The sequence below is a fragment of the Eretmochelys imbricata genome, chromosome 1, assembly GCF_965152235.1.
Source record: "Eretmochelys imbricata isolate rEreImb1 chromosome 1, rEreImb1.hap1, whole genome shotgun sequence".
Taxonomy (NCBI): domain Eukaryota; kingdom Metazoa; phylum Chordata; order Testudines; family Cheloniidae; genus Eretmochelys; species Eretmochelys imbricata.
The window spans coordinates 270,566,263-270,854,620 of NC_135572.1; the positions used below are offsets into that span (position 1 = coordinate 270,566,263).

Genomic DNA, 288,358 nt, shown 5'->3' on the forward strand with positions numbered 1-288,358 from the left:
AGTAACACGTACTCGGGAATCATTGTACAACAAAGCATTACAGTGTATGTTTGCTGGCGTTCAAACAACATCCGTTCTTTATCACTCTGTGTTATCCTCAGGAGAGTGAGATATCATTCATGGTCACCTGGTTGAAATAGCGTGCTTTTCTTCAGGGGACACTCAGAGGAGCCCGTTCCTGCTGGGCTGTTTGCCTGTGGCTGAACAGAAATGTTCCCCGCTGTTAGCCACGGGGAGGGGGGAGGGTTGAGGGGGTAGCCACGCGGTGGGGGGAGGCAAAATGCGACCTTGTAATGAAAGTACATGTGTTATGTGTGTAATGTTAACAGCAAGGTTTACCCTGAAAGAGTGTAGCCACTGTTTTATAAAATGTGTCTTTTTAAATACCGCTGTCCCTTTTTTTTCTCCACCAGCTGCATGTGTTTCAATGATCACAGGATCTTCTCCTTCCCAGAGGCTAGTGAAGCTTAGAAAGAAAAAGAAAACGCACTTGTGATGATGAGTTCTCTGAGCTCATGCTGTCCTCCCACACTGACAGAGCACAGATGAATGTGTGGAGGCAAATAATGTCAGAGTGCAGAAAAGCACAAAATGACCGGGAGGAGAGGTGGCGGGCTGAAGAGAGCAAGTGGCGGGCTGAAGACAGGGCTGAAGCTCAAATGTGGTGGCACCGTGATGAGAGGAGGCAGGATTCAATGCTGAGGCTGCTGGAGGATCAAACCAGTATGCTCCAGTGTATGGTTGAGCTGCAGCAAAGGCAGCTGGAGCACAGACTGCCACTACAGCCCCTATGTAACAAACCGCCCTCCTCCCCAGGTTCCGTAGCCTCCACACCCAGACGCCCAAGAACGCGGTGGGGGGGCCTCCGGCCAACCACCCACTCCGCCACAGAGGATTGCCCAAAAAACAGAAGGCTGGCATTCAATAAATTTTCAAGTTGTAAACTTTTAAAGTGCTGTGTGGCATTTTCCTTCCCTCCTCCACCACCCCTCCTGGGCTACCTTGGTAGTCATCCCCCTATTTGTGTGATGAATGAATAAAGAATGCATGAATGTGAAGCAGCAATGACTATATTGCCTCTGCAAGCGATGATCAAAGGGAGGAGGGGAGAGTGGTTAGCTTACAGGGAAGTAGAGTGAACCAAGGGGCGGGGGGTTTCATCAAGGAGAAACAAAGAGAACTTCCACACCTTAGCCTGGCCAGTCATGAAACTGGTTTTCAAAGCTTCTCTGATGTGTACCGCGCCCTCCTGTGCTCTTCTAACCGCCCTGATGTCTGGCTGCGCATAACCAGCGGCCAGGCGATTTGCCTCAACCTCCCACCCCGCCATAAACGTCTCCCCCTTACTCTCACAGATATTGTGGAGCACACAGCAAGCAGTCATAACAGTGGCAATATTGGTTTCGCTGAGGTCTAAGCGAGTCAGTAAACTGCGCCAGCGCGCCTTTAAACGTCCAAATGCACATTCTACCACCATTCTGCACTTGCTCAGCCTGTAGTTGAACAGCTCCTGACTACTGTCCAGGCTGCCTGTGTACGGCTTCATGAGCCATGGCATTAAGGGGTAGGCTGGGTCCCCAAGGATACATATAGGCATTTCAACATCCCCAACAATTATTTTCTGGTCTGGGAATAAAGTCCCTTCCTGCAGCTTTTGAAACAGACCAGAGTTCCTGAAGATGCGAGCGTCATGTACCTTTCCCGGCCATCCCACGTTGATGTTGGTGAAACGTCCCTTATGATCCACCAGAGCTTGCAGCACTATTGAAAAGTACCCCTTGCGGTTTATGTACTCGGCGGTTTGGTGCTCTGGTGCCAAGATAGGTATATGGGTTCCATCTATGGCCCCACCACAGTTAGGGAATCCCATTGCAGCAAAGCCATCCACTATGACCTGCACATTTCCCAGGGTCACTACCCTTGATATCAGCAGATCTTTGATTGCGTGGGCTACTTGCATCACAGCAGCCCCCACAGTAGATTTGCCCACTCCAAATTGGTTCCCAACTGACCGGTAGCTGTCTGGCGTTCCAAGCTTCCACAGGGCTATCGCCACTTGCTTCTCAACTGTGAGGGCTGCTCTCATCTTGGTATTCATGCGCTTCAGCGCAGGGGAAAGCAAGTCACAAAGTTCCATGAAAGTGCCCTTATACATGCGAAAGTTTCGCAGCCACTTGGAATCATCCCAGACCTGCAACACTATGCGGTCCCACCAGTCTGTGCTTGTTTCCTGAGCCCAGAATCGGCGTTCCACAGCATGAACCTGCCCCATTAGCACCATGATGCATGCATTGGCAGGGCCCATGCTTTGAGAGAAATCTGTGTCCATGTCCTGATCACTCACGTGACCGCGCTGACGTTGCCTCCTCGCCCGGTATCGCTCTGCCAGGTTCTGGTGCTGCATATACTGCTGGATAATGCGTGTGGTGTTTAATGTGCTCCTAATTGCCAAAGTGAGCTGAGCGGCCTCCATGCTTGCCTTGGTATGGCGTCCGCACAGAAAAAAGGCGCGGAACGATTGTCTGCCGGAGGGAGGGGCGACTGACGACACGGCTTACAGGGTTGGCTTCAGGGAGCTAAAATCAACAAAGGGGGTGGCTTTACATCAAGGAGTATTTCAGGCAGGACTTCACAGAGGGTTCCAATAAGAAATGGTGCACCTAAGTTATTGTTCTTATTGGAACAAGGAGGTTAGTCTGGCCTCTGATTGATACATGGCTAGATTTACCTCGCTGTACCTTCCCTGTGAGTGACTGCAGTGTGACCTAGAGGAATGAGTCCCCTAGATGGGGGAGAGGGGGAAGCAAATGAGTACAAAACAAATCTGGTTTTTTTCTTGTTTTGATACACTCCATCTATCTTTTACATATTTGGCTGGCAGCAGACGGTGCAGAAGGACTGCATGCCATCCACATCTCAGGGCTGCTTGGCAGAAGATGGTTACAATACGACTGCTAGCCATCCTCATCTCTTGCCTGCCTGGCAGAAGATGGTACAATACGACTGCTAGCAATCCGTATCGCCTGCCTGCTCACCATAAGATGGTTCAATAGGACTGACTGCAGGACTAAAGAGAATGACTTGATCAAATCACTCCAAATTTAGTCCCTGCGCCCATGTCTGCCCAGGCGCTCCTGGCCGATGTGGCCAGGAGCACCTCGGCCATGACGATGACGGCTACCAGTCCTATTGCACCGTCTGCTGCCACAAGGCAATGGGTTGCTGCTACTGTGTAGCAATGCAGTACCACGTCTGCCAGCACCCAGGAGACATAGGGTGACGGTTACCTGAGCGGGCTCCATGCTTGCCGTGGTATGGCGTCTGCACAGGTAACTCAGGAAAAAAGGCACGAAACGATTGTCTGCCCTTGCTTTCACAGAGGGAGGGAGGGAACGGGGGCTTGACGATATGTACCCAGAACCACCCGCGACAATGTTTTAGCCCCATCAGGCATTGGGATCTCAACCCAGAATTCCAATGGGCAGCGGAGACTGTGGGAAGTGTGGGATAGCTACTCACAGTGCAACGCTCCGGAAGTCGACTCTAGCCTCGGTACTGTGGAAGCACTCCGCCGAGTTAATGCACTTAGAGCATTTTCTGTGGGGACACACACACTCGAATATATAAAACCGAATTCTAAAAAACCGAATTCTATAAATTCAACCTAATTTCGTAGTGTAAACATACCCCTAGTCTCCACTGGATGTATCTCTTGTTGTTTTTCTGTTCACCAATGTTTAAAGAGGCGGCTTCTTTCAGTTACCTTGTTTCTTAACCATTAGGAAAGCAGCAGTAATTCAGACTTCTGTCTACTTTAACATGTTTGAGCTGTGAATCTGCCATTTAAGTCTCAGCAGCTCCTTTGTTTGTATGTACCAGGTCACTTTTGCTCTTTGATACATCTTTTCATTTACTTCTAGATGCATTCTTTCATTGCAAAATAAAACCAATCCTGTTGAAAGATTTTTTAAAAATCTGCACATGTGCCAACCAGAGCAGTTTGAGGCCTCTCGTACAACTGGTGCATTTGGCGGTAAACTAACTTGATTTCACATTACTTTCGACTCTTCTCCCAATTATTTAAAACTTAATTAAAATAATTGGGGGCGGGGGGGAAGCATCTGTTTAAAAGAATCCTGATAAGAAAACTGCAAAAAAATTCTTTAGATTGCACCTCTTGAACCAAAGAGAAATATTCAGTCCTTGCCCCAAAGAGTTTGAGCTAAGTTCCTGCAATGTGATACAGATTATTTTTATATACGTATGAAGTTGAGCATGATTGACTTCCCAGTTCGTAACACCAATTTCCAATATCTTTTAGAGTGTCCTTATACTCTTCCCGGTACATAAGTCAATGCCATATGTAAAGTAATAGCAACAGAGCATGGGAAGGCTTAGCAGATTTTATATAGCAAAAGGTAAAGCATTTGCATTAACTTGTTTGAAATAACAGAGTTTTAAAATATCACAATAATCCTGCATCAGGGAAAAGAGCCGCTTGAAATAATCAATTACTATTAAGTTCTCCAGTGGTTGCTTACAGACGTACATACTTTTCAACTGGTGCCATTTGATCACAATAGTCTTTGCCTCATCAAACATATAGAACTTATATAAATGTTGATCACCTCTAAGACAACTTAACTGAAGTAGGAACAGTACTGCTCCCTGCTGCTATCCACACACTGAATTTCTTACGGGGAGAGATTCACCAAATGGGAGCCTGCTGGCGCACATCCATCTTGGAGGCAGCTGGGCTGGAGGCTGATGTGACTAACTCCAGCTGCAGTCCAGGCTGTAGCTCTCAGCACTCAGGTCACTGCTTCTGTCACCAGAAGCAGCGATGTGTGAAACTGCTCCACTTTTAAGAAGTTTGTTTTCTGTGAATAAACATTCACACTGCTGGCAAATGCAGAGCCTGAGGAACCACTTTTAGGCTATTGTGGTTCTCTTACCACAGCCTTTAAAGACCCCTGCCCTGTAGAGTCAGCAGGCTCCTGTGCAGCTTGGCCTCGTGCTGCTGCCAGCATCTGTGCTCTCTTCAGCAAGCTCTTTTACCTGCTCCACTTCTTGGCTGCAGTACATCTTAGAGCACAGGCTAGCCCAGTGGTTTTCACACTGTGGGTCAAGACCCCAAAGTGGGTTGTGACCCTGTTTTAATGGGGTTGCTAAGGCTGGCATTAGACTTGCTGAAGCCCTTGGGGTTTGACCCCCCCCCCCGCCCAGGGTGGCAGGGCTCAGGTTCCCTCATGCTTCAGTCCCCCCTCCTGCGGTCGTGTAGTGATTTTGTTTGACAGAAGAGGGGCTTGGTGCAATGAAGTTTGAGAACTCTGCTCTAGCTAATACCAGCCTTCCCAGGTAAAGTGGTCATCTCCCTGCCATTCCAGAATGGCAGATTCACCACACCCAATGAAAGGTGAGAGTTTAAGGGACAAAGTTTTCAGACTGCAAGTCCTTTGAAAAAAACAGCTTTGTAGGCCCAGGGAGTAAAGACTGCACTGAACTACGCCCAGAGCATCTAGGTCTTTGCCAGCCTCTCAGGTGCTGGATTTTCAGGGCAGGTCAGTAAAATCTCAGCATGGGAAATGGATTTAGTTAGACCATATACATCTCCCCTGGCAGGGCTCCATTCTCCTCTCTTAAACTAGGATTCACTTAGTTACTGATTGGTATCTTAGGGCAGAGGTCCTCAAACTGTGGACCGGGAGCTCCATCCAGGTGGTCCATGGACAATTCCCTCCAAGGTGCATGCCTGGGTGGCTGCACACGAGAGAATGAAGGGCCACCCACTGAATTAGTGGAGCCGCACAGGTGTGGCTTCACTAACTCGGTGCCTGGACTCTGGAGATTATGCACACTTAAGGTGAGGTGGTGGTCTCGGGAGGAACAGGGGGTAGGTGGGAGGGGGCAGTGGTGTGAGAAGAGAGGGTGGGGGGAATTTGGGATGTACAGGGCTGTGGTAGCCAGAGAAAGAGGCAACTTTCCCCAGCTTCTGGGCTGCAGCTGCCAGTGAGAGATCCCCCTCCCTCTCAGCCCCAGTTTGGGGGCTGTTGCAGCAGGGGAGAGAGGGCACATCCATCTCATTAGAAAGGTAAGACTACTGATATTAAAATACGAGTTGTGTGCGCTTTTATTTGTAGAACAAAAGCAATTTTTTTTTAAATATAGCACTTTTATTCAAAGCGCTTTACAATACTTAGCTAGCAGTACAAACAACATTTGGAAAGATCATTAAGCTGACTGCCAAGACCCTCAGCAATTTTGAAGTGGTCCGTGAAAAAAAAAAGAAAAGAAAAAGAAAGCTTGAGAACGACTGCCTTAGAGCATCTCTATAGTACAGCCTGGCCGACACATAAAACTTAGCTTGACATAGCTAGAGGTGAAAAATCCACCCCCCTGAGCTCTGTAGCTTTGCTGACCTAACCCTTACTGTAAATGCAGCTAGATTTGCAGAATAAAGGGCCCTAGCTACGGTTGCTAAGGGTAGCAGTGTTCCTACAGCCATGGTTTGTGTCACTGTGGGAACGCCACTTCCCCAAGCAATATTCAGTAGGTTGACAGAAGCATTCTTTTGTTGACCTAGCTACGTCTATGCCCAGAGGTAGGTTGGCACAGCAACAGTGCTCAGATGTGTGGATTTTTCACCCCCCCTGATTACCATAGCTATGTTGATTTATGCTTTAGGTGTAGATTGGACTTTAGAAATGTGCATTACAGCTGGTGGGGTAGTGGCAGTTGTAACTGAAGTTTTGGCCATGTTCCCACTGTTTCAATTCCTCAAACGTCTCCAGGCTTTGGCGTGGCCAGAAGGGGACTCTTTTATATAGTTGAAAGGGGGACTAAAAGGTCTTTCCAAGAAAAGGGAGTAAAAAAAAATGCCTTTCTCCTTTTCTTTAGGTGCCGCTGTAATACAAATTATTATTTAAATAAGTGACTGCTAGCGAGAAAACACATTTTCTTATTTGGGGAATACCAATTGAAACTGCGTTCTCCAGAGCTGCTCCCTTTTCCCCTGCAAATTAAGAAATAAAGGTTGAGCCCCATCCCTGTTCAGTGTGCTGGGACCAGACCACACTTTGAGTGCTTAACTGGGCCCTAATAAAAAGAAAAGAAGGACTTGTGGCACCTTAGAGACTAACAAATTTATTTATTACTAACTGGGCCCTAACAACATTCCCCCCCGGGGCTCTTATGAAATTATACCACCCCTCCAGGCCAGGGTACTGTGTGATAAAGGGTATTCTGCAACTAAAGCCCGAGTCACACTTGCCTGCAACTCATCCTTCCATTTACACCAGTGCAAAATGCATGTAAAATGCTGCTCATTCAGCAGGGTTCTTTTGCATTCACTTTGCAGGAGGGAAATGACAACACAAGGTGCAAGGCAACAGTGAATGAACTGATCCCTTCGTTTATGCTTGGAGAAGAAAGCTGAGGAGCTTAGGCTTCAAGCGTAACATGCTGTCCCCAACTGCTACATACTCCCCTTCAGTATATGGTAAAACCTGTGCTCTGTGCCATCTGGAACAAGCAGATTCTCATCTTTAATGACCATTTTTAAAGAAGCCCTTTGTGGTTTCAAATACACTTTTATTCAGCCTTTAGTTAATGACTGTCTATACTTAGCTTGCAAATTTTGCTGGTCCTTTGGTTGGTGGCTTGAGCCAGCTTTCACTGCAATTGCTGTAGAGATAATAGCAGTACTTAGCAGTTAGGTTTGTGCATCTTCAAAACGCTCTATCCAACATTAATCCTTGCACTGCAGGTGGGAGCCAGGTCCATAATTCCTATTTTAAACTAGAGCTGGGGGAACTGAAAGAAAAGGTAAATGGCTTGCCCAAGGTCCCACAGCTGTTCAGTAGCAGACTGGGAAGGCTCATTTCCCTCTCCATGCTGGTGCCTTGTAGTAACTACTTTTTATAATAAGCTTGTGAGTCTAATTCACATGTGTTGGGAAGGTGGTGGTGGTGATGGTGTGTGTGTGTGTGGGGGGGTATTAAATGTCAGTGTCCTGGCTCCTGTTCTCCACTCGGGTTCTCTTTGCTTTTGTGAAGTGCTGTAGGTGCCTGGAACTGCAAAAGATGGTAGAGCAAACCTTTTGAGAAGGCAGGGAAAGTAAAAACGACCCTGTTAGTGGTCCCAGAATAATTTCAGAGCCCAACCTCCACTACCCAACAATTCGAAGGAAGTGGTAATAGGGTTTAAAAATCTGAATTCTTGGAGCTCACCCCAGATCTCCCCTTCTCCCCCAGCCAGCAGCATCTTCAGTGGGGAAAGAGGCATACCTTGCCATTTGAGAATAGACAGAACTCTCCTGGGATGAGCAGAACCAACCACAGATGACTCACAGTGTTAAAAACCCAGTAGTTTATTTCAAAGTATAAATTTCAGGCTTTGTGGACAAAACCCCATGACAGTTAACACTTGTACACACACTAATCTACAGTACATACAAAAAATGGGGAGAGCTTGCAATTGCCCAGTTTAAATTGGGCATTAGATAGGTCCTACATTATCTTTATTTACATGTTCAGCTGCAAAAGAAAAATCATGTCGTGAGTCTCCTACAAAGGATATTGTCCGTATGTGTTTTTTAATGGCTGATAAATTACTAAAGCCAAACTAGACCCCCAAATGCCGACACAGTTACCTTATTTACAGATATAACCCATTAAATCCAGACAGCTCTTTAAATATTTTTTAAAGAAAGAATGCTCAGGCTGCACAATAAAATGAGAAACAACATCAGTTTTAATAGATTGATTAGATCTGAAGATGAAAAATTAAAAAAAAAAATTCATTTGCATTCTCCATCTATTCCTATGTTTCACGCTCCCCACCAGAAGCTGGTTGAATGGGATCTTGGTCGCAGGACTGGTTAGACTTGCAGGCTAGCTTGAACCCCTCTGAACTGTCAATACCTTTGTACTTGGTGCCCACCCCTACCAAAAAAGAAAAGTCAAATTAAAAAAATATATATTTAATATATCAAGCCTTTATTTTAAAAATCTGGATAGATTTTTTTTGTTGTCGACTAAATGAAAATACTACAAAGTTTGTAAGAAGGCAGAATCACAGCTTAGTTGTATACAGTGTTTGCAGTACTCTAATACTGGGACACTGCTCTTCAGGGAACCAGAACAAAACTAGGTAGTTTTGGTCTGTCCTTTCATGTAATATGATTTCTGGTTCATTAGACACTTTAGGCAAACAGCATAAGAGAACTGACCAGGTTTGTTACAGTACGATACTGTGCTCGGAGCCTAGCAATTCTAGAACTATTGGGCCCAATCTTGCTCCCCATGAAGGTTTTGCTACGGTTTTCAAAGGATGCAGGATCAGGCCCTTTGTGTGTAAGGTGAAGACAGCACTGGTATTGCCACCTTCCCACCCCATGCTAAAAATTCAAGTCAGGATGGGCAACTGTCTCAATGCTAGTGCTAGATAATCTCTAGACATGGATGGGGGTGTAAATAGTTTGGTGTAGCAGGTTTTAATATCAATTGCTACTCAGAGCACTTAAATATTTAACACATGCTTGACTCCAGGCATTAAGAGAATTGTACAGCTATTGTACCTGCAATTTCTGCAGGCTGCTGGTGCAGGAACAATGATGCACAGACACATATTGTGCCTGCAGGTTACAAATCAACACCTTTTAGGGCTTAGTTGCCTGAATTTGATAAAGCTTTCTCAACATAATCTGAGAAATGAAGTGGGGGACAGGAAGATCAGTGGGGCTGTGGCAGAGGGAAATTCAATGGACATTAACAGCATTTTGCCAACAGCACTCCACTTGTGTACAGAAAGGAAACCAAACTAATTCCTCTCCCAACCAGAAACTGAATTAAATTACACTACTCATAACCTGGAAATCAGATCCCAAGAACTACATAAAAGAAAAGAACATGTCAGAAATGAAGGTGGGAAAAATAGACCTAAAGATACAGTACTGTATTTCTTAAAACTTGGAGAACACGCTCCATCTTTGTATTGTTATATACACAGTGGCAAGAGCAAAAACTGTAAGCAAGGAGCACCCACACACTATAGTACTGAGAACATGGGGTGGGGGAAGAAAACTCTGACAAAGTGCAAAACAGAGATTAAAAACAGCCTTGCCCGTTAATGTCACTTAGATACTTTAGTACATTTAAAAACAAGTGTTGAGGCTTCCAACAATCCTAACTGGGACAAACACTTCCACAGAGAGCTCCATCCTAAAAATGCACTTCATTTACAGTCCTGTACTAAGCAGTCCAACAAATATTTTTTGTAATACTCTGAAAGAAGGTATTTTGCAGTATAACCAGTTATTCCAGAATGTCTGTTACAAGCAGAAGTTTGAAGTTTTTAAAACAGTTTTATTGCTTCTATGGGCTAACAAGTCTAAAACAAAAAAGAAACAGAAGTAGCCACAACAGGGTAATCTAGGGGGCCACAGTGTGACTTCCAGCTGAGGAGCTCAGCACGGCTCCTATTGGTTAACATAACAGAGATAATGCCCATTGCAGAGAACAATTCTATTCTGAAAGTGACACTGTAAAACGGCATAATGAGGACTCCTATTTACGGTCTCTGATTTCCAGATCAGCTAACTTGGAAGCCTCCAAACATAGTCAGGTATCAAAGTCAAACTATGTTCCTGCTGATTCACACATTGTCACCATCAACTAAAGATTCAGCAGTTGCAATTTATCTCTTTGGGCAAAGCAGAATCATTCTCCCATAGTTGTGTTGACTCCACAGAATAAGCGGAAACTTTTTAGTCGCCCATATGGCTAAAACACATCAAAGACCACCACAGACTGGGAGCAGATCTGCTGAGCAGGTCACTTATTCCAGTCACTTTTCAGAGTAGAACCACATCTTACTATTTTGTAAATAAAGCCAGTTCACCCAGTTCTGCTGCTTCCCTTCAGGGCCACGAAATCAGCTTGAGATTTAAAGAATTATTCTTGACTGCATTTCCGTCTTCCTTTGTTTAAACACACAGTCCAGCTAAAGACAGGTTGCACAAAATCTCCAACGACCACAATGGTAGGACATTCCTGATAACCACCATTTCCATCAGATGAAAGGAATGGAAAGTCAGCCAAGGGGACCTCTCTCCAGCAAGACAGGGCCAATAACGGTCAAGAACTGAATGAGGGAAAAACACATATTACAGACATGCTCACATGTGAATGGTGTGGACTGGAGTCACAATGGAGAGGATGTTAAACAAGCAACATCCATCCTAGGGTGTGGGTCCCCTCCTGCCCCCTTTTAAACTACAATCTCTCTTTGCACTGAAATGTCCTCCATCTTCCTTTGGTACTGCTCCAGACAGCTTATTAAAAGTAGTCCAAGGAGAACTAAATATGTCCTAAGATGGTCACTGTAAAAAGACAGTTAGCCGCATTAAGATCCAACTTTATATAAACAGCCTAAAACATACAATTAAGCAGGTCTTATCCTTGAAGGTGGCAGACAGGACAGTGGTTAAAATCAAGGAAATGTCAAATCATTATTGATTATTCGCACCGGGGAAATGAAGGTGGCTTTTATTCAGTGGAGAGTTAAATACCGTGGAAAAAATCAACAGGTGTGAACCGTCTCTTGGGATACTTGAATTCCTAAACCTTCATTCACTGAGATCAGTGATATTCCTGACTACAGCTGCTAACACGAAAGATAAAACAGAAGTTCCACAGGAGAGAATGCGTCTTGTTCATCTGAAAGGAATGAAAATCCCAGCAACAGGAAGGAGTGATGGGCATGCAAGAGCATAAATGTTACATACAAGAGGACGGGAGCCCCTGTAGGGGGCTTTACAATACAGTGTTATTTTACTGACACAAGTTCTTTATAGGAACAAAATAAAGAAGCCAGACTCCTACAACACATTTTCATCAACATGTTCTGGCATTTAGACTTTTTCATTTCCAACCTCATAGTTTAAAATCCAGTAGTTTCAAGAGACGAGAGCAAAAAAGCTTCTACTGTGGCTGGGGCAAGGCAGTGAAATGGGTAAAGGATGGCTCCTTTCCCTGCCCAGGAAGTTGTTTGACTCTGCTGGGCAGGAAAGAAGACAAACCAGCTCTATTCTTCCGAAAGATGGCAAGGTAGAATCTTACCTGCCACATGTGTGTGTAGATCTGTGGTTCTGTTCAAATCAGGCCATAACAAATGCCTGGTGGAAAAGCAGCTTTCCTTTTGGCTCAATTCATAAGCATCATGAAAGGTCCTATTGAAGTTTGCAATTGCGCTACAACTTTTGGGCCAATGGGTGAAATAAGTTTTCCAAAACTGTGTTCTGGATTTGGTTGTTTATCCAGTGGAGACAGACTAGGGGCTGGGAGAAGAGATGGGAATGGGGAACCAACATTATCTTGATACCTTTTTGTATTAATACAGCATCCAAAGCATGTGGGATGAAATGGAAGACTTTCAGTGCCACACAGATTTCCTTTGGCCAATCTAGCATGCCGCCTTCCCAGGAGAATAGGGAAGGGTGCTGATGCAGAATACTGTCTGTATAACCTACTAACCATCTTCATGGGATTAAACCAGCCACTCAAGAACCGTCTGTTGCATTGAATGATATCACAGGTGCAAATGAACCCAGAGATGCCAATGCTACACTTTCTGGGGTCTGTCAGAAGAGAACAATTGTAGGGGGGCCAGGAAGAGGAGCAGCAGCAACAGGAGGCTAGAAAGGGGAAGAAAAAAAATAGCACACCTAACCAACACAATAGAGATCTGGCTACATTTATTTCTGAAATTACTCTTTAAGGCACAAAATAAATTTAAAAAAACAGGGCTGGAAGTATGAGAAGGGGGCAGAGAATTATCTGAGCTATAAAGAGAAAATGTGAATGAAGTCTCTACAAACCAGTTTCAGACCTGATTTGATAATACTCCCAGATTCTAACCGGGAGGTGTGGAGTGGAGAGTAGTGGGGGTTTTCTTGCACCACCTCCAGATTTATATACACACCCCTCCTGCATTGGACAGACTCAAGATTTCTTTCCCTCTGGAGAGTGGATGTGTTTGTAAGATGAAACCAAACTACTCAGTCTTCCAGTTCAAAAGAAATCAGACCCAGAATCCTTTCCCCTCACAACCTTCTTACTGAGTTGTAGGGAGCAAGTGAGTCTGTTTCTGTCCTCGTGTTAGCGCCATTTTAACTGTTCAGCACGTCACAGACGTGTTGTTTGCGCTTCGGGCAAACTGTGCAATGTATGATCTTGTTCCCAGTCTGAAGCAGAATCCCAGCTGTCCAGAATCCCCTTGGATAAAGGGTAGGTATCTCTGAAAGGAGCAGCCATGGGGGAAGAGGAACATTTAGATTTCAAATTCCCAAGGCTTGAGCTGTCCAGAAAAATAAGGTCTCTTGCTGCAGGCTGAGAATTAAATTTTGCTTTGGGTTCTCAATAGATGTAGTGTATCACACAGGGCTGTCCAACATAATCCTAAAGAGAGTGAACTGAACAGTGAATTTTGTGTATGGGATTAAAATCCCAAACTGGAGTCACTCTTGATAGTGGGAAAGTTTTAATGGCTCCAAAGGTCTCTGGTTTAACTGCTCTGGGAAGAGATCACATCTGTGGACTGGGGGTCACAGAAAGGTCCAAAGCGTCCATAAATATCCTTAGCCCGAACTGCAAAGTAATATTTGCTGCCAGATACAAACTGTGTGAGAGTGCATGCCATAGGCAACGGGAGGGCCTTTACCTCCCCAATCTTCTTCCACTGGGAAGGCATGGTGGCACTCGGGTCCTCATGGTAGGCATACAGATGGTAACTGTCCACACTGGCACAGCTCCGGTCCACTTCCATGACGCTCCATGACAGCACAATACCATTCTGGCTCTGCACTCGTGCCAGCTTCAGCTGTGGCTTCTGAGGCAGGGAGGTGCTGGCAGCTTCAGGGGGCAGGCGTGGTGGTTGTGGGGCCTCTGGCAGTGGTGCTGGGTGCACAGGACGTGGCGGCTCCTAAGGGACATACAAGGGATAAGAGAAAAGGTCACAGTCTGTAATGAGGGCAGAAGGATGCACACATCACTGTTTCCAACATGGATGAATTCTGAAGGCCTGACCCAACACACTAACTGAAGACAATCGAAAGGTACCTATTGACTTCATCAGGCACCAGATCAGCTAATAATTATCAAACAGAAGAGCTTGAAGGCCTCGTGTTTCAAGGCAGGTAAGGCCTGGGAGGATCTGAACACAAGGCCCTCTCTTACCAATGGAGCTGTATTTGAAATTCAGACCAGTGACTTTCTCCCCGGGGTAAGATGGGGGAGTTTAATGGTCTCACTCAAGGCAACTCGAGTTCCCAACAGCTCCTATTCCCAGAACTCCATGGACAGAGGTGACGCTGATATCTAACAAGACAGTAATCAAGACATTTTTGATTCCAACTCTACTAAAAAATAGAATGATAAAAAATAAACCCAGTGACCCAGGCTCTCTGCTGGTGCAAACTGACACAGTTCCATTGATTTTAATGGAGCTGCCCCCAACTTATCCCAAGCAGTCAATCCGACCCAGTGTCAGCTATAATGGAAAAGACAAATCACTCAGAAGGGGTTAAATTCAGCATTACAAAAAATGGAAAACCAAAACCTGCTGTTGACCGTTATTTTCAGCACAACCCTGAGTAAGGAGCGGATCACGTTGTGTCCCTTTACAACCACCACCAACAGCATAACCCTAAGATAAGAACAATCCTCACTTAGCATCCTGCACCGAGACACAAACACCACTAATAATTGTGCTGAGAAACTGCAGGAGCCAGAGCCCTCTCATCCCCCCATGATAATCTCTGGCACAAGAAATGACTCGCAGGTAGAACAGTGCAGAGGAATGTTTATTATTTTGAGAAACTGTCCACGATTTCCGTTGTAGCTATCCCTGTTTGCAGCTGAGATCACAGGCCATAGTCCTTAATCCCTTGAAGACTTGAGCTCTTTGACCGAGCACGTTCTCTCAGCACACCCTGATCCCAGGAGGGCCCTGGCACACATCTAGTATTAAAGTGCAGCAATTCTCAAACTGCTGTGTAGGCCACTGGGGCTTTGTGGTGCACGTGCTGATGGTGAGCTGGCAGGTCACGGGGGTCGAACTCTCTTCGTTTCATGCTGCTAAATCACAGGAAATCCTAGGATTTCTTTTCCATGTAAGCTCTAGTGGTGGCAGCTTTGTGAATGAGATGGGAGGAGCCCACAAGGCCTCGGCTAACATGTGGTCCACACTATGAAATACTTTGAAAACCATCTATGTTGAGACAAACCTGTGAACAGAGACACAAATGTGGTGGCACTTTGAAGCAATGGATAACTGTACTTACAGCATGCACTTGTGGTGGCCGGTGATGCACTGTGAGTTGAGGGCCTCCAGATCCAAGGGTTAGCCCGTTGTTCACAACATACGCAGTTGTCTGAGGCATTCGCATGGTCAAACCTACAAAGACACCAGGGGGAGAGAAGAGATACAATCAGGACCCTGAGTAGTCAATACCTTGGGCCAGCCAATCAGAATGCCAGAGGACTGACCCTTTATGAAAGCTAAGTAAGTATTTTTTATGAAACTCCTCCTCAGACAGCTGGAAAAAGGCTAGATGGGATGGGCCCTAAAAGGGGAAGGAGACACAAACAGAGCTGCTTCTCTCCCGCAACCATCAGGGAGCGAGAGTAAGGCAGATGCGCATGTTGGGAGGGGGCAGAAGAGCAATGCTTGAATGTCCATCCCAGGAGGCAAGAATCCTTAGTAGCACCACAAGAAGTGATGCAAAAGACCACAGAGATCATGAGAGAAAAAGCAGACTAATTTGGGGCCAAGGAGGGGAAAAAAAAGCAGAAACCCACTGCAGCAAAGTAATGTTTACCCAATGTACCAGTGCCAAAAAGCTGCACTGTGGATGGCAAAGAGAACTGGGTTTCATCCCATTTGAGAAGTGTTTATCCACAGAAGGCCATGAATGGTTTTTATGAACACTTATCCACATGAACTGGCATTAAACGAGGCACTATAGAGAACCCTGACTAGGGATGGACTAGATGACCTTACAGGTAGTGCCTTGGACTTTTGATAGTTACTTACCTTACAGTAACTGTGGTTCAAGGTGTGTTGCCCCTGTATATTCCACTCTTGATGCGTATGCACCCCATACACTCAAGTGCAGATTCTTTTGGCCAGAACTATCTACTGGGGGCTGCCTTGTGCCTCCAGCCAAAGACACAATGGGTGGTGTGTCCTCATTCACCTCTCAGTTCCTCACCAATACAGAATCCAGGTACTCCATAACAGCAGCGAAGGAGGGCAGGTCAGGGAATACATATATGTAGACAACACACCTTGAAGAACCACGGTTACTGTGAGGTCAGTGACATTTTTTTCTATCTATCTATAGTCCACTGTTGGTGACTCACCAGTAGTGACCTAGATCACAGGAGGGGGGTGCCAGGAATCTACCTGAACAATTGTTAAACCGCCGTACCAAAACGAGCATCAGACCTTGACGTGTCTACAATAGACCAATGCTGGGTAAATGTATGCACTGAACCCCAAATAACTGCCCTATATCTCTAGTACTGGAACATTTCTTAAAGAATCTTCAGCAGCTACTTGAACTTCTCTCGCTGAGGGAGCTCTCACTCTCAGTGGTGGATCTAAGTTTGCTATTTCATAGCCCAACGCAATATATATGGAAATACAATCAGACATGTTGATACAATTTGACCTTTCACCCTATCCACATAAACTACAAATAATCTCAGGGAATACCGTAAATGGCTTAGTTCTATTCAGAAAGAAAGAAGGCACCCTGGGGTGTAAAGTTTAGTTTCCCTTGATTGGAATGTGACTTTGGAAAGAAAATAAGTAGGCATATTACTTGGTTGAGATAGAAATCAGAGACTACCTTCAGCAACAACTTGGGGTGAGGTCTCAAGGTTACTCTATGCTTCAGAGAAACAGTGAATAGAGGTCCTGCCATTAGAGCTTGTATTTCTCCTATGCTTCTGCCAGATGTTATTTCTACTAAAAAGGCTGTTTTAATGTAAACCTGGAGCAGGGAACACGTAGCTCAGTTATGGATCCATTAAACCCATCAGTACAATGTTGAGATAACATGGAGGGGGAGATTCTCTGACTGGAGATATACTCTCATAACACCGGAGATGCTGGCAAACCAGGTGCTAACTCATGCCAAGATCCCCATGCCTCAACTGAATATTGACAAATACATAGCTGGAATCAGTCTGGCTCACTTTTGTGTTAGTATTCTTAAAATAGGTATTAGAATTCTAAGAATGTGTGTAGTATTTAGATTTATTGAATGCTTGTGAGTTGATGCATGCACTAATCTCATTTCTGTATCCCATATTGTATGGTAATATTTAAGCATTTGTATGGTAAGCCTTTGTAACTGTGTAAAACACCAGACAGGAGAGAGACGTTAACTAATGTGAAATGCTCATCTCCAACGGAAGATGTTACGTCCTGCCCAACAAGGAAGACCCATCGACACCAATGGACTAGAGTGGAACATTAAAGAGGACAAAAGGCTTTGTTGTCTACTCTCACCCTACCAAGAAGATAAGTCTAACAAGTGAACTCCTCCCATCAGCTGAGTTTGCAGCTTAGAGCAGACAGTGGGAAGGGAACAAAAACCCCTAACAAGGAGGAACTGTATCTCGTTGGTGACTGGATTCTGGGGGCAAGGTTTATAGGCATAAGCACGGGATCCCCAGCTGCTTAGCCCTAAAGGACATGCACAGCTTGCTTATTTTAGAAGCTTCTATTATCTTTTGACGCTTAAGATTGTAACTCATTTGTGTATGTATGTTTATCTGGTTTAATCTTGTAAATTACTCTTATTTCCTTTTACTAATAATAAATCTGTATATAGTTTATTATAGGATTCGCTACATGTGTCTTTGGTGTGAGATTTAAGGTGCAACTGACCTGGGGTAAGTGACTGGTCCTTTGTGTCTGGAAGTAACATGAATATTGTTGTGATTTGTGGTGTAAGAGACCATCTACCACAAAGGTAGGCTTGCTTAGGTGACCATATAAATTGGAGTACCCAAGGGGACTGTCTATGACTCCATGATTAGGCTGTTACAGTGTACCTGAGGAGTTTATATCTGATAATTGGTTGGTGAAATCTAAGTACAGAATGCATAGCCAATTTGGGATTTGTGAACTGGTTCCTAACAGTCTGCCCTGAGGTTGGTACTCATGCTCTTGAGTCACTGCAGGACAGCTTGACAAGGCCTTTCAAGGACCTAACTACTGTAGAGTGTGAAAATGTGAAATACGCCTGAACTGAAGAGTAAAAAGCTGAAATGACTTTCAGGGAGCTCACAGATAGCCCAGAGTTTTTGATTGATTGCAGGCAATCAAGTATATCTGTAGCTGAGTTTGAAATTGAGGTAACTGGTGGTGCTGCTCCTAAATAGAGAGCATTCCACTTGGTAGAGTAAGCAAGCCTAGTGGAGTCCTTTCTAGTGGGGATGAGAATGTTCTGTACTTCATCTGAGCAAGTCCTCTCTAGTGCTGTTAACCAGGCAGCTTCCATGTTGTGAGGTATAGGGAATGTAAATCTGGATGGAGAATCTGTCAGTCTCTGAGATATATAGCTCAGACATAGGTGAGGCTTTTCGCAGGAGTGGGTGGGTCAGATTCTGTGGCCTGCGTTGTGCAGGGGGTCAGACTAGATGATCATAATGGTCCCTTCTGACCTTAGTATCTATGAATCTATGAATCACATCTGGCTGAAAAGGCAATCATATGCTGGAGGATTCTTCTAGTCTGAGAACCAGAACAGCCCCAGCCATGATCACCGTGGCTGAATTCTGCCTGAGCTACCCGAGTACTCTCGGGATCAGTGGAATTGGAGAATAAGTGTACATTTGGCCGGGGACTAGAAAATGTATTGGACAGAGATACCCAACTGTGCTATCCTCTGGAAAAGAGCTTTTGACATTTCTTGTTTTCTTTGGTGGCAACAAGTTCTATGGTCGGATGATCCCACCTGAGAAATAAGTCTTGGACAGTAGTATTCTTTACTGACCACCCAAGGTCATTTGTAAGCTGTCTGCTGAAGTGATTCACCATCACATTCTGCAAAGCTGGTAAGTGTACTACTGTCGGAGTAGTTGTGTGATGGACACAGTAGTTCCATGGGTGTACAGCTTCCTGGCAGAGGTGTAGATCTTGCTCCTCTTTGTTTGTCTATATATGCCTGTGGTGTTTCCCATCATGATCTAACTCAGAACTGGGAGGGAAACCGTGCACAACCAACAAATGGCCCTCGGCTCCAAAACATTTACGTGAAGCTAGGCTTGAGAAATCCACATGCCCTGTCTAAGTGGGCACTCCATTCCGGTGTGAAGGCGTCTGTCAGTGTCTTTGATGGGGATGATGGAGAGACAGGTTCTCCCTTGCACATTTTTAGAGGGTCTTTCCACCTGTTTAATGATGACAGAATTTCTGGGAGCATGTGGATTTTCATATCAAAGTGAGCATGCCTCACTGATATACAGACTTCACCTTTGCTATATGAAACAGCTCAAGTCTACATATATACATACATGCAGGAATCTATGTGCTCTAGAAGCCTGAGACAAGTTCTTACAAATGACTTCAGATGAACTTGAAGTTGATTTGTCAGATTGACTATGGCTTGGAATCTTTCTGTAAGTGAACTCATCATCTAAGTACAGACAACCCTGGATTCCTTGTCTCCTGAGATAAGCTGCCACTACAGACGGCATTTTGTGAATACCTTTGGCACTATCAATAGACTTAAATGCTAACCCTCTGTACTGGTAGCATAAATTGCCCACCTGAAACCCAAGGTATTTTCTGTGGACAGGATTAATAACTATCTGAAAATAAGTGTCCTGGAGGTTGAGAGCTGAATACTAGTCATGTGGATCTAAGGTTGGAATTAGCAAGGCCAGAGTTAGCACCTTGAAGGAGAGGTTACTCACCTTGTGCAGTAACTGGAGTTCTTTGAGATGTGTGACCCTATAGTGTTGGATCATATTAAAGAAGTTCTGTATTAAAATCACAAATGAGTTTGATTCCCCATAGTTTAAATTCCAGGGTATTACTAATTAAGAGGTCTCTTGGTTTTTGGTACTGTTTCTCTCCCTCTATGTGTGAAACTTGCAAGCTGCTAATTGCGTTAGTACATTCTAAGACAGAGTCTGTTCTCAAAGCAATTCACACAGAGAGAGACTCAAAGCAATACTCTGTAACAACAGAAACAGCACCCAGAGACTCCCCGCCTTTTTGTTGTATTAACAATTATGATTAAAATAGAGATAGAGGATGTTTGTGGATGGATGCTTGGTGTGGATAATAACTGAATGATCAGGGAGGTGCCAGCCTAAGAATCCAGTGTCCATCGGCTGAAGAAGGCGTCATGTGGAAATAACCAGAGGACCCCAGGAGGGCAGACTGGAATCCACCCAACAGCCTCAAGAATGGGAGAACCAAAGAAGAAGATAACATCTAGCAGCACGGAGCCGTCAGGAATGTGCTATCTGCTGATTGATTCAGCAACAGCATGATGAAGCAATTCCCATAGACTGGCATAGGAAGAAATTCCTATAAAAATGGACTCTAGAAAGTGAGAACTTTGGGGACTGATTCTGCAACCCAACTTCCAGGAGCATCAGATGAGCATCTGACAAGGCCCTGCTCCCTCCTCATGTCCAGGCCACCTGGCCAGTGGCTTGGCATGAGCAACTCTAAGGCTGGTAACTATGATAACAACCGTGCAGAACCTGTGTGTGTGTGTGTGTTTGTATGAATGAATGTGTGAATAAATATGAGACTGAATGGAATGTTATAGCTATAACTAACTGCTTACTATGATTCTTTCTGTATTCACAATAAATGTCGTATTTTGCCTTTTCCTCTTTAATAAGATCCTGCTGGTTTTTATTTTATTGGTATAACAATGGGTGCTCCACTTCAGAAGCTTGTGCACCCCATGTGCTTTGATCAGAGAGTTTTGGAGCTGTGCCTGTTTGGCGAGGGCATGCACCCTGCAAATCCTTTTGCCCCACACCAAGGCTACACAGGGCCATGCAAGCAAATCACCCTCGATTCTTTCTCCGCTGCAAAGTCCCACAGAAGAAACTCTGAAACAGAGGGGAGGAGGTTGGGCAGAGGATCACCCTTCACACATCTTGAAGAACTCCAATTACTGCACAAGGTGAGTAACCTCTCCATCCTGAATAGTGTCCCTCTGGGTCCTCCACTTCAGGTGACTATTGAGCAGTACCCTCAGCTGGAGCGGGGAGCTTTAGAGCTGTGTGCAAGACTGAAGACAGGAGTGCATACCTAATGGAAACATTTAACCTAGAAGCCTAGACCACTGCATAATGTTTGGAAAAGGTATGTATGGAAGTCCCAGTTGCAACCTTGCAAATCTCCGTAACAGGAACACGTCTAAGTCACGCCACAGAAAGGGAGACATCTCATGGAATAGGGGCTAACATCAAAGAAGAAGGTTGTGTATTGGCAGATTTATAGCAAGACATAATAGAGCCAGAAATCCACCTGGAGAGCTTCTGGGTGGAAATTGTGGACCCTTTGGAATTGCAGACCTATCAGCAATTGATAAAAACAGTCTGGACAACTGGTTTGATTATGTCCTGATATAAGGCTAATGCCCTGCTAATGTCCAAGGTTTGTAAGCAGTATCCTCCCTGGACTGATGTTGTTTAGGGAAAAAACTGGGAGATGGATAACTTGATATGTAACTCAGATGACACCTTCGGTACGAATTTAGAATATGGACATAATAAAACCTTGTCCTTAAAACAAATTGTAAATGGGGGTGTTCAACATCCCCCATTTCTTCAACCCTTTCGGCAATAGCCACCAAAAAGGCAGTCTTCATGGATAGGTTAATTAGGGAACAGGTAACCATCAGCTCAAAGGAAGGTCTCAAAAGACATACGAGTACTGAGTTCAGATCCCAAAGAGGAGCAGGCTCTTTAACCTTAGCAAAAAGGTTTCTCAGCCCCGATAAACCTCACTATTGAGGGATGAGCAAACACTGAAAAACCCTCAACTGGAGAATGAAAGGTTGCTATTGTCACCAAGTGGACTCTGTTAGAACTCACACATAATCCTGTCTTTTTCAGTTTCAGAAGGTAGTCCAGCATAGCCAAGAGGGAAGAATGAATGGATGGAAGACACCACTGGTTATACCAGTGGTTGAATCTCTTCCCCTTTGGAAGGTAATACCTTGTGTGGATTCCTTCCTACTGTTCAGAAACTTCTGTTGTTCCTCCACAGTACAGGAAGTCTCTATTCCTGCAAACCATCAAGGAGCCAAGCCTTGAGGTGAAGAATTCCCAGACTGGGACACGGAGTCCAATCAGCATCTTGAGAGAAGAGATGAGGAATGGATGGAAGGCTCATTGCCTGACAAATGGCCAGGTGAACCAGGTAAGGATACCAGGCCTGCTGTGGCTGTGTTAGAACTATTAGTATGACCTTGGCTTTGTTTTGTTTGATCTTGTTCACTATTTAGTATTAGAGATGTCAGGGAAATGCATACAGAAGTCCCTTTTTCCAGGGAATGAGGAAAGTGAAGGCTCAACCCCCCCTCACACAAAACTGTCTTCTCTTCTTGTTGGTGATGGTATTGAAAAGATTCACTTCTGGAAACTCCCAGGTCAGAAATATGTGATTGAGAGTCCAACTCCCACTCAATCTTGGGAGAAGCATCTGCTGAATACGTTGGGCATGGTGTTTTATATGCTTGGATGTTTCACTGCTGAAATGATAATGTGATTGGCTTTACATCAGTGCCATAGCTTTATTGCTTCATCACAAAGAGAAGGGGATCTCGTTCCCCTTATTCGATTAACGTAAACCACGCAAGCTATATTGTGTGATAGATTTGTTTCTGATTAATGGGAGAAAGTGAAGACAGGGACTCCTGAGTGCCCTCAGCTGTGGAAAGTTAATGTACAAACAAGCTTCTAAGGTACATGCCCCAGAATGGTATCTGGCACTAAGATGTGCTCCCCAGGCCAACAAAATGCATTTGTTGTTATGGTGACAGTTGCAGATAGTTGGATAAAGCGGATACCTGCACAGACACTGTGAGGGTCTTCCACCAATAGAGGGTGTCTACTTGATAAAGGTCTGATATTGGTCTGTCTAGACTGTGTTTATTTGCCGAGTAAACATTCTGAACCACCCCTGGAAACAGCAAAGGTGTAACCTTGTATAATGTATTACAAAGGAACAAGCTGCCATATGTCCCAAAAGTTGGAGACAATTTCTTGCTGAAATCTGCAGGCTTATTTGAATCCTTGTGATAAGGTTTGACAGAATTGAGAAACTGTCTGTAGGAAGGCAGGCTCTGGCTGTTACCATGTCTAAGAATGCCCCTATGAATTCTAGTCTATGTACAAAGAAAAAAGAAAAGGAGTACTTGTGGCACCTTAGAGACTAACCAATTTATTTGAGCATGAGCTTTCGTGAGCTACAGCTCACTTCATCAGATGCATACCGTGGAAACTGCAGCAGACTTTATATATACACAGAGAATATGAAACAATACCTCCTCCCACCCCACTGTCCTGCTGGTAATAGCTTATCTAAAGTAATCATCAGGTTAGGCCATTTCCAGCACAAATCCAGGTTTTCTCACCCTCCACCCCCCCCACACAAATTCACTCTCCTGCTGGTGATAGCCCATCCAAAGTGACAAGTCTTTACACAATGTGCATGATAATGAAGTTAGGCCATTTCCTGCACAAATCCAGGTTCTCTCACTCCCTCACCCCCCTCCAAAAACCCACCCCCATACACACACAGACTCACTCTCCTGCTGGTAATAGCTCATCCAAACTGACCACTCTCCAAGTTTAAATCCAAGTTAAACCAGAACATCGGGGGGGGGCGGGGGGTAGGAAAAAACAAGAGGAAATAGGCTACCTCCTCAGGCCCTACGCTACCAGCACTCCCAGCTACCTTCGAGACACCACTGACTTCCTGAGGAAACTTCAATCCATCGGTGATCTTCCTGATAACACCATCCTGGCCACTATGGATGTAGAAGCCCTCTACACCAACATTCCACACAAAGATGGACTACAAGCCATCAGGAACACTATCCCCGATAATGTCACGGCTAACCTGGTGGCTGAACTTTGTGACTTTGTCCTTACCCATAACTATTTCACATTTGGGGACAATGTATACCTTCAGATCAGCGGCACTGCTATGGGTACCCGCATGGCCCCACAGTATGCCAACATTTTTATGGCTGATTTAGAACAACGCTTCCTCAGCTCTCGTCCCCTAAAGCCCCTACTCTACTTGCGCTATATTGATGACATCTTCATCATCTGGACCCATGGAAAAGAAGCCCTTGAGGAATTCCACCATGATTTCAACAATTTCCATCCCACCACCAACCTCAGCCTGGTCCAGTCCACACAAGAGATCCACTTCCTGGACACTACAGTGCTAATAAACAATGGTCACATAAACACCACCCTATACCGGAAACCTACTGACCGCTATTCCTACCTGCATGCCTCCAGCTTTCACCCTGACCACACCACACGATCCATCGTCTACAGCCAAGCTCTGCGATACAACCGCATTTGCTCCAACCCCTCAGAGACAAACACCTACAAGATCTCTGTCAAGCTTTCTTACAACTACAATACCCACCTGCGGAAGTAAAGAAACAGATTGATAGAGCCAGAAGAGTTCCCAGAAGTTACCTACTACAGGACAGGCCTAACAAAGAAAATAACAGAACGCCACTAGCCGTCACCTTCAGCCCCCAACTAAAACCCCTCCAACGCATTATTAAGGATCTACAACCTATCCTAAAGGATGACCCAACACTCTCACAAATCTTGGGAGACAGGCCAGTCCTTGCCTACAGACAGCCCCGCAACCTGAAGCAAATACTCACCAACAACCACATACCACACAACAGAACCACTAACCCAGGAACTTATCCTTGCAACAAAGCCCGTTGCCAATTGTGCCCACATATCTATTCAGGGGACACCATCACAGGGCCTAATAACATCAGCCACACTATCAGAGGCTCGTTCACCTGCACATCCACCAATGTGATTTATGCCATCATGTGCCAGCAATGTCCCTCTGCCATGTACATTGGTCAAACTGGACAGTCTCTACGTAAAAGAATAAATGGACACAAATCAGATGTCAAGAATTATAACATTCATAAACCAGTCGGAGAACACTTCAATCTCTCTGGTCACGCAATCACAGACATGAAGGTCGCTATCTTAAAACAAAAAAACTTCAAATCCAGACTCCAGCAAGAAACTGCTGAATTGGAATTCATTTGCAAATTGGATACTATTAATTTAGGCTTAAATAGAGAGTGGCTAAGTCATTATGCAAGGTAGCCTATTTCCTCTTGTTTTTTCCTATCCCCCCCCCCCCCCCCCCCCCCCCAGATGTTCTGGTTTAACTTGGATTTAAACTTGGAGAGTGGTCAGTGTGGATGAGCTATTACCAGCAGGAGAGTGAGTCTGTGTGTGTATGGGGGTGGGTTTTTGGAGGGGGGTGAGGGAGTGAGAGAACCTGGATTTGTGCAGGAAATGGCATAACTTGATTATCATGCACATTGTGCAAAGAGTTGTCACTTTGGATGGGCTATCACCAGCAGGAGAGTGAATTTGTGTGGGGGGGGTAGAGGGTGAGAAAACCTGGATTTGTGCTGGAAATGGCCTAACCTGATGATTACTTTAGATAAGCTATTACCAGCAGGACAGTGGGGTGGGAGGAGGTATTGTTTCATATTCTCTGTGTATATATAAAGTCTGCTGCAGTTTCCACGGTATGCATCTGATGAAGTGAGCTGTAGCTCACGAAAGCTCATGCTCAAATAAATTGGTTAGTCTCTAAGGTGCCACAAATACTCCTTTTCTTTTTGCGAATACAGACTAACACGGCTGTTACTCTGAAACCAGTCTATGTACAGGGATCAATGTCTGGATACCTAGCCCGAGGAACAGTGACAAGGCTGTCTGTATGGTGGAAAGAACCTTGCTGTAAGACTGGCCCTTGATCAGCCAACTGTAGAGGTATGGAAAAACTATTATTGCCTTCTGATGAAGACAGGCAGCAACCACTGCCAGAACCATCAAAAATAATCTCAGGGCTGAGGAAAGTCTGAATGGGAGCATCTGGGCCTTCACAACATCCTCTGGCAAGGAGTTCCACAGGTTGACTGTACGTTGTGTGAAAAAATACTTCCTTTTGTTTGTTTTAAACCTGCTACCTATTAATTTCATTTGGTGGCCCCCTGTTCTTGTGTTATGACAAGTAAATAACACTTCCTTATTTACTTTCTCCACACCAGTCATGATTTTATAGACCTCTATCATATCCCCCCTTAGTTGTCTCTTTCCAAGCTTAAAAGTCACTGTCTTATTAATCTCTCCTCATACGGAAGTTGTTCCAGACCCCTAATCATTTTTGGTTACCCTTTTCTGAACCTTTTCCAATTCCAATATATCTTTTTTGAGATGGGGCGACCATATCTGCACGCAGTATTCAAGATGTGGGCATACAATGAATTTATATTGAGGCAATATGATATTTTCTGTTTTATTATCTCTCTCTTTTTTAATGATTCCCAACATTCTGTTCGCTTTTTTGACGGCCGCTACACACTGAGTGGATGTTTTCAGAGAACTATCCACAAGGACTCCAAGATCTCTTTCTTGAGTAGTAACAGCTAATTTAGACCCCATCATTTTATATGCATAGTTGGGATTATGTTTTCCAGTGTGCATTATTTTGTATTTATCAACACTGAATTTCAGCTGCCATTTTGTTGCCCTGTCACCCAGTTTTGTGAGATCCTTTGTAGCTCTTCGCAGTCTGCTTAGGACTTCACTATCTTGAGCAGTTTTGGATCATCTACAAATTTTGCCACCTCACTGTTTACCCCTTTTTCCAGATCATTTATGAATATGTTAAATAGGTCTGGTCCAAGTACAGATCCCTGGGGGACACCACTATTTACCTCTCTCCATTCTGAAAACTGACCATTTATTCCTACCCTCTGTTTCCTATCTTTTAATCAGTTACCAATCCAGATGACCTTCCCTCTTATCCCATGACAATTTACTTTACACTTAAAAGCCTTTGGTGAGGGACTTTGTCAAAAGCTTTCTGAAAATTTAAGTACACTATATCCACTGGATCCTCCTTGTCCACATGCTTGTTGACCCCCTCAAAGAATTCTAGTAGATTCCAAATTATATTTTTACACTTCATTTGCCAGAGTTTATGCTCTTTTCTATTTTCCTCACTAGGATTTAACTTCCAGTTTTTAAAGGATGCTTTTTTGTCTCTCACTGCTTCTTTTATTTTGTTGTTTAGCCACAGTGGCACGTTTTTGGTTCCCTTACTATGTTTTTTAATTTAAGTTAAGCCACTATTACGTTGTCTTCTAAAAGTTTCCATGCAGCTTGCAGGGATTTCACTTTTGGTGCTGTACCTTTTAATTTCTATTTAAGTTCCTCCTTTTTGTGTGGTTTCCCCTTCTGAAATTAAATGCTATAGTGTGGCACTGCTGTGGTGTTTTCCCCCCCATACGGATGTTAAATTTAATTATATTATGGTCACTATTACCAAGAGGTCTAGCTATATTAATCTCTTAGACCAGATTCTGTGCTCCACTTAGGACTAAATCAAGAATTGCCTATGCTCTGGTGGGTTCTAGGACTAGCTGCTCCAAGAAGCAGTCATTTAAGGTGCCAAGAAACTTTATCTCGGTATCCCGTCCTGAGGTGACATGTACGCAGTCAATATGGGGATAGTTGAAATCTCCCATTATTATTGAGTTTTTATTTTTATAGCCTCTCTAATTTCCCTGAGCATTTTACAGTCACTACCACCATCCTGGTCAGGTGGTCGTTAATATATCCCTACTACTATATTCTTATTATTAAAGCATGGAATCACTATCCACAGAGATTCTATGGTACAGTTTAGTTCATTTAAGATTTTTACTTCATTTGATTCTATGCTCTTTCACATATAATGCCACTTCCCCACCAGCACGACCTGCTCTGTCATTACAATATATTTTGTACCCTGGTATTACTGTGTTCCATTGATTATCCTCATTTCATCAAGTTTCTGTGATGCCTATTATATCAATATCCTCATTTAATATGAGGTACTCTAGTTCACTCATCTTATTATTTAGACTTCTAGCATTTGTACATAAGCACTTTAAAAATTTGTCACTTTTTAGATGTCTACCATTACATGATGTAATTGAATGGGATTCTTTTTCATTTGACTGTTTCTCATCAGATCCTATTTGTATTTTATCATCTTCCATCCTCTCATCCTTACTAGGACATAGAGAATCTCCAATAATAGATCCTCCCCTAAGGGATGTCTCTGTCCGAACCATGTGCTCTTCGCACCTGTGTGTTTCCCAGCCCTTAGTTTAAAAACTGCCCTACAACCTTTTTAATTGTAAGTGCCAGCAATCTGGTTCCATTTTTGGTTTTGGTGGAGCCCATCCTTCCTGTATAGGCTCCTCCTTTCCCCAGTTCCTAATAAAGCTGCACCCCTCCTCCCTACACCTTTGTCTCATCCACATATTGAGACCCTGCAGTTCTGCTTGTCTAACTGGCCCTGTGCGTGGAACTGGAAGCATTTCAGAGAATGCTACCATGGAGGTCCTGGACTTCAATCTCTTACCTAGCAGCCTAAATTTGGCCTCCAGGACTTCTCTCCTATTCTTCCTTATGTCACCAGTACCTACATGTACCATGACCACCAGCTTCTCCTCAGCACTACACATAAGTCTATCTATCTGCTGTCAGCCACATCTAGGAAAGCTTGTAACAAAGTTCTAGCCAATATCTGACCTTCGGTTATGATATCCTGAAACGGCTCCCACTGTTCTGCTAGAAGATGTTCAATAAAAAGTAAATTTTGAATAACTGGAGTGATTGTACTTTGCCACTAATACATGGTAATTTGTTGTCCTAAATTGCAGGGTTGAGGATAAATAGGTTTATGGCCAAAAAGGTCAAAGAGCTTTTGGTCCTTGTCATACAGGGTTGATTTAAAGTGGGGTTGTATGTCACTTTCATTTGTAACTTTGACCAAAGAGTTGGTTGTGGGGTGTGAAAACAAAAATTTGGAGTCTTTCACTGGGACACAGTACGTTTTATCATTTCTCTTGCACGTGGGTGGGTTGCTGGAGTGCGTGAGATAGTTTTGATAGGATCTAAGAGGGCTTAATTCATGGGTAAAGTCACTCTCACAGACGGTCACATTTGCAGAATGTCCCAAGAGTTTATTTTGGATTCCCAGACCTCCTCTAGTGGGATCTACAATGAGTCTACAATCTGTTTCACCAGGTCCTAGAATTTTTTGAAAGGATAATCCAGGGCCTCATTCGGGGAAGATGAAAAGATGTTGTTTTGTGGAGTAGTTTCTATATTTGCTCTGGCCTATTGTTCTTCAAATGTTTCCTCTTGCAATTGAGGAAGAGCAGAAGGATTAGGAGATTGCATGTCCTAATGACAGAGGGTAGGGTCTCATAGAAACTGTTGACAATGAATAGCCAAAAGGTCCCATTATGGCCACTGTGGGGGACCATAAGGCACTGGGCTGGCACTAATTGGTGTTCATACCACAGAGAAGGAGCAGGAACATGTCCCTCATGTAAATAGTCTCTCTCCCTGTAATTATCAGGGCGGGAGGCCCAGTAGTGGTAGGTAGAGGAATCCTGGATAGATTATGCTATATGAGATATGGGATAGAGATATGGGAGTCTGATGAGCGATCTATCTCCATGTCCAAAGGGGGTGTGGGGGAGCTCCGAAATTGGCAGAAAATCCAGCGGTACTGGAAAGAGCTGTAAATCCAGTGACTGATATCCTTGGTACCAATCAGCTCGGTACCCATTAAGAAAGAAGACTCTGGCTCATCAGAGACATGCAGATCCCTGGATTACCTAAAGTCCCGTGGTATCGTCTCCATTATCTTACCTGGAAGAGGGATCTACTTCACTTAATGCCTCGTACAAGAAGTCAGTACCAATGATACTGAGCACCTCGAAGAGTGTGAAGCATAAGGCCACTTAGCCTTCTGGGGTACTGAAGTGGTCATGCAGCTAGGCACCGAAGGTTGCATAGGAAAGTCAGTCGGTATTGCCCTGCTAGTAGCAGACAGCTTCTCCTTGTTGCACTGGTCAGACTAAAATGGTACCAAAGATTGTTCAGGCAATGAAGCATGTTTGCAACTGTGGCTCTTGGAAGAACTCAGGGCCTCAGAGCTGCAATTGATACTGAAGGAGCCTGAAGCCTCAAGAGTATCCAACTTCGTGTCGGAGGGTTTAGAAACAGTTAGTCTAAACGGAGACCAAGATCTTTTTGGGGCAGGCTCTCCGTGAGGAGAGCTGGAACTTTTTTTCTTAGAGGCCTCCCCAGTAACTTCTGATGATTTCTCCTTCGAAGGTCTGGGTGAATGTGATGCCGGGGTAGATAGGGCAGAGGGCCCCTTGACCTGGATCAGGGGCAAGAGAAAGAGCACACCATCATGAGTCGTTTGAGTCTGATCTCTCAATTTTTTCTAGCATCGTTCTTGAGGGCTTCATAGAAATTACACTAACGGATGTGCTTGTCCCCCAGACAGTGAATACAATGGGAATGTCCATCACTGACAGGGATAATGTCCTGGCAAGTGAAACAATGCTTGAATCCTGGCTTACCTTTGTAATGGAGGAAAGGGACCTCCTCCTCAGAGAGTAGGAAGGGCAAAAATGAGTGAATAAAATAAAAACCCTCCAAATGAAAAATAAAACTAGACACTGATAAGGGCTAAACTATACTAGAAAGCAAGCTTAATGAACAGCTAAGCTGGCTTGGCTAGTTGCTCTGTTTCAAGCCAAGGTGGTTGAGACGGAACTGAAGGCAGTTCACCTGGTTGGCCCTATATAGCCTTAGCACGGGGCATGAGGTGGTATAGGGCAGAATGCATGCACAAGCCTAACGGACATTGCTACTGAAAAATCTCTAACCAAAGGCACATAGGGTGCATGCACACCAGAAGCGAAGCGCCCACAGGGATGATACTCAAAGAACCTGAGCTTGTGCATGAAGGTGTTCAATTGTCTCAGGACCAAAATAGGGCACCAGCCCCCTTCCTTTTTGGAAATCAAAGTAATGGGAGTAAAACCTCTCTCCCTCCCCTATATTATTGAGGTACTTCTTCTACTGCTTCCAGATTTAGAAGTGATTGCACCTCTGATGTAGCATGCTCTTGGAAGAGGGGTCCCTTAAAAGGGGTGAGGAAGGTGTGCGCGCGTTGGGGAGACTGGAATTGGATAGAATAGCCCACCTCTGATTTACAGGACCTTAGTGATGGTGTTGCAGACCCCACAAAAATGAAATAAACTTCTCGTATGGAGGGGATATAAAAAAAATGCAACAGAAGTTGTACTCTATTTCTGACAAAGAGTCAAACATTCTGCCTTGATGATGTTGAAGCTGGTAAGAAGACAGTAAATGATTTCCTCCTCTGAAACTTCTGGCACCTCTTGGGTGGTTCAGGTTGTCTCTACGGGGTATAAAACGATTGTCTTTGCTGTGGTTCACACTTAAAGTGTTTTCGCATTTGTACAGAAATGAAGGTTACTTACCTGTAATGGGAAGTTCTTGGAGACATATGGTCTCTACCTGTTTTCCACGTGGAGGTATGCATGCATGCTCTGGACCAGAGTCTGGAGATTTTTAATAAGCAGTGCCCACTGACCCACACATGTGCAGTTGGAATCCTTATGCTCCAGACCGAGGGCATAAGGGCATGCAGACCAATGCCTGCCTCTCCAATGATTTCTTTTACCACAAATCCAATCAGATCTGAAGCAGAGGGGAAAGGCAGTTGAATACAGATCGGGACCACACATCTTGAAAGACTTCCAGTTACCAGGTAAGTAACCTCCATTTCTTGAGTGCTGGTCTCTGTGTGTATTCCACATGTGAATGACTGATAAGTAATATGCAGACCGGAGGGGGGCAATGCAAGGATGCAGTCAGCAAAGATGCTCAAAGAACTTCAGTCCCCACAGCTGGATCTGCAGTGGAGGCTGAACTAGGGTGCAATGTTTTATGAATGTGTGACTCTAACTCTATGGAGTCATTCTACAAATGTCCACTATCGGTACCTCCTGTAAAAATGCTGTGGAAGTATCTTGTACTCTTATGGAGTGTGCCCTAACCCCTTGCGGGGCACATACACACACTTAGTAGTAGTGCATGATAATGCAACCAGAAATATACTTAGAGGTTCTCTTGTTTGTCCTCGTGACCTTTCTGCTATAGTGACAAACAGTCTTAGTGATTTTCTAATTAGTTTGGTCCTTTGCAGGCAGAATGCCAGGGCACATCTGACATCTGGAAAATTAAATCTTTTCTCATCAACAGAAGCATGGAGTTTGGGGAAGAAAAGAGGTAAGCAGATAGGTTAGTTGACTTGAAATTCAGAAATTACTTTACAGAGGAATTTAGGATGAAGGGAGACGTTCTCTTTGTGAAAAATGGTATATATGGTGGATCAACCAAGAGTGCTCCCACCTTGCTCACCCTTCTGGTATAATAGCAACTAAAAATGCAATCTTCAGGGAAAAGGTGGGACATAGTGCATGTGGCCAAAGGTTCAAATGGTGGTCTGGTAAGTATTGAAAGGATGAGACTGAGGTCCTATTGAGGTGTAGGCTTGATCATTGGCAGAAAGGTCCTGACAAGGAATCTAACTGTTGCTGGGCAAGTGAAAACTGAACACCTGTTCAGTGAAGGAAGGCAGGCACCGATCGCTGCAAGATGAACCTGCTGTGAGCTAATAGAAAGACCCGAGTTCTTCAATGACAGGACATAATCTAAAATGACTGGGCTATCTGCAGATTCTGAGAAAGAGTGATTGTGCTGTGCTCAGGCAGAGAAGCATCTCCATTTAACTAGATAACAGTTCCTGGGTGAATCTTTCCTACTCTGAGTAAGAGTGGCTTGGACAGCTCCCAAGCATGATTGTTCTAGTTCTGATGCCCATCCAAAAACCAGGCATGGTGGTGAAGTAGGTCTGGACTGGAGTATCTGATTTTGCAGTCTTCCTGAGTTACAAAATCTGGGAAGGGACAGATCCTGATAGGAGAATGGGTTGACAGTCTCAGAAGTTCCAGTAACCAAAAGGGTCTGGGCCTGTGCTAGCAGAGGGATGGGAGGAAAGACATCTGAGTTGGTCTGTATAACAGGAGAGCGTTGCTCTGGGAGTCGTGACCTCTAGCTGTCCTGGAGTAGTACAGGAGAAGTTTGCTATTTGCAGTGTGAAGAGATCCCATTGGGGTGTCCCCCACTGAATAAATATCTTGCTCAGGACAGAGTTGTGTATTTCCATTCTGGTCTGCAGAGAAGTTCCTGCTGAGTTTGTCTGCTAGAGAACTCTGAACACCTAATAGTATGTGGCTAGAATAGTGATGTGATTTCTGATGCACCAATTCCAGGCAGAGGGGAAGGGATCTTGCTCCACTCTGCTTGTTTTACATAAAATACTTTGATGATGTTGGCTGACACTATTTGGATATGGTATGAATGTATGAGTGGGAGAAAGGCTTCACAGGCCAGGCAGACAGCTCTCATTTTGAGCAGACTGATGTGCAGCCTGGCCTGTAGTTTTTGGTTTGCAAGTAACCTGTATTATCAGATTGCTCGATTGAAATCTTTCTGTGAGGAGAAAAGCTCTTGCTGAAGTGGAGACCACTATCACTCCAATAAAGTTTATCGTCCATATTGGGGGGGGGGGGGTCCAAAATGGACTTTTCTTTGTTCATGCAGACACGGCTGCTAGAAGATGAAGCAGGAACAAAGTTGCTGACTTAACCCGGTGGTTGGAACTACTTGTTAGGAGCCAGTCATCCAACTATCGGAAGCCTGAGTAGCCAGGACATCTTGTCTGGACTGCCACCACACAGAAAACCTTCATGAATACTCTGGGACCTGTTACTAGTCCAAAGTGAAGGACTCTGAACTGGTAGTGTTCCCGACCTACCAGGAAATGAAGAAATTTTTTTGTTGGGAGGATGAGTATCTACATGAAAACAGGGCATCCTCCTTCATACTGAGAGCCGTGTATCACATTCCCTCCTTTTGGGAGGGGATTATTGATGCTAGTGTAACCATCCTGAATTTTGGCTTTCAAATAAAGATGTTCAGTTGTTGAAGGTCCTCATTGGGTCTCCACCAGTCACTTTTTGGAACTAAGACATATGGGAATAGAACCCTCTCTCTTGATATTAAGATGGTACTTGCTCTATTGCCCTTCATTAGAGAAGAGACACTGCCTCTTGCCAGAGAATCTCCTCGTGAGAGCAGTCCATGGAGAGGGGCTGGGAAGGAGGTTTGTGGGGGTAAGGGAGAGAAATTTGACAGAGTAAGCATGGTGGATGGTTTCTAGAACCTACTTGCCTGTTGTGATATAGTCCCAATTGTAGGCAAAAAGTATGAGAAGGCCCCCAAAGATTAGGGGTGGAGAGACAGAAGTGGCTGGCATCAGTAAAGGTAAGCACTTTTTGACTGAGGCATCAAAAGTAGCCCTTAGCATATGGGTGAGAATGGGTGAAGGTCGTGGCAGTAGAGGGGGATGAAAATCAAGGTCTCTGAACTCTTGTGCAGAGGTTCAGCTGGGCACTGGTGATGGAATATTTGTGGAGGGACCAGGCTTGACCTATATACTTGCCTGTGGTGTTCCCTTTTTGGGGCCAGGGCGTAAATTCCCCTGGAGTGAAGGGTACATCTACAGTTTTTCAACGAGTGTAGAGGCTCATCAGTTTTCTCACTGAAAAAGTTTGACTTGTCGATCTGTAAATCCTCTATGGAGTTCAACACCTCTCCAGGGAATCCTGAAGAGTAAACCCAAGACTCCTAGACTTCATAACCATACCAGTGAGTAGCCCTCTATAGACTTCTAGGGACCTCAGCATCACTCATGTCCTTCAGTGTAAAATTTCATGAGTCTTTACATTAAAAAGTCCACATCCCTCAAACAGAAGATTCTCAATTGTAACTCGTACCTCGGGGATTCCTGACGATTGGAGCCAAGAGAGTCTCCTCATGGCAACTGAGGTAGCCATGGATCTACATGCTATGTCAGCAGTATCAAGGGCGACTCAGAGCGATATAAGTGCCACAAGCTGACCTTCAGCAATCAGAGGCACAAACTTATTTCTGCTATCTTGAGGAAGCCTATTGCTGAATTTAATGATGGAGTCCCAATTTAAATAACTGTACTTCACCAAGAAGCTCTAGTAACTGGTGATTTGCATTTGAACACCAGATGTTTAATAATTTTTCTGTTCAAATAAATCTAGTTCCTGGGACTTCTTGCTTCCAGATGTTGCTTTCTGCTGTCTTTGGCTACACCTTTTGTTAGGTGGTGCAACAACCAATGACCCAGGTGTGAGTGTAAAATTGCTAAAAGCCTTGGGAAAGCATTTGGTAGGAATGATCTGCTTTTTTTGATGTTGGTACCAAAGAAGTGGGCACCTACCAAAGCAACTTAGGTGGTGCTAAAAGCCCCTCATTGATGGGCACTGCAAGTCATCCAGGTTCAGAGGTGTGAAGGATTTCCAGGAGCTTGTGTGATTTTTCCACGAGCAGTTCCACTGGATACTTCAGTCTGAGCCATCCTACAAGTCCTGGAACATCTTGTGATCATCTGGGGTTGTGGTATGGGTACAACAGCCTCATTGGCAGATGACAATGTGATGGGTGCCAGGATGGGGTGGTCCTGCATCTGTAACTCCTCATCAGAGCCATGACCAGTCTGCTTGGTTGGCAGGAGTGTGCATTGAGTTGCCTTTAATAACCCCTTGTAAGGTTGTGGGTGAGGGGATCTAGCCCTGTACTGGGATGCTGACACTAGTATTCTAACCTGATGAAGTCCCCATAGTGTCCATTAAGACCAAGGATAGGCATATTGAGCGGATGGTCATGGGAGTGGATTCCAGAGGTAACATCCCTCTTTGAGGTCTTATGTCTGGAGTAATAAAAATCAGCCATTGACCCATTTGTGGCGTGTACTAGCCAGAATATCCAGAGAACAAACTGGTGTCTCCTCCCTACTATCAGCAGAACCTGGGGATGACAATAAGAGTCCTCCAGGATATGAGAAGCTGTTCCAGCTGGAGTGCTGGGAATACCCTCACACTGTGCTCTGTTCAGTACCTGTGTAAGAACAGCAGTTGGTGCTGGAAGAAGTTCCTTCACTACCACTCACCAAGAGAAGTCCAGTACCAAACAGACCATGAGGTCCTTTGACAACGTGTAGAATTGTGATATAGTTAGTTGGTACTATTGTAGTCAGGTGAGTGGATGGCATCAGCAGCAGGACAGTCAGTATCAGAGATATCAATACCAGGAACCTTGGGGTTGAGAGGTTGGTTCCAGGTGACTTCTGTGATACCAAGAAAGGGGGTCAAGAGGCACAGGGACCAGTGCCAGAATGAGTGCCAGAGTGGCCATTCTGGTGCCTTGAGCTATCATTTTTGAGGTGATTTGTGGCCTCTTGAGGAAGGATCTGATGAAAGAGACCTACATCTCTTCCCTTTGTGGGATTGGTGCTCTTTTTCCCCATTCCCTTTGGTTCCCCAGTTAACAAGGGATGAAGCTTTTGAAGTGGTTATCTCACATTTGTGAGCAAAAGAGCTGGGAGGAGCACTTTTTGAAACTAAGTACTCAGGAATTTGAAGAGGGATATATCAGCCTCTCCAACAGGAGCATCTTCAGATGAATTCTCAAGTTCTTGGGGTTCTCTTAGAAAAAGATTTACAAGTGGCACATCTGTCCGTTACATGCCCCTCCCCCAGACACAATAAGCATCTGGTGTGCCCATCATTAGTGGGCATATAAAAGGAAATCTTGGAGATTTGTGTTCAGTCATAATGACTGGTTTAGGTATGGGGACAGATTCTCCGGGTATGTCTACACAACAACTAGACAACTGCTGCTGGTCCCCGACTTGGGCTTGTGGGACTTGGGCTGCAGGGCTGTTTCACTGCTGTGTAGATGTTTGGGCTCGGGCTGGAGTCTGGGCTCTAGAACCTTGTGAAGTGGGAGTGTGCCAGAGCCCGGAAGTCTACACAGCAATGAAACACCTCCGCAGCCCAAGCCCTGTGAGCCCAAATTGGTGGGCAAGGGCTTGCTGCAGATGTCTAGTTGCTATGTAGACAGACCCCCAGTCAAAAACAAATAGGTTTTCTTTATGTCACATATTAAGAGAAACATTATACAAAAAACTCTAAACTAACATTGAGTAAGTACCTATCTATTTACAATTATTTACAAAAGAATGGGTAGACTGCACAGTGAGCAGAGTGTCTTGGATGCTGCAAGTTCTGACTCAGAGCCATGGGCAGTGAGAAGGAAGTGAGGGTGGCTGGGGTCTTCATGCCTTGGCTTGAAGCATGAAGACACTCAGGTGCAAACATGGCCCCCAATGGACACTAATGGCCAAAAGAATTCAAACTTGAGAGTACTGGGTACATGTGCACCAACTGTGGAATATCTATAGAGAAACATTTGAAGAACACTATTTCCTGAAGATGCTGACTTTCTGTGGAGAGCTCCCAAGCACTCACCAGACCTGCTTAGCTGCTTAGCCAGTGCAATCTGATATGCTGACTGCCTGAGGCAATACAGCCACAAGTCATTTATTACAGACACATTGTTTAGGCTTTTTTGCAAGAGAGATATAGTCTTTTCTGGTATTCTATCTGCCAAAAAGCCTAATTTTAAAACTAGGGCAGTGGATCAATTAACTTAGCACAAAGGCATGGTGTGCAGTCACATACTATTCAAGTACACAGCATTCTGAGGCAGTATATAGCAGGGGCTATGGAACCAGTCGCCTTGCAGAGGTATGAGTCTATTCTCATTCTCAGGACAACTAGTGAATATGGTCATTTATCCTTGTCAGTGTAGAAACCATCCATAACAGAGGAAGGGAGGGAGATGATAAAAGAGGAACTAAAAATAGCAATTAAAAATCTGCACTTAATTGTTGCATGAGTTTAGGCACTTTATGCTTGACATGCGCCATTCATGACAAGAAAATAATTTTCTGCTGGGGGAAATATGAATCAAATTCTCACAGTACTGAGTTGCGCTTGCTGACATCTACAACCAGCATGCATCATAGCTCATGCTGAGACTGCTGGGAAATCTCAGCTCCCTGGAGATATACAGGGGTAAATAAAACCAAAGATAAATCTCACTGGAACAGGGTCCAAAAACATAGCATGGGACACTACACATTGTTATGGAATTATACTGAAACTGAGCATTCTGATGGTAAGCCATGTCTGATTTACTACAGTGGAGGCGCACCTTACTCGGGGGTTAGGTTCTAAAGTCAGTGCGTAAGATGAAAATCGCATATAGTCAAAATTACCCTTGAAAATCCCTTAAATCACCCATAAAGTACAGTATACTGCACATGGTTTTGTGTATATTGTGCAACCCTGTACAGTAATATGTATAAATGTATAATGTATACAGTAATGTACAATATATAATAAAAAGTACATATGCAAAATATAATTTTACAGTATTTTTAATTACATAAAAGAGAGAGAAACGGAAGAATGAAAGAATAAAAAAGGAAAACAGTAAACCTAACCACTCACCATTCATCCTGGATATTCTTGCTAATCTACGATGACGATAATGGTGATACGACAACTATGACAAAGGTGATGCGACGACGATGAATGATGACGATGATTAGTACAGCGCCCGTCTGATGAACGATGAGACAATGAAGATGGGCACTGAACACACTCCGATGATTAGTCTTCCTCTTCCCCTGACAACACTGCTGGGTGGTCGTCAGGGCTTGTCGTCGATCCAGGAGACGGAGATGATGGAGAGCTTGGGTGACAGAGAGCATGTCGTAGACCAAGTGGTTGGCTCTGGTTCAGCTCGAGAAGTTGATTGCATAGGCTCATCTGCTGCTGGTTGTTTTTTCTTGAAAAAACATGATGATCGGCAACTGTCGCTGTTGTCTCTTGAGCTGCTCATACATGACTTGATATGGTCTCAAATCGTCCATAATACTATGTGTGCTTTTGAGGCTTCGTTCCATAGAGGGATCGTATTCAGAAATTAAATCATTCAAGTGTTTCGCTGCTTGGAACACTTTAAACAAATTTATGAAGATTCCAACTTGCTGGCTCTTCCTGTTCGTCATCATCTTCTGTAGACGATCTTATCAGTTCCTCTAACTCTTCATTTGTCAATGTTTCTCTATGGCCCTCAATTAATTCTTCAATTTCTTCCTCAAGGATGTTGACGAAGCCATCACCACCTACTTGCCTGGCCACCTGAACAATGCGTTTCATTTCTTTGTCAGTGGTCGGGAAACCCTTAAAATCATTCACACATTCTTTCCATAGGTTTCACCAACATGCATTGACTGTTTCAGGTTTGATTGCATCCATTCCCTGTTTAATATAAGTGATGCAACCGGCAATGTTGAAGGACTTCCAGCATTCCATCACATTAAGACTGGGATCAGCATCCATAGCGCTATGTATCCATGAGAACATAAGCCTCGTGTACGTGGCCTTGAAGCAGCGAATCACGCCTTGGTCGAGAGGTTGGAGGAGGTATTGGGGGGGAGAAAGACTACTTCAACGTCGTTAGGCGCAAACCAGGGTGTGTGTCTCAAGGTGGCCAGGAGCCTTGTCTACGATCAGCAACACTTTAAAGTCAAAGTGTTTCTCTTCGAGGTACCTCTTGACCTCCGGAATGAAACACTTGTGGAACCAATCCAGAAACGCTGCCGCTGCTGTCACCCAAGCCTTTTTATTTGATTGCTAGAACACAGGCAGGAGATTTTTGTTCTTGCCTTTTAGGGCACGGGAATTTGCAGCCCTGTAGAGCAAGCCTGGCTTTATTAAATGCCCAGCCGCATTGCCACAAAACAACACAGTCACATGGTCTTTAGCTGCTTTGAAGCCAGGAGCTTGTCTTTCTGATTTCGAAGTGTAAGTGTAGTTGGGCATTTTTTTCCAGAAGGGCCCAGTCTCGTCAGCATTAAAAACTTGTTCCAGAAGATGGTCCTTTTCTTCTATGATTTTCTTTTTTCGGGGTAGGCTTTTGCTGCCTCTTCATTGGCAGATACAGCTTCACCAGTAGTCTGCACGTTTTTGAGGTTGAAGCGGTTCCTAAAACCGTTAAGCCAACCTGGGCTGACTTTGAATTTCTTTTCATCAGAAGGCTGTCCCTCTTCGGTGGGAGGTTTGAACAGTGCGTAGAGGCCAATAGCCTTTTCTCGCAATATGTTGCCATCAATAGGCACACGTTTACAGTTCATGTCTTCCAGCTATAAGTTTAATGCCTTTTCAGTCTTCACTAAAGTCTTATCACGCACCTGGCTCGTCACCTTAGCATTTATTGGAGCACTTGATGCCCCGGCTTGACGAATTTCTCTCTCTCGAATCTTGATGGCACGGATGCTAGATTCGTTGCGCCATATTTACGCGCCACGATGGAGATCGACATACTGTCGGTCAATAGGGCCAACACAGCCAGTTTTTCCTCCAGCGTTGGAACAGATCGCAAGCCAATTACTTCATCTGGTTCTCAACTGAAGAAACAGCGTTTAGGGGCCATGTTGTACAAAAAATACATATCTTTAAACGCGAGAATCACACTCAATGCGGCGAGATACTCACACTATGAGAGGCACGTGGGAACCGAGACAGACTGAGGGAACAGCAGAGCCACATCTCCCATCGCACGCTCACTCTGGGGCATACGCTCTTTGAGTGGAATGGTGGGCGGAATCGCCGCACTATTTAAATTGTTATTTTTCTTTTTTTTTCTGCCGAGTGCATATAGTTGAATTCGCGTAAGTTAAATGCGCATACGATGCAACTCCACTGTATATGGGTTTAAGAATTTTACTGCATAAGAATAAAATACACTCTCCCCACTTCCCTGGTACCGCACTTTTACAAGACTGGGGCATGTCAGATGTTCAGTTACCTTATAAACTTATTCATAGTTTGGACAAATCACCCAGAAGTGCATGACTACTAGTGTCATTGTCTGAGGAGATGTCTATCCAGCCTTTCCTCATCACATGCCTGAGTGAGGAATGTTTTCAAAGACCCATGATCTTATTGACTTGTGATTTTCTCATGTCTTCTTCATAAGCTGAGAATTCACCCCACAACTCTGCATAATATCGTGAGAGGCATCTGGGCATCAAATGAGTATCCTGATATTATCAATCTCCACAGTACTAAGGATATACATGAAAAAGGACCTCTTACCTGCACTCTGTGGGCTGACCTGCCTTAAACCAGGGCTCTGCATGATGGCACCTCTCACTGGATTCTGAGCTGGTGGTGCAGGAAGGGTAGTATAGACCACTTGGTGGTTAGCAGGAGCTCTAGGTATGGGGAGCCTAGCAGCACCCTGAGTCACTGGACGATGTGTTACATTCACTGTTGTCTGAGCTGGAAAAATAAAAAGGATCATAAATTGAAGTCAAAAGGATTAAAACTGAAATCCCCATTCCAGAATGCAGGCATCTTCGACAACTGATCCATGTGAGCCATGGAAAATAAAAGCAGTCTTTATGAAACGTTACATTAAGTGCATCTACTTTTAAGGGGTTAAGGAGGATATTGAGGAATGTGGTCTGAGCAAAACTGAAGTGTGTGTGTTATATTTTGACATTTCTATATTATATAAAATATATAAAAATTTTAGATAATCAGAGAAGACAAATATATAATATCCAAGAGATACAGTTCATGGTTAAATAATAAATTCTTACTTAACATGGTTCAAATGCCCAAAAAACCCACACATTTTACTATTACTAAGTCTCCTCTGCCAAAACTAAATAGTATCCTAACTGTAAGGAATAATATAGAAAAGCCTGGGTGGTAAGTGTGCTTCGGCATTATTAGTGAAGAGTGAGCAACAGTGCAGATCTCATTAGAGAGCTCTCATGATTGGATAACATCAGGTCTAATTGGTCTTCAGTCACTCACCTATCAGGGTGGGGGGAAGAGAGACCTATGTTTCCCTTATACCTTTTTAATTTTTGAAGTCATGCTGCTAACAGAAGAAAGTTCAACCTGGGATGGAGGGACCTCCACAGCAGCTTAGCTACCAGAGCTGCCCAAGAACTAGCGAGGTACTAGGGGTGAGTGGCTGTGCTATTGCAATCCCTTCAGGAATTCAAACCCCACAGCTGGTGCAGATTCCCAGTGCCTGAACAACCCCCCTCCCTTGGGCAGCTGGCACCTCAGTGGCCCCTCCAGCTCTCCTTGGATAGCCAACAACATTGCTAATAATTTCTACAAGTGTCCTATCTAGTAGACCATGTTTCTTTATTGGATTGTGAGGACCAATCTTGTCCCAGCTGAGGGACAGACTAGATCATCCAGTAGGACTTCTCTGTCTAGTCTATGATTCCCAGAAGGACGCAGCTTATAGGACAATAGCTTATTCTGCCATCTAGCCCCTTCCACAAGGACTCATCCACCTTTCTCTGCTTAAAACATTTCAATTTCTACAGCTTTGGAAGAACCCAAAGAGGTTAGGAAGGGAAGAAGGAGGATCCTGGGAACTACAGGCCAGTCAGCCTCACCTCAGTCCCTGGAAAAATCATGGAGCAGGTCCTCAAGCAATCAATTCTGAAGCGCTTAGAGGAGAGGAAAGTGATCAGGAACAGACAGCATGGATTCACCAAGGGCAAGTCATGCCTGACTAATCTAATTGCCTTCTATGACAAGATAACTGGTTCTGTGGATGAAGGGAAAGCAGTGGACATGTTGTTCCTTGACTTTAGTAAAGTTTTTGACACTGTCTGCCACAGTATTCTTGCCAGCAATTTAAAGAAGTATGGGCTGGATGAATGGACTATAAGGTGGATAGAAAGCTGGCTAGATTGTCGGGCTCAACGGGTAGTGATCAATGGCTCCATGCCTAGTTGGCAGCCGGTATCAAGTGGAGTGCCCCAAGGGTCGGTCCTGGGGACGGTTTTATTCAATATCTTCATAAATGATCTGGAGGATGGTGTGGATTGCACCCTCAGCAAGTTTGCAGATGACACTAAACTGGGAGGAGAGGTAAATACGCTGGAGGGTAGGGATAGGATACAGAGGGACCTAGACAAATTGGAGGATTGGGCCAAAAGAAATCTGATGAGGTTCAACAAGGACAAGTGCAGAGTCCTGCACTTAGGACGGAAGAATCCAATGCACCGCTACAGACTAGGGACCGAATGGCTCGGCAGCAGTTCTGCAGAAAAGGACCTAGGGGTTACAGTGGACGAGAAGCTGGATAGGAGTCAACAGTGTGCCCTTGTTGCCAAGAAGGCCAATGGCATTTTGGGATGTATAAGTAGGGGCATTGCCAGCAGATCGAGGGACGTGATCGTTCCCCTCTATTAGAGGCTGGTGAAGCCTCATCTGGAGTACGGTGTCCAGTTTTGGGCCCCACACTACAAGGAGAATGTGGAAAAATTGGAAAGAGTCCAGCGGAGGGCAACAAAAATGATTAGGGGATTGGAACGCATGAATTATGAGGAGAGGCTGAGGGAACTAGGGATGTTTAGTCTACGGAAGAGAAGAATGAGGGGGGATTTGATAGCTGCTTTCAACTACCTGAAAGGGGGTTCCAAAGAGGATGGCTCTAGACTGTTCTCAATGGTAGCAGATGACAGAACGAGGAGTAATGGTCTCAAGTTGCAGTGGGGGAGGTTTAGATTGGATATTAGGAAAAACTTTTTCACTATGAGGGTGGTGAAACACTGGAATGCGTTACCTAGGGAGGTGGTGGAATCTCTTTCCTTAGAAGTTTTTAAGGTCAGGCTTGACAAAGCCCTGGCTGGGATGATTTAATTGGGGATCGGCCCTGCTTTGAGCAGGGGGTTGGACTAGATGACCTGCTGAGGTCCCTTCCAACCCTGATATTCTATGATTCTATGGCTGGCACTAAAAAGATAAAAAACCTGCTGAAAAACAGGGTCAGTATATTCATCTCAAAAAGTTAACACAAAGAGACCAAACAGCACAGGGTTTCAGAAGCCACTCACCACATTCACAGAACTATATAAAATGAAGTTACCTGTAGGTAGTACGTGTATGGTGGTCTGGGAAGGCCCACTTGTTGGCACACCTGTCTGCTGCAGAGGAGTCGCCTGTAAAGGCTGCAGTGGGCGAGCCAAGGGCTGGGAGGATAGACCCATTCCAGACACGCTCGACTGATTCTGCTTCTTGGCATCTGCTTCAAAAACAGAACGAAATTGTAGACAATAGAAAATAGGGATTGAAAAGGCCTGTTGGGTCATCCAGTCCCTTCCCCTGCCACTCCCAAACCAATGTTGTCCCATAGCATGCTTGCTAGTGTTGTGGTTCTTCCACCTTTTCATTCTACAAACCAACATATAAAAGATGCTCTAAAGGACCCATCTTCCATCAGCCCAATCTCTCTGTTTTTTTACATTTCATTCTGCCAGTCTCAGGAAAGACTGAGCAGACCACTGTGATTCAGGGACCAAAGTTCATGAAACACTGCGCTAAAGCCGTATCTCTTCTAGTTTTAAATGGCTCAAACAACAAGCCTTCAACTACTTCCTTTAAAGACTATTCCATGAACTAACAATGATTATTAGGCCTTATTTTTTATGTTTAGTATAGGCACTGTTTTCCTTAAATTCATCCCTTTATCCATAGGAATAATGCTGCGCACCTCCTTAAGTAATTCTTGTTCTTCTTTGATGTTTGCAACTAATATTTGCAGACACGTATGTTCTCTCCCCAACTTACTCAGCACTTAGGGTATATCTACAGTACAGTCGCACAGCTATGGCTGTAGGTCAGTGGCACTGACCTACAGTACTCGGGGCACAACATTTTTCACAGTCGTGAATGACGTAGGTAGGTCAATCTAATTTTTAAGTGTAGACCAGGCCTTAGTTTTGTTTTCTGTTTGTAAGTCAACTCCTCCAGCCCACAATTAATTGCTGTTGCTCTTCTCTGAATTCCATCCAGTTTGCTTATCAGAATGATTTTTCTTGCACTGAGAAGCTGCTTACTTTGCTCTACTGCATTGACAGGTGGATCTGCATATGCAGCCTTAGCAATGGCTTGTGAGAACTTGAAATTATTTTCAACTTAGGCTGAGAAATACTCTTAAGTGCTTTATGAAAAGCAAGATTAATCACATTTCTACTGCATTCCTTTGTCCACAAGCAGGTTAACAAGGAAGTGGCAAGACATCTCTACCTAGATGCTTCAGATGCTGTAAAGGGAAAAAACACCAGGAAAACAAAAAAGCAGAATCAGTAGAGATAAAAAGCCACACGAACAAGCACACTGAGGAAAGTCTCGATGGGGCTCACTCAAAAGACCTGGGATGACACAAGTGGACTCCTAGCAGCCAATAATTCAGTTCAAACAGCACACAGAGAATCCGTTTGAAGATATTAAGTAGCAGAAAACAAAAATCAGTACTAGGCTCTTGATAAAGTGCCAGTATGCAGTGGTGATATGAAAGCAGAATATACTTTTGAAAACCACAGTGGGCTTCACTAACTCTATTAAAAGGCACTAAGAAGAGTTTGTTCCACACTTCAGGCCTGATGAAGACAGCACAAAACCTCCCTTCTGGTGAAAATGTTTCCACTGTTCACTCAGTGCAACTTTTAGGTCTTTATCAAATGGCTTCAATCATACTTGACAGCTAATCTGACAGTAGGAAAACCCAAAAAACCCTTTGTCCAACTGTGTAGATGTTCAAGGTCTTTTGTCACAAGATTGTCTGTCTGTAGTTCACTCACTGTGACTAATCTTCAACCTTTAAAACTCTCAATATCAAATTTAAACCTTTAACAGTGCTAGGTTATGATTTACAAATCCAATTGACTTGTGGATTATGTATCCTGGCAAGATTACACCAGTGTCAAGCTGTCTGGAGTGGCTCATGAAGGTGGGTGCCAACCTCAGGGCAGACTGTTACAAACCAGGGAACAAACCCCAAATTAGTTGTGTGTTCTATAATTAAATTTCACCAACCAAGTATCAAGTGTGAGCTCCTCAAGCACTATATAACAGCCTTAAAGTGGAGTCATAGACCGTCCCCTTGGGACTCCTGTCTATCTTGCCGCCCAGGAGGGTCTGCCTTTCTGATAGATGGTCCTTTACACCAAAAATCACAACCATATTCAGGCTCCCAAATGACCAGTCACTTATCCCAGGTCAATTGCACCTCAGATCACACACCAAAGACAACACTTGTAGCCAATCCTGTAACAAACTAACAAAAGATTAATTAAGAAAAGGAACAGTTATTTAGTCTCTAAGGTGCCACAGGTACTCCTTTTCTTTTTAAGGTTAAAGCAGGTAAACACACAAACGCAAATGAGTTACAGTCTTAGGGTCCAAAAAGTAATAGAAACTGCTGCAATGTGCAAGCTCTTTCATTTAAGGCTAACTCTAGCTAAACTAAGAAGCTTGGAGATCCCTTGCTTATACTTAGAAATATTGTCCTCTCTAAATTCCAAGCACCATAGTGATGACAATTTCTTGACAGGGATTTTTATTCCCTTCCCCCAGAGTTCAAGCTGCGATGGGACAAGAATTTGTGCACATCTCCTTTCTCATGAGTGTGGGAAAATCAATCAAGTCTTTTGTCCACTGATGTTCCACAATGGGTTCTCTGGTGTCTACAGGTCTTCTTTTGTTGGGCAAGAGAGGACACCTCTTGTGGTAAACTAGTATTTCACTTGGTAATGCTTCTCTCCTGACTTTTGGGATGTCCACTTTCATAACAAACACTTTTACAGTTACAAAGAAAACACTTAAATATTACCTTATAATATGGGATACAGACATAATATGTGAAATTAATGCATGCAGAAACTGACAAGAATTTCATAAAGTTCAAATACTAAACACATCTCTCTAAATCTAATACTTATTTTAACAATACTAATACACAGGTGAGAGACTGGTTTCCAGCTATGCATTTGTCAGTGTTGAGTTAGGCCTATGGGCTTTGGCATGAGCTGGCACCTGGTCTATCAGCATCACACCCTTTTAAAAAAAAATCACATTCTGGTCTTGACACTATAACACCATTAACAAACGGTTTTAAGTCTTCCGAGGCATTGTTGTTTTCCTACAATCAGACTAGCTGCTGTATTTAATTGAAGCCACTTGATAAAGACATAAAAAGTTACATAGCATGAATACAGAAGAATTTTCAAAATAGGAGAGGTTTCATCCTGTCTTTATTAACTAGGAGAGAACTTGTGAATAATTCCTACCTTTATTATTTTGTGCCGGCAAATAAACTTTCTCCTAATTCAAAAAGCCATTTGCCTCTCTCCAGAGAGTACCAATTGTAATGCGTATACCTGTTCACTATGAAAATGATACAAACCTACCAACAGCTTTTATTTTCAGGGCAGTGAACAGCCATTCAGAGGTAATGAATTTGAATGACGTGAATGCATTCAAATTAGTAACCTAGAGATGAAAGGCTTCAGATCCCTTTACTAAGAATCAAAATCATTTTAAGATAGTCTTACCTAGCAAGAACAATTCCTGGAGACCTAGTGCGCCACCGGAATCGTAGGATTTTAAAAATTTATTTATTTAAAAAAAACCCAAAAAACTCTTACAGATTTTTTAAGTCTCACTTCATTATAATTCGAAAAAAGACTTCCTGGGGTTACTGGATAGATTCATCTGGACAAATTTACACTGATTTGTAAAAGTTGTAGCTGCAATATCAATCTACAAAAAAATCCCTTTCAATATTCAGGCAGAGCTGGGTGCAGTAGAATTAAATTACCGTGTTTATGGACAAAAATAGTTACTGTGCACTGGAGTTAAAATATTAAAATTAAAATATTAAAATTCAATTTAAAATATTAAAAACTGGTGGATTTTGTGGCTGCAGTGCATTGAGTTAAATAGTTTACAACCATTTTTAAAGAAAAGGCTCAAATTCAAAAACAACTGTTACAGTACTTTTCTGATTCCAGCATGTGTGTCAAATTCACTGAAGTAGAAAAACGTTTAGCCTTGGCATGACATAACATAACTGAAGCAGAGCATGCTGTATCCTAAACAGCCTCATGTATCACTGACAAAAATCAAGAGCTCAATCAAATTCCAGAATGTTCATTGTTGGAAATTATATATGAAGTTGAAAAAACAGCAGTTGATTTTCAGATACCAGTCTTAGCTAAATTAAATGCTGGTGTAGCTTGTTTTCCACATATGAACTGATGCAATTACACATGGAAGAGATTAACAGAGAAGAAATATGAAAATGCAGAGAGGCTAGTCTCACAAGGCCATTTTTCTGAAAACAGTCACTTTTTTAAATTATTGGAGTTCCCCTTAATCCCTTACTGCTGCCAGTTTCACTGCATTCTTTATTTGCAGATGATGTCCCAACAGAGAACAAAAATGACTGGGAATTCAATTTCCATTTAAAATACGTGAATGACTTACAGTCTACATACAGGATATTTTGTATGGGAACATGCTGTATTTTAATTGCAGTTCTTGGAGCACGTAAAGGCTCCGTGAGGAAGATGAAGGACAAAGGGGAAGACTAGTAGAGAAATATGTTTGAAATCCACCTCACCATGCTAAATTTTAGTTCCAACACAGAAGCTGGAGTGACTGACTAGCAGGCCTGTGCACTGAGAGTGAATGCTATACAACATTTTAACCTTTGTTTTTCAGAGGGAGGTTCCTGTTGGAAAAGCGTGAGCTATCAGAAGGAACCTTTGCCTTCCCTAAGAGTGTAAGTGTTCAGTCAGGAATTGTATAAAATGTTCTCTCAGGGGATTTGGTAGAAAGGAAGGGGAGACAGAATAACACCACCACAGAACAAAACACAAACCTGCACAATTGGAGAAAACTCACCAGAGCACCAAGAACCTATGTAAAATAATCTAATAATAATTCTGTAGACAAATCATAAATGGCTAAAATCAGAGCTAGAGGATTCTCCGGACAGCTACAGTGCATCCGATGAAGTGAGCTGTAGCTCACGAAAGCTTATGCTCAAATAAATTGGTTAGTCTCTAAGGTGCCACAAGTACTCCTTTTCTTTTTGCGAATACAGACTAACACAGCTGCTACTCTGAAAATAGACACTAAAGCTTTTGAAAGTATAAGTAATTCACAAACAGAGCATAGTTTATAATTGGACTTGAAGACGCCACGTTTTTTCTTTGAGGATCACTGAAATTCCTCTAGCAGCCCCAATTAAGTGGGCCCTGACAAAATGATGAGATTATATTGTGAAGCTGAGTTGTCAGACTGAAAGGAGCTGTGAACAAAGTCCATCTTTTACTGGCAGAAAAGATCTGTTGGCACAGGCCACAGTAACGTGGATCCACTTTAGGACAATATCACATAAATCTCTATTTGTTCCCTCTGGTTCCTTTTACAATTTATTAATTTCACTGGGTAGCACCTTTGAATACCAACATTGTAAAATAAATTTAACTTGTCAACTGAAGACCAACATTAAGATTAGATGACAGTGGTAAAAAGACCTGAGTGCCTATGTTACATGTTTTACTGCTCCTAACATTGGTGATGAATTATAGATATGACGTTTTCTAGTGTAGACACTGACAAAGAGCTGAGGTTGCATGACCTTCTTAGTTATGTCTCCTGTACTATCCTACCAGTTGAGTAGGGGAGGGAGGGGGAGTTCTTGGTTTTTTTGTAACATTACACTGCTATTTTACTGAAGTAAAGGCTACTATATTGTTGCAAGACCTTCTACAAATGGGGAAGAAAATTAATACTCAGATCAGGTGAAGGCATCATGAGTATCTCTCAAAAAGAAAAGGAGTACTTGTGGCACCTTAGAGACTAACATTTATTTAAGCATAAGCTTTTGTGAGCTACAGCTCACTTCATCGGATGCATTCAGTATTTCTGTGGAACTTCTTTGGTACAGCACTAATACCACAGACTATCTTGAGACTTTTCAGGGACTAGATTTAAGGGAACAATGCAATACACTGGAATTATAAGGCTAAAATTAGTTAAAAGGATAATTGTAACTTGCTTAAGTATCTGGTTTACAGTAGGTAGGAAGGTAATGCAAAAACTTTAAATTCACTTATCAATTAGAAATTCCCATTGTTCCTTTGGAAACCTGTGAAAATATAATTGTTTCTTTGGATCACCCTTCTCAAATTGGTAGGATGAAATACTAATGCTAGCCCAGTTTTCCTCACAGCTAAATGGATCTCTTCTGACTTACCTTGGGAAGAGCCATCATCTTCATCATCCAGGGTGAGATCAATGACACCTCCTGAATCACTGCCTGTGACCTTCCCACTCTGAAAGACAAAACTCCTGCATTTTGCAAAGGCAACTCCATGGAACACAGCAGATAAAGAGGTCTTGACTGAAAACTGAGTAAAAAGGGGCTCAGAGCTGAAGCATGGTGACTGGAGAGGCACTGGTAATATTAGGGGAAGGAGGAAATTTGAGAGGACATTCACAGTGGTTGAGAAGGAGCTGAAAACAGAATGAATGGTATGCAACACCAATACTTTATAATTTTGTAAGATGTAGTAAGAGATATTGTAGAGTACTTGTATTTTATAAATAAATTATTATTAATTATTATAAGCCACCTTCCATTCAAGAATCTCAATGTTATAAGCCAAAATACACAGCAGGCTGTGCTTTCCTCAGTCATTCTATGAAACATCAGTGTTGCTACAAGGAAACAAAAGCAGCAGCAGAGTGGCCACTAGAGAAATGCATTAGCCACCTTGAAATGAACAGTCCAGACTATATGCCAATTATGAAACTGACTTCATACTGAAAAAGTAAACGCAAAAACCACTTGGGCACCTATATATTTACTGGGCATATCAACACTGACAATTAAAAATTTCCAGTTGTGTCCAGCCTTCTGAAGCCATTTCATTAATGTAATTATAGCCATAGGTTATGTTGAAATAACACACAGATTAAGCCATTTGGAAGCACTCTTTTGAAGCTGATGAACAAAGGCAGCGTTTACATCTTCATGAGGACCCAATGTTGTAACAAACTAAAACATTACGAGCCAGAGAGATTTTCCTTAGAAGTAAACTGAGTTTCTGCTAAGAAGCATTCAACAAAATCTGGTTCCATGTTATTCTTTCAGCTATTCAGACTTGCTAGGCAGTCTACCCTCCACCCATGCACTTTCTTGAGATAAGAAAGGGATGAGGGGGAAGGGAAGAATGTATATTCCAGGGTCTCTGCACACATTCTCTGGAGAAAGTATCCATGATGTGAACTCCTGGTTTCTTAATCCTGATGAAAAATTTGGGAACTTTCTTGTTGGTGTGGGTGGTGAACAGATGCATTGCTAGAGTCCACCACTGGCTGCAGATTCAGAAACTTTAGTGACTCCCAAACTCCCTGGGATAAAAAAATGGGCTAAGAGTAAATGTAACAATTGATCCCAGGGAAGAATAAATGTGAAGAAATGGTATGGAATAGGGTCTCATCCATGGGGCCAGTTCAAATGCCAATATCAGTCCTACAAAATGAAAGATGTGTGGTGCTGTCAAATGACTGTGGATCTGAAGAGCCATGACCTTAGAAGTTACCTCCATGAATTCTCAGTTGGGCAAACCATCCCTTCCACTGAGACACTGAGGGGGAAAGGGATGGTGTCAGAGCAGTTTTTCTGTGTATTATTAATCACAAGTGATGAGTCACCAAATATTGGGACATTTGAATCTAGAGTGGCTGATATTGATGATCTCTTCAGTAAGTCATCCAAACAGGGAAATCACTTGGGTTTTGCTGTCCCTGATGGCTGCTGTTGCCAGTGCTAAGGATCTTTATGAATATCTTACATGAGGCAAGACCAAAGTTGAGGGAGGTTTTACTGAAAAAGGCTCTGTTTGAGGGCAAAATGAGATAACTCTGATGGGATTCTAGATTTAGTATGATTCTTTTCAATTTGATACAAGAAATTCTCTTGCTCTGTTATAACTATGCTAGACAGAATAGTTTCCATCTTGAATTTTCTGTACTGGATGAATTGATTAGGCAAGTTGAGATCTTAGACAATGTAATTTCCCTCTGACTGCATGGTTAGTATTAAGCAGACAGAAGATTTCCTTTTTCATGCTGAGGAAATGGGTAGGTGGCTTTGTCTACAAGACAATGTATGATTTCTGTGATAGCATTTCTTTTCTGGGAAGAAGAAAAAAAGAAGAGACTCAGTGAGGAGGAGGAGGAAGAAAAATCTAATGCTTAGCCATTTTTTAGTTTTCAGACTCAGTCTGAAGTGATTTCCTTCCACTCCTTCTGCCACAAGGAAATACAGATTCCGCAGAGGAACCTCCAGAGGGAGGAGAGAAACTTAACTTAGAAGTGGTCTTTGAGGCCTGCCTGACTTGTGTCAGTCAGTTAACAGGGCTGCAAGTTCTATTTAGGTTGGAAGTTGACTTTAGGAAATCTAGAAGGTCAAAATCTGGGAAAAAAAAATCTAACTGGGGACTCACAAAAAGGACAAGCAAGTCCTAAATGAATTAGCCAGTGAAGTCTCAGGGTTTTTTTTGCTTGTAAGAAGGGAACAATGCCTTAGGATCAGCCATGTCTTCCAAGGTCTTGTATAGGCAATCTCCCCAAAAGGAAAGGCCTATACGGCAGAGTGCAAGATTGCTTGTCCTTAACCAGAACTAGTGACGAACTCAGTGGTGCCTGCCATTGCCAGGGCTTTAACTGAGTCTTTCAAGAATTACATACAAATTAATTGGCAAGCAGAATGAGATCTAGCTTAACTTCCTACAAATGTGGCACTGAGCTCTTGAATCTAGAGAAGAGAACACAGTAACAGGAAGCCCTGGGAATCAGACATTTAAGTATCAATTCATAGTGTTTTCGGAAGGTAGATTGAAATGTTCTGTCCCCACGGTCCAAGGGAGAAATATTAATCTCTAATGAAAAGAGGGTATTTTTCACAGATTGAGTGGCTCCCTAGCCAATCCTTGGAAAGAGTGGTCACTTGTTCTCGGTGTTGGAGAGGGTGAGGGAGACTGTAGAGCTTGCCATAGACCTATGGGCTAGAAGACATAAGAACTCTGATTACATCAGACCTCTGCCTATCACGATCAAGTTACATAAATTCATAGATTCCAAGGCTGGAAAGGTCCACTGTGATCATCTAGTCTGACCTTCTGTATAACACAGGCCACCAAATTTCCTCAAAATAATTCCTAGAGCATATCTAAGGAATCTAAGTTCTTCGGGAAGGGAAGATCTTATATGAGTTTCCTGAGAGAAATATTTCTTACTACCTGTTCCCTACTATTTGAAAATCCAGTTCCACCCATTTCAACTGAAGACTATGCTTTGAAAAGGGACTGAGAGGAATAGCCTCTGCTACTCCTCCTGTAAGTAGCGTGGGAAAGGAAATAGCTCACTGTGATATGTGGCAAGTCACAGCCACAGTGTAGGATTTTTGCCTGTTGGCCTGGCTGAATGCTCCACCAGAAGCCAAAAGCAGCTGCCTGAAATGGAAGCTGACATTAACAGAATAAAGAACAGTAGATGGTGTGTAGAGGTAATGGAGCTGGGTAAGGAGAAAAGCACTCTTGGAAACTCGAGATTAGTCCTCATTTTGCCTAGCAAATCTGAACAATAGAAGGAAATCTATGGTCCAGTCTTCGAAGTGAACAGGAGCAAAAACAAAATGCTTAATTTTTTTAAAAGGTATATGATTCTAGAGATCATTCTGTACCTAAGAACATGCAATAGATCTGCTTGTTTCTATTCCCTCTCAGAACCAGGCTCTCACTTTTCAGCTGCAACATAAAGGTTGCCCTAACTCAGTGGAGGTTTGGTTGTCTGTAATAGTGGGGGATGAGATTGATAGCTGCCTTAAGGGTGGACAGCAAAGCTTTTTAAATTTTCCTAGCTGCTATGTTAATGTATATATGTTTAATGTATATACTTTTAAAAAAAAAAACAACTTGCTTCAGTCTTTTGTTTCTTCTAGAAGTTTGCCCTTTGTAGCCTGTGTAACTCTGTGTTTTATGAAACAATGACATCACAAACCCTATGGGCATGTTAACCACGGACTAATCTGAGCTCTTCCTAATGCAAGAGTCTTTTCTCCTCCCACATGCTAGAAGGCTGCAATTAAACAGTGTGACAAAGTTCCTGCTCTACCTTGGTGGGTCTTGAGCTTATTGGCGGATTTGCTCGCCTTGGAGCTTCACAGCAGTCCTCAGCTTGGCCGTTTTTCTGAATTCACAGTCCAGGTCGACGACTCCTGTGTCTGACCAGGAGTTGGGAGGATTTGGGGGGAACCCGGGCCCGCCCCTCTACTCCGGGTTCCAGCCCAGGGCCCTGTGGAATGCAGCTGTCTAGAGTGCCTCCTGGAATAGCTGTACGACAGCTACAACTCCCTGGGCTACTTCCCCATGGCCTCCTCCCAACACTTTTTTTATCCTCACCATAGGACCTTTCTCCTGGTGTCTGATAATGCTTGAACACCTCATTCCTCCAACAGTCCGCGTTCTCACTCTCAGCTCCTAGTGCCTCTTGCTCCCAGCTCCTCACACGCACACCACAAACTGAAGTGATCTCCTTTTTAAAACCCAGGTGCTCTGATTAGCCTGCCTTAATTGATTCTAGCAGCTTCTTGATTGGCTGCAGGTGTTCTAATCAGGTTGTCTTAACTGTCTCCAGAAGGTTCCTGATTGTTTTGGAACCTTCCCTGTTACCTTACCCAGGGAAAAGGGACCTACTTAGCCTGGGGCTAATATATCTGCCTCCTATTACTCTCCTGTAGCCATCTAGCCCGACCCTGTCACAACAGTTTTAACCTAAACAATTAACTTTCACCAAGACACTGTAGAAATGTTTAAGTGATGAATGCAACAGAGAGGGGACTCTTACTTACATGTGCTTGGCACACAAAGAGCAGTGCTGTCAGAAAATAAAGCTTAAGTCTCTCTTGGGTTTTTATGATGAGGGGTTTATAGCCACTATTTCTGAATTTTAAAAATCATTAAAATAAGGACTTTGAGACAGATAAATAAAACAGATATGGGTGGCTATGGATCATTGAGTCTCTCAGGCAAAAAAGTGAACAAACTTTAGAAAACCTTGGAGGTCATGTTTAAACAGCAACTGGTCACAAGACTCTGCTAGATCCTATCTCCTGAATCCTTCTGTAAAAGCAGCACTGATGTTTATAAACCTTTATACCAAAAAAGCAGAAATTTTACTACTAAAAATTCCATTTGCTACAATATTCCTTAATATTCTCTTTATATTTTTTATGGTTAAACTGGTAATTCCACATCATGAGAATTTTGTATGTTTAACTTCTAGTGGTCATATTTTATATTTATTTATGCAACAGTGCCTCTTCTGTAGAGGGTGAAATAAAATTAACTTCATTTTTGTTTATTATTGTGGTTGTTTTCATACCAACACCATTAAAGCTTATGCCAGAGTTTCTTTTTAAAAGGAATCCTTTCCCAGTAATTTATAAGCTTAACTGTAAAAAAGTACTCTGTTCTGAAACTTTATGTCAAAGGCTACATCTTGAATATTAATACAATTACAGGATTGTAATAAGAAATTAATTTATGGTTTCTGTATGGTTTATAAACTACCTTTTTGTGCTCCTATTAATGTGTTCATGTTTGTTTTTCAAATTGGTCTGGTAAATTTCACTTTCCAAGTAAGCCATTTCATGGCAAAGTGAAGCTTTCCAGACTAGCAAATTTCACTTTGAAGTCTGCTGTGCAGCCAGCCCAACAAGATTAACAACACAGGCACAAGAGGAGTGTCAGTAAACAACAGAGAGAGGACAGAAGAGACAAGGAAGAGTGAAGGGTGAGGGAAGAATAAACAGGCAACAGATGGGTAAGAGGGGGAAAGTAAAGGAGGAAGAAAAACCAACAAGAGAGAAAAAAAAGGCAATAGACCAGAACGGGGTGCAGCCATCTCCACCAATCCTGGAAGCAAAATGCAAGTGCTTGACAACGCCACTTCACGTCTCATTTAGTGTTGTTTATTCTACCTGAAATACATGGCCAATAGGCACTGCTTTCATCTCTGATCCAAGTCTCTCCTAAAAAACTCATTTCTTAAGCAGTAAAAAGTTAATCAAGACTCCAGTACCTTCTTATATCGGTAAGCTGGTAGGCACAACCACAACACTGTAAAAATAATCTCTACCACGGCTCTTCTTCTCAATTTGCTTGCCATGAGTAGCAAGTAGATCAAAATAGTGAGGGAGAAGAGTGTACTGGCAATAAACAGCTCTTCCACACTACTAGCAAGTTCAGGGATGTGAAAGAGGAAAGACATGTGCAGGACTGGAGGAGGGGAAGCAAAGCAGGTGACAAAGTATAAATCTCCTTCAAACCAGTGATTGAGACTGTGCAATTCTATTTTTTGTGGGGTTTAATTCAAATCCTAATTTAAAAAATAGTTTGAACGTATATTACTTACTGCAGTGTTTAGAAAACCACATAATGAAAATCATGTCTAAAATGTATTTTAATTTGGGGGGGGAGGGGTAAGGAGATGTTTATATTTAAACTTGGCATTCCTGAGTCTTCTACTGGTTGCAGCCATCTTACTGAAAAGTGATCTGACACGCTGGCTTGACTAAGTCTGTATGAAATCCATCTGGAAATATGTTTGTCTTTCATCATGAGAATCTATACAGATAATTGTAATGAAATAATCCTAACTTCAAATGTCAACTAACAGGATCAACTCAAGAGGTCTAGATTCCAAATTTTATACACCTTCAGATATAATGTGATAACATATCATCTGCTTCCCCCAATTCTACCTAGCAATTCTTTCTAAAAAGAAAGAACTGCAGCACTGCATAATCTGACAAGCAGTCACACTAACCAGTGAGACACGCCTTAGAAGGTGTATGTCAGGAGTAAAGCAGGGATAAAGCACTTTTCTGTGCCTGAAGGCAGATGATGTAGGAATAAGGAGATATAAATGGAGCCTTCCTATAACCGGCACAACACAAATTCTCACAGACGACAAAGAAATATACCACACACTCTAAGAATGAACAACTATTGGTGAAAGTAAAATGGCTGAAACCAAAGTATCTGCTTTGACCAACTAGTTAAAGTCTACAGTACTAGTAAATAGGGTCACCATAACATGTAACTGCAAGAAGATGCCTTCATTTGGGAGGATGTCACCATGTAGATTTGCAATAAAATCTAGGTGCATACTATTAATAGTACAAAAATGGGTAAAAGTTCTTTGAAAGCACGTAACTATGTCCAAGTAGCTGTCCCACAGTATAATGAAAAGAAGCCTTAGGTTCTTTATAGTAATGACATGGTGCTTTACTGATTCTGAAGTCATTCCCCCTCTCAGTACTTGGAGTTTGGAGATATTGGGCTGAGATATCACATTACATTCCACAGCTAAAACTTTGCACAGACTTGAAACATTTTGTTTTTCATGCTGCCTGTAAAGCGCACTGCAGAGAAAGGTACAACATGTGAGCTTGGCACCAGAAAGCCTTTCAGACAACCTCTGCCATATACAAGGCTGATACCAGTTTACAATTTAACGAGCAGGAATTTCATTTCTATGAGAAATCTTAAAATACAGGGAATGAGATAGGAGAAATTTAAGACCAAAAAAGGTTAAGAAGGCTAATGGTCTGATCAAGACAGCTACAATTCTGAGAATCCTCTTAAGGAGAGGTAGTGGCTGCCATATCAGGCAATATACACCAATCATTAGTACACTAATGAATGGAACTCTGGGAAAGGAACCTTTTGGGTACTGCAGCAAAATACAGAAATATATGTGTAGACCTTTCTTTATCACTGTAAAACCTTGATTTTTACTGCATGGAAAACATTTTGGAGCAAGTTAACAGGTGTTTTCCACTATTTTATTTATAAATCAGACACTATATATAATTGTAAAAGCTGTTTTGGTATCATATAACGCCATGGTTCAGCTGATCACGTAGAAATAACAACGCATGGTTATTTATGTAATGCCACCTGCTTTATATAAAGAAACATTTAATTAAAAAGAAAAGAAAAGAAAACTTTAAAAAAATTGAAAATGCAAAACTGAAAATTCATTCCAGCCTAGTAAAGATACAGATTCTGAAGGGTATCTGTGGCAGGTCCACAGAATACAGACCATTTTTTATTAATATTAGAACAGTTTCTACAGTAACAAAACAGAAAAAAAAAATTTGGAGTGCTCTAAAACAGACAAAACTGTGCAGCATCACATTACAATCATACAAGACGCACCAAGGCGTTATATAATAGCAAAATCACACTTAAAATTTTGACGGGGGAGTTAAAACTGGGAGTACTCTGCTTATCTAGGGTGTTTTGGGGCCTGGCACAGTCTCTTTTTTCATCTGGATATGAAACTACAAATTTTGACCACACACTAAGAATTGGTTGTAAAGTAACAAGTTCAGCATTTTTCAACATATTTTAGCCCCACAGATTACTTCAGAATCAGATGTATATGGCCACTTAATAGTTATGACCTCCAAAGCAATTATGCTCTTTCCTTCCTACAAAGTGTATTAAATATTCCAGCCTTGCAAAACTGTCATGAAAATTTACCAACCCAGGCACTATATCTATTTGCCCTCTCTTACCAAGATGATGAAAATGACAATAACGAAAAAGCTAAGTTTACTCGCCTTTTACTCCAAACAAGCAGAGTTTCACATGGCTGAAATATTCATTTTAACATTGTGTGGGTGCGGTAGTACTGCCAACAGACATTTTCTGTAGTATCTTTGGGATGGGACCATAGTGTTCCCCTTACCCCCATTCAGAACTGCTCATTACTTTCTTCAAACGAACAAAGCAAGTCTGAACAAAAAAAGGGATCAGCAGAGTAACCAGTTTTAATATACCCCTATTTATCATATACCCTTTCATTTCTTTATTTCTTCAAATAATGTAAATTGGCTCTATTTCCATAGGGATTTTTAATTAAGCCTCATCTATTCTCCCATAAACATAAAAATTATTAGTGGATAAAATTAGGATCCTTAGCACAGCCAATTCTAGTTCTAACAGCAATTTCTTAAGGAATAAGCAACTGAGATAGCACTTCATACATTTCTTACTCTGTTGCTGTGGCTTTGCATTTTTAAGTCATGTAACTAAAAGGGTATATAACAAACACATGCGTGTGCACACACACACAAACATCTCTACTCTTCATTGTTTTTGTAAGGCGATACATTTACTTCACTTCCTCAAAACCCACTGCCCACCTAAAAATGGTAAGCATCACAGACAGGCGAGCATGAACTAGGGAAGATCCCAATACTACAATTGGTGAGAAAAAATACATTTTTTTTAAAAAATCAAGGTTTAAAGCAGTAGATACAATGAGCTGTATTAAGCTACCTGTGGCTAACATAATGGCACAAAGCAGTTGATCTAGATATTTTAACACTTGGCTGAAGTTTCTAGTCCCAACCCAGCTCTGTAAACACTAGTAAATTTTGCTTGTTGTAGAAGATAGCTGTTAGTGACTGGGAGAGTTTTCCTAGCATAGTCAGGGTCTCAGGGAAAAGATGTATCATTTTAAAAGTTGGGAGGTTTTGGAGGAGCACTGCTTCATCCAGAAGCACTGCATGTTGTTGAATTGGGCAGCGCTCAAATAGTGATAGGATGTTAATCCACATTAGTACAGTTTCTGTACTGCCCTAAAATCTAAGGCTATGTCTATACTATGGACCTTACAGCAGTACAGCTGTACCGCTAAAGCTGTGCAGCTGTAAGGTCTCCTGGGTAGCTGCTCTTTGCCAGCAAGAGAGAGGGATGTTGGCAGGAGAGCCTCTCTTGACAACAAAAAGTGCTGTCCACACCAGCACTTTTGCTGGTGAAATTTATATCAGTCAGCAGAGTGTTTTTTTCACATCCCTCATTGCCAAAATTTTACTAACAAAAGTGGTAGTGTAGACAAAGCCCAAGTCTTGGACTTAGAATTAGTCTCAAGTAAAGATTCCACCTTACAGATTAGAAATAACTGAACCTTAGCAGCACAAATATACCTTCAATGTCAAAGACATAAAAAACAGTGTCTTGTTTTACATACATAATATATACGTTTATTTTCAGTGAAAAAAATATGAAACACAAGGAAACATTTTAATCAGTGATGTTTCAAAAATATGAAATGTATATTACTAGCTGCTTATAAATCTTTAAAGCTGACATGTCCACTCTGATCACACTGTTTCCCAACAGACTCTGCATTCATTAAGTTTATCACATATTGCAGGGGAGGGGAGAAGAAAATTGTAAGTGTATTTTATTTATCAACACCTTACCAAGTGAATTTAGAATTGTCAACAAAGTGCCCTCAAAGAAGCTCTATTAATAACCAAACAAGTCAGGGAGTTTTGGAAACAATGGGAAATGGGTCACTAACCATGTTAGCTGAAAAGATAAAATGCACAGATAAGGCATAAACTCAAAAGGATTTTATTTGTTCTGTGAAAGGATAAAGTGCACCCCTGATTAGGGGAAGGGAGGAGAAGCCACTGTTTAACTGATACAAGGATTTAACAACAGTTTGTACCCATCACTGAACAGGTAAAGATTTCAACCCAGCCATTTTTAATACCTCCAACATATGTCTTTCATCAATATATTAAAAGACAGTATATGCTCTCTTTATGTCACAGTCCTGTGTTTATACATAGTATATATTCCATATAATGTATAAATCAGGTATCTAAATTAGGATAATAAAAATACTTCAAAAATTATAACAAAGATTTTAAATATAATTGAAATCACATCTGTTTCCATAGAACCATTTATATATTAAGGTTTATATTAAGTGCCTGCCATGTTTTCAAAATTATACTTCCAGATCCTGAGGCACTGGGAGGATCATGATGAAAGGGGCAGTGACTGGATAGTAAGAACAAGAGAAAGTTTAAGATAAGTTAAAAGGAGACTATAAAATGTAAGTGCAATAAGCTTTCCTCTCCTCTCCCTATGTTTTCTTTTGGGGAGGTAGGGTGGGAGGATAGAAAAAGGAGAACCAGGTTAGCTGCAAACTGAAGGTCCATTGATCAACTGCTGCTTAATGGTAGATCTGTCTATGTTGAACTAATTACCAGTGTGCAACCCTTCAGGGTAAAACAGACATGACAGATTAAAAAGAGAGTAACACTAAGATGATTTCAACCCTGTCTCTCTGACATTTTGGACAATTAAGGTTCCTGGGGTGATGGTGTGTGTAACAGAGAAAGTCCATGCAATGAGGAAAATTGATTTTCTAGATCTCACATACTGTAGCTTAGGTCAGAATTAATTCCTTTCATAGCAGTGAAAAGCATAAAAAAAAATCTCAGCATGTTCTGAGGAGCTGGGCTGACTTTATAAGCACAACTGGAATTTACGGCTCTCCCTTCAGGCTGGCAGCAGAAATTTCCCAACACTATTTGCAGAAAGGACAAAACATGGGACTTCTTTCTGACAAAGGCCTCCATGATTCCTGGCACCAAGGTTTTAGCATGAAAAGGGGATTTAAAACTGAAGTTTCTGGGTGTATCAGAAAGAGGACATAGTCATTTGCCACACTGCTTTGGGAGCCCCTGATGACAATCAACTCTGCCTTGAGAAATGGAAGCTAGTTCCTAAAAATGGCAGACACCCTTCCAAAAACTAAGCTCCATATGGCAAGTAAGGGCTACACATTTCGCAACTAGTATGACACTTTTCAGCTTCTCAGGAGTAAGTCCAATTACAGAAACTACAGGAGTAGTAGCAAATTCTTTTAAAATGCATTTGTCATATTTAGATAGTTTTCAATTAATTTTAATTGCTAATAAGAGTGCCAGACTGACAGGTCTGGAGACTGAAATTCTGTTTTTATAACAGGTAAATTACAGGTAGGGGCAGTACAAGTTGCACATAAACGCTGCCCTCAAATGTATCTTGCCCATGACTAAGGAAGAGAGAGACCATATAGAATCACAGGACTGGAAGGGACCTTGAGAGGTCATCTAGTTCAGTCCCCTGCACTCATAGCAGGACTAAGTATTATCTCCAGGGGTTCTCAAAACAAATTTTTGGGTGGCCTCAGAGGGCGGCCACCAACTCTTGCTGGTGGCTGCTATGACAATTTTTCTTAAAATACTGAATTAACTTTAGGAAAAACAAATAAATATGCACATATACATGTCCAAATCATTGTAATTTATTTATGTAGGGTTTTTTGCAGACTCAGTAATAAAAATAATGTACAGGTGTCCCTATTCTTTACTGGGCCTAAAGAGATTAGAAAAACAAATAAGGTGCTTTGCATGTTTTGCTTTTTTTGTTTGATTTTTTTTTTTAAAAGACTTGCTAGCTAGTAAGTCTGCTATTGTGAAAAGCGATATTTGTATATTTGTTAATATCACTTTGCACAGCAGACTTACTCATCCTTGGCAAGCTGGAGGACAAATTAAAACCTGGATGGGGAGGTGAGTAAGGAGGCAGGAGGGCCAGGGCAATGGGGGACTGGATGGGAGCATGGAGGAGGCAGCAGGCGTCAGGGTGATGGGGGTGAGTCCGGGGCTGGAGTCTAGGGTACTACTGCACGGGTGGGGCCTGGAGGCATCAGGGGCCAGTGGTGACATGAAGGAGTGAGCCCGGGGCCAGAGCCTGAAGCCGTGTGGCTGGGGGACAGATCCTGGTGCCCACCACCCCAGGCTGAAGCCAAAGCCCAAGCCCCACCGCCCCCAGGAAGGTGGGGAACTAATATTGATTGCCTGCTCCTACAGTGTCTGTGGCTCCAGAAGGAGGCAGGGGGTGACCCCGGGGTAGGAGCCGCTGCTCTGCCCCCCCAATCACCACCCAGGCAGCTGTGGCCGCAAGAAAAAATCCTGGTGGCCCATGAGGCCACATTTGAGAAATGCTGATCTAGACCATTCCGGACAGGTGTTTGTCTAACCTGCTCTTAAGAATCTCCAGCTATGGAGATTCCACAGCCTTCTGAGGCAATTTATCCCAGTGTTTAACCACCCTGACAGTTAGGACGTTTTTCCTAATGTCCAACCTAAACCTCCCTTGCTGCAATTTAAGCTCATTGCTTCTTGTCCTAGCCTCAGAGGTTAAGAAAAACAATTTTTCTCCCTCCTCCTTGTAAAAACCTTTTATGTACTTAAACTTATCTCCCCTCTGTTTTCTCTTTTGTGGACTAAACAGAGGGGGAATAGGTAAGTTCAGTTTTCATGTCCTTTTTCTTCATCACTCTGCTGACACTGCTAATAAGGAGGCCAATTAGCATACATGTTGATATATGTGTCTGCATCACAGAAGCTATCATAAAGAACTGGACTGAAACCAAATAGCTCTCATATAATAAATAATTTTGCTTATTCCTGACCATGGTCATATCTGAATTTTCAACAGAAATAAAATGCTCTATATATCCTATTACATATCATGAGCCATCATCCTGCTCCCCTACCTCAGCTTTATTGAACTTAAAACAGAACTTTGGTGGTACCCATTTAATTTCTAATGGCACAGAGGGCTGTTTCAGCTAAGAAAGGTTTGAAATAAATTAAAATTTATACCAATTTTTAGCAATAACCCACTTTCAAAGAAGGCACATACTCCTGTTCCAACCAGAAACAGCTTTTTTCCACTTCTGAAATTTTTCCCCACACAGGAAAAGAAAAATCGAGTCATACTGCAAATCAACAGTTTCAAACTAGCAGGAGTCAAATTAATGCTGACAATATGGCACACGTAGTTAATGACAAAAAATCCCAAACTGAGTTTCAGAAATTGGCCAATTAAAAGCTACTAAAAAATCTTCCCCACAGAAGTGGTTGCAATAGAAGTCCAATTAAAATTTATATTATATATAATCACCAACTAGCCTTGTCCCAAAGACTGAAACCATTAGCCTTGCAGTATGCCTTTACAGTAAGTCACACAAAACGCAGTAAGACCAGAACAGGGCATGTGGGTAAGTATGACCACAATAAGCAGCAAAGGGAACAAAGAGGAAGATTTTTTTTTTTTTCTATCGACAGCACTGTTTCTGTTGGATATTGTTCAAGTTGAAAGTAAACAGTTGTTCTCTTTAACTATAGATAAGTCACAGCACAGAACTACCTAAGATTATAAGGATGAGAAAGTTTCTTTTCTTTTTCTATATAAAGGGTAGTCTGGAAAGTGCTATGCATATATTTTCATTATGTGTAAACCTGGACAAAGCGCTTTTTAGAAGAAGCGATTCAACTTGCTAGTCCAGCAGAACCATGATTTTTTTTTTTTAAATGAATCCCTAATTTAGGACCTTAATTTACTCAAATTCTTTAGCATTCCTATGCCTTGGACTAGGATATTGCATGGCTCCCCTATATTATGAGAATTTAGGTTGTCTCTCCATTTTCTAGATATTAGAAACAGTTGTTCTCCTTCACACCCCAGCTTGATTTGCTTCATCCTACAGTAAAATGATAATACGGGGTCTACTGTGTTTCTACAGGAGTCACTAATGCAGTGGTTCTCAACCTGTGGCCCAATCAGTATCATGAAAAATATTTTCTCTTAGTTTTCATTTATCATAATCTTAAGTATTACATGTTACAATAGGTAAAAAAAAAAAAATTCAAATACGATCTTTACTTTGCCAGTGTCCTTTTAAGAAAATTCATGGAAAAGGGCAACGAGAGGTACTAAAATCATTGGGCTAAATTCTCTAGGATGGCTCATTTAAAATTAACTCCTCCTACTCCTTTCAATTCCTACTGTTCTTCACTGCTGAAGCAGCATTTAGAACTTATTTCTAACACATTCACTGACAGGTGCTAAATTTGTAGCCTGTAAGAAATCCCTTTTTTGTGAAATGTTATGATAGGATCAACTTGCCGCAATCAGGCAGTGACTAATATACTAAGTCCATAGGGCGAACTAAGTAATTTCTAAGATGGGTTGGGAGAGAACAAGACTTCCTGACACACTTCCTCTTGGTGAAGGAATCTGATGGAAGATTACACTGCACTGATACATGTATATTAACAATTTTATCTTAATTTGCATATGCCGACCAAATGGTACATTCAGTTCTGGAAAGGGGAAAAAATAGACTCAAATGTTCATGACTCCTGCCAAGTGCCAAGGCCAGGAATAATGTGAAATGTGATGGAAATCCAGTACAGGAGAGATATACAAATATTTAAGACACGCGCACCCATGCAAACAAACAGCATGTCAGCTGTACCTATTTGCTTTTCATGGGGCCATTCTATTTCCTTTGCAGTTGCTATAATAATATTTTTCCCATGTACCAGTAGCAGGCTATGCATTTTGATATCAGTTATCATGAAGTGACTTTGGGGACCAGAATGTTTAAGAACTTTTCCCTTACCTAGCACTATGAAAGGGGAAGGAGGAGACTTGCAAAAGTGCAAAATAAGAAATAAGCTCCAAACTCTCCAGACCAGTACAAGTATATGACAGTCAATTTAGAAGTATGCTAAAACCAGCACAATCCCAGTTCTTGTCCTAATAAGGATGAAGTCAATTTGGACAGAAAGAGAGAAGGTGATCAAATAATTGCTTGGGTGATAGTGCATGTATAAATACCTGTAGTGTATTTGTGCCTACTCCTCTGAATTATCAGTATTCTCCTCTTTGTAAAAGGCTACATCATAGCCAGCAGGCACATGATGGTATAACAATAAACACACACTCTCCGTAAGTGTAAGATATAAAGCAACACTTACTGAAGATGGCATTATTTAAAGGCTCTGCTTGACCAACTATAGTCCCAGCTGCTGTAAAAGGTCATGCAGACTCCAAGCCTCGCTCTTTCAAAATTTCTGTTCACAGCTCACTTCAGGGGGCACAGGCAGGATACTTCTTGCTGAACTAAGCAGTAAGAAATTTCCTTAATGCCCCAAGTGCAAAAAAAATTCAATCAACAGGAGAACATTTCCTTTTTCTACCTTAGCAATGAATCTCAATTGATTCCTTTTATAGATGTGTCAAGTCATTGGTTCTTGTTTTATCACACGGCTTATAAACACAGGTTCACTATAGCATCCTTGAAGAGCACTGGTAGTCACACTGGTTATGTCCTTGGGAAGAAGCACCTTGGAAGAGCTGTGTTTCAACATCATGTGACTTTTAGAACTCAGAGCCATGTGTCCCCCAGGGATTAAAGTCACATTATTGCTAGGTGTCACATGGTTGCTGGCAGGTACAATAGATTTCTTAGGAAGTAATGACATTTTGTTTTGTTCTAAAATGACACGTTTTATGGAAGAAGTGGAAGCATCAGATACTGGTTCTTTTACCACTTCATTTGGAATAGTGTTATAGAGATAATTGGGAGTGTTACTCTCCATTATATCCGACCAGGCCCTGTAGCGAATTTCTGCAGCTCCCCAGTAATGTCTAATAGCAGACTCAGAGCGATGGCCTGTCACTGCCATGATCTCTCTGGGCCCCAATCCTGCTTCACATAGTAATTGGATGGTAGTAGTTCTGAGAGAGTGATTGGTATATCGTTGGGACAGCCTGGCTGCCACACTTATCCTGGGCATCATTGTACCCAAGTAGTTCACTCCCATAGGTTCCCGTTTGTACCAGACAGGCTGCTCTCGCATCTGCTCTGTCGTTAGTTTTAACGGATGCAAGTAAAACGCAGGGGGTTCAGGTGGCAACTTAGACAAATAAAGCTCCAAGGAAAAAACAGGACAGTTTGGGTCTCCTGGCATATCGTACATTTTACCCATTTTATGGGGGTCTTCTGCATTTCTCCCTTTGCCAGGATATCTAAACATAGCATAACGTCGCCCATTCTTGTCCTTCTCAACAACAAAGGCATCTGGAGCCAAGTCTCTTAAGATTTCCCTCCCTCGTTTGGAAAAATGCAATTGCAAATCAAACCACACCTTGTTGACCAGTGCCAGAGGACTATGTAACCCCAGCACCCCAGACAGCTTAATCTTACGTAAGTCTTCAGCTGCTATGGGAGGGTGGTGGTGAGTTTCATCCTTCCCCTGCATGCGCAGCATCTTCAACACACTCACAAACACCATGTTAGCACTGGAAAACTCTTTGTCCTTCATTAGGCAAATCTGACGATTATAGGGTAGCATTTTGAGATGCCGGTTCAAGCCAGCACGCATGGACTTATAACTTGCCACACTGTAGGTATTTCCATCATGGTTCCTTATTGTGTAATAAAACTCTCTTAAAATATCATTGAGTTCAGTTACTGGCACCAATTCAAAGCTAGGATCCTTGCCATTTTTAGCCAGCCACTGCTTTAGTAGATTAGCAGCCCAGCCAGTCTGCTTGTGGGTGTTTTTGATGCTCTTAGCATCCTCTTCCTCCTCCTCCAAGCCAAACAGGACATCCTCAGGGAAGTTAAAATTCGTCTGTGTTGCTTCTACTGGCTCTTTACTGTCTGATGAAGTCTCTTCCTGTTTCAACTGGTTTTCGAAACAATTGATCAAAGTTGTACCATCAAATATGCCACAGGTATACGGCACACTGCGAACTACTTTTTGTTCTGAGAGCTGTGAAGTGCGGAGTAATACATAATATTTTGGATTTTACATAACAAAAAGCAGGTGGCATTAACTGGATTTTTTTAAAATGACATGGCATGTCTTAAGATCATACCTCTCTAGCCAAATTTTTTAAAATTTTTAGATCATTAGTAACCATGGCATTACACATGCTTTAATTCATTTCACTGAAAGCAGCCCTTGAAACATATAATGTAACAAAAAGCTGAAAACCGGAAAGCGTAGCGCCTTTTCCTTTTGTGCTACACACCCACCATTTAGATGGACCACTATCACCACCAACAGGGGTTGTTCCTGCAAAATCTTTGCCGGCTTTCAGATTTTGCCAAACATCAAATATTCTTAAATATATATCTTAAGATGACATTAACAACTGAGATTTGAATCCATAAACCTGTCAATTTTTTCTGTATTCCAGAGATTAAATATATATATATAGCTATCTAGTATGAATCACATTTTTGTAGCTATAATCCACAGGTATCTAAGAAAAATTAAGTACCAAGCTACCATTTTTAGAAACTCAATGTCAATACATCATTTACAGATGGCAGTGATTGGTCATTCTAAAATATTTGTCAGCTATGCCAAATCACTACTGCTATTATGTTTGGGGGGAAAACACCAGCCCAGAAGGTTTTTCTCCTGACCTACAGATTGAACACTATCTTGAAATACCATTAAACAGGGGCAAGCCACACAATAAAAGTTATTGTCCTCATTTTCCTCTCACAGTTTATATACTAGTTAAAGTCCACTGACTTCAGTAGAATTACTTCTCATTAATACCATTCTTTGTGGGAGGGGATTTAATTTTAAAATACAATATTTAATTTTTAAATGATTTAATTTTACCATTTCACTTCAATGCAAGTTCAAAAGAGGTCCCAAGACATGAGGAGTTGGGAGAACTGCAGATTCTTCTTTATCGTCTAGTGGGCATTTCTACAAGAGGGACTTTGTGGTGTGGTACACAGAACTGAAATATTCGATACCCAGGTCATATATTCCCATCTGACAGTCCTTTGGCATAATGAGGCAAGGAGAAGTTTGCAGTAATTTCACAGGTTTGCGGCTTTCAAATAAAGTTCAGAAGCTGTAGACAAACCTGAGTTGTGTTCTTTTGTATCAAACATGTTTTTAGTGTTCTTTGAAAGAAAGGAATTAACTCGTCTATTTACATAAAGTTGTTGGTCCTAATTATACTGGGAATCTTTGCAAATATTACCAGGAGTTCATGTTTCCAGTAACACTATGGGTCAGAAGAAAAAACAAACAAACAAATGAACAAAACAAAACAAAACCAAGAATTGAATGCTACAAAGGAAAACCAGAAAGGAAAGAAACAAGGAATTTAAGTTGTTTGGTTGCAGGATGGGAGAGACAGGTGAAGAACTATGCTCCTGTGGATTATAACTTCAGAATGTTACAAGCATAAACCACAACCTACCTGTGCTGTGCTCTCAGTTGGTCTCTTATTTGTTGAAGCATCAGTTGGTGGTCTGTTTGTCTGGCTCTCTGGGGGGGGTCAAGAAATTGTTCATTTGCAATATCTAATCAGTGTCACACATACAATGATAAAAAAATACACTTGGTGGAAATGTTAATGATTCAAAATTAAAAGCTTTATACCCAGCAACTCTGAATTACTGACTTAAACTATTCCACAGTAATTATGCTCTACCCTGTAACAGCATTTTTCAGATGTAGCTCTCAAAGTGCTTTACAAAATGTAGATGGGATGGCAGATATAAAATCATAGGTACTTTCCAGTCCATTAATAATGCTACACATTTTCTTTCTCAGAGGTCTCAGTGTTCTAAATGTATATTTGGAATACCTCATTAGCAATCTCCACGACAAAAATCCCCCAAATCCTTCTTTATTCTCTATTTACACAGACAGACAAAGTAAAAAATAAAGATATGTATTCACATTTTTTAGTGCAAACTGACTCTGAACACAGATACAATGACTATGCACAGAAACGTTTAGTTTGAAAGGACTGCTCTCTGAACAGACACTGCATCTTTACTAGGGAGATCCTGGAGGCTTCATTTTATACATGTTAAAGGGGTTGGGGAATATATTCCTGACACACAATGCAAACTCCCAGTGGTCCTTGCTCGTTAGAGTGGGAAAACTCCTACTCCGAAGTGCTAAGCAAAGCAAGACTACAGTTAGTTATGGGTTCTGATCTAAAAGTTGAATACGGTATAAACAAGTGTCAGCTTGATGAGTAAAGCAGTTTGAATGTGTAATTTCAGACAAAAAGGTGAAATAAAACCAGTTCTGGTGCCAAGCTCTGCTTGCATTTACCTTACCATGCAATGGTATAATTTTTTTATAGTTGATTTTAGCTATTAAATAGATGGCTATATCAAGTACCTATATGGGGAGCAAATATTTGATAATGAGCTTTTCAGTCAAGCAGACAAAGGTATAACAAGATCCAATCAATGGCTGGAAGCTGAAACTAGACAAATTCAGACTGGAAATATGGCATACATTTTTAACAGGGAGGGCAGTTAAGTACTGGAACAAATCACCAAGGGTTGTGGTAGATTCTTCATCCCTGGCAATTTTTAAATTAAGATTGGATGCTTTGCTAAATGACATGTTCTAGTTCAAACGGGAATTATTCTGGGGAAGTTGTATGGCCTGTGTTATACAGGAGGGTTCATACATGATCACAGTAGTCCCCTTCTGGCCTTAGAATCTATGAATATGCAGTACTGCTTCTCTGTCACTGGGATACCCATTCAGCCTGAAACACTGAGGACTAGTCCCAAAAATACTCAAGACTGCTCCACCTGACATATGGCAACTGAATCTAGAAATGCAGAGAAGCAGCAGCAGCATTACCAAATGGCTGAAGATGGTAGGAAAGCACTTCAATTGCTTACCGTAGTATCATTTTTAAACATTCATTGCGCTTGAAGGCTCTGCTTTAACAAAATTGATACATTTTGCTTTGACACTAGTTTAGCATTCATTTGTTCACTTTGCTTATTTGGTTTTTTATGTTTATTCTGCTGTATTGTGAAATGTGTGCAACAATATTGTAATGCCACCGGTATAGTATTTACTTTCCTTGTAATGTGCCTTTACTCTGTAAAGCAGTATTTCTTAAACTGGGGATCCCAACCCAAAAGGGAATCGCAAGGCTATTGTATGGGGTCACAAGATCCCAAAAAAATACTGCCAAGGGGTGGGGGAGCACGAGCGGGAGGAGAGTACAGCAGCCGCTACTCTCCAGCCACCCAGCTCTAAAGGCAGCGCTGCCGCCAGCAGCAGTGCAGAAGTAAGGATGGCAATACCATAAGTATGCTCCTACGAGCGTGTACTGTAATTGCTATCACTTTTGGGGGATAGCAATCACAGCCTGAAATATTTTCAAATGGAAAGCCCAGAAAAAAAAGTTTGAGAATCCCTGCGGTAATGCAGTCATTTTGGAAGGCTGCATTAAAAATAAATACATAACTAATAGCAGACTGGGAGTTTCTGGCATCAAGTGGTTTAAACCAAATTCTAAACAAAGAAAACTTTAGCAGGCAAAAGTGCTTGTGTCATTTATTGTTAGAAGAAATTCAGAAATGTCCAACAGAAACCTAAAAATCAGACACTTTTTTGGTCTAAGCAGTTTTGACAGGTTTTAGTCTAGAGGAGTTGTCTCAGTAAACCATTCTTAGCAAATAAAATTCCTATATGAATAAACTCCACTTCTAGCCTGTTAAAAAGCTTCATGTTCCCCTTGCACATCTATTCTCTCTTCCACTCCCAAAATTAATTTTCAAGCATAGCTTACCAACTCGAGGTGCTGTGACGGTGCTTGGTTCGGTGGGAGCTGGACTGCTGAATGCAGAGAGTGGGATCTTCATCTGTATGGGACCCCGATTGCTGGTAGGATTATACAGTCCTGAAGTAGCCACTGTGGTCAAAGTAGTCCTTGTGGCTGGGGCAACAGGATGTGCTGTAGAAACAGCCTGTACTGCCAGTGTTGTCCCTATTGACCCAGCACTGGCCGGAGAGTTCCTCTGAATACCAGGGCTGGACACAGAAGGGCTGTTATTTGGTTTAGCTGGGTTAGTAGACGCCAGAGACACTGGAGTTTTGGCAAGGCTACCAACAGTAGAAGGGCTTTGTACTGATATAAATTCAACATTGCCTGACTGCTGGTTGGTGACCAAAGTCCCTGTGTGGCCTTGCAGGAGCTGAGGCTGGGAGGATACTGCAACTGGAACATGCAAAATTACTGGCAAAGACTGTAGTGAGACAGACATGGGCTGAGTGTTGCTACTGGGCATCTGTGTGGTGCCAACTACTGTAGCTGTGTTGGCTGTAGGGAGAACTGACGTTGTCAAGGAGCTGGAAGTCACAGGAGTCTGCGGTTTGGGATGTCCACTGACCACTGTCTGAGGAGCAGCAAGACTTGGAGTAGACACTACAGAAAGGACAAAAATATTTCTAAGTTTATGTACCAAATGAGCAATTTCACATCAATACAACAGCATAAAAATGGGAACACACAATATTAGATTAATAATTTCACCAGGGGAGCCAGACAGTATGTAACTTAAAAAAATATTATTTATATTTTATATTACAATCATGCCCAAAGCTCCAATCAGTATATGATCCCCATTGTGTTAGGTGCTGTACAAATATATAGGAAGATATAACCTCTACCCTGAAGAAATAAATAGATGGCATTTTTTAGTGTCAAAATTATACACATACATGATTGATGCAGGGAAGTGTTATAATCTTGAACTCATATTTTCAAGAAAGTGTTAGTAGGCAAGTTTTATCCATCACTTAAAACACTGCAAAGATAAAATGCAGTAAGAATTGTAAAAATTCAGTTTATTGAAACAATACTACAACCTGTTATTGAGAAATTACAAAGGCACAATTATAAGAGACCAAGGCCCCAGTTCTATAACTTGCTATGCACAGGCAGACCCCTGCAGATATATACAGTCCCCCTGAGGTCAAAGGGGATGACATCTGACTACGTGCAACAAAACTGCTGGATCAGGGCCAAAGTTAGGCAACTGCCTATATAGTAAGTATGTAGTAGTTAATCTGGCCAACGCTTGTTAGTAGAAAATGATTCTGTAGAAAAGACTTGATGTTCACAATTTTCAGGAATGCAGTCTTTGTTTCAACAAAATTGTAAAGTGCGTTTTTGAAGACCAGGCGAAGCTTCTTACCTGCATTCATGGGGGGTTGAAAAGGTGTTGATGTACTCTCTCCTATGTTTCTCTTGGACTCCAGCATCTGTCTCACTGTGCTGGCATTTCTATGGAATAAAGGTTTATGTTAGCATCTCCCAGTGAGTGCTTCTGAGGTGTACCAACAAGCAGTACAGGAGTCTAGAGAAAGCAGTAGTTTAAAAAAAATTATCTAAACTATTTGTACTTATGTCATTTTCAATATCCACCTACTACTAAATACTTTTTTCCTGTAAATTAATCCATGATGTCATCTCTACCACAGTACTGCCAACTTCATTCAGTACTTTTAATGCACTTGTACACAATCTACCTTTCCCGATAAAAATACCTGTAACATTTTTTTAAAAGGTAATTTTAACTCCTTTTTTAAAAATGTATTACTACTAGCTACTCAATGTTTGGCACTACCTTAACGAAGTTCACATTTCCTGTAGTAAATATATGATTTTCGTAACATGAAAAGAACAGGCATGCGTTCACAGCTGAACAGCAAAGAAAGAAATGAAAGGGCATTATAAATGGGTAAAATGCAAGAATATTAAACTAGCACAAACTCAGGATATTCACTGAATTATATGCAGCAAGATCTCTTACTGGACTTGTTCTAAGCACAACTCAGTATTCAAATTATAAATTCCTACTCCAGTAAATTGAAAATGACACACAGCTGCATTCTCAGTCCTCACCTATAGGTTAGGTTGCTGATGCTGCCTGTATCACTCACTGCTTTCCCTGGAGACAGAGGTGGGTTTGGAGGATTCTACAAAGAAATAAATCAACTTGAAATCTACCGCTTTATATTAAACCCTGTATTTTTTCATTTTTGTCCAACATGCACTTTCTACTGCCATAGACTCAGGACATAAGAACTTGAGATGTTTTAGGAGCTCCAAGAGCTCATTCAATGGAGAATACTGTCCCCTCCTATTTGGCATATCTTAATCCCAGCTTCCAGCTGTTCAGTAGGGGGAAATCAAGGTCTCTTGAACTCATTTGGACTTTTAGTTTCCATCTTTTTCCTTGGTAACTTATTACAAATACATTTTCTGGACTCAAGGAAATAGTTCTTCCCTGTTTACTCCTAATTTCTTTAAATTTTCCCCCAAAATGTGACGAGAAAGGAGATATTCGTCTGGATCTACTCACTTGCTTTCCCCACCAAAGCCCTGTATCATGGCCATCTATCTGTCTTGCGGAGGAAGGTGGGCATGGCTCCCTCCAGAGTCCTTCAAACTCTGTTCCAAGGTTAAAGAGGAAGGCTGGATCCAGAGCCTCTGAAGGCGAGCCTGTCCTACGATCTGAGAGAACTGCATCTAATTTCTTAATTTTTATGTATGAACTTGAAACTTGATTCTCATTTACAACAAGGTCCCTTTACACTGTTCTAAATTACACTTAGGACTTGTCTATGCAGTGTGGCAATGCACACTAGAGGGTTGTGAATTTTAAAGCACACCACTATGTTGCGCACTAACTGTCCTACATAGATACTGCTGCTAGTGGATACTAAAAGTTCCTTTGTGCATGCTAAACTCTTTATAATTTAAACCCCTCTAGTGCACATTGCCACACCCTATAGACCAGCTCTTACACTCATTTCAATGCACCTTTATGCTGCCAGAGTGTGTAAAGAGGCCTTAATGAAAATCGGAATAAAGTCCTTGAACTTTAATGAAAAGATGGAAACACTAGGCTTATTGAAAAGGAGTACTTGTGGCACCTTAGAGACTAACCAATTTATTTGAGCATAAGCTTTCGTGAGCTACAGCTCACTTCATCGGATGCATTCAGTGGAGGAGATTTATATACACACAAAACATGAAAAAATGGGTATTATCATACACACTATAAGGAGAGTGATCACTTAGATGAGGTTTCTCTCCCCCCCGCTGGTAGTAGCTCATGTTAAGTGATCACTCTCCTTGCAGTGTGTATGAAAATACCCATTGTTTCATGTTCTGCGTGTATATAAATCTCCTCACTGTATTTTCCACTGAATGCTTCCGATGAAGTGAGCTGTAGCTCATGAAAGCTTATGCTCAAATAAATTGGTTAGTCTCTAAGGTGCCACAAGTACTCCTTTTCTTTTGGCGAATACAGACTAACACGGCTGCTACTCTGAAACTAGGCTTATTGTAGTCTCTAACATTACCACCTGCTAACCAACTCTTCTGAAATTATTTGTCTCATACCGAGCATCAGACCAAACTAACTAAGGCAACACCCGCTTGCACTTTCTGCATTTAGCAGAGGGTAGACATTTTCTCCATAACAGGGGAAACTGTTTAACTGTATTTCTACTTTCAGAGTAACAGCCGTGTTAGTCTGCATTCGCAAAAAGAAAAGGAGTACTTGTGGCACCTTAGAGACTAACCAATTTATTTGAGCATGAGCTTTCGTGAGCTACAGCTCACTTCATCAGATGTATTTCTACTGCGTTCTTTTCATACTGAAAGGTGTATTTCCACAGGTTATTACTCAGACTAGTTTTGAGCAAAAACTAACAAAAGAATCTACAATTTTAGTCCTTACTTCCTGTTTTTTCTTCAGGTCCTCTTTGGCTGCTCCAAAACGTTTCGTCAATCTAGCAATTTTAGCCTGGGGGGGGAAGGGGAGGGAGGGGGGGAGGGGAAGGAATAGAACAGGACACACACACAAAAATTAGACCAATTGAAGATACACATTGAGATAAGTTAAATGCAATTTTAGACAAAATAGTCTTTCCCATGAAACGTGGTACAACCTGCAACTAATACTCTACAGCAAGGGAAGCAAGTGTATGTGAGAGAGAATGTGAGTTCAAGAGAGGGAGGGATTCTCAAACTTTTTAAAGAGATAGTCTGGACCATCTTCTGTCTAGAAATTACACATGCCACCCTCCCTTCCCAGTGGTGATCAGGCAATATCCCTGCAGCAACTACTTACCTGGAAAAGTAACATTAAGAAAATATTTATAACTATTTTAATGTCTCATGGATTATCATTTGGGAAAAAATTAATCATACTCTCTCTTTCTGCTCTTCACTTTATCTCCCTTTCCTATCTATTCTGCCCTCTCTCACTTATCCTCTAGCTGAGTTTCTTTGGCACCTGATCCTTTTTCCCCCCTGCATATACTGTCCAGATGCCAGGTTCTTTTATCTTCTGGAATACTTTCGAGACATCTCTTATTCCTACTCTGGACATACTGCCTAGAACCCATTCCCTTTGCTTTTCTTCATTCATTGATAGATCCTGATCCTCTCCAGATGGTAGTTTCCATAACTGGCTACTTCTGGTGGCACCAGTAATGCTCCTCTCTTCCTACAAAGCAGTAGACCTTTGTATAGGCAGCTGGACTGCCTCCTCCTCATTTCCAGTTTATTTTAGAGACACCCGGGCTCTTCTTTGCAATGAAACAGCTGTATGAAGAACTGGAAGCAAGGAGCCATCCCCATGAGACCTGCTGGTTCTCCATAGACAGTAAGCTTCACAGACAATGATTTGGGAAACTCTGATCTAAAAAACCTGGCTCACTCAAACTCCCCACCTTTTACCTACTTTTACAAGGTGACAAGAAAGGCTGCAATCTGTATGACATATATTAATTATATGTGCTGCAGAAGCACCTAAGGGCCTCAATCATGGATTAGATTTCTATTGTGCTAGGCTTTTTACAAACACACAAAGAGATTGTCATTGCCCTTATGAACTTAAAATGTAAGTATGGTAACATCAAAAAAAATTCACAGGTCACATGCATTTTCAATTTATTTGACAGCTATACTACATAGGTTGGTGCCTCAATACTGTGATGATGGGTGTACTGAAAATGCCCTAGGTACCATAGATCGATCAGTCTGTGCAAGGCTCATGTCAAGCGCTCTAATGAACATGTGTTCGGTAGCCTCAAGTTTGGAAAATTCCACACTTTCTGCAAGAAGACTGGGGCAGCTCAAAAAAAAATGAGCACAGCAACACCACACCTTTGTTTAATACAGGAAGCATTCATATCCCTATCACAGTAGAATTCTTCAGTCTGCCTGGGAACCGGACATGAACTAGTGTCTACTGGTGTTTCTTCATTTAAATATTCTTCCAACAGCAGCCTTCCTTCCCCCCCCCCCTTTTTAAAATAGGTTCATTTCTACTCTAAGCGACCACAAATGAGACATATTTCCATGCAGGTCGTTTATTTGAAGAATATCTAAAAAAGTGGCAGAGCAGGGTAGAAAAGTGATTTACTAATGGCTAAATCATTAACTTATCAAAAGGACGGGTTTATTTTCTTCATAGTGAATTGCTTGCTCCTACCATCTGACCAGTGACTTGCTTCCAGGAGTATTCCACCTTCTCCGACAGCAAAAATAATGGATTGTTGTTTTTTGTTTAAGGAATCAATTGACTTCCATTAGCAGCAGCCAGATGGGGTCTATTGCTAGAGAGAAGCTAGTTTTTAAACAACGCCATACTGTGCCATGTAAAACACATAAGTACCTGTAGTTCAGTAAGCACAGTTTTATGCCTCTTGCTACATTCTATCTTCTCTACTCGTGTTTTCAGATCTGCCAAAGTCTTGTCAAATACAGCACACTGCAGGGCACTGAGTTTCTCCTCTAACAACCTCTGGACGACCTAGAAAAATATGCAAACATATTACCAGTACTTGGGAGGCTGCCAATGTTTTTATGCACAGCACACATTCAGCATCTTGTCACATACAAAGACTGATGTTGTCATTCTGTCGATCAAATAACCATCTGATCATCAGTACCATGATATTTAAGTATTTTTGTAGATGCAGAGTTAGAAAAAAGAATTCCTCATCTTGAGTTTTAATAGATGTAGATGGACTCTCTGCCAGTCGCTGAACAAATCCATTTCTCTATGGTATGATAAATATGTATAATCCTACCAAAGCAGTTTTTATAAGATCCTTAACAATGGTGTGAAAGGCACTGTGGTAAAGTTTTGTGTAAATGGACTTTTCCCTGACCGTATTTCTGTCACCATAGATGCTGACATTTTAAAACCGGAATTCAAGAAATTCAGTGGAAGGAACATGCCTAACACATTTCTTCCAGACACAGTTTTCCCTCCAACACAACTGCCCCATGCTCCCATCTGTGGAAAGAGAAGTTGTACAGTAACTAGAGTGAGATGTGTGGCCCTTATCTGTATTTCATTGTGTGTGCACATGGACCCATGCACATGAAACTGGAAAATTTTTGCAAGCAGTGTCCATTGGTCCATGCCTGCACCCTTCTCCACATACTCCAAACTGAGGGCATAAGGGGTAGACCGACCACCTCTCCAATTTCTTCTCTATCACGAATCACACATAAAGATCTGAAACAGAGGGGAAGGAGTGGAATACAGATAGTGCCCACATCTCAAAAAACGCCAGTTACTGTACCAGGTAAGTAATTCATCTTTCTTCTTTGAGTGTATTTCTCTTCAAGTGTATACACTATGTTTATTCCATGGTAGGTGACTGACTAGCAACATTCATTAAGGAGGAGGAGGGTGCAAGGACCTCTCTGGTGTCTATGATTGGAGGACTGCTGTGTTGAAAGCTGCGTTGGGTGAATAAACTTGTACGAGAGCGTACTGATTCAGGAAGCTATGGAGTGAGCCCCATTTTGCTGCTGTGGCAAATTGCCGGCACTACTTTGATAGGTTTCGCGCTCTCTCTTCTTGGGGAGGGTTCAGGGCACCGTTTCTCACCCCTGAACTGGGGTATTAACTGCCCCACTAGTGTCCTAGAGGAGGGGAGAGGAAAGGGACCCGGGCCCACCCTCTACTCTGGGTCCTAGCCCAGGGGCCCTAGGGATAGCAGTAAACCGCTTGAACTAGCGGTTCCTTCCCCTGTGCTACTTCCCCCGCCTGCCCTTCAACTTGTGGGACTTCCTGCCCTCCCTCTGCACAAACCAGGTGTCCCTTTATCTAGGGTCTTGGTCTTCTTAGTCCACCGCAGCACTTCTCCAAACTCTCCTCTGCTTCCCTCCAAACTGCTCTCTGCTCCAACACCAGTCCACTCTGCTTCAACTCCTTCCCTTGTCTTATTGAAGCAGGGGGGTTTTATCAGGTGACTGGCTTCAGGTGCTCCAATTAATCTATAGCAAACTTTCTTCCCTCTACAGGGAATAAGGCTCCCTTCTAACACTCTCCTGCTGCCCTCTGGCCGTGCTGTATCATACTGCTTTACATATTTTGAGGAGACGAATGTCTCAAAGTGAGGGTACCAGTGTGGCCTTGGCCCTACTCGAATGGGCTCTCACCCCTCATGGAGAAGAGGTGTTTCTCAATTTGTGACACAGCAAAATGCAGCTTGAAATCCATTTTTAAGTCTCTGGGAAGAGATAACTTCCCCTCTCCTCTGCTCAGCAGAGAATATAAAGTATTTAGGCAGTTTCCTAAAGGACTTTGTTCTTTAGGTAGAATGCCAAAGCTTCACAGACATCCAGAGAAGGAAATATTTTGTCCTCACTAATGATGTGTAGTTTAGGGAAGAAGACAGGTATGTGAACTGTCTGATTCAGATCGAATTCTGAGATTACTATGGGGGCATATTTAGGATGAAATCTTAGAGAAACTTTGTTCTTATGGAAGACTGTGTATGATAGATCAGCCATAAGGGTGCCCAGTTCACCTATTCTTCTAGTTGAGATGATTGCAACCAGGAAGGCACCCTTCATACATTAGATAGGTGGGACAAAGAGTATGAGGCCAGAGGTTCGAATGGAGGCCTTGTTAGTGCTGAGAGGACCAGACTGAGGTCCTATGACAGAGTGGGCTTCATCACAGAAGTTGGAGGATGACAAGAGTTAATAGCTGCTAAGCGTACCTGCAGGAAGCTAAGGAAAAGACCTGATGTCTCTAAGGAACATCCCAAAGAACTCTGACATCCCCACCATATTATCTGGTGATGCTGAGACCAGATGGAGAATCTTTTCCATTTGACTGTGTAGCACTCTCTTATGCACTCCTTCCTATTATTGTTAAGGATAGCCTGCACTACTTCCGAACATGTCCTTTCTAGGTTCAATACCCATCCAAATAGATGGTGTGGGGCTGTCAGGTGGAGGGAAGATGGATTGGGATTCTTGACCTTGCCTCTATCCTGGGTCAACAGGTCTGGGAAAGACTGGATATTGATATATGGGCATTCTGACACCTGAAGAATGCTGGAGACCCCAAACTGTCTAGGCCATTTGGGAGCAATCACGATGCTTACCGCTCTGTCTTGCTTGATCTTCCTCAGAACGGAAGGTAAAAAGGGAATGGGCATATCAGCTATCCTGACGAAGGAAATAAAAGCGCATCTCTTCTGGACCCCTGTGTAGATTGTGTATTTTCTGTTCTCTTAAGATGCAGAGATCCCAAGACAGAGACTTAGATTGACAAAATATGCACTGTACCACAGAATGGTACAGCTCCCATTTGTGGTCTTTCGGAAATGTCTGCTGAGGCTGCCAGGGAGTTATGTATCCCAATGAGCTGCACTGCCGGCAGAGTGATCTGGTGATGAATACACCAGTTCCAAAGATTGACAGCTTCTATACACTGGGAGGTTGTTGATGTAGAACACTGTTGTCATGTTGTTAGACATCAGTAGAACATGCAGGGTTCATACGAATCTCTTACAGGTCTCCCAGACTGCACGCTATTTTAGGAGGCCCCTGTGCATTCTAAACTCTGGGGGAGTCAACATCCCTTACACTGTATAGAATTCTAGACAGATGCCCCACCCTAACAATGACACCCCCATGATTAAAGTCTTCGGGGGGGGGGAGGGGGCGAGGAAGAATGAAGAGGCCACCCTCCTTTATGGATTGGAACCTGTCCTGCGGAAGGTATGGTTTGGCACTGAGTCCAGTGTTGCTACGATGAACTCTACAGGCTGCATGGGAACTAAAATGGACTATTCTGTGTTTACATAGATTCCCAACGAACACAGAAGATTGACAGGCATGAGGTTGCTGTCCATACCTCCTGATGAGATTTTGTCATCAGTAACCAGTCGCTGAGGTAGAAGAAAACTGATGATTTATGGCACCAGGAGTGAGCTGCCACAACTTACTGTACCTTTGTAGATACCCTTAGCACTGTTGCAGGCTTGAAGGGGGGCATCCCTGTACTGACAGTGGTTCAGACCAACTGCGAAACCTCAAGGGTCTTCTGTGTGAGGGGTGGATGTAGGCAACTTTTGTAACACAAGCTGCAAACCAGTCATATTTGTTCTGAGAAAGTGTTCATTATTGAAACCAGGGCGACCATGCTGAACCTCAATCCACAGATGAAGATACTGAGTTGTTTGAAATCTAAGATGGGCCTTCATGCTTGAAAAATTTTTTTCAAGAAAAAACCCTTTCCCCAGTGTTGAGGGGGCACCAGTTTTATGGTTCCGTGATGAAGGATGGAATTTAGTTCTTGAAACAACAACCAAGAGTGAGAGAGGTTCCTGAAGGAGGGAAGGGAAGGGGGTTTTGGTGGTGGAAGGGAAAGAAACTCTGTTGCAGCTGGTCTGAATGATGTTGAGGACCCATTTGCCTCTTGTTCTCTGCCAAACTTGGGAAAAACGAGCTAGATGGCCACTACATTGGGCAGAAGAACATGATATCTGGAGTAATTTGCTGCTTTTGAAGATCCCATCAAAAATGTTTCTTAGTGGGAGGTTGGGGTTGGTAGGCAGAAGAACTTTGTGCTTGCTCCGCTGCACCCTCTGTTTCTCAGTGGTTCATAGCCTCTCTGATGATAAAAAGGGTGAGATGCCAGTTGTTGCCTATACAGTTGCTGCCTGTGGAATTTCCTCCTTGGCACTGAAGTGTAGATCCCCCGTAAGAGGGGTGAGGGGGTGCCCTTGAGCTCCTCAGTGAGTGCAATGAATCATCTGTCTTCTCACTGAACAGGTTGTTCCCTGTGGGTCAAATCCTCTACTTTCCTGGGAAACCCAGAGGACTGAAGACATGGTGACTACTGTTGCCATGCATAAAGCATCATCAATAAGGAGGCTGTGTCTGCTACATTGACTAAAGCTTAGTGGGCTCAACTGGCAATCAATTTGCTTTCCTTCATGAGTGCATGGAACTGTATTCTGTCCTTTTGTGAGAGCTTATTAGTAAATTCCACCAACTTGGAATAATTGGCACAATCATATTTTGACATTTTACAGAACTGCAGGCTGATTAAAGCGTAAACAAACAAACAAACAAAGCTTTCTTTTCTAATAGATCCAAATGTTTAGCTGCATTATCAGAGGTGGCGGATTTTGGTTGATGTTACCTGCTTCTTTCAGTGACTGTTTGGACCACTAAGGAGTTCAGGGCAAGCTGTGTAAATAAAAATTGCTCCCTTGGCTGGTACAAAGTACATCTTTTCTGTCCTTTTTGGAGTGGAAAGAGAGCATGTGTCTGGGGCATGCCAGACCACGTTGGTGTGTTTTAAGATGGCTTCATTAATGGGGAGTACCACATTGCCAGGCCATGCACTTTGTAGAATGTTGAGGAGTTTGTGAGATGTCTCTTGCACTTCCTCCACAGGGATTTGGAATGTGTCAGAGACCCTACTTAATAGGTAGGGCCCTACCAAATTCATGGTCCATTTTGGTCAATTTCAAGGTCAAAGGATTTTAAAAATCGTAAATTTAAAACTGAAATTTCACTGTGATGTAATTGTAGGGGTCCTGATTCCAAAAGGAGTTGTGGGGGGTTGCAAGGTCATTGTGGGGGTGGGGGAGGTTGTGGTACTGTTACTCTTACTTCTGCACTGCTGATGGCAGTGGCATTGCCTTCAGAGCTGGACAGCTGGGAGAGCAGCAGCTGCTCACCAGGAGCCCAGCTCTAAAGGCAGAGCCGCCATCAGCAGCAGCACAGAAGGAAGGATGGCATGGTATGGTATGACTGCCCTTACTTCTCCGCTGCTGCCTACAGAGCTAGGCCCTCAGTCAGCAGCTGCCACTCTCTGGTTGCCCAGCTCTGAAGGCAGCAGCACAGAAGAAAGGATGGCATGGTACTGTATTGCCACCCTTACTTCTGCGCTGCTGTTGGCGGGGCGCTGCCTTCAGAGCTGGGTGGCCGGCAAACAGACGCTGCTCTCCATCTGCCCAACTTTGAAGGCAGCAGAGAATTAAGGGAGTCAATACTGCAAAGCCCCTAAAATAGCCTTGTGACCCCTCTTGCAACTCCCTTTTGGATCAGGACCCCCAATATAAGAAATGCTAATCTTCCCTGTGAAATCTGTATAGTGTAGGGTAAAAGCATGCAAAAGACCAGATTCCACAGGGGGAGACCAGATTTCATGGTCTGTGATGCGTTTTTCATGACCATGAATTTGGTAGGGCACTATTAATAGGTCTAGGAAATGCCTCTAATCATCAGGGGATGATGGTGACAGTCTCCTCAGAGCTGTCTGTTCTGGATCTTCCTTCTCCTCCATTAGTTCCTGAGGGGTTCCAGTTCCTCTCTGTAAGGAGAGGGATGTCATGATTCCTGATGTAATAATACCAATTCACAATAGCACATGTATAGGTCCCATGGTCGTAATAAGAGCGGTACAATGATGATTGAGGCCCAAAGACATAGTGTGCCCATGTTGGTCCCAAGTTGGGTACACTAACTTAACAATATAAAGGAACCCAGGAGATTTTGGATCCTCTGTCCGGGCTAATCTCCCACTTTGGTGGGGGGGTGATGATGCTCACTCACTCAGGCCCCATTCATCTGAGAGGAAAAGGTAGTTTCAATTCCATGCGTGGTACTGTGGCTCTTGTGATGCCACAGCTGGTGGAAGGTACCAGAAAACTACTCCCTCTTTCATGCCATCCCTGCACTGGTGGCGTTAGGGTCTCTCTTGTGAGGATTAGACCTGAGTGTATTGGGGACTCCAAGAATGATGACTATATCCTCAGGGTTAATATCTCTCCCCCCGGATGTGGAGAGGTGTGGAGGACTCCCGTCCTGAATAGGTGGAGTCTTTCTGGTCAGAGTCTTTGGTGCCAGTCGATCAGTCTTCGGAGTGCAACAGTTCCCCTGGTAGGAGGCACTTGGTGCTTTCTCTTTTGTTGGTACCACAGATGGTACTGCTCCTGCAAATGATGCTGGTCTTGGACCACTCTTGCTCTTCAGAGACGGGAGGTTGTGTCCCTTATGTGCTCCTGAGCCTCCTGAACCAGGATATGAAGTCTCACTTGACTTAGATAATATCAGGGAAGAGGTCATCTTCTTGGAAGTAGACCTGGAGGGGGATTTCTCTCATCTCTTATGAAGATGTTTGCTATCCTCCTGATGTTACTCAGTGGAGGAGTCTTCAGTTCTACTTCTATCAGTCCTGGAACTGGAGGTCACCATGCTTGGAGGCATGCTCCTCGGTGCCCCTGCCAACTGTTTAGGGGACTGTTCAGCCTGAGTCAGACTGGAGCCCTGCAGTGGAATCCATAAGAAATTTTCCAAGCATATACTCGCAGGCTTGGCAAGTTCTGCTGGGGAACGATCAGCATATGCTGTACTTTGAGGAAATATAAGATTGCCCAAAGCAGCAGAGGAACTTTAGGTAAACAGTAAGTTCTATGATGTGGAACTGCAACAACCCTGCCCCCTCCCTCCATTATGCAGCAGCAGCAGGATTTAATCCCCAAATCTTCAGCACAGGCTTTTAATACTTAAGCTAAAAGACCAACCTACATGAGCTAATACCACCAGGCAGCCACTATCCTCAGTGGACCAGCCATGAGAGAGGATGAAGCATAACACACTGTAACAGTGGTTTATATATGTAGAAGTAGACTCATTTTTCAGACAACACAGACAAGCACAAACATCTGGCAGACTCAGTGGTAGTGTGACACTGTAGCTGAAACTTAGCTTTGCCATAATAGAAATTTATGTTCTATTCCCAGTTTAAGTAACCTGGGAGGTCTTGATCAATAATAAGGACTGTGAAGGGCACAGAATTATTAAAGCTAGCTGGAAAACACAGTGAGTCTAGAATTCATGATCTCCTGATTCCCAATACAGTATATCTTCCCTTGCAATTTAGGTCATGACTTCCCATAAGTGAAATATGATCATTTACTATTACACTAAAATAAAGGATTCCTCCTGCACAAGAGTTTCTTTTCTCATTCATCCAAGTATTTTGGATGTCCACAAAACATCTAATAATAAAAGCAGGAGTTTATGCAATTTAAAATGAAAATACAGTCAATGGACTGATTTTTGTGATTTGCAGGTTAATATGGAAATTATGTCCAAAGAAAAGAGACGTTAGAACTCAAAGTGAAAGATCTACAATAGAAGAGCTGTGGGTTCCATCTAAAAACATTTCTGACACCTCCATTCTGCAGCAAGATCTAGTATACCTTTTGCAGCTTTTGGTTAATATCCCCTCTGGCTGTAATTTTTACTTGGAGTTCTGCTTCATACTCTTCTCCCATGTACCGACGACGTTTAGAATGTACATTGTCCATATCCTCTGATTTGGAACGCTTCCTTCTTGACACTTCACCTGGAAGCACATGGCACAGGGACTGCTGAGGAATCTCTTAACAGCAGCAGCAACCAAAGGAATCCTACAGCTATCAGTAGCATCCTTTCTTTCAAGTCCAGTCACTCATTCAAAGGATGACAGAATCTTGGGGAAAATCTCAGATATTAAATTTATCTTTTTTCATAAACCAGAAACCCTCTGCACTGTGACTTCAATATGAAACTTTGATTCAATGCACCAAAGAACCACCACCACCCATTTAACCTATCGCACTTTAAAGAAACATACTGTGTAAATTTAAATGAGGTAATGAAAATGTGCATGGCCATCTCGGGCACACAGAGCCTGCCAAAGTGCTGCCCCAAAATGCATGACAATTCTAGTGACATTCTTTCCTTCTCACTTACCTTCTTTAAAATGGGCCTTCCCTCACCTTTGTACCCGATAGAGATATACAGGGCAGTAATTCCGTGTACTGAGAGATGGGGCGGGGCAGGATTCCCCGGCCAGCCCCTCTCCCTCTCCTGGCACAGCATGCTATAGAGACCTAGGTATATATACCATAGCCTGACTAAGCTACAATGAATGGAGACTATTGTAAGCATAAACACAGAGAGAAAAAGGGAGCTTGGTACAAAAGGAGAAAACTGGGAGTAAGGAGGTAAAATTAAACAAATTAAAAATTAAGTTTAATATTAGTTCAGAGAGATGGACTTGTCTACCTGACAGTTCTATTCCATCTCTACTTTATTGCATACATGCTATGAGCTCTAACTCAAATCTTGCAGATATCTGTACATTCATGGTTTTCAACTACTGTACAGCTAACTTGTTAAATTTTTTAAAATTTGCATTACCACCTAAACTACTTACCTATGTTTAGAAAAGTTTGATTCTTTTAATTTAAAATACTATTATAGTGCAAGTATCTATAGAATAGAGAGTATTTTTAAAGGAGATATTGATTACTGGAGAGTGTCAACTTTCAAATTTTCTCCCTGTGAATTTTCAGTCACGCTAAAGTTCCATCTCTGAGGTGCCCATCAGAAAGTATCTGCAAGTTTGGTAGAAATCTAACTCAAAAGAAAACCTCTGAGTGGAATGAGCACTGTCCCTGGACTATCATAGACAGTAGTTTACTAGGAACAATCATGCGGTTAACAGTACTTCAATAGCATGCATGCACTTCAACCTCCAACTTTTAAATATATATTATGTAAAAATTTCTCAATTAGATAACACATCTGTCTCAAATCAAAGAACTGAAACAAAGGCTGAACCTGAGAATTTAATTCTAGAGCAACACTACACTGATATTCTTTCATTCTTCCTGTCAATAAGACCGAACACCTCTACTGTACATACTTCTCTCTGGATGTCTTTCTTCTTCTTTGTGCTCTTCCTTTTCTCTCTCTTTATCCTGTTCCTTCCTTTCTTTTTCCTCCTCTTCCACCTCTTCTGCAAACACAAAAGATGACCAAATTTTATTTCTTTACATTCATTAATAAAATAATTCCACAATCTCTTTCCAATCAGTCTTGTTTTGACTGATGAGCCTTTGGATTCCTATGCACACTTGCACAAAGCCATTTGAAAAAGGAAAAGAGGTGTGCATGGGGTGGGGTGTGTGTGTGTCAAAATAACTATAGTACAAAGCAGTAAAAGCCTTTACAAAGTAACTTCTCTGTTTAAACAGCTTGAAAATCACTTGACTTTCTGAAAGTTGTCTTTAAACTACTGAAGAAATAAAAAGTGTTTCAGTTAAAGTGATGTTCAAATGGCTGCCTACCAAATGTCACTTTGCATTTTTCATGTGCATGAAAGAGGTACACAAAAGCTTTAGTTCTTCACTAACAAAGTATTCATATTTTTATATTTCTTTTTGTAAATAAATCTATATTTAGATTTTGTTGGACGCCATAAGGTGGAGAAGTTTTTTTCCCCACCTTTAATATTCCTAAACTAATAAGAGAAACAAGGTGGTTGAGGTAATATCTTTTATCAGACCAACTTCTGTTGGTGATAGAGACAAGCTTTTGAGCTTACGCAGAACTCTTCTTCAGATCTGGGAAATGTAATCAGTGTGAAAATGAAAATATTTAAAAAAAGTGCGGGGCTGGGATTAGCAATTTATAGATTGTTGTAATAAGTCGTAAGTCTCTTTTCAGTCCATGATTTTTAGTGTCTAGCAAAGTTGTGAATTTAAGCTCACAGGCTCATCTTTTGAAGGTGTAGTGAAGGTTTCCTTTGAGGATGAGGGCTGAGGTCAGATATAGAGTGATCACTTTGTGAAAAGTATTCACCCACAGTTAATATAGTGTGTTTGTCTTTTATCATTTTTTTTGAGAGAGTTTGAGTGCAGAGATTGTTTTGTTTCACCCACATAGTTGTTACTGGGGCATTTTGTGCACTTCTTGCCTCACTGTTCTTAAAGGGGTTAAACTAGATGCTCAGGGTGCTCATAATCTAAGTGGAGCTCTGCAAGAGCATGTGTAAGCAACTGGGGGTGGGGTGTGTCTCAAAATGTCTCAGATACTGTTTTCATGGGTCTAGGACAGCGGCACCACATATCCCAAAAAAGGGACTTGGACAAGAGGTCCGAGCCCAGGAGTCCTTCCTAAAACCCCATAGCTAGAAACAGTGACTGGACTCTATTCAGCTGATCTGGAAGCATGTGGGATCCAGCAATTGGGTCCACTTGCAACAGACTGGTGACAGATGACCAAACAGAGTGGTACTGGGCCACACTGTAGCAGGTTCCATGGAAGAACTACTAAATGATGTGCCTCAGAACACAGCTACCAAATTTTCATCCAAGAAGGTGAAAGAGTCCAGTTTGAAGGCTGGAAAGAACATGCAAGGAGAAGATAGTATAGGTTTCTTTCAAGAAATTAGCCACTCTCTTCAAAAGCGGGTTTAAATACCATCAAGACAAGGATCTCTGGCTACATAATAGACTGTGGTGATGCAAGATCTAATCCACATAGGAACAGTTCATTTTAAAAGTGGTTTATCCTTTTTGGAAAGAGTCTTTTCACTTTGTTGTCCTGAACTAATAAATTTTACAGGTATACGTATGCCAAGAGTGTGCCATCTTCTTTCTGTTGGGCCTTTGAGGTTGGGGCAAAAAATGGGAAATCCTTCCAGTTTAAGGTAGTCAGAGACGAATACCTTTGAAAGAAAAGGGAGCTATTCAGAGACATTTTGTTATTTAAAATCAAGCCTGGCTTATTACAGCATGGCCACAGATCATGGCCCCCAGTACGCTACTTCAAGGATAAGAAGTCTCTTAGGAAAGCTGAGCACAGTACATTAAAAAGGATAAAAAGACTCTAGGGAGGAGTGATGGATTTCCAAGTTAGCTTCTGAAGAAGCACGGCTTTGTGAAATCTGGAGTCAAGGAAAGCCTGTCTCAAGAAAACTAGAATAATCCACTAGTCTTTCCCTGAACTGCAGACAACAGGGCAAGACACTTGTGCAATCCTTTCTGGAGGAAATCAAATATGTTAGCCATTGTAGATTTGATTAATCTGATCCATTTATTTTGTACCAGTTTTGACCAGATTCTGTAGTATGGTGAGGAGCCACACCTTGTGGAAGGTTTCCCCATTGATCTCCATTGCTAGCAGCGTCAACTCTCTCTCTCTCTGTTCAACAACCATTGATTTAGAGAACATTGTAAGTCTGGATGAAAAATTTAACCCAGGGATAAAAGTTTTAACGTTTTAGGAAGGAATGCCTATCCCAAAAATCATCCATCCATTTCTAAGGTGACTCTCTACTACAATCTAAAAGTACCAAACCAGTGTGGTGTACCAGGCCCTGTAGTTTCAATCTTCTGCCACCAAGATGATCTGAGCATTGTCTTTCCTTGTTTTCCTAACAACCATGAGAATTAGGAAGGTATCAGAGGGAAGGCATAATCATGATGGCTAATTCACATCCACATATATGGCCTCTAAATTAAACAGTTGCAGCACTCTTGCCCAAACTTTCCAATTTGGATGCTTAAAAATTAGGTACCTACTAGGGCTATCAATCAATCTCAGTTACATCATGCAATTAATTCAAAAAAGTTAACCACAATTCATCACAGTTTTAATTGCGCTGTTAAACAAGAGACTACCAATTGAAATTTATTAAATATTTTGGATTTTTCTACATTTTCATATATATCTTGTATTCTGTGTTGTAATTGAAATCAAAGTGTATATTTTGATTACAAATATTTGCACTGCAAAAACGATAAACAGAAGAAATAGTATTTTTCAATTCACCTCATACAAGTACTGTAGTGCAATCTTTGTCCTGAAAGTGCAATTTACAAATGTAGAGCTTTTGGTGTTACATAACTGCACTCAAAAACAAAACAACGTAAAACTTCAGAGGCTACAAGTCCACTCAGTCCTACTTCTTGTTCAGCCAATCGCTAAGAAAAACAAGTTTGTTTACATTTACAGGAGATAATGTGCCCTCTTCTTATTTACAGTGTCACCAGAAAGTAAGAACAAGCATTTACATGGTACTTTTGTAGCCAGCATTGCAAGGTATTTACGTGCCAGATATGCTAAAAATTCGTATCCCCCTTCATGCTTCAGCCACCATTCCAGAGGACATGCTTTCATGCTGATGACGCTTGTTAAAAAAATAATGCGTTAATTAAATTTGTGACTGAAATCCTTGGGGGAGAATTGTACGTCCCCTGCTCTGTTTTACCCACATTCTGCCATATATTTCATGTTATAGCAGTCTCGGATGATGATCCAGCACATGTTAATTTTAAGAACACTTTCACTGCAGATTTCACAAAATGCAAAGAAGGTACCAATGTGAGATTTCTTAAGATAGTTACAGCACTTGACTCAAGATTTAAGAATCTGAAGTGCCTTCCAAAATCTGAGAGGGACGAGGTAGGGAGCATGCTTTCAGAAGTCTTAAAAGAGCAACACTCTGATGCGGAAACTACAGAACCTGAACCACCAAAAAAGAAAAATCAACTTTCTGCTGGTGGCTTCTGACTCAGATAATGAAAAAGAACATATATCGGTCCGCACTGGTTTGGATGGTTTTCGAGCAGAACCTGTCACCAACATGGATGCATGTCCCCTGGAATGGTGGTTGAAGCATGCACATCTGGCACGTAAATCTCTTGTGATGCTGGCTACAACAGTGCCATGAGAACACCTGCTCTCACTTTCAGGGGACATTGTAAACAAGAAGCAGGCAGCATTATCTCCTGTAAATGTAAATAAACTTGTTTGAGCGATTGGTTGAACAAAAAGTAGGACTGAGTGGACTTGCAAGCTCTAAAATTTTACATTGTTTTATTTTTGAATGCAGTATTTGTACATAATTCTACATTTCAACTTTCATGATAAAGAGATTGCATTACAGTACTTGTATTACGTGAACTGAAAAATACTATTTCTTTTGTCTTTTTACAGTGCAAATACTTGTAATCAAAAATAAATATAAAGTGAGCACTGTACACTTTGTATTCTGTGCTGTAATTGAAATAAATATATTTGAAAATGTAGAAAACATCCAAAAATATTTAAATAAATGGTATTCTATTATTGATTAATCGCTTGACAGGCCTAGTACCTATGTTAATATTTAGCTGCAGGTGTTCAACCCTTTGGAAAATCTGGCCTCTTATTTAGGTGCCTAAATAAGGCATTAGGGTTCTACCTTTAGACTCAAGTTTGGAAAATTCTGGGGGTGTACGAGAGGTGTAGGTGAATTCTAGTATTCATCTGGTATTCCTCAATGGTTGCTCAACATTTACAAGGTTTCTGAATGAAAGGCCAAATTTTCTGTGTGATTGTTTTACCCGCTTAGGTTTTCCACCAGATGTTTGTCCCATACTTCATCCAGTGATATGAAATGGTGTTAGATTTCATGGATGTGTTCTGCCCAGAACTATGCAATAGATGTATCATGTTATGTTATCATGCTGATTGCTGAGGAGGACTACCCTAATTGAGTTGTCTGATTTGGTCAGAATTACTTCCCCACCCAGTCCTACACCAAGCTAAGTATTTTATATCAGGCAAGACTCTCCTTACTACTCATATTTCACATATAAAAAAAGAGTAGCTGTGCTCCCAAACTCGTCCATACTGTGAACTAAGTAAGAGACAAAGTGAAACCCAAAGCCCATCAAACTGAAATATATTGTGAGGACTATTCCATCTGGATGTGAGAGCTATATGTTCCTCATAAAGATTCCGGTTTTACCCACCAGGTTAGTAAGTGTAGAATTGGCTGAGGAAGACTAGGGGCAGATGTTCCAGATTTTCAGGAAGTGGTACTCCTTGATGGAGAAACAGCATTAACCCCTTTGCATGGAGGCCGAGCAGGGGTAACTCCTCTTGTAATGAGCATTTGAGAACTTGATCTTGAAGATCTCCAAGAAGGGAAGGCATTTGTTACAGCCATCTTAGGTGGTGAATGCAGTGGGTCAGTGACACTTGTTCAACAAGATTGACTACTAGGCACAGTGTGTTGAAAATTAAAAATTCCTGCTTAAATTCAGCTTAAAAAATGCCTGCATTCTTCTCATTATGCTGGTCAAGTGAAATAAAAAACACACCCAAAAACTTCTGGAAGGAGTTCTATATGGACACTCGTTGTGGAGGTTCAGTGCCTGTGTTCTTAAACCAAAAGAATCTCCCTCTTGTTGTCCTTTTAGAGCAGCAGTAGTTGCAGAAGTACAAACAAATGAACTCCCCCCTTGTAGGGAACGCTGTGAATAATACACAGACACTCAGGAGCAGCAGGTGAAATGTTGGTTGAGCATGGTAAAGATAGCAGAAAAAGGGTTGTGTTTTGAGGATTCCAGAAGGTAGGTGGAAACTTACATGGCTTCTTACTCCTTTTCTCCTATGCCCACAATTACTGAGAAGTCCCTAAGAAAATGAGGTCAAGCAGGAGGATTAGGTTAGGCCATGACAGAGATCCAATACATATGGAGCAAGGAGGCTGCCATTCGGGGCTCAAAACTGTTCAGGAGTGGAGCATTGATTTTAGCTTTGTAGTGTATATTTTAGAATTATTTAAAATAAAACTACAGGTTATTAAATTGTCCAACAATGGCTATTAGCCAGGATGGCCAGGGGTGGTGTCCCTAACTTCTGTTTGACAGAAGCTGGGAATGGGCTACAGGGAATGGACCACTTGAGGATTACCTGTTCTCTTCATTCCCTCTGGGGCACCTGGCATTGCCACTTTCAGAAGACAGGATACTGGGCTAAATTGGACCTTTGGTCTGACCCAGTATGGCCATTCTTATGTTATGATTGAATATATTAACATTATACTAGCATTCAGTGCAGCTCTTACTAGTAAACTGGAGAGCCTTGCCACAGAATTTAGATCAATATACACTACACTACCTGGGCGCTTGTTTAAAATAACTGCCTGAATAGGAGTCTCCATATTTGATGTAAAAAGTCAATACATATATTTTACAAATATTGTGGCCAGAGAGACGAGAGAGAAAGCCCAGGAGCAAGAACTGAACATGCATCTCTAAAGAAATTTTAATGTGCCAATCACTATATCTAGGCACTATAATACAATGAATCCAGCATTATTACAGTCTGATTAGCACAATACTCTGTGCCCCTCCTTAGAACATATTAAATTTCTGAAATTTTTTGAATGATATATTATGAAGGAAATGTCGCTGGATGATTTAGAACCCTTCTTTAGTGAAGGAAGGCTTGAGTAAAAACACAGCTTGGTTTGTTCACTAAAACATGTCAACATTCCAGCTCAGCTTGATCTCCAAGAATAGGGAATTCCATAACTAGGGACCAACCAATGAGAATGCCCCTTTTATTCTGCACTAGGAACTGTAAATTGTATTGACCCTAGTGATAAATGTGCTCTTGTAGGATAGCAGAAATTAGCTGCTCCTAATACCCTGCATGTTTTGAAGGTCAGGCTCTTGAAAGTGATCCAGACGGGGAGCCAGTAGCCCATTGGTGTGATATGCTCTCATTGACTTGCTTGTCCTAGGTGACAGGTTGTGTGTGTTGTGCTAGTTGGAAGTCTGTGTGTCTGTGTGACACTTTCTTCCTTAGAGAGCACTGTAGAAGTCCGCCCTAGACATGACCATGGCTAGGACCGTATTGGAGAGGAAGGGTTGCAACGTATTTCTGGCCACTACCACTATGTGCGTGTCTAGGAGCAAGCAGTATGTTCAGTAGGACTTGAAGATATCATCCTGACAAATGGAGGGGCAGATGCTCTCAGTAAAGTGCTTCCAGGGTTTCTGCCAGTTAGTTCCACTTTCCTATTAGTATCACCTCCATTTCATTTAGGTAGAGCTTGAACCCATTTTGTTCTTCCAGAAGTGTATTTCTTGGATGAAGCAGCTGGAAGATAGCATCAGCTTCTCCTGATTAGAAGGACCTAGAGCTTGTCCTCATCTGCCCATTGATTGCACTGGAGCCATAGCACTTGACGATCTCACCTATGATCTGAAAATGTTAATTGCAGGAGGCAGAGAGAAAAGAGAAAGAATTTTTGTACCTCCTTTTCAGCTACAGCTTCCTTTCAGATTTACTGATGAAAAGCACTATGAGAGTTAGGTGGTATTACTATTTGTGTGAAACACTTCCAGATGCATCCATAAGCACCTTGTCTTTCTTTTTACATTTTCTAAAAGATTTTAAGTCTAACCCCTCCGGCAGCAGATATGGCTCATCATACTAGTCCAAATTCCACCATATCCAACGCCTGCAAAGAAATGCAACCAAAAATGAACAAAAAGTTTTAAAAATTCAGTTTACAGGAAGAAAAAATGTGTTTTTTCTTTGGATAATCCACCAATATGATCAATGGGCTTTGTCTGTCAATACCTAGTATCCACACAGTACGGAAAAGAACTAGGATCTATGGCTTCAGACAGTAACACTCAAAAATGCACCAACGCTGAGACCAAGCAAGTACCCATGGCTGTACCCTAGCGATGTGTACAACTGTGAACAAAGGGTCAGAATGCTACCTGACAAATCTATTTGGCAGAGGCAGACTCCCGCCCCACCCAAAAGTTTAACATCATCTTAGTTTAAAAGATTTTGACCCCTATGGGACAAGAGAATCCCTCAGCATTCATAAACTTTTCATACAAAGTCAAATCCATTTTAAGTCAAGTCAGATCTAGAGGCCTTTTGCCTCTTTTTGGGCCTTACTAGAGCACAAAGAAGGATTCAAAACAGTCTAGCATCCTGAGTTGGTGGAATCAGAATTTTGTGGTCCTAAAAGGACCACCACCCCTTTTCTTTGGGTCGGAGGGATAAAGGGCAGAAGGAAGGGAGACTAATTGACTTCTCATGATGGAACTGGGCACTCAGTTTTGAAGAACAACGGATTGTTATAAAGTCCTAGGTATGTGTATTACTGAAAAGGGCCACAAACAGTGGTTACTTACCTGCACAGTAACTTGAATTCTTCAAGGCATTTGTCCCTATGGGTGCTCCACATTAGGATGTGTGTGAACCCATGCACTCTTGACCAGAGATATTAGTTAGCAGCCTCTGTAGGTCCATGCTTGCCCCCTACATATCCTCATGCTCCGGCATGAAGGTATATAGGGAGAAGCAGCCCTGCCGCCACTCCAGTTCCTTCTCAACCACAATGCCCTGAAGTACAACTCTGCTGGACAACAGAGTGGCATACTCTGATACAGTGGCTCCTGGTGTTAAGTAGGAAATGATGGCAAGCATAGAGAATTGCCCGGAGTCTAAGATTACTAATGTGGCGAGGAATACTTCCTGGTGACTCCATTTCCCCTGTGCTGTGAAGTCCTGAAGATGGACACCTTATTCCAGTTGTAAGGTATAGTGATGACCCTTGATGGGGTGGACATGAAAAGGGGATTCCCACACAATCTCTGTAATGATCCTTCCGTGACTGAAGGGAGCTGAGAACTACTGGTGGTAAGGTGCCTACTTGGAAAGACTGTGCCTGCTGGGCCAGTCTTGAGCCAGGCCTGAAGGAGCTGGAAGTGCAGTCTCTTATAGGGTGTCACAAATGTACAGGCTAACATGTGGCCGAATAGCTGCAGGCAAGATTGTGGTATCAGCTGAAGTCAGTAGATGAGGCTGACCACAGTGGATCTTTGTAAAGGCTCTTGGGGTGATTGAAAAGCCAAATGGGAGAACACTGTATTGGTAACAATCCTTGCCCAATGACAAACTGTAGGCGATGGGTGTACATCCTGGAGGTCAAGAGTGGTGAACTAGTTTCCAGAATTATTATTGTTAGAATTACAACTCTGAAGTGCTGCAAAATGATAAATATGTTCAGAGTCCTGCAGTCTAGGACTGGTCTCCATCAGCTTTTTTTCTTGGGAACCAAGAATTACCTAGAATAGAACCCTCTATCAATGAATCTGGGGAGAGCTGAATCAATCACTCCAAGAAGTAGGAGAGATTGAACCTCCTGCCTTAGGAGTCCCTCATGAGAAGTGCCTCTGAAGAGGGACGGGGATGGAGGATGGGAAGGAGGGATGGGTTGAATTGGATGGAACATTCCACTGAAATCCACCTGTAGTCCCACTCTCTGATGTGATGAGCTCCCAGAAAGATAAAAATAGGAGATTGTTCCCAAATGGTGGAGGAAGGGTGGTTTTGTGCAGTGAGAGAACTAGAGTAGGGAATGGATTTTGACCCTTGACCAACTAGTCAAAATAGCCACTTGGAGAAGGTCACTGACTGGGAGTTCACCATTAAAGAGGGCCCCTTTTTTGAAATCTGGACCTCTTTCTGCAGGGAACTGCAGGTCTGGTGTAGGTCTGGCACTGTACTAGTTGAGAGCATCAAGTTTAGATCCTGAGGGATTGCAGAGTAGCCACAGAATCTTTGAGATTGGAGAGAGCCACTGCTGCCATGACTGAAGACTTTAGGCATTTCAAAGAGAAGGTTCCTCCACACTTTTCTGTACTACCCTGGGAAAGCTGTAAGCTTGCAGCCAGGAGCCTGGATGCATGACAGTGGTGGTAGCCATTGAACACAAGGCTGTGCCAGCAGCGCCAAGGAAAGCTCGTATGGAAGTTTTTGCAATCATCTGGCTTTCTGAGATGAGGACTTTAAACAGTTTTCTTTGGTGTTAGGGCAAATTATCAATAAAACTTGAAAATTTACCATATATTGTGAAATCACATTTTGACATCAGGGCCTGACAGTTCACAATCCTAAGTTGGAGAGCAGCTGATGAGTAGCTGTTATGGCCTAAAAGGTCCAGAAGCTTGTCTGTTCTCTCATTGACAGCATCCACTACAAGAAATTGGAGGTGGGACAGAAGAAAAAAGTACTCCAGACCCTTGGCAATATTTTTGGTCGACCCACTTGCAAGTGGGTGAGATGGTCACAGATATCTGCCAGACAGTGTGGGCTGGTGACTATAATGCTCATTAATGGGTAAGGCAACCACAGGGGACAGAATGCAGTGTTGTCTCTTCTGGATTTCCTCCAAGGGTACCTGAAGTGACTCTGCTATTCTTTTACCCAGGTCTGGAAAGGCCCAGATATCATCTACATAAGATGGTGGTAGGGCAGAATCAGGGGGAGGACAACCTGTTCGCCAGTATTGTCTCCTCCTCTACCATTAGCTCCTTCTCCTTTAGAGGTCTTCTTCGAGGGGCGGGGGATGACACGACGACAACGGGTGTCCTGCTGTACCAGTGACTGTTGGTCTGGATGGGGCCTTTTGCAGAAGGTCACCATAAGGAGCCCATGGGTTCCAGAGAGCCCACTGTAGTGTTGCACAGTGAAAAACAGCAGGAGCCCAAAGTTGTTCCTGCTGAGGCTGACATGAACTGCTGGTTCCTGGGGGTCTTCTCTATGGGAAATACATCCAGAGAGGAAGATTGAAATGGGAAAGAAATAGAGTCCTGCATAGAAATCTCTGAATCAAAAGAGGTATCTACCCGTGTCCAGCGGAGGAGCCCCTGGCATTGGTGTTGAGAGCCAGAACAGTATAAGAGATTGAGGGGCTAGCAATCATGTTGATTCTGGTGGCCAAATCTTTGTATTGGGGTACACTAGCAATGACTGAAAAACTGAGATCAATGAGGGATCCCTCTTCAGTACCCCTTTTAGAGGGAAGATCCAGGTTCTTCAGCAACTAGAAGATCTTCCTGGAAGAAGAACTTGGCTGTTACCAGACAGGCTGGATAGTGCTCCACCAGGACCTCAAATGGTACCAGAGACAGTGCAGAGGATGGTACAGGAGCATACACTGAAGGCTTTTGAGAACAGTCTGTGCTCCTAGAAGAGTCCTGAGTGGAGATATCTGATGGTGCTGTTTGGTGTGGTTTGCTAGAAGACTTCTCAGTGTGGAATGTACCAGAAGACTTTTTGGTGGGTGCCAGCATCTAGGTACTGGGGCCCACAGAAGCCTCAGCAGTACCCATACCTGGATGTGAGGTCTCCTTGGCCTCAGAGATGACTTTCCCCTTCTTTTGAATTCTCTTTATGGGGAATGGATTTTCTTCCTCTAGGAATGCTTCATTTCCAAAGCTCCCCATGCTCTCTGCTTACTGAGGATGAAGTCACTGGAGTAGTCTGAACAGTAGAGGCCAATGTACAGGGGGGAAGGGGACCCTGCAAGTTTCAACAATGCTCCATCAGGAGGTGCTTCAATCTATCTTCTTTCAACTTCCAAGAGCCACCCCTAAACCCAGAGCAGACCAGGCACTTTGATGGGACATAAATACTCTTAGAGGCAGTTGAGATGTCCGTCACTAAGGGGGAAAGGCCTGTGGAAGGTCTGACAAAGTTTGAAAACCAGGGTCTTTGGCATAACCCAAGCAGGGAGTCCACAAACAAACAAAAAGGAGAAGGGTGAAGAATGACCTGGCCAGGAAAAAAAAAAAGTGTGTGGAGGGAGGGGAGGCAGTAGAGTTGTGTAGATACTGCCCCAAAAGCACAAATCTGTACTTAAACAAACACAAAAATTAAACAGAATACTGAGAAAAAATAAAGAAAAATATAAAGGCTATAAAGGATAAGGCAGTAGCTGTAAGGTGAACAGCAGACACCACAACATTCCATCTCAAGTCAAACGTGGTTGAGAAGGTACTGGAGTGGCGTGGCAGGTCTGCCCCTCCCTACAAAGCCTCATATCAGACCATGAGGGTGTACTGTGTGCAGGCATGGATCCATGGACACTCCTAACTAAAATCTCTGATCAAGAGTGCACAGGCGGGCATGTATCCTGAGGTGGAACACCCATAGAGACTATACTTGAACTCAATTTACAAAGTGACGCAAGGGACACTTAACAGAGGAATTTATCGGAGAGCTCTAAGTACTGATCCAAGTAGTTCAATAAAAATGGATCAAGCGTGGAGATGGACGGTGGGAGAGAACATAAAGAGAAGATTTTAGGATCAGGAAGAGGAGGAAGTGGGGCAAGGCCCTACACCTCACACTTTCCTACCATCACATGGAAAAACCTAACATCCCAGATGTCGGATCCACAGGACACCCAACCTGTGATTTCAAATGGCTTCAGGGCAAAGGCTTTCAGGCCATACACGGTCTCGAAGAAGTCCTGAGAAAATTCCAGGTACAGGAGAATGAATATTCACTCCTACTTGATACAGTGTTTGTACATCCAAGGAGAGAATCATAGCCTGTTTCGAAAAACAGGTTTGAAAATTTGTGGTACTGAAACTTTAGATACAATGTACAATGAACTAAAATGTAAAATGAGGAGTTTTTTTAATGCCACTACCAGTATTGGTACTTGAATTTTACAAAACTATTATAGGCATATATTGAAAACTATGGCCCTGATCCTGCAAACACTTAAGCAGGTATGTAATTTTACACTAGCATGAAGGGTTTCATTGACTACAAGGGATTAACTTTTAGCAAAAGTTAAGCATGTATAAAAGTGTTTGCAGGATCTAGAAGCCTAAAGGAACAGGGAATGGACAGAGTCATTGACATCTAAAGAGAGGAGTCAATGGTTACTGGAAGCAGAAAAAGAGGAAAGTGGGTAGAGCTATAATCTGCTAGGGAGACATGGTTTGCAAGAATCTAAAAGCTTCTAGAAGGTGGACAGAGCTTCTGATAACACAATTTTCAGGCTATGGTTTTTACAGTATTTAATTCACTAAGTGGTTGTTTTCTTTCTAACTGTAGCGTATGTGAAAGCTGCTGATCAATACTGCAAATGGGTAATTCGTGTTCAGTGATTAACATCAATGTATGAATTTATGTAGAAAGAAGTGGTAGCAAACAGACTACTAAATGGACCAAGGGTACAAAAAATAGATAATTTGTCAAAAAATGAAACGTAAACCGTTTAAAGAATTGCTATTCAGAAAAACAGAAAGCATTTATTCCCATCTCAAATTGTAGAGAAAATATGTTTCTTCAGATTTTTAAGACCAAATGAACCAATGAACAGAACTCTTCCCACAGAAATCAAAGAGCAAAATACTGAGTTTGATGATCCTGCAAGTCATACATGTTCTGTGTCAGTATCATAATTGAAACAGCCACCAATGATAGTTTAAATCCTTGTTCCTGTGCTTTCGGCAGCTCTTCAACTCCAGCGTCATTCAGGAGCAGCCTCTGTTCATCTTCAACACCCATGGCATGCTCTGATTGTGCCATAAAAATCAGCTGAAAAGGTGAAGTCTTAACTTGGTAAGTGAATTGCAGCATACTTTTACATCACCACCACCTTCAATACAGTGCAAAAAAGCAATAAAGTGGTTGAAGCACTTCATTCTGAATATACTTCTCAGACATATTCAAACTCACGGGTTGACTACTAGATATGTGGCAAGTGAGTAGAGAGGAAAAATTAAAGAAACACTGACCCTGATGCAAGATTGCTGGTCAAGCATGAGAAATGACCCAATAATGGCTACAGCACCCTTTCAGCAAATGGAGTGTTTTTACTTTTTACTACTGTTTTTTTATCTGAAAAGAAAAAAAAAGCTGCAAAATGATGTGTCCAAATAGATGAAGATGCCACCCAAGAATACAGAGAAAAGTATTATATGGTGGTCTCTGGCAATTGCACAGAAAACAGAAATAAAATGGAAAAGATTAGATATCTTTCTAAACTTCTGGTTAATGGGTGTTCAGCACACTATTTAAAGCTCACTGAAACAGAAGTCATACTTAAAACAGTTTTAAATCATATTGTGGAAGCTAAATTATTCTTCTGTAATCATAATCAGCTGCTTGATTGATTGACTGACTGAAAAATAAATAAAATAAATAAAAGGACTGAGGTCCCAGTATCCCACCATTCTCAGGAAAAATTTATTTCTATATTTACATCCAATCATCAGAAACAGTCTGCAATTTGCAGTGGGACCCTGGATCTTTGATTTAAAGGTAATCCATATTAAGTTTAAAACAGCAACTAAGATGGTTTTTGAAGGCCTGGAAAGATTACAGAACATTGTTGTGGTCTCAGTGGAACTCCAGCTTGATGTAATTAATCACAAAGAACTAGAACCATACAAGGCAAAGTCCAGAAATATCCAGAGAAACCACAGAACCTTTCCATGATTTAGTCAATATGAGTGATCACAAATAGAAAAGTCGTATGTAGCCCCCAGAACAGAAAAGAGGCCGAAATGTGGCTGATAGGACATAATTTTGAGGCTACGGCACCACTGTAAGCTCTCTACTGTAGACACTCTAAGCCTACAGAAGACCTCTCCCGTTGGCTTAATTGGCAGCAGGGTGGCAGTAGGTATGTTCATAGCGCTGTATCAGTGTAACTTATGTTGCTCAGGAAGGTGGCTTATTCACACCCTTGAGCAACATAAGTTATACCAACGTAAGTGGTAGTGTAGATATAGCCTGAGAGTCCTCCTTCATTTCCAATCATTTAAAATTGAAGATGCAGCATTCCACTCCAAATCTATGTTTCTGAAAGAGGCTGTTTCACAGTTCATTGCATCAAAATGGTGATAAATTATGATAGTTAAATCACTGAAGACAGTACAGTGACTTTGGAATTCTGTAAATTTAAGGGTATGTATACATTAGAACAAAAGACTCACGGTATGGCCGCAGCTGGCCCAGGTCAGCTGACTCAGGCTCGTGGGACTCAGGCTGCAGGGCTAAAAATGACAGTGTAGATGTTTGTGATCAGGCTGAGCTCAGGCTTTGAAACCCTGTGAGGAGTGGGACTCAAAGCCATGGCTCCAGTTTGAGCCCGAATATCTACACTGCAATTTTTAGCCCTGAAGCCTGAATCCCCTGCGACTGAGTCATCTGACCAGGGCTCTGACATTGAATGCCACAATTTTTTTTATTGGACTATAGTGGTACCTTAAGAGACAAGTGCTCCTATCCATCCAGCAAAGTACTGACTGGACATGTTAGCACATTTGGATTGGTTTGGTTAAGATTTGATAGTAGGCCATGTACTGAAAATCAAAATAATTTGGTGAAAGTGTATCTGTATTTAAGTGAAGCTACAAAAGACCAATACTGTAGTCAATAGTGCAAGTATGGCGATCCGGTCCGCTGTACCGGTAAGATATTTATAGCCGGTACTCTATACCGGAAAGATACAGGAGAAGCAGAACAGTGGCCCTACACCAGCAGCTCCTCCAGCGCGGCTGTACTGCCCCATCCCCGCCCCCAGCTCTTCCATGCAGCTGCGTCTCAAGTCCTGACTGGGGTCTGAACAGCAGCCCCGCCGGAGGACAGGGCTGGGGGCGGTACAGCTACACCCAGTGGCCCCACGTTCTGTTCCTTTCACTGCTGCAGTTCCAGAGAGCCCTGTGGTTCAGAAGTCTCTGGCGCAGCGCGAGGTCAGAGCACCCCACAGGTAACGTGGGATGGATCATAGGGAGGGACGGGGAGAGTGCATGGCCCTGGGCTAGGAAGAAGTCACGTGAGGAGTCACGTGCCCCCCATCTTTAGCTGGTGCTCCCCCTTTGTGTCCCTCCCGTGAGTGCAGCATATCAGTAAGAAATGAATTCTAGTTGCACCAATGCCAGTAGTAATTAACTAATTAATCTGCAGACTTGATTAGTGCATTATGTTTTATTTACAAAGTTGCAAGCATTCAATTTGACAACTGTGCCTTTTATGTCTGAGGAATAAATATGCTTATAAAAGAAGTGACATTCACTAAGCGTTTTGAGTTTCATGTCACAAAACCTTTGAGGTTTTCTCAATTTTGGGGAAAATCAAAATCACTCTGGGAGCTAGGTACCAAAAGTTTTCTTTGTTAATAGATTGCTATCTGAAGGTTAAAAGGAGTTCAACTCTTTGTTGAAAGCCTCCCCCTCAGAATCACAGAATACCAGGGTTGGAAGGGACGTCAGGAGGTCATCTAGTCCAACCCCCTGCTCAAAGCAGGACCAATCCCCAATTTTTGCCCCAGATCCCTAAATGGCCCCCCTCAAGGACTGAACTCACAACCCTGGGTTTAGCAGGCCAATGCTCAAACCACTGAGCTATCCCTCCCCCCAACCTTCAGGAAAGGTTGACAAATGGACATCTCTTCTCCCCTCCCCCCCCGCCCCAAGTTCCTTTTATGCCATGCCTGACAATTGCTGGGTTCTCTTCCCCAACCCGCTGCCCCGTTCCTCTCTTTTTCTTTCTTGTCTTTTTTTGTTTTAACTTTTTTTTTCTTAACCCAACTCTTCTCTGTCCCACTATTGCCCCTTTTCTCCTGGGGTTGAGATTCCATTCCCACAGTCACAGGAAAATCATACATTGTAAGCCTTTAGCAGCATGAACAAATAGAGGCTTATGAGAGCGTGCGGAAAGAATCTTGGGTTGACGAGTTGCTGCATGAGCCTAGTCTTACATACGTGAACTTGCTTCTGCAATTCTATATATTAGGGACCACAACATGAGCAGGGAATGAAGCTGGATAGTTTTTAAGGATTCACCTCCTGCTTTACCTGTGGACGCAGCAGTATGTTTATAGTGTATATGAGAGGGGATCTGGGATTCCCAGCTTTCCCCATCCAAAATGATTCCTTCTTTGTCCAGAACTTGCACTGAATTAGTGAGATATTCCACTCCCAAAAAGCATCTCCAAGTGAACGTGAGCCAAATGACCTCCTTCTCTTTCCTTATGTCAGTACCCCCTCTCACCACAAACTAGACAGTAATGCAGATAAGCCCCCATTACTTTTTAGTCTAGGGTTGGGTGAATTTCCTCCATACTGGGTAGGCAAGAAGGAGGAGGGAACTGCCATTCAAAAACTTTTCCTTTCAAATTCAAAAGGGACTGCAAAGGCAGTTTAAACTGCCAGGGAAAGTTATATCATCGGAAAGGACACCCCACTTACCCCTCTTCAGATGTCTTAAAGATTTAGTGGGAACCTGACCATTTCACTGAGATTTCTGATGTCTTTTTAAGTTTGTCCTTAAACATGGTGGTTCTTATATAGTTCATAGGGGAAACCAGTTATTTGTGTATGCCTCTACATGGTATAATTCCATGCAGCATAAGCACAGTGCATGGTAGAGAGACCATGAGTCTGCAACATCAACAAAATAATTAGAGAGTTTATCCACGTAGTCAACACGATCTTAGCATACTCAACACTTAAAAATTCCTGTTGGAATGTATTAGGCCCAACATCAGTTAAATCCTCCCTCAATGATAAAGACAAGTCAACTCAATTGTACAAAAGAAATAGCTGCATAGAATAAGTGTGATGTAAATCACGCCATGAAGCACTATTCAGAGCTTCACATGAGTGACAATTAATGGCTAACCCATAATAGAGCCTTGGCACATGTATGTTGACACTGAAGTTTTCCATGAATTATTTATATAACACCACAGGTGCACATGGCAGCTTATAGACAGATAAAAATGGCAAGTCTCTGCCTTGGGCAGCTCACAGTTTTAAACATCTTGATGCATTGATGCATACTGGCAAAGTGGAAACTTTAGAAAGTTAGCTATTTCTCAAGATAGATGGTCAATGAGAGCTAAATCCTCCATTATTTTAGAAGAATGAAACTAACTAATGTTTAAATATTATATGATAACACGTATCCCTTCCTTTCTGTGAACACTGCTTTGAACAGCTTTTCCAGAGTCTTCTAGACAGCACAAAATGTGCTAATCCATAAAATACTATAGACCACAAGCATTCTCAAGATACATGAGACCTGAGAAGAATAAGTAAAATAGGAGTATATGCATTCTAGAAGAGGAAAAGACCAGGATATTAACAACATGCCAATACTGCCTGTTGCCTTAGCATGTTTAGTTATTTTCTTCTTTCCTTCAAATATCCAACATATTTTTTAACACTCTTTATTCTAATTATTTCAGTGTTTCCCAAACTCCAGAAAACTGAGCTCCCCTTCAATGCTGCCATATGTTGCATATTGTAAGATTAGTAAGCTGTTAACACCTTCCACATCCCCTTGCATCGTCCTTCATGCCTATGCTTTGTTAAATGTTGTGCTATTCACTGCTCTAGGACAATAGTAGTAATGTTATGCTTTTATCAAAAAAATTTTTATTTGTAATCAGATTATCTCCACACAGGGTAGTTTACTCCAATTGTTAACTACAGTCTTTGTAAAGATATTTACTTAAATGGCTTACATTTTTGGCCCTTAATTCCCTTAAATGTGTGCTCTTTTGTTCTTTTATTTGACATTAATATAATAGTTTTTTTGTTGCCTTCCAGCTCTGATCAGTAAGTTTTCCATTTAGACTGCAACTTATTTGAGACAACCACCTGTTTTCCTACATCTCTGGAATATCTCATACTGTTTTAGGTACTATAGAAATAGTAAATTATGACTAGCCTGGTAGAGTCTCTAGACTATCATCTTCTAAAAGTGGTATATGGTTCCTTACTCACTGAAGTCATTTCTGGCAACGCCCCATTGATCTCAAGTAGAAATAACTTTGGTTCACTGCCTCTCTAATTATTTTCATTAGCCAGGATTTTCTAGTTCCCATATTTTTGGGGTTCTCAGTCACTGCATTGTCTCTAATATTTGTAACATCCACTTTAACAAGAAAGGCAGAGCTGCAAACCATATTCCCAAAAACCTGGTTCTATCAATCCCATACATTACGTATATTTTTCTCCAACTTAGATCCATCTTTAATTATGCATCTCTGGAGTGTTTTTTTTGTTTGTTTTTTTTTTTAAACAGCAACAAAACTTCATCTTAAGCACTGTAACTAAAGGTTTAAATCTCAACCCACCATCATTTTTGAGAGAGATCATTCCGGTTTTGGAGTGCTGTTAAATTTTTCAATTACCTGTGCTGGGGTAATCTCAGTTTTTCAGTTTATACCTTTGTCCTCCATTTTGGGCATGCAAGTGGAGGAGCAGCAGTAGAACGATGCATATATTTTAAAAAAATTATTTCTGCTGTATTTCAATATTTGTACGATAAATTAAGCATGATAAAATAAACCTGAGGCAATCAAATTGTCTCTGGAGAATCCCTAACTGGGATACAGCAGGTGGAGGTGACTGTGTCAGCTCCACTGCCTCCTTCTGGATCTCCTCCCCACTGTAATGGGAGGGAAGGGGTATATCGTGCACGTTGCAAGAAAGGGGAGCACTGAAGCCAGGCCTTACATCAATGGTATTAATTAAAGCATGACCCTTGCACCTTTAACTTCTGCCAGGGCCATGCAAGGCTGCCTGACATTTCACCCAAACCTTTCCACTGTACCTAAGCAGAGCTTGAACCTAGTCAATACATTTATTAGTACTTTCAACTTGTTCTTCTGATGGCTGCTCAATTAATTGCTCTGCTTAAATCAGCTATTCATATTTTAAGAAGAAACTCAAAATTGGCAAAATTCATCATTTTTCTTGTGCAAAGCTCATTACTTTATTAACAATGGCCTTACCCATGAATTATCACAACAAAAATTGTTCTGAATTTGATGCTCTCTTAAAAGACTTAATTCAAATAAGTTCTTACAAATATGGAATAAACTGAAAAATCTCCCAAAATATACAACTGAAAGCTGAAATTCTGTCCATGTCATTAATCAGTATACCAAGACATCAATCTAATTTATCAAATAGGTGAATGAAAATCTCATATTTGGACCACAACTACAACAAAAACAGTGTCTAACCTGGAGGACTTGTCTTGTTTGGTAGTACCACTTCAGCATCCTCCTCTTTCTCACCACACGGCTCCTCTTCATCAGAGAGTACTAAGAAAGCTTCTTTAGGCAAACTTTCACTGATTTCGTGTTTGGATGGTGAACCCAAAGAGTTCTCCATTTTATCCTCCAAATCTGGGCTTGTGTCATCCACTGGAAGCAGGGAAGTTTTAGAAAAACAACATAGTTCATCTTCAGCTGGGGCCAGCTTTTCCAAAATTGGAATTATTTCATCCGTCTCCATAGAGTCTGTGTTTTCCAAGATGTTCTCACTTGGTTCTTCTACTGACTTTTCAATGGTGGTTTCTGGAAGATATGCAGATTGGTCTCCTTCATCCTTTGGTTCCTGGTCAGTTTCCATACTGCTAGATATAGCCTCTTCTCCAACAGTATCTTCATCAACAACCTCTTCTTCAGCACTTTTTTCTTCTTCAACAGGTAGATCAGAACTAACAGCTAATTCATTTGTTTCTGTTTTCTCTTCTGAAGAGTCATTAACATCACAGCTTACTTTGCTTTCACCTTCAGATGGGCTCTCTGTCTCTCTTTGGTCCAAACTATGTTTTATTCTGTGTTCTTCGTGAAGGTCACCATCTTTTTTGTTATCAAGTACCTGATTTCCACCCTCAGAGACTGAAGCAATGATAAGATCCTCCTGCTCTTGTTCAGAGATAACATTCTCTGGAGACAATGTTTCAGGTTTGCAATCTAGGTCACCATCTTTGTTCTCTGCCCTGACAGCAGGACTTTTGACATCAGAGATTTCCTCACTTTCAGTTCTCCCTTCTTCAGGGTCAAGACATATATCCACTAAACCATTAAACTCCTTTTTGTCCTCCATGCAGTCTGTGTTGCTTAAAGGGGAATTTAGATCAGAATCTCCATTTTCATGTTTGCCATTTAACAGTTTAATTTCAGTGGTCTTCAACAGCTCCTCTTTGACCTTATAGACAGCCTCAAGTTGTTGCCGATCGCTTACTCTCATTGTTTTTCGGGCCTTAAAGACTTTTTTCTGAGGTTCTTCTGTGCTGTCCATCTTGACCCTTAAAATATAAAAATAAAATAAAAGGATAGCAAGGAATTAAAATAAAACATTGTTTAGTGAAACTGCTAACTAGCCCCTCCCAATACATGTGTGCTATACAGTATTGTAAGTAGTTAATGCAGGTACTCCAAGAAAGTAAGTGTAAAAAGTTGCATTTAGAACATTTTAAAGCAAATCGATTTCATCACATTCATGAAAGCAACACAGCATTATATAACTTTAATGTCATTTCTCATTCGTATTTTCCTCCACACCCAGCCCTCTGAAATGCAACAATTATAGATAATTGTGTGCTAAAGGTCTACTGATTCAGTTCACAAGATTCACAATGTCCTATATTACTACACTTGATCAACTTATTGACATTTAAAAGTGAAAAAAGACAACTCTTAAATTAGCTTGTGCTAACCTAAGATCCAACCAAACAACTCATGTGAGAGAGATGCAAACAGTTCCTTGGTTGAAAATTAAACATTCTTATTTCAAAGATACTAGACATCTAAAGATTTTACTCTTACTTTGTTTCATACAAAAAGTTTACTCAGTTTTACAGAGTTTCAGAAACAAAACAAGAACCTGATTCTCTCCCCTCCTCACCAAAAAGCAATACTAACCTGTTCTGAAACTGTTGTTCTTCAAAATGTATTGCACGTGTTCATTCTGCTCTTGGTGTCAGTGAGCCCTGTGCACAGCCGTCGGAAACATTTTCCTTCAGCAGCACCCATTGGGCAAAGCTCTGCTGCTGCATGCCATTGCATACAGGTATAAAGGGCAGAGCCACTCCAGTCCTCCTCCATTCCTTCTTTCTTCTCTTCCTTCAATAAAGAGAGGTAGAAGACCAGGTTGTGGAATGGACACGTTCAACACATCTCAAAGAACAACAGTTATGGAACAGGTTAGTAACCATTTTTTCTTCAAGTGATTGCACATGTGCATTCCACTCTTCGTGATTCACAAGCTGTAAGACAGGAAGTGGGATCGGAGTATATTTCAATAAATATTGGAGAACAATTTGCCCCACTGTAGCATCATCTCTGGAATCTTGAGCCCCAGCACTGCAGAAGGCAAATGTGTGGACCAAGGTTCACGTTGCCTTTCTACAAATGTCTGCAGTTGGGCCTTGTGGCAGAAAGGCTGCTGAGGCTGACTGTGACCTTGTCGAATGAGCTGTGACTTTATGAATGCAATGACATTAACCAAGTCATAGCATGCTAATATGAAGTATGCAATCCAGGAAAAAATTCTCTGGGTGAAGACTGATGGACCTCTTACTCTGTTTGCTACTACTACGAACAGCTGGGAGGATTTATGAAAGTGTTTGGTTCTGACCAGGCAAAACATCAAGGCTTTTCAACACCCAAGGTATGCAAGCACTCTTCCTCCCTGGTTGTACAATGGTTTTGAGTAGAATACAGGCATATAAATTGGCTGTTTGATGAGGGAAGAGGAAACTATCTTTGGGACAAACTTTGAATGAGGAGGTAGGTAAACTTTCTCCTTAAAGAAGATTGTATATGGAGGTCCCTACATTACTGCCCTCAGCTCTCCTACTCTTTTGGCCGAGGTAATGACTACCAAAAATGACACCTTCATTGACAGATGCAGCAGCAAACAGGTAGTGAATGGTTCAAACGGGGGACCCTTAAGTCTTGACTACACTAAGTTTAGATCCCACAGGGGAACGGGGTCTTGTACTTGCGGGTATAATTTGACTAAGCCCTTTAAAAGTCTTATGGACATGTCACTGGAGAAAATAGAGTGATTGTCCACTTTAGGATGGAACATGTGAAATAGCAGCCACATATACTTTGATGGAACTAACCACCAAACCTTTGAGTTTCAAGAATAAGTAGTAGTCCAGAATATGTTGAAGTGAAGCACTGGTCAGTGATACCCCATTCTGGTGAAACAAGGTAGAGAAATGCCTCCATTTAGCAAGGTAAGTATCTCTTGTAGAATGTGGACCTCCTGAACATCTTTCGAGCAAGTCTGCTCTCTAGTGTCTAGCCAGGAGGATCCATGCAGTTAAGTGATTGTACGTTTGGGTGGAGTGGGCAACCGTGATCTTGGAGATTAGGTTAGTCTAGTGGCAGTGAAATTTGAGATTTCACTGACAGCACCACAAGAGTGGAGAACCAGTGCTGACGGGCCCATGCTGGCACTATAGGTATGTCTCTGGCCTGGTCCTGTCTTATTTTTGACAATATCCTGTGAATGAGTGGGACTGATCAAAAAGCATAGAGAAGCCTGCCTGACCATGTCATTAAAAAGGCATCTTATGGAACCTGGGTTGTGATCCTTAAGGGAGCAGAACTGCTGACACTTTCTGTCGGCTTTTGTTGCAAATAGGTCCACTTGGGGAAACCCCCAGAGACAGAAGATGTATCTGGTCACATCTGGGCAAAGAGACCAGTCATGGTGACTCATATTTATCTGCTAGGTCATTCTGTACATCTGGCAGCTAAGATGCTTCTAGATCTACTAAGATGGCAATACAGAGCTCTCAGAATAAAGTCATTTCTTGACAGAGTGGCAAAGAGCTAGCTCCCTCCTGCTTGTTGAGGTTGTTTGTAAGGTCTAAAAGGCTGCTTCCCTAATCTGCAATAGAAATACCTGGCACATCAGTCTGACAACTTTCAGCTCTCTGACATTGATGTGTAAAGGACCATAGACCCTGTGTTTGTAGAGAACCCAGGTGGACTCTGTCACTAGCATGAGAGTTGGCTGTAAGCAGGCCAAGAGAACATCTACAGATACGTTGGCTGGATCTGTCCACCAATCTAGGGAGGTAAGGGCATGGGTGGATACTCTTACCACCACGTCTAACTGATGGAGGCTTGGTAAGTAGACTGATATCTGCCAGCCCCACAGAGATCAGAGTTGCTTTCTGGCACATTGAACCATATAGGTGCAAGAAGCCATGTGAACCAGAAGCCTCAAACAGTTTCCTGCTGTTGTGACTGGGCAAGCCTTCAGATCTATAAAAAACGGTTATTAACCTTCCTAAACTGTTGCTCTTCAAGATGTGTTGTTCACATCCATCCCACGTTAGGTTAGGTGTGTGCATGCTGCATGCTTTGTACACCTTTGCCGGAGATTTTTCCCTCCATGGTACTCATTGGGCTGGCTCTAGCACCCTCTGGTGATGTGCACTCATGCACCGGTATAAGGGGCATTGCCAGCCACTCACCCTCTCAGTTCCTTACTGCCGGTCAACTGACAGAGGAATAGGAGGGAGTACTGGGGAATGGACATGAGCAACACATCTTGAAGAACAACAGTTACGGAAGGTTAGTAACTGTTTTTTCTTCGAGTGCTTGCTCATGTCCATTCCATGTTAGGTGACTCACAAGCAGTACCTTAGGAGCTGGGCTCGGAGTTCACAGACATGCTGACTGCAACACTGCTCTTCTGAACCTGGTGTCATCTCAAGTTTGTTGGGTGATGGCGCAGTGGGATGCTAAGGTATGCACCAAAGACCAAGCTGATGCCCGGCGATGTCTTGGATTGGGACTTGAGCAAGGAAAGCCTCTGAAGAGGCATGAGATCTCACGGAGTCAGTGATTAGAATAGCCAGAGGTGTGACGTTCACCTGCTTGAAGCAATCCTGAATACAGGAGATTATCCAGGACGAGATCCTCTGGGCTGATACTGGAAGCCCTTTCATCCTTTCTGCTACTGCTACAAAGAGCTGCGTTGATTTGCGAAAGGGTTTAGTCCTCTCGATATAGAAGGCAAGGGCACGCCTAACCTCCAGTGAGTACAGTCACCACTCCTCAGAGTTCTTGTGAGGCTTCAGGAAGCAGACAGCAAGAAAATAGTCTGGTTGCTACAGAATTGTGAAAACACCTTTTGCAGGAAAGTTGGGTGGGGGCACAGTTGGACCTTGTCCTTGAAGAATACTGTGTATGGTGGTTTTGATGTTAAGGCCCTGATTTCAGAAACCCTTCAAGCTGAGATGATTGCTACCAGGAAGGCGACTTTCCAGTAGAAAAGTAGAGGGCATGACACTAGAAGTTCAAAGGGGGGGCCCGTGAGCCTTGACAAAAGCAGGTTAAAGTCCCATGGAGGGATAGGCTCACGGATCTGAGGATTGTGTCTCTCCAGGCCTTTGAGAAACTGGACTGTCATCTTGTGAGAGAACTGTACAGACTTGCTGTTCACAGGTAAGTGGAAGGCTGAGATTGCATCCAAGTACACTTTGATAGATGCATGGGCCAGACCTCATTGATTCAGATGGAACAACCATCTGACCTACTACTGAACTAATAGCAACTATTTTTCAATGGAGCAAAATAGCCTAAAGAGAAGACTGGGTCAGAGGAAGGCCTCAATGCGACGCCATATCGAGAAGCGCTTCCATTTGGCCAGGTAGATACTCCTAGTGGATGGCTTCCTGCTACCTAGCAAGACATGTTTAACTTGGTCCGAACAGGCCTGCTCCTCTGGTTTCAAACCATGTAACATCCACACAGTTAGGTTAAGGAAGGCAAGGTTTGGGTGACAACTGGCCATGGTCTTGCAAGATTTACTGCAGCCAGAATGTCAATAATGCTGTTGGATGATTCCTTAAGATCCTCAATCTCTAGTCCCAGGTGAGTTGCTACCCGCTGCAAAACATCCTGATGGACCCTGAAGTCATCCTACAGAAGGGAGGTACTCTGTCCAGAGATGGCCTCATCTGGGGAGGAGGAGGGGGCCTGCACTGGAGAAGGGGCTCCTTCCTCTTCCTCAGCCTCAATAACATCCACGGAAGCCACATCCTGAACATCAGTATTGGGGTTGGTACCGGAGTCGGTGTCTGGCGCTGAGCAGGAAGGGGCGGTAGCCTGCATTTAGGAAACCACCAAATATGATCAATGGGAGGGAAGACATGGTACTGGTGGAAAACCCATGGGGTTCCAGTGGCCATTGACCCATTGGCCTGGTGCCGGCAGGGGACCCGCACCAAGGTCCAACAGTTCATAGGTTGGGTACTGGTGGTGGTTCTTAGGCTGAACGTATAGTTCCCCTTTGGACTCATATTAAGAGTCCTCCCTCAGTGACCATGGTGGAGCAGTATCACTCTCCATTCAGTGCCCGGAGGCCGGGGACCAGCAGTGCACCAGAGATGGCTGCAACAACAGTATCATGGTCTGCTTGCCCCAGAAGGTCCTGGGAAGGAGCTCTTAGCACCATTCTCCTTCCTGCTCATAGACACTGGAGCCACTGGCTGTTCCATCAGAGTTGGGGGGGGGGGGGGGAACCAGAAGCAAAAGTAAATCCCTGGCCAGCGCAAAGGCCTCCAGGGTCAATGGAACCATCAGACCGCTGGTGCCACAGTGGCTTCTGAGCGTTAGAGAATCCCACTCCGGACTCAGCGCTCTCGGCAGAGTTGATGGTGCCATCGTAGGATTGAGTGTGGAGGAGTGGCCTGACATGGGTTGCACTCCACTGCCTTCCCCATGCTTATGCTTCTTCTGCACTGGTGAGTGCCCACTGTCAGCGTGCTGCTTTTTCTGCTTCTTCCTCGGCACTGGAAATGATGAACAGTACCAGCTGTTAAACTAACAAATTATGAAACAATCCCACCCCCCCAAAAAAACACTGAGAAGGTGCCTTCCTGAAGCAAGACGGGTCGTTCTAGCAACTGCCCCAGGCAATTACAAGGAACTGAGAGGGTGCATGGCTGGCAGCGCCCCTTACACTGGCACATGAGCACACAGCACTAGAGGGTGCTAAAGCCGGCCCGACGGATACCACTGAATGAAAAATCTCAGGCAATGGTGCATGTGGCATGCACACCCTAAACCTAATGTAGAACAGACATGAGCAAGCACTCGAAGAAGAATTGATCAAATTGCCTAGAACCTGTACTGCAGAAGAAAGGCCCTGGATTGAGATGGATCCTGTACAGCCCCTATGAACTCTATCTTCTGGACCGGAGAGAGGGGAAATTTTTCTGTGTTGATTAACAGTCCTAGAGCACTGAACTTTCTCTGGATCAGGATAACACTGCTCTGCATCTGCGGAAAAGGACCTAGGGGTGACAGTGGACGAGAAGCTGGATATGAGCCAGCAGTGTGCCCTTGTTGCCAAGAAGGCCAATGGCATTTTGGGATGTATAAGTAGGGGCATAGCGAGCAGATCAAGGGACGTGATCGTCCCCCTCTATTCGACATTGGTGAGGCCTCATCTGGAGTACTGTGTCCAGTTTTGGGCCCCACACTACAAAAAGGATGTGGATAAATTGGAGAGAGTCCAGCGAAGGACAACAAAAATGATTAGGGGTCTGGAACACATGAGTTATGAGGAGAGGCTGAGGGAACTGGGATTGTTTAGTCTGCAGAAGAGAAGAATGAGGGGGGATTTGATAGCTGCTTTCAACTACCTGAGAGGTAGTTCCAGAGAGGATGGTTCTAGACTATTCTCAGTGGTGGAAGAGGACAGGACAAGGAGTAATGGTCTCAAGTTGCAGTGGGGGAGGTTTAGGTTGGATATTAGGAAAAACTTTTTCACTAGGAGGGTGGTGAAACACTGGAATGCGTTGCCTAGGGAGGTGGTGGAATCTCCTTCCCTAGAAGTTTTTAAGGTCAGGCTTGACAAAGCCCTGGCTGGGATGATTTAATTGGGTATGGGTCCTGCTTTTGAGCAGGGGGTTGGACTAGATGACCTCCTGAGGTCCCTTCCAACCCTGATATTCTATGATTCTATGGTTTGGACTGGCCTTTGACAAGACAGTTGTCTAGGCAGGGGTAAACCAGCACTCTCCATCTTAAGAGGAATACAGCTACTATTGCCATAACCTTTGTAAAGACCCTGGGAGCTGCTGACAGGCTGAAAGGCAGCACAGTGAACTGGTAAATCAAAATCATCACCAGAAATTGGACATACTTCCTGTGATCTTGACTGATTGCCACATGGAAGTATGCATCTTAACTTGAGGGTGGTATACCAGTCCCCAGGTTCAAGGGAAAGGATATCTGAAGCCTGGGTGACCATGCAAAACTTAATCCTTTTTAAGCATTTGTTGAGATAATGCAGGTCTAAAATTGGTCTGAGACCTTCTTCCACTTTTGGGATTAGGAAATATTGGGAATAAAGCCCCTTTCCTCTGAGGTCACATGGAACCTCCTCTATGATTCCTAAGTGAAAGAGTGATTGAGTGGTCCCTGATAACAGACAGGGAGGGAGGGGTATAAGTAAACTGGAGCGCACATCCCACTTCCACAGTGCTCAAGACCCACTGTTTCTAAGTAATCTGGGACCAAGAACTGCGGAAGTGGGACAAACAGTTTGCAACAGTGAGGGGGTTTGAGTCTGGAGACATGGAGACTGATATGTCAACCTCAACTGTCGCGTCAAAATGCCTGATTTGCAGTTCCCAGGTGTTTTGACGGGGCTGGAGTCGGAGCTAAAGCAGCAGGAGGGGGAAGCCTATGCCTATAACCCCAGACCTCTTTTTGATAGGCCCTGCTGACAAGGAGGAGCAAAATACTGGCGTCTGCGCTGCAGCCAATAGTGCTTCTTGATTGGGGCAGGTGTGTACAGACCTAAGGACTTCAGAGTGGCTCTAGAGTTCCTAAGTCCATGGAACTCACTGTTCGTCTGGTCCAAGAATAAAGAAAGATGCTTGAATGCCATATCCTGAATAGTACTGCGGGCTTCACAGGAAAGACCGAATACTGGAGCCAGGATGATCTCTACATGGTCACTGTGGAGGTCATGGTTCTAGCTGGCAGGTCTACAGTGTCCAGCCCCACACACAGTGACATTCTTGTAACTGGTCTTCCCTCACTGATCACGCAAGAGAAGACCTGCCTAGTATTCTCTGGAAGCAGCTTCTTGAAATTTTCCCATGGAATCCCAAAAATTAAGATTGTATTGTCCCAAAAGAAACTACTGGTTAGCAATATGCTGCTTCAAAACTCCTGCAGAATAAATCTTTTTGCCAAATATGCATAGTCTCTTCATATCTTTTGATTGGGGGGGGGGGGGAGGAACGCCCCACAGGCAGGTGCCTCCATCATTCTCTTTCATTAGTCGCTGTGACAACTAATAAGCCCGGAGGTGAATAAGTTTAAAGGTACTCAAACCCTTGGGAGAGTACACAATACTTTCTTTCTGCCCTTTTTGAGGTGGGAGGAAAGGAAAATGGAGTCTGCCATAAATAAAGCCTTTATTGGCTCTAGTATCACCTCATTCATTGGCAGAGCTACAATGGAGGGGCCCACTGATGACAGAATGTAAACCAGGAGATGTGACTATTCGCTGACCTCTAAGTCTGCATCTACTCTCAAATTTTAACTCCTGATAAAAACTCTGAAATCATCAGGAGGAGGTGAAGTCCTGCTGGACAAAATGGCCTTCTCTGGAGAGGATGAAGAGGAAGCCAAGATTGGAGGAGGCAGAATCAGCTGTTGCTCCGGGTCTGGAACCTCCTCATGATTCTCTCTACCAGGGCCAGTGCTGGACTCTGGGAACTGGGCTGCCCTGTGTGCAGACTCATCCTTTCTAGATGAGGACACTGAGTATGCATGCTGTGGGAAAGATCTGAAGCTGGGGGAAGCCCCCAGAGGTTCCAAAATGGCCACTGATACGGATCTTGGCCACAGCTGTCCCAGCCACATTCCCATAGCAGGTTCCGTTGAAGGGTCAAGGTGGTAGGTGGGAAGAGAGAATTTGTGCAGACTGGCAGGTCCTACTTTGGGGCTGCAATACTAAGATTACACCTCCTAGTCTGACAATGAGTTCCCTTTTCCTAGACCATGGCGGGCTAGATCCAGTTGGTGTTGGGAACCAATGCCAAGAGACTGGTGATGGAGGGAGCAATGCCTCATAGCAGGCTTCCCTTTGGATAGTTTCGAGGCACAACCTGTCCTGGAAGCAGGCAGCTGCAGTACCAGAGGCTGAGCTGCTGGCGGAAGCGGCAGCAGCGCCAAAGGACCAGACTCCTGGAAGGAAGGAGACACCAGCACCGAGAGGCAGAGCAGGTTTCTTGCTCCAGGGTGGTTGGCACAAAGACAGTATCCTGTTGTGGTGCTGAAAAAGCCGACGGTGCCCCTTGTGGAGCCAGAGTGGACTGTTGCAACATAGGCACTGGAGGAATGTTTAGGTTTCAGGTGCACTCTACTTGACTCCTGCCTGACCATTTCTGAGACTTAGGCTATGTCTATTCTAAGGACCTTCTAGCAGCACAGCTATACCGCTATATGGCTATGCCATTGTAAGGTCTCCCATGTAGCCACTATTTGCCGGCAGGAGAGAGCTCTCCTGCCAGCATAATTAAACCACCCCAACAAACAGCATCTATGTCCACATAGTTCTGTCCACACCAGCACTTTTGTCGGTGCTTTTCTCCCCACAACCCTGACCAACAACAGTGGCAGTGTAGACAAAGCCTTAGAGAGTGGAGACCTTTCCCTGGTTGGTGCCTCTGAAGAAGCTTTCCATTTCTTCCTTGATAAGGGTGAGGGAAAACGATGCTGAGATTCTGCTAAAGCTGGAGGAGCGCTTCTCATTGACACTGCAGCACTCGGTACGGTGTCAGACGAGTTAACTGACAGTAGCCTAAGCACCACTTCCATCAGCAGGAATTTCAGCCTAGCTTCCCTACCCTTCTTTATCCTAGGCTTGAACTCCCCACAAATCCAGCACCAGTCCTCCACATATACTTTCCCCCAGCCCTTCAAATAGCTATTTTATGGATCGCTCTATAGCAGAGGCCTGGAACAAGAAGCACATGGCTTGAAACCTGGTGAACAGGGCATACCTGGGTACCACAGATTAAAAGAAAATGAAAAAGAAAAGGGGGCAGGGAGGAAGACAACAAATCCGAAAAACTTTTATGGAAGGTATATAAAACTTTACTCTCATGAATACACTGCCAATAATGAGACTACTCATGTGCTTAATTTTGCTACAGAAGAGCCTCAAAAACAGACCCCAACGACAAACTGCTTTGCTTGAATTAATATGCAAACTAGATACCATTAACTTGGGTTTCAATAGAGACTAGGAGTGGCTGGATCATTACACATATTGAATCTATTTCCCTAAAGTTAAGTATCCTCACACCTTCTTGTCAACTGTCTTAATGGACCATCTTGATTATCACTACAAAAGTTTTCTTCTCCTGCTGATAACAGCTCATCTTAACTAATTAGCCTCTCTCAGTTTGTATGGCAACTTCCAACTTATCTGTATGTATATATATTTCCATTCTATATGTTCCATTCTATGCATCCGATGAAGTGGGCTGTAGCCCACGAAAGCTTATGCTCTAATAAATTTGTTAGTCTCTAAGGTACCACAAGTACTCCTGTTCCATGTGCTTAAAGTTAACCAGCTGCATTTGTGTTTGCAGCATCTGGGGCTCAAACAGCATTTCTATTAAAAAATTCCCAGAGCGTAAAAATCTGTCACTTCAAAATAATACTACTGCATCGTTAACAATGAAAAGTTACATATATTTCAATACCTTAACTAAGTTTCCAAAAGTACCTAAGTTCCTTATCTACCTATATATAAACATATATGGTCCCATTATCATAGTATCCAAGCACCTCAATCTTTTTTAATGTATTTAACATTCAGAGGCAGGGATTATTATTGACAGGGATTTTAAGGCACAAAGACGCAAAATGACTTGTCCAAGGTCAAAGAAGTCTGTGGCAGAGCAAGAATTTTCCCAAGTCCAAGGCATCTTTTTCTAAATGATGTAGGAACACAAGCATTTCAGCTTTCTTGATTTGTGAAGGTTCAATAGACGGGAAGGTAGCGTTGGTCAGAAGGGCTACTTGCTTATTTAGGGTGTGAGTTTGTGTTGCTCTCACAGAATAATGTTAATGAGACTCTGGACTGGTCTTTTTTCAGCTTAAATGAGCATTCTAAGTGTGAAATTTCTTAGTAAAAAAAAAAAATCTATGTGAATCTGAAGTTCTGCTAACTCGGAAATTAATTGAAGAAGCATAAAACATTTACTTTAGCAATTAATGACTATAAAATGGGAAGTAAAGAACTAACATGTAAATAAAATTTAAATGGTTTTAAAAAATAGATTGTTTTTAAATCATGATTTAAAAACATTCTGCTCAAAAACACTCAAGGGATCTGTTATGATTCAAGACTTCAGGCATGCTTGGAAGAAAAAGAAGAAGAAGGAAAAAAAAAAGTGGTACTGTAACTGGAAACTGCCTACGGAAATAAGTGAGCTTTTCTCATTAACCCATTTAAAGCTGCTGTGCTGCCTGCCTGGAATGCAACACCTTGTAATTTAACCAAACTGGATTTTCTCAGTAAACATCAAGGTAGGTTCCAAGCCTACGGCCTCTAAATATTGTATTCTGTAATTGATAATACAAGGAAACTTCCTGAAAAAAGATACAGTGGGACCTCAGAGTACAAACATCTTGGGAAATGTTCGTAATTCTGAACAAAAAGTTTACAACCGAACATTGACTTAATACAGCTTTGAAACTTTACTATGCAGAAGAAAAATGCTGCCTTTTTTTTTTTTTAGTAGTTTATGTTTAACACAGTACTGTACTGGTTTGGTGGGGTTTTTTTGGTTTGTTTGTCTCTGCTGCTGCCTAGTTGCATACTTTCAGTTCCAAGTGAGGTGTCTGGTTGACTGATCAGTTCATAACTCTAGTATTCGTAACTCTGAGGTTCTACTATACAATAAAGAGAATGTTTTTTCCTCCCAACTGTTTTCCATTCACACTTACATTATTCATTATCACACTTCTTTTCTTTATTCTTTTCTACCTGCTAAACATTAGTCTTCAGATTTGAGTGACCATTATTGCTTAGACAGCACTCTGATAGGCAAAACAAACACATGTTTTGTTTAACCTCTTAAACCTGCATCCCATATTTACACCAGGATCAGTATGTCAAAGGACAACATCTGTATATGATTAACTGCTGCTGCACCGCCAGCAGAGGGAGCAAGCATCCACATTTTTGATACCCATAAAACAGTTGCTTTGAAATTTATTTTTTTTTTAAAAAAAAGTGTCTCCCTCATCAGATTATAACTATTTAAAGATAGACCAAATGTCAAGTCCAAATGACTTGTTAGTATCAAGTTATCTACAGGTAGGTTGCAAAATCCCCTAAAATACATTTTACACAAGTATTTTTAATATGTAAATTAATAGATGCACATGAAAATATTTAAAACACTTTAAAAGCATATGCTTTATAAACGAGCACACATCTCCTCCTTCCCCTGGCCACAACAGCTTCAAATGAGCTCAAGGCAAGTAATTTTGCACCACTGGAGATGTTCATCTCATCCTACTTGTATAATGTAGAATATAAATTTCATTATTTATTGTGCTTATAGCTGTTCTGCAATAAAAATTTTAACAAGGAGATGTGTCTTGGAATAAAAATGTGCTTTATTGCTTTAATTTAAATAATGGAATAATTCTACGTTTGGCTAATCTGTCTAAGGAATTAAGAGAGTTTGAGAAGATAACAGAAGACCTTCCTACCAACTTGTAATGTGTAGATTGTAAGGGTCCTTTACATATGAACTAATAAGAGAAACGAAGTAATTTAAATTTATAATCTCCAGGACCACAATGCAATAGGATTATACAATGAATTCTTCTTGTGTGAACCTTTAATCAGAATGAAGTTTGCAACTACATACAGTAATTTACAAACTAAGGTAAATACATCTCAATAGATACACGAAATTTCAACTACAGTGTATACAGGAAAACGGTAGATCTCTGTTTTCAGATGCCTTTTGTAATGATAAACGTACAACTGAAAAGCAAAGCATGTAAAATCAGAAATATTACCAATTTGTTTTCTTACATATTCCTTAGTTGTCTAAATAATTAACGTGAAAAGTATTTAATTTTTATTAATATAATATGTATTTACTATATTATGCACAAAAAGGAAAGGTACTTCACTATTTTGCTTTTTTACAAGGCTACTGCACTTTGGCAACCAGCCACAGTAGAATGTAAATTATTTTTTCTCCTCTTTTTCTAAAATAAAGATACATCTTCCAATACCTTTTTTTTTGCATTATGAGAACAGGTTTTATTTAAACTGTTTTTAACAGTTTACTTTGTGTCCAAAAATATATGGTCTAAAAACCTTCCTAAAACCAAAACTTTAAATATAATTTTAAAATTATTCCAGAGGAAAAAAGTTTTGTTTTGTTTTTTAAATAAAAATCCATCATTAGATGGTTATTTTAACTGACATGCAGGTCTTCTACAGATTAACTATTGCAGCAAGAGAACATTAAATAAAAGCTAGCACAAACTCTGAAAAGTTAAAATGAAAACTACATTTGGTTCATTAATTAAATATAATATATCACTGCACACAAGACTAAGAGTATAACTTCCAGCCATACCCACAAGGGAGCACACTGCAGCCATGTAACAGATCTCTTGCAGGCGCTGACTGTGACAAGAAACAGCCAAAGCAATAAGGAAGTAGCATTCAACAGACCGGTTCATACAGGTTTGGTCACATCCGTGTAAGCCAATCAGCAGTCTTCTTTCACATATCTATTTGCCTTCCCTGACTAAAGGGGTAAGGAGGCCACGTTTCAAAGAATAATTCTAGAAAAAGGCTACACTTATGAAGGAGTTACCTGAGCAAAATATCTAAAACCATTGGTATTTTCAATGTACATAATTAAATATCCTAACGTGTCCATTTAAGTATTAATGCTTTGCTTAAGACTCTTCAAATGGTGTTTGAGTACTTCCACAATTCTTAATAATCACATGACCGATTCGCAACAAAGAAAGTATTGCCACAGGTGCCCAACCAAGCAAAAGGTAACTTTTATAAATCAGGCATCTCTTATCTCAAAAAAAGGCATTTGTACAGTGGCGCACAAAATTATTCCTGTATATAAATGGAAAATGTGCAAGGGGTTGAATTCTATAAATAAACTTTTTTAAAAGTTTGCATAGATGGCAATAATAATTATGAAACATCAACACACACAAATATTGTATATATCTATTTAAATTCACTTACGACAATTCCCTTAGCCTTCTCTTTCATATTAAGCTTGAAAATCATATATAGTTCTGTGCCAAACAGACAAACACCACCAAGAATATCTCTCCAATAATACCTGCAGATTTTTCTCCCTACCGAAAGGCAAAGGACCAACATTCAAACGGCCAGTGGCTATATGGTAAAACCAAAAATGTGCCAATGTATTTTTAACAATACATGAAGGACCCCTCCTTCAGCCAATTAGAGAGTTTTCCCTTTCCCTCCCTCAAGTCTTTTGCAGCAGAGATCACTGCTGTGAAGCAACAAAGGCAGGCATTAGCATAGCTGCTATGGATTAGCCTATAATCGTCTGCTCATATGAGCAACTCAAGAGCTGCTCAAAAAGTTAGCCAATCAGCAGCCAGCTTTCTGAATCCTGCCTGGTAACAGGAGACAGACAAAGAGAAGGTTATGGAAAGCAGTGAAACAAGTTGGGATCCAAACAACAGTGCACAATGGTTCTTTTCATAAATATAGTCAATCTAGAATGGTGTTCACATAAAATTCCCAACATGTGTATTAGCCATAACCACTATAACCGTAAAAACACTTGCCAAAGAGCAAGAACTATGTGGAGGAAATAAAGATGGTTTTCTCTATGATCATGTAAATCAGCGTCGTTCAGAGTTATCTAGATATGCAAATCTAGTTAGCATTTGGCATAGTCAAAGAAATAAGAAGAGCAATTGATCAGGGCACTTTGTTCTAGGTGCAGAGTCCAAGATTCCAAAGTACAGAATGAAAAAAACTGCATGGAACCTGCATTTCTAAAAAAATGGTTCTTAAAACTCAGTTTTCAAGCTGGAATGAACTGCAGTAACAAGTTAAAATAACCTGGCAATAATTTTAAAATTCACAGAAAACAATTATATCCTTATACACAAAAGAAAAAACACTGTTTCCATGTGAATCAATCTGCAAAAGAGGACAGATGCTAAGATGTTCTGCACCAGTGATATGTTTGGATACCGCTAACAGGTATTTTCTTAAGTCTACCTTATCTGATTGCAGTTCAAATCGCAAAGTGCCCAATATACAAACCACCACCTATTTGGAGTCTTTCACAATTATATCTACTTTTAAAATGTAACGAACAGGATTGTCATATAATAGACTGGCAGCCACAAATACAATTTATCTCTGCTACGTGTTACAGAAGTTTTTGAGTTCTCCCCTTTAAAGCTAAAATTATGAGAGTGTTAGCTCAACGATATCAATTAAACTTGTACATCAATTTTAGGGTGAGAATTTCTTACAGTATTTATATCAGTTTGCTCTATTTTCTAATAAGCATATTAACAGATTAAATATGGGACCATTCTAAACTTACTACACTATTTTTAATAGACTTTTTGCTATTTATCATATTGACCTTTCAATGAAATGGTTAAGTAGTAAACAAGTTCATAAACAAAAGCCTTTCCCCCTTTTAGCACAGAGAAGCCTTGTAATTTTTCAAACATACCCAAGAGGGAGCCTGGTGCAGCAATGCTCTTAGTTTACATAATCTCCCCATAGGAAAAATAAATCAGCAGTTGCTTCATTGTTATTGTACTGGGAAAGAATTCAAATACCTTATCTGATTGGCTCAAATCAGCAGTTGCCTGACACCCAATCAGATATCAGCTCCTCAAATCCTGCCCAGCAACAAGGGAAGCACATGAGGTTACTACCAAGAATCCAGACAGGGCGTGAAAACAAATAAGGCTGAACTATTGTACATAGGAATGTCATTTTAACCAATATAAACAGATTCCCAAATAAGTGTTAAACCATCTAAGCAGAAGCCCTTTTTCTGGTCCGAATGAAACAACTGAAGCTTCACAACAGAACTCGATGATGACTGTAGCGAACAGGATATTTACAGTCTCAATAAAGATACTGCATTTTACATCTACAGGTCCTTGTAGGCTAAATTGGAGTACGACATATCCTAAGACTACAAACTTTCACTAATGTAGATATTAGTTTTTAAAAATGGTAAAAAAAAAAAAAGAAAAAAGCTGAGTTTAAATGCTGCAGTGGTTAACCCTTTCTCCCTTAGAATATTTCATAATGCACACATTCTTCCCACTATTCCAACAGACAATTCAAGCTCTGCTCCTCTTGTGAGACTAAAACCAAATTGAGACAATGGAGATAATCATTTTTTAATACATGAGATTTTCTCTCAGGCCACAATTCAGCAAAGCACATGTTTATGTCCATCCCTATGCAGGCCATGTCTACACTACCTCATGTTGGCAAAACTTGTCACTCAGGGGTGTGAAAAAACCACCCCCTGAGCAATGTACATTTCGCCAGCATATGCACTCATGTGCACAGCATCTCCTACCAACATAGTTAATGCTGCTAGTTTAGGTGGTTTTATTATGCTGACAGGAGACCTCTCTCCTGTAGGCACAGAGTGACTACACAAGCTATCTTACAATGGCACAGCAGTATCAACACAGTTGTGCCACAGTAAGCTTGCTAGTGTAGACATGGCCTCGGTGCGGCACTTAAGCATGCACTTAAAAGTATGTGCTTAAGTGGTTTGCTGAAGCTGGGCCTTCGCAAACAGAACCTGAGTTCAAAATAATTTTCACCTTTTCAATACCATTTCTATTTGAGGAACAGTTCCTCCACCCCCACCGAGGTAACAGCTCAGATTTTTCCTAATTTTGTGTGTCTTGCGTCTCCTAGATAAGCTAAGTGGCTTAATGAACCTGTAACTATGACATTAATTTTAGAACTCTTCCTACATTACAGGGCAGCTGCTCTGTGTAGGTGCATTTACTCAAATTAAATCTTTTGGCTTTACCCAAGCAATTCCACAGAGTTGAACCTAACTTTGTCCACTACTATTTGTCTTGACAGATGCTATAAGAAGTGGAAACAACATTCATTCCCAAAATATATATTTGTTTTTAAAGAGGAGGAGAGTGGTGGGTGCAGAGCATCTCCCCCAATAACTTGGTATTTTCATTAAAAATGCACATTCCAGTAAGCACCACAAAAACAATTCAGGAGCTTAAAAGCAATCAGTTTGTTAACTTGTTAAATCAGATCCTCTCTCTCTCTGTCTCACACACACACACTCCATTGTAATAAAATATAGACAAGAGCCTCAACTTGTTCTTAGAATTACATTACAATGCTTATTTGGATTATAAAAAGTAGCAGTATTTCTTGAAGGGAATTTAGCCATATCAACAAGAGTCGCTAGTCTATTTTTTTTTTCTTCCTAGGACTATTATAGGGTTTAATCTTTACAGAGAATGCAAAACCTCAGCTTTCCATGAATTGCAACACCTCAAAGCCTTACGTATAAATATTGCTACTGCCACACATTTGTAAAACAGCAGAAGTGAATGTTCTAACATGGTGACATTTACAGCCATCCAAATACGTTTGTTTATAAATAAAATTTGAGTTAACACAGTTTTAAGATGAGTTAGTACATTTTAAACACATCTGTGGTGTTGTATATGTCTTATTTGCACTTTTGACATAAACACAGGATTCATTACTACCACTCCCCATTTGGTAACATAATTAAACAATATCAAGCGGAGTTAATTATGCAAAGGAAGTTGTTACATAATGTCACAACCCTTGTAAAACTGAAGACTATAGCTACTTCTGAAATCCCCAAATGACATGAAATTATGCAACATGTACCAAAAAATACCGATTGCACACTTGAACTAATCATTCTCATGCAAAGGGTAAAAAAAGATTACAGCTACTACACGAAGAAAAAAACTTGAAAATTGTTTTTAAAAAATCAATTCCGCTTTTGTTTTGAAGTTTTTCTACACATTACAAGAATATCGCCTAAACCACACCTATATTACGGAAGAAACGTACAGTGAATACTTACACAAAACACATGACGACTAAAGCTACAAGAGAACATTAACAGACATATGATTCACCATTCCAAGTTAGGCCTCTTCACTGTAAGTATAAAAGGTTCTGTTAGAGCCAACTCAGTATGCACTTTAATGAAGAAAGTAAGGCATTTACACTTACATTTAGAATAGCTTTCTTCTAAATTAGTCCAGGTACTACGTGCATCTAACTGCAGTGATGCAATTCTGACCTGTTAGCCTTTGCAACTGTGGCATCAGACAGCTCATCTCAGAAGAATCTGATGTCATTAACAGCAGCCCTCTGAGGTCACTTGTCAGACATAATGAAAGAAGAGAGTGAAGAGGAAATGGCAAAAAACTGTAAAATAAGCAGGAGTAGCATTAAGAAATTGTGTTAAACTTACTATGTGTCATACAAACATTAATATTTTTAACTCTTTTCTTTTGGTAACCAAAAATGGCTATTTGAAAATCTACGTAAAAGAGCTTTTCAATTTCTCAAAAATGTGAACCTTAACATGCTGTTAATATACTAGGCTTGTTTTTCTCTAGGGAAGATTTGCTTTCTGCAGAGAGATGATGTACACCTGCTGGGGCTTGTTTGGTTTGTTTGCTTTCTTACTTACTACACCTAGTCACCTATGCACTGCCACTACTAAACACACCAAATCCATCAAATATAATTCAAGGAGGCAAGACTTCTTGTACCTTCAAAACTTGTTGACGTTTTATTTCCTGTAATTAAAATTTGGTTAGAATACTGATTACTTTTTTTTTTTTCGGGGGGTGGGGGGGGGCATTTGTTTACTTTTACATTAAATAATGATAAAATCTTTTGTAAATGTAAAAAACATACCCAAAAGAGAGCCCCCTGCAGCCATGTTGCCACCTTATCAGCTCTCCCAGCAACAGAAACTATACTTGACTAGTCTGATGTCACAGGACTGAGCGGAGATTTGCATAGCCCCTCTGGTTGGCTGCTGAAGATTAGTTTGCATACACCTATCAGTAGCTGGAGACTGAACAACCAGAAGGAGGCATATAAAAATCTGCCTGGCAACAAGCTAAAAATAGAATCAGTACATTGGGCTGAGACCTCGAATGGGTGTGAAAATGGGAGCAGACTACAAGCCAATCCATGATGCCTCCCTCAATTTGTAAAATTTACGTATATGTAAGTACAATATATATGTCCTTCCAAAAAATATTTACACCTGAAACTGTATAGCTATGTAGCAGAGACAGATAATCAACTTCTCTGCAAATACAAGAAATGGAAGCGTCACACAGTATTCAAATACTGCACTGAAGGCAAAGGTGTTAAATATTGTATAATACATTTTTCTAAAGTTTGTGCTTTTTTAAGAAAGGAAAAATTAGTTTTAAAAAGCCAAGCTAGGATAGTCATTTTCATTAAGCATTTTATTAAAGCCCCCCATTACACTCAAGCAAACAAAAAAAAATTAGTGACATTTTTTCATAGTTATAATCTGTCATATACATTTTTATACTTCCTCTCTCATTATTTCCCATAATTAACGGGTGTGAGTATGCAAATGGGTGTGAACACAAACTGTTATGCTAGACCTATTATCTCTGCCAGTTTAATTTGGTGATGTTACAACCAAACATTTGACAATACTATCCACTAAAATGGAAGTGATTGTGACCATCATTCATATTGGACTGTGGCATCCCTCAAATTGAGATTTTACTCCTGCCTTGTAAATTATCTTTCTGCTGAGGAGACCATTAGCCCACAAGATACACAATGAGGAGCAATAGCAGAGATTCCAGACTACAGGACTCTTCTCATAAGGAATTTAGCATGGTGAGCAGCCTGTACATAGAAAAGAAAGTTTCCATTTACACACAAAGTCTCTTGGTAATAAAATAGAATCCAGCATGGGGTGGGGTGAGGTGGGGTGGGGGATAAGCATACAGCAATTTTTAAAGTTTTCGCAAATATATTTCTGAAATTACTCTAAGTAGGGCAAAGATCAGTATCCACGAAGTTTTACTAGAGACCTCCTCTCATCCCCCGAGATAATCAACTTCAGCAGTCCAATTTTCACCAACTTCACCGCCAAATTATTGCATATATGTACACACATGTGCACACACTCACACAAACATTGTCCTCTAGGTTGTACAAATTAAGTCAGGATTTTTATTTTATTTATTTATTTTTGTAACCAGAGATGGCTGCTAGCATGCAGAACACAGACAGAGCAGTTAATAGTTTGGGATCCTTCAACAGAGCAGAATCATGAATACACGACATAAATGAAGTATTCAGTTCCACCAAAAAGGAAGACAAAAGAAATGTGAACATTAGGAAACTTTTAAAGAATAAATGTTGGAAGGAAGAAGTGTCACTTTTTCATGAAACAGGTTTCTATAAGTAGTAGTTTTATCAACCATATCTATAGTCATAAAAATTTACTAGGTCACTTTCTATTGAAAAATGGTACTCAATTATTTTGTTATTTTTATTGGTTGGTGTGGTCCTTTACCCATAAAGCAGCTGTTTGACTAATATTTACAGACTAAATATTTTCAGTAAGTATCAACTGCTGTCAGGTATAGCTAACCAATGTTGTTTTCTTTTTACTACTAATGGCAAAGGGAAGAAAAACACCCAATGCCAGCTCTTCAATTTATTAGTATGAACAATGGCCCTGGATAATGACAGATACCGCATGTTTCTATAATGCTGAACAATCACTTTCTAATAAACATCGATGACAGTAAGAAATCAACAATCTCAAGCACAGAGTTGAGTAAGATGTATTTCAACTAGTAATGTATGATAGTAGATTTAATTCTCTAAGGTCAACAGTCAGCCAGTTATTATTTTATCTTTGCTGCCAGGAAAATGTGTGTCATTCAAGTCAACTCAAAAATATAAAACTATGCACTCAAAGAAAAAGATTCAAGAAATTTTTCAAAGAGCATTTCCACACTGCATTTCAATTTGTCAACTTCAATCATAAGCTGTTACAGCCCAGCCACTTCTTCAGCCTAACTGTGCCACAAAGCAAATTCTACAGTCAGAACAAGTAAAAAGACTGTCAAAGCTTAACAAATAAATCATTACTCAGGCTGACTGAGGAGGAGCTCACAATGGGAAACAGGAAGTGAGTAAATATATCACACCAAAAAATATGGCTCTTTTATGTTGCTTCGGCATTGAAAAGGAGCTATAAACTTAACCAGCTTTCTGAGGGGTTTGACAACACAGTGCTCTCTCTACTCCGCTGTGCTCTGGCAATTCCCCTTTCCCAGAATGCTTCCTTGAGATCAAAAACAGGGTACTGATCGGCAGTACTGTGTACCAGCATCTTTTATGCTGTCTTCTTGATCTCTAACCTTTCATTTAAAAAAAGTCTTTAGCTCATAGGTTACCAAGATTGCTTCAAACCAACTGTAACTGATCCAGTGACATGCCTACGATTGCAAAACCTGAAACAATAACTAAGAAGTGTGACATGCCTTGTCTATTTCAATGGGTGCTAACTAAAAATGACCAATGATAATACTTCATTGTTACCAAATTTCATTGCTTGCCAGAGTATGTAAGAAAGGAGAGAGAAGAACATATGAAGATTTGTATAATCCACAGTGATAGTTCTTTTGGCACCTTAAGCAAGTAGTTTTGGGAGACTACCACCAATCCCTCTCTCTCCTCCAAACCAAGAAGGAGTCAACCCAAAGAAGCCTGGTAGAGCCCAGCAGAGTATCTGATGCTCATCCCCATCAGGGTGCTGCCAAACTCAAGTAGTCCACGAGCCATACAGGCCTCAGCAAGGAAAAGCCAAGCTTGAGGTTCCCAGCAGAACTGATGGTGTACAAGTATTATTTTCTAGCTCATTTTTATAAATGCTAATGTTTTGTTTGCATTTTGACCATTGCTGTGCATTGAGCAAACACTTTCAGGAGGCTTTCAGTTCTGAGTAGAAAACTTCCATGCCTATTATTTGTACATGAAGATTTTTTTTATTTTTTAAAAGTTTAGTCACAATAATTATTCAGTTTTTGAGTATGAGAATGACAAAATTACAACCACCCCATTATAAAGAAAATGGTGGCCTTTCTTTGTACAGCCCTACTGCCAAAACTTCATGAGGTTGAAAGCTAAAATGCTGCAAGGGAGCAGCTCTCATTGAGGAGCAGTACCCTGTCTCGTCTACAAGCAAACTGGTTTTAATTTGACAGTTATACACATATGAAATCAAATATCAAGCATTTTCCTATTATTTACATTTTTCATGTAATGAAATGACTACTAGTAATATGGATACGCCTCACATGACATCCAATACTTACATTTCTGCATTTTCTGGACAATTTAAATTACTATTTTTATTCATTTAAAATAAATGTTTGACATCACAGCAGGAAAAACTGAAAAAATAGGTACTATCAAAGTCTTCAGGGTCAATGGTTTCTCCTCACCTAGACTGAGAGATCTAAGTTCTGTCTCCAGAGCCATGAGTAAGCTGAAGACCCACTGTAAGGGATGTGGGGACCGCCCTGAGCAGAATTATGGTGTAGGTGCCACATGTGATCTACACGAGTCCATCTGAATGAACAGATGAAGCTTTCCAGAGGCCAACAGACTCACATAAAAACGAGGCAGAGGCATATTTGATCTCTTCAACTGGAAACTCTTAAAAACTCAAACACATCTCATTGATCAAACATTAGAAGAGAAGAACTGCATAGTGCTGGTTCCAGCTGTGAAATGGTAACACAGTTCTTGTTGCTTGAAAGCACTGAGAGGAGTTGCTGTCAAGAAGCAGATCGCTGATTATCAAATTTAGTAACCTGATTTTGTCTGTGGACTATATCAATCAGATTCTTCAGCGATAGGTGGAAGACCCCAATGTGAACAATACTTTCACATGACAGGGCAGGGGGTAGGCAGGTAAATGCTGCCCAAGTCCCATGAGCAATCAACTTACAACAAAAAATCCTCATTTCCTTTGTATCTTTTTGTTCCAATTCACATAGTTGCATATGTTACTCACACTTAAAATTACTGAATCCTATTAAAATTAGTATTTACTACCACAAAAGGTAAATAGTTACTTTATACCACCTTCCCTTTTAGAGAGATCTTAGTGAAGGGATTCCTGCAATACTGCACCTACATTTTTATCCTCTATAAAGTAGGAAGATTTTTTTGGTTTATATGGATACACATCTATTAAGCTTTTATTAAAATTAATGTATTTAAATTAATGCAAATATATTTGTGTTTTAATTAAAAATAGCTCATTTAAATTTGGGGTTAAGTTTTACTCCATAACACCCACAAACTCTCCCTCTCAAAGCCAGAGACATCCTGATTTTAATTCGAACATAATAACCTTTCTTAAGTAAGATTCTCAAAATTTATCTGGACTGCTAATAATAAAACCAGCTTGAGTTCTATTTTAAATACACAGGGAAAAGTGTTGAGGGAGAAGAATGATTTACTATAGCCCATAGCTGTGCTGGATGGTTCCACCTGACATCCAACTACCCCAAACAAAACATGGAGTTTCTGTCAAAATATCCATCACAGAAAGTCAGTATTGCATCCATTAAAAGGGCAGAGACTACTGAAAAAATCAATGTCTAGTTTGCCAGAGTATCCTAAAGGGAACATAGGTATTGAAGCTTGAAATACCTTAGCCTAGGGCTAATTAAGTCTTGTACAGACATGATTCTCAGAATTCATGTGTCTGTTTGCTCTTGATCAAATATAGTCCATCATAATGAGGACTAACAGTATGTAGTAACCCCTTTAGGAGTTATACTATCTAGAAACAAAACACCTTTACAACTTTAACACAGGCTTACAACTACAGTATATTTTTAAAACTGTTTTTTCAATCCTTATTGCTACATAAACAGATGATTTTATTGACTCTGTTCAGTCCTGAGAAGAAACAAGAGAAGCAGTTATAATTAAATGAAAGAAACCACAAGTGTATTAGCAAAAGGGACTTGGGTCACAAAAAACAAATAGCTTGTATGGTGTATACTCAAGAGCGCAGCATTTCCCTTCAACTGTGGCCCATTTGGAAAGGGTTAGATGCAGTCATGGAGCAATAATTTGCTGTCTTTATTTATTTACACATCTAAGATATATGTCCATGCTAAAAAATTCCTATATACCATGTCAACATTTAATTCCTTGATTCAGAGATTAAATCTACTTCTGAAAATAAATGTAATATGTGAGTTAAAGCCCCAAGATGTGAAAACGTAGGTGACAATGAAGAACCAAATTCAAGCCTGGCATATGGAGGAGGCCAGACTAACCCTGTCTGAAGTCCACTAAAAAGGCTTGATAATAACGACGATATAACACAAATTTTCTGAAAAAAAAAATGCCCCACAGAAACTGATAACTAATTTCACATTTGATCACACCGGGGACATCTCTCTCAAACAGCAGGACGGGAGGTCAAAGATCCTTTGGGTGCAGTACTCCAAACCTCTGTATTACTGTAGTAGCATAAATTAGATTACCTTCACTTTTTCCTGGTGACCAGAGCCACAACTTTAGCCATAAAGCAAGAACTTATACAGACTTTGAACAGCTCTACTAAAATTTTGTCAGGTTTCTTTAAATTAAATCATGTGAAGACCAAAGTCTCAGCATCATCCCTTTTGATCTCACCGATTCCATCTGCTCTTTGATATCACTGACACACAGAACCTGGTACATAGGGCACCAAATTCTATATCAGATATAACTAGGCATTCGCACAGCAAATTAGAAGGTGGCACTGATGGGAGCTCTGAAGGCAAAGAAACATTTTGGTTTATACAAAATGCCAGTGAAATTTTTTTACCCAGGTCAATCTTAGATTCAAATCTTTTTTTCTGACCATTTGTATCTGAAGAGACAGCTTTCTTTGAGCGTAAAGAGTAAAAGTGTTAAGCCTGGAAGATTAAAAACATTCATGGTTGCGGGAGAGGAAGGGGATCATCTCTTTGGAATTCTATGCACTTTCTCTGTGTAATTGTGTCCTTCCTGCAGTTACATTTTCTTTATCTACCGTAGCTACTTATCTGCCCCCCCCCCGACCTCCTCATTACTGTAATTATCTGAGCACCTCACAACCTTGAATGCATTTATCCCTGCCACACCCCTGTGAAGCAGGTAAGTACTATCAGCCCTATCTTAGAGATCGAGAACTGAGGCACAGAGAGACTAAGATCACACAGGAAGTCTTGGACAAAGCAGGGAACTGAACCTGCGTCTTTCAAGGACCATCCTTCCTCTTATTTAATTAATGCCTCATTTTAACAGCAAATGCCTGCAAGGTTAGACTTCCTCCAATATGATTCACACAGTTCTAGAATGTTCTACAGGCGGTCCCTGGTATACGTTGGGGTTGTGCTCTTGAAAAGAGCAAAGGATAACGAAATGATGGATACTGGGAACGGATACCTTCCACCCCACTCTGCCTCCTCCTGCCCCCCCTTTCTTCCCACCCAGTTCCGCCCCCTCCTCTGAGTGTACTTCATCCCTGTTCCTTCCTCCCCCTTCCCCCCCGAGCCTCCTGCACGCCACGGAACAGTTGATCATGGTGAGCAGGAGGCGCTGGGGGTGGTGTGAGGAAGGGCACTGGTAGCTAACGACAGATATGCGGAAAGACACAGATCGGAACATGTTTCCCTATTGATGAGCGACGGATAAGCAAAACAACAGATAAGAGGGAGACGTATACTGGGGACCCCCTGTATAACTAATCTGTATTACATTAGGTGACTTTCAAGTAAAGGAAACTAGCCATAATCTACAGCAAGAAACAAATTAAAGAATGAAATGCATGTCTATTTGCTACTGCCTATAATTAAAGGTAAGAGCCTACTGTCAATTGCCGACTATTTTGGTTCATTTTTCCAATTATAATGAAACAAAAGCATTTCATACAGTTACTTAAAAATATACAGAAAGCACAGTCAATCTGAAGAGTTGCCTTTTTCAACAGTCATCATATGAAGTTTGTGGATTTGTTCACACTTGCAAGGTCACAGCTGCATATGATATAAGCAAAAGGCTCGCAGCAAAAAAAAAAAAAAAGTCTGCCCAGAGTGGTTGATCTTGGAGAATTAGGATGATCTTTCACATACACTGTGTTAACTCACAGAGATGGTGTCCAAACACTCAGTCTACCAGCATTATCTTGATTTTGAAAGACAGTGCTAATATCCCTTCCTGTTTTAAAGAAACCAAGGTTTTGTTCTAGTTTTACAAAAACAGCTTGGTGACCGGATACTTTCTCCCTGTCCACCCAAAGTTGTAAGGCACAAATGTGTTAGCCTCACAATGCCCAATGGTTCTCACAGTGCTGCCCATTACATATATAAAAAGACACACCTCCCCCTCCAAAAATTTTTTTTTAACATCTCATGATTGTCAAAGGTTCGGGTTGGCCATACCACATGAAAAGAACAACACAGCACATGGGCTCAGCTCAGAAACATCTAGGCCAGACAGCAGGAGCAGTGGGTGACTGTAGGAGCTAGTACAGTAGCCACACTATCACCAGGAGTGAGTGGGAGGAGAGAGGGATGACAGAAAGCTAGAAGGGGGGGTGGAGGGACTAATTGGCCTGTTTCTCACCCTTGCACACCCACGTATTCCTGAGCTGCCTTCCAAAGTGACAAGTGTCCTAGCTTTGCATTCTAAAAATGGACATCGTATTCACAGAAAATTAAAGACGACTGAATTATACTGCATTTATTAATCAAGACAACAACAAAAGGTTAAATACACAAACAGTGAAGAATCCACGCTGTTCTAACTCCATGAAATAGGAGAATTCATCTTTGAGACCCAGCTGGACTTATCTCCCCCCCGCAGCAACTCCAGACCCAGAACTGTGCAGGGGAGAGGCCCCGTTCAGGCACACCAGTGCCCATGCAGCCCAATCCCTCCTGCCTGCCACATGAGTTCAGGGAAGAAAAACTGCTGGGAAGGGACAGCCAGAACTCAGCCAGCAGAGATAAGCAACTACAGAAGGGACCTTCAGACAGTGATGACATCAATACGTGATTTTTCCATGAGCCAGGGACCCCTTGATGCCAACTGGCAGAGGGAACAGGGTTTTATGGGAATCTCTTGGGCTTATATGTGAGGTTTCTAGAGAGAGCCAGTAGCCCACTTGTCACCCTAATCATTGCAAAATGTATGTAAAGATAACATGTTAGAAGTTATGTAACTACATTGAAAATTATGTTCTTAAGGTCTTGGTAATACAGGTGACCAGGGGATGACATGACTCCGACAGGTTCCTTTCAGGTAGGAGGTAACAGACGCTTATCTCCCTGTCTGGTCATATGTGTATTGTCCGCTTCACAATGGAGGTCCTTTTGCATACCGAACCTGATGCTAATCAAGAGATTGTTTTTTCCTATGGCTTTCCTCGCTTGTTGATTTCACCAACAGCAGCGGGTGTCCTGTTTATGAATAAGAACAAATAATTGTTCTGATATATCTAGGAGTTCCAAGAGACACCCTGGATCCTTCACCACGGAGACAAGCTGACAGCATTTGTCTGTCATATGAAAAGAGGGTAACAGTCTGCCTGGCTGTAAAGCACTAGTGTGCAACACTATTGGACATGAGAGTATCTTGTTAATTAAGTCTAGACTCTAAAATGAGTGTTATGATTTTATTTTATATGTAACCATTTGTTTCATAATTCTATTGCTATTACTTTGAATCTGTATGCTTTGTTAAATAAACCTATTCTTGATTTCACTATAAACATTTCTAAGTGATATGCGAAGCGGAGCAGTGATCAGAGGTGGAACTGGTAAGCTGGGATGTACAGTTTCTTTGGAATCAGTGGATTTGTGAATAGCGTGTGTCCAGTGAATGAGGGGCTGGACACTCCAGAGAGACGCTCAGAGCGGTTGCAGTTTGCCTTTCACTAACCTGGAGAGACAGCGAGGCCTAAGCAGAACTAAAGGGGAGTAGTTGTGTTGCAGGTGGCCGCTGGAGTTGGGGAGCTGAGACCCAGCAGACACAAACAAGGTTTCCTCATCCTAAGGGCAGGTGCTTTATGAGGTGCCTCAATTCTGGGTACCCACAGGAAAGCGTCACATCCTCCAGTTTTTACTCTGGACAATTTTTCCTGTATGTCTTTTGACTGTTTCCTCCAACTCCCTACCCTCAGTCTCTTCACTTCAGTCTCACTTCAACTACCCTCCATGCTACCCTTTCCTCTATCTTCTTAATTCCCACCCTTCAATGTCCCCTTCCTCTTCTTACTCTACTTCCTTCTCAACAAAACCCCCACCCAATTTTTTTTTTAAAAAAGAAACCAGCAAAAAATTATGAGACTAACATGACATCTGCAGGCTATCACATTGTTCACTCTTCTTGAATGTTACATTCCCTCCCTCAGAGGTCTGTTTTTACTATTTAAGATTGTAAACTCTTCACTGCAGGGACATTCTCCTTGTTTGAAAAAATGCCTAGCATAACGGGATCCTGATCTCAGCTGGGGTCCCTAGATGCTACCTTAATAAATAAATAAATAAATAATAATAATGGCTTCATGCTCTTCTACAGGAAAACAGAAGCTGCTGAAGAAAAATTAATAAACAATGTTTAGTTTTGACTACCTCTGTTTCACATTTTTGTTTCTGCTGTAAAATTGTCAAGCTGGACATCTGCTATAAGAAAACAATGCAACCTTCTGGAGAAAGATGTCAAGAATATATAGTCAGTTTATTCAACAACAAGACTTAACACTTTTACATTTCCCAAGCAGTGAAACCTGTTGCAAGATACATAGCAACTGCCAAAGGACATGCAAAAGTCACTAAACACCCAACGTTCAAACATATGGATACACTGATTCATTTATTGTGCAACACACATTTGTTGACTATGAGCTGTCACCCTTCACCCTGAAGGTGATCATATTTCAGTGGTGCTGTATGCATATCAAGTAATACAGAACTGATGTCTTTTGTGTCCGTTACATTTTCTAAAAGTGAAGCTGCTGAATATTCAGACTTGTTTAATTTCCATAGTGGAACAATATCTTCTAGGGGATGGGGACAGCACTGCCTGTTCCCGAGGAATAAGACAGTGGTTGTGGAAAGTCTGAAGTAAAACTGACAGTAAGTAAAGTCCCATGACACTGGCAGCACAAGTATGAGCAGTGGCTCGAAAACAAGGTGACGAAGTGAGTACAGCTGCTATTGCCCACTGCCATTGGAGGACAACACAAAATGAGCATTAAAGTAGCTATGGGGAAGAAGAAGTCCGGAAATATTTGCTGTATATTTTCACTTTTTTTTTTTTAATATATAAAGTTAATTAAAATAAACTACCAGGAAATATTTCCAGTTCCACTGTAGTTTACGAAGCACTTTGGGACCCCTCAGGACGATACATGAGTATAACATGGTATTAGCTCTGAGAGAGGTTTAAAAATAACCATTAAAGAGGGACTTAGATCTAAAAAGCACAAAAAAAAAAAGTGCTCGCAGAGAGGGAACAACGATATAAGGTGAGTGAGAAAGCAGTTTTCAAGATAACTGATTTTTCTGCTAGACTTCTCTTGCCAACAAGCTAATCCACTGTTTAATTTGTTCATTGTTCTTTTTATAAAGAAACAGGGAAAACATGTATGTCTGAAATTGCAAAAGAAAACTGAGGAGCTCTCTCTCTCTGAAGATGAACTAGCTTCCCATCTTTTAGACTCAAAAATGGCTATAGTTGGACTTCAAACTAGATTTAATTATCTGCATTTCTAAGTGGTTGTGAACAAGATTCTCCTCTATGAAGTCTGGATAAGACATCTGTTTGCAGGAGGGGAGCAGAGTGGAATCAACAGACAAATTAACTTCAGTTCTTTAAAAAAAAAAGAATGCTGCTCAATGAATACACACAAAGAGAGAGAGCGAGCGCGTGCAAATTTGAAGTTCCAAAACCTAGGTCAACACTTGCGAGCCATAATAACGTGGTCTTCCATGAGGATTTTAGATCCAAATTTGCCTCTCCCATGCAAACCCGAAGTTTCACTATTTTATTTTAAATTATAGACATGAAATGCCAAATCATAAAGTGAGGCTACATACAATATGACATCAACCATACCAAATCATTTAAAGTAAACTGATCTAACAAAGCTTTACAGCATCTTTCATCTTCAAAGCAATCCACAAACATTAGCAAATTGAGCCTCAAAACTCTTTTTTAAGTGAATTATAACATTTTAGAGATGGGGCGCATGCACGCACACATGCAGAGTTAAGGTCACACATTCAAAAGCTGTCTCTTTGGGAGTTCAGTAAGAAGCCTATAGGGCCAGATTTTCAGAAGTACTAAGCTTCAACTGGAGCCTTGGGTGTGTCTCATTTCTAAAATATCAGGTCCTTAGATAGTCAAATTAGGTGACCAATAACTAAAGCATCCAAAATGAGAGATTGCTTTGAAAGTTAACCTGTAAATTACTTGGCCAAAGCCAAAGGGGGACTATGTCAGAGCCAGGATTAGAATTCAAGCATTTGACTCCCAGTTCTCTGTTCAAACCAAGAAATCATACCTTTCCCTTTTTGTTAATGTCTCACATTTGGACAATGGGAAGTTGAAATGTACCATATGTACAGATATAGTATTTAACAAAAGAGAGGCACCCACACTACCCTAATTTAGTTATGAAGCTACAAAGTCACTTTCTCCCGCAAATTAAAGACATTTTGAAAGCCTATGTTATTAACTACAGATTTTAGATGCACAGTAGACAGAATGTTTTACTATGTCACGGACAGACTGGCAGTAATGAAAAACAAAAGCATATTTTGGCACCCATATGCTTTTTTTCCTCAGCACTACATTTCCACAATTAATAGTTTAGACAATAATGATTTTAAATAAATGAGTTTTCATTATTAGTTTCCTCTGATGTTATGCTGCTAGGCTTAATACGTTCCTCCCACCATTGGGTATTTGGCTTTCAGAAGTCTCATAAAGCTTGAGCAGCCTGCTAGAAATTTAAACTATCAAAACCTGTGATGTGTATTTTTAAATTGGGGTTAATCAAGTGGGGTGAATTCAGAAGAAAGAAAGCTGGGGGAGAAGGATATGACAATCAGACCTTAAGTAGTCGTCTCTGAAATATCGCACAAATTTAAATTAGACATAGTTTTAAACAACCTAAAAAAACCAAAACACAACTCTTGATTATTATGCCCCTATCTATCATCAGACAGGTATTTTGAAGACTCAACACTGCCTGAATTGAAACTTATTCAAATTTGGTTGGGGGGAGGGGGGGGTGGAGAAGAGAAGATGGCAGAGAGAGAGAGCGCGCGCGCGCACGCGAGAGAGCGTGCGCCTTTCCCTGTTAGCTGCACTGCTGCTAACGCTAGCTATAATCATCTGTGGCCAAGAGACAGCACACACAGTTGCTAAGCAACTCTTCTTGGGCCATCTCAATACCAGCTTTCTGCCACTTGGGAATACTTAAATGAACCTAGCACTTGCACATAAAAAAACCCCAGAGGCAATGCATTACTAAATGCAATACCAACTGCAAATGAACTCTTCACAACTGTTTCACAAAGTCTGATCAAGCAGGCCATAGACCCGTCAAGAGAAAATTTAAAAATAAACAAACAAGCAATCAGCTTATACCATTCATTCATTTCAAAATCAAATGCATTTTTCTATTTTGATCACTACTAAATTTCAGCCATGAAGATTTGTTTTGTTGCCGTTTTTGTAAAGCACATTAAGACCTCATGTGAGGGCAAGCAAAAGGTTGCAAGGAAAAATGCAATTGTTAAAAAATTGCAGGGAGTATTTATTTTTCCACTGTGACAGTCTGTCCCCTTTTTTACAGGACTACGATAAATTTTGAACAAAATGTGTCTTGTGAGGTAACATTTGAAAACTCAGTTTGCTGTTCCTTATTGTCCTGGTAAAATATGTATGGCAACATTGTATGTAAAGTTACATGGTTCTACTATATGATATTATTAAGACATGTTCCAAGCCTGAGGAGCAGTGACAAACCAGTTTCCCAGAGACAAAAGGCTAGCCAACACCTCAGCCAGGTGTCAACAAAATCAAATGGACCATCACCTGGTTAAGTGGCTATTCTTTAGCAGGAAAGAGGGTGGGGGCAAAAAAACTACATCTTGACAAAGAAATAGCTGGGAGTTCCCATCACAAAGACTTTGTTTCCTGAACCTCAGCTGGGGATGATTCTCAACAAAGAAAAAGAACTACAGCGAGAGCAGTCATCCCAAATTATCTCTTCCCCTTTCTCTCTGCCTCCAGCATCCACAAACACCTGAACAACAAAACAAGCTGCATTGGACTGGGGGAGGGATCCTGACTGAAGATTCATCCAATAAGGCTGCTGAAATGTAGTGAAAGAAATCTTTGCTTTGAATTCACTTAAGCTAAGTTAGGCATTAGTTGTGTTTTACTTTTATTTTGTTGTAACCAATTCTGACTTTTATGCCTCAATACTTGTAGTCACTTATAATCTATCTTGCTGTAATTAATGAATTTGTTTTACTGTTAGATAAACCAGTGTGTTTGAATTGAGGCGTTTGGGAAACTCCATTTGGGATAACAGGATTTGTGCATATCATTTTCTACTAATAAAATGATGGACTTTATATGAGCTTGTATTGTCCAACAGAGAGCTGGGCAGTACAAGACATACATTTCTGGGGAAAAACTGGAACTGGGAATTGTCTGCAACGTAATTTATGAGTAGCTGGCCATAGCACTCATACAATATAACTGGGAGTAATTTACATGCTGGATGCTGTGTGTGAGCAGACCAAGAGTGGTAGCTCTCACAGAAAAGCACTGCAAAAGACACCCCAACGTGGAGAACCGAGGAGAAAGCTATTCATCGGTCCAGATTGTACCCTGCACATAACATCCCATCCACTCCTAAATTTTTCTAGATATTTACCTGTACATGATTTTTCCACATAACAAGAACCCTAATCTTCGTGGGTTGTGGTGACATTACAGTGTGGTAGGAAGAAACAGCACTGTACAAAGAACAGTTACTTTACAGTAACTGTGGTTCTTTAAGATGTATTGTACACATGGATTCTATGCCACACATACTTTCCCTGTGACTAAGGAGTCCTACTCCTATAGGATTTTGTATTAGTGAAGGAAATAAGGAATGGTTAGGCTCATTCTGCCCATTATGCCTCAGGTGAAGGGGCCCTGCAAGGACATCTGAGGTGGAGGTATGGCTCCAGCTTACACAATTGGCCAAACAAACCTAATCTTTGTATAGTATCAGATGCATATAAAGTAGCCTGGAGGGAGGTTCTAGCTATCAGCTGTTCCTCTAGTCTGCTGTATTTGAGTTCTTCCCTGTGATCCTGTGGGAGTCGTTCCATAAACTGAGACAATTTATCCCAGTGCAAACCGATGCTTCTGGCAAAACAAAGAGTGGTTTGCAATACACATCTGGAGACTAGCAGAATAGATTTTTCTCCCAAACAGATCCAGTCTCAGAGTCTTTTTCTCTCAGTGTTGTTTTAGGAGGCCCTTACTGCCTGGGCCTGGATTGTTCCTGGATAGCTGCTATAACAAAATGAGCCTGGCACCAGATGTTAATTAAAAGGACTCAAAGCCCTTGGGAGGAACTCCATACAGTCTGTCTGCCTCTCAGAAGTGGCAAGCATTGATGTTAAAGTCCACCACAAATCCAATGCAGGCTTTAACAATACCTCATTAATAGACACGACAAGTTTACCAGGCATGGAAGAATGAAGATTGCGGAGCAGCTTGTGTGACTTCTCTTGCACTACTTTACAGTGGGATGTCTCGGATCTTGGCCATGTGTTTCCATCAGATCTTGGAATACCTTAAAAGCTGAGGATAGGAGGACTGACTGCCTCATTAGGAGTGGATGATGAAAATGCCATCAGGATCAATTGTTCTTCCATCTCTGCCCATTGATCCTCTTCATTCTTAGGACAAGAAAATGTGGCCAGAGGCAGGGGGAGCAGCACAGCACTGGCTTGTGGGAATATAGCTGCATACCCAAAGACCACTAAGCATAGGGATACTGGATAGGTGTACACAGAAGAAAAACAGGGGTCCTATTTCCTGTGAGATCCTTGGCCTCCCGTGCTCAAAGAATAGTCTCTGGAATCCCTCCCTGACTGTCAGTGTGGTGCCCATGGAGGAGGAGACTGATGAGCAGGAGATAAGTCTCTACTATATCTTGATGGAAAAGATTAAAAGAACATACCTCTTTCAGTGGTGGGGCTATACTTCTTGGTATGCTCCGATGCTCATGCATCTTTCCTACCAAGTTAGGAAAGCAGACAGTATCAACCTCTCAAATGTACCATAATTTTGGTGGCTTAAGACCTAGTTAGTACTGCTGATGTTATATGAGTCAGCAACGGGGACTCCAGTATCAGGCCCATAGACAGGTCACTTGGTGCCCAAAAGGTTATAAGCATTGAAAGTGATGTTAACTAATTGCTGGATATTGTGCGTACCAAGAATGTCAGAGAGTCAGTGCTGGAGAGAAGGTAGTCAGTGTCTTTAGCCAGCACTGCAAGCACTCTTTTCAAAGCCACTACTGAGGTGCTAGAGGGGCATCTTAGGCCTGTGGCTACAGAATTTGAGAGGAATCTAAAATGTCAATTCGTGTGTCTCCAGTCTGAGGTCCCAGAGAAGGAGATCTACGTCTCGTCTCCAGAGCAATGCTCCTTCCTAACCCTTCTTGAATAAGTCAGTAAGTGCAGTCAACCAATGGAGTCTCTTAGATGTTTCAGCACTGGAGCTCGGAGTGGAATCATGGCTTGGTGGGGCACTAGGCAAAAAGGACGGAAGGAAAAACTGAGCCTTAGCTGTGTCCTTCTCTGTGCCCAGGAAGGTCTTCATGGAGCACTTCAGAAAAAATAACTGAACTAGCATCCCCAGCTTTCTGAGGCCGCTTGGAAAAACAGCAGCAGACGTAGAAATGGTCAAGGATATAACCTTCGCCTACAAGAAAAAGGCACTTAGTGTACCCATTGTTGAGTGGTATAGATACATTACAGGAGGGACATATCTTAAACCCTGGAGATTTAGCTCCAGTCCCAGTATATGCACAAGAATGGAATCAATGTGGACAATCACTTGAAGACAATTCTGTTAGTGAAAGACTCCTAGCTCACGAAAGCTTATGCTCAAATAAATTGGTTAGTCTCTGAGGTGCCACAAGTACTCCTTTTCTTTCCGCTCCTAAATATGAAACACTGGAGGTAATCATCAAGTGATCCACTCCCTGTCACCCATTCCTAGCTTCTGGCAAACAGAGGCTAGGAACGCCATTGATGGACCTATCCCTCCATGAATTTATCGAGTTCTTTTTTTGAACACCGTTATAGTCTTGGCCTTCACAACATCCTCTGGCAAAGAGTTCCACACGTTGACTGTGCATTGTGTGAAGAAATACTTCCTTTTGTTTGTTTTATAGCTGCTGCCTATTAATTTCATTTGGTGACCCCTCGTTCTTGTTATGAGGAGGAGTAAAGTCTGCCTGGGACTTAATTCTCTTGAGTAGACAACATGGGGACAACATGGCAGAAAGCAAGAACAGAGTTAACAATGGAACTTCTTAACCAGAGAAGCTTTACTCAAAGCACTCTAGAGTTACAGAGTGCTTTGAGGTAAACCAGGTAAAAAGGTTAAACTACTTTTGAATACAATGTAATTTAAAATGAGTACCAAGAAAATCAACAACTAGTTACATATTTACAAACATCAAACACTAAATATAGGGAAGATTAGCTCCAGACTGATATACTGGAAATGCAGATATATTTTAAAGGTAACAATTCTTTTTTCTGCTATGATAGATTGAACAGTCTGAAACAGAAGGGCTCGAACAACCACTTTCAGAGAGAACAGCAGAAGAGGAAAGAGGATTACTGACAAATATTCTGCTGAGCAGTCCACGACCAAGGGTGTGAAGCAAACTTTTTTTTTGTTGGGGGAGGGGGAAGAAGGGATAGGATGGACTGCAGCTTCCGCTGAAGCTTCTATTTTTTCCAATTAGTAACTGGTGAAATCATGAACAGAGTGGGTGTCCATAATTAGACTCCATGGGAGCCCATGGAGCCCCTTCAAATGAACATGCTTGAATCATAGAATCATAGAATATCAGGGTTGGAAGGGACCTCAGGAGGTCATCTAGTCCAAGCCCCTGCTCAAAGCAGGACCAATCCCCAATTTTTGCCCTATATCCCTAAATGGCCCCCTCAAGGATTGAACTCACAACCCTGGGTTTAGCAGGCCAAAGCCCAAGCCACTGAGCTATCCCTCCCCTCCATGAAAGGCAGGTTTTCAACATATACACAAGTGTGCAGCATATGCATAATCTACCACTACAAGTGGCTACTGGTTTAACAATTCCTTCCAAAATTGGTAGCAAATTACTTTTGCGGCTAGTGCACAGCCTTGGCTCCTCTACTGACTACAACAAAGTACTCTGCCTGGAGACTGCAACTGAAAATGAGGCTCTTCGCTGCATGGAACTGAATAAAGAATTCTCATGTTCAGTACCATTGCATTCATGAGAGAAAGGATTTTCAAATGATACAATATCCTTAGAAATTGATTGAGTTGGGTATTATCAAAATTTCTTAAAAACCTGCAATGAGGGAGGCAGAGAGTCCCTCCACCACGCCACAGAGGGTGACACCACTGAAATTATGATTTTATGATTTTTATGAGTCAAATGACCCTCCCCCCCTTACCTGTCTATCACTAACTTGCCCATGGAATGAGATTTTTTTTCTACATTGTGCACCTTGGCTAAAAAGCAAGAGAAGTTAAAATTTCCAATGTAGGCCGTGACTTGGGCAATTTCCACTTTGGAGATCAAACAAGCAAAGAAGGATTGTGTTGTCTGATATTAACATTTAAATGATCCCAACTATTGTGGGCTCTGAAGTTAACAATTCTTTGAGGTAGATTGACCTCAGCACAAAAAAAAAGCTCCAAATTTTCTTCTAGTGTAGCCATTATGGGGTGCTAGTTCAAACCTCTGCCTCCACTATTTTGAGAGAAAGAGTTGTCAAAGCCAAGTCAAAAGGGCAGCAGTGCTTTTGATTTAGCATGGCTAGCTTTTGCAACTGAAACCACTAGAACATCTAATGAAAACAGATTTTGAATGAAGTAGCTAAAGTTGGATAACCCTGAAAACAGAAGATTTCAAAATTTTCCTGAATCTGATGTTTCATCCATTCTGCTTAAGATTTCTACAAATGTGACAGAAACAAGACAAAGGCAGTCCCTCAAATGCTGCATGATGTATATGTTCATGTCACAGAAGTGACCTTTCCAGCATTCTCAATATTCAGCAGGCTATTTCTCAATCTATTCATTAAAAGTAGCTGCACATCATGATTATCAAAGTGAATGATGATGCTTAAAATAAGATTAGTTTTTTGATATACTTTTATTCATGATTTTTTAAAGGCAATATTGACTCTTCTGGAAGCATCCAATGTTATTCCAATTTCAGCCCAAGGATAACCACCATTATTTTATCACTAAAATAACAGCAAATTGTCCAAGAAACAAGTTGGTGTCAATTTAAAAGAACCTACAGATTTATCCATTTAAAAAAGGGAACATTTTAATTTCATTCTGTGGAATGTAAGCAATTTTTTAAAAGGAAAAAAGTAAGAGTCGTGCTTAAAACCAAACACCAATCAGCTGTCAATCTGCTTAATTGTGAGAAGATATGTTTGCAGCATTGTAAGCATGTTAGTTCCAGGATATGAGAGAAATAAGGTGGGTGAGATAATATTCTACTGAGCCAACTTCTGTTGGAGGAAGGGACAAGCTTTTGAGATTCACAGAGTCTGGAAAAGGTAACCAGAGTGTCCAAGCAAAATAAAGGTGGGACAGATTATTATGCAGAAGGGATTCACACATGTTGTAGACCACTTAAAATGACATGAGCAATTAACCATCCTCAAACCACTCACCACACAAAGGTCCAGTTTCCTCCAGGACACAACTGACTTTCTCCAGAATCTCCATAACATTAAACAATCTCCTTCAGAACACCATCCGTGCCACTATGGATGTCACATACACCAACATCCCTCACCATGATGACATCACTACTTGCCTCAAAATATCCACAAGACAATGGACAACACTCAGAAATTTACCCAAATACATGACCAAACTCATCTATTTCACCCTTATCTATAACAACTTTACATTTAACAACAAACACCTTCCCTAAACCATGGAAACAGCCATTTCGGTACTAAGATGGCCCCCCAATATACCAACTTTTTCATGCACCACTTCAAAAAAGAATTTCCAGAAAAATGCACCATAGATCCAATGATATTCTTGAGAAACATTGTTCATATTTTCATCCTCTGGGCAGATGACCTAAACTCCCCCTCAGATTTCCACTGCAACTTCAACACCCACCCCAATCCATCAAATTCTCTTTAGAACACTCCCACATAAGCATAATCTTCAGGGACAGTACAAGCAGTTTCAACCATGGAACCCTAGAAGTGACTATATACAAGAAACCCACAGTTCATAGCTGAAACAAGACTACAAGGCATAAGCCCATGAAGGTGTATGATGGTTTGATTCAGTTTGTGTTTTTAGGAAAATTATAAACTCATGAAAGTAGAGGCTTTTAGTGGAAAATCATTTGAGCAACGTCATCTAGATTTGGAAACATGCAAATTCTCCACTGGACAAGTGCTATTTGGGTTACTTAGATGTTGTAATTGTTCTGGCTATTTGAGTTTCACAAATATCACATTATCCTCTAAGAGACAAGGTGGGTGAGGTAATATATTTTATTGGACCAACATCTGTTGGTGGAAGGAACAAACTTTTGAGCTTCACAGAGCACTTCCCAATCAGAGCATCTTAGGCCATATCTACACCACACACTTAAGTTGACATAAGGCAGCTTATGTCGACCTATCTGTGGAGGTGAACACACTACAACACTCCTCCCAGAGATATAAAAGTCTCCTGCTACGCCAACATAAAAAACCCACCTCAAGGAGAGATGTAGTGTTTAGGGAGACATAATTAGAGCAACAAAGTGTTAGTGTAGACACTGTGCTGGTTGTGTCGCCCTAAGTGGCCTCCAGAAGGAGTCCCACAATGCTTATTGTGACTGCTCTGGTCACCAGTTTGAACTCCACTGCCCTGCAGTCAGGTACACAGACATGCACCCCTCCCCCTTTAAAGCCCTGGGAATTTTTGGAATTCTTCTTCCTGTTTGCTTGGCATGCACAGCTCACATAGCATCTATCAAGCTGACCATTTCGGCTCCCAGCAGCAAACGTGCTCCTACCTGGAGTACACCGGAGTTGGTGGATCTGTTGAGTCTGGGGGGAGAGGGGGCTGTGCAGTCACAGGTATCAAAGTTCATGTGGCCTGAACAGAGTTATGAGCAGATTGTTTGTGGCATGGAGGAGAAGGGGCACGCTAGGGACACGCAGCAGTGCTGTGCAAAGATCTAAGATCTGAGGCAGGCGTACCAAAAGGCAAGGTAGGCCAATCGTCGGTCTGGTGCTTTGTCAAAGACATGACGTTTCTACAGGAGCTGCACACCATCCTCCACAGCGACCCCACCATCACTGCCGAGAGCCCAGGGGGTCTGGAGACAGCGGCCAGCAGAGTGAACCCCAAGGACAATGTGGTGGACAAGGAAGTGGAGTTGGAGGAGGATGCGAGACAGACGTCAGGCAAGTCCAGTGGTGTGGCGAGCCAGAATCTTTTTTTTTTTTAAACTCTGGAGGGGTCTAGCCCAGGGATTCTCAAACTGGGAGTCGGGACCCCTCAGGGGGCCCCGAGGTTATTACATGGGGGGTCATGAGCTGTCAGCCTCCACTCCAAACCCTACTTTGCTTCCAGCATTTATAATGGTGTTAAATGTTTAAAAAAGTATTTTTAATTTAGGGGGGGGGTTCGCACTCAGAGGCGTGCTATGTGAAAGGGGTCACTAGTACAAAAGTTTGAGAACCACTGGTCTTGCCAGTCCCAGCACTCCGGCTCTGGCACACCTGATGCAGGAGAGGGAAGCTCTAGTAAGTACTCATTGTGCTTTGATACCAAAGGTAGATGCGAGATAGTGCTCTGCTTTTTTTAATCAGGGTAGAAGAGAGATTATAACCACCAACACAGGCACAGTTTGTATCTGCTTCTCATTCCCCTGGGCAGCTACGCAGAGGAGGCCCTCCAGAAAAGTTTGTTTATGCATACCTGGATGTCCTGGGAATCCTCCAAAGAGCTCTCTAGGAAACTTTCCTGGAGGTACTTTGCAATCCTCTGCTGAAGGTTTCTTGAGAGGGCTGCCTTGTTTCTTTCCCCACAGTAGGAAACTTTCCCCTGCCAATCGGCAATTACTTCAGCATGCACCAAAGCAGCACATAGGCAAGCAGCATACAGACCTGGTCTGCAGCTGCACACATGCATCCTTGGTTACCCTCAGAGTGAGATATCAGCTGCTATCACCCCAGTCTGTGGAAAATGGTGCCAGTATCCAGAATAGTGGCCCTAGGCGCTTGTAGTGATACTGCTCTGAACCCTCCCGCCTCACCCTTTGTCCCACCTTGCCCCTTCCCCCCAGGCCAAAATCACCATGACTGGGGCTCTCACTGAGCTGTGTGCCTGCCATGGGAAAGTGAGAAAGAGATGTTTCTAATTTGTTTGGGTCAAGGCTGCGAGTGCACTCACAATAGTGCCTCTGTCTGTTTCTTTAGCTACTGCAGATGTGCCCTTGAGAGTCTCATCGGCTGAGTGGCTCCATCTGATAAGGAGAAACGAACAGCAGGAATAAGAGACATGTTCCGGGATGTGCTGCAATCCTCTGTTGCTTCGGATTGCGAACAGGGACCATGCAGAGAATCTACCAATAAGAAACTGTGAATAGATGGCCAGAAGAGGAAACGGGCAGGTGCAGATGATACAGCTGCTCCAGAACCAAACAGACAAGCTGAGGCCCTGACTGGACTGCTGGCAGAACACATCCATGCTCACCTCCCCTTACAGCCCATACAGAGCTGCCTTCCATGCCCTCCCTACACTCCCCACACTCATTCCTCCCATGTTCCCAGGCCGTTGCAGTACCCCATGTACTCCACTCTAAGGGGCATGTTTCACAATGACAGCTGGACATAAATCCAACCATGAGAGCCTCATTTGAAAATAAACTCTTGATTTTCATGATCCTTGCAGAACACAGAAATATCTTCGTAGGTGTTGAATAAAAGTGTGTTTATAGAAAGAGAAGGAATCTTTATTTGTCTCCTACGTCTGATGGTTGCTACTGAAATGCATACACAGTGGTAACTGGCACATTTGCACTGTAAAATTAAGGCACACATAGCAATCATTACAAGGTTCATATTATGGTGCAAGAAAACAATGCCTGGTTAAATGCATTACATAAACCCAGATCACTGGGGCTCATTGTAAAAATGCTCCTCTAAAGCCTCCGTGATTCGAATAGCTCCCTGTTGAGCCACTCTAACAGCCCTGGTATCTGGCTACTCAAAAGCAGCAGCCAGCCGATACACCTGAACGCTCCACCACTGCAGAATTTTCTCTCCCTTAGCTTCACAAATGTTATGCAGAGTACAGCAAGTTGCTATGACATGGAAACATTTTCCTCACTGAGGTCTAACCTGCCAAAACGGCAGCACCAGCAACCTTTTATGCGGCCAAAGATGCATTCAACAGTCATTCTGCACCTGATGAGCCTGTTGTTGAAGCACTCCTTGTGCAGTCAAGGTTGCCAGTGTAAGGCTTCATGACCCACAAGAGCAAGGGATAGTAGCGTGGGACCCCAAGGACCACTATTGGCATTTCAACATCCCCAACTGGAATCTTCTGGTCTGGAAAGAAAGTCTCTTCTTGTAGCTTTCTGTACAGGCCAGTGTTCCTGAAGATGCATGCATTATGCACCTACCCTGACCACCCTTCACTGATGTCGGTGAAACAACCCCAGTAATCAATCAGAGCTTGCAATACCATAGAAAAGTAGCCTTTTTTGTTTAGGTACTCTGTCACAAGTTGGTCTGAGACCAAAATAGAGATGTGTGCGCCACCCATCACCTTCTCACAGTTAGGGAATCCCATTGCTGCAAAACCATCCACTATTTCACGCACATTGCCCAGAGCCACAGTCCTTCATAGGAGGAGGTGATTAATGGTCCTGCACACTTGTATGACTGCAACCCCAGCGGTGGACTTCCCCACTCCAAACTGATTTGCAACTGACCGGTAGCTATCTGGAGTTGCCAGCTTCCACATAGTAATCACCACTCGCTTCACCATTAAAGCAGTTCTCATTTTGGTGTCCTTGCGCCAAAAGGCAGGGGAAAGCACCACACACAGTTCCAGGAAGGTGGCTTTGCATATCTGAAAGTTCTGCTGTTACTGCTCGTCATCCCATACCTGCACAACAATGTGATCCCACCACTCAGAACTTGCTTCCTGTGCCCAGATGTGACAGACCCAGACCACCATGCGCAGCTACTCTGTGAATGCCAAAAGCAATCTTGAATTGTGTCTGTCCATGGCACACAGCAGAGTAGCCACCATGGTTTCATTATCAGATTCACAGCTCATGAAGTAGTACAGGATCACCAGGGTTGTGTTCATAACACTCATCACAATACTGGAGACAAGAACAGGATCTATGCTTTCAGACAGGTGGTGGACGTGCAGTTTACAAGGGCTGTTGAAAAGCAGTGAAACACATAGTTGGAAGCCCGTGGAATGATGGGACAGAGAAAACTGCATCATGGGATGCTGAGCCCGCCCACATGAGGCACTGTGATCCCTTCCCAGAAAACCCAGCAGCAGATGGTGGTGAGTTGCACAGTGGGAGAGCTACCCACACTGCACCGCTCTGTCGATGCAAAAGCATCAACTGTGGACACGCTCCACCATCACAAGTAGTGTTGTATGGACATGCAAAAGTGATTCAATTACAACAATGCATGAACACTGACATAACTTATGTGTACTCAACTTTGTAGTGGAGACATAGCCTAAGCTAAATACAAGTGGGACAGATTGTTAAGCATAAGGAGTTTACAGGTCAGGAGGCTGCAGTAGGAGACCACTTTTAAAATGAAGTGGGCAATTAACACCTCTGCAACTATAGGACAATGGAAGGTTAGTAGGCAGCAGGGTGTGTTACAGACTTTTGTAATGGTCCATAAAAACAGTGTTTCTATTAAGTCTATGTTTTTTAAGTGTCCAGCAGAGTTATGAATTTAAGTTCCCAGGTTCATCTTTTGAAGGTGTTGTGCAGGTTTCCTTTGAAAATGAGGACAGAGGTCAGATATGGAGTGATTACTTTGTGAAAAGTGTTCACCATGGCGATAAGATGTCCATTTTTGTGTGCGAGTTCATTTGATTGTGTAGGAATTGTCTGGTTTCACCCATATAATTCTTGTTGTTGGGGCATTTGATGCACTGGATGAGGAACACCACATGCGATAGGCATGTGTAGGATCCATCGATCTTGAAAGCTGTTGTGGGGGATATTGATCATCATAGTATTGAATATATGTCTGTAGGTTTTGCATCTGTTGTTCTGGCAGGGTCTGGTGCTGCTCTGAGTTGGTGTGTCCTGGTCTGTGGGGAGCTTACTTCTGATGAGGAGTTTGGTGAGGTTGAGAGGTTGTTTGAAGACCAAAAGAGGGGGGGTTCTTTCAGAATGTGGTCCCCATCAAGTATGGGTGGTAATTGTTTGATACCACCCCATATGGCTTTGAGTGTGGGTTGACAGGTGACAGCTAGAGGGTCAGTGGGTTGTTTTCTTTTTTCTATATTGAAGCAGATTCTCTCAGGGTATTTGGGTGGCCCGAATTCCTGATGCAATCCACTTCTCTGATAAAACTGCCTTTGCTAAAAAAGGACACTGTGTGTGTTAAGGTGTGTATCCTGGACTTTTCCTTTGGATCACATTCTGTGGTATTTGACTGCCTGGCTGTAGATAACAGATTTCTTGGTGTGCCTGTGGTGGTTGCTAGATCTGTGGAGGTAAGTGTGGTGAGCCAATATTTACGGACACTTGAAAAATACTTCTTTACTTACTAGTCTTTTCCTGGGATTTGGCAAAATCACTACACACAGTAGGTTATTTCCTCTGGTCTTTCCGTTAGGTAACTGCAGCCGATCCAGACACTACTTTTCATGCCTACTGATCCTTCTGACAACTTCTCTTGCAGCTCCCAGTTGAGAACTATTCAAGCTCAAATGCAAGTCGATAATCTACCCAGCCAAGAAGTTCTTTTAATACCTGTCAAAATATCTTCAAAGTACACTGGCAGAGTGTATTGTTTTTTCCATATCACAGGAAACAGGTAGGGAAGATTTGCATGATGTGGCTGCCACTGGTATAGTGGGATGGCTTAACCAGCAATTACATCTACCAAGGGTGAAAGAATCCTCAGTATAAAGGAAATAGAAAGCTGGGTTAAAGGAAAAAAAATAGAAGGACAAAAATCAGTTTGTCTATCTCCCCCCATATGGAAGCTCAAGGGCTGTTGGAGAAGGAATTTCTGAGCACATGCTGTGCAATGGCCACAGCTGCCAATAAGGAGACATGGTGTTAATGCTTCACAAAACATTTTACAAAGGTTGTCAAGGTTTTCTTCTGAGGACAGCAAGCCCAGAACTGGTAAGTTCTGAAGATGAACTGGATTCACAGAAAGACACACTATTGAGAAATTAGGATTCCAATAAAGGCTGTTCAAGTCTAAAACACTAGGAGAGGGAGACCCAACTCCTGTATCTCATAATGAATAAGAACACCTTCAAATTCAATTTGTTTTTCTGAGTCAGCCATTTTCCCCCCCCAAGTACGGGACATCTTCTTTTCCCCTCAGCATTTACCATTATATCTTGATGATTCCTGCAGCCAGACTCTCCCCCGCCCCCATTCGCTCTTTCGAATGCAGTCTACACTGTTTCCTGTTATGCTGTTACAAAGCCACAAGCAGCGGAAGCTACCCAATGATGTTAGATACTTGCTTAAAGCTGCATTGCTCTAAATGATCAATTGTATTCATGCTTATGAATATGTAATCAATTAACGTAAGGAATGAGTGAGATAGTGTGAGTGAGTGACAGTCAATGGCAAAACAAAGAGGCAAATATCGCCTTTTATGGAACCATGGTATTATCTTGGTGAGAGTATAAATCTCGAGATTGGCGGTCAGGTAGGTCATGAACAAGGAAATGTAACAGCACGCTAAACTCAGGACCAGACCAGAAGCAGTAGAGCCCTCCCGCGGATCTGAAGGGACTTCGGGGACTCTTGTCACCTAGCATCCGATATCCGGGCAGCTGTCGCCAGATCACCCTCAGCCACCTATGAAATCGAAATCAGCATCTGCGTCTGCAGCCTGCCAGCATGAACGTATTGTGTGTGTGGGAGTATAACTGCGCAAGTAAGGGGTGCAAATAAATCAACCCACAGTGCTGCTCTATTTCGACTTTTTTTTGTGGTTATTTCTTGGCCGGTTCCAAGAACGGATAATCGCTCCCAAGCAGAAGGGAATTGCATCGAGATTCCACCTCCATTTTAGTTATTCAAAAGGCACCACGGATAAGACTCAGCAGTGGTAACCTAAGTAAGAGTCCTTGATATCAACTGAGGCAAATCAATTATGTTTGTATACTGCTGGTAGGACTGAAAAGAAGAATTTTATCTTAACTTTCTTTTCATTACATGAAATAATTCATCCACTTCAAGTCCAGGATGAGCCTGAATTCTCCTGATTTGAGAATTATGAAATATCTTGGACACCGCAAATCCATTATCACTACCTCTTTGAGGTAATGTTTTGGGTGAATGCAGGAAATGGCACCAATGATGATCAGATGGGTTAGCATGGTAACAGTTTCTTCTGATGATCAAGGATGTGATTTGGAGAGGTCAGGGTAGAGAATGAAATTCTCTGAACTACCTCCCCACCACAAGTAAAATGACCCAATTGTCTGAGATAATTATGGACCATTTTTCCAGATCCTTAAGTGAAGAATGTGAATTGATTTCTTTTGCCTTTGCAAAGTCTTCAAGTCCTCCCTGCAAGAGGAACATTTTTAATACCTGGATTTGTGATTAGATAAACGAATCTTGCTCCAACAAAACCTTCTCAGAAACCTTTTTCAGAGCTGACTCTGTGTTGTCACCTAAGACTCTGATACTCTTAAAAGTACTAGAAGTCTTGACTTGAAAGGAAAATTCACAACGTGCCCCACTTTCTCCAGGATCAGAACCACAAGTTATGGTGAGACTTAGTGAAGGAATCAAAACTGTTTGCTTCAAAGTGAATGGAATCTTTAAAAAGAGAACTTGAAATACATTAGAAATATAGAACAAATTTTAATAATTCCTCAAAAAATAATAATATTTAATTAATATTTAATATTAATATTAACAATATTAAAATAATAATAATATTAATAATTAATTCCTCAAAAAATTCTGTGAAACATGTAAAAATGTAAGAAATTGGAAGCCACAGATGGTAAAATGAAATAAAAATCATACAGTTTGATCTTGTGCCCACACTTTTTAGGTACATAACATACTCTTCAGGCTACCCTAAGTAACACCACTTTCACTTCCGTGTTTTTAGGAGTAGTTATTGGCATTGTGGACATCCGTGACCATGGTATAATAGCCCATTCGGTAAACAACAGTCATTTTTCTATTAATACCACTGCTTAGGAAGACTTTATGGTTAACAATGTGTTTGAGCCTTCTGGCCATTTAAGTGTAAACTAATTTACTGTTAGAAGAAAGAAAATTCTAAAACAGTAAAGAAAAAGGGCATTACAAGATATGAACCTTTATACAAACATTTAACCGAGAAAATTGAGTTATAGGTAAGTCGGCCTATTTTTATCAACAGTAATGCTCTACAGGATAAATCCTTAGCATGTATCAAATTTAGGTTTCAGAACATATGGAACATTTCACTGTGAATGGAGTGTCCTTCTTTATCTTGTCTCACTACCTTAATTTTTATTTCATGTCATTTGTTGCATGAGAGTAAAGCTGAACTTGATGCAGAGCTACTGTACTTAAAATTACCATTCTAGATCAATTTTTTCTAATTGTTTAAGAACAAATTGTCGTTTATGTAATGTGGCAAATTGCTGGCACCACTATGATGGGTCTCGTGCTCTCTCTTCTTGGGGGGGGGTGGGGGAGGGAGGTATTGTTTCAGGGCTCCGTTTCTTGCCCCTGAGCTGGGGTATTAACTGCCCCACTAATGTCCCAGAGGAGGGGAGTGGAGAGGGAGGGACCCAGGCCCGCCCTCTACTCTGGGTCCCAGCCCAGGGGCCCTAGGGATAGCGGTAAACCACTAGAACTAGTGGTTCCTTCCCCTGGGCTACTTCCCTTTCCTGCCCTTCAGCTTGTGGGGCTTCCTGCCCTCCCTCTGCACAAACCAGGTGTCCCTTTACGTAGGGTCTTGGCCTTCTTAGCCCATGGCAGCACTTCTCCAGACTCTCCCCTGCTTCCCTCCAAACTGCTCTCTGCTCCAAACACAAATCCACTCTGCTTCAACTCCTCCTCTTGTCTGATTGAAGCGGGGGGGGGGGTTATCATGTGACTGGCTTCAGATGCTTTAATTAATTTATAGCAAACTTTCTTCAATCTACAGGGAATAAGGCTCCCTTCTAAAATTCTCCTGCTGCCCTCTGGCCATGCTGTATCACAGTAAACACTGAAAGAAAGAAAGAAGGATACTAAGGCAATCACTCAAAAGGCAAATGTTCCTTAGTTATCAAATTTATTTTTCATCCATACTTTCCTGGCTCAAACTTTCAGAATGGATAGATTTAAGCTACTCATATGTGTTTTAGAATCACTTTCTGTAAGGAAAGATTTGTGAAGGTTAGTCACTACTATGAATGTTACAGTATACAGAATGAGAGTGAGCAACAGGATATATGAATATTTTTGTGTGATCAGTATAACCTTTCATGAATAATGTATGAGATTTTATAAATTGTATATATTTAATATTTTAATATATTAACATAATATTTATAGCACTTGAAATATTAAATGTGTAAATGGATGTAATGTGATATTTCTGAATCTGGACACAGCACAAAATGAGAACTCTGAGTCATGTGAACTGCTCCAATCATTTACATGGTTGTTTAGGATTATAGGAACAATGAGTAGTTCGGTGTCACCTTAAAGACTAAACAGATTTATTTGGGCATAAGCTTTCGTGGGTAAAAAAAACCCCACCTCTTCAGATGCAGGAATTGTCAAAAATGTAGTACACCTAGTGCAGTATTCTAACAATAGTCAGCACCAGATGCTTCAAAGAAAGGTTCAAGAAATACCACAGAAGACCAGTGTAAAATAATCTGACCCTTATGAAAGTCTCATCCTAACAAATAATAATAGATCGGCTTAAACCCAACAACATGAGGTTTTATATCCATTCCGCAACTCTTTTTAGAATTACATATCATAACTCTGAAAATTCTTATTATCCACATAAGTGTCCTACCCCTCTTTTAATCTTGCTAAGATCTTGGCCCCTATGACATCTGGTGGCAATGAATTCCACAGTCTAATTATGTGTTGTGTGAAAAAGTATTTCCTCTGAATTTGCTGCTGTGCACGATGCACTATCTTCTTTTGGCAGAAACTTGTAGCAACACTATTGTGTCAGAAGACCCAGTAACAGAAATGGAGGCTCTGAAGACAAACATTAGGACATCTAAACCAGCAATGACATGCCCAACAAGCTTAACCTATTTCACCTCTGTTTGTTCTTGCTCATTTTTGGGATGATACTTAACAAAAGAGGTAGAAGAACAAAGATGTACAAAAATTCTTGGCTCAAATCCCAGAGGACTGTATCCATGAACGAGTCAGGATCTCAGATAACTTCAGAACAGAATTGAAAGAACATCATGCTGCCTCTTGTGGCAAAAAGGTCTAATTTAGGAGCCACCTGACCACCCGAAGATGGAAGCAGTGACCTTAAACCATTCACATGGAATACTGTATTTCAAATCAGATCATCAGCTAAGACTTTGTTTTCGTTGGGGAGATGAACCTCCAGAGAAATGATTTGATGCAGGATGCATGATTCAAAAAAAATTGAACACTGCTCAATAAAGTAGCAGAGAATGAGCTTGTCTTTGTCAGTTTTTATAAAATTCATATCATAGGTGTTTTTTTGTCAGAACTTGTACAGATCTGCTCGATTTGTGGGAGGAAAGCACGGAAAGTCAGACACAAATTGCCCTCAACCTTACATCACTTATATAAAGCCTTGTCACCTTACAATTCCTAAGGACTTGAACTGCATAATGATCAAAGAAAGCTCTTCAGCCAATGCCAGAAGCATGTGTCACAATCATAGCCAATAGTTGAGAAGTAAAGGACACTCTTGCAAATATTCTGGGGGTATTGGCCACCCAACAGCTTCCAAGATTTTCTGAAGCATGGTCACAGTTAAGGACCCTTTTGACTAGTTTTGCCTAGTATATAATTTTTAAACCAACCTTTCTGGAATCTTACCAAGAATCTGCTAAACCTTAATACATATGACAAGTCATGAAACCCTGAATTCCTACAGAAGCAATTTACCTCTGAATTTCCTAAGAACTGTCTTTTGGTAAGTAAGCAGGTAGAGATTTAAAGTCTGGATCAGGCCCCATGAATTTTCCACCATTTGAGTAGATTAGATTTCTTGTGGTTTACTCTCAGATCAAGAGAATGAAATAGAGTACACCCTGACTAAACAATCAACTTGATCTCTTGTCCAGACTGCTTCTACAAGCCAGCTATACAGGCAAGTGTCCATGTGGATACCTTGATAACTTACTTATGTTAACACCACTACCAAATATTTAGCGAACAAACTTGGAGCTCTTTGGAGACCAAAAGAGTGGGTGGTACAGCTGTCACCAGCTAGATATATGGTGCCACATGAGGAAGAGGGGTTTGGGCAGCAGGTGCCTCTTATGTGCATTTGATCTCAAGGTATTGGACAACTCCTATCCCTAAGATTAGATCTCAATGTGTCTTTTTTCCTTTGGAGTTTTAGAGTGGAATTAAGAGAGTTAATATTGGTGTAATGACTGCACTAAAGTTCCAAGGTGCTAACTGAATTCTTCAGCATGTTGGTATTGTAGATTCAGAGGCTGAATATGTTTTCAGTGATTAGAATGCCTATGCAGAGTACATTTTTTCTTGATCAGCTCAGGATTCCATGGCTCTCATGACAATCATAGGACTGTCCAAAGTGGCTTCTGGCCCACTCACATAACTGGTCACACTGGATTTAGTATCGGAATAGACTGGAGGTAGGCAAAGTTAGGATGCCCTTCTAACAGGAGTGAAGGACCTGTTCTAATGGGACATCATTGGACACCAGAGGAACTTGAGAATTTACAGATGGTTCTGAGGAACATTATTCAGCTGACAGTAAAATCTTAAAGTGTCAATAATATGCTCTAACAGTTTGTTGTCTTCCCCATGGATATGGCGATGCCTAAACTTCCTCACAGGTAAGCACTGTTTACAGGTGACCTGTGACAAGTAAAACAAGAGAGCAAATGGCTAGAGCGCTAAGTGGAAGTCTTGAGCTGACTTTAATCAAATGCACCATATAGAATTTGTACAGTCATTTGCTGTGGCTGTTTGGGAGATGAAGTTTCTTCTTCTCTACCATAGCAAATGCAATGGTGAATTAACATTAACTCACTCACAGCTAACTCACTGGCAGTTTGGTGAATCTGTGCTGCCTCCAACCAGCTACAGAGTTCAGATTTTTTCAAAGAATTTTCATGTTACTTTGCAGATAAAAAATGCTGAGATTTTAACAGCATTGTCTGCCTCCATGCAGAAAAGGAATAATGTTAATTCTTGTCAGAATTAAATAAACTACTTATTTATAGATTCATAGAGTTTAAGGCTAAAACAGACCATTAGATCATCTAGACCAGTCGTTCTCAACCTATTGTGGGCCACATATGCAGCTCTCTACATGTTACGTGGGCCGCATCCACACAATAGCTATACTACCTGAATGGCCCTGAGGATGGCACATGGGCCACAGCTGTATGCTGACTGGGCCACGGGTTGAGAACCACTGATCTAGACGGAACTCCTGCATAACACAGACCACTGAATTTCACCTAGTTAGCCTTTTATTGAGCCCAATAACTTGTCTGTCACAAACATACTTTCCAGAAAGGCATCAATTCTTGATGTCTTCAAACCAAGAGACACAGAATCTACTTCTTCCCCTGGCAATTTGCCCCAATGGTTAATCACCCTCGTCGAATTTATGTTTTATTTCTAAACTGAATTAGCCTGGCTTCAGCTTCCAGCCATTGGTTTTTGTTATATCTTTCTCAGATATATTAAAAGACTCCTTTCACACCTGGTATTTTCTCCTTGGGAAGGCACTTAAATGCTAATCAAGTCACATCTCAATCTTCTTTTTGATAAAAGGGATCAATCTGTAAGGCATTTTCTCTAATCTTGAATCATTTTTGTAGCTCTTTTCTGCACCCTCTCCAATTTTTCCAACGTCCTTTTTCAAATGTGGACTCCAAAACTGGACACAATATTACAGCATCAGTCTTACCCATTCTATATTCAGAGGTAAAATCACTTCTCTAGTCCCTTATTTATACATTCAAGGATCTCATTAGCCTTTTTTGCCACAGCATCATACTGGGAGCTCATGCTGAATTGTCTGTCCACTATGAATCCCAAATCCTTTCTGAAGTCATTGCTTTCCAGGATACAGTGCCGCCGCACACCATATGTATGACCTGCATTCCTTGTTCCTAGATGTATACCTCTGCTTGATAAACTGGGCCCGTTCAAACAAAATGCATGTCAGTACAGCCAAATTCAATCTGTATGACTGCCCTGTCCTCCTCATTATTTATCACTCCATTAATCTTTGTGTCATCTGCAAATTTTAAATCAGCAGTGATTTTTTTACATTTACTTCCAGTAAATGTTGGAGACATGCCTTAAAACCAATCCCTGAGGAATCTCACTAGAAACACACCCATTCAATTATAATTTCCTATTGACTACTATTTTTTCAGCTCTCCTACTCTACTTAAATGTGTGAAGTATTTATAGGATATCGTATTAATGTTTTAATCATGCAGTACTAAGTTAAACACCTCACATAAGTCTATTACATCTAGGCAGTGACCTATATCAACCAAATTTGTAATTTCAAAGAACACAATCAGGTTTGTTTGACAAGACCTATTTTCCATAAAACTATGTTGACTTAACATTAATTATATTGCTATCACTTAATTCTTTATCTACCGAATCCCGTATCAGCTTCTCCACTATTTTGCCTGGGACTGTCAGGCTAACTGGCATACAGTTACTATGTCAGCTTGCATGCCCTTTTTGAATATTGCCACAACACTCTTCCAGAACTCTTCCAGTCTTCCTCTGGTATTCCAAGATGCACTGAAAGTTCTCAGTGGGCCAAAGATCTCCTCAGCCAACTCTCAAGAACTCTTGAGTGCAAGTTCCTCATGCCTTTAAAAATCTCTGTTAGATGCTGTTTAACATCCTCAGTGACTAATGGACTGCCAAGCACTTCAACATATGTGATATGAATACATCACTAAGTTTCTGTCCAGATACAGAACAGAAATATTTATTGAACACTACTGAACTTTCTGCATCATTTACCATCTTCATCTAGTAACATGTCTAAACCATTGCTAGGATTTATTTTGTTCCTAATATACTTAGCCCTGCCAGTCATGAATTTCTCCCTGATGTCTAACTTCCCTTATCAATTTTCTACACTTCATAACTTTTAATTCATATTGATTCATATATACTTTCCTTCCTGCCCCCCCCCGCCCAATCCATTTGTTATATAGTGCTTTATTATTTCTAAATTGCTCCCTTCACTTTACCAATGAACCAGAAAGTGCTGTCAGCCAAAGGTGTGCTCTTTTTTCAACTGTGCCTCTTTGTTCAACTAAAACTTAAGAACTCCCAACGTTGAGATTATGGAGTCATTCTACTATTCTAATACATTTTTATCCTAACAATTACAAACTGAGACGTTTTTGAAATAACAGAAGGCAAGCAAACCTATGGTCCATAATAAAATCTTTTCTTTTTAGTAAGAAAAATTGGTGCAGATTTTGGTGGTGAAGTATATAAAATACAATCTACAGTTAGTCCAAAATGTTGATGTTCAGAACTTTCTTCCTTCCCCTGTCCCCCCAGGAGTATATTTCATTATTCATCTTCCCCCACTTTCAAGTTCTCAGTTTTATTAATTTCTCTGAGCTAATTTTCCCCTCCTTGTTGTTATCCAGCTCTAATGCACCCTTCTAGCATGACTGTATCTTCTTTCCTGGTCTCTACTAACACCGTACTTCAGAACTGTCCTGTCATATCTAGTCACTGCCCTCCAATTTTCTTCATTCTACTCCATCCTGTTACTTGCGGAATGCAGCTGGTAAGCCTTCTCCCAACTCCCTCCAATTTCATTCAGTTTAACTGAGCTCCCCCTGACTTTCTTTCTTAGTCCTGATCAGCTCCCTTGACCAGTTCCATTCTTCCCGGTCTCTTTTTCAATTGCTGGTCTATTCCTTTAAGCAACCCCTTCCCTTGTTTTCTTTGGCCCTGTTCACATCCCTTAGTGTCCTCAATTCCTTCTCACCTCTTTTTCCTAGCCCTGTTCATGTTCCTTGGTCATACTCCCTACCCTCCCTATCTCTGGCACAGCTTGAAACCTTCTTCAGCACTACCGTCTCATTAGGCAAGAGGCAACATGAGCGTATTCACACACAGAACTGGCACATATCTGCCAAATACAGCTCTTACATACACAGTAAAGAGATGCTAAGAGTTCTACAGGTGCATCCATACACAGTATAAATTGCAATTAACAATATTTCTGACCGTTAAAACATGTTTGGTGTATAGCAGCTAGTTTCTTTTGTCAACACCACTGATGGGGAGAAAGATAGAAAGCAAACATCCTATTATAATTTGTTTACTTTGTCTATTTCCAAATACACATACAGTGCTTTCATTTGGGACTGATACAAACTCACATGTGTACATGACATTCACAGATGACAGTTTAGAGTACAATATTTTAAACATCAGTTTGCCAGCACCTATAGAAGAGAATTTAAACCAGAAGCAGTTTGTTTTTAAAGATAAGAGGTATAATTGTACCATCCTAACATCCAGCAAGTTAAAAAACATCACTAGCAGATTTAAGTTTCTGAATTCTACTCCCTATAAAGGGGAGAAAGTTCGCAACAATGTCATGCCTCCACATGCATCAGTTGGTGTCACTGTAGAGAGAAAGCAAAGTGCTAACAAAATAATTAAAAAATATATATATATATATACACACACACACACACACACACACTCTTGAAGCACACACAAAGGAGTAAAAGTGACATCTGGGTGTTTTCTGGGATATTTTAAAGCCTTCAGTTCAACTCCACAATGAAAGCATTTTATGGCAACTGCAAACTACTCTCCTTGCAGGAAAAATAAGCCAAACATAAAAAACTATATTAAAATAAAAGAAGCTTGACTTCCAGACTCCCAAAAAAACATTTGTTACATGTAATTCTCAAAACTATGCCTAATGTCCCTGGCATTTTGCCAAAAAATAAAAATAAAATAAAAGAACTTAAGTGAAAAAAGGAAGTTGACAGGCCTCTGAAAGATCAGGGCAAAGAAGGAGCTGCTTCTCTTACCTGGAGAATGCTTGACATGTGTGAAATGAACTTCCTCCTCTATATAAGCCACAGGCATTTAGCTCATTTGCATAAGTATCAAAGCTACAAGTAGACTTCCAGGTCGGCCATCTTGAGAATAAAATCTTGTTTCATTTACACATAAGCAGGAATACTGTAGGTTAGCCAGCGCGTGGGCTATTGCCCTACCTTTCAGTTAGTGATCCATGTCTGTTCAGTAAAGTGTACTCATATCTCCCACTTAGTCATGTGAATACATCAAGAGATGGTATCACTGAAGATCACTAAACAAGCACACTACAGCCTCGAAATGAATGTTGCAACTGAAAGTGTCTAGAATCAGAATTCTTTGTACTGCTCTCTGTGCTGCCAACTATTAGCACTGCAGCAACTATGTGCAGTGAAGTACCTCCCACATACCACACAGTAGTACCAACAGGCATAAATTTGTTACAGCACAAGGCAGAACACTAAAAAAGCAACCAGCTAAAACTCCTCAATATTTCCACACATTCAAAGCCTACCTATGTTTAGGTGCCTTTTCTATACCTTTTCAGATCCATCAACCCTGTTCTTTCAGTCCAGAAATTAGAATGTCTGTACATTCCAGGCAACAGAAAGTCCATGACAGATGTTATTTGCTGCCAAAGCTGAGCCTGACTGCAGTTACAGCTAGCTGGCGCCAGTAAAAATTTACATAAAGGGGGCCTCATTTCATGACTAAACTGCAGCAGGATATTGCTGAGTAAAGCCTTCCTTTTTTCCAGTCAGACAACTACTGGTTCTAGAATGTACGGTCTAGTTATTTGTTTACCAGTTGTCCAGATCCAAGTCCCAACAATAAGATTAACAATTAGCTTAATAGAGCTGTGACAGAAAAGTCTTTTCTAGGCAATATTTTTATGAATCAATTTTATTTTTTAATTTATTCCTATGAAGGAGGGCACAGAACTAACATTCCATAGTTCAGTTTGCTTTTAGTAAGGATGTAGTTGTAATCCAAATAATATTTGAAAGAAATGGATTTACTCAAGCTGTGTATTACTACTGCTTGTCTTTTAAACCCCTCAGCTCCTATTCCCAATACCTCAGAGCCTCCGAATAGTAACTGATCAGCCACCAGTTTCACAGTACAACTGATGAAAATTTTCATCTGCTGTTGACAAGTAACCAGTCTGGCCAGTTGGTTTAATTTAGATGGCCCCTCCCCCCATTTACTTCTCCTTCGTCAAGCAGATATAACTGTGGGCTCTCTCTTTTCCAGTTTTTTAAACAGAACAGCTACCGGTAGATATAGAAATAGGTATTTCACCATCGCTCCAACTCCAAATGGTTAATGCAATACATTTCTCCCTCCTTCCAATCAAAGCCCAGAGGTATTAATAATTCAATTATATATGTATCTTAAGAACACTTCTATATAGTTGCTGTACTTTCTGAACACACACAAGTCATGTTTTGCTTTCATAAATGGTGCCTGTTTGGGAAAGGGATGAAACAGATCTTCATGCCCTCCTGTCCATTTGATGAAAGCCTCTTTAAATGAGAAGTTTCAGAGTAGCAGCCATGTCAGTCTGTATCCACAAAAAGAACAGGAGTAGGTGCCACAAGTACTCCTTTTCTTTAAATGAGAAGACTCACTCTCACATCCAATTTTAGTGCTTACAGCAGCTAAAAATGAAAAGCAAAACCACAGTAATGTTAACAGACTTCATATTTAGCAAGAGTGTGTTATAGCAATGTGGCACCAGTTAGTGGCACATCTGTGGGAAAAGAAACACAAATGAGCAAACAGGAGTGTTGCTCATCAGTTCCAGGCAGGCAAAGTCAGGCTCATTCCAGAGCAGGAAAGTCTGCTTTGCTCCACTTATCTCCTTTTGTTCTCTCCAGTTTCTTATTTCTTTTTTAATGTCCCTAGGTTATAGGCACTACAGAAATGCAAAATTTGTTTTACAGTCTCTTTCCACTGTAAGAGTATTTTGTTTTAGATTTGGTTCTAGGTAGTTAGTTCAGCATTATACAAGTTTTTTATTCCTCATGTCAGCACAATGTAGTTTAACTATCTGTTAACTTCTAGTAATCTGTTAGTCTATTTTGGTGCTTAGAGATTGCACCTTCACTGTGGTATCAGAGCCTGCAGTGATGTATAAGGCAAGAAATTTTCTCTGTCCAGGAGGAATGCCAGACTAAATCACTCCCATTAACCAATGAACCACACGACAGTCCTGGTAATAGCTTGCCTTGACCTCAGAAAATCCTGGAATTCATATTCTATTTCAGCCAAAATCTGTATTTATTAGCACTTCCAAATACTGTATGGTATACTTCTTTCAGTGGTTCTTGTCATTTGCAGAGCAAATCAGATACACAGCCTCCTAGTGATTCATATTCCTGTTAGATAAAGGGCACCAAATGCTGCTAAAAATATAAACTTGCATTTCCCACATACAGTAAATTGCCCTACAATCAGATGTACAGACAGTAACATCCTAGTAAGGTTCCCAGCACATGGCAAAAAACAGCTATTAGAAAGCAAGGCCACCAGTGTTTTCTAGCTGGTTTGTATTAAGAATCTTAGCTCCATTCCTCTAATGAAATTCAGTGCCAGAGATTGTAGACAGCCCAAAAGATCCATCTGTTGTGTTTAAAAAGGCACCACCCTGATTCCAGAACATTCAGAACAAAGTCAAGGGCACTCCCTTGGTTTTAAGTTGTTTTCTACTCCTTGCTGCATCTAGTTAAGTGCTCAACTAGTTGGGATTAAGTAGGTTTTCAGATACACAGTGTGGTTAAGGAAAGCAGAAACAGCTGGTTGAGCATTCAGAAACATACCAACTAAGTTTTAAAAGGCATTATAAACTGCTTCTATGAAAAGGGTAAAACTGGAACAGCTAGAGGGCTTGTTAAATTCCCACATCGCTGTGGCAACATCTGTGTTTCTCACACAAAGCAGAGTAACCAATATTGAAAAGAGCTAAACTAAACTAGGCAGTTTTTGTAGTTGCTTCCAAAATTTAATTTTGTATGAGACGAGTACAACTTAGAGTTCATGTACTGTAAGTTAAAAAGTAGATTATTCGTTCATAAATCCCCCAGGGATTCTATTAGTAAAACAGCCCAAATATTTTCCCTCCTCATCTCCCCATTTAGGGCATACTGCTTAGCACACACACCTGAAAAGCTTTTATTACACTTGCATTCTTAATGCAGGTTAAACTTGGAACTCTCCCACTAAAACACACACACTTTCCTAATCTAAAAACAGGATGACCTAGAAACCAGCAGAAAAATTGCGTTCAGAAAATGAAGGATAGGTTTTGTTAAAAACAATAAATAACTTCTTTAGTCTTACCAGCAGAAAGTGTGAACTGGACAGACAGGATACCCATGAAAAGCAAATGCTGCTATCGTGTGTACATTCAGAAGAAAGATGCAGGACATTCTGCTTATTAAGAAAAGAATTAGAAATAATTTACTTTGGGGTTTTGTCACAATTTTAGTTTAAAACATATTTATTCAGTAAATGTCTCGATTTAAAAAAAGAAACAAAAAACATCTAAAAATAGACCCTGACACAGGTAGGTTGATTCTAGTGGCTTAAATTTTATTCTAAAAAGCTCAGAGGAAAAATTGTTGCACTGGTGTTCTAAAAATCAGACTCTCACTTAACTTCCTCTTTACAACACCAAATAGCAATTATTCACACATCACATGGCCAAAAGACTGGCATTTTCCCATACTTCCTCTTTCTGGTTTTAGAAAGGCAAAGAAAACTACTGATCTCTACAATGTGGAAACAGTCTATAAAAGCATATACTTCTTTGGTCCTGTGTGGTTTATTTCACAACATAGGGCTGTACCTTCAGAAGGAAGGTAGGCAATAGCCAGCTTCCTCCTGTAGGAGAGGTGAAAGTCAGCTATTACTGGATAAAGTGCTGCTAGCCTGTGACTCAAGAGTTATAATTTATATTGTGCTCCCTCACCTTCTGCTTAAAGAGCAATTCTCGGTTTTACTGTGCTCCCTCACCAGTTTTACAGAAGCATCTTTGTTTCACTCCGTTGCAATCTACATTTGCACCTAATCCTGGTAATAAAGATGATGTTGAAAAACTAATACTTGACAAACTCATAACTCTCTCTAAGACATGGAATTCTTGAGAAATCTTAACAAAATTTCATCAATTATAAATTCTAATGGGTCAATTTAACTTTGAAATCACATAATCATAAAGAGATTAAATATTCGAATTTCAAAACAGCTCTGCGTGCTTTGCAACCAGTTGTTGCTACTCCTTGAAGTACCCAGGAAGTGAGCAGCTTGAAAGTGAGTGATTTATGTTAGAGACTGCAGCATTAAGAGTCCATTCCAATTCAGTGTGAATCCACCCTGAGATTATTTACTCCCAAAACATCTACTGAAAATGAGAAGATGCAGCTGTGGCAACTGAAACAATTCTGGGCTTTAAGAGGAAAATAAAAAACAAACAAGACATGTTAAAACAGTTCCAAGTGAGAGTAAGGTTTAGAAATGAATGAATCCAAATATCAGCATAAAGTTTCCATGTAAATACAGATTATAATTTTTTCTGTTAGTAAAATTCTTTGGAAAGCAACTTCAGAAATGTAAATGAGTTCTTTGCCAATGACTGTTTGGCACTCTTCCCAGAAATTCATATTTATTACTAGCAAGAGCGCAGTCTCAGGAGTCTATCTTCCAGATTTACTTTGTGTCAGCACCAAAGTCAATCCTCTAGAACGCCATAAGGCTCAAATGGAAAAAATGATGCAACACCAGAACTAAGTGCAAGAACGATCAGCAGAGACTAACACAGTCCCACTGATAACCTCATATTTAAAATTTATAGCAATCATTCAGTTAGAAAAATTGGTATGAACCTGTCAGAAACTTCTATATCTTTAACATTACCATTAGTGATTCATGTAAAACTATAAACACAATTAATTCTAAAATGAACCAAAAGAACGTACTTTCATCCCAATTAAGTATTTAACTGCTTTATCCCCATGTATATGAACCAATTATTTTTGCTTCCTTCCCCCCCCTACTAAAAAAACATGGTTAATGAAAAGCTAGTTGTGGGGCCACTAGCCAGCAGTATTAACACCTAACAACTCGAATGCTCAGGACAAGCTGTAACAAACATTTTAAACATTCCAAAAACCACTTAAAAAAAAAGCCACAAAAACCATCTGTCTCAGGCTCCCTGATGAGCAAGTCATTTCCTGCAGCACTTGGAAGAAAGATATTGCTTCTAAAATGGCCTTGTAGGAGCGCAAAGCAACCCAAAACAAAGCAATGTATAAACACCAATGAAGAAGGGAGAAAAGGACAGAAGAGGAGGAGGAGAAAAGATAGCTTAAATGGTTAAGGCAAAGAATGGGAAGCCAAGAGATTTCCTGGCCCTGGGCAACTTCTCTGTGCCTCATGTTCATCTGTAAAATGGGTATAATTTACCTGCCCCACAGGGAAGTTGTGGGGCTAAATTAAGCTCTTCGAAGGGGCATCAAAATCCTCATATGAAAGGCACAGTGTAAGTGCACACTATTATTATGAACAACAGAGAGACAGAGCGCACAGAACCACCCACCTCCGTATATCTGTAGAAAGGCGCTACTCTCCTCATCCACTGTCTGCACTCACAATGGAACATAGCACAGCAAGGGTTAACATCAATAAGAAATAGAACAGGTACAGCAGACTTGACAATTAAATTAAAATTATCTGAGAATTTTATAAAATAAAAACCTTCAGAACTCCTCCCCTTTCTGTCTGCACTAGCTGGCAGCTGCTAGAGATGATTTTAGGTACAAAAATCTCATCTGCCCCAATTATTGCAAAATAGGGTTTTATTTCAATTTAAAGATATGCCGAGAGATATGATAAAATTTTCTCCCTTTGATTTGGACAATATCAGGCATTAGCATTTGGATTAATCAGTAATGCAATTACAGTGCTTTAAAAATCACAGAAACCTCAGGAGACTTTTTAAAAGATTCTGCTGGGGTCAGAAGGACTGTGATCTGCACATTTTGAAGAAAACAAGAAATGCACCTGTTTGGAGGATGGGAAAGAAGGAATCCCACTGGCTTATGGCAAGAGGGAAGGTAATCAAATACTAAATTTGGTGAATATACAAAAAAAATTAAATATTTTTGTGGAAATAAATGGGGTGATGGAAAAAAATCAGACATTTATGAGTAAGAATTCTGGAAAGAATTCCAAAACTTAATACCTTAACTATTCTGGCTAGTCAACCAATAAATACCACTGGAAAAAAAGGAAACAGTCAAGGCCAATGAACAAAACTAAGGCAGTATTAATTAATCAAATAATACCGTACCAGGAATATTAACTGCTTCGGTTCCATTTCCTGAATATAGGAAACGGTCTCCCCACATGATAGACCCTTATTTCTGTGAAAGTCCCCCCCCCCCCCACACACACACACTGTTTACAATGCATATATTTAATTATGAAAAGATTTATTTAACACAAAAAAGTAACCATATTGCATTCAAATTCTCATATTTTATTCAAACTTCTATCTACCTTTATCGTAAACACATAATAAAGATGCACACGTAATTTTTAGGAGACCAACCCTCCACACTATTCTGAACCTTTCTCATTAGCTCCAAAAGAACCATTAGAAATCAGTATGTAAAAGCAAGCATTTATAGATTTTTTTTTTTAAAACCACACAGGACATATTTCATTTATTAGTTATAGGAGATGTGCTGGCAGACAAAATTAAATTAATAGACAAAGAATCGAGTCCCTTCCCAGGATTTTAATATTTTTTAAAAGACTTCACACAAAAAATAATTAATGAAGTATCATCTTCAGATTAGGAAATTGTATGGTGACTGTCCTGATCAGTTACCCTTTTTCAGAGGGTGGGTTGGTAGTGGAAGGGAGGTCCTGATGTACTGCTTGAGGATATCAAGATGCTATTCCTATTACCAAATGCTTTTTATTAAAAAAATAAATGCATGGAGAATTTAATATAGCTAGGGTCAGTACTTGCCAGTGCCAGAAAATCTAAGGGGAGGAGGATGCCTGTGAAGTGGAAAAATGTCTTTTTAAAAACAACAAAAAAAGTAGTGCTCTACTTGTGTATATGTATAGCCACTTATCCCTTACCTCCTTGCCCCAGGACACTTTGACTACATATAGAGTAATGAATCTAACAGAAAGAGAATGCTAGGCCATGTGAAACTATTAACCCTTCTAAATTCAGAGTTGAATGAAAATATGCCAAACAAAAAAAGGAATGTATATCTTTAACTTTCATTTCCAGTGTCGTTCTTCTGGTTTCATACTGTATGTTACTGTCTTGGAATTACAAATAGTTACTACCAAAAAAAATATTCACTGTTTAAAAACATGCTGCTATCCGCGTATTATGCGACCATTTTAAAATTTGAATTTCTTGAGTGTTTCAGGAAAAGAAAAAAAAAAACAAAAACACATATTGGAAATAATATGGTTACTAAATGCATTGCTGATCTAATATCCTGATTTCACAAAATTTCCATGGAGTTATTTTTATTTGTTTTTTTATACATATATACAAAATTATGTAGCAAGTTCACCAGGGAAGGCCAGCAAAAACATGGGAGATTTGGCCTGGCAACAAACTAAGCTGAAATGGGACAACTCAGGGTGGTGCTAAACAATTATTTTAATACATCTGCAGTGATATGACCTGTGACCTCACCAGTCCCACCCCCACAATGCTTGTGAAATACTATTTGTATTTAACCTAACTCTTGAAGTGTGCATTGATTTCCTGCTCAAAGAAAATAAGCGGGGTAAGGGGAAAAAAATACACCTACACAACTCAGAATTAGTTCCCCCCAAAACATCAAAGTTGTAAATATATCTTGAAATTGTTTCTCAGAAAAGCAGAACTGTTTCTTACCTCTAAAGCTGAAGCATGTGACTCCGGCAGACTTGTTCATTTGCATAGAGTCAGACTAAACTGCTGCAAAGAAGAATACTTAGTCAGCCATTTTGAGACTGTACTGTCTCAGTGGAACTGAAAATGTGTTTAAAATGGCTGCACTCAAGATAAGCCACACAGAGACAACTCAGCAGTGGATAAAATGTTTATGTAGCAAAGCACCTCCCTCTTTACCACATGGGAAGAAATAGTACAGGCACAGGGGGAGAAAATGGTTAATGCACATACTGCAAAACGACTACAGCTTCTCAGAGTACAAGTGATATAAAGAAGAAAACATGTGAGGCATGAAGACAGTCTTGTTATGTCTGTGAACCAGTCTGTGGCTCAGGATACATATTACATACTCCAAATCCTTCTTGATTCCAGACAGCTCTAACTCCATGCCACATATTAAAAGCTACAAAAATAGAGCCAAATCATGCACAGAGCTGACAGACTTTAGAAAATACTCTTCAAAAGGAGCCTCATTTCAGTCCTTAAAAAAATGGAAATCTGCTCCAGGCCATTATAGCTTTTTTCCATATTATCATCACCATCACAACATTACAGAAATATTTGGGAAGACCAGCTACACGGTACAACAGTTACCACATTTGAAACTGGAAGTTCATTTTGTACACCAAAAATTTAACCAGAAGAGCACTTTTCAAAAACTCCACACATCAGGCACCTAAAGTCTTTGCAAAAAATTAAGTACCAAACTAATATATAAAACCAGCCATTTTTTTGTGATGTCAAAAATAGGATATAAAAGGTTAACACCTTTTCAGGTGGAGTGATTTGCAATAGGCTCCCCTCCATATGAAGCAGCTCTTGAAGGGGACAAACTACAGTGATGTACACTTAAAAAAGGGTTTATAAAGTATTTCAACTGAACTAGAATTAAAGGAGAACCTGTACCATGTTAAAGGCCACTTACAAACCACAATCACTTGGCCTACCAGACGGTAAAGTCTCAGTTGCTACAAGAGTTCCTCCCTAATAACTTCACTCCATTATGCAAACACCTGCAACAATAGCCATACAAATATTATGGCCATTATTAGCAGTTTTCATTATGGGGTTTCATCTTGAGGAAAAGAAAAAAAATCGAATATCCACCACAAATAATACATGCTGGCCTTCTTTTTGGAAGATCATGAAGCTCACTATCTCTTTTCCAAACCTTTCCAAAATTGTACCATGTATGACACATTCTGGATGTTTCTGTTGCCCGTGATAGCTGGTGACCTCAGAATTAGTTAATCATTCCAGCAACAGAGGCCTGCTGTGCTCATCAGCACCAAAATTAGTATTTGGTACTGACCCAGAATATTGAACCAGGCTATATTGTTAAAACAAGAGAAAAAGGAAAATGCACAGTGGCATGGCTTGCAATATAAATAACTGAGTCAACTTAGCTCAATTAGAAGCTTTGATTGGATTGTAAATGATTAGAGGATAACCAGAAATATGTTTGTAACTCTGTACCTAACAGAAAACAAGAATCTTGGAAAACAAACTTGTCCAAAACAGGAGAGACTGAATTAATTCCATGCAAGCACTCAAACCTTCTCCCCACTAACAGTCACCTGCAATTCTAACCAACATTACAATAGGAAACAACCAGCATTTTGAATGATTGGCTATTCATATCCAATCCTATCGTAGCCAAGTGTCAACATTTGTAATGAACTTTTTCTATTTACAGACACAGAGCAGTGACAGAAATTTCAGACCCCAACATTATCATTTTATTTTATTCAGATTAAACACACCCTTTAAGTATGCACTTCTGCTGTAAAACACAATCTGAAATAGGGTTCCATGTTTATTGTGTTCTGAAAGATTTCAAGATCAAATGTGCTCTTTTTATTAATTGTATATCTTTTCTAAACATAATCCAGATCCCAAACTGAATTTGTAAGGGAGTCAAACTAGGTTGCTTCCTTCTCACTCAGTCACCAGCATTAAAGGTTCAAAATTATGACATTTCACCTAAGCAATACCAAGGTCTTTAAATTATGTCCACTCAATGAAATCTATGAAACCTTAATGGGTTCAACAGGTTTGTTTGGCTCTGTAACTACAACTCAAGAAATAATTCTGTTGATGCAGAAGAAAAAATATAATCCATCTCACTCTGTTAGCACAGCAGAACTAATACAGCTAACATGATTAAAATATTATATAAATATACAAAGGCCCCGATTCAAAGAACATGAACAACATTAATCATGTCTCATCACAATAAAGTCAAATTGCCTATTCATGTACTTAAAGTTATGTATATGATTAGACCAGAATTCAGCAAGATATTTAAGTCACAGAAGTCAATAAATCCAGCTAAACAGACACAGGCCATGTCATTAAGAAAATGAGTAGTACTTCAAAGCATGCTAACTTAGCTAACACTTTGCATAGGTGGTCTGGGCTAGCAGTCACAGCTGGGATGAGGTCTGCCCATCAAGTACAGTAGTCACCAGGCAGGAGTTGAAGGAATTGCAAGAGCCAGTTTCCACAAGCAAGAGTCAAGGTCAGAGTCAGGCTGGGGTCAGAAACCAGAGATCAGAGGCAGTACCAGGCTAGGATCGAGAGGCAGGAGTCAGAGACTGGAGATCATGACATCAAACAAAATCTGGCATTGCAAGCAGGCCAAAGTCTCTATGGTTGTCCAGACAACTTCCTGGGGCAACCCCTTAAGTTAACAAGGTGCTTGGCCAATCAGAGGGCGACAGAGCACTGTCACTCTGGGTTTCTTGGGTTGTACTTCCTGAGGCGCCTGCTCTCCATAATGCTCCCTGGCTTTGCCTTTGCATGGCCACCCAGTGGCACTGTTGGAATACAGCTGTCCCAGGCTCTCCAGACCTGGGTTCTAATTCCTGGATCCTTACACACCCTTTTAAACATGGCTTTGTCCAGAGTAAGTACAAAAAATGGTGATTAAAAATGGTAAAGACATGCACATTAATTGCCTTTAAACATCACTCATTTTCCTAGTGTGGACATGGACAAAGTGAGAACATTTCATTTTCATATTCGCAGACAAAAACTATATTAAGATGGAGTTACAGCTGAGAGTCCCTATCAGTAGTTTAGGGTAAAGAAGAATACAGGCATGTTGCCATTTTCCCAAAACTGAAACATTACAAACCCAGGAAATTCAGAGTTAAAAGTTAAATGTAAGTCCAAACATGTTAAGTTACAAAAATATACAGTTAAGGCACCCAAATTACCGGACAGAGTTAAGGTTGTGACCCAGGCAATAATCATATGATTATTTGGGGGGAGGGATAGCTCACTGGTTTGAACATTGGCCTGATAAACCCAGGGTTGTGAGTTCAATCCTTGAGGGGGCCATTTAGGGATCAGGGCAAAAATTGGGGATTGGTCCTGCTTTGAGCAGGGGGTTGGACTAGATGACCTCCTGAAGTCCCCTCCAACCCTGAAATTCTAGGATTACAGTATTTTAGCATTTGTGGTCACAGATCAGATTACATTGACTTTTAAAGATGTATTTTCTCCCTCTGCCCCATGAACAGCAAGTATGAAAGTCAAGGTGAATGCTACCACTTCTAATGATTTGAAGATAAGTAGTATAAGCCTTATGTCATTTTAGAAATGTTAACTTTTAGGGGAAGATTCTCTGCTATGCTCTGTCTGATTGATGCGATTCTGGAGCAGCAAAACATATCCAGAGAATATTGGCCAGTTAAATTGGGTTAACAGTTGTTTTGCATCACCAGCGCAGTACAAAGCAGCCAAAACACAGACCCTAGTTTCTCCTTCCTGTGCCCCACATTCTCCTACACACCCACATCCCTCTAGTTCCGGGGTTCCCAAACTTGGTCAGCGGCTTGTTTAGGCTAAGCCCCAGGCGGGCCGCAAGATCCTTTATTTACCTGAGCGTCCGCAGATACGGCCGCTTGCAGCTCCCAGTGGCCGCAAATTGACACAAATTTTAAAAGATACCCAGTTATTTAGTTTCAAAATTAGTTGTTGCACACTTGAAACCTTAAAAATGTGAATCTCTCAAAGATTTTTGATTCAACTATGCATCTGGATAATCAGACTTAGGAGTTTCTATAGACTCAGTCTATCAAGTAAGAATAAAAAAAAATGTTAATACAGGTCTACAAAAGCCATGCAATCCATTAAATCTAAGTAAAAACAACATGCCTGAATTCTCATATCATAAAATGAGAATTTACAGGCAAAACACACATGGGAAAACTAATGCAAAATAATCCAAGATGAAAATGGCTCTCTTAAACCCACAAAAGTCAGAGTTTGATCTGTGTTTGCGTCCTATTATATCACCCTGACGCACCTAAGCACTGCAGATCACACAATTTTAACTGGGAACAAGGAAGGTAGTTTATGTTTTTTGATATGGTGAGAATGCATACGTGTTGCAATACTTAATCCATTAATATCTGTGAAGGATAAGTGGAGGCATTATTATTATTAAACTGTGCTTCAATACTTAATTAAAATAGCTAAAGATACAATTTCAGCTTTAACCAACTCTTCTGTGTATGGTCTCAAGTTGAACGTACACGTCTGTGTAAGTATATACATTTTATAAAAATTCCAGATTGCTGTAGCATAAAATGGCTCCTTGCAGTGTTGTGTAATGGAGGAGAAAAGCACAAAATGGCCACCCTACTGACAAAATGACTTAGCTTTGCATTATACAGTCTCCTTGAACAGTTAAAAACAGTCCAGAATGACTACAGTTGTAAAATCTGTACCTCCTTTAATAAAAATGAAGTATCTATTTATTAAAATCCTTTTTAGATCCATTCTGAGAAATGGTTTCTCCTTTTTCAAATCCTAGTCCACTTACAGCAGGTTAGCTATGTTCAGTTCTCAATGTTAACAAAAGATAATTATATCAAATTGGCCTGAGTACCAAAAAAAAAAACACATTCTGAGAAGGAATGTATTCATATTTAGCCAAATAATTTACTAAACTTTCATCTGACCTTACATATTTGTTCCTGGAAGACACGATAGTCAATGTAACTCATTGGCACCTTTCTGTTCATTTACAGAATGTATGACTCAAAATAAGACATTTCACAGCTGGACAGGACACTGATATATTTTTAGAAACCTATCTCATTAAACATAAATTAGTGTAAAGGAGAATTACACTAATATGCACCAAGAAAATAACAGTTTCTGGATTTTTCCATAATTCCACATTTAACACCTAATATTGGTGTTTAATGCTACCAAATACATGCGGTCCAGACAGAAGATCAAAGTAATCTGTATTTTAAAAAACCGAGTCAATGGCTTTCACATACATAATTATAATTTTAAAACACAACCCGCTTAAAAAAATATATGCATCAGCACCTCAGCGGTGCTAAACAAGTGACAAAGCAAGAGTGTGTGCAACAGAATAAAGCATCTTTTTAAAGTTATATTCTCTAGGTACAGTAGCACAATTTTCAAATAGGATATCAATTGTATTTGTCACACACTAGTTTTGCACTTTGTCTTTCAATTGCTAGAAGCAAATACTTTGAATATTTAGAAAACAAAATACCTACAAATAGTTTTACTAATTACAAGCATCCTGCTCATTAACTCTTGATCATCATATGTGATACTTTTTTAACCTCATAAAATGATATGCTTGTACAGATTATGAGTTTAGGAGACTAAAATAGTGCATTGCTGAAGTGCCTGAGATGTTCCTCTTAATTTCTGTTTAGGGTGCTACAACCAAACCACTACACTAAAAAAGAGCCAAGATAAACTATCCTAAACCTAGTATTTTTTGAGATAGAAAACAAAACACTGACAGGGAAGAACAGGGTGTAAATCAAGTACAAGCCTTTCCAAAAGGTTAGGGACAGATCCATGTTTCTGCAGTATACCAAGCTGAATTTTTGATGATTATATAGTAATTATTTGAAGGAAGACTGTACATTTTTTTGGTGAGGAGGGGACTTTGTAACACATTAGAGATGTTCATGAGCTTACGTTTTGAAGTACAAGCCATACTGGTGTTAGGGTTTTGAGGTCCTCTCAATAATATTACAGTCACACTTGCACTCTAGAAAGCTACTGAATTCTGAATAGCCTCTATCATGCTTCTTGGTCCAGTTCTATTTTTGCTTTTTAAAAATCTGCAACACATCTTTATATAAGTGCATCATTTCATGATCAGTTTATGAGGACCAGTTCTAGAAAATATAAAACAATGTTCTAGTGCTTCCAGAAAGTAAGAGATTTTATTTAAGGCCAAACTTTTAAATTTCCCTGCTTCCATCGTCAGAAAAAGAAAAACTAAGACATTTGCAGACATTCAAACCAGGTCACATCAAGGCTTGCAAGAAAGTTCAATATATCCACCTGCATATTGGGATGATAGCACATTGCATAAGTTTATCAAATAGACACATGAAGTTGGCTGTGCACAAACACTAACTCTTTCTAACTGAAAAATAACCAAGGCCCACGGTCTCCATGTGGGTGAACTACCATGCCTCAATAATCACTGGAAAATTGAACTAGCAAAAATTTCAGTCATGAAGTGTCAAGTCAATTCAAATCTGACCAGTTATTTAAAAGATAAAACACTCCATTAGTTGCCCAACAAGGCCTACATGCAAACTTCAGCCCACACTTCTCTTTAATGGTGCCAACGAAAACTATGAGCTACAGGGGGTTTTAAATACGCTTTCAGGCAAGGTGGCTTTCACAAAGCAGAAATGTTTTGGAAGATATACTCCTGCTACAGAGTGGACACCATTTCTTATACTCAGATTGTAAACTTTCTGGGGTAGGGATAGACTTTTTGTTGCATGTTTGTACAGCGCCTAGCACAATGTCCAAGACTGAAGATGGATGACTGGGCAACAAAATGGCAGATGAAATTCAATGCTGACAAATGCAAAGTAATGTACATTTCAAAACGCAATCCCAACTATACATACAAAATGATGTGTTCTAAATTAGCTGTTAGCATTCTAGAAAGAGACTCTGGAGTCATGGATAGTTCTCTGAAAACATCCACTCAATGTGCAGTGGCCGTCAAAAAAGCTAACAGAATGTTAGGAATGGGATAGATAACAAGAAAGAAAATATAATGCCTCTATCTAAATTCATGGTATGCCCACATCTTGAAGACTGTGTGCAGATCTGGTCCCTCCATCTCAAAAAGGATATATTGGAAAAAAGGTACAGAGAAGAGCAACAAAAATGACTGGGGTACAGAACAGCTCCCATATGAGGAGAGATTAAAAAGACTGACTTTTCAGCTTGGAAAAGAGATGACTAAAGGGAGATATGATAGAGCTCTATAAAAATCTCCACTTGTGGGGAGAAAGTGAGTAAGTAAATGTTATTTATTTTTTCACGTAACACAAGAAATAGGGGTCACCCAATGAAATTAATAGGCAACAGATTTAAAACAAACAAAAGGAAAAATTTCTTCATACAACGTGCAATCAACCTGTAGAACAGGGGATGTTGTGAAGGCCAAAACTATAACAGAGTTTAAAAAAGAACTAGATAAGTTCATAGAGGATAGGTCCACCAATAGCTATTAGCTAGGATAGGCAGGGACGCAACACCATGCTCTGAGTGTTCCCCTAGCCCCTGCTTGCCAGAAGCTGAGGGTAGATGACAGGCTGGATCACTTGACGATTGCCTGTTCTGTTCATTGGCATTGGCCACTGTCAGAAGACAGCATACTGGGCAAGATGGACCATTGACCTGTCCCCAGTAAAACCATTCTTATGGAGTTCTTAGGTATTACTGCAATATACATAAATAATAATTTCACTTGTCCTAAATACTTAAAGTACTATCAATTGCTGTGTAAATTGAGAAAAGCTGGTAGGCAGCCTCACAAGAGGATACCAAGTTCAAAGAGGCATGGAAAATCCATTGTCACACAGAGAGCCATAATTACATATACTTGGATATTTACAACACATTCACCTTCTATAGACTACAAATAAAAAAAGGCTAAGGTAGAAACTTTCCTCATCAATGCACTACAACCCCCTCTGACACAGGCGGTGGTAGCTGTTAAAATGAGCACATAAAAGCTTTATTACCAGCAAAATCTTTCAAAATGTTAGATCCAACAATACCTTTTACAAATATTTTCCCCTGGCCACTTCCACCAATTATTTTTAAATTTAAATATATCTCACAGCTCATTTTCTCTTCCTAGATCCTTTAGGGAAGTTGTAATGTTGAATTGGTGACCTCATAGTAACTTTAACAGCAACAAAATGATTTTATAAACACAAGACTGGAGGACTAAACAGAATTATTAGGGGAGTGACAAATGGAGAAAATGTATTAAAACTACAAACTATATCAATAATAGTGACTTACTGGTATGGTGCTTTTTTGTACATATATTCCTTATTAAGTTTCACAATGTAAATATCCTTAAGACTTTTGGCATAGCAATTCCTATTGATTAGTAAGCACAGTAGTGAACCTAATTAATTTTTCATATAGAAAAACTGGCCTCCGGAAATGGTTAAGGATACTTTAAAAAAAAAAAAACAGAACAGATTTAGCATGTTATATAACAACTGTTCTTTCTTTATTTTAGATTAGTCTATACTTCTTAACATTTTTAAAGAAAATATACCACACTGAAAAGACTATTCAATTTTTTTAAATCTTTTTTCTCAAATACAATTACTAGTGAATAAAACATTTTCAAAGTTTGTTTTTGTTTTACATGTTTAATTTACAGCAGCTTTGGTGAACTAAGAAATAAAATTAAAAAAAAATAGTTTCTTCAACAATTTTCAATCCTAAAAATGAAAACAGCCAGCCTGAACACTTGGCTGGTAGCATCATCCCATACCAAATGGGAAACAGACATTTCAGTGTGAGTGAGTGCTTCCAAGCTTTTGGTGGCTCGAAACATTACAAAGAGGGCCTTCCAACAGGGAAATTAATGCACTGCAGTTGATGTTTAACTTCCAAGTATGTGAAACGGACACAACTTAATAGTAGAAGGAACTGGCGAACACTGAAGATTAAATGTGGCAGCCACAAATGATTGGATGTGTGCAAGTCTATAGGACTAATATTTCAATGAAAACCATTTAGATGGCTCAGATATTAGAAATTAAGAGGTCCACAATAGCATAACTTCTCATGAGTTTTTTTCCCCATAGCAGTAGTTTTCAACCTGTTGTCTGCTGATCCCTGGGGGTCCACAGACTATATCTAAGGGGGCTGCAAAAGGTTGTCGTTCCCACAAAACAGTGGTTGTCAACCTGTAGTCCGTGGAATGAAAAAAGTTTGAAAATCATCCTCCTTTACCATTCAAGAGACCAACGTCAAATTAGTGTGCACAGGAACACATGAAACAGTCCAAAATATCATAATAGGGACTTCTTCAGTATCTCTAGCCAAGCCCCTTTAAACAACATATTTGTTACACTGTTTAAAGCAAATGAGTTTCTATTAAAGCGGTAATTCTTCTTTGCACAAAACACAGGTAAGCGCAATTTGGTCTGAGCTTCAAGGTCTCCCAACTTTATAAAACGAAACAAAACTGACTTATTTGTAATGACTGTACCAACACACACAAAATGAGGTTACTGTATATAGTAATAATATTAGTCTGCGTGTGTGTATGACAAACTAGTTGCAATTCCAAATGAGTAGCATTGGATACCATTTTTCCTGATCCATGAGTACATAAAAAAGTCATTTGATATTTACAGCATGTATAAGAATCATAAGGTTTTCAAATGTGAAAAATATTGCCGTGACCAGCAAGATGTTTTTTAAAATTGTGAAACTTAGCAATTAAATACTTGTATAAAGCACTGTGCAAATATTAACAAACAAATCCTTACAATGTAAACTATTATCATTCCCATTTTACAGATGGGAAAACTGACAGAAGTTACGTTACATATCCAAGATCACACAGCAAGTAGCAGAACTGAATTTAGAACTAGAGAATTCCTGATCCTCAGTCTGATGCTCTTTTTATATACACAAAAGGACCACACAATAGAAATTCTTGGATTAGACAAAGTAATGGTTATTTCTTACATTCTGATCAATTCTATATTTTAAATTTATTTATTTAGCTGGCACTATATCTTACTGAGACCAGAGAAATTTAAGCAAGTATTATTAACTACGTTCTCAAACCTTCCCTAGCAGAATCTAAATATCTATGAACTATTAACTTCCATAAAAGCTTTAATTGGAATAGTTAGGTTATTTTATATGATACCACAGATGTATTTGAACTTATGGAATAATTCAAAATATCTTGTCAACAAAGGGAAGTTGTACTGTACTATTCTTCCATGCAGTAATTTCAGTTGAAAGTATACCGTTCATAAAAATGTTATGTTTACTTACATTTACTTGAGGAAATTGACCAATAATATATTTACTTTTAATGTATTGTCCGAGTACTGACAATTATAGACAGACTTAATTAAGATGTCTAGACATGCAAGCATTGTTTTTCTGGGGCTGCTTGAAGGTAGCAATTTTAAGCTTGACAGCCTCTCCCCCACCATTGTAGTGTGCAGTGCTTATGTTCCCCTCCTCCATTTTAACCAACATCTCTACATCTGAAGAATGTTATCGAACAAGCCACATGGGCAGTATAATGGGATGAAATATTATGCAATACCAGAGCCCATGGCAATATCATTACTAGAATATCTGACAGGCACTAAAAATGTAATCGGGAAGAAATGTACCAACTAGGAGAAATAAAGAATGAAGACAACTGCAATACTTATAACATGCTTGCCACGTCTCAACTAAATGCACTAAGTACAAAATTACAACATATTTTTGAATATATATGAGTTAAAAGACTAATTCTAAAACTTGGAACCCTGTGCTTTATGTATGAAAACTATGGCTTAATTTTACTGCCCAGCAGTTTGTTTTGCGTCACATTTGTTCTATGTGGGCCTCACTGCAACTTGAGGCAGGGATTCTGGTCTTTGTTTAGTTCACCTAGACTACTGTACAATACCAATGATGCAACTTAAATAATGCATAGCTATGCCAACTTTCCCATCTTTCCCATTTCAGTGTGGAAATGCCCTCATTTTTAGTAAGTTAACCTCTGCCACGAAAATCTTTTCAAAAGCCATATTCATGGTAACTCATATTGAGGTATTAAGAAGTTTAATAGGAATGGTTTTCTCCTGGACACTTCCACAGATCAGTAAGACACCGAGGACAGCATCTAAGGCATTTATAAATGAACCCAACGCCTGCATGCATAATAATACTACCAGATCAGAAATAAGCCTGGAAACACTTGCTTTTGAGACCTTTTTGAGACCAGCACGTCTTGACCCATGACTGACCTCCCACAGCCACCTTCATTAATTGGTGCCCTCCCCCCAGGTTACTCCCCACAAGTCCCCTGCTTAGCACAAGGTGCAAGAAAACTCCTTCTCAGGTCCCATGCAAAAGGGCAGGGGCAGGAGTCTCTGGCTGCAGCTTCTAGTCCCTTGCACCCAGCAGGAGCCAGAGGCATCTGCTTGTTGTTTTCTGAAGGATGGTGGCCTCAGGGAGCCAGTGCAGAGCCCCAGCTACGCCGCGCCCATTTGGCACCTACCTGTGCTCCGCGACAGCCCCTGCAGATAAGCTCCCGCACCGCAGGGGAAGAAAGAGGCGCCCCTGTTACCCACTCTCCACCTGCAGCAACCTCAGCACAGGAAAGAGCAATGCGCATGCGCGGAGGAGGCTGCACTGGAGCTCAGTCACGTGCTCCCATGCAGTTCACCCGGTTGCATCGCTGCGGCTCCGACGCATGCGCGCTACGCAGGTACCGCGGCGCAGCGCAGGGTTCGCGCTAAAGTGCGGCCGCTGTCGGGACAAAACAAGCCCGGTGTTGCAGCCCGTGCTGTACCTGTGTCCGTGAATCCCGCCGCAGCCTTAGCGCTCGCGCTCCTGTCTCTCGCCGCTTCCGCCGCAGATTCAAAAACAGAACCCCGTACAGCCGCCTTCCCCCAGCTGCACGCGCCGGACCGTTATGCAAATGAGGCCCACATCCCGCCCTCTGATCACTGGCCACGCCCCTCTGTGGGATCGGAGAGCGGCCGTGGGGGCTGTTTCATTGCTGGCCAATCCGAACGTCGGCCATCTTGGAGGCATGCAAATCAGCCGCTGTTCTATTTAAATGAGCGTGTGGCTCCGCCCCTTCTCGGGTGGCCGCGGAAGGTTACTGGTGGTGAAGTGCAAGCACTGGCCGGGATTTAAGGTGGAACGCGGCAGCATGCGGTGTGAGTCGAGGGTGGTTGCTCACTAGAGTGATAGGTCTGGCCTGGCAAAGGGGCTCCATACTGCAGCCCCGAAGCTGCAGGTGCCCCTGCTGGGGGGTGGGACGTGTCCCTGGTGGAAGAGGCAGGCGCATACTTGGAGCGGGGGCAGGGGGCTACAGTTGTGGTAGGCAGGGAAAGGGGTGCAGACTTGGGGTGAGAGTGGGTGTGGGAGGGGTGCAGTCAGGGTAGAGGAAGGGACTAGAGTTGGGGGGAGGGGTACAGAGTCAGGCTGGGGGTGGGCAGAGGAAGGGGGCTAGAGATGGGGGGGAGGGGCACAGAGTTGGTGTGGGCAGTAGGGCTGTGCCTGGCAGAGGCGAGGGGGGTGTTGGGTAGGGGAGCAGAGCAGCTTCGCCAGCATGAGCAGGAAGCATTAGTTCTGTATCTCCCAACTTATAGTAGTAACGGCCCCCAAAGAGTTGCTTGTCCCTTTCCTCCTGAAGCATGCAGTGTGCTTAACAGACAGTGTAGTAGCCCTCCTAGCTACCTTCTCAGGGACTGGGTAAGTTATTGATCCTATTTTACAGAGCAGAAAATGTACTCTAGCCTCTTCAGGGCAGGAGCTGTCTGTAGTTACTGCCTTGTACAGCACTGAGCACATTGTTACTGCATAACAAACAGCAGCAAATGATTTATGCAAAGTCACACAGCAAATCACTGGCAGCGAGAAGCAGAAACCACAGTCTGGAGTTCCTGTATTTATCCTACCCCAACACATCCCCTCCCCCCCATCTTGATGCCTGTTACACATTCTGGCCATACTAGGGATCCTTCCTGACTTATATGACTAGAAGTCTGAAGTTATCTTACCCTCAAACAAAAAACAGTACCTACTGCAGATTTTTGAAATGTAAAGCATTGTACGTATGCTGAGCATTACTATGGTGAACTAGAGTATGTTTGAAATACTAAAGTTTTCTGGTTTTGTTAATACCTCTTTTTTCTTATCAAATACCTACAATACCGGTCCAATTAAGAAATATGTCCTGTTTTACTATAGGTAAGAGAAAGTAAGTTCCTGTTCCAGTTTGAGTGGAAATGATATTTAAATGAGTAGTTATGCTATAAACACAATACTAACACCCGTGTCCTCAATCAAATACAGAATATACTGACCAAAATTCTGTTCCTTGGCAGGGCAGCAACATCTATATGGTTATATAACCCACACGCTTTATACTGTAGCATTGCATTTTAATTTTTTTTTTTTTTTTGCACACACCTACAAAAGGGAGAGAAGCCATAGGGAGGACATGTGGATTTTAGTTGAACCAGCTGGCTTTGTACATGTATAGAGGTCTAAAAATAGCCATAAATAGGGCATGGCAGTTTCTGAAGCTGTGTAATAAGTTTTCATTTAGGGAAAGCATTATTTCAGTTTCCACACATTCACATTTGAGAATCAGAGCTCTGGGGGAAGGAGTTCGAGGGAGGTTTTTCAATTAAATCTAGGAGTTAAAGATGGATTCAGTGGCTGAGTGAGACAAGACTAAGCAAGGAATCTGCTGTGACAGCTGGATCCCCATACCTGTACTACCTTGTGTGGCCCACTGTGGTTTATAGACATAGAGGGAGAGCTGGGAGGGAGCATGTCGCCCCTAGAGGTTACCCAGCCTACAGAACTATTCTAATGGCTTTAAAGTGGGCCACCAGGGGCTTCTCTTGTGGCCACAGCCTACTCAGCAGTGATTGGGGGCGAGGGAAACAAAGCAGTAGCCTCTACCCCAGTGCTCCGAGCAGGGGTTGTGCCTTGCACTCCTCTGGAAACACAAATACTGGAGGAGCAGGCAGCCAGTGAGTTCCCCACCTTCCTAGAGGCAGTTGGGTCAGACTTCAGTCCCGGGGTGGCAGGCAGCAGGCTCCAGCTGTGGGGATATGGGCTCCGGCCCCTGGGCACGGGGCTTCAGACTTCAACCCCCAGGCTCACTAGCCTCCCCACCAGGCTCCCCCTGCCTCCCTATCCCCCTCCCCATCCAGGGTTTACTTTGTCCCAAGCCTTGCTGGGGATGAGTAAATCTGCTGTGAGAAGTGTTTTGTTAACAGCCTTTAAATTTTGTCACAGTTAAAGTGAAAACAGGGCTGACCTCAGTGAAGAAAAGGCTTGTAAATTCTTGTCCATGGAGAAAGGATAGTGCCCTAAAGAGAGCCTTATAGACATCTAGGCAATGGATATCTTGTATGCATTTTTCAGAGTAACAGCCGTGTTAGTCTGTATTCGCAAAAAGAAAAGGAGTACTTGTGGCACCTTAGAGACTAACCAGTTTATTTGAGCATGAGCTTTCGTGAGCTACAGCTCACTTCATCGGATGCATACCGTGGAAACTGCAGTAGACTTTATATACACACAGAGATCATAAAACAATACCTCCTCCCACCCCACTGTCCTGCTGGTAATAATTTATCTAAAGTGATCATCAAGTTGGGCCATTTCCAGCACAAATCCAGGTTTTCTCACCCTCCACCCCCCCCACACACAAACACCTGTGCCACTTTGAATACAGGCTATAGATCTTTATTTAATCAGCATCTGAAGAGAGCAGTCAATTATTAGCCCAAAGACTGAATTGCTGCTAGCTGTGAGGATCCCCAGACTTTTGTTTGCTGACAAGGCTTTTAAGCATTGGGAAAAGTGACAGCCTCCGAGTTCTTTTCCAAGCCCCTCTTAATGCTTGCTGAGCCACCCAGTAAAGCTCAGATCCCATGTGTAGAGGTTGGCTACACACATTCCTTGGCCAGTTTGGAACCTGTTCAACTGAGTCCAAAGGTAACATGGCATGTCAAATTCTGGCAGTAGAATGATTGGATCAGTAGCAAGGAAACCATTCCATAAGTCTTTTGCAGACCACTCATTGCGCCATGAGATTGCTGCTGACAGATTCTGATCTGGCAGTTGAGAGCACAGTGGACACCTCAACCTAAGTTGTGCTTTGGGGGTGACTGAAAAGCTCTGAAAAATCCAGATGACATAGACTTCATGTTATGGCTACACTACAGAGACACCTCTGAAAGAAGATCAGAAAGGAATATGGGTAGTAAAGTATAGAATTGTAAATGTTATGTTGAAATCTTGCATTTAAATCTATCTAACAGCAACGAAGGGGTGGAGTTAGCATAGGTGCTAATAGTTTTACTACTTAATAGAGCTGCTTAAAATTTCATAATAGTATTTCAAATACAACTTACGTTTTGTGTGTACTAAATGCCTACTAAGGAATTATACCATATTTTCTCTTTGGGTATGTCTTCATTCACTGCGCTTATGCTCAGATAAATTGGTTAGTCTCTAAGGTGCCACAAGTACTCCTTTTCTATTCACTGCACAGTTCATGTGGGCTCTTGCCCAACCCTCCCCACCACTACTATCACCCAGAAGGACCTGGATTTGAAGGTGATTTAAACCCAGGATATCTTACTTAACTCGGAGAGGAAGGATTAGAGCCTGAGCTCTGCTTTAATTTTGGCTAGAATTTACCTGTTTGCAGTAAGGATGCAGCAAAATCACTTGAATGATCATCTTCCATTGCCATGATTTCCCCTATAATTTATTGGAAAAGAATCCTAGAATATGTCAGCACAAAGAACCATGGAATATGCCCTCAGCCACACATGGAAAAGTGCAGAGACAGCAAGGAAGCTGTAACATGGGTAGGGGCTTTGCTATAGGAATGTTTGCACCTGAGCTAGCATGTTCCGACCTGAGGGCCAATCACCCAGCTTAAACTGTGGAGTGAACACTCATTAAGCCATACACTGGCCACCTCAATAGCACTAAGGGAAGATTTAACTACCAGCTCAGTTGGTGCAGAATAATTGTTGAATATGCTTTTGGTAGACTAAAGGGACGCTGGCGATGTTTACTCATTAGATTGGATCTCTGTGAAGAAAAATATCCTGATAGTTATAACTACCTGTCGTGCATAATGTGTGTGAAGTGAAGGGGGAAAAGCTGCTGCTAGGCTGGAGGTGGAGCACATGTTTGTTGACTTTGAACAGCCAAACATAAGGCCATTATAAGAGTTCAACCAGCAGCTATGTGGTTCAGGGAGACTTTCAAAGAGCACCTTAATGGGCACACCCTGTACTGTTGTGCTGGCCCATTCTTTGTGCATGGGGCCTTAGGTGCTGTTAGCAATTGTGTAGTGCTTGCTATACATTTATAAATATTAGATTTTGTGTTTTACTGAAGTTATGAATTATGTGATGCTGCTATACGTTTACAAGTACTGTGGGCTTTGAGTACCACTATGCATTCTGCAGTGTGTCGTGAACTAATAAAGATATTCTCCAAAAATAGAAATTTGATTGCCAAAAATAGTGCAAAAAACAGGTAATGCAATATAAATGTTTAATAATAATGGAATAGAACTTTAATATTGGAAAAGCAGCATCTTCTTCACCTTTTCCTTCTGGATTTCCTGGGCCTTTCTCCTGTCTACTTTTTCCTTCTTCAAGCTATCTGCCATGTTGGCTATCTAGGCCCTTTGTTCATGGTCTGATGCAGCAACTGACTTGCAGGATCTCACTGAACATTTCCTCCCTACTTCTTTTCCTCATCAGGGTCAGGCATTCTGTGGAGGTGGCATCATTCAAGGCTGCAGCATCAGCAGCTGATAAAAACTAATATATCATTGGATTTACAGTCACAATGGAAAGAAAAATAAGTTTCAAGACAACCTTCCCTTATAAGACATGCTTATTGACACTTCAGCTGTGGAGTGCATCTGCACAGCACTGCTCTCCAGCTCCATCCACGGTGCCTATGGCCCACCGGGGTGCAATGAGTTGGAGGTAAGGAACTTTGGTTGCATGAAAAATAAAGTTTTGGTCCCTATATATATGAGTATAGTGTAATGGCACTGAATATTCGCATCATTTTCCACAGGCAGTGATGTTTTTAGCTGATATCTCACTCCTGAGAGTAACAAAGTGACAGAGAGCACATCTGCCACTGGCATCCCGAAGTTCCCTGAACCCCTATGCCATTAACCTGTTTACTACAATAGTGCCAGCTGAACTCATCATGGAGTAGCATGGGAAACAATCCTACCGTGAGGGAAGAAATATGGCAACCAGCCCTAGAAACCTCCAGGAGAGTATTGCGGAGATCTCCATGAAAGTTTCAGTGAGCTCTTTGAGAAGGATACAAGGGACATACCTATGTATATAAAGCGTTATACATGCACCTCTCCCTCCCACCAAGAGAGGAATGAAAAGCCGATACTAACTCTGCCTCTTTGTTGTACTGCTACCTCTTCTGATACATGTAAAACAATGAAAAGTTGATACTTGAGGATGGGCTAGGCACCACCTTTTAAATGTAAACACTAAGGAAAAATGTACACATGCACTTACACAAGTCTCCTCCCCTTCATTGTGCTTGTTGATGCTCATCTAGCCAGTCCTGCCAGTTTGTGATGGAGTCTCAAACAGATATGGGCTCACGGCATGGCTGGACTACCCCCCTGTCACATCTCCCTCCTCCTCCTCGCTCATGTCAGGGGTCTCTGTCTTGGGCTCCTCCACGGTACCCATGGTAGTTTGTGAGGTACTGGTGGGGTCTACAGCTCAGCACAGATGGATTGCCACCCTTGTAAGTATGCCTGGTGTAGTTCCTTCACTTTCCCATGGCACTGCTATTCATGTCGGTCATACCCCTTTTCCTGCATCCTCTGTGTAATCTCTCCATAATGTCCACATTTCTGGGACTGGTCCACAGCTATGCTTGCACAGTCTCTTGTCCTCACAAGCCCAGAGGATCCAGTACCTCCTGTCCACTCCAGCAGGAGTGTGTCTAGTGTGGGGAGCCGACATGGTTGGTTAGGCAGTTATACGTAACAAGGGAGAGATGCTAAGTGTGCTCACCAAGGTGGGCAATGAGGAAAGGGCATTTCAAAAATATGAGGTGTTGGGAAGTTTTGCCCTAAATGTATGTTTAATGATGCTAATGGTTAACACCTGCCTTTGGCTCTGGGAGGGAGTTTTGGGGTGGGAGGTCTGGGGTGCAGGCCCTGGGCTGGAGTTGGGGTGCAGGCTCTGGGAGTTTGGGTGGGGGTCTGAGGTGCGGGCTCTGGGATGGAGTTTGTGTGCTGGCTCCAGGCAGGGGGTAGGGGTGCAGGAGGGGGTGAGGGGTGCAGGCTCCAAGCTGGGGGTGCAGAAGGGGGTGAGGGGTGCAGGCTCCAAGCTGGGGCAGGGGTGCAGGAGGAGGGGTTGAGGGGTGCAGGCTCTGGGACAGTTTGAGTACAGGTTCTGGGACAGAGTTTGGGGATGGGAGGAGGTGTGGAGGGAGAGGGTGCAGGCTCTGGGAGGGAGTTTGGGGGCAGGAGCCAGAGGGGGTGTGTGGGAAGGGGGAGGAGGTGCAGGCTCTCGGAGGGAGTTTGGGGGTAGGGAGGTGTGGTGCTTACCTGGAGCTCCTAGGGAGGGCGGGCCGGGGGCCTCTGCACACTGCTACCCCCAGGCACTGCCCCCACAGCTTCCTAGTGGCTGCAGGGGTGCTTGGGGTGGGAGCAGCGCACGTAGCCTAGGTGTTGTCTTACTGCTACCTCTGCACGTTTACTGAGCAGAAATGTTTTGGTTCATTAAGCACCCTACCAGCTTTGCTACCCTTTGAATTCTGCTTCAGACCTCATTTTGTTATATCAGTTAATTAGACGTAATTCTATTTTTTGATTAACAAGGAAAGACATGTAATGGTACAGGAGTTTTGTACTGTAAGGAGTAGGATACAGATGATGCTGTGCGGTTTAGGAAATTCAGGGCTGAAGACAACAGTTTTCCACAACTTGTTACAAAAGTACTGTTTTAAAACCTGTAGCCTTGATCATATTTACAACATTAAAGTACCCTAGTACTTCAGATACTTGAGATATTGGTAGGCATATTTTTTCACTCAGAATGCTTGTGCATAATCTTTCACTGAAGAGTCTAAGATGTTCAAACTTTGAAAGAAAAATTAATTGTAACAGCTGTGTGACTTATTAGCCAACAAATCTATTAATGTGACTTGCCTTCAAAAAAGAGACTGAAGTTATAAGTCCATTCTAAACAGCAAACAAAACTTTACTAGCTAAAAAGAGAGGCTCTTTAATAAAAAAACAGATCATTTTATCCCTTTCATTCTTTGATATGACCAAGTTAGTATGGCCTAATCAAGCAGCTAACATCCTTGAGAGCCTCAATGCTATGCAAACCATTCTGCTTTTATCTCATTTGTCGTACTGGTCTGGGAGCGTAATGTAGTAAAATCTCATTCCATGGTAAAGTTACCAATAGAAAGGTAAGGGAGGTGTCCTTTGGTTAGTAAAAATTTACAGAATCATAATTTCAATGGTGTCACTCTCTGCAATGTGGCAGAGAGGACTAACTGCTCCTTCCCAGCTCCCTCCCAGTTGGTATAAATTTTGATGATACAGCGTCATCAGAATGGGTCAGTTTGGGTATCATTTGAAAGCCCTTTGTCCCATGAACACAGTGGTACCAAACATGACAAACGTAGAGCAATTGTGTAGATTTATATTTATTTTAAAATCAACATTTTTTAAAATTATACTTTAAACACAGGGATACATTGCTTACATAAAAGAGACATTGATCTTTAGTAATTCTAGGAAAGTTAGCCTGGACATTTGGGACTGAAAATATTTATTCATCAAAGTCATCATCAGTGTTGTCTCCATCTAAGACACCACTGCTAGACGCGTTGTCACACTGATTCTCATCTGCACAGCACTCATGCATCTCCATACAAGGCAGGCTGCTGGCCAAATATTTGCAGCGTGGTGAGCATATGGGCTTTGCACACAAGTGTTTGATTAGCTGAAGAATTGATTTGAGAGTGCATGGTATTTCACATGTAACCTGTGTGATCAGTCCATCCTCCAAGACCCATCCATGCCCGATAGGGGAGGGTAGTTTTGGATGCACTCAATCATCACAGAGTCATTCCATTGCTTGATAATTTGTGCTCTTGTTGTTAGCAGGTATAAATGCACCCCTTGTCAGTGGCAATTTTTCTACATTTGTCTGGTTCGTGGAAAACATCCACCAATGTAGTTCTGCAAGTGTCATAATGTTGGTCTTCAACTGGTAAACTCAGCATATGATCACCTCCAGTGCATTTATGACCTCATCAGTGATGTCTCAGCTGAATTAAATGATGGGGTTTAAATGAGTTGTTATCACTCAAGAAAGATCTTGGAGTCATTGTGGATAGTTCTCTGAAAACATCCACTCAATGTGCAGTGGCTGTCAAGAAAGCCAACAGAATACTGGGAATCATTAGGAAAGGGATAGATGATACAGAAAATATCATATTGCCTCTATATAAACCATTATATGCCCACATCTTGAATACTGCGTGCAGATGTGGTCGCTCCATCTCAAAAAATATATATACTGGAATTGTAAAAGGTACAAAAAAGAGCAACAAAAATGATTAGGGGTGTGGAACAGCTTCAGTGAGAGGACAGATTAATAAGAGATTTTGGGACTTTTCAGCTTTGAAAAGAGACGATTAAGAGGGGATATGATAGAGGTCTACAAGATCATGACTGGTGTGGAGAAAGTAAATGAGGAAGTGTTATTTACTCCTTTTCATAACACAAGAATTAGGGGTCACCAAATGAAATTAATAGGCAGCAGGTTTAGAACAAACAAAAGGAAGTATTACTTCATACAACGCACAATCAAGCTCTGGAATTCTTTGCCAGAGGATGTTGTGAAGGCCAAGACTATACAGGGTTAAAAAAAGAACTAGATAAGTTTATGGTGGATCAATGGCTATTAGCCAGGATCGCAAGGATTCAAAACCATGATCTGAAGTGTCCCTAGCCTCTGCTTGTCAGAATCTGGGAATGGGCAACACAGGATGGATCACTTGATGATTACCTGTTCTGTTCATCCCCTCTGAAGCACCTGGCATTGGCCATTGTCAGACAACAGGATACTGGGCTGGGTGGACCATTGGTCTAACCCAAGTATGACCCATTCTTATGGTCTTAATTTTGGGGGTTTTGAAGGCTTCATGTGTGTCATGACCCAAAGTATCCATTTGACTGACATCGTTAGTTATCTCGTTACTGAAGACTGCTCTTGTCATGATATAAATGAGCTGTGGTCCGTCAAACATGAATGGATTACCAGTGTGAGAAAGCTTATCCTGTAGCTTTAAAATTAACTCTTGGCATTTAAAAGCACCTAATGAGTCTAGGTGGTGCTTGGTTACTTTTGAGGGAGTCATCCCAGCCATGCTTAACTTTTGTTCTAAATTCAATGGAGTTCTGGGGTTGGTCAGGAAAAAACACAGGGTGTTATGCCCACCATACCCCTAATGCCTATCACTGCTCTGTTTTCATGCTCCAGAGCTTCATTTGAACCAAGTGCAGAAGAGAACTGGTGACCTTTTAATAACCCAATTTCCTTTTCAAACTTCCTCCTATCTGTCAGGGTCAAAATTTTCTACACCTCTTATTTCAGATTTGCAAAATAGTTAGTCAAATCTAAATCAAAAAAGTATTTCACACTGTCTTTCAGTGCTGCAAGGTACAAATTCCAATTAACAGTCCTGACAGATAGAATACAGAACAGCAAAGATTTAACCACCTTTATGTATCACCACACCATCCCAAAAGTTGGCTTTGTCACTGATTCAGCCTCACTGAATTACTTGACCTGTTTTGTAATGTTGCAGCTCTCCATTGTGTGAAACAGAAAGCAGAATGTACACTGAATGTGTGAAACTGGTCACACGAGTCCAGTAACCCTTGGGAAATGACTTCAAACACATCAGTATGCTTTTCAAAGATGACGTCAGGGTAGCACATCGCAACTTTTTTCTTTAAATATTTCGTTCACAGTACTGTAACAACTGATTTCTGATATCTTAACCACTACCTTATTACAACTCTTTTGGCATAATAAACAAAGCTGATAATCAGTTATCACTGGACAACTTCTTTTTTCGCCGATGATAGCAAATCAACTTTTAGCACTCCTTCCATTTATAGTTGTGACACTGGCAGACCAGGTGCCAGCTCATAGCAAGGCCCCAAGCCTCACTGAACATTGACAGATACATAGCTGGAAAACAGTCTGGCTCACCTGTGTGTTAGTATTGTTAAGATAAATATTAGAGTTGTAAGAATATGTTGGTGTCTAGACCTTATGAATAGTGTAGGATGGTGCATGTGCAGATCTAATTTATAACTTCTGTAGCCCAGATTATAAAGTTATATTGAATGTTTGCATTGTAAACCTTTGTAATTGTGTAACTTACTAAACAGGAAAAGAGGCATTAATAACGTAAAGTCTCAATCTGTTGAGGGCAAATGAGGCATTGTGTAGGACCAAAGGACAGAGACCTTGTTGACTGCATTCCTTGCTCCCACCAGGAAGGAGAGACCTGTGCATGAACTCCACACATGAGCTTAGATTCTGGGGTGAAGGGGATAAAAACCTCTGATAAGGAGAAACCAGGATCTTTATGCTGTCTGGACTTTGAGGGGCAAAGATTCCCAAACATAAGTAAGAGATCCCCATGCTGCTTGGCATGGGTCAGCCCTAAAGAACATATAGAGCTGGTTATTATAGAAGCTTACATTACCTTTTCAAATCTAAGACTGTAACTCGTGTGTGTGTGTATGTTTCCTGTTTTAACCTTGTAAATAACTCATTTCTTTTCTTAGTTAATAAATCTTTAGTTAGTTTATTACAGGATTGGCTACAGGTGTTGTCTTTGATTTGATATCTAAATACAACTGACCTTGGGTTTGTGACTGGTCTTTTAGGAATATTGTTGTGACTTTTGGTGTAAAGTGACCATCTGTCATATAGTCCAGCTTGCCTGAGTTGCAAGATAGAAACTGTCCCCTTGGGCATTCCAGTCTGACTCCATGGTAAGACTATTATAGTGCTTGAGGAGTTCACACTTGTTACTGGGTTGGTGAAATCTAATCATGGAACATACAGCCAGTTTGGGATTTCTGCCCGACTTTTTGACAGTCTGCCCTAAGGTTGGCACTCAGTAGTGAGCCACTCCAGACAACGTGACAATAGTAATCTATAACTTAAAAAAATGAATCAGGTATCATTAGCCAATAACACAGTACTGTTAGTCAAGGACCACAATTTAACTTTGTGAGGCTGCATATTTGACATGTCTGTGCTAAAGTCTAATTTTAAAAAGTTGAGTTTTAAACATTTTCTTGAATATGTATCTATCTGCATAGTTGCTCTAGATCTGTCATTTTGGTTCCAGTGTGTTTGAGAGAGAAAGGGCTTTCAAATGATACCCAACTTGACCCATGTTTGATGACACTATATTATCAAAATGTCCACCAACAGAAGGACTGGCACCTGAAAGCCGGGAAGGAAGGCAACGAGTCCCCCTTGCCATGCTACAGAGGAGGACACCATTGAAATTATGATTCTGTAGATTTTAGCTAATCAAATGACACCTCTCTTGCCTTTCTATCATTAACTTGCCCGTGGAATTTACAGAACTATATCTTACTTTGTATTATGGAAGTGTTTGCATATGGGGCAGGAACTCTGCTTCTAAACTGCATATCAGCTGAGCTGCTTATTGCTTGCCTGCAATTGTCTTTTGCTAGTTGCTCTGGAAATAACTTGGGCTGAGAGAAGGTTGGGGGAGAGAACAGAAATGCATAACAGTATTGTGGTAATGATATAAATAATCATTAAAATTGAGAGAGCCCTCTTTCAAACCTCTACTTTTAGCTGCTCAACTCTATCTAAAACTACCTCTAGAGACGAAATCTGTTTGGCCTCTGAATTACATGCTTTAGGAAAACTTCAGGAAAATGTGTTCAATCACTCTTAACTTTATCTAAAAGTGAAAACTCTTAACTGGTTAAGAAATGTTTTGACACATATATGAACACCGGTACATTTGGGAATATGTTTTGACTTGTTGGAAGAAATTTGTTTTGAAGAGAACATAGGTGTGAGCATTTCAGAATAATGTACTGAATATGTATACATAGTCTGAACTGAATGAAGCATGCACTTAACTGAAAGAAGTATGATGAGTGGAGATTCTGGATACAGGCTTGTGCAATTACTTGTTGATTCCCTTGTTGACAGTTGAAAGAGGTGAAAAGTGTTTTGGACCTCTAATATTTAGAAATTGAAACTCCTTTTGGTGTTGCGTAGCAAGCATTCTATAGTATCTAAAAAGATTTACTTTTTGGTCAGGATAAACACTATGTCTCAACTTCCTCTTTGCAACTATTCTCAATTTTTCAACATGCTACCTTCATCTTAAGTGATCACTCTCCTTATAGTGTGTATGATAACACCCATTTTTTTCATGTTCTTTGTGTATATAAATCTCCTCACTGTATTTTCCACTGAATGCATCCGATGAAGTGAGCTGTAGCTCACGAAAGCTTATGCTCAAATAAATTGGTTAGTCTCTAAGATGCCACAAGTACTCCTTTTCTTTTTGCGAATACAGACTAACACGGCTGCTACTCTGAAACCTGCTTTGGAGGCTTACAAAAGATGTAAAACTAATAGTGCTGTACATTCAAATGGTAACCGTTGTATAAGTATCTCATAGGTTGACTACATTGTGGGCCTGCAGGAAATTGCAAATGAAAAAACAGAAGACTACCTTAAAGATGACTTGCAAAATAAATTAGATTATGGCAGGTTTAGCTGCTTCAGGGGTACAGGTAAGCACATATATAATTAGGACTGAAAACTTCTCTCAGATTTTCTTCATGCTGTGTTTTTTTGGGGGCCTTACAAACACAGGAATATCTAGTCTTGTATTCACTTATGCACTGCCCAGAGAGTGTGGGTGGCATGCTGTGAAGCTCTTGTTATACACAACCATTTAGAATCGAACACAGAATAAAGGCAGATCTCTTACAGGCACCTTAAGCACCCGAGGGTATGTCTACACTGCAGTTAACACCCACAGCTGGCCCGCGTCAGCTGGCTCAGGCTGTAAAACTGTGGTGTAGATGTTCAGGCTGAAGCCCAGGCCCTGAGATCCTCCCCTTCATGGGGTTCCGGAGTTTGGGCTCCATCCCAAGTCCAAAGTCAGCTGACATAAGCCAGGGTGTTTAATTGCAGTGCAGACATACGTTGAGCGATCACTGAACACCGCATAGTACTTGGAGTAAAAAGGATGTAAAGTATCCTGCGTGGAAGAATGGAGCAGTTAAAATCCTCACCAGAGTTGAAAGTCTTTGGAAATATGGAAAACAATGGGAGAAGGCTTAAAGAGCACTTCATTCAGTATCTGTAAGCAATGGGTGCCAAAGAAAGGAAGGCAGTCAGTAGGTAGACTTATTTCTGACAATAGCTGGTTCTGAAGGACATAATGTGTTTAACAGTATTCAGTTAACTCAGGCACAAGAGGCTAGTTATGAAACTATTACAGAAATAAGCACTGCACTCCACGTAAAAATAAAACATATGAAAGATGTTTTTCAGAGTACAAAAAGGTGAAACCACAGAATTTGTGACTGATTTAAGGCTGAAAAGCCAATCTTGCAATTTTGGGGGTCTAAGTCCCTGCTAAGAGACCATATTTTGATTGGTTTCAGAGTAACAGCCGTGTTAGTCCATATTTGCAAAAAGAAAAGGAGTACTTATGGCACCTTAGAGACTAACCAATGTATTTGAGCATAAGCTTTCGTGAGCTACAGCTCACTTCATCGGATGCATCCGATGAAATGAGCTGTAGCTCACGAAAGCTTATGCTCAAATAAATTGGTTAGTCTCTAAGGTGCCACAAGTACTCCTTTTCTTTTTGCATATTTTGATTGGCATCTGGAAGAAAAAACTCGGACTACTGGAAGACCCAGAACTAATCCTTGACAAAGCAATAACAATTTGCCAGGCAAAGGAAGTCACCCAGTCCAGAATAAAGTTTAGAGAGGATGGACAGTGCTCAGACACTAGACATGAGAGAGAATCCAAAATACAAAAGAGAGAGATTGAGAGAGAGGCCTGAGGCAGAAAGACATGCAGAGCACAAAGTCTTTTTAGCGGGGGGGGGGCAAAAGGATGGGAGAATTAAAAGGGGGAGAGAGATTTATTTCCCACCAAAGAAAAACAAGTTTTGAAATCTCTTGTTTAGAAATTGTCTTAAAAAAAAAAAAAGACAACTATGGAAGTCTTGTGAAAACTTTTTTTTTTTTGTCATAAAGCCATTTTATTTTAATCCAACTTCTTGATTTCTTTTAATCCAACTTCTTGATTAACAGACTCAACCAATGTTAGTCGCAACTCAACAAGTTTACAAAGCATTACTGGTTTGGAGTCTGCATCTAGGGAAGGATCCTATTTTGGTTCCTGCAGAACCTGTTTCTGAATCAGAGGAGCCCAAACCCTTCTAACCTCTAGTTTGTTTGTTTCTTTTGGGATGTCTCTTATTTGAATTGGAAAATGTTTGAAGTCACTTTTTTTCAGGAAGAACCTTCAGTCTGTTGAAGTGTTAAGCATGATTCTTTTGGATTTATCCTTTCCCTATTTAATATATATTGTTGGCATTGGCCTAGGTTATGCTGCCAGATTCAGTATTAATGTTACCCCTTTTGTTTTGGAACATCTTCAAGATATTTACTATCTGGGCAGGATTCTCACTCCTGGAGAGTATTTTTAGAGGAAATTTATTTTGTAACTAGCTGGAATCTTAGTATAAAGATTCTTTATCTGAAGATACTATCCCTGGGAGGATTATCATTCACGCACCTCTCTTTAGGGTTTTGAGGAGGATCCTTTTTGCGGGTGATGGTTTTCTCTACCTTCTATATGTATTAACTGGTACCTTCTTGGGTTACTAATTTTTGGGATTTGCTTATTTCCTGTGAGGAATGTTCATTTCCGCTCAACTCTGTAGTGAGTGAAAGGTTCCAAGGTGGTGATTAGTCAGGAATGAAATGGCCATCCGTGTGAGGGTGTAATTTGTGCCCCAACCCACTACTGCTGCCATTGGGGCAGGAGAGGGATGGGGGAGGCACAAAAAATAGCAGTGGTACTCTTTCAAATGTTGCCTGAAAACTAAGCTCCACCCACTAGGAACTGAACTTGGATCCTAGCCCATTTCACACAAGTCGCCAACAGCCATCAGTTAGAAGCAATTTTTCCTAACTACCAACTTGTGCTTGATTTGACAGGTGACTCCAGGGGTGAAAGATGGATTTGTAATACGCTACAATCTCTATTACTATACAGTGCACTGCAATCTTCAACTAATCATAGGTCAGAATGAGTCCAAATCCAAGATATCCCAACTTCATATACATCAAAGAATTGCTGCAGGACACTATTGAAGATTTTATTGTTGCAAGTTTGGGATGACCAAATTATTCAGGAGTGGCAGTCAAAATGAGTTATGTGGGTTCCTTAACAAATAGCAATTTCATAGTACTTCATTCTGTGACACCTTGTTTATATAACATATAAATTGTCTTACTCTGTTTTTGGTAATGAGTTATATATTGTCCCTGTTCTGAATAGATTAGTTACTATGTTGGTCCAATAAAAGATATTACCTCACCCACCTTGTCGTTCTAATATCCTGGGACTGACATGGCTACACCAACACTGCATACAACAATAAAAATTTTATAGGCAGCCCTGAGAATTCTGACTAAATCCTGAGTTTTAAACCAAAAGCCTGAGGTAAGGACCTTTAATCCTGCTGAACTCCTTGATGGTTTTGCAAGCAAAAGAGTTTTGTGATGGGTGCAATTGACTTGTTATGACTAATTAATGGGAACAGAAAACTCAGTAGATTTCCGACAGATTTTGCCTGTGTTCTGCCACTGACGGTTACCCTGACAGGGGGTGCTATGAGAGCAAGCTGCCCAGGGAAGGGAAGTGGGAGATGTCACTATGGCAACAAGCTCACATGGTGAGGTGAGAGACGTTGCCTAGCAACTGAGGCTTCAGGCAGGAGAATTCTGTAGAGAGTTTGGAAAACAACAGTTGGAGAAGTTGGGGGAGGGGAGAGGAGAGAGTAGAAAGATGGGGAGGGATAGAGAGTGTGTGATTGGAATGGAGAAAGAAGAGACAAAGGTTTGAAGGGCCTGAAGGGAAGAATGAAAGATAAGCTGAGGATGGAGAGAAGAAATGAGATTCCATAAGTAAATAACAGGAAAGCAAGCACTCGTATGTAACATTCACATAATGCAGTGGGGTGATGGCTCTTTCGAGAAGGTTATCAGAGCATTTCAGTTATACAGTGAATTTTTCATAAAGGCCTGTTTTAAGAGACTTGGTCAGAGCATGATGTTGTGGAAAGAGGTTACAGAAAATCTTTTCCCCCCAGAAAAAGATATTTGGGGAGACGGGCTAGGGAGAGAGGATCATTGCACCATGATCATAATTTGCTCACAGTTACTTACCTACATTAAATTATTGGGGCATTATGTTCTCTTTTAAATAGCACAAGACAAAAATTATTTCACTAAAGCAGGTGGTCTATATTTAACAAAGTCAGGGAGACCCATGTTTAAATCTTGGCACAGCCTTTTGACTTTAGGTGACTGTGAGAAATTTCAGAAGGATCTAACAAAGGTAGGCAAATGGGTAACATGATGGCAGATTAAATTCATTGTTAAATGCAAGGCAGTGCACAGTGGAAGGAATGACTAGAATTACGTGTATGCACTGATGGATTCTAAACTAACTAATCACTCAGGAAAAAGACTTGAGTATCATTATGGACAGGTGAATGTAAGTCTCTACTCAGTGTGCAACAGCCGTCAAAAAAAAGCAAAAAACATAATGCTCATATATATAAAAATGGAATAAGAAATAATACTGACAATAATATAATGCCTCTATATCAATGATATGCCCTCAAATGAAATACGGTGCTCAAATCTGGTCATCCTGTCTCAAAAAGATATACCAGTATCACAAATAGGAATCCAGAGCTGGGTGGTGAAGTTGGTTAGAGGCCCGGATAGGTTTCCATATGAGTAGAGAATGAAAGATCTGGGACTGTTTAGTTCAGAGGGAAGATGAGTTACAGGGAATATAAAAAGAAAAGGAGTACTTGTGGCACCTTAAAGACTAACAAATTTATTTGAGCATAAGCTTTCGTAAGCTACAGCTCACTTCATCGGATGCATCCAATGAAGTGAGCTGTAGCTTACGAAAGCTTATGCTCAAATAAATTTGTGAGTCTCTAAGGTACCACAAATACTCCTTTTCTTTTTGCGAATACAGACTAACACGGCTGCTACTCTGAAACCAGGAAATATAAAAACAGTTAAAAAAACCTGAACTGAACAGAGAAGGTAAATTGACTGCTCCTATTTACCCTTGTTATACAACAACAACAAAGGCACAATCAGCGAACACTGAAAGGCATCATATTTAAAAACATACAGCCTTTACATAATACATAACTAACCTGTAAATTTCATTGCTACAAGACATCATTAAGGCCAAGAGCTTAGGAGGATTTTTTAAAAAAAGGATTTGACTTTTATGTGGATAGAAAGAATATATTCACAGATGCATAGGATAACATATTTACAAGAGAAAAGGAGTACTTGTGGTTGAGCTGTGGCTCACGAAAGCTTATGCTCAAATAAATTGGTTAGTCTCTAAGGTGCCACAAGTCCTCCTTTTCTTTTTGCGAATACAGACTAACACGGCTGTTACTCTGAAACCTATATTTACAAGAGAGAAGCCTCATGTGTCAGTGTTTCATAGCCTGGATAAACAATCTTTCAGTCTCCAGATTAGAGGACTCTTCTGTTTGTGGTAAATCCAAATTGCCTATTGACAAAGCAAAGGTTTATTGTACATTCTGATCAGAGGAAAGCTGGAGATTGACAACTAAATTTCAAAATATTAAACGTTTCAAGTGAATAGTTCCAAATGTGTGTGTACTGCTCTAATCATTATTTAATTGCAAAACAGAACCAACATTAACTATGGAGTTGTGACCAGCCCCTCAATAAATATTTTATAGCATCAAAAATGTTCTGTGTATCTCACAGGATAAATTAGAAGGCATAGTATGCCTTGAAAAGTTAAAATCTAAAACCTTGATCTGCAGTTTTCACTGGATGGGGAGACCCATATGCCCATACAAAGTCCCATTTAAGGCAATATGGCTCTGCATAGGCACAGGATCTGTCTGCATAGGTAAGATGGCAAGATCAGAGCCTATTTTCAGACTTGATACAACAACAGAGGGAAGAGGAAAATGGACAAGGAGAATGCTATGAAACTACACAGTTACCATTGCATGGTGAAGCAAAGAAAGTTTATTATAACTAGAATGATTAAATGGCTCTGACTCATTCCTTATAGCAATCAGAACATAAGTGGGTCTTGAGGATGAATGTGAATGTAAGTATAATGGCATAGCATACCACATTTATCTGAAAAATATGTTTAAAAAATGTGTTTGGTTAACCAACTTATGAACACTTGAAATGCACTATTATATGTGCAGTAGAAAATGTCCTTGTTTGTGAACTTTGGTGAGAACATACCAACTTTAAAACTTCTTAAATTTAATGCTACTTCATGCATATCTTGAGGTAATTCTCAATTATTGGTAAAAAACAAGCCAAGTTTGAGGTTTGTATTTTCATTACCATGAAAGTGTGTGATGCAAGGGGAATCCTCAATAGCCCTGCTTATGGTCCCAAATGGCAAACTGGACTCCTGGTACTAGCCTACTCCACAGGCACAAGGTTTGCCATACGGGAGGTACTACCACTGCCATTTTAATATTCAGCTTACAGTGATGTCTACACTTGAGGCCTTACAGCATCACAGCTGTACCCATGCAGCTGCGCTGCTGTAAGATCTCCTATGTGGCCGCTCTATGCTGACGGGAGAGAGCTCTCCCGTTGACCAAATTAAACCACTCCCAATGAGCAGCAGTCGCTATGTCAGGAGGAGAGCGTCTCCCGCCAACATAGCACTGTCCACACCAGGGCTTCTGTCGGTGTAACTTATGTTGGTCAGGGATGTGGGTTTTTTTCACACCCCTGAGCAACGTAAGTTTTACCGACCAAAGTGATTAGTCACACAATATCTAGCAACATCAGTGCTGCAGCAAGAGAGGCTGCTGTAAGTTTCCTTGGTTTGGTCTACACTTGAAACTTATGTCAGTATAACTATGGAAAATCCACACATCTGAGCAATGTAGTTATAACAACCAAACGCCAGACGCTGCTATGTCAACACTTCTTCCATTAACATAGCTACTGCCTCTACCCATCAGCGTAGGTAGCATCATCACTGAGCACTACAGTGGTGCTGCTACAGCACTGTAAGTGTAGACAATCCCCTACCAGTAGTGGGTGTGGAATTACCTTCAGTGGAGCCAAGGAGAGCAGTAGCCAGTTCCAGACAGAGAAGATCCTTGCAAAAAATAGGTTTCTCTTACTCCAAAAAGTAAAATCCAATCCCTTCCCAAACTCTTCAGATGTCAGAATTTTACTGCAAAGAACATTATTACAAATCACTGGTGTCATAAATACCTTTTATGATGCGTGGACACATTTCATAGTATTTATGAAGTATATAATTTTATTTCTAATGTCTAGTGACATGATAAACTTCCTTGATAAATGAGACTGAAAATCAGAATCACCAGCACTCCTTGATCAAATTATGTTCTGGTATGGTACAACAAAGTGTATGCTATTTCTTATATAATATATGGAAAAGCATAATCCCATCTGTAAGCAGTTGATGTTTTTAGAAGTTATCTTCTAGTTTAAATTGAAAACATGCTTATAAAATGTTGCAGTTCTGCATTTAATAATACTAATCAGTCATATGTAAAAAATCATTTATTTAAGCACCATATTGTATTCAATATATACAGCTTGTGCATGTGTCCTCTGTTGCCATGTAGTAATCTAGTAGAACCTCAGTGTTACAAACACCTCAGGAATAGACATTGTTCATAACTCTGAACGAAACATTATGGTTCTTTCAAAAGTTTACAACTGAACATTGACTTAATACTGCTTGAAACTTTACTATGCAGAAGAAAAATGCTGCTTTTAACCAATTTAAATGAAACAAGTCAAACAGTTTCCTTACCTTGTCAAAAACATTTTTTTAAAAACTTTCCCTTTATTTTTTGATAGTTTATGTTTAACACAGTACTGTATTTGCCTGTGTGTGTGTGCTGCTGCCTGATTCTATACTTCTGATTTCAAATTAGGTTTGTGGTTGACCGGTCAGTGCGTAACTCTGAGGTTTGTAACTCTGAGGGTCTACTGTACTAAACAACTATGCACATGGGCTTGCTTATGTGTGCAAAGTGGAAGTAAGGCACGACTATTCTGATTTGTTAGTGTATAATACCCAAAGGTAGCTAAATGACTGCATGAAGTGAAAGACAGTGGAGAACCAGGCCCATACATCTCTAGTTTTAGCTGATACTTATAGTAACATTAAAAAAAAGCTGAAAAAAATTGAAACAAGCAATGGAATCCTGGTGCATAGGGTGTGCTGTTGTCTAGAGGAAAAGGGGCCAGGGCCACAATGTATGCACTATGGTGATTCTGTATGGCACTACTGCACCTCGTCTTGGGTTGCTGTAGTTTAGGAACTTAAAGCTACTTTGCCATTGGACTGTGAGATTTGTGGTGTGCATCTGTAAGATGTAGAACTAAATTACACCCACTGTCTTTTACATGAGAAGTAACATTAAACTCCTTACCACTTATGACCACTAAAGATTCCATTGCAATTTTTGCAAGATCCGAAGTGTTGGCCTCAGTCTCCTGGCCAAATTCCAATATAAATAAATTACATTCTTCCTACTTACATTCCTCTTGCGACTTCAGTTGGGTACAGTACACTTCCTGGTCTTAACTGTCATGAAGTATTGTGGTATACTGTTAAACAGCTGTCACATTCCACTCTAGAGTTAACTGCATTTCAGTGATGAGTGACATGATTAATATAAGAATAGCAGTTAGTAAAAGTGAACTGTAAAGGAAAAAAATACAATTTGTGCTCTTTTATAAAGATATAAAAAAGTCCTGAAAATACTGTTATCCTCTCAGAAAAAGGTGTTTTTCCCTCCCTCCTTTTTTTTGTAGCATCCGAAATAAAAAGGTTTGTTTTCCCAGTTTCTACTGAAATTGTCCTTGGACACTAGAGGACTAGAATTTCATCCTTCTCAACCCTCCATCTGAAGGGGCAGATTAATTTTTCACAAGAAGATCTTTTCTCCTCACTGTTTGTCAGGTGTACAAGTTATTCAGTTGGCCACAAACATCCTCTAGGAAAATGCAGGCTATACAAAACCTGACTTCTAATGTAAAAATAACAAGCTGGGAGGTGGAATAAAAGGCAATAAGGGGGAGAACAAAAATTAAAAAATCCAAACACCCTAACTCTCAAGTCTTTTTTATACATTGGTTGTACTTACAAAGATGCTACTGGTTTGATATTTGGTTAAAAACTTTCTAAACTGACTAATTTTATGTAATTACAGTATAGTTACACTGTTATGCTTTTTGATACCTTAATTACCACTAATTCAGATGATCAGAAGGTTCACTATGTGAATGGGAATAATTACAGTGTAAATTCAATGTAGTAAATATACCTGAATTCCATAGTTCCAGATGGGTAACAATGAATTCAGCCATGTAATTCGTTCATCTTCTGGATACATGAATTATTGGCAATTAAGTATCAGAAAGCACAACCACAGTGTAATTACACTGTAACTGGAATGAAACTACACTGTGATTAGTCATTGTAGAAACTACACTGTGATTAGTCATTGTATTAAGACATCAACTGATATTCTCTATACTTAAAATGAGAAGCACTGTTAGAAGTTTTTTATGTACAAAAAAGGGTACAAGCTTTTTTTCCTCTTTGCATGACACCCTTGAAGATTCAGACGGCAGCTTCATTCTAGCCTCTATTTTCAGTTGCTTGCAACTAGTTTAAAAAAAAAAAGTGGTCTCGTGCAGAAATGCCACTTTTCTGGCATTAGCTTAAGGTCTAAAGTTTAACCAAAATCTGTAGAGCCACTCAATTATTCAAGTCTGAAAAAATGTTTTCTCCATGAAAAATGTATTCCAAACTTTGTGTGTGTTTGCTTCAAAAATGGCTAAGTTTTAGAACCTCAAGCTTGTAATTCTGATAGTCTTTAAAACAAAACAAAAAAAGAAGTCACTATGGTGTCTTTGAAAAATAATTGTAACATTGGAAGGTTAATGTTTCTCATTGGTAAATATTCAATATGTTATTTCAACAAATTTATTATGGTGATTATTTTTTGTATGATGGCAGTTCCCAAAAGATCCCCACTAAGATTGGTGTCCCATTGTGCTAGGGAGTGAACCAACAGAGTTAAAGACAGTCCCTACCCCACACTGCACACAGTCTAAGGCAGTGGTTCTCAAACTATTGTACTGGTGACCCCTTTCACATAGCAAGCCTCTGAGTGTGACCCCCTTATAAATTAAAAACACTTGTTTATATATTTAACACCACTATAAATGCTGGAGACAAAGTGGGGTTTGGGGCAGAGGATGACAGGTTGTGACCCCCCATGTAAGAACCTCATGACCCCCAGTTTGAGAACCCCTGGTTTAAGGGCACATCTACACTAGTGACTCTACACATGTCCTCACATGTGGTTGTGCCAAACTCCCTTACTGTCCCCCTCTAAACCCCAGCAGTATGTGTCTGAAGATAAGTATAGGGCAAGTAAGCTAGAGTTCCTAAGGGCTATAGGTAAGTACATGCCTCAGGCTGTGGCATGGCCCTGTACCCCTGCCAGTGTGCAATGGGGATGGAGGCAAGGGGCGAGTACCAGGTCTTGAATTTCAATAGTCCTCCTCCCCCATTCCCACAATGCACTGAACCCTTTTCTGTCTGATCCTTACCCGATCTATAAAGGTCCCTGTCCCCAGCCCGTTGCCACCAGTAGTAGTGAGCTGCAGTGACCACATCAGTCTTCCACTCCATTCCTTTGATCAGTACAAGAGAACATACATCCTGCTCTGAGAGTAGCTGCTTGGCCCACTGACCACAATCAGGTGCTGATCAACGTGTGGTCAGAGTACACTGTCCTCCATGACTTTGCCCGGGTCGCCAGGAACATCAACTTCTACCAGGAAATATCACAGATTGGAGCAGTGGGCACTGAGCAGACTCTGTCCCAGTGCCAGAAATGCATCAAGCACTTGAGGCTCCTGTACAGAAGGACAAAGGACTTGAACAGCCACACTGGGAGGGTGTGTTGCACATGCCCATTTGACGACACGCTGGAGCAGGTGGTCTCAATGGCTCCCAGTACAGAGCCTGAAATGGCTCGTGACCCCCTCCTCAACCCTGCCGGCCTTATTGTCCATCATGGCAATGACATTGAGGGCCAGATTGAGGAGACAGCAGAGACCATGGAGGATGGCCCGGAAGATCCAGAGGATGAGGATCATGTGATTCTGCACCACTATCTGGGAACTCCAGTTGAGGAAGATTCCCCTTTCCCACAACAACAAACCTGAGGAAGAAACCGAGTCACGGCAAGAACCAGAACCAAGCTGGTAAGTTGCAATGGATTCCCACCCTTCCTGCCAATATCCCATCTTGTTCTGATGCTACATTCCTGATTTTAAGCCCAGCCTCCACTCCACCCTAAAATGGTCCCCAAGCAAGACATGGCTATAAATCAGTGGTTTAATTGATTTCCCATGAACCACTCTTATGCATTTGTCAGAAACTATAAAACAGATTATTAAGGAACAATCATTGTGCTCCTGTGTCTGTGCATTTCTTGGCCAGCAAACAGGCAGCAATGGTCCCAGGGCTATATGCAGCAGAGGAATGATGTGGCCAGGTTTAGGAAGGTCCTGGCTGAGGATGGGACAATTTTAGAAAACTTATAGTTGATTGATTGTCTAAAGTTAGTAATAGTAGATGTCTTTTGTTCTTTGGAAGATTTCACTGTTTCAATGTTTCTCCCACTTGCCCCATTCCTACTGCCTCCTTACAATGGGAACTGTATGGAAGGAGAGAGGAGGGGTTGAGGTGCAGGGGAGGTTACGTCTGAGAAGGGGAAGGGAACACTTTGGCTGGCTGAGGAAAAGTTAGTCATGACAATCTCCTTTCTCCCTTGGAAGCTTATACAATTGTTACAGTTCCTGACCCTGTTGTCTGGCCTGTTCCCACACTGAGGCATACTGCACATTAGGGGAAACAGGGATGGGAGAAGGATCTGGTCTGGCGGTTCCATAAACACAGTGCAATGTCCCTTTGTAGTAGTGAGGCCAGGCGCTTGTGGTGCTGATCTGAAACTTCAGAGAACAAAATCAAGTTGTGGTTTGTCTCTTTCTTTCCCTGTCTGTTTCTTCATTGTTAGGCAGCCACAGGGGCAGGATTTTCTGGTGATGCCATTTGTGTTTGGGGGGGGGAGAGGTGGGTGTGTGTGTGTGTGTACAGTTTTTGTGGTTTGCATCTCCCATTGCATGGAAACTCAGTATGCTAGCTGAGAATATAGTCAAATCTCCAAGTCCTGTAAGCATATTTCAGTAAATTTCTGGTGTAGCAGAAAGTCCAGCTGGGTCTTGAGGTTCAACGGTAGTACAAATCTGCTTTTTCATGGCTGACCAAACCCCTCCATTCAGCAGTATGCAGAAGGGGGACCATTAGCAGAAGCATCTCTCTGGTATATAGGGTTGCCAACTTTCTGACTGCAGAAAACTGAACACCCTTACCCCACCCCTGCCCTGTCCCTTCCCCGAGGCCCCACCCCCCACTCACTCCATCCCCTCCCCCACTCTGTCGCTCGCTCTCCCCCACCCTCGTTCACTCGCTCATTTTCACTGGGCTGGGGCAGGGGATTGGGGGGCAGGAGGGGACTCCGGGCTGGGGCCGAAGGGTTCAGACTGTGGGAAGGGGCTCCAGCCTGTGGCAGGGGGTTTGGATGTGGGAGGGGGTATGGGCTCTGGGCTGAGGGTGTGGCCTGGGGTGGGGCCAGTAATGAGGGGTTCAGGGTGTGGGAGGAGCCACTGCCCCAGCCCAGAGCGTTAGGGGGTGTGGGCTCCAGCTGGGGGTGCAGGCGCTAGGGTGCAGCCGGGGATGAGGGGTTTGGGGTGCAGGAGGGGACTCTGGACTGGGCTCGAGGGGTTCGGAGTGCAGGAGGGGGCTCAGGGCTGGGGCAGGGGGTTGGGGCGCAGGAGGAGGTGAGGGGTGCAGGCTCCAAGTAGCCCTTACTTCTCGGGAAGTGGCCAGCTTGTCCCTCTGGCTCCTAGGCCTTATTGGAAATCCTGGGAGATGGGCGGGCGCAAGTCTGCCCACTTCTAAAGGCCCCTCCCCCAGTCTATCAGGAGGGACCACTGGACCCAGGAACCAAATGAATAGGGGGGATAGCTAACGAAAAACAGGGTTGGGAGTTGTGGTCAGAGGTTCAAAATGAGGTGTGCTGCCCAGGCTCCTAGGCAGCAGCTTGGCCCTGTCTGCAGGTGCTGCCCCTGCAGCTCCCACTGGCTGCAGTTTTCGGCCAATGGGAGCTGCAGAGCCGGCGCTTTGGGTGGAGGCAGTGTGCAGAGCCCTCCTGGCTGCTTCTGGGAGCTGTGCAGAGCTGGTCGCTGCAGCCCACCAGACTTTTAGCGGCCCGGTCAGCTGTGCTGACTGGAGCAGCCAGGGTCCCTTTTCAATCAGGCATTCTGGTTGAAAACCAGACATCTGGCAACCCTGTTGGCATACATTGCTAGATCTCCGCCACTGCACTAGAAAGCCACTTCTCTTTTTCATTCTGGTACCTTGAAAACTGTGATGTTCTCCTATCTTTAAAGAAAAAATTGCAAATGGTAACAGTCCCTGGAAGAAACTGCCACCCACAACTCCCGAGACACTATGAACATGTTAATTTTAGAAAACATTAGTACATGTATCTTACCATTAGTAGCCTCTGCTCTTTCCTCAGGGGCTGCAAAAGTTGTCTGAGGAGCAAAGACAGTTATACAATCACATTCCTGGAATGCTGAGAAGTATCAATACTGTGGCCTTCTACAGCAAAATTATGTTATGTGGGGGGATTTCTTGGCTTCTTCCGAAGGAAAAAATATATAATTCTACTATAGTCTTTGAATTGGCAAGACTTTCAGCTCCCAAGAGGGAAAACATTCCACCAGGAAGGCAGGAGTAGCATCCCAGAGACAGTAGAAGCTGGTGGTGAAGGACCCTGGAAGAGCTGCTCAAAAGGGATGGACAGGAGGAACCAGGAGCAATTTGCGTTCCTCAGGGCACAGAAGGAGCTGGCTCTTCAGCAGGAAGAGAAACTGATGAATTGGTTTATGGAGCTGGAAGCACACCACAGGGTACAGGAGCATGCCATAATGGAGAGGCACACAAAACTAGTGACAGAACAAGTTCAGGGTCCCCCTGCTGCTGTGGCTACTGCATAACTATGCATGGCTACCACCTCCCCTTCCAGGATGCTGCAGAAGGGAACGACCCAACATGCCAAGTGACCATGACGAGCCTGCAGGATTCCTGGGACCACATCTTCCACAGGAACCCAAAACTCCTCACAGGGGAACATCCACGAACATCCAGGAGGGAAATGTTGATCCTGGGGGAATCCATGAAGCCCACCAAGTGTCTGCCTCCCAAACCCCGCACAGGAAACATCCCTGTTTGTCCCCAAGAACAATTCCCCCCCCCATCATTCCCCCCCTTGTTGGGAGGAAGGGGAGGGCAAGGGGATGGGTTCAGACATTAACATTTGGCCATTATTCATAGATTTAGTGCCATTATGTTCTGTTGGTTTATATTTCCTTTTAAAAATATTTCAGGTATTTGTTCCAATACTTTTAATACATTTTATAGTTTCCTTGACTTGTGTGTGGACCCTCTTTCCTAAGTATGATGAAGGTCTGATGTTTTCAGGTTCAGAATTGGGCCCCATAATTCACAGCACATAAACTGCAATGGTATAATTGTCTGGTGCCACTATGTTTCAAACACTTTTCTGTCCATTCCTCCCCCCCCCCCCCCCCCCACAGAGTCTTGCAGGTTAAGAAACATCTGAAGTCCCAAGGATGCATGGGAAGGTTGGGGAAAGTACACTGTTAGGAGCTTACAGAAAGCACTGGTAGTTCTAAAAGCACCAACCTCACAACACAGAAAATGGGCAGATAAGTGTTTTTATGGTTTAGTTTACATACAGAAAAATGTAGCACAATTAAAGGAACAATACAGGCCTCTGTCACAAACCACTGATTGAATGTCCCCTCCAAATCTTGACCGGTTTCAACCTTATTAGAGATTACTGCTCCATAACAACTGCTAAGTGTAGTTAGGACTGCCAACAATGAACAGTGGGGGGAAAAAAGAATAGATGAAACAAAGAACAACAACAACAAAAATGTTGATAAGGTAATTAAGACAGATTGAGTGCTCCCAGTAAAGGTTTGTTTAAAAAACTGTTAACATTTAAGACAAAAGCATCCCACAATGACTGCATTACAACTCAGCCCCCACCCTCCACAGCAGAAAACCAACCCAAAGGTGATAACCCAGTGGAGATGCCCTGTTACAATTGCCTGTAATGGGTGAATAGTCACAGGAATTAAAGGCTAATGACTGGCTACAGGGGGGAAAGCACTCCAAAAAACTATGCAGCCCCACAAGTATGTGCCAATATTCCCTTGCATGCTTTTCTAGCAGCTGTCCAGGGTGTGACGTTGTCCCTCAGCATAGGTAGATGTCACCTTTGTTCCCCTGCTGTGCCAACATGTGTGCACATCTGGCATCCCTGATTTCCCTTTCCCACTGGGAACCAGGACCAGTGCACATGTGGGTGCAATACAGCTGCCTGTACAGAGTTTGTAAATCAGACTTGTTTCAGAGTAACAGCCGTGTTAGTCTGTATTTGCAAAAAGAAAAGGAGTACTTGTGGCACCTTAGAGACTAACCAATTTATTTGAGCATAAGCTTTCGTGAGCTACAGCTTACTTCATCGGATGCATACTGCAATCAGACTTGTCCTGTGCCCGCTGGAGTTGGAAGCACTCCCCATTACATTCACAAAAGTTACGGCATGTGCAGCAGGTTATTATGCACATGGCATTGGCCACATTGGCATCCAGATGGGTGCACGGGCAACACCAACAAGATTTCAACAAACATGCACTCCACATTCTGCAGTTTCTGAGTTTGTGATTGGATTCCCTTTTTCCAGGGTCACTGATGTCAGGGTATGGTTTCCAAGTTAGGAACAAGTATAAAATAAAAGTTGGCACAGCCAAACCAAAGAGAACCATATCAGTTCTGGAGAATAAAGTTCCTTCTTCCCCCTTCAAATACAATCCTGTTCTCCTCAGCACCCTGGCATCACAAACCTTTCCAGTGTTTCCCACATTGGTATTTAGGAATCTGCCCCTGTGGTCCACCAAACCTTGAAGAACCAGTGAACCTTTTTAGCTCACATATTCACTCACCCCTTTTGGATGGCAAAGTATTGGGATGTGTGTGCCGTCAACGGCCCCTGCACAGTTCAGAAACTCCATCCTCTGAAATCGAGCTATTATTTCCAGAACTTTGCTTACAGTAACCATCCCTGGGGTAGATCACAGTGCCTCGCAAACCTGCACAACATTGACCCCAACAATGGACTTTCCAACCTCAAAGTAGTTTGCAATTAACCTATAACAGTTTGGTGTTGCCAACTTTCACAGAGCAATAGCCACCCGCTTCTCCACTGGTATGGCTTCCCTGAATCAAGTGTTCTGGTGCTGGGGGCACAAGCTCGTCACATGGCTCCAAGGAAGTCTGTTTCCTCACTTGGAAGTTCTGAAGCCATTGCTGGTCATCCCATATTTCCAAAATTATGTGATCCCACCACATCTGGTTTTCCTGAACCAGAAGTGACAGTCCACGCGAGGGCATACTGTGGCAATATCAATATTCACCATATCTGTTCCAGGGGACCCAAATGGATTGTCATTCCTCCTCAAGGTCAGCTGTCTTTGGCGTGTCAGAAAGTTCTGCCCAAATTCCATCCTGCATCTCACCAATTGCTTACTCCATTGCATAAACATTTGTCCTGTAATAAGCAGAAGCAGAACTACATTATCATCCAGTTGCTCCACTTGTTCCACCCAGCTAAGCAAGAAGGAGACATGAGCAGGAACTGCCATTGTCAGAGTACCGACGACACACACAAAAGTAATTCCTAGAATGTCTCCCTGTGATGCACAGAACCCTGGGATACTGCCTCTGAGAGGGTAGAGCTAACCTCATATAACAGCAGCAGCGTGGACATGGGTATACACATGTACACAGTGTTATATCTGTGTCAAAGACAACATAAGTGGAACATATGTGAGCATGTACGTTGTCTAGTAACCAAGCTTGCATGCTGGTGTAGTCATAGCCTAAATAAACAAGATATACACAAAGTTGGAAGGGAAAGGACATAACATGCAAGCAGAAGTAGAGTAATTCCACACTTTAGCTCTCCCTTTGTTTTTAAAATTTTGGGTGTGTTTTTTTACTTTTACATTATATATATATTACATGCATTATAGGGCAAGGGCATGACAGAAGGGAAGACAGGAAGGGATTAGTGACATGAAAATCAAAGGAAGAGAGGTAAGGGGGATGGAAGAGGAAAGAATGGACCGGAGCATGAAGGACAGGTGGAGCAAGACTGAAGTGAGAAGACAGAGGGGGAAGAGCAAGCAGCCAATCAGCACAGAAGAGGAGAGAATGTTCAGAGTAAAAAGTCTGATGATGTCATCAGTGTCCATGTTGAAACTACTTCTACAGCTGCTCCTGCATCCAGCCTGCTTCAATCTGTGGCTGACTCTACCTTGAACAATGTTTATCCATCCCTTCCCCTAGCCAACATAGCTTTGGAGGCAATGGAGGATTGTGGGGGCCTGGGAAGAGGAAAGAGTCTCATCTCCGGGGACACGGGTGGTGCGGGATAGTGATTTTGCCCGATTGCAATGCTAAAGTGGAACTGAAAATAAATAGACAAAGAAAAAACACTTATTTAACTGCAGTTCTGCTTCTGCACAACTTTAGGATAAAAATAGAAATGTGCCGTTAAAGGAGTCAGGATGTGCATTTCCCATTGAGGATGTGTTTACAACTACAATTCTGCTTGTGTTCAAATCCCATCCGCCAGCACAGAATGAATTAACATCATGTTCCCCCTACTTTCTCTTTCTTTAAATGGAAAATATTAATGCAAAAACTGATGGCTAAATACTGCCCTGTATTACACTGTTGCATTTGTGGGGAAGATGGTAGTATAAAAGGTTCTTTTCCCACTAGCATTTCCAAACAAGAGCATGGTGGGACATCAACCTACTGTGCAAGAGCATAGGGAGGGGTTCACCAGTTACTGTGCAGACATTGCCTCAAGATGAATTGACCTATAGACTAAGGGGCACGGTCAGGTCACCAACTTCCCAGTGCATGCGCTGGTGTTGATATGAGCTACATGCAATGCAGCCATGTTAATCCATCTACAAACGCACCCATCAGTGAGGTATCGGAGCACAGTAGGGCTTAGCAGTATTTCTGATTACTGTACTATTATTATATGCGTGTATTAATGGCTTCATTAGATGCAATATAATTGAGTTTACATTGCTGTGGAAATCTTAACTTTTTTAATTTAATGACTTGTGTATGTAAACTTTCAACCTTAAAACTGTACCCCGTACCCCCACGCACACACATTTTTGTATAGTACTTTTCTCCCTTCTGAATGAAAGATGTCATATGCATGTAATATATTATTGATCATTATTACATGGGAGGGCCTGATTCATTACTGTATACGCGAATCTATAATATGAGCACTTTGAACTTATAATAGCACCTCTCATCCAAAGACCTCAAAGCATTTTATAATGGGGGTAGCTGTGTTAGTCTGTATCCACAAAAACAACAAGGAGTCCAGTGGCACCTTAAAGACTAACAGATTTATTTGGGCTAAGCTTTCATGCGTAAAAAACCCACTTCATTTTATAGACATTATACTATGCAATATGCCGCTGCAGCAGGTAAGTATTATACTAATCTCACACATAGGTCAGTGATAAAAAGAGATGAAGTGGCTTGTCCAAGGTCATACAGCAAATCATTTACAGAATCAGGAACAGAATGCAGGAGTCTCGCCATCCAGCAAAATCCTTTACTCAAGCCACTAGACCACACTACCTCCCTTTACTTGTCATTTCAAAAAGCCACAAGCCATGCATGAACAAAAAACCAGAAACTGAAAGGAGACTGGCTTGTGGAACCTAGACGCTTCACAAAGGACAGAAGTTGCCTGTCCTTCAGATAAACTGCCCTCACGATATAGAGACAAACAGTGTTGCTGTTTTCAGGGGCATCTAAAAGTTTGGAAGATGACTTCTATGAGCTGGGTTACCAAGATCTCAGAAGAAGAGTATGGTGTATTCTTCACACCTGTATCCATATTATTTTCAGGAGATGGGGTGACATCAAATTAAGCAGCAGAAGGCTAGGTTGACACTTGTATGGGAGACCTACTGCCCACTCCCCCAAAAGCCAATATGTTCCCTTAGCCATTATTCTACTCCTCTGATAGTGTATGACATTTCTATAACACATTTCGCACCTGAAAGACAAAGTACTTGAAGACATATAGTCTATATAAAGGGAATACAGGTTATGAAATCGAGCCATTTCTGAGGAGAAACAGTACTTGAATAGTGCACAGCAATCATACAAAAATATAGGGCAAATAATAAAAAATGTATTCAGTTGAAAGGACGGGGGATTTTAGATAGAGGTGGACAGAATGTAAATACTGTAATTGAAATTTGGCTGGGACACAGAGTTTAACACCTCTACCCTTGTGCAAAATTCATGAGATCTTGAAGGTTATAAGGAATAGCCAGCATGGATTTGTGAAGAACAAATCATGAGAAACCTAATTTTCTTCTTTGACAGGATTATTAGCCTAGTAAATAGGGGGGGAAAGCAGTAAACATGATATATCTTGATTTTAGTATGCCTTTTGACACAGTCCCGCATGACAGTGTCATAAGCAAACTAGAAAAGGAGTACTTGTGGCACCTTAGAGACTAACCAATTTATTTGAGCATAAGCTTTCGTGAGCTACAGCTCACTTCATCGGATGCATAAAGTGGAAAATGCAGTGAGGATGTTTCATACACACAGACTATGAAAAAATGGGTGTTTATCACTTCAAAAGGTTTTCTCTCCCCCCACCCCACTTTTCTGCTGGTAATAGCTTATCTAAAGTGATCACTCTCCTTACAATGTGTATGATGATCCAGTTGGGCCATTTCCAGCACAAATCCAGGGTTTAACAAGAACGTCTGAGGAACAGTGGGGGGGGGGGCGGGGGGTAGGAAAAAACAAGGGGAAATAGGTTACCTTGCATAATGACTTAACCACTCCCAGTCTCTATTCAAGCCTAAGTTATATATAAGCAAAATAGGGAAATGTGATCTAGATGACATTACTATAAAGTGGGTGCACAACTGGTTGAAATACCTTATTCAAAGGGTAGTTTCCAATGATTTCATGTCAAACTGGGAGGGCATATCTACTAGGGCCCCTCAGGCATCAATCCTGGATCTGGTACTATTCAATAATGTCATTAATGACTTGGATAATGGAGTGGAGAGTATTCTTATAAAATTTGCAGAGGACACCAAGCTGGGAGGGTTGCAAGTAGTTTGGAGGCCAGGATTAAAATTCAAAATGACCTTGACAAATCAGAGAATTGTTCTGAAATCAACAGGATTAAATTCAATAAAGACAATCTCCCCTCCGCAGTTAGGGAAGCCCATTTGTGCAAAGCCATCCACAATGTCATGCACGTTGCCCAGAGTCACGGTCTTTCGGAGCAGGATGCGATTAATGGCCCTGCGCACTTCCATCAACAGGACTCCAACGGTCGACTTTCCCACTCTGAACTGGTTAGCGACTGGTTAGCGATCGGTAGTCTGGAGTAGCCAGCTTCCACAGTGCAATCGCCACGCGCTTCTCCAGTGAAAGGGCAGCTCTCATTCTTGTGTCCTTGCGCCATAGGGCTGGGGCGAGCTCACCACACAATCCCATGAATGTGGCTTTCTTCATGAGAAAGTTCTGCAGCCACCGCTTGTTATCCCAGACGTGCATGACGATGTGATCCCATCACTCAGTACTTGTTTCCCGAGCCCAAAAGTGGCGTTCCACTGTGGTCAGCACCTCCGTGAATGCCACAGGCAATCTCGTGTCATAGCTACTACGTGGCGAGATCAATGTCGCACTCCTCTTGCCTTTGTAGTTTAAGGAATAACTCTACTGCCACTCGTGACGTGTTGGTCAGAGCGAGCAGCATACTGGTCAGCAGCTCGGGATCCGTTCCTGCAGCCAGAAAGAGGCAGGGTGCACAGTACACAAGCTGTTGAAAGATGGCGCCAAATGTGGACGGAAACACAGGGATTGCTGGGATGCGAAGCAATGCATCACGGGGCATTGGGACTGGACGCAGGATGCCCCCCCGCACCTTCCCACAGCCTTAGCGGCAAAAGAGAAAGAGGTGCTCTGTGAGATAGCTGCCCAGAGTGCACCGCTCTGAAAGTGCCGCAGGTGTGAACACGCTATTGCGCAGGCAGCTGTCAGTGTGAACACACAACAGCGGTTTCCCTTCTGCGCTCCCTGAGCGGCGCGGTAACTGCCGGCGCTGTAACTTTGCAAGTGTAGACATGCCCCTAGATATAAAAGGCTCTATATCTCATTCACACCACCCACAAATCAGAGACTACCTGTGCCTGCCGATAAGGGGGGGGAGGGCAGAGTGAGGGCAGCCGGCTTCAGCGGTGTTACTGAGCTTGCTCAGTCTGTGTGAGCATGCTCAGTGCAAGCCAAGCAGCAAATCTGGGGGGCACATGACCCTGCATCCCCCATGCATTGCCTCTGTCACAAAGCCATCCAGTCATCTTAAAATATTTTCAAAAAATAACTCCTAGGATCCAAGATTTTGGTTGGCAGATTTTCAGGATAGATCATTTGTTTTATGCCTTGTGTTTATGATGGAATTACACTGGCTACGCTAAGCAAACCTGGAGCCTTTGGAAAAGCCAGTCAATTGATTCCCCAATGCATACTTCAAGCTTCAATGGGCAAGCCTTCTGATCTTCATCCGCCCCAAACTGTTTTTCTGTGCCTGCTGCAGGGAACTGGATGGGGGGAAATTCAGTCGTAATTCAGTTTGGAGGATAGGGAGTGTTTACACACCGGGACTGGTGATTATATTTGTGAAGGGAGCTATAGGAGTAGTGGATAGAGGTTTCTTGTCAAATCAAAGGGGAAACAACTCCAGCCAGGTCTAGGGTAAAAGGAAAGATTCCCTGGGAGGCTCAAGTTATCACACAGAGCTCTTTAGTCAGGAGAAAGCCGCTCATCTTGTTGCGGCACTCATCTTGTTGCAGCATGGGAGCAAGAGAAGTAAACATCAGACTAGAATTTCAACATGCTCCACTCCCTCCTGAGTTTGAGACCCCCCTTCTGCTGGAAATTCAGCAGCACTTGTGTGAGCCAGCCTCGGTGTCAAAAACCTAAAGGGAGAAACAGTGTCGAGCAGTTCAGAGCAGTGGCGGATTAATGATTTTGCTGCCCCTAGGCCCTGAAATAATTGCCCCCCCCAGCTCACCTCCGCTCCGCCTCCTCCCCTGAGCGCGCTGCCGGGTCCTGCTTCTCCCCGCTCCCTGCCAGTGCTTGTGCGTGAAACAGCTTCGTGAAGGAGGGGGGAACGCGGCGTGCTCAGGGGAGGAGGCGGGGCTGGGGCAGGGATTTGGGGAAGGGGACCAATAAGGGCAGGGAGGGGGCGGGGAATGGGAATGGGGAAGGGCTGGAGTTGGGGTGGAGAGCGCGAACTGGCACCGGGGGAAGCAGCCTCTGGCTGCTATTATAAATTTGCCGCCCTGCAAATTTGTCGGCCTAGGCGTTAATACGCCACTGGTTCAGAGCTATCACACAGTTGTGTATAATCCACTTCTTTAAGGACTGTGTTAAAGTAATTAAGTAGAATGTTAAATTGTATTGTGCAAGAACCAGAAGGAAACCCTTTCCTGCACAACAATGGAATGCAAGCTGTTCCCCTTCAGACTGCTCTTCCTGTGCAGCTCAACCCTAGGGGCAGGGAGTGGGGAAAGGGAAGAGAAGGAGGGAACTCAGAGGCTGACACTCTGGTTGGCAGGGCTGACTGACAGGAGGGAACCAAATTGGCCATGGCTCAAAAGAGTTCAGCTTGACAACGTTCCTCAAAGTTCCCCTGAAGCTGGAGCCATCTCTCTGCAGTGCAGAGCTCATTCCGCCTGTGGTTACTATATTTCCCCCCTTCAGACTCCTGTCCCTTCTATTCCCACAACCCACAGCAAACAATCCTATCCCTCATGGGGGAGAGGCAAAATCTGCAACTGTATTAGAAGGGACAGTCCCTAACCTCTGGACGTGACTCAGGCTCCCTTGGGACAATCATGTGCTATTGATAACTCTGGTATTTTTAACGGAGATGAACTTTTAATACTGGAAAAAGAAAGGGAAACATACTGTTCATATCACACGGGAATCTATATCCATTCATCTCTGTCATCATCCCCCTTTTCCTACGCCTTCACATTCTTTGTGGCAAAATTATAAATGCTAAAATAGCAGATTTAAACCTAAGACTTGCTCTCCTCCCAACAGTTTAGTCTTTACGTCCTGCTGGCTCTTACAATTAAGTTGCAAGGTTGCATCTCAGAACAGGTTAGGACATCACAAGCGCAAAACAGTAACTTCAGTTCAGGAAGTAGCAGGAGGAGAGTCTCTCATTTGCTCTTCCTCTCAACCTCACTGCCTTCTTTTCCACACACACAGCCTGCTGAAAATGTGACGGAGACCTAGGCTATGCCTACACCGCCACAGAAGGTGTGATTGCAGCTTGGGAAGGCATACCATGCTAGCTTTAATCTAGCTAGCGCAGCCAAAAATAGCAGTGAACACACAATGGGATAGACCCCCATGTGGGCTAGGAACACGAGAATAGAACCAGGGTCTTGGGCAGGCTCCTATAGTCTGTGCCGAAGCCTGTGGTGCCGTCTCTTCACTACCATTTTTAACTGCGCTAGCTGGCAGCCTACCTGAGCTGCAGTAACACTTCCGACTGCAGGGGGGACGGAGCCATAGACTCTCCAGAGTGAAAAATGACACTTTCACCTTAAACATCCCACTTCCATGTGGTTAATTGTGGAGAGGTAATATTTTCATACTACTTCGGGGAGGATTTTATGTTTTGGTTGAGGTGGGGCGCGTGCGCGTGGAGGGAATGAGGTTATGTCCCTATGAGCACCCGGGAGAGTTTTCAAAAATTTCCCACCGTTGTTAGTGCTGATTCATCTCAATCAGTGCTGGTATTTCTGGTGAAGATGGACCACTTTGGCTGCTGGCCTACTGCAGATATAGTTGCTAACACCAGTGGAGCTGAATCACGGTTAGCAAGAGTGGGACATTTTTTGAATATTCCCCTGATGTAGGAAGGTCCAAGGAGCCACTATGATTAGGCAGGAAGTCACCACAATTAGGCGTTACAAGTAATAAATCAGAAAGAGTAGAGGGGGGAAAGCCAATATTTGATATTTGTGAATTTAACTATATTTTGTGTACAGTCATTTTAAACATGGACGGCGCATAAAGTGCAGGCTGGGGGAGGCTAGGCCTCAGCCCCACCCCTTCTGTGCACCACCCTTGCCGGAGCTCCCCCTGCCGCAGCCACCGCCCCCTGCCCCAGGCTAGCCCTCCCGGCTCTGGAGTGCCGGGAGGGGGGGCAGTCCGGTCACAGCCTCCCCAGCTCCAGAGTGCCAGGAGGATGGGTGGCACACAGCCCCAATCTGTGCCAGGACCACCGCACAGGACTGGAGCCACACTGCTGCACGCAGAGTGGGCAGGAAGCAGGAGGGGGAGGTCTGGGGGCGGAGTGTGGGCAGGGCCACGCCTGGCTGTTTGAGGAGGCACAGCCTATGGTACCTGACGCCCATGATTTTAACTGTTTCCCTTGTTTATGTGACTCTCCCCCACTAGAGGTCTGCTCAGGCCTAATTTTTAGGCCTGACCTCGACTGAGCCTGAGAGCGTCAAGTTGTTTTCTGACCCGACCCTGATTCTTTCCCTGAACCTGAGTCACTACTTCCTCCTACCCATGGGTCCGTGCAGCGACCGTCCACGCCAGTGGCCTGCTCCTGCCGTCCGCTGACCCCTGCTGCACCGTGTGCGGGCACTGTGACTCCTCAGCACCCTTATGCCGCAGCACACACAGAGTGCAGCGAGGAGGCAGCAGCCAGCAGGAGCGGGGCACCCAGCTGCCGCTACAGAAGGAGCAGACCCAACCTGCACCAAGCCCAAGAGGATCTGCTTGTTTCCCACCTGACCCAACCCAGACCCCTGTGCTTTCTGGCTCCTGCACAAGGGGGGGAAAAAAAAAAATATGTGCAGGCACAGACAGAAAGGGCAGCTTTGTTTTCAACCCTGATTCATCATCCAAGAATGATGTTTAAGAAGAGAAAAAAAAAAAACAGATCCCAGGAACAGCAAGTAGCAGCCTGTCAGTGACACACACAGCTTTTCCCAAACACAACCGCAGTTCCTTTTCTTTCATTAGCTATCTCACTGTTCAATGCTAGCAGACACAAAACTCTGTAGTTTTCACTATGATGGAGCTAGGCAAGGCTAACTGCAGGTGGTTGACATCACGTAGCTATGGCCACAAGCAACACAAGCACTCTCTTCTCAGCTTACGCAGATGCTGCTCTCCCTCTGTGAGTTAGCAATAAGCACACTGCAATCCATGAGTCCTCTGAGTGTCTCCCTGGAGCATCCAGCCCTGGGTTCACTGAACAGTCACCATATTCACGCATTCACTGCTCCCAAAGCAGCAGTTCACACCAGCTTAAAAGTTCCACCTCAGATCACCATGCCGTTCAACACACAGCACTTAGATATGTTTATAGTGAAAACAAGCAAAAGTTTGCTTAACAAAGAGATTCAAATGGAAGTACTGGAAACAAATGGTTTCATAGAAAATAAAATCGTAACAGTCATTCTAGAGCCTAGACTTAATTAACAAGGTACCCCCAAATCTAAGTATTGCTCATCCAAAGATCTTTACAGCATTTTACATCTAGGCCTGGCTGTGATCCCTCCTTCATGAGACAAAACATGCAGCCAGGTGGTCTCCTAAGTAAAAGCATCCTGGGCGTTCTTTTGCAATCCCAGATATATCGAAACAGTCCTTTGATCTTTAGTCAAAACTGGACACTCTCCTCCTGTTTGTTCCTTCCTGTAGATTTTGCCATTTCTTGTCGATTTTGCTCTCTTGATTAGCTTGTGGCTCAGAATGCAAATAGACCCACATTGTGAAGTGGACAATACACAATACCCAGACAGGGATATATATGTAAGAGTCTGTTACCCCCTGTGTGAAAGGAACCTGCCTGGCATATCACCTTCTGGTTACTTACCTCAGTTCCAAAGGCTTTGAGATCATAATTTCCAGTATAGATACATAGCTCCTTAAATACTACTTGAACATACATTATTATTATAATGACCAGTGGGCTACATGCCACCCTTTGGAGATCTAATATGCATACACCTGACACACAGGACCGCTGTAAAACCCTATGCATCCCCTGTGCCCTCTGCCAGTTGGCATCAAGAGGTCCCTGGTGTGATAGTTGTAACTGTTGTCAAATTTGCTCAGTTTTTTTTTTTTTTGTTTGTTTAATGCTATCATTGTAGCAGCAAGCAGAGGGGAGAAAGTGGAAGGAAGTACAGCAGTTAGGAAGTGGGGAGTGAGGAACAGTGAAGAGAGAGCATATGGCGGGAGGAGGAAACCAAGTCACCAAACAGGATGAAAAGTATGGACAACACAAGTGAGACCGTGGGTTTCCATACTCTGCTTGAAAAACGGAGGGGAAGGAGCTAGGGCTCTAGATGCAAGACACACATTTACATTAGAAAAATAAGACAGAAGGAATGGTATATGGAGCCCTTCATCCAGCAGTTTCAGTCACTACTAGTCTGAGAACAGATTGGAAGTCATTCCCATCTCGTTGGTAGCTTTTGGGTGGCCTGTACGAAGTGAGCAGGTGGGTATTTTCCTAGAAGGAAGTTTCCACATCACAAAAGCCCTAATGCAGATGCAGTTAAACTGGCAAAAAAGTGCTTTTGGGTACAGCTCATTTTGTTGGGGTATAAGCTCTACAAGCAAAAGCACTGTTTTGATGGTATAAGCTGCATCTCCACTGTAGAGTTTGCCAGTGTAGCCATACTGGCAAACCTTTTCTACTGTAGACAACAAGGCCTGACACAAAAGTTACTGACTGTGCACAAAGAAAGGTGGTGTAACCTCACTATCCTCTTACAAACCTTGTTCTTATTGGTCCAGTACTGCTTGCCTACCACACCTGAGTAGTTCTTTTTAAGTCATAGGAGTAAAACAAGCTGAATTTGGCCCGATGACTAGGTCACATGAACACATGGCAATAGATCAGGGTTTCTCAAACTTCATTGCACCACAACCCCCTTCTGACAGCAAAAATTACAGCACGACCCTGGGAAGGGGGACTGAAGCCTGAGCCCCACCACGCCAGGCAGCGGGGCTGAAGCCTGAGCCCCACCACCCTGCGGACGAAGGGGCAAATCTTGAGGGCATTAGCCTTAGGCAGTGGGGCTGTAACCTGAGCCCCACTGCCCAGGGCTGAAGCTGAAGTCTGAGCCTCTGGTTTCAGCTTCCACCCTGGGCGGTGGAGCTTGGACTTTGCTTCAGCCCCAGGCCCCAGCAAGTCTAACACCAGCCCTGGCGACCCCATTAAAACGGGGTCATGACGCACTTTGGGGTCCCGACCCACAGTTTGAGAGACGCTGCAATAGATAAATTGCTGTGACAGACTTATTCAGCTTTCTGACAATGGACATGCAGCCGCTTGGAAATCAAAGATCAAAAGGTTAGATTCAGAAATGTATTTGTGCACACGCATGTGATGTTTTCACTTGAGAGTTACTGTATCCATATTGCAGTTAGACTCTAGCAAGCTTATTTTGCCATTAGAATGAAACATAGTTCAACCCTGGGGCTCCTGGGCAGTTAGTATCTATGTCTCCACTTTCCTCTCAGCTAATAATGCACTTTTAACAGATTACAGCCTGCAAGAAAAATATGAGCTGTGGGGGGAGGGGAAGGGTAGTCAGCATTGGAAGGGGCCAGTGGCAGGATTTTCATGTTAGAGACAGCCTGGAACATCCTTAGAGCCCTATTGTTGTGCAAAAGTAAGCTATTCAAAAATGTGAGTTCCAGGGATGATTACTAGAGGGAATTAATTTTTTGCAAAAGCAAAATGTAAGTGTAAATGGAAATACACACATATTTTGGAGGTGTAAGATAGTGACTTCATAGTAAATGCTGCATTGAGAGTTCCCTTGTAAGGCTTTTGACCCCTCCTACTTCTTTAACTTCTGAAGTAAGTGTACAGGTTGTTTGAAAATTTCTGTGTGCAGTGTAAATTGGGAGACTTTTTCCTGAAAATGTTGTAACTTTAAAACTCTAAGACAGCGGTTCTCAAACTGGGGGTTGCGACCCCAAAGTGGGTCGTAGCCCTGTTTTAATGGTGTCGCTGTGGCTGGAATTAGACTTGCTGGGGGCTGAGACCAAAGCCCAACCCTCACTGCCCAGGGCCAAAGCCAAAGCCCAAGGGCTTCAGCCCTGGGTGGTGGTGCTCAGGTTACAGGCCCCCCCACCAGGGGCAGATGCCCTTGGGCTTCAGTTTTGGCCCTAGCGGCTTTGGATTTGGCCCTCCCGCTAGGGGCAATGGGGCTTGGGTGGGCTCAGGTTTCCATCCCCCCTCCTGGGGTCATGTAGTAATTGTTGTTGTTGTCAGAAGGGGGTCACAGTGCAATGAAGTCTGAGAACCCCCCCGCTTTAGGGTATGTTACAATTCCACACACACATTAATCAGAAATTAGCAAGATTTAAAATTCTGCTGCAGCGTCTCATGATTTTTCAGCATTTGTTTTCTCAGCATAAGACACGCTTTTAAATACCTATATTGACACTGGAATAGTCTGGTCTACACAGGGTACTTTGTAAAGCCAGTGGGGTTTTTGTTTTGTTTTTTTAAGAGAGAAATAAGAAATAACCAGGCTTAGGGCCGGTCTACACTTAAAATGCTTCAGTGAAGATGCTATCTTACACTGACAGGAGGAGTTCTCCTGTCAGCGTATGTAACCCACCTTCCCGAGAGGTGGTAGTTAGGCTGATGGGAGAATTCTCCCATTGACCTAGCACTATCTACACCAGGGTCTATGTTGGTTTAACTGCCTCGCTCAGGGTGTGGATTTTTCAAATCCCTGAGTAACCTAGTTATACTGACCTAATTGCCTAGTGTAGACCAGGTCTTAGTAAATGGATGGCTTTTAAAGACATATGTACTCCACTTACTGCCCAAGGAGCATACAGCACAAATTGTGGGACTGTGGGCTGGAAAGTTGGCATAAAGGCACCTCTGTGCAGGGCCAGTTGCCAGGAATAAGTTAGAGAGGCCAAACGGAAAAACTTTTTAAAGTTATGTTGAAGGTTTCTTAGTGCAATTCAAGAGATGTACCTGAACACATCTGGGGAAAAAACCTGAACATTAAAAATTATGGAAATCACAAGCTAAAGTTACAAAAACAATACCAACACCAACCCTAACAACCCAGCATATGCACACCATTAATCAGAAAAATTCTCCATGAACATCACGCAACCAACCTTAACTCTGCCCCTGTAATGAAAACAGTAACTTACAGAGTCTAAGTGAGCCACATGATTCATTTGTCACATAGCTTTCTCTCAAAACTGTACGTATAAATTTTAATATCTTACTCAATAACTCACGTTGCAAAAATATAACACACTAAAGCACATTATTTTTTCATCCATATGTGAATTCTGAGCTACCCTGCCCAGCTCCTGTTCATGACTGTACCAAGTAACAATTGATATTAATTGATAAGGAAATTTGAGGACAAAAATAGAAATACACCTTTTAACTCCACTGAATTGCACTGGTCTCTGAGGGATTTTTGGAATCTTGGAGTGAGTGATAGATGTATCGACATTACAGTTGGGATGTATAGGATACCTAATAATGTTCCCTATATATACTGATTATATAATATATAAAAAACATGTTGTATGTTATTGTGAATTTTATAGAACAGCATACGGCCCAGTCCTGTAAACACTAACATATATGATTAACTTGATGTGCATGAGCAGTCCAATTTAGCTCATTGGGACCACTCAAGTATTTAAAATTAAGCATGTAAGTAAATCTTTGCAGGATCAGACCCTAAAAGTTCAGCTTACTCTGTATCATCCAGATTTGTGATTTGCCCTCTCTTCTTTCATTCAAAGAGTTTAGTGTCTGCCCATCTCTTTTTCTCAGCCTCTCAATTCATATTTCTTTAGATTAACATCTCTTTTCCTCCTTCCCCCCCAGTCTCTCTGCCTATTTATTCCCCTTCTTCCTCTCATGCCCTCCTTCCTCCATCCATTCTCCTTCCCCCTTTTTCTTCTTCTTCTCCATCCATCAACCTTAGTCACTCTGTTTCTCACCCTCATCTCTGCTCCCATCCCCTTTCCTCTCAGGCTTTCCACTACTACTCCATTCTCTTCCTTTCTTTCTGTTTCCTCCACATCTGCTTCCTCCCATCTCTGCTCCCTTACCTGTCAGACCCCTACAATGCCTCACCCTCATGGCTCCCTGACTCCTGTAACTGCCTCCTTGTTCTCTAAAAGGGGTGAGTCTGGCAGCATTTCTATTTTTCTGCTATCTTCTCCCCTTCCAGGACCTTAAAGGTAGTTGAAATATTTGTAGATTGTCATCATATCATACTTGCTAGTTAGGCTCCAGTTCAGCAAAGTACTTAAACCTGTGCATAATTGCAGGCAATTGAAAGTCCCATTGAAACCAATGGGATTACTCATATGTTTAAAATTATGCAAGTGCTTAAGTACCTTGTTGAACTGCGACCTTCTTCAGGTCGCATATGTTTAGTTCTTCCTCATAAGTCACTTCCTCACAGTTCCTTAATTCCCAATTTTCAAAGATAAGGAGTGACCACAACTCCAATTGAAGTGAATGGGAGTTTTGGTTGCTCAGGGCTTCTGAAGAAGCCACACCCTTAGTCCATATGCTTTCTGGAAAGCCCCTTTATTTATAAATTATGATTATCGGTATTATAGCCCATACTTGGGAATGCCTAGTAGTTAGATTGCAAAACAATTTCAATTATAGTTATGTTTTAACAGACATAACGTCCTCAAACATTTGCCTGTTGGCTGACATTTCCCCTGTTTAGTCTCAGCTGGAGGATTTTTTTTTTTTGGTAAGGTTTAAACTAAAAAGCAGGAAATAATTTTGCTACCAGGGGAGGGGAAGCATTTTCAGTAGTACTAGGTTTACTTTTCCTAGGATATTATTTGACTGGATTTTTGCTGTGGTGCAAGTAGCTCAGGAATACAAAACAGGCAACAATCTCACTCACTCTCAAAGGTTTTGGGCTCTTTGGAGCACTAGTAATTTTGTCTTGTGAGCAGACCAAGCCCTGGGCTTTAAGGCCCTCTAGAACAGCGGTTCTCAAACTGTGGGTGGGACCCAAAGTGGGTCGCAACCCCATTTTAATGGGGTCAGTCGCCAGGGCTGGCGTTAAACTTGCGAGGGCGTGGGGCTGAAGCCCAAGCCCAACTGGAGCTGCAGGGCTCTGGATTTGGCTTCAGCCCTAGGTGGGGGCGCTCAGGTTACAGGCCCCCTACCCGAGGCTAAAGCCCTTGGGCTTCAGCTTTGGGCCCCCTGCCTCTGCTCAGGCTTCAGTCCCCCCTCCTGAGGTCATGTAGGAATTTTTGTTGTCAGAAGGGGGCCATGGTGCAATGAAGTTTGAGAACCACTGCTCTATAACATTATCCTTCCATTCCCAACAAGTGGGAAGTAGAGTTCCCTGAAGATATTATATATGTACATGATACATTGCCCATAAAATAAAATAAATCAATGAGAAATTTCCACCACCCAGCTGTGCAGGGAGAGTGGAGTAGAAACCCAATCAAATGCAGAATTACAGGTAAGTCATTTTTCCTTCTCTAAAGATACCAGGCCTGCTGGACTGCTACTTCTGAAGACTAAAAAGCCAAGGGAAGACTTCACAAAACATTTTCTAAATCCTAGTAACAAAGAAACTGTCAGAGTTTTGTGCACAAGAGAACTGAGGAGGTCTCCTGACGCTTCTAAAAGATTAAAAAAGGAAGTGGAAGAGTGGGAGAAATTATTCTGAGCAAGTGGTGAACAGCTAGCAGCTGGGCTGCAGTGTCCTAATTGAGGACAACTATATATTGTGTACATGACAAGCAAAATAAATGAAAGGACACACATTCCTTTGCATTTTTTGCCAGCAAGTTAAAAAAGTATGGATTGGATGAATGGACTATAAGGCGGACAGAAAGCTGACTAGATTGTCAGGCTCAACAGGTAGTGAGCAATGGCTTGATGTCTAGTTGGCAGTCGGTATCAAGCGGAGTGCCCCAGGGGTCGGTCCTGAGGCCGGTTTTGTTCTATATCTTCATTAATGATCTGGATGATGGGATGGATTGCATCCTCAGCAAGTTCGCAGATGACACTAAGCTGGAGGAGAGGTAGATACCCTGGAGGGTAGGGATAGGGTCCAGAGTGACCTAGACAAATTAGAGGATTGGGCCAAAAGAAATCTGATGAGGTTCAACAAGGACTAGTGCAGAGTCCTGCACCTAGGACAGAAGAATCCCAGACACTGCTAAAGGCTGGGGACCGACTGGCTAAGCAGCAGTTCTGCAGAAAAGGACCTGGGGATTACAGTGGACGAGAAGCTGGATAGGGGTCAGCAGTGTGCCCTCGTTGCCAAGAAGGCCAAAGGCATATTGGGCTGTATTAGTAGGAGCATTGCCAGCAGTTCGAGGGGAAGTGATTATTCCCCTCTATTTGGCACTGGTGAGGCCACATCTAGAGTACTATGTCCAGTTTTGGGCCCCCCACTACAGAAAGGATGTGGATAAATTGGAGATAGTGCAGCAGAGGGCAACCAAAATGATTAGGGGGCTGGGGCACATGACTTATGAGGAGAGGCTGAGGGAACTGGGCTTATTTAGTTTGCAGAAGAGCGGTGAGGGGGGATTTGATACCTGCCTTCAACTATCTGAAGGGGGTTCCAAAGAGGATGGAGCTAGGCTGTTCTCAGTGGTGGCAGATAACAGAACAAGAAGCAATGGTCTCAAATTGCAGAGGGGGAGGTCTAGGTTGGATATTAGCAAACACTATTTCACTAGGAGGGTGGTGAAGCACTGGAATGGGTTACCTAGGGTGGTGGTGGAATCTCCGTCCTTAGAGACTTTTAAGGCCCAGCTTGACAAAGCTTTGGCTGGGATGATTCAGCTGGTGTTGGTCCTGCTTTGAGCAGGGGATTGGACTAGATGACCTCCTGAGGTCCCTTCCAACCCTAATATTCTATGATTAACCCTAAATTCACAAGCTGGACCAAACACTAACAAAGTTATTCAGAAGACTTGTTCATAATCAATTATCTCACAAGCCGACAGAAACAGCTCAGATTAATAAAGAATCTGAAAAAAAATCCCAGCGGTGTAAACAGAGATAAAGGGAAAGATCCTCCAACTATAATGACATGCTTCCAGCATGTAACTCAAGACTCAGCACAGTTTGTCACTTAGAACATGGATTTCAAAGTTAAAAGAATTCTCAGTTTCCGTAGGTAACTGAATCTAGATAGGAAAGGCTATCCCTTTCAACACCAGATCTGATTTAATCAGTAGTATTACAAGATCAGCAGTAATCAAACATATACCCAACAAGTACCTATCAAATCAGGTAAATAAAAGGTGGGGTAACAGAGTGGATTTAAGGCAGTTTACAGGACCTGCATGGATCCAGACAACTGGAAAGAATAAATCCTGGGAAGGGAAAGTTTGTTTATTTGGGGATTTTGTGTTTATTTAGATAGCACCTCAAAGGAGGGATGATTTTGTTTGGTTAGAAGGTCAACTAAGGACACATCCCAAGTGGGAGAACCCAAAGGACTGTGTTAACTCTTCAACTGACTGCATTTTAGCCTGGGAGAAAGTGAAGCAAGCAATCTTGGAAAGGAGTGAGCAAGGTTCAAGGGTTGGATTCCAGCTTCTTTTCCCAGGGCCCAAGGCCAGAGTTCCTCATGGAAGGTGGGCAAGAGTTCCTTTTTACCTCTGCAGCAGCTGTGTGAAAAGCGGTCACAAGTGGCACGTGGCCTTTAAAGCTAGAATGTTTCATGAAACTTATAGGTTTTCAGAGGTCTAACCAGACTGTCATTTCCATACATGCAACTCCTATGGATTTAATGGCAGCTCTGCAGACACATGCAACAGAAAGAAAAACACGACTGGCTAATTCATGGTGTCATGTCTGTTCTTGTATTATATTTTGAGTAACTGAAGATGTCCAGGCACACTAATATAAATATTACACAAGAAAAACTACATCAATAATGATAAGGTCACAGAGCCAAAAACTTATAAGTTAGGAAGTGCCAGAATGAAGGTTGCCTGTGCAACCTTAATTTGGCCCCCTTGGGCCTTTCCGTTATGGTACAGTAATTACATGATCACATCCTGCAGTACCCCTGCCTCATTCACTGCCCAGAATGGACAGTGCTCACTTAATGAGCAGCTATTCAATATTTCCTTTTATTCTCATTGTTCTCAATGTGTGGCTCCAGCCCTTATTTACTGCACACTATTCAAACTCTACTCTGCAGACAGATTTATTAGTTACTTAATGGTCTGTTCTATGGCACTCATCACTATAGTGTCTGAGTGCTTCACAGCCATTAGTTCTTTTATCTTCACAAACCCCCTGTGAGATGAAAGGGATGTTATCCCCATTTTACTGATGAGGAGCTGAGGTAGAGCGAAATTAAGGGGAAGAGTATTCCTCCACTAATTCTAGGTTGGACCAATTTCGGACACCTTGGACGTTTTAGCATACTTAGCATTATATATCCCTTTATATGTTCAAAGCACAGCTCTCGTTGACTTTAAATGTAACTGGGAGTACTCATTATTTCTACAAATAAAACCCCAGATTCTCAAGTCAGGCATTCAGAAATGGGAACATAAAACTTTTCAGAGGTAGCCACAAATTGTGTTTAAGTGACTTGTCCACCATCACACAGGAACTCTGTGATAGAGGCAGGGATAGAATCCAGTTCTCCAGGGCAGCATTCAACTGCCTTACTCATGAAATCCTCCAGCATCATGTTGACATCCACATAAGTCAGCAGGGTTGGATCATTAGATCTACTGCACAGATCTCTGCCACTTGAGCTAAAGGAATACATGATAATTACGGCTCCGTGTCTGTCACGGAGGTTGTGGAAGTCATGGACTCCGTGGCTTTCCACAACCTACATGACTTCTGCAGCGACCGGTGAGGCTGAACCCAGGGCTGCCGAAGCAGCTGGCACCATGGACAGCCACACCGGCCGCTGCTGGAGTGGCTCTGCAGCCAGACGCTAGGGCGGCCTCACAGCCAGGTGAACAGGTGCTGCTGGAGCAGCCCCAGGGCCAGCCGCACCAGTCGCTGCTCGGGCAGCCCTGGGCAGATGGCTCCAAGGACTGCCCAAGAAGCAGTCCCAGGGACTGCCCAAGCAACCGGCTGTGCGGTTGGCCCCAGGACCACCTGAGCAGCGGTCCTGGAGGTGGCCGGAGCAGCAGCAGGTGGGTTGCAACAGCTGGTGGGCGGTCCCAGGAGCACCTGCTGCTCAGTGGCTCCCAGCAGCTCGTGCTACTAGCCCCCAGCCTCCCCCCCACCCCAGAGCAGCATCCCCCCGGCCTTGCCCGGAGAGCAGTGTCCCCCCACCGCCCTCCCAAGCTAAGATTTAGTCAGGGGTATATAGTAAAAGTTACAGACAGGTCACAGGCTGTGAATTTTGGTTTATTGCCCGTGACCTGTCCATGACTTTTACCAAAAATACCCAAGACTAAATTGTAGTCTTACTGACAATAGTAGGTTGTCATCCTCTTTGTAGACCAGCACTACTTCACCAGTGGATTTCACAGATATTTGTTGACCGCAGAGAAATGGTTGAGACTCAGATATCATGGGTTCCATTCCAGGCTCTGGAACGAGCACTCTCTAGTAGGCACAGACTCTTCTGCCTGTTCCCTCCAAACTTGACCCCTCCTCATCCATACCCCCCACTCCGAGTATCCTTGCCCAGCCACTTCCAAATTCTCTCCACCCCATTTTCCTTCCTAGAGACCCAGTCTCCATATCTAGCCAGTTCCAAGTTCCTGCACACCAACTCCCAGTCCCCCTCTTCTTCCCACTTCCAGTACTGTGTTCGCTCACCCCTACGTCCAGATCCTGTCCCCTCTGCATCTGAATCAGCAGGTTCCTCCTATGCGCTCTCAGTGCTAGTGGGAGGGTCTTTGAAAGAACAGGAGAGACAGCCTCCCAGCTTTCAGATTTGGTGCCTGGCCCTGGCCCAGCCCAGAGCTGCCATTGCAGGGAAAGTTCTGCTCAGCACAGTTGCCAACTTTCACGTGGTAAATAAGCACCCCAACTTTCACAATAAGCCAAAAATCAAGCTAATCCTATTTCAAAACAAGGCCAAAACAAGCCAATCCCTAAGAATCCCAACACTCTATGTGGCTAGATCCCCCCAGCGTGCAGTCTAGGACTGTGGTGGGCCCGCTGTGCACCCCTGACTCTCTCCCCCCTTGCCGGGAGCCAATCAAAGAAAGAAGCAACAAGCTACAAGCCAACCAAGCAACAAGCTAAAGCCAAAAACTAGCCAACAAGCAACTCACAAGCCAATTAAGCCAAACACAAGCCCAATTTCTGCGTTTTTTTTCCACAGGTTTGGCATGTCTGTTGTTCAGCCCCAGGCTGAACAGCATGTGGACAGAATCTTCAGAATTTTTAGCTGCAAAGCTCTAGCAAATTTCTATTGAGCAACTTTAACAGATTTTCACAGGGATGGCAAAAGGCATATACCTGATACAAAGGCCACTTCCCCTGCAAAATGTCAAGTCGTGGCTCCAGACCATGAGGGTGCTGACACTTCACAAAGAAAAAGCTGCCAGGATTTTTTAACATGAACAAAACGTATTTTTGCCTGGCCTCTTTCTCAGAAATGGTTTAATGGTTTTGGCTGAAGTTTTCCAAAAAATTCAGCATGAGGCAGACACTTGGCATGAAAAATTTAAGTCCAAATGTTTAAAATTTGGCCATGATAAACAAGAGAAAATAGGGTCTTATCATGAGAAGTTTCAGGCAACCTTACAAATAAGTGGTGCTACTAGTTCCATCTATAATTTATTTGTGTTGCTGAATTTATAACGCCAGTTCTTCAGAATATATAATATCTTGTATTTATGAAGCTCCTTTCACCCCCAAAGGTTCCTTAAGTGCTCTACAGACTGTAGAGTGGAGTTGCAGTTGTTGACAGATGCATTCAGTTTAAACTTTTAGTTTTCATTGTTTTGTAACTTTCGCAAAAAATCATTCACAGCTTAAGTGTCTCAGCCCAAAAGGGACTTTTTACCTTGAAAGTCTGAAGACTGTATTGCTTCTCCTCTCTTTCATTACCCCATTTAACCACCCTTCTGCACACAACCCTCTCCGAACATAACCCACCCCTATACCAAAACATCCACAATAACTATTAAGGGTTTTTTGGGGGGTGGGGGAGAATACATTGGTAAACAGGTGTGTGCACAAGGGTGAAAAAGGGACAGGGTCATGGTTCAGGTGCATAATAGCTGAGGTAATGGTAAGATGTGTGCCTGTGGTGGAATGCTGGGTATATATGTACCATTTGGTGGCTTAACTTATTTTCTTGCTTTTGAGGATTTGGGGTAGGTATGCCCTAGCTGCTTCACAATTGTGTGTGTGTTAATATCCAGACAGCTGACCCCTGGTTCCAAAATTATTATAATGACCTCGACTGTACCTTCTAACCAGGCACTCCCTGGTCATTTCCTTATGACATGGCACAGTGTGGCAATGGCTCTGCCTCTATTTCCCTTCTCATCTTTAACTGATCAACCCAGGCTGCAACACCTTCCAGGAGGAGGTGACTTAGCCCAGTGGCTTTCCAAACTATTGTATCCCTTTCAGGAGTCTGATTTGTCTTGCGTACCCCAAGTTTCACCTCACTTAAAAAACTACTTGCTTACAAGATCAGGCATAAAAATACAAAAGTGCCACAGCCACACTACTCCTGAAAAGTTGCTGACTTTCTCATTTTTACCATAGAATTATAAAATAGATTGGAATATAAACATTGTACTTACATTTCAGTATATAGTCTATAGAGCAGTATAAAGTCATCGTCTGCATGAAATTGTAGTTTGTACTGACTACACTAGTGCTTTTTATGTAGCCTGTTGTAAAACTAAGCAAATATCTAGATGAGTTGGTGTATCCACTGGAAGACCTCTGTGTACCCAAGAGGTATATGTACCCCGGTTGAGAATCACTGACTTAGCCCTCTGGCTAGGTCATTGAAAACTTCCACCCCTCCTGGGGCATGCAAAGTTCAAAACAAACACAAAGAAACAAACTCTCTGTCCTTCCGGGCTGAGTCCTCAGCAGACTCTTCACCCCTCTTGGGCTCTGCAGTGTACCAAGAAAGCAAACACTTCTCTGCCATACTTGGGCTCATGCAAGCCTAAGTCAGTCATTGGAAACCAAACAAAGCCATCATTTCCTGCCAGGCCTACCTTTCCACAAGACTGGTAGGCCTCTGTTCCTGGCAGCTTGCAGAGCTTCACAACTATACCTCCCTTGAAGCCTGACACCTTCTTCACGGGCCACAGGAAGGGGCCCACAGCAACCTGTTAACACCCCCTCCCCACACACACAAGTCAGAAAAAAAAAAAAAGAAAAAAGATCACAGATTCAGTTGAATGCACCCTCTCAGCCACTCCCCAGACTGCTGTGAGGGGAGCCAGCCACTAGATCCCAATGTGTTTTACACCTCCAGAGTCTGAATAATGTCCAGGCACTGCTGCTGTCTTGGCCTTTCTAGGACTGTGAGGTGCAGACACTTTATCTAGCACCCCATCCTGGCAACTGTGACCCCATGGCCCACTACCCAGCCCCTAGAGCCTGTGGTGACTCCCACTGTAGCTTAACCACATGCGCTCCCAGAATTCCAACCATAGAGTCCACATTTTACACTATTCAGGTGCCCCTTGAAGAGGTAACACATAACACAGACGGACTGCATAGAATTCTACAACCATTGGTCTTTACTTAGGGCTTGTCTACACTGGCAATTTACAGTGCTGCAACTTTCTTGCTCAGGGATGTGAAAAACCACCCCCCTGAGCGCAGCAAGTTTCAGCACTGTACAGTGCCGGTGTAGACAGTACACCAGCTGCGCCCCCAGCGCTGGGAGCTACGCCCCTTGTGGAGGTGGTTTAGTATTGCCAGTGTAGACTAGCCCTTAATTTCAGGAGAACCACATAGATGTATAAAAAAAATAAACAAACAAAAAAAAAACCCTACATGCATTTCCCTGCCCCTGTTTCCTCACCACTCCAGAGCATTGTTTAGGCTGGGGTCAGGGTTCTTCTGCAGCAGTGCCTGACTTGTGTTCTGACATACGGCGCCTTCTCATCCCAGCTACCTTCTTGGACCCTTCCTCTCTCCTGCCCAAAACTTTGTATGTGTCTCCCCCCAGTCTTTGCTGTGAGCCCTTTTTAAAGGCTGGCACCACCATCTTGGTGTCTTTGTTCTGCCGCTGCTAACGTTCCACTCTGGAAACCCACAGCTCCCTATAGACAAGCTGGAGCAAGTGACTTTTCCCAGCTCCAGCCCAGCTAAAGCCAATCTTCTCTGCATCTCTATTGATTGGCCAGAGTGCAGTCTTTAACATTAAGTGCTCTCCATTGTTCTTAGTCTGGTCTGTAGGTGATACAGCTCCTGTCAGCCCAAGGTGGATACACAGCCATAGGGGCATTGGATGATACAGCAGTTTAATGACAACTTCACATTATCAATGCAAATTCATAAATTCTACAGATTCCCCAGTGTCACAGTTTGATATCCCATCACATGCTGTGTTTTATATATGGAACACTTTTTGTTATGTTATACCATAATCCGAAACTTTTCTTTATCATTAGGGTGCATTTTGAGCCAGATGTGAAGGAGGCACGGAGTGAGGTAGGTGTGTGGCTTGTAAATGAATCTCTGCCCTATATATTCACCTGAATCTCTGGGGAGCTCTTTGGTCAACATCGAAGTACAAGTGAAATCCAGCCCTTACAAACAGCATGGTTGGGAGAAAAACTCCAGGCCCATATCAGACAGACATATCAGACAGGTTGTCCCCACAGGCAGGACAACAGGATCATTTGTCCTTGGCCCTAAACTTAAAGAGAAACTGGCATTTTTGAAAGTCTTCCTGTCAGAATGAACACTTTGTCAGGTTCAGGAGCTGAGTACCTTTTGAATTCCCAGATAATCTGGCATGGTGGAGAGATGGTCACCAAAGCTTTGCAAAGAAGGCAAATAGGAGGCAACTGAGGGAGGAAATTCTTCCATGGAGGGAAATGAATGGAAATCTGCACATTACTTTGCACAGAACCCCACAAATCCTACAGCTAGCCCTACTATCTGAATTTTGGGGGAGAGGACGGGTCACTCTCTTGTATCCAGCTGAGTCTATTCATGCACCATTATAATGCAGCCACTTCTGGGGCAGAATACAATAACTGTTTAGTTCTGCATGGTAACACTACAAAACAGTTTAGGACATATTAGTTTAGGCAGAAGGAATCTGAGGTTAACCAAATATTATTGCCCAAATAAGATTCTGGCCAAGACACTAGGTTTACACCCCTATTCTTTCCGGGGGAAGAGGGAATGCCGCAAAAAATGTTTAACAATCAATGAGTTGGTAGGGCCTCAGTTTTATATCTCAAAAACATGAAATGACTTGAGGATATTAAATGTGGTGGCAACTCCTTTGTGGGTGTTAAAGACCCTAAATAAATCATTTACAGAATAAAGAAAAGGAGTACTTGTGGCACCTTAGAGACTAACCAATTTATTTGAGCATAAGCTGTCGTGAGCTACAGCTCACTTCATCGGATGCATACTGTGGAAAGTGTAGAAGATCTTATTATATACACATAAAGCATGAAAAAATACCTCCTCCCACCCCACTCTCCTGCTGGTAATAGCTTATCTAAAGTGATCACTGTCCTCACAATGTGTATGATAATCAAGTTGGGTCATTTCCAGCACAAATCCAGGTTTTCTCACCCCCCCCGCCCGACACAAACTCACTCTCCTGCTGGTAATAGCTTATCTAAAGTGATCACTCTCCTTACAATGACAGGTTTCAGAGTAACAGCCGTGTTAGTCTGTATTCGCAAAAAGAAAAGGAGTACTTGTGGCACCTTAGAGACTAACCAATTTATTTGAGCATGAGCTTTCGTGAGCTACAGCTCACTTCATCGGATGCATACCGTGGAAACTGCAGAAGACATTATATACACACAGAGACCATGAAACAATACCTCCTCCCACCCCACTGTCCTGCTGGTAATAGCTTATCTAAAGTGATCATCAAGTTGGGCCATTTCCAGCACAAATCCAGGTTTTCTCACCCTCCGCGCCCCCCCACCCCAAACTCACTCTCCTGCTGGTAATAGCCCGTCCAAAGTGACCACTCTCTTCACAATGTGTATGATAATCAAGGTGGGCCATTTCCTGCACAAATCCAGGTTCTCTCACCCCCTCACCCCCATACACACACAAACTCACTCTCCTGCTGGTAATAGCTCATCCAAAGTGACCACTCTGCCTACAATGTGCATGGTAATCAAGGTGGGCCATTTCCAGCACAAATCCAGGCTTTCTCACACCCCCCCCTGCCCCCGGAACACACACACACACACAAACTCACTCTCCTGCTGGCCATAGCTCATCCAAACTGACCACTCTCCAAGTTTAAATCCAAGTTAAACCAGAACGTCTGGGGGGGGGGTAGGAAAAAACAAGGGGAAATAGGCTACCTTGCATAATGACTTAGCCACTCCCAGTCTCTATTTAAGCCTAAATTAATAGTATCCAATTTGCAAATGAATTCCAATTCAGCAGTTTCTCGCTGGAGTCTGGATTTGAAGTTTTTTTGTTGTAAGATAGCGACCTTCATGTCTGTGATTGCGTGACCAGAGAGATTGAAGTGTTCTCCGACTGGTTTATGAATGTTATAATTCTTGACATCTGATTTGTGTCCATTTATTCTTTTACGCAGAGACTGTCCAGTTTGACCATTGTAAATGGCAGAGGGGCATTGCTGGCACATGATGGCATATATCACATTGGTGGATGTGCAGGCGAACGAGCCTCTCAAGGTGGGCCATTTCCAGCACAAATCCAGGTTTTCTCACCACCACCACCCCACACCACAAACTCACTCTCCTCTCCTCCTCCTCTCACTCCAGCAGGAGAGTGAGTTTGTGTGTGGGGTGGTGGTGGTGAGAAAACCTGGATTTGTGCTGGAAATGGCCCACCTTGATTATCATACACATTGTAAGGAGAGTGGTCACTTTAGATAAGCTATTACTAGCAGGAGAGTGGGGTGGGAGGAGGTATTTTTTCATGCTTTATGTGTATATAATAAGATCTTCTACACTTTCCACAGTATGCATCCGATGAAGTGAGCTGTAGCTCACGACAGCTTATGCTCAAATAAATTGGTTAGTCTCTAAGGTGCCACAAGTACTCCTTTTCTTTTTGCGAATACAGACTAACACAGCTGTTACTCTGAAACCTGTCATTTACAGAATGTTTACACATACTTGAAAATTACAAATACATGTGCATGTTAAAAGGACAATACTGCTCTTTCATTTACCTGTCAGGACCCAGATTCAAGGCTCTTTGTTTCCTAGGTAACAGCTGATAACACTAGAGGCACAGTCAGAATATTTGACTGAGTCATTGATTCAGGTGCTTGTAGTATTCTCAATTCTGGCTAGGGAGATATGAAATCCTAAACTCTTTAGTCTTTGCAGATAAGTGAAAAAAGAATGGACTTTTAGTTTGATCTTAAAATGCAAAATATATTGTAATCTTAGAAAAGCACCATGGTCTGGTGATTAGGAGTCAAGGGATCAGTGTTCTCCTCCTGACTAAGAATGGCAATGACTTACAATGTGACCTTCAGCAAGTCAGTTAACCGCCTGTTCTCATGCTAATAAAAACAAGTCATCTCACATTTATGATATCAAAGGCTTATAGTTTACAGCTGTGGCAATACCCACAAGATACTATTTTTTCCACAGTATGTGTGAAAATTGAGCTATTTATATCTGTTCTCAACAAAAACACAACAACATCACCTCCCCCCTCCCCCCAAATATTACAAAAAATACATTCTGGAAAGGGGTGTGTGGAAGAAGAGGCTCAAGGCAAGAGGGAGATGCTAGTTTTGATTTTAAGAACTTGTTTTTCTTGTAAAAATGTGGTGATCTCCTTCAAATCTAACAAATCCAAGACAAAGTAAACTATGATTGAAGCAGTGTACACACACACACACACACACACACACCCGGCTTTGAATGACCCATGCTTTACCAGAAGGTTATCTAAATCCCTTGAGGTGCTTGTGCATAGTAGAATTCTCTCTGTATCCACAGAATTCTCTCCATATCCAGTTCTTGTACATTGGTCATATCTACCAGGAATGCTGACTTTATCAGTTATAATAAATATTTCATCAAGGCATCATAATCATAAGATAAAGGAGGCAGAGATGGTCCTCCCCCTCCCGTAACAAATTGGGCAGAACCACACCATTTAATACATTTTTTCTGGTAAGTCTTATAACTTCTGTTTATTCCCAAGTAAATTTCTTGATTTTCCTAACTCTTTCCATTTTATGTTTACTGATTTCTTAGAGCTGTGTGGTGTGAGCCTCAGCTCTGGAAACTCTGCCTTGCACCAGGGAAACTGGGGCTCTTGATTCAGGACTAGAGGCTTTCATGGATCTAATTCATCTGTGTTCCTCACAAGCTTTCCAAACTATATAACTACCAGGACAAGATGAAGGCATAAGTGCTGCATGCTCACGCTTAGGGCCCTGGTTCCTGGAGTCAGGTGATTACACCAGAATCTAACATTTAGAAAACAAATGAAAGCAAAAGGCTTGTTAAAATGGCAAGTTACTGTGCTGCAAGCCAGGGTGTGACTCTGCCACACACCAACTTGCTGCACAGTAATGTTCTGTGTGGACACTGCTACAGCCCACTAAAAGCCCTAGAGTGAAGACTTTACTGCACGGCCAGATGGTTTGCTGTAGCTTCAAACCCTGGCTTGCCACATAGTAACTTGCCATGTAGACAAACTGTAAGTTCCTAGCCTTCATGGCTGTAAAGAAAAGCTTCAAAACATTAACCAAGTATAACTGCTGCAGAGTTGTCTGCATGAGTCTGCAGAGAGCTTGAAATAATAGCTCGGGGAAGGCTGAACTGTCCTATGCATCTCAATGAGGTGTTAGTGACAAGATTCACTGTTCTCATTCCCTGTCAGCACCACCCATCAGAAGACAGAGTACAGCAGAAGAGTACAGCAAAACTGGCCCACATAACCAAGCAAATGTACCCCAGATGCTGGAGTACTAAGGAGCCTCCTTGTCTCTTGGGGAGGGAGGAAGTGGCCATCCATGCTGCTAGGGAGGGATAGGGGGCTTTGCACCTACTCTGGGGAATGAAGTGGGCCCTGTGCCATTGTTGACCACCACTGCCATTCCAAGTGGCAAGCATGGCCATAACAGTATGTGTCTGTGTGTGTGTGATGAAAAACACAGGGGACCCCATGTCATGGTGTGCTTAGGACCTCCAACAGCCTTCATCTAGTTTTGATGACTACAAAAATCTATTTTTTCATGCCCACGAATGTCTGGTTCCTTGAATTTGTGGAGAACAAGACAGTATATGCACTGATTGTGTTCCCTTCCCTAGGGCTTGTCTACACTAGATAAAAAAGAAAGAAATGTCCACTATTGTACTATTACTAGGGATGTTCCACCTATGGTAGCACTATTGTAGACATGTTTCAGACAGTCTCTGGAATTTTTAATCACTGTTCTGTTGGGTCCTGCTCTATGCAGGATTAGACTTGGTCTACACATAAAAGTTATGTTGGCATAGCTAGTAGGGTTGCCAACCCTCCAGGATTGTCCAGGAATCTGCAGAAATTAAAGATTAATCTTTTACTTAAAGATTATGTCATGTGATGAAATCTCCAGGAATTCGTCCAAATAGATTTGGAAACCCTAGTCAGGGGTGAGGAAAAAAACACTCTCCTGACAGACACAGTTACGCCAATAAAACGCCCAATGTAAATGCAGCTATGTTGACAGAAGAGGGCTTCTGTCAACATAACTAATGTTTGGAGAGGTGGTATTCCTACACCAACAAAAACACTCCTCCTTTCTGTGTAGGTTGCATCTACATTAGGAGGCTATAGTGGCACAGGATCCAGACATACCATTAGACAACACAGCAACAAAATGCCCTGCCTCAACTAGCACTCACCACTGCTCCCACTCATTGAGCTGCACTGGTGGTAGTAGGATGGTTTGAAATTTCCCAAAACAACCTTCTATAGGCACACTCATACCCCCTAGAGGGTAGGGGAACAAAATAACCAAGCCATTGAGTGATTGATGGGGTGTGTCCTCAGCCTATCTGTGTTATCAGGGGGGAGGGGAGGTAATGAAATGAAAGAAACAGAGATTAAAGACAGGCTGGAAGAGATCAAAGACAGATGGAGAGATTAAAGGAAAAAAGGGGACAGATAACATAATAAAGAGAAAGAAAGACTGTTCTCCTGCAGCTCAGCATTACTATGAGATGAGTGAATTAGCTATCAGGCTGAAATGTTGCTGGGGAGTTTATGTTCCTTTTCCAGCCTGATACAATAAGAGGAACAAAAGAACATCAGTAACAGAAGTCACATCTGCTCAGAAACAAAAATGGAAAAAAAATATGGAACAATGTATAAAAAGATGTCAGGCTTTATTCTCATTTACACCAAGGGTCACTTTACATCACTCTGAGACACCTTTATACTTTCAGAGGGTATAAATGACCTTGATGTAAATTTCAGAGTAGCAGCCGTGTTAGTCTGTATCCGCAAAAAGAAAAGGAGTACTTGTGGCACCTTAGAGACTAACAAATTTATTTGAGCATAAGCTTTCATGAGCTACAGCTCACTTCATCGGATGCATCGATGTAAATGAGATTAAGGCACATAATACAAACAACAAGGAGTCCGGTGGCACCTTAAAGACTAACAGATTTGTTTGGGCATAAGCTTTCGTGGTTAAAAACCACCAAAGCATGCAAGCATGCATCTGAAGAAGTGGTTTTTAACCACGGAAACTTATGCCCAAATAAATCTGTTAGTCTTAAGGTGCCACCAGACTCCTTGTTGTTTTTATGGATATAGACTAACACGGCTACCCCCTCATAATTGCACATAATACGGTAACTCCTCACTTAAAGTCGTCCCGGTTAACATTGTTTCGTTATTAGGTTGCTGATCTATTAGAGACCATACTCGTTTAAAGTTGTGCAGTGTTCCATTATAAGGTTGTTTGGCTCGCCCACTCTGCCTGCCTGGCACTCCTGCCGGGAAGTGGGGTCAGGGTGCGGGTGCTTGGCCTATTGCTTCAGCCGCCGCACCCTGACCCTACTCCCCGGCAGGAGTACCAGGCGGGTGGAGTGGGGCAAGCCCTTACATCCTAATTCTGGCAGGAGGGCCAGGTGGAGCAGGGCAAGCCCGTACACCCTGACCCTGCCTCAGCTAAGCTTAAAAATCATCATTGGTGAGTACAGTATTGTTTAAAATTATTTAAAACTTAGTTTCAGAGTAACAGCCGTGTTAGTCTGTATTCGCAAAAAGAAAAGGAGTACTTGTGGCACCTTAGAGACTAACCAATTTATTTGAGCATGAGCTTTCGTGAGCTACAGCTCACTTCATCAGATACATACCGTGGAAACTGCAGCAGACTTTATATATACACCCTGACCACACCACACGATCCATCGTCTACAGCCAAGCTCTGCGATACAACCGCATTTGCTCCAACCCCTCAGACAGAGACAAACACCTACAAGATCTCTGTCAAGCTTTCTTACAACTACAATACCCACCTGCGGAAGTAAAGAAACAGATTGATAGAGCCAGAAGAGTTCCCAGAAGTTACCTACTACAGGACAGGCCTAACAAAGAAAATAACAGAACGCCACTAGCCGTCACCTTCAGCCCCCAACTAAAACCCCTCCAACGCATTATTAAGGATCTACAACCTATCCTAAAGGATGACCCAACACTCTCACAAATCTTGGGAGACAGGCCAGTCCTTGCCTACAGACAGCCCCGCAACCTGAAGCAAATACTCACCAACAACCACATACCACACAACAGAACCACTAACCCAGGAACTTATCCTTGCAACAAAGCCCGTTGCCAATTGTGCCCACATATCTATTCAGGGGACACCGTCACAGGGCCTAATAACATCAGCCACACTATCAGAGGCTCGTTCACCTGCACATCCACCAATGTGATTTATGCCATCATGTGCCAGCAATGCCCCTCTGCCATGTACATTGGTCAAACTGGACAGTCTCTACGTAAAAGAATAAATGGACACAAATCAGATGTCAAGAATTATAACATTCATAAACCAGTCGGAGAACACTTCAATCTCTCTGGTCACGCAATCACAGACATGAAGGTTGCTATCTTAAAACAAAAAAACTTCAAATCCAGACTCCAGCGAGAAACTGCTGAATTGGAATTCATTTGCAAATTGGATACTATTAATTTAGGCTTAAATAGAGACTGGGAGTGGCTAAGTCATTATGCAAGGTAGCCTATTTCCTCTTGTTTTTTCCTCCCCCCCCCCCCCCCCAGATGTTCTGGTTTAACTTGGATTTAAACTTGGAGAGTGGTCAGTTTGGACGAGCTATTACCAGCAGGAGAGTGAGTCTGTGTGTGTATGGGGGGTTTTTGGAGGGGGGTGAGGGAGTGAGAGAACCTGGATTTGTGCAGGAAATGGCCTAACTTCATTATCATGCACATTGTGTAAAGAGTTGTCACCTTGGATGGGCTATCACCAGCAGGAGAGTGAATTTGTGTGGGGGGGTGGAGGGTGAGAAAACCTGGATTTGTGCTGGAAATGGCCTAACCTGACGATTACTTTAGATAAGCTATTACCAGCAGGACAGTGGGGTGGGAGGAGGTATTGTTTCATATTCTCTGTGTAGATATAAAGTCTGCTGCAGTTTCCACGGTATGTATCTGATGAAGTGAGCTGTAGCTCACGAAAGCTCATGCTCAAATAAATTGGTTAGTCTCTAAGGTGCCACAAGTACTCCTTTTCTTTTTTTAAAACTTAGTGTATATTTATATAATGTCTTTTTGTGAAAAAAATTTCCCTAGAACTTTACCCAGCCCATTTACATTAATTCTCATGGGGAAATTGGATTCACTGAACATCGTTTTGCTTAAAGTAGCATTTTTCAGGTATATAACTACAACGTTAAGCAAGGAGTTAATTTATCACATTGATTACTTCAAACATTCAAACCCGGAGAAAGTATATGTACAGATCACAGATATTGTGTACGTACAGATATTGGATACTACAATTTCTGCATATCTAGAACTGTTCAGTTTCCTAGACTTTTCTGTGATGCAGGCTTTGTTGTACATCATTGGCAATATCATTTTTGTTCGGTAAGAATCCAAGATTTTAGTGTAAATATATGACTGTAATGTTGCAAAGATATTATTGATCTCCATGCAAATAATATATAGGCAAACAAATATACCAACTGCTAAAATTGTATTATTTTTCCAGGTTATAGTCAGTTCTGGGTTTGTCCAGAAAATATAACAAAGTAATGCAATGAATCAGGAAACATTTACTAACTGATGAGGTCTATCAGCATATGGAATCCTCTGCAAAGGAGAATAAGAGGAGCATTAACGCACACGTCATTTATTTTAATTCCTAGATGATAGTGCCAGGCACTTTGGAAGAGAGATTATATTGGCATCTCAACAAAACACAAAAGCAAACCAAAAAACAAACCATCACCAAAACCAGAGCCTTTATTTCAGTGAAGACACTTGCATTTCTTAGAGGAATGGATTCAGATGACTTTTCTCTTTTTATTTTATATTATTCTATGATACATCAAATTTAATGTTTACATTTACAATAATCTTTCATAGTGCAAAGAAAACAGAAGTGTGGCTAACAGACTCTAATTATAATCACTTTTCTAACATGCAATGTAAGACAAAAAACAAACATACACACAAAAGATTACAGAAAAGAACAAATCTCTTTGCTTAGTGAATGAACAGTGAAATTTCCACCCTGTTACACCACACAGACAGAGACATACACCTCCCAATGTCTTTAAACTTAATAGCTTCCAGCTGTTGAAATATACTGGAAGTGCACATTGCTCGCTGAGCAGGGTATTGTGCGCAGCATATGTGCGTGTATAGCGTGTGCACACGAGGCTTTGTATATTGTGTGGGGTTTGCATGTGTGGCATGTAACTACACCCATGGGGTAGCACGTCCTGACTGCACGTGGTATAGATGGCTGTCATCAGTGCCGTGTGCACCGTGTAAGGGCTGCAAAGGGCGGTGTATGTGCACAGCTGTGTTTATGGTGTTCCTGCATGATGCTATCATGTGCAGAGCCAGAGGCCAGGCCTCCCTGCCTGCCTGCCTGCCCTCCCCCCACACCCATGGGGGGGGGCGGGAACGGGACTCCCCTCCCCCCACACTGCAGCAGAACACCAGCTGCTCTCCCTGAAACGCGACGCCTGAGGCCTCCTTTCCCCAAACCAGTTCCAGTAGGAGGCGGCGGGACACAACACCCGGACCGGATCTCTGACTGAAGGCGGATCTACCGCCCCGCTCCAGGGAGCGGCCAGCTTCGCAGATTCCATGCTGCTCAGCGGCGATTGACCGCGGCTCCGGGTTTTGCCTCGGCTGCCAAAACGCAGGCAGGCTCCAGGTCCAGGACCTCTGCTTGGAATCCAGTGCGGCGCTTCCAGCCAGCCCCGGTGCGGCAGTCGCCACCTCAGCAGCAGCTGCTGTCTCAGCCAGCTCAACAAACCAGTCCAGACCGGCTCAAGCTGGCCCAGGCCGGATTCATGGGCCGAGGAGCCAGCCCCGCCCCCGCCTCCCAGGAGTCCCAGGCTGTCCCCTCTCACCTCATGATAGAGCCTCGTCCCCGTCCCCCCCCCCAGCAGCCCCTGAACCTTCTGTGCCCCTCCAGATACACAGAGCCCCTGTAATTCCCGATACACAGCACCCCTGTACCCCTCCCCAGGTACACACACAGCGCCCCTGTAATCCCCGATACACAGCACCCCTGTACCCCTCCCCAGGTACACACACAGAGCCCCTGTAACCCCGATACACAGCACCCCTGTATCCCTCCCCAGGTACACACACAGCACCCCTGTAACCCCCGATACACAGCACCCCTGTACCCCTCCCCAGGTACACACACAGCGCCCCTGTAACCCCGATACACAGCACCCCTGTACCCCTCCCCAGGTACACACACAGCGCCCCTGTAATCCCTGATACACAGCACCCCTGTACCCCTCCCCAGGTACACACACAGCGCCCCTGTAATCCCCGATACACAGCACCCCTGTACCCCTCCCCAGGTACACACACAGCGCCTCTGTAACCCCCGATACACAGCACCCCTGTACCCCTCCCCAGGTACACACACAGAGCCCCTGTAACCCCGATACACAGCACCCCTGTACCCCTCCCCAGGTACACACACAGCACCCCTGTAATCCCCGATACACAGCACCCCTGTACCCCTCCCCAGGTACACACACAGCGCCCCTGTAATCCCCGATACACAGCACCCCTGTACCCCTCCCCAGGTACACACACAGCGCCTCTGTAACCCCCGATACACAGCACCCCTGTACCCCTCCCCAGGTACACACACAGAGCCCCTGTAACCCCGATACACAGCACCCCTGTACCCCTCCCCAGGTACACACACAGCACCCCTGTAATCCCCGATACACAGCACCCCTGTACCCCTCCCCAGGTACACACAGAGCGCCCCTGTAATCCCTGATACACAGCACCCCTGTATCCCTCCCCAGGTACACACACAGTGCCTCTGTAACCCCCGATACACAGCACCCCTGTACCCCTCCCCAGGTACACACACAGCACCCCTGTAATCCCCGATACACAGCACCCCTGTACCCCTCCCCAGGTACACACACAGAGCCCCTGTAACCCCGATACACAGCACCCCTGTACCCCTCCCCAGGTACACACACAGCGCCCCTGTAATCCCCGATACACAGCACCCCTGTACCCCTCCCCAGGTACACACACAGCGCCCCTGTAATCCCCGATACACAGCACCCCTGTACCCCTCCCCAGGTACACACACAGAGCCCCTGTAACCCTGATACACAGCACCCCTGTACCACTCCCCAGATACACACACAGCGCCCCTGTAACCCTGATACACAGCACCCCTGTACCCCTCCCCAGATACACACACAGCGCCCCTGTAACCCTGATACACAGCATCCCTGTACCCCTCCCCAGATACACACATAGCGCCCCTGTAACTCCCGATACACAGCACCTCGTACCCCTCCCCAGGTACACACACAGCGCCCCTGTAACCCCGATACACAGCACCCCTGTACCCCTCCCCAGATACACACACAGCGCCCCTGTAATCCCCGATACACAGCACCCCTGTACCCCTCCCCAGATACACACACAGCGCCCCTGTAACCCCGATACACAGCACCCCTGTACCCCTCCCCAGATACACAGCACCCCTGTAACCCCCGATACACAGCACCCCTGTACCCCTCCCCAGATACACAGCACCCCTGTAACCCCCGATACACAGCACCCCTGTACCCCTCCCCAGATACACACAGCGCCTCTGTAACCCCTGATACACAGCACCCCTGTACCCCTCCCCAGATACCACACAGCGCCCCTGTAACCCCGATACACAGCACCCCTGTACCCCTCCCCAGATACACAGCACCCCTGTAACCCCCGATACACAGCACCCCTGTACCCCTCCCCAGATACACACACAGCACCCCTGTAGCCCCAATACACAGCACCCCTCTACCCCCCAGATACACACACAGCACCCCTGTACCCCCCAGATACACACAGAGCCCCCCATACACCCCTACAGAGACACACAGAGCCCCTGGAACCCCAAGATACACACAGCACCCCTGTACACCCCTACAGAGACATATGGTGCCCCTGTACTCCCCCACAGAGACACACAGTGCCTCTGTACACCCCTACAGAGACAGCACCCCTGTACCCCCAAGACACACAGCGCCCCTGTATCCCCACCACAGAGACACACAGCGCCCTCTTCCCTCTATACTTCCCAACTACGCAGTGCACCCTGTCCCTCCCAACCAGAGACAGTCACTGCACTCTGCCCTCAACTACAGACACACAACATACCTGCCCTCTACCACAGAGGCACACAGTGCCCCATCCCTTGTCCTAAACCACAGACCCACTGCCCCCTGTGCCCCTGCACTCTGCAACCAGAGACATACACTGTACTCTGCTCCCTGTACCCCCCAAACAGACACAGTACTCCCTGTCACTTGTACCTCAAACCACGGACACACAGCGCCCCTGTCCCCCAACCATAGAGACACACAGCACACACCCTACTTCCCAGTATTCACCAATCACAGTACCCTGCCTCCTTCCCCCATGACAGAAACTTTGCACCCTGCCCCCCACCCCAGTACTCCCCAATCACACAGAGTGCATTCTTCCCCACCCTGTACCCTCATAATCACAGAGACACAGTGCATCCTGCCCCCTCTGTATCCCCACATCTTTTCTGTACCCCCCCCATCACAAGTGATACAGTGCACCCCGCTCTTGTAGGCCCTCCCCTTGTCATGGCCAAAAAGGAGATATACGGGGAAAGCACCTGCAGAGAGCTTAGTGTACTGAGTGGGGAGATGGGGATGGGGAGTATATATTTGGGGGGCTGCAGCCCCACAGAAACTGCTGCTTTGGGGAGGTTGGAGGATGGACTTCATTCTGCAGACCTGCTCCTGCAGCAGCAGCATCCAGAGAAAAGAGGAAACACTGCAACTAGCCCAGTGGGACCCTGTGGGCTGCCAGATTGTTGGGATTATGGCTAGCTGCCAAGACAGAGTTACTGTGGCTGTGGTGGGGTGTGGCGCTAAATATGCCTTAGTCCTCAATGAAGCTATACTATTTCCACTAACTTTAGCGGGAGGCTTGTGTGTCACAGTTACCAACTTCAAGGGAATATGCACCCATATCTGACGTCCACAGATCTTAAAAATGGAGCATGTGTGTGTGCATGGCACTCTCACATCCTCTGAGTGGGAGAAGGGTGTGAGAACATGGACCACCCCACTGACCTTCATGGTAAATACATGTAGGTGCAGCACTCCCCTGATGTTAGCAGGGAAAGAGGTGCGAGTAAACTTGCGTGTGCCACTCCCACCAGGCTCAGGGGTGTGAATGGGCATGCGTGAGCTAGTCCCCCTGACCTCAGAGTGTGAATACTAGAGCTGGCCAAAACACAGTTTCTGCTTTGCAGGATGTTTTGATATTTCAAATTTTGTTTTGGTTTTGAATTGGAACAAAAGCAATTTTTTCAGTTTCTTTTAGCTCCACAACAGGGATTCTCAGGGCTTCCAGGCTCCCTGCCACAGAGTCAGGGCACAGAGGCCTTTTAGACTTCCAGCTCCAAGGCAGGCAGTGTGGAAGCCCTAGCATGCTGGGACCATCTGGACCCATAGACCCTACAACTCTGGATTTGCAGACCCAGGAAATTGGCATGGCAGGGCTGCTCTGGACCTGGTAGTCTGCATGGTGGGGTTGCTCCAGAACTGTGGACCCTGCTTGTGATTTGACAAAAGTTTGTCAAATCCAAACTGTTTTTGTGAGACATTTCAGTTTTGACAGACCAGCATTTTCTGACCAAACTTCGGTCAGAAAACTTCTGACCAAATCTAGTGAATTCATGTGCAAATTTCACTCCCACCAACCACAGGGGAGCAGTGGACATGTACAAAGGCAAAATTTGGCCTTGAATGCATGAATTCAGTTGAACAAAGCTATGGACTTAGACAGTTTTATTTAATTGTGGGGAGAGGGAATCAAACTAATTTTACTAGCATCTGTTTTAGGAGTATGTTAGAGCCATTTTATAAAATGGGAGGAGTACAGTGCTCCTCTGCAAACTAGGTAGGTCTGGCTCAACCCTTAAACAGAGATGATTTAGTAAGATAAGGAGAAATGTGTCACTTTAACTTCACAACAGGGCATATATAAGCCAACTGTCTCTGCGGGGGACAGTCCCTTTTTAGTCAAAATATTTCCCTTCCCCCAGCATAAAGTTTTCCCACTCTAATGTTTTTCAGTGGAGTTAAAAAAGTGTGTCTCTAATTTCTCCCATTTTCAGAGTCTCACCACTTTCCTATTTATAGCTTTCAAAATATTGGCTGGTCTGGCTCAGATTCTTAGAGCTAGGGTAACCAGATAGCAACTGTGAAAAAATGGGACGGGGGTGGGGGGTAACAGGCGCCTATATAAGAAAATGTCCCAAAAAATGGTACTGTCCCTTTAAAAACGGGACGGATGGTCACCCTACTTAGAGCCCAATCTCTAAGGCCACAGCTACATTAGAGAGTTTATAGAGGTACCACTGCACTGCTGTAAGCTCTCTAACGTAGCTGGTCTAAGCTGACGGGAGAGGGCTTTCCCATCAGCTTAACCACTCCAGGCCCTGCAAATGACAGTAGCTATGTCAGCGGGAGAAGCTCTCCCGCCAACATAGTGCTGTCCACACCAATGCTTATGTGGGTGTAATTTATGTCGTGACATAAATTATGCTGATATAAACTGTAGTGTAGACAGAAAATCTTTCTCACTCTGTGGTCAGATCTCCTCTGATATAAACTAGGGAAGGACTGGGATATTTGCTTGTAACTACAGGGAGTAGGGAAAGAAACAAAAACCTCAGAAATGTGGGGAATTAGAAGAACATGTTATGTTGCAACTGGATACACATTGCTTTGTATCTGGCATCTCCTGTCTGAGTGATCTGAAAAGGGCCTGAAAAGATCCTGCATGAAGAATATGAAACATTGTGCTGCAGTTAGGGCGAAGCACGACCCGTCTAGGTCTTTGATATTTTCATTTGTCTCCCTCTGCTGGTCAAAAGCAGCTATTTTCTCCGCAAACATAAATGGTTGATGGACTTTTGTGTGTACATGTGGGCGCATCTCGCTGAGTTTTGTATCGGTGTCTGTGCACATGTAGCTCTGTATATGTTCCTGAGCATATGTAAATTTGTCTGTTTGTGTTTCCATATGTGCGTGTGTTGTCTGTGCATGCCACAGGTTAATTAAATATTAACTATTTAAAATTCCCTTCCGGAATCCTGAATTAGAAACATAAAACTTACCATACCTCAGAAAACCAGCCAGGGGAAAATTGTAACTGGAGTGTTCTGTTTCAGTCAAGCACAACACAGTGGAGTGATGCCAGATATAGCAGAGGCGAGAGGTGGATATATTCATTGTTTTAAGAGGCTGAGAGTCGGTTGGGGGAATACTGGATAAAGTCATGTGGAGCCAGTTTGGCAAACTTGGTATTGAGCTACCCAGGAGAGTGATCACCCACCACATGACATAAGATGCTGCAGAACTGCCAACTTTTACTTTATGCTTTAGTGAGTCGTATAAATAATACATACGTTTTTAATAATTTCAGAATGAATTTAGTGCTCATGTATGAGAGAGGCTGTGTCCCCAGAGAGGCTCCCTTCCACCCTGGCTGGGCAGATAGTTTGAGAGATTCCTAGCCCAGCTCTGACACTGCCCTTTATTCCTGACCTGCAGTATCTCCTACTATTCCAATTCTTCCCACTTACTCCAATTCTGGCAATTCAGCTCAGTCCCACTTCCTGACCTGCAGCACCCCCTGCTATTTTATTTCTGGTTTCTGCCCATACTTAGCTGTGCACTGCACTCATAACCTGTAGAGCGCAATGGTATTCCATTCCTGGGCAGCCCTACCCAGCTTTGCCAGTGTACCTCAGCTGTTATCTGGGGAACACTTGCTATTCAAGGCCGGAGTTCTACAGAGCTCTGTCAGCGCACCACAGTCCTGACATCCATGATCTTGATATTCCAGCCATGTACTTTTCATGGACAAATGCTGCTAGTTTTGCCAAATTATGAGATGGTTTTTAAGGTGAAAATTATTAATGAGGACTAGAAGAAAGACATTCCAAGCTCATTTGACTTATGACCTAGGCAAGAATTTGTATCTGTTGTCTATTTCAAAGTTTAACAGTTAAATAGCCCACTGTACTACCCAGCTCCCGTCTTTTGCCTGTTCCCTTACCCATAGGCGCTGACTTCTACTGGTGCTGGTGGGTGCTCGACCCCACTCTTCCCCCTGCCCCCACCTGCCCCCATTCCAACCCCTTCCCCAAAGTCCCTGCCCCAACTCTGCCGCTCCCTGCCTCTATTCCGACTCTGATGCTCAGGGTGGGGGCAGCACACAGAGCCTTGTGGCCTCCCCGCCTAGGAGCTGGACCTGCTGGCTGCTTCCGGGTGCAGTGTGGTGCCAGGACAGGTGGGGACTAGCTTGTCTTAGCGCCACAGCACCACCTATCGGACTTTTAACAGCCTGGTCAGCAGTGCTGACCAGAGCTGTCAAGGTCCCTTTTTGACCATGTGTTCCAGTCAAAAACTGGACACTGGATCACCCTAGGCCAGGAGCAGAAAGTAGGCTGCTTTTCCCTCACTGAAGCATTTTGCCGCAGGTTAGTAGTATTGTTAACTCTCCAACAGGGAAGCATGAGCAATGCTAATTATAGCAAGGGGAAATTGGGAGGGAAAAATAATTTCTTCTATTGTAATTGTATACTTTTAATGCTGTTTGATTTTAGCTAAGCTGTTTTAGTTAAACTGTCTCATCTAGTGTAATTCACCAACTTTTCTTTAAATGTGATAATGGGGAAAGAGTCATATATTTTGCTATTCTCAGCTTTGTATTTTCTTGTAACATATTTAAAAAAAAATCTAAATACTTATCTGAATGGTTGGATAATCTGACTGTAATCTGTATCTGACTGTAATCTGACTGTTAATCTGTAGCTGACTGGCTAACAGTGATTTCAGCGGAGAAAGTGGAGGAAAGCTGGTTTTGATTCAGCAGACTGTATAAATATGGTGATCAAAGACTAACTGAGACTCAGGTGAACTGAAGCTAAGCTTTTGGGAACTCAATTTTCTCACTGTGTTTCTGTAACGACTGACCTGTTTAGATTTCATTTGTGTTCTTTATTTAGGTTTATGTATAACTGTGAAGATAATGTATGTGGATTATAAAATAGCCATGTTATGTTGTAAAAGTTAAATTATTATTTGTTTCTTTAGCATTAGATTTTATAAAGTTGTTACTTTATTACATTAATTCCTTTTGGGACTTGATGTGGTGAGGTTGACACTGTGCAATCCTTACTGAAAATCCTTAGAGACTGAATTCTGGGTTTCCAATTGCTTTTCTGTGGGAGTTGGGGTTTATTTAGGCAACGGAGAAGGGCAATGAAGTGAACTCTAGTCCATCCAAAGATTACACATGTATGCACACAAAAGAGAGCAAGAGAGCACAGAGACAGATATAGCTTGGACAAGCATGGTGTGAGGTTCCGACTGTGGGAGAAGCCAAGAAAGGAGTCTTCTGGATCTGGACAAACTGGTTAAAGAGGTTTGGGGCTGTAAGCAAGTAAACTCTTATTGTTTGGTTCCTCCTGTGTTCAGGGAAACAGGATTTTATACTATCTTTGTAAATAAACAAGCCTGCATAAATGGTACCAAACTACATCTTCAACTTCTTTTCCCAACTGGAACAACCGACATAGCCCCAAACTGACTAGAAAGGCTAACAATATATTTGGATCTGGTGTGCACAACTGTTTATTTTATGATGAGTAGACAAGATATTGAATGATTATTCAGTCTTCTTCTTACGTGGCATCTCCATTATTGGAGATTTGCAACCAGGGTAGCCTATTCTGTACAATCCTCTGCTAATCTTTGTGGATCCTTTTGGTCCTCCCAGGATACAACATCTTCCATCCAACATCATCTTTTTTCTGTGTTGTATTCTTCTGCCATCAACTTTTCCCTTCCAGTGTCTAAACATTCATCACCCGCTGAATCTCTTAAAATGTGCTCTGCAAATCAAATCTTTCTTTTCATAAGATCTCTCCAAACCAGACTACTGCTGGATGAAGGCAAAAGTGGGTGGGTGAAGACTCTGTGGGTGAAGGCGAAAGTGGACTCTTCCAATCATGAGGATCAGGGGAAGGATACATGCTGGGTACCTGCAGGTTTGGAAAACCTGTTTGGGCCAATCTTGAGTGCAGAGACATCAGCGACAATAATGGCCAAGGCATATGGTAAGATCTGGGGGACTGTGGAACCACTTCCCTTTTTATTGCAAAATGTAGCTATTGTAGCACTTTTATACAGGTTTGGGGAAGAGACTTCCAGATTCTCACGGCGTAGGCTACCACCATTAGTGCTTATAAAAGGGCAGATGTAGCTTCATATGAAAGCAAAAGTGTCCACTTCTCTTCCTGGTTTACCATTGCCAGCCACCTTCACCCTACCATCTCCTTTCCTACAGCTCTGTGGCAAATGTAATACTATAGCTCTGCAAACTACCGCATTTCAGTTTCCCAATTATTCCTACTCCCCTTCTCCCTACCTTTCCTCTGAGCATTTAATTCATGGGCCCCTGTTCCCAGTCAAGGCAGAAGAGAATGTCTTGGCATGCACAGCATCATCATATAACTTGACCCAAACCAAGAGTAGTGTGAGGAAGGATATTGTAGACATCACACACAGAGCTAGTCAATACATTTTGAATTAAAAAAAAAAAGATTAAAAATGGCCTTTTTTCAACAATTAAATTCTTTGCAAAAAAAAGTTGACATTGTAAAAAAATAAATTAATTATTTTTGCAAAAAATTGTGCCTTAAGGTATTTGTATTGAAAATAAATTGATTATTGAAAAATGGTTATCAAAACTTTTCATTTGCATAACTTTTTTGGGCAACAGAATTTGAATAAAGTGTTCAATTATGTTCTGGAAAAAAACTGGAGAAAAACGTAACAAAGTTTTACAAACAAAAAGAGTGGGTCCATGTGACGGGGTTGGGACTCACGACCATTGTGCCTCCTGCTGGCACGTCTGGGAATTAGCTGTCTGTTGCAGAGTGCCCTCTGCCAGTGGTGTCCCGTCCGTCTCTAGCTATCTATTGGCGTCTGGACCTGTGTTGCTCCCTGCTCGGCAACGTCCACTTCTGGTCACTGCCCTCCAGCAGTGCCCTTTAGTCTGTCCTCAGCCCCTTCAGGTGTGTGTGTGTATGTGTGTGTGTGATCAGCAGTTCTTCTCTTTGCCCCAGCCGCAATGGCCAACCACACCCCAAAGTCTAACCCCTTTTGGCAGGGGTCTGGTAGGGGTCTGGTTGTGATGGCCATGCCTAACAGCCAGGTGTAAATACCAGGCCCTCCCTCTACTCTGGGTCCCGAACCAGGGACCCTTTGGTGGCAGCCTTCCTGCCTGCCCTCCTTCTCTCCCTTTGTCCATCTCTCTCCCTGGGCCATTTCCCCTTTGCACTGGCTAGGCCCTTTCCTCAGGGCCTGCAGCCTGTCAGGTACTGGGCTGGAGTTCCCTTCTGCTCCCCCAGGGCTCCCCCTGCCCTGCCCTGCCCTGCCCTGCCTTGCCCTGCCCTGCCAGTCTCCTCACACAACAGACAGATTTTCACCCTCTGAAGGCCTGAGAGAGACTGACTGCCTCTCACCTGAGCAGCCTTTATATAGGGCCTAGCCTGGCCCTGATTGACTGCCTCTTGCTCAGCCCTGACTAGCTCCCTGCAGGCCCTCTCTGATTGGCTGCCTGTCTGTGCAGCCACTCTGACCTGCTGTAGCCCAATCTGGCACTGCCCCACCACAGTCCATTTTAAACAAATAGGAGAATTTTAAAATAAAATATGAACCACTGGCATATATGAACCATGTCCAAACTTACTGTTATATTACAACTGCTGGCCCTGGTGCTGTCTAGCAGCATCTACAAAACATGCAAAGGCAATCACTGCATAATATAATATGTCTTTCGTTTTAATGCAAGATAACAGCAGCATGAGTGTGAGTTAAAGTTTCTATGCCATGCATTTCAAACAGCATGCAAGCCCTTGCAAGGCAATTCATTTATAAGTTTAACGGTCGGAGTTGTGACAACCTGATGGAATGGCAGCTCAGCAAGGTGCCTAGCACAATGTTTATTTTTTTAACGAGTTTAGCCCAATTGTGAACAACAATTTCACAAAAATCATCATTCTCTATTATTTCTATTAACTTCTCCTGCAAATCATATTTCTCACAACCCCAATGGTAGCCAACAAATAAAGTCCTTCAAATTGCTGAGCAGGTCCAAGGCAACCACTTCGGAAAAAAATGTTACAGGATATTTTGCAGGTTTGCCACCCTGGAACAATTCCTTTCTCTCCCTGAAAGGGATATTCTGCAAGATTTAATATTCAAAAAGTCGGATTCCTCATATTAGGCCTGGTCTACACTACAGAGTTAAATCCACGTCTTACGTCAACCTTAACACTGTAAGCATCTACACTAAAATATAGTTCCCACTGATATAACTTGCCCACTACACTGACTTAATAACTCTACTCTGTGAGACGCATAGCAGTTAAATTGATGTATTTAAGTTGACACATTGTCTGTGTCAACACTGCGTTGCTTATGTCAACTGTTGCTGCCTTTCAGAAACCATCCCATAATGCCCCACACTGGCAGTTAAATCAGTGCAAGCGCTCCTTGTGAGGATGCACACTGCCAACACAAGGAGCCCGGGATGTATAATTGTAAAACTGATTCAATCACTGCAGTGGTTGTACGTCAACTTAACTTAGGTTGACTTAATTTTGTAGTGTAGATGTGCCCTAAATTTGTTCTGATTATGCTAGGGTGTATTAGTCAGTATTAGGCTCTGGGGCTCCCAGGGTCAGTGATTCTGGGGCAGTCTCACTATCTGGGCCCCAGGGCCAGGGCCACACACCAGGGCTTCCAGACTCTTAGGCTGGTTTGGGAATTGGGACCATGTTGAGTCAGCTGACCCAGGACAGTCTGCATGGTGAGATTGCTGCAGGGCTAGCATGGGACCTCCATGCCATTAGAACCATGCCTGTGATTCAATGAAAGTTCATCAAACCTGGCTTGCTTCTGTGAGACATTTCAGGTACAACAAAGCTGGCATTTTCTGACAAAACTCTGTTTCATCAAAAAATTTCCAAGCAGCTCTCTACCCTTTGGTTCCCTGAAATGAACAAACGCTGAGCAGCAGCCCCCTGCAGAGTACCAAAAGTCACTGTGTCTAATATATCGCTCTGGACAAAAGGCTATAATAGCAGCTGTAGAATTCAAAATATGAAAATTGATACTTTTAACAAATCCTTTTGCTTTGCTTAGCCTGGGGTGTGTCTGCACTATGACATCTAGCTGCATCATCTCCTTCCAGAAGAAGGCATGCAAGCAGACAGACAAAGGTCCACGTTACTAGTAAATATGTTGCTCAACATACAGACCAAACAGAAAAAGAGCAAGGATGATCCAAAGAGGAATCTGAGAGAGCCTATAGATTCAAGAAGAAATGTAGCTCCTCTTTCACGGTTTGGCTCAAGCCTCCTCCTTGGTGCTTGCTACTTGGAGGGGCTTCTTTCCTCTTCTCACATGAGATCGGTCCTGGGTTCTTTTCTGTGACACCTGGTGCCTCCACCCAAGGTGACTCCTCACTGTGCCTGAGACACAAGGGGTGCTGTCCCTTGGGAAAATGTATAAAACCCAGTACACAACAAACAATAAAGTACATCAATACAAACCCCATCAAAAGAGTGATGCACCTAAACATAACAATATAACAAAGGTGGACTTTACTAGGAACAGGCAAATAGGATCTGGGGAAGGCTTGGGTTTGGGTTAACTAGTAAGTACTAACATATAAACAAATCAACACAATTTTCACCTCCCAACACTCACTCTTCTCAGCCCTCAGGGCCTTTTCTGGCACCTTCCCAGGTAGGTGGTACCCTAAGGATGAGTCCAGAGACAAACACTGCAGTGATGTGAATGTCAGGAAGCTTAAACAAAAGAAAGAGTCCTCTTATAATGTCTTCTTCACCCGGGGTGGGGCAGCGTCCTCTTCTGGCTCCCTGGTCTGGAGTCCAGTGTAGGGCTCAGTTGGCTCTTGGTAGCTGGTGCTGTGTCATATCCCTGCTATGCTGCTCTCCACAGGGATGGAAGTGTCTGACCCATGCACTAGATCCCACAGCTGCTCATAGATTCCCTTTGTGGGGATTGGGAGTTAATCAGAGACTCCCTGAGCTGTTCTGATTCTCTTCCCACAGCTCCCAAACCTCAAAATGGAAACTAAAACCAGTCTCTTAGTGAGCTTTCCCTGCACACTGAGGGGGTGGAGCAGCCCTGGCTCATCACTGATCCAACAAACTGCTTCTCCATATCACCCACATGCAAAAGCCTCCGTATTAGCCTCATCCTCAATGGAGTTTCTAGTCCATTCTCTCTCCACCCCGACCTCTGGTAGCTATTATTGTTGTAGTTGCTTGGGTAGGACCCCCAAGAGGCTCAGCCCAGAGTTCCAGGATCTAGCAAAATCCAAGTGGAGGTTACAGAAATAAAAGACCAAAGAGAGGAAGGAAAGTTATAGGCAAGAGGACAAACAGTCCATATGGCAAATGACACGCTGCATTAAATGACAGGGCCGTAACTGGGGTGGGGAGCAGCCGCTCAGGCGCAAAGCTGCAGGGATGGAAAAATAGGGCAGAAAAATGATGAAAAATAAAGGTAGAGGGGCGCAAATATTCTTGGTCGCCCCAGCTGCTAAAATGCCTAGTTACGGCTCTGTGAAATGAACCTGTGTGAGGAGGACAGGGAGTTCCACACACACCTTTTGGAGGTTTGAGAAAGACTCCACCAAAGGGATTCTGGGATAAATCCACAAGGGAATATCAGGTGTTTGGGGGGGGACAGTATGAGTTTGAACCCCTTTCTCCCACAATTTGCCTGGGCTTCTGGAGGTATCATGCAATGCTCACTGAAAACCTTTCAGAGTGTAGTAGGCTGGAGAGCTGTTCTAGGAACTGTGGGATACATACCCAGTGCGCATTGCAGCTCAGTCAATTTAGGAGAGTGCTTCCGTGGGCTCAAGGTAAAAAGGCACATGTTCTTAGAATGACGTAATATGATTAGTGGAGACACAAGTGCTTGTCTTGCACCAACTGAAACATAATATATTGTGTTCTGAGAAAAGTCCTTTAGTGTAGAAAAGGCCTGAGAGATGGTCTGGATAGATGGGTAATTGCTCTTTTTCTTGCTGCTGTGTGCAGTCCTAATTCCGAAGGGATTTCCCTCTTGTTGCTGCCTACTCTGCCACCTTTTAAGGTTAGCAGCATGGGAGCAGACACAGACAATCCAGTGAACTCCCATTTGCAGGGAAGAAACCACGAGGAATGGCACTTGAATCTTGATTGGATTCACACAGAGATGAAGGCTCCTTGATCCTGCATCATATAGTTATATTTCAGGAGAGATAAAGTAGGTATCAGAAAAAAGAAAAGGAGTCCTTGTGGCACCTTAGAGACTAACCAATTTATTTGAGCATGAGCTTTCGTGAGCTACAGCTCACTTCATCAGATGCACACCGTGGAAACTGCAGCAGACTTTATATATACACAGAGAATATGAAACAATACCTCCTCCCACCCCACTGTCCTGCTGGTAATAGCTTATCTAAAGTGAGCAACAGGTTAGGCCATTTCCAGCACAAATCCAGGTTTTCTCACCCTCCACCCCCCCACACAAATTCACTCTCCTGCTGGTGATAGCCCATCCAAAGTGACAACTCTTTACACAATGTGCATGATAATGAAGTTAGGCCATTTCCTGCACAAATCCAGGTTCTCTCACTCCCTCACCCCCCTCCAAAAACCCAGCCCCATACACACACAGACTCACTCTCCTGCTGGTAATAGCTCATCCAAACTGACCACTCTCCAAGTTTAAAACCAAGTTAAACCAGAACATCTGGGGGTGGGGGGTAGGAAAAAACAAGAGGAAATAGGCTACCTTGCATAATGACTTAGCCACTCCCAGTCTCTATTTAAGCCTAAATTAATAGTATCCAATTTGCAAATGAATTCCAATTCAGCAGTTTCTCGCTGGAGTCTGGATTTGAAGTTTCTTTGTTTTAAGATAGCGACCTTCATGTCTGTGATTGCGTGACCAGAGAGATTGAAGTGTTCTCCGACTGGTTTATGAATGTTATAATTCTTGACATCTGATTTGTGTCCATTTAACTTGGTTTTAAACTTGGAGAGTGGTCAGTTTGGATGAGCTATTACCAGCAGGAGAGTGAGTCTGTGTGTGTATGGGGGTGGGTTTTTGGAGGGGGGTGAGGGAGTGAGAGAACCTGGATTTGTGCAGGAAATGGCCTAACTTCATTATCATGCACATTGTGTAAAGAGTTGTCACTTTGGATGGGCTATCACCAGCAGGAGAGTGAATTTGTGTGGGGGGGTGGAGGGTGAGAAAACCTGGATTTGTGCTGGAAATGGCCTAACCTGTTGCTCACTTTAGATAAGCTATTACCAGCAGGACAGTGGGGTGGGAGGAGGTATTGTTTCATATTCTCTGTGTATATATAAAGTCTGCTGCAGTTTCCACGGTATGCATCTGATGAAGTGAGCTGTAGCTCACGAAAGCTCATGCTCAAATAAATTGGTTAGTCTCTAAGGTGCCACAAGGACTCCTTTTCTTTTTGCGAATACAGACTAACACGGCTGTTACTCTGAAACCAGTAGGTATCAGAGAGGACCCAACAAGATTATAAAGCGTACAAGACATTCATACAGGAATCCACTGATGACATGTGGGTCACAAATCAACACAAGCTTTTTGTATGAGCTTGTCAATAGGATTAGCTATCTACTGCTGAGAACCACCTTGAAAATCACAGGTGGTATCATCATGAATTGTACATAGTTATATTCTTAACTGCTTTTTATTATTTCCTCTTGTCTGGCAGAATTCTTATGGACTTTTGCCTTTAAATGAAATGGCCACCCTCTGCCATTTGTCTCAGTAAAACTGAAACCAAGCTGTCCTTGAGTATAATGACAGCCTTCCCCTACAGCCCTTGCAGGTGGAAGTGAGTCTCACCAAATGTAAATGGTCACTATTTCCACTGGACTAAAACCAGTGTGCTCCTAAGGAAGATGGGCACTTGTTGGGCTCTGGGAAACTGGAAACCGTGAGAGGACAGGGGAATGTGGGCTGCAATAAGGAGACCTGGGAAGCAGCAGGACAATGTGGGAGGTCAAGAGATGGATTAGGAAGGACAGGGGAATGTGTGGAGGCAGAAAGGAGGCTAAGGGAATGGTGGGGAGCAAGGAGTGGGGGGGAAGCTATGCATATCTGTCTCCACATTGAGGGAAAGGGTGAATTTTTATGAGCTTGCGCTGTGCAGATCTTTCTATACAGTGCAAGACAATATTGTTTTGGGTTTATACCCCAAAGGAGGTGTGCACACGAGTGCTGGGCAGTCTCCGAGCTGATTCCTCCCACACGGAGCTGATCTCAGTGTCTCTGTGTCCATTGGCAGCTGGGTGTGTCCCTACCTGTGTGTGTGTGTGCTGGAGAAGTCTTGAGGGCCTGGCACAGTGGAACAGGGTGAGGAAACCCAGGCTGGTGGAACAGGTGGATGCAGCGGGATCCCCAGCATATCAGGTGGCATCCCGGATGGTGGGGGGTGGGGGGGGGCTCGTCCCAACCCATCACACATATCTTCCACCTTTTGGTGGGCACTAAGATATAGAGAAGACTTCTGGAAAAAAAAGTGGGGGTTGGCTAAGATTGGATGACCACCATATAGAATTTAGTTGAGTTTGTGCGTTGATTGCCATGTGGCTGTCTAAGACACCTCAATACAGGGGACATGACTTCTCATCCCTGAGACTGTTTTTAAAGGACTGAGCTTTAATGCTTAACCAAAGGAGGAATATTTATTGAATTTACTTAGGAAATGAATGCTATGAGAGTTGTGAGGACTACCGGTCTGAATTAGAAGTATAATGCTGGGTCTCATTAGAGAAAGCTCCAAACGTCAAATAAGATGCTCCTCTGATTGGATAAAGTACCCATCAGGGGGTTTACTCTAATGGTTGTACAACTCCTCCAGGGGTTCAATGAGGGTAGAGTTATAAGGACCAGAATGAAGTTCCAAAGTTGCGATCTATGACCCTGCAGGGTTGGAACAAGGTCAAAGCCTTAAGTAAGCATTTAATTGTGGGATTTGTACAAAACTTCCTTTTCTTGAACATATTGAGAACAATATACTACAAAGACTTGACCTTTTTGCTTGGACAGTCATACATCCACAATAAAGCCCACATGGAAGAACTCATGGGCTATGTTTCACTTGTTTAACATAGGGTTAGTGGTTCTTAAATTGTGGGTCGGGATCCCAAAGTCGGTTGCGACCTCATTTTAATGGGATTACCAGGGCTGGCTTAGACTTGCTGGGGCCCAGGGCTGAAGCTGAAGCCTGAGCCCTGTCACCTGGGGCCAAAGCTGAAGCCCAAGGGCTTCAGCCCTGGGTGTCAGGACTCAGGTTAGAGGCTCCCTTCCTGAGGGTGAAGCCCTCGGGCTTTGGCTTTGGTCCCCCTGCCTGAGGGGGTGGGGGGAGGGCTTTGCCCTCCCCCCACCCCGGCGCTGCAGTAATCAGGCGGGCTCAGAGTTCATTCCTGTGACATTGCACTCCATATGCTTTATGGAAATATGCTTATGAATATGACATAACTGGGATATGCTTTACGCTAAATACCCCTTGTATGGTGTCATTAGAAAGCTTGTAATCTACTAAGTGTGTTCATCCTGTTTGTTTGCATGTATTATTTCTATATGTGGAGTTAGGAGAATAAGATATAAACTTGTATCACTGATGTAAACATATTAAGTGGAGGCCATTAAGGGTGCTCCAGAAACAATCAGTTGTAAATGGCCTTAGTTACTTGAAAGCCTTCCTGTGTATGTGTGGGCCAGCCCATGGGGAATGGAGACTAGGGGTCTTACAGCAACATGTGACCATGTCACCTGAAAATGAAATTCATCTTAAATCTGGTACTTTTACATTTAGAAGGAGGGCTGGGGACCCAGAGAGACAAAAGACTCCCGCCTTGTGCCAAAGCTATAAAAGGGGGTGGAGCAGGATAAAAGAGGCTGCCAGTCATGAGAAAGCCCTTGCTTATCATGTGAGATGTCTGCTGGAACTAACAAGGACTGTATCAGGGGAAAGGATTGGGCTCAGACTAGGAAGGAGTCTAGTCTGTGAAAAAAGCTTATTGGAACATCTCTGAGGTTGAGATTTTACCTCTAATCATTTTCTTAATGTATTAGGCTTAGACTTGCATGTTTTTGTTTTATTTTGCTTTGTGGCTTACTTTGTTCTGTCTGTTATTACTTGAAACCACTTAAATCCTACTTTTTATACTTAATAAAATCACTTTTGTTTATTAATAAACCCAGAGTAAGTGATTAATACCTGGGGGAGCAAATAGCGGTGCATATCTCTCTATCAGTGTTATAGAGGGCGGACAATTTATGAGTTTACCCTGTATAAGCTTTATACAGAATAAAACGGATTTATTTGGGGTTTGGATCCCATTGGGAACTGGGTGTCTGGGTGCTGGAGAGGTAACCTACTGAGCTGTTTTTGGTTAAAGTCTTCAGCTTTGGGGGCATGGCCCAGACCCTGAGTCTGTGTTGCCGCAGGCTAGTGTTTCTGGCTCAAAATGGTAGGGTTCTGGAGTCCCAACCTGGCAGGGAAAACTAGCTCATAGGTAATTTCAGCACATCAGGTGACAGTCCCAAGGGGGTCTCTGTGACCGAACCTGTCACAGTTCCCCCCTCCTAGGGTCGTGTAGTAATTTTTGTTGTCAGAAGGGGGTCACAGTGCAATGAAGTTTGAGAACCCCTGAGTTGGACTATGAACTTTGTACCACTTGTTGACTTTTGTTTTATTTGTAGACTTATTTTTTTTAGGGTCTGAGAGCAACAATTACTTCTTCCAACTATTCTTTTAAAACTTGTCTGGTGTGGTATGGAGGACTGGTTTTGCAGTAGTGAGAAGTGGAATACAGATATGCAAAAATCCAATGCTAGATTAATTAAGCCTGAGAGCCACAATCTCTTTGACCAGAAAGGCATATACAGTATCGCTGCTGATCTCTCCTTCCTATATTTTGGATTGTCTTGGGGAGGAGTGGAAAAGGTGGGAAGATATATAACAAGTATTTGCTAGCAGCAAATACCTCCAATGATTGGTGATAAGACACTAGATAGGGAGGGCTCTTTGTTACTAAAGAGAATTCTTTCCCAGGTGTCTGGCTGGCGGGTCTTGCCCACATTCTCATTGTCTAACTGATCACCATATTTGGGGTTGGGAAGGAATTTCCCCCAGGGTCAGATTGACAAAGACCCTGGGGGGTTTTTGCCTTCCTCAGCAGCATGGGGCATGGATCACTTGCAAGTTTAAACTAGTGTAAATGATGGATTCTCTGTAAGCTGAAGTCTTTAAATCATGATTTAAAGACTTCAGTAACTCAGCCAGAGGTTAGGGGTCTATTAAAGGAGTGGGTGGGCGAGGTTCTGTGGCCTGCAACGTGCAGGAGGTCAGTCTAGATGATCATGATGGACCCTTCTGACCGTAAAATCTATGACATTGTGCAGCTTTGCCAGCAATTTACCTCCTCACATTCTGAGTCCTGATACATGGAGAGGCCAGGGGGAACTATATCTACTGTCTCCAGGTGCAAAGAGGTCGATCACCAGACCACCAAACTGACTTATGATGAAGGAGGGTATATTTCTGGGTGCAGGAGCCACTCTGTTAATCCAACTTTTGCCATGTCAGTCTTGGTGTTCATCTCTCCCATAATGGGCAGTGCCTACAGATATAGAAAACTTTGCTCTGCCTATGACAGCAGAATTTCTCTCTGTTGTGGGGATGATCATGTTATTTCTAGTTATTTATGAAAACCCCATCAGACATTAGTTGTCATGGCCAGACTAGGTCTATCATCAATGGATGGAACAGTGCTCTGAGACCTCAGTGAATCATTGTATTCCAGCTGATGGATGCTGTGCTTTCTCTTTCTGATAACCATTCCCTGAATTGAATCAGAAAGACCCCTTCAATAAAGAAAACCAACCAACCAAATAAATAAATCAACAGATCGGATTCTCTCCATTCATTAGCTATGGGAGCAAAGAATATACAACTGAAGTTAGATCTCTGCTGATGGATGAGGTAGGGCGAGATATGGAGGGAATATGTGGAATTCCTGGATCGGTATCCTATGAATTCTGTAACATTGAAGCATGCCTCTGTAGGAGATCAGAATTCCCCAGTGACATAAGTTTTCTATCATGACCATCTTCATCTTCCATTAATATACTTGTGAGATGAGACCTTGTACCTAATAGCATTCATCCTCAGCTCAGGCCAAGATTCTTTAGGAACCCATATCATTCTGTGTTTGCTTCAGCTTTCTCTCTTACCCCCATCAGAAAAATAGCCTGCAAAGATATAAAAAAGTAATTTCCCTGTTTTCCAAAGCCAATATTATTGCTACCAGGATCCGAGAGAAAGAGAGAGAGAGAGAGAGAGAGAGCTGGGGAGCACACGCAAATCAAATTGTAATTATCAAAGTTGTAAAAAGAGAGGCTGTCAACCGTCTGCAGAACTTAAATACATTGTCTAAGGATAGTAAAATGGAATGCTTTGAAGACAAGTCTCCTTAAGGAACTTATTTAGTTAGAGGTTTCAGACCGGGTCCTGCTCTGTTTGTCCCAGATTTATGAGGCTAGAAATAGGTTGGGGAATGGGTTGTAGTACTCTAGTCTGAAATAGATGGATTATTTCATTTATGTTGTGGTATTTCCACAAGTTGCTGAGACTAGGAATCAGACAGAGCTGTTTATGTAATTCTTTCACAGCCTCCATAGGGTATCCCCTCTGGACAATGTCCAGTGACCTAATTTGATCAAAGCTGTAAGTAGCCCTTTTGCTACCAAAAGGGAAAAGCCAGGGCTCCAGCTAGGGCTGGTTGGGAGTCTAGATCTGAGGTGATAGGGAGCAGCTTTTGAGCTTGCCTCAGTACCCTGCCCTTGTTCTAGCTCCTACTTGGAAGGAGGGGTTTTCTGCTTGTACAAACTGCTTCAACTTGCCATATGACCTCTTTTCTTCCTTTAGTGCCTGACAGGAGCCAAGTTTGTAAGTCGACTTTTTCAGTGACTCTGACTAGCTTCAGCTTCCCGTCAAGTTTCTTCTGGTATCACTAGCATAGCTGGGAACTGATTTGTTTGAGCATCTGATCTCAAGGACCAAAACTCCATATACCTGCATGAAAGAGATTTGTATCCCTGTATATTTTTCAGGGAGAAGCCCTTAGGCTATCAGAATTTTAGGTTAAGAGGGACTATACCTGCCATACTGTTCAACTATATTAGCATTGTTTATGATGTCATACAAAGACGCTTGGGATACATATGATACTCCATATTTATTTATTTTTTTTGGCCTAATGCCACCTGAAAGTTTTCATGTACAATTATTTGCTGAGGTGATTGTTGAGTGGATTTGGCTGCTTGTGAAGGGCCTGTATAGTGAGGAGGCCACTCTTTCATGCAAAAAATATCTCCCAGTTAGAAAAACTGAATCCCTGACCACAAGGGAAATAGCTATATCTACCTTTGGTAGTGACACTAGGCTGAATTTGAATTGGTGCATGCTGAGGAATCTTATGGCCTTGGAATATGGAGGTAGGGAATTGCGCGGAGGGGCTAGAATGAAAAAATGGTGGGCCAAGAGGCCCATTACTGTCTGTCCGTTCTTCCACATCTGGGTTGCTGCTCTTCTCATCACTTTATAGGTATCTGCTGGAGGAAAGAGGTGGTGGTGAGGCATAGCAATCTGCAACAGAAGCTGGGAACAATAACCTGGGCATTAGGGTGTGGTGACCCCAGCAGCAGCTGGGAAAAATGACAGCCCAATAGGTAGGTCTTGGTGACTGCCGGTGATGACAGCCTGATACTGTCCCCGCCTTTTAGGAGTGGCAGGAAATCTCCATTCCTTTATTACATTTTATCAGGGTGCACAAGGGGGGATATATAGCTGTATCTTATCTAGGGCAGCTGCAAACTTCCTAAGCATAGTTTTACAATACACTATTGCACGCTGCCTGAAAGAGTTTATCCTCCTGGGTTTTACTTGTTTTTATCTTTTTGGCATAGCTTACTATTTGATCCTCTAACTCTTAATTTAGACAGGTAGCTTTCCTCCCCTAAGAGGAAGAATTCCCTTTGTGTGTGCGCAGGTGCATGAATGCCTATAGGAATTAGCACGTCTGTGGTTTGACCTTTTCCAAATTGATCTGCCCTGCTGCACTCTGTGAAAGTGAGCAGGGGAAACAGTGCTGATTTTATTTATTCATTTATTTCCCCTTTGGCAGTTTCTCCCCCTAATTCTGCTTTGGGGGAGGGAAGGAGGAAGATGCAAAATTGATCTCAGAGCTTGATGCAAATTATTTTCAAGTACACACTGCCCTATCCTCAAAGAGACTGGGATTACTTGTCTCCCCTCCCCCTTGTGGGCCCCTTCTGGGTCTCTCAAGGAAGGAGCTAGCTGGGGGCTCAAGAATGGGCTCAATAGAAGCTCTACTTCTTTCTGTTGCGTGATTTGTGCTTCCTCTGGAGGTCTCAGCCTGGGAGCTGAGTAAAGATTCTGGGATGGGAGAGTGAGTTGTTATAATTTTTTTTTTTTAAACTGGGCATGTTTAGCCTTGAGGAAAGAAGACTGGTGGCGGAGGGTTGGGGGGGTGGGGCGCTAACAGTCTTCCAATATGTTAAGGGCTGCCATAAAGAGGACAGTGATCAGTTGTTCTCTGTGTCCACTGAAGGAAGGACAAGAAGTAACAGTCTTAGTCTGCAGCAAGGGAGATTTATGTTAAATATTAGGAAAAACTTTCTAACTCTAAGGGTAGTTAAGCACTGGAACAGGCTTCCAAGGGATGTTGAGGAATCCCCATCTTTGGAGGCTTTTAAGAACAGGTTGGACAGACACCTGTCAGGGGTAGTCTAGGTGTAGTTGGCTCTGCCTCAGCACAGGGCACTGGACTGGATGACCTCTTGAGATCCTTTCTAGCCCTACATTTCTATGATTCCACAAAGGTGGCAGCAGGGGGAGAGAGCAGTGCTCAGAGGCCCCTTACCACATTTTCCATCACTGGCAGTGTCTTTGCTTTGCCCAGTAACCTCCATCTGTGGTCTGAGGGGAGGTGGAGGCAGAGGACGAAGCTGAGCTCTGCTGTCAGAAACTGATGCAGGCTACAGGGACTCAGGTGTGATCTATCTGGAGCGCTGCCCTTCTGGAGTCACTCCCCTCGTAGAGATGGGGGAGAGGGAGCTGCTTTCCTGGAGCCATTTTTTTCCTATTCTGCCTGGTGCCTGGTGGGAGAGGGAGTGGAGAAAACACCACCCAGCCTGGGCTGTGATGGGGAGAACTGCACTCTGCTCGATAAGGCACGGAAGCAGGAAACACAGGACCCGATGAAGTGAGCTGTAGCTCATGAAAGCTTATGCTCAAATAAATTGGTTAGTCTCTAAGGTGCCACAAGTACTCCTTTTCTTTTTGAGGACCTTCTTTGTGCCTCAGCTTTCTCAATCTCGCTCGCTCCCTGAAGCCTGCAGGGGCACCAGCTGCCGCAAATGCCTCAGAAGGAGAAGTGGAGCTGAGGCGACAAGCTCCCCCAAGGGCAAACACAGCACTGGGACACAGTTGGGAATCAGATGGACACATTATTGATCCCCATGGTTAGGGACTGTTTGGAATTTCCCTGCAAAAAGCCCTGCAGCCGGGAGGCCTTTCTGAGCTGCCAGCCACCAGCGGGCAGGGGGGCATGATAAACTGAAGGGAACTTCAGGGGATTGGGCATTGCCCTGCAGCCAGTGACTGACAGGGCTAGTTCTGCCCCCAAGCTGCAATAACCCATTGTGACCCATCTGTGGCCCTTATCACGAAGCAGAATATTCAGGATCCAGAAGACAGGCTGGGGGGCAGGGAAATATAGGAGTGCAGGAGTGGCAGCAGAAAAAGGGACTGAGGGGGAAAAGAAGAGAAGATACAGAGAGCAGGTGAATGTAAGGAGAAAGGTGTGTAACAAAGAGCTATAGTGAGCATTGAAGAACAGTGGGGCAGTAGCCTATGAGGAGCAGCAGGAGGGAGTGAAAAGTGAAGAGGGAGAGAATGGAATCACTGCACCCCAGGGGCTAGGAGAGAGTAAACAAAGTTCTCTTTAGAGCAGCCAAGAGGAAGCCACCATCTTTGTGTGTTTAAGGTTCAATGCGAACGTTAAATGATATCACACGGTAGTGCTGGGCACTTCCTGCTCAAGGCTGAAATATCAGCAGGCAGACTACCGACTGAGTTTAAAAGCCTCTCCTGATCTTTAAGTCAATCTTATGGATGGGGATGGGGAAGGGGTGGTGTCTGATATATGCTTTTCAAATGCTGAGGTTTGTAATACTAAAATAATAAAATCTACAGTAAAAGTCAGACTAGCTGTTCTTAGCAATTTGTAGCCAGTGTATCAGCAAGACTATCAGCAGAATGTCAGGGAGGAGAACAAAGCAACCAAGCTGGCGATGGCCTAACAGTGGACTGGGGTGGAGAGAGCTCTACTGTTTACTCTGTGGCTAGAGAAGTCAAGGGAAACCCTACCAATTTCCATTGCCCTGTGGCTGTTCTAACTTGTGTTGGGGACCAGTTCAGCCCCCAGGCCAGCCTAGGATCCTGGGAAGCATAGAAGGTGCTTTACAGCCATCTTTGCTTTAATTTTTGACTCCTTTTCATGAGCTTGATGCAGCTAAGAACTAAGCCCCTGCTGTTGCACCTACTTGTGTTATTCATGTCAGTGGAATTACACCTGCTTAGCCAAGTCTCAATTTGGTGCAGAATAACTGCAGTATTTTTAAATTGTGACAACAGTTTTTCTGTATAATGAAGTTCTGCTTGTATTACTATACTTGTATTCAGTGTTTTAATTCACAGGACAGATACTGTTTCCTGTTTGTATGGGTTCTTAGCCTCCAAAGCAAAAGTGGAAAAAAAATTCTCGTGTGGGATTTAACCTCATGGTGCTTTGTTATTATAAACTTGAGGGTTTTTTTCAGTTTCTTTTGCCTGCCATTAACTGGGGGGCTGTCTTTTGTAGGCAAGATACAACAATATAGATGCTTGTCAATATACCAGAATGTATCTCAAGGTCAAAAAATGGTTTCTGTTTTCAGTTTTCTGTAAAAAATTGTGTTTTAAAGACACTCATACCCCTGATAGATAAAGTGCCCATGATATTTTGTATAAAACCTGCCTGCCTTTTCATGCCAATCAAAATATTTATATTGAAAATGGATCCTCCCATCTTGCACCCTCTATTCTGCCAGCCACTAATAAGAGGAAGAGAGAGTCCATGAATTCTCAAGCAGGTCCTGAAGAAGGCTGCAGACCTGAGTTTCAGTGTAGTGCTATCCCTTTTTCATTGGTACTGGTGGGAGGCAAACGGAGAACATGTTTCCCCAGAACATTACACAAAAACAGGTCTTCCAAAAATTCAACTGAAGTGTGATTGAACTTATTATTCTGCTGCTTTATTCTGCTAGTGTAGTCAACACAAGAAATGTATGTGGAAGGTACAACTGTGCAGGGCTGTCACTGTTCTGTAGGAAGAGAAGGAATGGAAAAGTGCCAGGATCAAAAGGCTTAGCAGTGATGTTCCTCTAATGTGCCCCTCATCATGGTACCTGAATACCTAAGGATGTCTTGTTGATTCCACAATTCTCAAGTGATCTTGTCACTTTCCCATTCCTTCAATTCCTAGAGAAGAATGACAAGCAGCCGAGATGCATGCTTGTGCTTTATACATGCATCTTCTTTCAAAAGGGAAAGCTGGATGCATTAGCACCACCTGGTGCAAAAATCACATACAATAACTTCTGGAAAAGACACACTACAGCAATGAGTGACTGATCTACACAGAAGGAAAGAAGGGCTGTCAAACGAATAAAAAATTAATTATGATTAATAACAGTTTTAATTTAACTGTTTAAACAATAATAGAATACTACTTATTTAAATATTTTGAATGTTTTCTACATTTACAAATATATTGATTTCAATTATAACACAGAAGTGTACAGTGCTCACTTTATGTTATTATATTTGATTACAAATATTTGCATTGTAAAAAGGATAAACAAAATAAATAGTATTTTTCAATTCACCTATGCAACTACTGTAGTGCAATCTCTTTATCATGAAGGTGCAACTTACAAATGTAGAATTATTTTTTTTACATAACTGCACTCAAAAATAAAACACTGTAAAACTTTAGAGCTTACAAGTCCACTCAGTCCTACTTTTTGTTCAGCCAATCCCTAAGACAAACACGTTTGTTTACATTTACAGAAGATAATACTGCCCTCTTCTTATTTACAATGTCACCTGAAAGGGAGAACAGATGTTCACATGGCACTATTGTAGCTGGCGTTGCAAGGTATTTATGTGCCAGATATGCTAAACATTCATATGCATGCTTCGATCACCATTCACAACTAATTTTTTTTAATCTAGTTAGTTTGCATTAATCACTTGAGTTAACTGCGGTTATTTTACAGCTCTAGAAGAAAGACAATCTTTTCAAAATTCTTGTGTTCATTCATTCTAGCTCTCAAAGAAGGTATCTCAGTCAAATGGTCCCCCCTTCCCCATAGCATCTGAGAGCCTCACAATCTTTAGTATATCTATTCTCATAACAACCCTGTGAGGTAGGTGGTATTTCCATTTTACAGATGGAACTGAGGGACTAATTGATTTGCCCAACTCACAGAGTTGTGGTGGAGCAGGGAACTGAACCCAGAGTGCTCAACCGCGCCACTAGCACGCAAGCTTCTACACCGTCCTTCCTTCTGTCGTGGTGAACTCTACCGTCCTTCCTTTTGGTAGCTCAATATTTGGTTATGCTGATCTGAATGACACGATGAAGCAAGATGGATTCCTCCCGCTCCCCATTTTTGATGAGAAGTATGAACATTATATAGTTTGTCCTTCTCACACCTTCTGCTATGCAGCCATCCTACTCCTGAAGCCTCGCTTCCTGCCACTTTTCGGTATCGCTACCCTGCTCTTCTTTAAATTGCTCCTCAACACACACTTCTTCAATGAGGTCTCTGAGCACTCACCCTTCCCTCCAAGATAATTAAGCAAAACACACCAGGGACGTGTGTAGGCACGCCGACACAAGGGTTAGTAAAGGAATATCACTAGTTACGACTCTTGATCGTGTCATTTTTCCACTCCTTCTCTTGTATGTATGAACAAATATCTACCTAGACTTTAAACTGCTTGGTGCAGTGAAGTGTCTTTGCTGGCCGCACCCTGTGCACAGCTAGGGCTAGATAAATGTTACATTAAAATATAATTTTGGGGCTAATATACAGTCTTGATATTGCTATTTCCTCATTTGCTCCTTGCCCATGTTTATTATCCAGCAGATAGAGTGTATTCATGGAACATACAATATAAAACTTGTTTTTCTTATGAAATCATTTAAAGAAATTAAACCAACTAGTGTACTGTTAACAGATGTCTGTTATGGAATGTATTCTTTGTCTCTGAGAATCATGTGTGTTTAGTATATGTATAGGGTCTGATTCATTACTGCATTACTCCAGTTTTATGCTTCTGTAACTCCACTGATTCCAACAGAGTTACATCAAAATAAAACTGGAGTCACAGATGGTGAATAAGGTCCATTGTACTTGTCAGTAATATGATCAATTCATAAAAACTAAAAATTAGAAGAAATACATGATATAGAAAGGAGGTTGTTATTCCTGAAAGATTAACTACAAAATGTAAAGAACAATAGCTGATGGTGTAATTAGTGTTGCTGATTCCTGAGATTTTATCACAAGTCTCATGATATTTGGTGTTTCAGCTGTCAGAATAGAGAGATTGCAGGAGAATTTCAACTTTCATTTAAAAAAAGTAAGTTTTGAGCCCTCATTGTTACAGAGAAAAAGCTTGAAAATGTGAAGTGAGTTCACCCTACAGCTCAGGAAGCAGAAGGCAAAGAAAGAGAATCAAACATTAATTTTAAAAAAATCCATTTTTTTAGCCATTATGATTATTGTTTTGGGGCCTGAATTATGATTTTTGAAGAGTTGGGGTTGGCAATACAGTATAATAGAATCATCAGGATTCAAGGTTTGAGCATCCAAAGGGAATAAAGTTTGTTGAAAAGTTGGTTCCCAACTTTCTTTTGAAACAGACTCAGGAAGAATAATGTGTCTGTGGCCAGCAGACCTAGGGTCACATTCTGACCCCCCAATATGGCCACTTTATACCATATTGTTTCATAGCACATCTTTTAAAATTCATTTTGCCCATATAATCAAGGGTAAAGCCAATAAGGAGCACAAGGGCTAAGGTTCACTTTTGCATCTGGAACATGAGGGAAAACATAAGAGTTTATTTAGTCATGTTCAGAGACTAGATTCTGCTTGTGCATGAGCATCCCCATAATTAAAAATAAAGTTGCAAATATTTGCAAATAAGGAGTTGTGCCCTTCTGAAAACACGGGTAGGTACAAAAGCTAAGGTAGTGAGGACTGTGCAGCTGTTTCTTCCATGCACATCTGATGGCAGCATTTTCAAAAACACCCCCGGGAAAATGAGATTGTGTAAAGCATGTAATATTAGGGACTCTAATATAGAGAAGAAAGGCCAGGAAGGTATAGGAGGCTCCCCACCTTAACCTAATATGGAGCGCTGGGCTATACTTGGATTGAACAAGGAGCAATTCTTTTCACAATGAAAAGGAAGGAGGGAAATGTCAATGAGTCTGAGTACAGTGCAAGATATGGGGTGCTCTGGGAAAGAGAGAGAAGGAAAATGCCTCTATTCTGTGCTCAATAGCTGAGAGGAGAAATAAGTGTCTCAAGAAGCAGCAGGCAGGCCAGCCAAATAGTCAGTAAATTCCTGCATAAGAAGATATCCTACAATGCAGAAGCCCCTCAATAGGTCCAACAGCAGCTACACTTCATGTAATGTAATTGGTCTTATAAGTCAAAGAAGGGCAGCTTGTGTAGGAAGGATTACTGATTAACACAAACTGTTGGGGCTGCAGGTGCATCTGATGCACCCATAATCCCCTTCGGAAATATCACAGCAGGTGTATTTTCCAGGCCAGGTGTTCTCCTGCTTGGTGCAATTTTGGCTTGGCACAACACACTTAAGCGCTAATTGTGCACTTTTGAAAAATGCTCATTACATTTAAATGCCACTTGTACGTATTATTGCAGAAATTAGTGCCACAAAACTTCTGAAAATTTAGCCATTCTATATAACAGTGTAATAGCCTACATACCCCAGCAAATTCTCACTATCTATATATGCAGCTAAATTAGCTTAACAGTTAACTGCTTCATTCCCTAAATTGCAAGTAAAGAAGGCTGTGCTCCTGATTGCAAAAAAAAAAAAAAAAAAAAGCAAAATACATGTGTACTGATAGAATTATTAAATTAAGAAATTAACATACACAATTCAGAAAATAGTATTTATACTGATAGATTTTTAAGGCCAGAACACTGTGATCATGTAGTCTGACCTTCTGTATAACACAGGCCATAGACTTTCACACGGTAATTTCTGTATCAAGGCAAACAACTTTTGATTGAAGTAGACCATGTATTTCAAAAAGTCATCAACTGAAGTTGAAGACTTCAACTGAAGGAGATTTTACCACGTGCCTAGGTAAGTTGTTCCAGTGATTAATTACCAGCACTGTTAGCATGGGCAGCAGGTATAATAGGCCAGGGAAGGGCGTAGTGGCTGACCTGCCGCTGGACAACTGGGCTGGGGTGGCACCCTTTCCTTTCCCCGAGATCCTCACTGCCTCCTCCATTCCACCCCCCACCCCTGAAGGTCCCCCTTGCTTTCTGCGTCCCTCCTCCTCGGGACGGGGGAGCGAGGAGCGATGCAGAGAGCCAGCAGCTGGTGGACTGAGGAGGCTCGGTTGGGTGGTGCTGGGGCTGGCACCTCGGCGTGGGGAGCAGGGTCTTCAGAGGCGGGAGAAGCTGACATTCAGGGAGGCTGCCGGTGGCTCAGCCCAGCCTGAATCTGGGGGGGGGATTGGGGCGGGGAGGCCCTGCGCTGTGGCTGGACCGGCGCTCGGGAAGGGTTGGCGGCTCGGTCTGGTGCGGTGGGGCAGTGTGAATCGGGGGGCCGGTGGCAGTGGCTTGCCCCAATGTGGCTGGGGCGGGAGGGCCGGGGCTTCTCCGGTCGGGGGGGCCCTAGGGATTTTCCTTTTACGGGGAGCTTAAGGGCTCCAGCCTGTGGGGGCTGGGGCTTTGGGCGGAAGGAGTGGGGCCAGCAGGCTAGCCTCCCCAAAGCAGCGGTTCACCTGCCACCCATGACTTCTAGTATTTTGTTTCCAGTTTGAATTTGTCTAGTTTCATCTTCCAGTCATCAGATCTTGTTATGTCTTTTGTCTGCTAGACTAAAGAGCCCTCTGATCAGAAATAATCTATCCATGTAGGTACTTCTAGGTCAGTGGTGCCCAGACTTTTCCTGTCATGCCTCCCCTTACCAGTAATGGAATCTGTCTGTGCCCTCCTCCATTACTACACAGCCAAGGCTTCCTCAGCAGAGCAGCTCAGACTGAAGGCGGAGCTGGGGGGCAGAACTAGGAATAGGGGATGCACTGGGGCTAGAGGCGGAGCTGGGCTGGGGGTGGAGTGGAACTGCGGCTGGGAGCTGGAACTGGTTTGGGGGCAGAGTGGGACTGTGTGGTATTCCCTCCCCATCCCCCCCGCCCCCCATGGGGGCTGGCCCTGGCCCCAGTGTGCCCCCCCAATGTTCCTCCCTGCTTCCCTACAGGGTTGTGCCCCACAGTTTGGGGATCACTGTTTGAGGTTGTGATCCAGTCACATTTCACTTTTCTATTAATATAAAAGACCAATGACATATTAAATTACTATGGCAATAAAACGGATGTATTAAAAGTTACTTAAGATGCTGAATATGCGCATAAAACATTAGAAAACGTATTCTATCATGTTGGATTATTGAATGAATAGCACAAGATCACATAATTAAAATTTATATTCCAATATACATGCACAAAGGGCAGAATTAAGATTGTGCATAATTTTAGCTTTAGCATTTTCTGACTTTGAATGCTTAAACATGAATTTCCTCTTAATATTTTTAATATAGATATCTTAAATCACACAGCCATAATATCAGGCAGCACTATATTCCCCTATTCTCTTTTGCTGGGAAGTTTTATTTTACTTTAGTCTTTTCCTTTTCCAGACAAAGATGGCAAAATATTTCTCAAAGTTACATAATTTTGCTTAGAAGACAAAAAGAAAATTTGTGTGTGATGGGGCACCTGTGTTAGGATAAAGATATTCAGGTCTGTCTGCAAAGGCCTGTACTTTAAGAATTTAGGTGTATTCTTATCACTTGGCTTGTTCTAGAGTTATAAAAGAAAGACTCAAAATCACTGTCTGCTGGTGTAAGGGCCTTCTCTTACTTTGACAGTCTGAGGCCCTGTTCTTAGGCTAAGGCCTTTGGCTAAGCAGCAGAGGCAGCCATAAGCTAGGAAGCGAACAGTCACGTCCTCACATTCCAAACTAGTCACATTGAAATAAGGTGCTCTTGGGCTGTTAGGCACTATCAGGACAGGATTGTATTCCTGTCACCTCCAGAGAAAGGGAAGTGCCTAGAAAATGTAAAAGGAAACTTAGTTTGATAGCATCCTGTCTGGCAAGAACTCACTTATCAATAGCTGGGATGTGAAATCCTCACTTCTGTATTGTCTTGTCATTATAGTTCCCACTTTGCTATTGTTTGTCTGTATAATCTCTGTCTGGTTCTGTGATTGTTCCTGTCTGCTGTATAATTAATTTTGCTGGGTGTAAACTAATTAAGGTGGTGGGATATAATTGGTTACATAATCATGTTACAATATGTTAGGATTACTTAGTTAAATTTCAGGAAAATGATTGGTTAAGGTATAGCTAAGCAGAACTCAAGTTTTACTATATAGTCTGCAGTCAATGAGGAAGTGAGTGGGTGTGGGTGGGATGGGGTGGGTGTGGGAGATGGGAACAGGGAACGGGGGTAAGAAAATTGGAATCATGTATTGCTAAAGGGGGAAATGGGAACAGGGAATGGGAGTAAGGAAGTTGGAATAATGTTTGGCTAAGGGCAGGAATGGGAACAGGGACACAGGTGTAAGGCTTTGTGGTGTCAGAGCTGGGAAGGAGGATACTAAGGAAGGAAACTGGAATCATGCTTGCTGGAAGTTCACCCCAATAAACATCAAATTGTTTGCACCTTTGGACTTCGGGTATTGTTGCTCTCTGTTCATGCGAGAAGGACCAGGGAAGTAAGTGGGTGAAGGAATAAGCCCCCTAACAACCTGGCTCACGCTGGGCTCTAAGGGGTTAATAGAGCCCTAGGGAGCCTGCGCAGGAGGCAGCCAATCAGAGAAGGGCTGAAGGGAACAGCCAATCAGGGCCAAGCAGGCCCAAATAAAAAGGGATCTGCAGGGAGAAGAGGGCAGTTCTCTGCTTGGAGCCTAGAGAGGAAGGATTGTGTCTTTGGAGGGCTGAGAGAACTGTCAGTACCCTGGACAGAGCAGTGGTGCTAGCAGGGACCGGGGGAGTGAAAGATAGCTCCTGGCTGGCTGCTGGGGTTTGCAGACTGAGGCAAAGGCAAAGAGGATGCTGGGTCCATGAGGAAGTGGCCAGATAATTTGCTGTAGTAGCCACTAAGGGAAGTGGCTGAACAGTGGACTGCAGGTCCCCTGGAAGGGGAAGGACAGTGTGTGGCATGGCTGGAGGGATGTGTTGCTGAAGAGGATGCTGCTGTCCTTGGAGAGATGTGGGTCCTAGAGCAGGAGTGATGGTGGTGAGGCACCACCTGAAGAGGGTGCACTAACATGCAGAGCTAATTCCCAAGACAGCAGCAGGAGGTGCCACAGTGGTGAGTGAACCCTGTTACACTGTGTAATATACATTTTATGCATAACTTATGTAGTATCCAAGATAATGAAAGGAGAGCCCACATTTGTATATCTTAAATTTTCTTAAAAAATAAAAGATTCAGTTGTATTTGATGAATGTTAACAATAGTCTCAATTACTAACTTTTGTAAAACTTGTGGAGAACCACTGAAGGGGGGAAAACACATTCTTTTGGCCAATAGTAGTGCTTACTATAAGTCTAGTCTGCAAAGTTAATCTTGTATCCTGGAAAGGGAACACAGCTTTGATTTTAATAGTTTCAGGAAGGAATGCCTCTAAATTTTCCGTGTCCAGGACAACACCTACATAAAGGCTAACCTAATCTCTTCATTATTATGTGAAGACTGTCAATCTTCCTTACAGCAATGGTTAACACTTATAATGTCAGGACAAATATTAAAGGCAATAGAGGAGGTTGTTCTCTAAGTCTCTTCTGCAGTACAAGGGTTTCTAACAGCTGACTAAAATTTGCATCACTAGGGCTTATCATAAATGGAGTCCAGGCAGTTTTAAAATGTTTTTCCAAAGAGTCATCTCTCATCAGGATTTCCATCATGTAGGCCCACTCCACTCAGTCAAAAGCTTTTTCAGCATACAAAGAGGCTGTGCATGTTTCCAGGTAAAACAGGACTACAGAAGAGAAGACAATCAATGGTATCTAAATGCTTTCAGGAGAAAACACACTTCAGGAATAAATACCATTTGATCTGTGTGACATATTTGGGTTAAAACAGCTTTAGTGGAATTGGTTAAAATTGTATTGGTATTTTAAATTTGCATTTAGTAGCAAAAATGGTCTCTACTATACATGTACTCAGGGATCTTTTTTTAATTATTAATATAATATGTACTATCTCTAAGAAGGGAGGACATTGTCTAATATCCAAAATACCATTATATAATTGCACTGTATATTCTCTGCTGAATTTGAAACCAGAACCTTATCATAATATGAGGGTAGCTCATCATTCCACTGCTACTAATGACTAATGTTTCACCTGGCAAAATTGGGTGAACTGTATGCTCTACTTGCACTCATTAATGGCAGTCCCTTCTGCATATAAAAATATGCATCATACTTAACTGACCTTGAGCTAATTGCAGAAGAGTTAATAGTCTGACTGCCACAGATCAAATTAAGTGCTGGGGTAATAAAATAAAAGACTTTAAGACTTACAGGTGAAAAGCTAGGCATAAAGGTAAAGTGCTTGAACCACTCATGCCTATCTCAGTCCTCTGACACCCCTTCCATGCCCCCAGTAGCACTGGTCATAAAATAGATTTTCTGCCTTTTGAATTTTAGGATTCAGACTTTTTTCAAATCCTGAACTTGGAAAAAGTAAAAAAAATAATAATTAAAAAAATCATTTTGGGTCAATTGAAATATTTTGTTTTGATTGACTTTTTAAAAAAAGTTTTATATAAAGTAAATTTCAAAACAAGAAGTCATTTCCATATGAAAAATTGAAAATTTTAATTAAAAAGTGTTGAAGTGTGGTATTTTGACATTTTCAAAACTGCTTTTTTCCCTTTTCTGTAAATGAAGTGTCAAAATTCATACAATTTCACAAAAAATTTGGCTTAGTCAAAATAGGAGTTTCTGTTGAAAAACTTTTGATTAAAACAGTTGTTTTTGATTAAAGTTTTGGCCAGCACTCGTTCCCAGGCTCCTGTCCCCCTTCCAAGCCCCTACTCTAGGCTCTAAGATATCTGTACCTCCATGCTACCAAGTCAATCAACAAAACAAACTTGGAATTTGTAGGTCCAAGTCATTTTGGAAATATCATGAGCCAAAAATAAATTAGGAAAGTGTCCATGAAGTGAAAAACAGGGATATTTTTGAATCACCAAACCAATAAGAGGTGATACTACTTACCAATACTAAAATGGCGAGGACCTCATGGAAGATCTGGTTGTAGAGGACATGCTTGGTCAGCTAATTCAGTTTAAACTAAATGGAAGGATTTAAAAAAAAAGGTTTGCAACTCGGGTCCTTGATTTCAAAAGGGCAAACTTAAAAAAATTAAGGGAAGTAGTTAGGGAAGTGGACTGGACTCAAGAACTCAATGATCTGAATGTGAAGAAGGCTTACAAATACTTTAAGTCAAAATTGCAGCACTATCTGAAGCCTGCATCCCAAACAAGGGAAAAAGATTCATAGGGAAGGGTTGCAGGTCAAACTGGATGAATAAGCATCTCGACACAGGCTCTCGTGGGCAGTGCACGAACTGCCAGTTGGGGGAGGCTAGCCCCCAGCCCTGATCCTTCTGGCCTAGGCCCCAACCCCCAGACCCCACCCCTTCTGCCACCCCACTGGAGCCTATAGCCCCCCCAGTGCTGCCGCCAGCCCCTGCCCCAGGCTATCTTCCCCCTTCCCCGGAGCACTGGGAGGGTGGGCTGTGTGGCCCCAGCCTCCCCGGAGAACTGGGGCCACCACACAGTGGGAGCTGCAGAGTGGGGTCTGGGCGCAGAGCGTGGGAAGGGCCATGCCTAGCTGTTTAGGGAGGCACAGCCTCCCCCAACCTGCCCATGCAGGCTATTAAGAGAAAGCAGAAAGCCTACAAGGAATGCTGTAAAACTTACAGCACAAATCATGCAAAAAGAAGAGTTTTTCACCCAATCTGGAGTTGGACTGCTATGTGTCTTTTATTTATTACTGCTGACATAGGCACCACACATAAGATTAGACTCCAGTGATCCTGTCCAAGGTGCAAGTCAACAAAGCAATTAAGGAGGTGTTTAAATGTAAGAATATGCTTAAATCCTATTGAAACTAATGGGATTTAAACACTTGCTTAACTACTGTCCTGAATAGGGATAGACCTAAGCAACGCTTAAGTGGCCAGAATTTAAGAAGCATTGAATATGCTCAGCTGTCACAACTGGGACATGGGTGGTCCTGACTCCTTTTCTGACAGGTCAGATACCAGGAGGTCGAGTCCAAGACAAGCCAGAGGGGAAACCCAAAGTTAAGTGTCTGGCAGGCAGGGTCAGGTTACCAGGAGATTAGGAGCAGGTATTGCAGCAGAAGCAGTCCTAAGTAGGAAGAACCCAGATACATGGACAACTTCCCGTGCCTGCACTTGGTTTAAATAAAAGCTCGGAACCAATCAGAACTGCCAGCATTCCACCAACCAGATCCCAGGACCGGAATCCTCTGTCAGAAATCAGCTTCTTTTCTGACAGCTTTTAGCAGGTCACTACATGGAAGGTTGGAATTTACTAGTTCCTGAACAGCCTAGGGTTTGGGACCCATGGTCCCTAATATCAGTACTTAGCAGCTAGTTGGGATAGCTAGTATCACTGATGTCTTTGTTGTTGTTTTTGCTCTAAACCTGTCAGTTGCCACATGGCTAGTGTATAAGAATAGTATGTAGAAGTGTGTTCTTATCACCATTGTACTTCAGTCTCCTCCAATTGCTTATAAGTCTACTCTACCTGCCTTTACCTAATTTGGATTGTAAATGCTTTGTGGGAGGAGCTGTCTTTTAATATGTGTTTGTACAGCAACCACCACAGTGGGAATCCAGTCCTGGTTGGGTCTTGTGGGAGCTACTACAACACAAATAAACACATATTGTTAATAATGATCAAGGATAGCTAAACAGATTATTTGACTGGAAAACCTCAAACATTCAGTAATCAGCTGGGATTCCACAAAGAACAGTACCTGACCGCAACTGCTCCATGTGCGTTTTTAACACTTTCCCTTCTGCCAGTGCCACACTCAACATCCATACTTTGCTCTCCACAAACAAGCTGCATTTAATTACACAGACTCAAAGTATTTTATCAGGATATTCTAGAGACAAACTGTCCTGCCTATTTGCAACAATGACTTAGGCAGCATAGAACAAACCTAGTGCCACTAGAAATTGGGTGACTGAGTCCAAACCATTAGATACTTTACCAATGCTGCCCTCTCTTGGATATTTGTCGGTATTGCGCTATAACACAAATTTCCAGGAAAAATCAGTTAGACTAAAAAAACCATCACATTTAAAAAAAAATCCTTTCAAATTTTCTATTGAGTAATTCTAAATTCATGTTTGAATTTACCTGGATGTCTTCCGTCTCTCTCCTTTTCACATATTTTATATCTTCAACAGTCATTGAGGTTGCACTGAGTTGTCTCGGCTAAGAGCGAAAAAGCAACACTGAAAATCAGGCAGGGAAAGTAGAAGAATAAACTCATATCTGTCCAATAATGTGTTAAACTTCATGCTCTTTTAAGAAAGGCTCTTCAGGGGAATATGCAGGTTAGGGGATTGGGAATGCAATGGGGTTTATTACCACAAGGGCTTTGGTTTCAGGCTAGCTAAAGGTTGGGAGTGACTTTCAGTTACCAGCATCTGACAGTTGTTTGGTGGGTTGCATAAAACAAGCTGCTGATTCTCACTCCTGACAGAGATACAATAGCCCAAAAGACCCACCATCAAAACTGACAATCTCAGGAGACAGATCAGGGACACACGGTCCCCCTGGGATAGGCTTGGAGCACCTTCGCAGTGGCTTATAAAACTTGCACTGTTGTAGCCCATATTCCAGGTGTTGCGTCTGGTAAAAATAGAGGACTTCATTCTTCAGTCTGGCTCTTTCACCAGAGCTACGTTCATTTTAAAATTAAAATAAATGAAAAGGATACAAAAGGTCTGTCAGCTTCTTGCTGAGTTTCTTCTAGTTCTTATACTGCAAGATCAAGGGGGCCACTGAGGACCCCTGTTTCACTAAAAACTGGGCTGAGACGCCCATCTCATTTTCTACAGATATCTGTGGATACATTTTTTTAGTAAATCTGATCAGAATTTGAATTTTTTCAAGATAAAAGTCTCTATATCCCAATTTACCATCCCCTAAGCTCTCCAATATAACGCCCTCCCATACCTTCTTGATATTCAAGCCTTTTTTGGACTGGGGAAAAATTATTCCTCCCTTCTCCATTTTGTTTAAATTTTCTTGGATCTTGTCTACATGTAGGGTAATATGCACAATGGGGATGTGATTTGTAAAGTGAACTAACTGGCCCTGCTGGTGCACACTAAAAGTTCCCTAATGTGCTTTAACATAGTGCTGTTTGAAACAACACTACATTAAAGTGCACTAGGGAATTTTTAGTGCACACCAACAGGATATACATGGTCCAATTAACATGAAACACATTAGTGCACTTTAGAAACCATACCTTATAGTGTGCATTACCCCACTGTGTAGACATGGCCTTGGACTCCTGCTAGTTGTTTACTGTCCAATTGCACAGCCTTTAACAACTGTGCTGGTTGCCAGAGAGAAGGAAATCAGAGAACCAAAAAGCTTTTTAAAGATGTTTTCTTTGAAATTGCTTTTCTCTCTCTCTTTTTTTTCCCTTCCAGGAGAAGGCCTACCGTTTTTCAAACTTATTATGGAATGAAAGAAGGAGCAGTGGAGGGGACATGGGGTATGTTTATGAACATAAGTGAAAGGCAAAGCCCTAGAAACAGGGAGACAATTCTCTTGAAAAGATGGAGCTTGTCTGAGCATAAGTGAGAAATGTGTCACCTGTATGGCCAAGCTGTGATTTGGACAAAAGAAGCATTTTCAAAATACTCGGGGAATTTTACAAGTATAACTTTGTGGCCATTGTTAACACGTATAGCTATGCAGCTAAGTTAATGCTACAAGGGTGTCATGGTTAGGGGGCTAGCTGCACCTCACCCACTTTCTGGGCTCTCTGAATGCACCCACTTGGACCTCTTCTTGCCTTTACCTGTCTCAGGGTGGAATCATGCAACTCTTTCACAAGTTCCTGGGCACACTACCCTTTATATACCAACTCTATAGGTCTGACTGGGTGTGGGGCACCTGCATTTCCTTCTGTTAGGAACCTGAGACTGGTAATATAGCTCAACAGTTTTTTAAAAACAAAGTCTTTTTATTCAGTATTTGGAAAAAAGCAGAGGAAAAAAAATGTTAAAACCGCCAACCTACGCACGTGTCATCTAGTCTTATGCTTTGCTAGAGTATAAACTAGACGGGCTCTCCTCTTAACTTACAGGAACAGAACTGGAAGATTAAGCTGCATCTACTCTAGGGACTTCAGCCAGCAGTGGCACAGCTGTTGGTCAGGGATCATACCTCTGCACACTCCTGACTGACATTGCTATGCTGACAGGAAGCTGTAGTGCAGACACAGTCCTAGCGTACACACAGTTATACTGGTATAGGTGTGCTTTATAATGATACAGTATATTCCCATATAGGAAGGGCAATAAGCCCTACCATTCTAAAGAACCTTTAATCAGGCTAGGGCTTATACCAGCATAATTATTTTGGTAAATAATATCACAGCCCTAACTGACATAGTTACACCAGTATAAAAACTGTGTGTAGACCAGGCCTTACAGGGTATGTCTACACTGCAGCTGAGAGCATTCCTCCCAGCCCAGGTAGACAGATTTGTGCTAACTCCATAGCAGTGTTGACATTACAGCAGGGCCAGCAGCATGGTCTAGTTACCTGAGGATAAGCCCATGGGTCCAAGCTTGGGTGGCTAGCCTGAGCTGCTGCCCATGCAGCAATATTCACACTTCTGTTTTTAGCCTGCTGGTTTGAGCAGAGCTAGCATGCATCTGTCTACCTGGGCTGGGAGGCAGACTCCTGAAGCTGCAGCATAGACATACCTGCATTCTCTTAGCAAGCTCAGTTCTGCATGAGTATCTGTATGACTCTCTGGAACTCTCAGTGTGACCTACTCAATTCAAACTGGTTTTGATGCTCCCAAGAAGCAAGGGCTAGAGTTATTAAAGATACTTGCTCTGTTGTTGTCTCTTAAAGACCTTAAGTGTGTAAGCTGTTAGACTATTGGAAAGGGCCTCTCCCTCTTTCCCTAGGTGGGTAAGCACAAATGGAGAGAAGCATGGTGGAGGGGGATGGGTTAACTTCCCCCAGAGGTACTGGGAGAGACAAGGTCTCTTATTGGACAAACTTCAGCTTTTGAGCTTTGCAGAACTCCTCAGGGTGTCTTACAAATTGTTGTAATGAGCTGTAAACCAGCCTCTCTATTGAGTCCATGGTTTTTAGTGTCTAGCAGGGTTATGAATTTAAGTTCCCATGCTCATCCCACGTACAAAGTTGTGCATGTTTCCTCTGAGGACGAGGACTGAGAGGATTAGTATGGAGTGATCACTTAATGAAATGTGTTTGCCTACAGGCGACAGGGTGTTTTTTGTCAACAGGTATTAGTGCTGTAAGCAGGATACGACAGGAGGTCAGGAATTCTTGCTGGAATGATTTGCCCATTTTGCAAAATCAAAACTTTCAGTGGGAAAGTTTCAATTTTGCTGAACATTTTTGATGTTCCATTAGAGAAACTGAAATGACGACTCCCTGGCCTGTGGCAGAAAGTGAAAGACAAGTGTCTTCCAGGTGGGCATCTGGGAAGCCAATAAATTCTGTTTCAGTTCTCCCAAAATGGAATGTTTCTGCAAATTCCTTCCCATTAAAATTTTCCACTTTTTATCTTGACCTCATTAGCTACTTTTTCCTATAACCTAACTCTGTTTCAGCTGTGAATCTATCCTGGGGCCTTCTTCACTCTTGATAAGCACCAAGAGCAGATCTCCTTCTGTCAACCAGCCCCAACAAATATTTGGTCCAGACATCCCTGAAACTGCCAAACCCCCTCTGTTCTTTCCCTCAAAAGTCATTCTGACTCCCCTGCACTGAGCTGCTGTGCTTGTCTGACATAGGGGATTACCAGAAAGTGCCAATTTCCCAGCCCAGGTATCAAATTCTCTTGCTATTCTCACGTGTTTAATTCTCTTCCAAGTTTTGGAACGTTCCAGAAGACACCAAGATACAGTTGTAGCTGAGATCAGAATCTATATGAATGTGAAGAAACTCCTTTGACATTGGTGGAGTTACTCCACATGTATACTAAAGTAACTCAGGCCTGGTTGACACTAGGAAATGAGTGTAACTATGTCACTCGGGGGGTGTGAAAAATCCTCACGCCTGAGCAATGCAGTTAAACTGACCTAACCCCTGGTGTAGATAGTGTTAGGTCAATGGGAGAATCCACCTCTTGGGGAGGTGGATTGCAGATGCCGACAGGAGAAACTTAAGTAGCCTCTTCAGTGAGGTGCTAGAGCAACCCCTGGTGCACTGGTGCTGCTGTAACGGTTCATGTGTAGACAAGCCCTGAGAGCAGAATTTACGAAACCTAGGTTTCAGGATCCACCACTTGGAAACTAGACAGCTTTCTAAGGGTCAATTAACATACTCCCTTCTCCAGTGTATGTATTCCTCCTTTCCTCCCTTTCTGACCATAGTGGAGTCTTATCTTCTCCGTTTTAAGGCTTTTTATCTGGCCTGTATTTCATTCACTTGGTTTCTTTTGTCTCATTTGAAATCCTGATGGTTACGATGTTATTACTCACTCTTCTATCACCAGCTGAAACCTGCCTAGCTTTGATCTCAGCAGTACATTAACCAGTCATTTGATGGCATGACTTTCAAATTGTTTAGGATCCAAATTTAGGTTTAGTGCTTAAAAAAAACGGAAAAGGCATCAAACTGAACAATAAAAGTGCTTGCATGCATTAAATAACAAAACACTCAACTACAAATGTATTTAAAATATTACACACACACACTATAAATTTGTGCCATGTTGCAATCCAGTCACAACAGCACTGAGTTAGCGCAGGGGAACCAGGACGTGAAACTTATGAGTGTCATTTCACTGCTCTAGCATAGTAAAGTGCCAGAGTAAACAAATACCATCAAGTACAAGAGACTTTAAATAATTTCTTCATTTTTAATAACCTGGAGTGTTACTAGTGACATAGGCAAATACTATTTTCTTTAAAAAAATATGATTTTTAATCTTCAAATTGTCATCAAGTCAACTTCTTGGGGGACTGTAAATCTTGAGGAGCAGGGAGAAGGGGCACTCTTCTTTTGGCTGCTGACTTAGGGGGAGCCTGAAGTAAACAGAATAAAAAGAAACACAAAACAAGTGGGTGTTCAGGTCTTACACCTCCTCTCCATAAACTGAGATGTTATTTACCTGTATTCACCCTTCAGAACCAATCAGGAGCACAGGAAGCTAAATGAATGCCTTTCTCTCAGGGAGTTTAATACAGGAATGTGACTCTGTGTGTTTGAACATGGGTATTTTTGGTGCGTGTGGGAGAGAGTCTGTGTAAGGATAAGAGTCTTGCCAACCACAAGTGTTCAAAAATCATGTCATATCTCCACAAAACAGGAGACTGGCTTAAAATTGTGAGATTAAAAATATACATTTTGGGTTCTTTTTATTTGTCTTATGGTGTTGAAATGTTTAGGGTTGCATTTTCAAGCTTTTCTCTTCAGTCATCCGGGCTAGACACTTTTTTTAAACAAATGAAAGCGGAGAGTCTAAGCTGTTGGAACTCTAACACAGACACCAGTTATCATGAGAATTGGTAATAGTGGATCTAGGTTGTGTGCATGTTTATGGTTTGTATTGTGTAAGTGGGTGAGATATACACACTTAATTGTGTTTGGGAATGTGGACTTGAGTGTTTGGATTAGGATGTATATATTTGGGTATGCCCAGGGACACAAAGTCTTAAGTAGGCTGGGTCACCTGGGGTTGCAGACCTACAAGGTAGGTCTAAGGCCAATTGGCCGCTGGCAAGCGGAGAGTAACACATCTTAGTCTGAAATCGTGCTCCATGACTGGGAAACAGGCTGGGCAGGCTTGGCTATCCCTGCCCCTGGTGTGTTCTCCTGGACGTTGCCTGCTCTTTTTGGGACATGATGCTACTAGCAGTAGTGCCACAAAATACATCTGTGGCCTGGGGTGAGTGGACAGGATTTAACTTTGCATTTCACGTTGAGAATGAGTCAAACTGTTCTGGTTTGTCTTCTGAGTTTTGAACTTCTGAGTTTGGTAACAGGCCTTTTGCCAGCCAGAGGGCAACATGTAATTCATTCTCTGCTTCATCACTGCTCTGCACTGCATCCACCTCCAATTAGCTTCTAACTGAGCAGATTCAGTCACACAGTACCCCCTGACTGGCAAGTGAAGACTACCCCACTCTGATTCTGTTGTCCAGTATTAAGAATCAGGTTCCTGTCCACCTCACAGGAATCAAGAGCATTATAAATGTACGGTTTCAGAGTAACAGCCGTGTTAGTCTGTATTCGCAAAAAGAAAAGGAGTACTTGTGGCACCTTAGAGACTAACCAATTTATTTGAGCATGAGCTTTCGTGAGCTACAGCTCACTTCATCGGATGCATACCGTGGAAACTGCAGCAGACTTTATATACACACAGAGAATATGAAACAATACCTCCTCCCACCCCACTGTCCTGCTGGTAATAGCTTATCTAAAGCAAATACTCACCAACAACCACATACCACACAACAGAACCACTAACCCAGGAACTTATCCTTGCAACAAAGCCCGTTGCCAACTGTGTCCACATATCTATTCAGGGGACACCATCACAGGGCCTAATAACATCAGCCACACCATCAGAGGCTCGTTCACCTGCACATCCACCAATGTGATATATGCCATCATGTGCCAGCAATGCCCCTCTGCCATGTACATTGGTCAAACTGGACAGTCTCTACGTAAAAGAATAAATGGACACAAATCAGATGTCAAGAATTATAACATTCATAAACCAGTCGGAGAACACTTCAATCTCTCTGGTCACGCAATCACAGACATGAAGGTCGCTATCTTAAAACAAAAAAACTTCAAATCCAGACTCCAGCGAGAAACTGCTGAATTGGAATTCATTTGCAAATTGGATACTATTAATTTAGGCTTAAATAGAGACTGGGAGTGGCTAAGTCATTATGCAAGGTAGCCTATTTCCCCTTGTTTTTTCCTACCCACCCCCCCAGACGTTCTGGTTTAACTTGGATTTAAACTTGGAGAGTGGTCAGTTTGGATGAGCTATTGCCAGCAGGAGAGTGAGTTTGTGTGTGTGTGTGTCCCTGGGGAAAAAAAAAAGGGGGGGGGGGTGAGAGAGCCTGGATTTGTGCTGGACATGGCCCACCTTGATTACCATGCACATTGTGTAGAGAGTTGTCACTTTGGATGGGCTATTACCAGCAGGAGAGTGAATTTGTGTGTGTGGGGGGGTGGAGGGTGAGAAAACCTGGATTTATGCTGGAAATGGCCCAACCTGATGATCACTTTAGATAAGCTATTACCAGCAGGACAGTGGGGTGGGAGGAGGTATTGTTTCA

The 288,358-nt window shown here is 42.4% G+C and overlaps 1 protein-coding gene and 1 long non-coding RNA gene across 10 annotated transcripts; one reads left to right on the plus strand and one right to left on the minus strand.

The window, feature by feature from the left end:
- Positions 1 to 8,344: 8,344 nt before the first annotated feature.
- On the minus strand, positions 8,345 to 182,319 carry ATF7IP (activating transcription factor 7 interacting protein). Of its 9 annotated transcripts, none has more exons than XM_077831223.1 (16): positions 182,184 to 182,299; positions 125,646 to 125,843; positions 106,523 to 107,595; positions 86,789 to 86,881; positions 85,296 to 85,441; positions 77,435 to 77,572; positions 75,491 to 75,556; positions 73,645 to 73,718; positions 72,935 to 73,023; positions 71,527 to 72,162; positions 69,169 to 69,236; positions 50,397 to 50,475; positions 44,217 to 44,375; positions 41,405 to 41,590; positions 15,341 to 15,453; positions 8,345 to 13,980 (listed from the first exon to the last, which is right to left on the minus strand). In XM_077831223.1, coding segments are annotated over exons 2-16 (3,339 nt in total). In that variant the 5' UTR covers positions 125,648 to 125,843; positions 182,184 to 182,299; the 3' UTR covers positions 8,345 to 13,563. The 9 variants fall into 9 exon arrangements, with proteins under 9 accessions (XP_077687349.1, XP_077687329.1, XP_077687314.1 ...); XM_077831203.1 differs by lacking the exons at positions 125,646 to 125,843; positions 182,184 to 182,299 and adding exons at positions 165,661 to 165,753; positions 170,255 to 170,382 and having other exon boundaries at positions 44,217 to 44,372; XM_077831188.1 differs by lacking the exons at positions 125,646 to 125,843; positions 182,184 to 182,299 and adding exons at positions 165,661 to 165,753; positions 170,255 to 170,382.
- A 168-nt stretch (positions 182,320 to 182,487) lies between these two features.
- LOC144259398 (uncharacterized) lies at positions 182,488 to 198,123 on the plus strand. Its single transcript, XR_013344841.1, has 2 exons — positions 182,488 to 182,556; positions 197,742 to 198,123. It is a non-coding gene; the product is annotated as an uncharacterized LOC144259398 (long non-coding RNA).
- The last annotated feature ends 90,235 nt before the right edge of the window (positions 198,124 to 288,358 follow it).

Excerpts from the sequence above, each read along its gene's own strand:
- ATF7IP (XM_077831188.1), bottom strand. The coding sequence starts at position 165,749 with ATGTCCTGCATCTTTCTTCTGAATGTACACACGATAGCAGCATTTGCT. Across the intron at positions 73,024-73,644 it reads ATCAGCAACCTAACCTATAG|AAATGCCAGCACAGTGAGAC; the intron begins GTGAGGACTGAG and ends TTTATTCCATAG. Across the intron at positions 15,454-41,404 it reads GGTCAGCCCACAGAGTGCAG|GTTTGACCATGCGAATGCCT; the intron begins GTAAGAGGTCCT and ends GTGTCTTTGTAG.